Below are 288,358 nucleotides of genomic sequence, written 5' to 3'. Positions count from 1 at the left end.
CGATGTTCTTCTCCGCAGCTCGCATGTGGAACATCCGCGCGGCGGCGACGGGTTCCGGCGCCGCGGGCGCTTGCGGCGGCGCCGTGTGGGGCGGCGAGCACTCGGCGCCGCTCGTGGACGCCGCCTTCTCGCCCGACGGCACCGCGCTCGCCACCGCCTCGGCCGACGGCTACGTCATGTTCTTCCAGGCGAGTGACGTCACGCTCACAGCTCGCAGGCGGCGGCGGCGCCGTGTGGGGCGGCGAGCACTCGGCGAATACTCTCTAAAACTAAAACTCGGCAATAAATGAAGTGGAATACATTTTACTGAACTATTTTTATAGTTCAGTAATTAAAAAATAAAAATTTGCATTTGAAAGAAGTGCTCAAACAGTAAACACTTGGTTGACTCGCTGAGTTAACTAACGCCCGTATTCACAAATATTACTATGGGGTCTCACAGTACGCGTGGACGCACAGGGTGACACACGAACCAATCACAGGGCTCTATTCAACGCTGTGCATTCCATTTGCTGCTTCACTTAAGCAAGCATCGTTTGTGAATACGGGCGTAAGTCACTTGGTGAATGTCATGTTATGCGAGTTAGAAATGTAAATGCTGTATTGCTGTTTGCGCAGGTGTACATGCACAACGAGAGCAGCCCGCGCTGCCTGCACAAGTGGCAGCCGCACGCCGGCAAGCCGCTCAGCTGCCTCTTCTTCCTCGACAACCACAAGAATTACAATTCAGAGTGAGTCTACTTCAATATTGCATTGAGTCTTGTATCAGTCGACTAAAATACTTTCAGTATAGCTTTGAGTTGAGTCCCTGAGCACGTAGAATATTGTCCAATGACCCCAAGCTACCCATCTTTATTGCTCGCGCGTAATTATATTGCTGTCGCGCTCGCACACTCACTGCGGGTGCCAGTCGCACAGTCGCGACAGCAATATAATTACGCGCGAGCGATAAGGATAGGTAGCTTGGGATCATTGGGCAAAATTCTACGTGTTCCGCAACCAGACTTTAGATGCAGACTTTTCAATATTGCTCGGAGCTATGTAGCAGTCTGCTAAAATTCTTCTATAATGCTTTGAGTTGTTTAAAACTCCACTAGAATACTTAATTATTACTTTCGAGCTGTTTAGTAGTCTAATAGAGTGCTTCAATATTGCTATAAGTCGTATAGTAGTCAACTAAAATACTTCTGTACTGTTTTGAGTCGTATATCAGTCTACATCAACATTGCTTTAAGATTTTTAGCAATAACGGCTGCGGCATCTAAAGCCTGGTTCGTGAGCACGTAGAATTTTGTCCAATGCGCGAGCGATAAGGATGGGTAGCTTGGGGTCATTGGACAAAATTCTACGTGCTCACGGACCAGGCTTTAGCCGCCATAAACCGATAAATATCACGTTCACTAGGCCTGGAATGCGCGCCGCGATAAACGGTTATCATGTCATTTTATCGAATTTGCCCATACATTTTTACGTCGATAAAATATATCACGGCGCGCATCCTAGCCCGGCATATCTCCTGAGTGATATACAACTAACTCTCGCCTCTTTCTCCNAAAAAATTAAACTTGGAATTCTATTTTAAAAAAAATTAAAGTTTTAATCGGGACATCCTAACATGGTGTCCCGATTAAAACTGAGCGGGCGCCCTTTTATCACACTTTTTTCTTTTATTTTATTACTTTTATGTTTTTATGCTATGTGTTTAATAGTCTTTTATTATTTATAGTTTTATTATTTATAGTTTGTGCTTTTTCTACCTTAGCTTAAAAGCTGGAAAATTTAAGATCAGCTACGGGATATTAATTATTATTATTTTGATTTTTTGTATGGAAAAATTACATTGTTTTGCGTAGGCAAATACTTATCTAATTCAATCATTATCTGGATCTAATTCAATCATTATCTGGATCTGAAATTTATTTTATTTGACTAAAGACATATTCGATATTAATATCAAATAAAAAATGCGGTTGAAAACATGCAAGAAAAAACATTAAAACAGGTTTTAGGTCATATTTTGGAAAAAAAAATATAAACAAAAACATCAATTAATAAAAAAAGTAGGTCACTTAGGGTAAAATAGGTGAACTTGTATTCTTAAAATGACCTTACCTATACACCCACTAAGTTTGTCTAACCTTCCGCCAAACACCCTGTATACTGTGGTTTTGACTTGGCTATCTCTTTCGTTAAAATCCCCGTGGCGGGGAATCCCCGGGACCCCATCCTGCTTGTGTCGCAACGCAACTCGCACGCATCGCATCGGGTTGCGTTCATAAACTCACTCATAGTCATAAACATTTTGTATTACAAACTCGGCGCCTCTACGGTTCAAAATAACTATACTTTATTTGAGGTTCAAAAGAACTGCCGCCGTTTTACGTTGAGCTCGTAAGTAATGTAAACTAAAACCGTAAGCGCTTAGGTTTTATTAATCTAAGTCTAAGCGTAAAAATGAAACCATAAACTTGAATCATAATAAACATATAAATATTGAGAGACTTGTTTAATAAGCATAATATTTGTTTGTTGTTGTAATATTTGTTGGCTTATGTTGCGCATACTGTACCTACTTACTTATCGATACTCCATTTAAAAAAAAATAGGTGGCAGTAGCGGCGCGGCGCCCCTATTGTCTTGGCGCCTGTGTGCGCCGCACACATCGCACACAGGGGCGGCGCGGCCCTGATTCCAAGCGGGTGAAGCCGCGGGCAATACTACATATTTCATACTAGCTTTTTGCCCGCGACTTCTTCTGCGATGAAGTGGAAAATGGTTCTAACAGAATTAAAATATTCTAAGAAAATTAATTTTGTTAAATGATTATTATTTTTGATATAAAATCTACTGAGTTTCGAACTCAGCGCATTACTTAGCACCTCTCTATATTTCTATGGAACCAAGTTATCTCCAAAATAACATTCCACACCTTTTTAACCTAGTCAGGTAATAATTTTAATAAAATACGAAGCACGTCATCTATCAATAGGATATATTATGTATATTTTAGAAGTTAATAAATTATGCATAAAATATAAACACTTTAGAAGTTTAGTTAAATCGTAGAATTTCTGAAAAACAAGTACTAAAATCGTACTGAAAAAAAAAGTATTAACATGTTATCTAATTTATTTATTAAACGTCGAATTTTATCAAAGATTTTGGACTAAAGTTTTTGAAAATATTTTATAACCTACATAGAAAAAATATATTTTTAAGCTTATTATATGAGCATAAATAATAGATACAGGACTTTGAAAATGAGTCTGCGGCAATTTTTTCGTAAAATGGTTGTGGGAGATGGGGCACTGTGAATTAAGCAAAAGAGTTTTAGTAAATCCGTTTCATTAATGGTCAACAACAAGGATTGACCTATCTTTCGCAGTTATTAAATAATCTCTGGGTGTTGCTTAAGATAGTAATTCAGGCTTCCAAAATCTTAGAAATTCGCACGAAAATGTAAAATGGCTCTTAATGGAAAACATTGGTTTTAGGCTTTACTTGCTATAATATTATCAAGACATGAATGCCATGACTGTGGCAGTAGTAAATGTATGGAAGCTAGAAACATTGAATTTTCGGATAGATCCAGTTTATTTTATAACTTATTATTGGTACCGTTGGATAGAACTCGTGGAGCACATTCAGAATCAGTAACCAGTTTTTGGATATCTTGAATAGTTTTTAATATTATGTGGTTTTACTAAATGTATGGAGGCTGGAAACATTGAATTTTCAGATAGATCCAATTTATTTTGTAACCTATTATTGGTACCGTTGGATAGAGCTCGTGAAGCACTTTCAGGATCAGTAACCAGTTTTTGGATATCTTGTATAGTTAAGAAATAATCGAGTGAGATCACTTATCGTTTCCACCCTGTATAGTAGGTAATCTGCTTGCCATAATTTTCCGTATGAAGATTAGTTGGGTCTACATTGGATGATTCAACAAGCTGCAGAGGTGTTGGACGTAGTATCGCACGTAATCGCAGATTACGCATTGAAGCGCGTACTTGGCGCGGTCGAGATGCATTGGAATCCAATGGTATCTGGATCGAACAAGTACGACCTATGATCGACGCTCCATGATTTTGCCCGCGAGTCGCGGGTCACCGATCCAAAATGGATTGACCGGCGTGGATTCTATTAATAAGCGCGCTATTGCTTTTTACGGAAAGGTGCGGTCCACGCTTGACATCCTGCTTGTCCTGCTCTTGAATGAGCGAGCTTATGAAACTCGACATGCACTTATTAAAACCTTTTTTTTACGCAGCTCGCATGTGGAACATCCGCGCGGCGGCGACGGGTTCCGGCGCCGCGGGCGCTTGCGGCGGCGCCGTGTGGGGCGGCGAGCACTCGGCGCCGCTCGTGGACGCCGCCTTCTCGCCCGACGGCACCGCGCTCGCCACCGCCTCGGCCGACGGCTACGTCATGTTCTTCCAGGCGAGTGACGTCACGCTCACAGCTCGCAGGCGGCGGCGGCGCCGTGTGGGGCGGCGAGCACTCGGCGCCGCTCGTGGACGCCGCCTTCTCGCCCGACGGCACCGCGCTCGCCACCGCCTCGGCCGACGGCTACGTCATGTTCTTCCAGGCGAGTGACGTCACGCTCACAGCTCGCAGGCGGGGCAGCGAGCACTCGGCGCAGTCGATACGATTGAACATCATCGCAACGACTCGGAAAAAATCGTTTACTGTCCATTGGTTTGGCAATGGCAGCATGATCGAAGATTGGTTATTACCATTTCACTGATATTAAAACGATGTGATTGTTGTAAAAAGAGGTCCCATTTTTAACCAATTCATTCACAATAAATGAAGTGGAATACATTTTACTGAACTATTTTTATAGTTCAGTAATTAAAAACAAAACATTTGCAATTGAAAGTGCTCAAACAGTAAACACTTGGTTGACTCGCCGAGTTAACTTCGTCACTTCGTGAATATTATGCGAGTTAGAAATGTAAATGCTGTGTTGCTGTTGTGCGCAGGTGTACATGCACAACGAGAGCAGCCCGCGCTGCCTGCACAAGTGGCAGCCGCACGCCGGCAAGCCGCTCAGCTGCCTCTTCTTCCTCGACAACCACAAGAATTACAATTCAGAGTGAGTCTACTTCAATATTGCATTGACTCTTGTATCAGGCGACTAAAATACTTCAGTATAGCTTTGAGTTGTGCAAGTAGTCTACTATAGTCCCTGAGCACGTAGAATGTTATCCAATGACCCCAAGCTACCCATCTTTATTGCTCGCGCGTAATTATATTGCTGTTGCGCTCGCACACCCACTGCGGGTGCCCGTCGCACAGTCGCGACAGCAATATAATTACGCGCGAGCGATAAGGATAGGTAGCTTGGGTCATTGGGCAAAATTCTACGTGTTCCGCAACCAGACTTTAGATGAAGACTTTTCAATATTGCTCGGAGCTATGTAGCAGTCTGCTAAAATTCTTCTATAATACTTTGAGTTGTTTAAAACTACTAGAATACTTAATTATTACTTTCGAGCTGTGTAGTAGTCTAATAGAGTGCTTCAATATTGCTATAAGTCGTATAGTAGTCAACTAAAATACTTCTGTACTGTTTTGAGTCGTATAGCAGTCTACTTCAACATTGCTTTAAGATTTTTAGCAATAACGGCTGCGGCATCTAAAGCCTGGTTCGTGAGCACGTAGAATTTTGTCCAATGCGCGAGCGATAAGGATGGGTAGCTTGGGGTCATTGGACAAAATTCTACGTGCTCACGGACCAGGCTTTAGCCGCCATAAACCGATAAATATCACGTTCATTAGGCCTAGGGTGCGCACCGCGATAAGCGGTTATCATGTCATTTTATCGAATTTGCCCATACATTTTTACGTCGATAAAGTATATCACGGCGCGCGTCCTAGCCCGGCATATCTCCTGTTTGATGTACAACTAACTTTCCCCTCTTTCTCTAGTGTCCAGTTCTGGAAGTTCGCAGTGACGGGTGCCGAGAACAACACAAGCATCAAGATCTGGTCGTGCAAGTCCTGGAATTGTTTGCAGAGCATCTCGTTCACGACCGGCCCCTCGGCTGAACCAGCTAGCCTGGGTCTCAAGGCTATGCTGGATTCCAGCGCTAGCTACCTCATACTATCTGACTTTAAGGTAAGGTTCATTTACAACGTTATTGCAGTCAAGTAAGTGAAATAAGAAGGCCGCTCTTTACCCTGTCTTACGCCCGTAGTTCACAAACATTACTATGAGGTCTCACAGTGCGCCTAGACGTACAGGGTGACACACGAACTAATCACAGAGCTCTCTTCAACACTGTGCGTTCGATTTGCTGCTTCACTGAAGCAAGCATCGTTTGTGAATACGGGCGTTAGTTGCAAGACAACTCCTGCCCGGACCACTGACCAATTTCCTTGTCACGACCGTTGACCGATTTCTATGACCGATAATGTCGTTTCGTTCATGCATGACGCGGACTGCGCAAATTTGACCTAACGGCAGAACACAACCAGTGTGACAAATCCTTGAACATAAGAGAAATTGCGTATCTATGTATACTTGGATAAGAAGTACGAGTAAGGGTGGATTCGATACAAGAGTAAATATTAATCTCAGAATAAATCGTCAGTTTTGACATATTTCCCATACTGAAACTGTCAATGTGTCAGTTATACCAGGATAAAAGTTTGGTCGAATCGGGCCTAATTTGTTTATACATAGCTTTTTCTCATAATAAAGTGTTGATTTATTTCCGCCAGGCTCGAAGCCTTTACGTATTGAACATGGCGCGTGACGCAGAAGACAGCACCGCGTACTGCAGAAGTATCTCCGAGTTTCTGCTGCCCTACCCCGTGCTCAGCTTTTGCATCGTCGACGCCGGTAAGTTATTATTATTTACCTTATAAAGATAGCATACACAAAAGCTAGATGAGGTGGTTGCGTTACTTTTCCGTAAAATACATTTTGTAGGCGCCGCGCGGGAGGTTGCCACACGACAACGCTCAAAAGACGCTAGTGTAAAAAATGTGAAAATTGACATGTTATAATCGCCATCAGTTGCAGTGAATTTATTACATTTAATTATTGCCTCAAAATTTTCCTGACACCAAGTCAGGCCATATCTTATACCAGCTATACAAAGTTCGACCTATAAATCACCATATGGATGGTTCTTCGGAAATGGTGTCAGAAATTTCTAGACTATGGTGTTAAACCTTCTTCCTTTTTGACTGCAGAAGAAGAACAAGCCAAGTGCGAGTCAAGCTGCGACGACCCGTTCCACCGCAACGGCTCCGGCGACGACGCTCCTGCTGAGCCCGATGACTTCGACCTACAAGGCGTAAGTGTTTCTTATCTTCATTGATTTTTAAATAATTTGTAGATCCCAGCAATATATTACGGAACTTTTGAGTAGTGAATATCAAAAGTCCGGTCGCCCAGCAGATGTAATTTCGTACAATGACCCCTAGCTACCGCACAATGAGTGTGCGAGCGCGACAGCAATATAATTACGCGCTAGCGATAAGGAGTGGTTAGCTTGGGGCCATTGTACGAAATTCTATCTACTCGGCAATCGGACTATGTTTAATTTTTTTCTTCTCCATTACCTTATTTTAACGATAAGGACAATGTATACCTTGGTCTTTTCGAGTCTCTAGCAATGTGAAAATAAATGTCAAAATATAAATTCCCGTGAGAGACTTTTGAATGGACTTCTCATAGTTTTCATTCTAACTAATGAAATAGACTAGATGACAAAATTTAAATTGATTTGTTCGTCAGACAGATAATTAGAAAATATTAGACTCATATTTTTTATTTTCTTTCATAATTAAATAATAACAGTGCTACCGACCCGTTACCGTTACCGTTACGTCACGCTTGAGTAGATTTTTTACTCAAAAGTGACGTCACGCGACATTTCAACTCAATTTATTACTGTAATTATTCGATTATGAAAAAAAAATAAAAAATATGTGTCCAAATTTTTTTATTGTCTGACTCTGACGGACTAAATAGAATTTCCCAGTCATCGTCCCTATTGTTACTTCCCCAGCACGAGAGCCCCGGTGCGGAGTGCGGCGAGTCTGGGCGGCGCGTGCGCGTGCGGCTGTACATCGTGCAGCCCAAAGGACTCCAGGAGGGCGAGCTGGTGTATGCGCAGCCCAGCCCGCGCACGCATGGTAAACCCCTTTTAATGCTTAAGAGCGTTTACGCGAAGCGCGGCGTTTCAAGGGGCATCATTGGAAATGATTCGCGCGCGGCGTTTTTTAATAGTTTTCAAATGTTTATAGAAAAACAATAACAATGAATTATACAGTGTGTCCGGGCATGTAGTGATCAAACTTTAAGGGCGTAATCTATGGACAATTTTATCGGTGAAAATACTTTAAATTTGGGGCTTAACCCATTTCTCGCATATTTACAAGGATTTAAATTTTTAATTTTAAATTTTCACCTCTTCCTTCAAAAACAAGTGATAGCGTGGGTAACTTAACATTAATAAGCAAATATTTTATATCATGCGATAGCCAATAAAATTATCTACTAGTAGAAGTAGAAAACAGACACAAGTTTCATACATTTTAAGGGAGTAAGAATGGATTTAATTAGAAAAAAACATGACTTTTTTCACTTCATTTTCAGTTATTTTCCAACACAAGAAAAACCAGGTCGTTAAGGTATGTTTTATTTGCATTGTATTATTAGTATTTGAGCCATTCTACAAAAAGAATGTAAATTTATTAGTCTACGTCTATTAGTTTTGTCGTAATTGTTGAACAGAGATACCCATTCCCAGCGGTTTCCATAGTAATCGGAATAGGTTGTGTGATTCTTTCAGGCAGTGCATTTTCGCATGTCGCGTGCGCTATGGAAACCGTTGGGAAGGGGTATCTTTGTTCAACAATTACGTCGAAACTAATAGACGTAGACTAATAAATTTACATTCATTTTGTAGAATAGCTCAAATACTAATAATACAATTCAAATAAAACATACCTTTACGACCTAGTTTTTCTTGTGTTGGGAAATAACTGAAAAAGATGTGAAAAAAATCATGTTTATTTCTAATTAAATCCATTCTTACACCCTTAAAATGTATGAAACTTGTATCTGTTTTCTACTTTTACTAATAGATAATTTTATTGGCTATCGCAAGATATAAAATTTTTGCTTATTAATGTTAAACTACCCACGCTATCACTTGTTTTTAAAGGAAGAGGTGAAAACTTAAAAATAAAAACTTAAATCCTTGTAAATATGCGAGAAATGGGTCAAGCCCCAAATTTAAAGTATTTTCACCGATAAAATTGTCCATAGATTATGCCCTTAAAGTTTGATCACTACATGCCCGGACACACTGTATATCGTTTCAAAGTAAATATTTTAAAGAAGATGTTATTTTATTATATTAAGCTATTTTTATGTTGAATTAAAGAAGAATAATGGTGTAAAAATCACTTTGATTTTTGGGTATTTCACATTCTTTGAATTTGTGATTTCTTATTGTAAAATGCTTAAATATAAGAATTTTCTCAACTAACTATTTGCCTAAGGACCTATGCTATAGGATATACATGTTTGTTATATCGTTTTCACAGTATTTTTATAAAAATTTCAGCTTGTAAACTGACGCTAAAGTGGAAATTTGAAAACCTGTATGGACTTATCTTGATAGAATTCTTAAATACTATACTAATCGAAATATTTTCTCAACTAACTATTTAGACGACGAAATTGCCTAATTATTTATGCCTATAACATATTTGTAATGTAACTGGTTAATGATTGTAACGGGTTGAAAAAGTACTGTTTTTGCGCCAAACGGCGTAAACGCTCTTAACAAGGCAGTTATTTGACCACAATCGCATCTGATGTTAAGTAGGATGCAGTCTAGGATGGTACATATCTGCCCTGTAAGTGCCTATTCACTCTCGCCTTGAAAAGGCCCGGATTATAGTCTTCGGGAAAGACAGCATCAGCCAGCGAATTCCAGTCCCTAGCTGTTCGCATTATAAAAGAGTCATCGAAACGCTTAGTGCGAGCTGGTGGAATGTCAACAATATAGGAATGGTACGCTAACCTGCGTCTGGTTCCCCGATGATGGAAGGGGGCTGGCAGAAGCTGGAGACCCTTTCTAAAGTCCGGTCGCCGAGCGTAATTATATTGCGGCCGCCCGTCGCACAGTCGCGACAGCAATATAATTACGCGCGAGCGATAAGGATGCGTAGCTTGGGGCCATTGGACGAAATTCTATTTGCTCGTCGACCAGACTTTAGGGCAAAGAGGCGAGGCCGTTTGCCAAACTCTTCGCTCGAGGCTCACTGAGGGTTCCTTACATGAACTACTTAGGCCCAGTTTTTTGATTCATAGTTAAAATAACTAATTGTTAAATTTTGCTACTAATGGTTAAATATTAACAAAATGTAAACAAATAGTTAAAAAATGTACTAAAAGTTGATTAAAAAAACCGGGCTTTAGTCGCACTTTCTCCTGACTGGAAGCGATAACATAAATGTATACTATATCTCCAACTTAATACCTGATGCCCGGCACAACTTTCAAGCCGTGTGGGGGAAGTATTAGCACGAAGACATCGTTTTTTTAGTTTGGGTACTTGATAGAGGTTGCAAACCGGGCCAATGCCCGGCATTCATACTAGACATTGCCACCCGGTATGTTTCTCAACCCAGCCGGGGCCGGTTGCAAGAGTTGCCAACCCGAACCCGGTGGGTGCCTAAAAAGTCACAGGGCCCGGTTTACAATCTCTAGTTACTTGAACTGGTCGATGTTTTTGTCCATGTTGTTGTATTAAATGGCATTCTTGTCAGGTCTCTCGGATCTCGCGCTGGAGCCGCCGGCGGCGTGCGAGGCGCCCGGCATCGCGTCCAGCATCCTGCAGCAGCAGAGCCAGCAGCTCAAGAGCCTGCTCATGAGCAAACAGGTAAAGCCTGGTCCGTGAGCACGTAGAATTTTGTCCAATGACCCCAAGCTACCCATCCTTATCGCTCGCGCGTAATTATATTGCTGTCGCGACTGTGCGACGGGCGCCCGCAGTGAGTGTGCGAGCGCGACACCAACATAATTACGCGCGAGCGATAAGGATGGGTAGCTTGGGGTCATTGGACAAAATTCTACGTGCTTACGGACCAGGCTTTATATTCGTTTCAGCAAAATGACGTCCACTGCTGGACAAAGGCCTCCCCCAAGGTTTTCATCAATGCACGGTCCTGCGCTGCCCGAATCCAGGCTCTTCCCGCGACCTTTACCAGATCGTCGGTCCCCCTAGTAGGAGGCCTGCCCATGCTACGTCTTCCAGCCCGTGGTCGCCACACACGCACGACCTCATATTAAGCAAACTTACTTAGGTGCTATATTTCTACAAAAACGCATAATGTCATTTTACGGCCATATCGCACCTATTAGAGCTACAAACGTAAACGGCACAATGTAGCTTAATATTCTGTCGTTTCTCAGTATAATACTGTCAGGCTGACATCAAAAGATACGAGTATATCGACGATGTGTTTATTGCAGACGCAGCCGGGCAGCCTCATCGGGCAACGACCGGAATCGCCCGTCATCACGCCGCAGCTGAACCTCATGACTCCTGACGCTTTCAGGTAAGTGACGTAATAAAAGTTCAATGTACTATCACCAACAGTGTTAACTGCCCGTTGCAAGTCATGTCATCTCGTTCTATCGCAAAGAATCGCCATTTGATTAGAGCGAGATCAAAAACGGAAATGGATAGTTAACAGTGTGAGCGTGTGTACTTTAACACACATGACATTTAATGAATCGGGTTATTAAAAGCCAAAGTTCCTTCTATCACAAGGTCATTGTTTACCATAGAAAACGTCATTAAAAAGGGTTCGATCCATTTGTTACGAGTATTTGCATTTAGTTTATTTATTTATTTTCTTAGAAAACCAACAGCGTTTTTCTAAGATCAAATTATAGCTGAAACTTATCCAAAATTATGGCAAATAACAAGATTAAATTCTAGATTGACATGCTGTCTTTAAAACACGCTTTCTCTTCCTAGCTCACCCGGCAAGCGCGAAGAAGACGACCCACCCCTGTCGGCGACGCCTGACGTCACCGGCGTTTCGCGCACCTCCACAGGTCAGTGCTAGTCTAAAGCCCGGTCCGTGAGCACGTAGAATTTTGTCCAATGACCCCTAGCTACCCATCCTTATCGCTCGCGCGTCATTATATTGCTGTCGCGACCGTGCGACTGGCACCCGCAGTGAGTGTGCGAGCGCGATAGCAACATAATTACGCGCGAGCGATAAGGATGGGTAGTTTGGGGTCATTGGACAAAATTCTACGTGCTCACGGACCAGACTATAGTAGTGTACACATCTTACTCAAGGTTTATTCATTTACGTGGTTTTATGAGTTTTCCATATGTGGTTTTTTACATGTAGATTATAATGGTAGTATCAAAAGCGTTTGATCGTGTTCTTCATACAAAATTTTCACACACTCCTGTCAGAGTCTTAAGAGCGATAATAAAAAATATGATTGCCTTTTCATATTAAACAAGAATAATTAAATATCAATGTTATCTACTGTTGGAGTGTCTCCTTTCGCATAGGAGCTCCCCAGGGTTCAATACTATAGCCATTGTTATTTTACCTATGTTAGTAGTATGACGGTTATAGTTCTACAATCGTTGCGATCACATACATAGCAGGTAGGACTAAACTAGTCTTTTATTTGTAACGGGACTATTCCCACCTCTCGTTCCCACCGCTGCAACTCCTGTGTAGCCAGGATCTACAGCTTGACCGCCAATAAAAACCGAACCACTAAAGGTCATGTTTGTCCCATGCTAAAGTTAAACTTTCATTAGACCCGCAACGAAATTAATCAGAGGTGGAATTGTGTAAAGCAATCGTAATCATTTGACAGTTCATAACGTACGATTATTCTGTCAAACGCTTTGTCTAACTGACTTTATCGTACGTTATGAACTGTCAAATAATTACGATGGCTTTACACAATTCCACCTCAGAATAACATGGGAGGAGTTCGAAGTTAAGGTTCGGCTTTCTACTTAACTTGACTATGTTAGTAGTTCGACTAAGGTAGTCTTTTATTTGTAGGAGGCTTAGTAGTAAGCGACAGCGTCAGCGGAGGCACGAGCGCCAGCGGGGGCAGCGGCGCGCTCGGCGGCGCCAAGCTCGCCTCCGCCGGCTCCAGCCCCAGCCGCGAGGTCCAGGAGATCATGGCGCACGGCGACTACTACCCCCCCATGCAGGTACACCTTACTGCGCCGGGATAAGGCTCACATTCCAACTGCACCGGCTCCAGCCCCAGTAGTAGTAGAGCTTATTCTGTTGTAATAAAGTTTAAATTCAAACGACTGCATAAGTTGGATCTCAATAGAAAGGGAAGGTTGTGGCGTTGAGGAGACACAAATTAATAGTAAGGATTTAACAGTCGGTTAGACAGACCACAAGATGATGTTTGACGACTGTCATCTGAGAATGAAGTAGTGATTAGTGCAAGTTAAATCTAAAGATGGCGTCTTCTGCAGCCAGTGCCAAGCGCACTCACCTCTAATGTGAATACAGTGAAATTATTTAAAAATATATTAATTTTGACAGGAAAACGACGACGTAGAAGAAGATACAGAACCGGAAGCTCCAATCACAGTCATAACTCCTACAACTGAGCCGGCCAACGCTCCCGCCAACGCGTCGAGCACGGTCAACGTCGCTGCCTTGACCAACGCGGCTAATTTAGCCAACGTTGCAAATCTGACTAACGCAGCTAACATGGCTAACGTTGCAAATTTGACTAACGCCGCCAACATTGCTAATGTGGCTAGTTTGACCAACGCCGCCAATTTGGCCAATGTTGCCAGTTTGACCAACGCGGCCAACTTGGCCAATGTGGCCAATCTCCCGGCGGCGCTGGCGGGCGCGGCGCGCAGCGAGCTGTTTGTACCGCCGGAAAAGCCGCCGCCACCCGGCAAGCTCGTGCATTCAAGTGAGTCTTTATTTATTTATCGTCCATTTTCTAGTCTAGCTTCTGCCTGCGACTTTGCCGGCTTACCGTTAGATAATTACTTGGAACTAGTGGTGACTGAGTTTGTCACTTGTCATATTATGTTTGTCTCGAAGCGCTAAGTAGGGCCCAAAAGATAAGGAGACATGTAAAGTGCCCCTTAAGAACTACCTTTTTTATTTACTGTATTTTGACGTTCATAAGTGCCACCAGTGGTCAAAATTAAATAAAACACTTTTGATTTTGATTAATAATAGGTTTAATTCTATTTTTTCTAAATATAACAGCAGGCCTAAGTTATCTTCTAGTGATATTCCCTGTCCAGTAATGAATTTTCAGATAATTTTGACTGTCTGTTTCTGGCTTACGACACCAAATTTCTGTCCAGTATATGCAGCTTCCTTTCAAACCTCAATACTTCCTTTCACAGACAGCGACACGTCCTGGCCCCAAATCTCGCTCGCGCAGATATCGGAAGCCAATCAGCGCAAGGCGTCGAGCGACAAGTCGAGCAGCCAGTCGCTCAACGCGTCGCTGCTGACCGCCAACGACCGCGAACGCGACCGCGACCGCGACACGCCGGCTGAGCGCGCTAGACTTGATGCCCTGGACCTGAAGCTGGATAAACTCACAGGTTGGTACTTGGTACATGTCTGAGTGAGCGCGCTAGACTTGATGCCCTGGACCTGAAGCTGGATAAACTCACAGGTTGGTACTTGGTACATGTCTGAGTGAGCGCGCTAGACTTGATGCCTTGGACCTGAAGCTAAACAAACTCACAGGTTAGTACATGTCCTAGCCTTGAGAAGTCGAGCAGCCAGTCGCTCAACGCGTCGCTACTGACCGCGACCGCGACACGCCGGCTGAGCGAGCTAGACTTGATGCCCTGGACCTGAAGCTGGATAAACTCACAGGTTAGTGCATGTCCAAGTTTAGACAAGTCGAGCAGCCAGTCGCTGCTGACTGCCAACGATCGCGACCGCGACCGCGATACGCCGGCTGAGCGCGCTAGACTTGATGCCTTGGACCTGAAGCTGGATAAACTCACAGGTTGGTACTTGGTACATGTCTGAGTGAGCGCGCTAGACTTGATGCCCTAGACCTGAAGCTGGATAAACTCACAGGTTGGTACATGTCCAAGTCTCGACAAGTCGAGCAGCCAGTCGCTCAACGCTTCGCTGCTGACCGCCAATGACCGCAAACGCGACCGCGACCGCGATACTCCGGCTGAGCGCGCTAGACTTGACTCCTTGGACCTGAAGCTAGACAAACTCACAGGTTAGTACATGTCCTAGCCTTGACTAGTCGAGCAGCTAGTCGCTGCTGACCGCCAACGACCGCGACCGCGACCGCGACACGCCGGCTGAGCGCGCTAGACTTGATGCCCTGGACCTGAAGCTGGATAAACTCACAGGTTGGTACTTGGTACATGTCTGAGTGAGCGCGCTAGACTTGACGCCTTGGACCTGAAGCTAGACAAACTCACAGGTTAGTACATGTCCTAGCCTTGACAAGTCGAGCAGCCAGTCGCTTAACGCATCGCTGCTGACCGCCAACGACCGCGACCGCGACCGCGACACGCCGGCTGAGCGAGCCAGACTTGATGCCCTGGACCTAAAGCTGAATAAACTCACAGGTTTGTAATCGGTACATGTCTGATGCCCGTTTTCACCATCAATCCCTAATTTTTTAGTGACCCCTATGGTAACACATAACAGGATTTTTGTTTTCATAGAGGTCACTTAAAAATTAGGGATTGATGGTGAAAAACGGACATGAGTCTCACTCGCGCTGTCTCAAAAGCGAATCAGCGCAAGGCGTCGAGCGACTTCTTGTAATCACACGCATCACTACATATTACACAGTACCTTGTGCTTACCATAAGTTGACGTTAGGTGTGCTCGCTAGCGAATACGTCAAAAACATCTATGAATATTTTATTTCTTGAAAGTAGCCGCTAGGGGCTCTGCACAATATGTCATACATTTAACGTCATTTTTTTACGCAGTCGCTAGCGAGCACACCTAACGTAAACTCATGGTAAGCACACAAATCTCACAACGGTTACAGGGGACGAGCAGAATTTTCACTGTAGGAATCTATAATATAAAAATGAATCGCAAAATGTGTTGGTAAGCGCATAACTCAACAACGCCTGGACCAATTTTACTAATTCTTTTTTTAAAATGTTTGTTGAAGTCCAAGGATGGTTTTTACAGCGAGAAAAGTTTGAATAATTTCCGGGTAAACCCTAAAAAACTCGAAACTTCACCCCTAAGGGTAAAACGGGGTCCACGCGTACGAAGTCGCGGACGGCCGCTAGTATTATAATACAACGATCGACAGTCGGTTTTAATTGTGGACAAAAGCTTAAAGAAGAGAAGAATTTATGAATGTTTTCTTCAACAGAGCTGGTGTCGGCACAGAGCCGCGAGCTGCGTGCACTACGAGGCGCTGTGGCCAGCCCGCGCGAGGCCGTGGACGCCGCGTTGCACGCGCACGCTGCTCGCACCACCGCCGCCATCCACGAGGCACTCTCCGAGGGGTAAGGATTCCTTTTTTTAGGGATGATGAGGGGATGGAGTAACAGCAAACTGGATTTAAACCTAGGGAAGGCAAGAAGCAGCAAACTGGATCAAATCCTTCCACTTTACATTTTGCTATTCTTGTTCTTCTTTTCGTGTCGACAACAAACCTACACAGTGTCAGTGTGTAAATGTTGAAGAGTCGACGCACTTACGTTTCTCGTTCTCTTTCTCTCTCTACCTTTTTCTGATTTTCGTATCAGTTAATGTAGTCGTATATTATAAGGACTTAGCTGTCAATTCGCCCGTATTCTGCCACTAGCTACCTTTGGGTCTATACCGTAAAACGCGCGTGTGTCCGCCTATTATTGCACAAAAATCTACGGACGACCCCCGCCTCGCGTCACATGAACGCCTGCGCTATTCATACTATTTTACGTCGTCATCATCCATCATCATCATCTCAGCCATGGGACGTCCACTGCTGAACATAAGCCTCCTCCAATGCTTTACATTAGAGATGAAACAGGTAGTTGTTTGCCCGGATAGTTGGCCCATTGTCTCGTTGCATGTACGANTAGACTTGACGCCTTGGACCTGAAGCTGGATAAACTCACAGGTTGGTACTTGGTACATGTCTGAGTCTCGACAAGTCGAGCAGCCAGTCGCTTAACGCATCGCTGCTGACCGCCAACGACCGCGAACGCGACCGCGACCGCGATACGCCGGCTGAGCGCGCTAGACTTGATGCCCTGGACCTGAAGCTGGACAAACTCGCAGGTTAGTACATGTCCTAGCCTTGACAAGTCGAGCAGCCAGTCGCTTAACGCATCGCTGCTGACCGCCAACGACCGCGAACGCGACCGCGACCGCGATACGCCGGCTGAGCGCGCTAGACTTGACGCCTTAGACCTGAAGCTAGACAAACTCACAGGTTAGTACATGTCCATGTCTCGACAAGTCGAGCAGCCAGTCGCTGCTGACCGCCAACGACCGCGACCGCGACCGCGACACGCCGGCTGAGCGCGCTAGACTTGATGCCCTGGACCTGAAGCTGGATAAACTCACAGGTTAGTACATGTCCTAGCCTTGACAAGTCGAGCAGCCAGTCGCTCAACGCTCAACTCACAGGTTGGTACTTGGTACCAGTCTGACGCCCGTATTCACAAACATTACTATGAAGTCTCACAGTGCGCGTGGACGAACAGGGTGACACACGAACCAATCACAGAGCTCTAGTCAACGCTGTGCGTTCGATTTGCTGCTTCACTTAAGCAAGCATCGTTTGTGAATACTGGCGTGAGTCTCGCTCGCGCTGTTTCAAAAGCGAATCAGCGCAAGGCGACGAGCGACTTCTTGTAATGACACCCATCACTACATAGTACTTATCTCACAACGGTTACGGGGGACGAGCAGAATTCTCACTGTATGTGTATTATATTACAACTATCGACAGTCGGTTTTAATTGTGGGCAAAATAAAAAAATATGTTCACAAATTAGCACCCAAACTTGATCTTGAAATTGCGTAAAAGCACTGGGCATGACAAATCTATGATGTCTACATGCGGATTAGGTTTGTGACCAGCAGGACTTGTAACGCTGTTTCGTTCATTATTTTCAGCCAAAAGACGTCCACTGCTGGACAAAGGCCTCCCCCAAGGATTTCCAGATTTTCGTAGCTGATTATGAGTAATGCTGTTTTTGTGGTTTCGAATATACTTGTCGGTGACACTCATAATACTGGCATCTCGCTTCTTGATCTCTCTCTCTCGCTTATTGATATCTGTCAATGTCATGTCAAAAATAACTAATCATGCAGCATTTGGACCTCGCATCTACGTATTGCCATCTGGCGGATTTTTCATACGCGAAAATCCTCATTGTGAGCAAAATAACAAAAATATGTTTACAAATTAGCACCCAAACTTGACCTTGAAATTGCGTAAAAGCACTGGGCATGACAAATCTATGATGTCTACATGCGGATTAGGTTTGTGACCAGCAGGACTTGTAACGCCGTTTCATTCATTATTTTCAACCAAAAGACGTCCACTGCTAGACAAAGGCCTCCCCCAAGGATTTCCAGATTTTCGTAGCTGATTATGAGTAACGCTGTTTACTTACGTGGTTTCGAATATACTTGTCGGTGGCATCCATAATACTAGCATCTTGGTTTCTGAGAGAGGAATGAAACATTAATCCTTAATTCGTTCCACAGAGCTGGTGTCGGCACAAAGCCGCGAGCTGCGTGCACTACGAGGCGCTGTAGCCAGCCCGCGCGAGGCCGTGGACGCCGCGTTACACGCGCACGCTGCTCGCACCACCGCCGCTATACACGAGGCGCTCTCAGAAGGGTAAGGATACCTTGACTGTAGTTGTAGGAAGGCGAGAAGGGCTGGAAAACCAGCAAGGTGGAATAAATTTCACTCCTTTTTTTAGAGAGGCGAGGGTCTGCAGTAACAGCAAACTGGATCTAATTTTCCTTTCCACTTTCAGTCCGTTCGCTTGTATCAAATTTTGCTCTTATATTCAGTGTAATATCTTGAATTTCTCTCTCACTCTCTCTCTCTCTCTCTCTCTCTGTCTCTCTTTCTACCTACCCTTTTTTTTAATTTTCGTATCAGTTAATTTAAGTAACCATATCTGTGAATTTGAAAGTCAAATTCGCCCAAATTCTACCACCATTGGTCCTACGCTAAAACGTGTGCGGGCGTTTATACTATTTTTGGATACAGATATGCGTGTGTGATGTGCGTATAAAACTGAAACTGAAAGTTTCAAACTGGTCGCGTCATGTGTGGTCTCTCAACAGACGCTATAGCAGAAACTTAGATGCAACTCAAAAGTAACTTGCAGTTGCAGTTTCGTTGCAGTTGCGTTTCACCGTCTGTTCTGAGCCTTAGTGGGATCGGCGGCGTTATTTTCAAGCGTGATTTAATGTAACACCTTGTATATTTGGGGCCTCCTACTGGGTAGACCGACGATCTGGTAAAGGTCGCGGGAAGAGCCTGGATGCGGGCAGCGCAGGATCGTGCATTGTGGAAAACCTTGGGGGAGGCCTTTGTCCAACAGTGGACGTCATTTGGCTGAAACGAAGGTAAAAACAGGCATTAGTCACCTTCGTCAGCCGTCTTTAACGCTGTTTGTTCGCAGCTGGGAGCGCATAGCGCGCGTGGGCGAGGCAGCGTCGGGTCGCGCGGCACAGGCGGCGGGGCTGGGCGCAGCACGTGCGTTGGAGCCGCTGGCGGCCGCGCTGCAGCACGAGCTGGCCGCCAAGCTGTCCGCCACCGACCACTTGCTGCGCGACAACATCGACAAGCTGGCCAACAGCAAGGTACCACACTACCAGAGTAAATACAACTGAGTAGGTCATCGGACTTCTTGGCGGGAATCTGAAGCGTCATGTTAGCGGTTTTGTTTTATTTTTTATTTTATTTTATTTATTTATTTATCTTTATTAAAGAAACATACAGCCTTATTTGACACATGCAGCTTAAAATTAAGTGGGTTATACATTGGCCTTTAAAGTTTCTAAAGCTAGGTTGTACAGTCAAAGTTGAAAAGGAGACAGATGTGTAGCATAATTTATGCATGCAAAAGAAAATATTAACATTAAAACATTATAAAAAATTAACATGGATACACTAAAGATCAAGTAGATTGAAGGAGACGGCGAAACTTCACAATGCGTTCATGAAAGATGACAAAATGCTGTATTATATTTGTTAGTGGCTCTAATGATGAAACTATTTTTACGATAATTTGATATACAAATGGGTATACTAAAAGTGTTCCTGTGTCTGACTCGAGGTTTAATACATTTAAAGGCTAATTTACTTAATAAATAAGGACTATCAACCACATTATTATTACCCTCGTATTGGCACTGAACTCGCGCGAAGTGTACTCTTCTAAACACTATCCGTTCGCAGTTGGGAGCGCATAGCGCGCGTGGGCGAGGCAGCTAGTGGTCGCACGGCGCAGGCGGCTGGTCTAGGTGCAGCGCGCGCGCTTGAGCCGCTGGCGGCCGCCTATATTAGTGTACAGAAATCCACAGATGCCCAGCGCCGCGCGTGTGGAAACGTCACACGCACGCGTGCCATACTGCGTTATTTATACTGTTTTTCGATAGAGACATGCGTGTGGACGCCAGCGGAGGCCATAATATGAAATATAAAACTCACGGAATTACTCTCTTCAAATCTAAATATTTATTCAGTACTTAAGCCCTTTCCAGGGCACTTGTCTTCTTCCTCGGTCCCTCACTGATGAGGATCGCGACTACATAAAATATAGTGTTCCTTCACAGACTGCGGTCATAAGCTGTGTGGACCGCACGATGCAAACCCCCGCCCACCGTCTTCCTCACCGCGTCCGACCATAGGCTGGTTTTAGTGTCACGCGGACCGTCCGGTGCGGACCCGCTCCGCACGGCCAATCTGTATGAACTTCTAGGGAGCGTTTTAGAGTAATGCGGTCCGGAGGAACCGCTCGCTCCCTAGCAGTTCATACAGATCGGCTGTGCGGAGCGATGCGCACTGACAGTCCGCGTGACACTAAAACCAGCCATAGGGTTCACTTTAATTAAGGATTGATGGTAAAAACAGGCATTATAGTCTTTTTCACGTAAGATGATCCGTATGACACTTCAAGGTTATCCATATTACGCATACTACATAATTATGCAGAATATTTTTGAAAAAATATTTGTATTTTATTAGCAATATAATAAAAAAAAATTAACTACTTGTCTTGAAATATATAGTAAAATCTGAGTCTATTCATTAAATTTTAATTAAATACGATGTAAAAATATTTTTTATTAAATGTATGCAATGTGTGAAACGGAATAGATTTAGTGCTGGGGTATTTCTTGTATAGTAAAATCGATTATTGCCGCGGTTCATTAATCGATTGCAGTGAATACTTAGTTATTAAAAACATCACAAAAATCAACTATATTTATCGATTAGTGACTTTAATAAACGCATTGAAAATAATTTAATAGTTTTTAATTTAAAGAAACAGTACCAGTACTTTTTAGGAATCGTTTTTTTGAACACGAACCATGAAATTTGAATATTATCAATAAAAAAATGTTACAATAATATTTGTAATTTAAAAAAAACATGTTTTTTGTTAAATAACACCTATACAAAATATTTCTCTAAAAGTAGGTTTTACTAACTCTTCGAAGAAAATCGATAGATAAATCGCTATGGTTTAGTTAAGTGACATCTCTAAATCTTTCAAACTCGAAACGTCATACGGATCATCTTAGGTGAAAAAGACTATAGTCACCTTCGTCAGCCGTCTTTAACGCTGTTTGTTCGCAGCTGGGAGCGCATAGCGCGCGTGGGCGAGGCAGCTAGTGGGCGCGCGGCGCAGGCGGCAGGGCTGGGCGCAGCACGTGCGTTGGAGCCGCTGGCCGCCGCGCTGCAGCACGAGCTGGCCGCCAAGCTGTCCGCCACCGACCACCTGCTGCGCGACAACATCGACAAGCTGGCCAACAGCAAGGTACCACACTACCAGAGTAAATACAACTGAGTAGGTCATCGGACTTCTTGGCGGGAATCCGAAGCGTCATGTTAGCGGTTTTGNTACTTATTATTATTCTGTGCTACAAGTAACTCACTATTTTGTCAACTCAACCTACTTTTTTCAATTACAATGCGACCAAAAATCGTAATTTACAGGTAATTTAAAAATAATTAAATATTTAATACCAGAATGAAGTGTCTTTTTAGAAAAGTTGTGATTTCCAATTTTTGGGGAATGGTGTCAAATGAGGGCTATCGTTTTTATACTTAAGAGTTGGCACCCCTGGCGATTGACAGGACCTTACTCTACAGTGGCGCCATCTTGATGAGTGCAAATGCGATAGTCCTCCTACCACTTTCGCGCTCACCAGTTGGTGCCACTGTCTTCGCTACTAGCAAGTGACAGGACCTTACTGTACAGTGGCGCTAACTGGTGAGCGCTAAAACGATAGCCCTCATTGTCTATTGTTACTTCCCCAGCACGAGAGCCCCAGTGCGGAGTGCGGCGAGTCTGGGCGGCGCGTGCGCGTGCGGCTGTACATCGTGCAGCCCAAAGGACTCCAGGAAGGCGAACTGGTGTATGCGCAGCCCAGCCCGCGCACACATGGTAAATCCCTTTCGAAAGTCCGCTCGCCGAGCGTAATTATATTGCTGTCGCGCTCGCACACTCACTGCGGCCGCCCGTCGCACAGTCGCGATAAGGATGGGATAGCTTGGAGTCATTGGACCGTCGACCGGACTTTAGAGCAAAGAGGTCAAACTCTTCGCTCGAGGCTCAGTGAGTGAGGGTTCCTTACACGAACTACTTAGGCCCAGTTTTTTGATTCATAGTTAAAATAACTAATTGTTAAATTTTGCTACTAATGGTTAAATATTAACAAAATGTAAACAAATAGTTAAAAAATGTACTAAAAGTCGATTAAAAAAACCGGGCCTTAGTCGCACTTTCTCCTGACTGGAAGCGATAACATAAATGTATACTATATCTCCAACTTAATACCTGATGCCCGGCACAACTTTCAAGCCGTGTGGGGGAAGTATTAGCACGAAGACATCGTTTTTTTAGTTTGGGTACTTGATAGAGGTTGCAAACCGGGCCAATGCCCGGAATTCCTACTAGACATTGCAACCCGGTATGTTTCTCAACCCAGCCGGGGCCGGTTGCAATAGTCGCCAACCCGAATCCGGTGGGTGCCTAAAAAGTCACTAGGCCCGGTTTACAATCTCTAGTTACTTGAACTGATCGATGTTTTTGTCCATGTTGTTGTATTAAATGGCATTCTTGTCAGGTCTCTCGGACCTCGCACTGGAGCCGCCGGCGGCGTGCGAGGCGCCCGGCATCGCGTCCAGCATCCTGCAGCAGCAGAGCCAGCAGCTCAAGAGCCTGCTCATGAGCAAACAGGTACGAGCACTTGTTGCCCGGTCTCTCGGAGCTCGCTGGAGCCGCCGGCGGCGTGCGAGGCGCCCGGCATCGCGTCCAGCATCCTGCAGCAGCAGAGCCAGCAGCTCAAGAGCCTGCTCATGAGCAAACAGGTACGAGCACTTGTTGCCCGGTCTCTCGGAGCTCGCTGGAGCCGCCGGCGGCGTGCGAGGCGCCCGGCATCGCGTCCAGCATCCTGCAGCAGCAGAGCCAGCAGCTCAAGAGCCTGCTCATGAGCAAACAGGTACGAGCACTTGTTGCCCGGTCTCTCGGAGCGGTTGCTGACATAGCCCGACGAATTAACAAGCTGAAGTAGCAGTGGGCAGGGCGCATAGTACGCAGAACTGACGGCCGATGGGGCAGCAAGGTTCTGGAACGGAGCCCGCGTACCTGAAAACGCAGCGTGGGACGTCCACCCACAAGGTGGACCGACGACCTTATAAAAGTAGCAGGAAGGCGCTGGATGCAGGCCGCTACCAACCGTGCGATGTGGAAGTCATTGGGGGAGGCCTATGTTCAGCAGTGGACGTCCTGTAGCTGAAATGATGATGAAATTGATAAATCTTTCGTTGGCCACTTTCTCATAGAACGAGTTCTCAGTTAACCCCTGGTAATATACAGTCGACAGTAGATCAATTTACACTTCTAATAGATCCACACAAGGTGCCACAGTGCTGTCTGAGCTTACGAGTGTGTATCTATTGCAGACGCAGCCGGGCAGCCTCATCGGGCAACGACCGGAATCGCCCGTTATCACGCCGCAGCTAAACCTCATGACCCCTGACGCTTTCAGGTAAGTGACGGAATACCCAAATAAAAGTTCAATGTATCATTAACACACATGTCATTTGATGAATCGGGTTATTAAAAGCCAAAGTTCCTTCTGTCACAAGGTCATTGTTTACCATAGAAAACTTTATTAAAAAGGGTTTGATCCATTTGTTACGAGTATTTGCATTTTCTTAGAAAACCAACAGCGTTTTTCTAAGATTAAAATAGCTTAAACTTATCCAAAATTATGGCAAATGACAAGATTAAATTCTAGATTGTTATGCTGTCTTCAAAATACGCTTTCTCTTCCTAGCTCACCCGGCAAGCGCGAAGAAGACGACCCACCCCTGTCGGCGACACCTGACGTCACCGGCGTTTCGCGCACCTCCACAGGTCAGTGCTAGTCTAGATAGTCGTAATAGTAGTGTACACACCTTAGGTACCCAAGGTTTATCAATTTACGTAGTTTTATACGTGTTTTCGATATGTGGTTGTACTATCGGCAACTGTGTTAACTACCCATTGCCGGTCATGTCTCTATTCGTTTCGTTCTATCGCAAAAAATCACCATTTGATGAGAGCGAGAGCAAAAACTGAAATAGATAGTTAACACTGTGGCTGATAGTAGGGGAGAGTTCGGTATATTGTACCGCCGGGTAAATTGTACCACCCTCATATTTCGTAAAGTATTTATTGAATGTCTGTAATTGCAACACTCGGCGATACACAACTAAAATCAATTAATATCGACCATGTGGTTTTTGCCGTGACAACGAACACGTGTGTTTTATTTTGAAAAGTATTTTTTCATTGTTTTCAAGTAACTTTTGACAATAAATCTTTAGTTTGTAATTTTGTTAAATTTAATCACAGGTTGTTTCTAATATATTATTTAGAAGCGTAAATTAGTGTGGATTACAATTATTTGAAACATTTTTCGGTATTTATAAGCTATATTTTTTAACGGTTTTTTAAAATCACTATCACCTAGTCGGCTAAATTGTACCACATCAAGTTGTATGGAACTTTACCAAAGGATTTTGAATTTTTTTTTAGTAAATCATATTTTGAAGTTTTAATAGCGTAGTTATGTTTGACTAACAATAAATGAAAGCAAAAGACTGGCAAAGTAGATTAGGTACAAGTGTGCGTTACGATAATTGGAATTACAAAACTTGTACTAAAAATCGTGATAACGTATAAAACAATATCGATTGTCTATGTTATTAACTACTCTTCCTTTTCGTTTCCTAATTTGTTAAGAGTGTATCGTATAATATTTTGCCATAGTTTTTTTATAGGCTTGAAATTTATTGAAATCCAATTTAGTAACCCTGTGGTACAAATTATCGAACCAGTTGGCTAAATTGGACCGAAGCTCTGAACTCGTACTTTGTTGATTTGTGCTAAATATACAACAATCATGTTAATTAATACTTATGAAATAGTAAGTTGAATAATGTATCTTTTATTACATACCATGGACATTAGCAAAAACAAAAGAAAACTATGTGTAAAATGGGATTGAAAAAAACTGGTCCAAATTAGCGGACTCTCCCTTACATGTAGATATAATGGTAGTATCAAAAGCGTTTGATCGTGTTTGTCATACAAAACTTTCACCGACATCCTGTAAACAGCTTGATTCTTAAGAGCGATAATAAAAAATATGATTGCCTTTTCATATTATTGGATATGTGGCTGTATATGTAGATCTAATGGTTGTTTCAAAAGCGTTTGATCTTGTTCGTCATATAAAACTTTCACAGACATGTATACTGCCAATACAGATTGGTTCTTAAGAGCGATAATAAAAAAAAATGATTGCATTTTCATATTAAAAAGTATAATTAAATATTAATGTTACCAACTATTGAGGTATCTCCTTGCACATAGGAGCTCCCCAGGGTTCAATTCTAGGACCATTATTGTTCAATTGCATTAGTTATAGTGATCTCATTGGAGTCCTTATCGTGCCTAATGTGTTTCGGTTACATTAAAGTTCTACAATCTTTGCAATCACCAGTTGTATTTTGATTAGTTAACATTTAAATATAGCATGTAAACTAGTCTTTTATTTGTAACGGGACTATTCTCACCTCTCGTTCCCACCGCTGCAACTCCTGTGCAGCCAGGATCTACAGTTTGATCGCCAATAAAAACCCAACCAGTGAAGGTCAACTTTGTCCCATGGGAAAGTTAAACTGTCATTGGTTCCGCAGCGAAATTAATCAGAGGTGGAATTGTGTAAAGCAATCGTAATCATTTGACAGTTCATAACGTACGATTATTCTGTCAAACGCTTTGTCTAACTGACTTTATCGTACGTTATGAACTGTCAAATGATTATGATGGCTTTACACAATTCCACCTCAGAATAACATGGGAGGAGTTCGAAGTAAAGGTTCGACTTTCTACTTAACTCGACTATGTTAGTAGTTTGACTAAGGTAGTCTTTTGTTTGTAGGAGGCTTAGTGGTAAGCGACAGCGCCAGCGGAGGCACGAGCGCCAGCGGGGGCAGCGGCGCGCTCGGCGGCGCCAAGCTCGCCTCCGCCGGCTCCAGCCCCAGCCGCGAGGTCCAGGAGATCATGGCGCACGGCGACTACTACCCCCCCATGCAGGTACACCTTACTGCGCCGGGATAAGGCTCACATTCCGACTGCACCGGTCCAGCCCCAGCCGCGAGGTCCAGGAGATCATGGCGCACGGCGACTACTACCCCCCCATGCAGGTACACCTTACTGCGCCGGGATAAGGCTCACATTCCGACTGCACCAGCTCCAGCTCCAGCCGCGAGGTCCAGGAGATCATGGCGCACGGCGACTACTACCCGGCCATGCAGGTAGAGCTTATGCCGTTGTAATAAGGTTTAAACTCATCAAGACTGCATGAGTTGGATCTCAACAGAAAGGGAAGATATTGTGGCGTCGAGGAGACAAATTAAGCCTATTTATTATTATTGGTTTTTGGGCCTTTACTTGCGCCAACTCGACCAGGTTTGATCTATTGTGGCAGCCCTTGTGTTTAGAGTTCACTGCTTAGTCCCGTTGAGTCTATAAATTTCCAGATTCTTTGGAGCGTGATATCTCATCCGGGTGCATGATGTGTCGCCCGAGATGGATACTTCTTTTGCTCATAAGCGGGCCGCATGAGCAAAGTCAAGAACATGCATGGCCGTTTCTTCTTCTGTATGGCAGAATCTGCACAGAGTTTCCTCGGTCATGTTCATGTTTGATTTATGTTTGTTTAGTTTGCAGTGGCCGGTTAGTATTCTAGTCACTGCACAAGCTTTGTATCTTTTGAACTTTAGCAGTACCTTAGTTACTTTGTTGCTATATCCCTGAATGAGTGCTTTTGAGTGTTTTTGTCCCGATGTAGAATTCCACCCCTCAATAGCCTCTTGTTTGCAGAGGGCGGTTAGTAGCGTGGTGGCTCGTTGTTTGGTGATGCCACAGAACGGTTCTACGCCGATTTGAGGGTTATCGGCTCCATCTGTGGCGAGTTCATCTACTACTTCGTTTCCTTCTATATTCGAATGTCCTGGAACCAATGTAAGCATTACTTTGGTGGTATTTCCCAGTGCATTCAGTGTCTCGGTGCATGTATGCACCAATTTTGACGTGTATTCGAAGGATTTTAAGGCCAGCAGTGCTGCTTGGCTGTCCGAGTTGATGTAGATGTGTTGATCCTGGAGCTTCCTTTCCAAGTTTGTCTCTGCACATTTGATTATAGCAAAGACCTCGGCTTGGAAGATTGAGGCTTCAGTCCCCATGTTTAGGCTAACTTTGAGCTTAGGCCTCTCTCCGTAGATCCCGCAACCTACATTATTTTCCTTTTTGGATCCGTCCGTGTACCAGACGTGACTACCTTCCTTAAATGACATTTGGCCTTCTAGCCATTTGTCTCTAGGAGGTATGTTTACGGAATATAGTTTGGTGAAGTTACATTCCGTATGCATGCCGTCACTAGGCATGCACAGAAGTTTGTTTTCAAGTACTGATTCCTTGAGTCTTATCAGATTTTGAGAAACCCATCTGACTTTCGTGCGGGTGCAGATTCTATATGTGCTCTGCTTGGCTTCTTTTTGCACATGCATATGCAGTGGTATAAGATCCAGCAGAGCATGCAGCAGCCCCTGGTGTCGTTGATAGTGCTCCGGTTGCTGTGATGCAGGCTAGCCGTTGTAGGCTGCTCATTATTATTATTATTGTATGTATTTTAGTGTTTTTTCTCTCCTAAGAGGTTAACTTTAGGAGCACGGGCCGAGGCCAAATGCATCCTAGTCACGTTATAAAATGTTTAAAAACTTTCTCACTATCCTGCACGTATTTAAAATAGTTGCTTTCTGTAGTAATTTGTATATAGACGGGGTTATGTCAAGGGTGTTAAGACTCGTATGTAGCTGCCTAGGGATGACGCCTGTAGTGGATATCACTATAGGGACTACTAGAACTGTTGTTACTCGCCACTGCGTCCTGATTTCTATTGCTAGGTCTCGATATTTTGCCAGTTTTTCAGATTGTGTGGTTTGTAAATTATGTGTATTGCATACTGCGATATCAATTAAATATACTGTTTTATTACTTTTGTCATGAAGAGTTATGTCGGGTCTATTGTAGTGGATGGTTTTATCGGTAACTATGGTTCTATCCCAGTATATTCTGTAGTCTTGATTTTCCAGAACTGTAGTAGGTTGGTATTTATAATAAGGAAGTTTTTGTGTGAGGAAATGAAATTTAAATGCTAAATGTTGATGAACTATTGCTGCTACCTGGTCATGTCGGTGTTTGTAGTCAGTTTGTACGATGGCTTTACAGGCGCCTGTAATGTGCTGTATGTGCTCGGGACTGCTATGGCATCTTCTACATGTATCAGTAATATTTGGTTTCTTAAGAATGTATTTTTGATAGTTTTTAGTGTCAATCACTTGATCCTGAATGGCGATCATGAAAGCTTCTGTTTCAGGGAACAACTGTCCACTCTGCAACCATGCGTTCGACGCTGCCTTGTCGACATGAAGTTGGTGCAGATCGTGGTAATGTCGGCCGTGAATAACCTTTTGCTTCCACATGGACGCTTTTTCAGGATCAGGTGTGATGTGTTCATTCTTTTGTGTGTTATTGTCATGCAAGTTAAGGGGAGTTAAATTTTTGTCACAGTAGACTACCGCTTTATGAAGTGTTGAAAGTTCTGCTCTATCATGGAAAAAGTGTCTGAGATTTTTTATCTGTTTATTGTGCAAGTTGTTTATGTCAATGAAGCCTTGGCCGCCTTCTTTTCGTGGTAGTGTGATGCGTTGGACACATGCTTTTGGATGGTGTTTGCGATGAGCTGTCATTGTAGTATGTACTATACGCTGTAGTTGTTTTAGGTCTGTTTGGCTCCATGTGATAATTCCAAATGAGTAGGTAAGTAAAGATATTGCGAATGAATTAATAGATTTTGTCAGATTTTTAGAATTAAGTTGAGATCTAAGTAATATGTTGAGTCGATGCTTGAATTTCGTTATAATGTCTTTTTTTGTTTGTTTGTGGTTGATTTGTCGTAGTTGATGAAATCCAAGATATTTATAAGAACTTTTAGCATCTAGCGCTTCAATATTATTGCCATTTTCTAACATGTAGTCCTTTTGTTCAATTCTTCCTTTTTTGATAGTCACGGTTTTACACTTGTCTATCCCGAATTCCATGCCTATATCGTTTGAGAAGGTTTGCGTAATGTCTGCTAACTGATGAAGAGATTGTGTATTTTTACTGTAGAGCTTTATGTCGTCCATGTACATAAGGTGTGTGAGAGTTGTGTTCACAAGTGTGCCTGTATTGTAGTCCCGTTGTAGTGGCATGTTAAATCCTAAGCTTGTTTTGTTCAACATATTTGATAGGGGGTTTAAGGCAAGACAAAACCAAAGTGGACTAAGAGCGTCACCTTGGAATATACCTCGCTTAATGGGAATGCTCGAAGTGATGTAGTTTGTAGTGTTGCTTGTTAATTTGAGGTTTGTAGACCACATGCTCATGCAGTTTTCTAAAAATGTGATAATAATGGGATGGATTTTATACATTTTCAAAACATACAGAAGCCAGCTGTGTGGGACCGAATCGTATGCCTTCCGGTAATCAATGTACATTGTGCTAATGTCAATTCTATTTCTTAAAGCAAATTTCATAGCTACTGAATCAATGATAAGCTGCTCTTTACAGCCCTGGCTATTGCGCCTACACCCTTTTTGTTCTTCAGCTAGAATCTGATGGTCAATGGCATGGTCGTAGATAACTTCGGTTAAACATGATGTGAGAATCTTGTATATGGTCTGTAAGCACGTAATCGGTCTGTACTTGCTTGGATCGTGATGTTCTGCGCTTTTGGGGATCATATACGTCAAACCTTGTGTAATGTATGAAGGCATTAAATTCGGACTGCGAATAAAATCATTGATATGCTTATGTAAAGAGGGATGGGTGTTTGTGAACTTCTTGTACCAATAGTTCTGGATGTTATCGGTGCCAGGGGCTTTCCAGTTATGCGTCTTGTTGATTACTTTAAGAAGAGTGTCTATTGAAATGCAATCAAACTCCATCTGTGGTAAATTTCTAGTTTCATCTGACTCTATCTTAATCCATTCCGCTTCAGAGTTGTGTTGAACCGCGTTTGCCCAAATCCCAGACCAAAATTGTTTTAGTTCTTCTTGTGCTGGTGCTGAATTACTATCAGTGGTGGTATTTGTATTTTGTGTTGCTAAGGATATTTGCCTGTAGAATTGCTTCTCGTTGTTTATAAATAATGTATTCTGTTTTTTCCGTAGCGTACAGTTATTATATCTCTTGAGTCGACTAACAGCTGCGTTCAATTTCTGTTTTAATGTATCTAAAATTTGTTGGTCATTGGTATTGGGTTCTTCATGTCGTGAATGAGTGGAAAATGTTTGTCTAATACGGGCTACACGAGCGCTGAGTCTACAGCTTCTATTTCCGCCTATATATTCAGTGATTTGGCCTATGTACTTTCTCAGATCGGCAATTTTATTATTTAGACGTTTTTGCCAAAAAGGCAATCTATTCTTTTTTGGGTAGTTATTACCGTCGCTTTGATAAATTTTGGCTCCGTTATATTACCGTCGCTTTGATAAATTTTGGCTCCGTTATATTACCGTCGCTTTGATAAATTTTGGCTCCGTTATATTACCGTCGCTTTGATAAATTTATTATTATGATCTTATATAAAAATATTTGATCTCTGTATTCACGGCGGCATGCCAATGACTGAAGCTTTTCCGAGCTGAAATTTTTAAACCTATACTATATTTATATTTCCTCAAATTCGTGTTTGGGCGACTATTAATGTGTAATAATAGATTATTAACCATTAAGTGTTCGTGAACGTGCATGAGTGTGGGCGAGTGAAGCAAAACAGTGCATCGTGATTCTTCTGGTTCTGTCAAGTTGTCCATAGGAGGTCTCAGTAAAGCACCACAACTTTACTGAGACTCAAAAGGTGGGAAGGGGTATCATCTATCATCCTTCATTATATCATTACTTGATCTCATTTTGTAACTCGTAATCATATAAATACTTGAAAATGGCACAAATCAAGTCGACCTCGACGTGTATTGCCAACATCATCAAAAAGAAGAAGAAGAAGAGTAGGTCATCTTCATAGAAACGCCCGAGCGCGGTTTGTATGTGAGCGCGCCAATACGTATGCGGCGCGCACACACACACTGACAAAATTTAGCGTGGATTAGCGGTGAGGTAGCCGGGAGACAGGGGAATCTTCGTTGCCTGTTGAGGCTCACTACTACATATACTCGGTCCAAAGACTCTTGGCAGGCGGTGTAATAATAAAACAGTTCATAACACGTTTTCTTTCGCACTCACACTGCTTATGGGTGACGTTACACAGAGGCAGGCATTGCGTTGTTTATAATATGGAATCTTACTAATATTATAAACGCGAAAGTTTGGATGTCTGGATGTTTGTTACTCTTTCAAGCAAAAACTACTGAACGGATTTTGATGAAACTTTACAGTATTATTGTTTATAACCCAGAATAACATATAGGCTATAATTTATGACGATCTGTGACTGTGACAAACTAAATTTCACGCGGGTGAACCCGTAGGCAAACGCTAGTACTTAATAAAATATTGGCGAGTATGTATCTCTGTTAAAAAAACAAAACAAAAATTAATAAGACTAGTGTTAATAAGATACTAGAAAGAGTGATTTACACAAGTTCAATACAAGAAACAAAAATAAACTTGCCGTTACAAATTTCAGACTGCACAAGATTGGTAATTCATTTATGGGGAAATGTATTAAACTTTTCAATAAATTACCACAAACTGTTGTAGAATTGCCCATTCATAAATTTAAAGCACATATCAAAAGCACCTTAATGAAAAAGGGCTACTATAAAGTTGATGATTATATAAAGGATAAAAATGTTTGGAATGTTTAACTACCTAGCTCGCATTAATACTTATGACTATAATTTGTATATTTTAAAGACTGTAAAACCTTGAAAAGGAGGCTGACAATAGTGACTGAGTTTCTTGCGCTGCTTCTTCTCAGCACTGGCCCATTTATTGTCCCGAAGCAGTGGTAGGGTTAATATTGGGACGTGTAAAAGCGCTTTTTTAAAGCCTATTTGCAAAAATAAATTAATTTTATGAATTTTTATTTTAATTTTTAATTATGGCCACGAGTCTGGGCCGAGTATAAACGTTGCTCGTAAAAAATTGCATCTAGGTACAACACTACACCAGCAGATGATACGCGTGTCAATTGGAGTTGCGCCATCTATGTGTGAACATTGTAACTAATCTTTATTTAGGCGTGACTCTATACTATAGTACAGTACATCTTTTAATTTTTACTGCCCCACATATTTTATGACATTCCAAGCTACGCAGCAATGCAATGGCAGCACTGCCGCTCGGCAGGGTACGCAGCGATGCAGTGACAGCACTGCTGCGTACAAGGGAGATAGAAATCTTACCTCAAGAAAATGTCTGCGAACGTGTGTTGCCAGACACTCGACTTCTTGTGAATGTGAAGGGTTCATTATTTTTTCAGATCAGTATACTAAACGTACTGTTCTTTTCAGACCATGATGGAGCGGCTAAGCACGTCAATAGCGAAATCCCTCTCGGACATGGTGCGCGAGTCATTCCGCGAGACGCTCTTCGAATGCGTGGTGCCCGCCATGGAGAAGGCGCACGCGCAGCTTTTCAGGCAGATCAACGGCGCCTTCCAGAATGGCACTAAGGAGTGTAAGTCACAGCAATAATAATAAGTACTACGTACAGAAGTTTTACTTCGCGGAGGTATTTAAAAAAATGTGTGCTCAATGTCATTAACAATATGGTATAATTTAGCCTGTCTCAAGAGTCAAGCACCATTTTGTTGACAATGGTCAGTGATCGGCACTGCGCCTGCGGCTGACTTCGGTAAAATGATGTGACGTTTGGGATATTCGATATACATCGATGTAACGAAAACATCGATGTTTACAATGCGATACATCGAATGGATCCGATGTTTTGAAAAGCTATTGAAATACTCGATGTATCGATGTTTTTAAGTTTTCAGTGTTAAAACATCGAATCGATGATAACCAATTAAAATTTCATAAAACTCAAGTCTGACCACTAAAATTTTACTTATACGGACAACCCAACTTGTATTTTAAAAATGTTGGCAACACTGCGTACGAGTGCAGTGAGTAGTGTCTCTAGTGACAATAAAAAAAAACTGTTATGTCAATGTCGCGTTACGCGTGTTGGTTGGCGAGTTTGTTTGTGTCAATCAACAAAGAAATAGGCTGAAAGGCAAACGTTTAAATAAACTGTTGTTTTTGCAAAGTCTTCCAAAAGAACACTGGAAATACTTAGGATATAACAAACTTATAAAAATAAATGCGGATGAGCACCATTTTGTTGACAAACGTCAGTGATCGGCACTGCGCCGAAGCTATAGGGCTGACTTCGGTAAAATGATGTGACGTGAGGTGCCAAACTGCGGAAAATGGCAAAGGAAATACATCATTTAGCATGAATTATCATGAATACTTATTTACTTCTCAGTGTCTTGAGGCAACTTAAAAAAGTACATTCTGTGTTTTTATTATTATTTAGGCAGTTAAATACTGCACAGTATTTAGCACCATTTTCTTTATTTTCTTCCATCATACACAAGAATACGCGTGCGTGAGTCAATGTTCGCTCGTATGTGAGGCCTTGTCGAATAGTGTCCTGTAGGTGGGCCATCGTGCGTGTTTTGTTTTCGATGTAAACTCGCGGAGATGAACAGGCCTGGTGTAAGTCACTGCAATATACACCTTGTGGCGTACAGATAGAGACGCGAGTTCTTTTGGTCTCAATTTAGATTATCATCAGCCCCAGAACATAGGTCTCTCCCGATGATTTGATTGACCAGTTAGTAATGGCCTGCATGTATCTAGTCCCTGCTATCTTTATGAGGTGATAAGTTGATCCGTCCACCCTGTGGATGGACGTCCCGCGCTGCGCTTACCGGTACGTCACTCCAGAACCTTGCCGTTTCGTAGGCCGTCGGTTCTGTGTACTATGTGCTCTGTGCATTGCCATTTCAGCTTGCTAATCCGTCGGGCTATATCAGCAACTTGAGTTCATTTACGAATCTCTTCATTTCATTTGATCTCGTAAAGAAACACCGAACACAAGTGCACAACCCTTTCTGTAGCATGCTGTGCAACTTTGAGCTTTTGAGAGGCGCAACTGTTATTGTCTCAATTTTGAATATTATGTGCTATCGTAGCAGTGGGGGCCCGATGACCTCTATCAAGTGGGAGCTATTGCAGTCGTTGAAGAATGAACTACGGTTATGGATGAAGGATGGATGGAGCCGGTTACTGGGCTTATTATTATGTTTGTACGCTTTGGAGCTCACGGGTCAAAAGTGGCCCAGTCCTTTATAAGGCTTGCGTGGGGATACAGATCCAACACGTAGAGGCCGTTTTAAGCGCAAGATAATAGACAAAACTGAAAGTGGTGCACATGCTGGATCTAGTCTCTGACTATATCATGGGATGTAGCCAGAGACCATCCCCAGCCTGTGCACAGGAGCTATTGCAGTTATTGGAGAATGGACTAGGGTTATGGATGAAGGATGGATGGACTGGTTACTGGGCTATGGATGGAGACTATTAATTATTATTGTTGTCCAACAGTCGCGGCCAACACAGAGGCGGCCGCGCGCGCGGCGGCGGAGCGTGGCGGTGCCGCCGCTACCGCGTCCCTCCGCGCTGCCCTTGACCGCCACGCCGCAGCCCTGGCCGCCGCCGCCGCCAACCATCCTTCCCCGCACCACTATGCGCCCGCCTTGCAAGAAGCGGCACACAGGTAGGATTCAACTTGTAAAGCCTGGTCCGTGAGCACGTAGAATCCCATCCAATGACCCCAAGCTGCCCATCCTTGTCGCTCGCACGTAATTATGTTGCTATCGCGCTCGCACACTCACTGCGGGCGCGAGTCCACAGTCGCGACAGCAATATAATTACGCGCGAGCGATAAGGATAGGTAGCTTGGGGTCATTGGACGGGACTCTACGTGCTCACGGACCAGGCTTTAGAACGAAACTGAACACGTTGGAACCAGAGTGACGAGTGACGTTAGCACACTTGCATCGCTCCGGCCGCCGCCGCCGCTAACCATCCCTCCCCGCACCACTATGCGCCCGCCTTGCAAGAAACGGCGCACAGGTAGGATTCAAACAACGTGCACAACGATACTGAACGCGTTGGAACCAGAGTGACGAGTGACGTTAGCACACTTGCATCGCTCCGGCCGCCGCCGCCGCCAACCATCCCTCCCCGCACCACTATGCGCCCGCCTTGCAAGAAGCGGCACACAGGTAGGATTCAACTTGTAAAGCCTGGTCCGTGATCCTTGTCGCTCGCACGTAATTATGTTGCTGTCGCGCTCGCACACTCACTGCGGGCGCGAGTCGCACAGTCGCGACAGCAATATAATTACGCGCGAGCGATAAGGATGGGTAGCTTGGGGTCATTGGACGGGATTCTACGTGCTCACGGACCAGGCTTTAGAACGAAACTGAACACGTTGGAACCAGAGTGACGAGTGACGTTAGAACACTTGCATCGCTCCGGCCGCCGTTTCTCTCCGCGCTGCGCTCGACCGCCACGCCGCAGCCCTGGCCGCCGCCGCCGCCAACCACCCCTCGCCGCACCACTATGCGCCCGCGCTTCAAGAAGCGGCACATAGCTAAGATACAAAAACAACGATGGATCTAAACAGTACTGAACGCGTTGGAACCAATGATAAGTGACGTTAGAACTAGAAGCGAAGTATAAAAATCGGATTAGGTATTTGGATTAGGTGTTTTAAAGGATTTGGATTAGATGGATTAGGTACCGTTTCTAACTGATCCGCCCCATCTCTAGTTAGAACTCTTTATTGGTAACAATGTCACTTGGATCGCTCCGGCCACCGCGTCTCTCCGCGCTGCCCTCGACCGCCACGCCGCAGCCCTGGCCGCCGCCGCCGCCAACCATCCCTCGCCGCACCACTATGCGCCCGCCTTGCAAGAAGCGGCACACAGGTACGACACAAACAACTTGTACAACGAAATTTATTTATTTCTATACATCTACACTATTTTTACAGGGAAAATCTAATGCTATAGTATAGCATAACTTAATCTAGGTGTATAATAATAACTTGCATTTAACAAAGAACCTGTGTTTACATTTTAAAGCTTATAATAACCAAAGCCTAGCCTGGTCTACCTTAGACAAGCCTAGCGCAAACTGAGCCAAAATTCGTATAGTATACCAAATTACGAGCATCAAATGAGCGCGCTTTCGGCTCGTGCTCGACTGTGCTCCTCCTACTGTCGGTTTTTTGACGATTGTTGTAGGTCCACACTTGACAACGCAAGTAGAGCGGCTCGACTCACGCTCAGCTCCTTCCTGACTCGCTAGCATTTACCTACATTAACATTGTCTCTTCTTGCAGTGTTCTGGAGAAGGAGATGGTGTGGTGGCGCGAGCAGGCGCGCTCGCTGGCGCTGCAGGTGTCGCGCGCGCACTCGCCCGCCACGCCCGCCGCCTCGCACGCCTCCTCCATGGACCGCCAGGTGAGACACCAACATTGTCTCCTGCAGCGTGCTGAGCAGGAGTGGTGTGGTGGCGCGAGCAGGCTCCATGGACCGCCAGGTGACACGCCAACAACAATAGCCACGCCTATACCAGTGATGATGATGATCCATCCGATCGATTTCGGCCATGGCGACCACTTCGACTCCTAGCTGTCTTGGCGGCAAACCCCCTCGCACATTAAGGGCATCTGAACATGCCGCCAACATAGTTACAGTGAATTGAGGCAGATGGGCGGGCCTTCAAGTCATTGCACTTCGCGTCGAGTTCAGCCGTACGCTGCTCCTCGAACTCGTGGACTCACCTCTTCACAATCTGCCGCCATTCTGGACGCTGTGCAGCCAAACCTTCCCACTGAGAGGGCTCAATGTTGCATCTTTTCATATGCCGTTTCTGCACATCTTTGTTCCTGATGATTCCTACGAGGAGTTGACCGCCATGTTTCCGCCTACCCTCTTCAAGTTCAGAGTAGAAGATGCGCTTCGCCACTCTCTCCTCCGCCATACGTGATACGTGACCACACCATCGAAGCTGCCGACGCTTGCGCACTCGATCAGACCATCTGACCTATACCAGTAACCACGTTTACATAAACAGCCATACGGTTACCAATAGCCATATCTACGCCGGATGATCCACCGCACTCCGATTGCGTGGGCCACGCGAGTGCCGTCAAGCTGTCACGAGAGCCGGCGGCCGACTACTTGTAATATCGACATTGCCAGTGACAGTTCCGCGCGGTAACATATATGCCTGCCGGCGCTCTCGACGACGCGGGACGCTTGGAATCTCATGTTTAGCGCGCTTCGCTTTGCCTCGTCAAGTTTACGTTAGCCTTAAGTGTCTAGCTCGGTGAATCCAGGATTCAGTGTGAATCCAGCTATTCTTTTGGGTTCAACAATAGTTACTATTTATTATTAATTGACCCAGTGAAATTCGAAGCATTACCGCGTAGTCTATGAAAACACAGCATAAACTGTGAAACATCTTTCTCTTTTATTTACAGAGGCCGCATCGTAATTCTACGAGAAACTGTGTTCAAGAGTCTTTACCTTTTCTTTTACAAGTACAAGAAATTTTTAATACTTTGTTAATATAGAAATCATAAGTAGAGTTAATTAGGTTATATTATTAAGCAAAAAATATACTTATACTATTTAAATAGTATATTAGAACAAGACTCACAAATGCGTAACGTATTTTTTCATTCTAGATTGTGATATAAATCACAGTAGAAATGTCGCTTGATTATAGATAGTTAGGATTCATGGTCATTAGCTGTTTCCACAAAGGGCACATGGGTTCGCACCTNAGATGGTGTGCTGGTGACACACCAACAACAATAGCCACGCCTATACCAGTGATGATGATCCATCCAATCGATTTCGACCATAGCGACCACTTCGACTCCTAGCTGTCTTGGCGGCAAACCCCCTCGCACATTAAGGGCATCTGAACATGCCGCCAACATAGTTACAGTGAATGGCGGCAGATGGGCGGGCCTTCAAGTCATTGCACTTCGCGTCGAGTTCAGTCGTACGCTGCTCCTCAAACTCGTGGACTTGCCTCTTCACAATCTGCCGCCATTCTGCCAAACCTTCCCACTGAGAGGGCTCAATGTTGCATCTTTTCATATGCCGTTTCTGCACATCTTTGTTCCTGATGATTCCTACGAGGAGTTGACCGCCATGTTTCCGCTTACCCTTTTCAAGTTCAGAGTAGAAGATGCGCTTCGCCACTCTCCTCCGCCATACGTGATACGTGACCACACCATCGAAGCTGCCGACGCTTGCGCACTCGATCAGACCATCTGACCTATACCAGTAACCACGTTTACATAAACAGCCATACGGTTCCCAATAGCCATATCTACGCCGGATGATCCAATTCACCGGGCTCTGATCGCGTGGGCCGGGCCACGCAAGTGCCGTCAAGCTGTCACGAGCGCCGGCGGCCGACTACTTGTAATATCGACATTACCGCGCAGCGTTTGACAGTTCCGCGCGGTAACATATGCCTGCCGGCGCTCTCGACGACGCTTGGAATCTTATGCTTAGCGACCAGAACCACGTTTCGCCTTGCCTCGTCAAGTTTACTTTAGCCTTAAATGTCTAGCTCTGTGAATGTCCAGTATGAATCCAGCTATTCCTATTGGTTCAACAATAGGTACTATTTATTACTAGCTGACTCAGCAAAGTTCAAAGAACAGTCAATGAGTCTATAAAAACACAGTATAAACTGTTAAACATCCCTTTCTTTATTTACAGAGACCGCATCGTAATTCTACGAGAAACTGTGTTCAAGAGTCTTTACCTTTTCTTTTACAAGTATAAGAAATTTTTAATACTTTGTCAATATTATAAATCATAAGTAGAGTTAATTAGGTTATATTATTAGGCAAAAATTATACTTATACCATTTAAATAGTATATTAGAACAAGACTCACAAATGCGTAACGTATTTTTTCATTCTAGATTGTGTTACAAATCACCATTAGAAATGTCGCTTGATTATACATAGTTAGGATTCATGGTCATTAGCTGTGTCCACAAAGGGCGCATGGGTTCGCGAGACACGCTTGATATCCTGCCCATCCTGTACGGCTAGCACAAAAAGCTTTCGAGTTCAAATCGTTTGCGTGCTCGAATCGCCATCAAAAGATTTAGTACGAAAACTACAACAGCACCCTTGTGAACGTGTCGTAAAGTGAACTTAGTATGAGAAATGGTTGAACGAAATTTATTTTGAGAATCAAAATTGTCACGTTATCGTTTAATTCGAAGGTTGAGTATCGAATTTTGTCGAATACGCAAACGATTCGAAGACGAAAGTTGTTCATGCTAGAGTTACTGCTCTTGAGTGAGCAGGATGACAAACTTGGCTTGCGAGCCCATACGCCCGGTGTGGCCGCGGCTATTTGCAGTTGGTAATCTTAAAATAAAAAGCAGTTTGTAGTCACCTCAGTTTTTTGTCAGTAATCTAATCTTTTGTTTCCCTCCAGATGCAAGTGGCCCAGATACAGTCACTAATGAGCAGCGGCGACATGAACGGCGCGTTCCAATTAGCTCTCTCAGCTTCGGACTTGGCGCTGGTGATGTCTGCGTGCCGCGCCGCCGAGCCCGCGCGCGTGTTCGGGCCGCCCTGCCAGCTCAAACAGCACGTGCTGCTGTCGCTCGTGCAGCAGCTTGCAGCTGATATGTCGCGGGATACTGCTCTCAAGCACAGGTGGGATATCATCAGCCGGACTAGATGCGCGCCGTGATAAAATCTTATCGAAGATATTAGATGACAAATGTATGGGCTTATCGTGGAATATCGATAAAATATCTCTACAAAAGTTTATCCTAGGCCTACAGGTCATAAGGACTGCAGAAGCACACGACTCTAATTTGCCTAAAGTAAATAGAGAATGAGACCTGTAGGCCTAAGATGCGCGCCGCGATAAGCGGTTATCACGCCATTTTATCGATTTTGCCTATACATTTTGATGTCGATAAAAGTTATCACTGCGCGCATCTTAGGCCTACTGAGGTGGAATTGTGTAAAGCAATCGTTATCATTTGACAGTTCATAACGTACAATTATTCTGTCAAACGCTTTGTTTAACTGACTTTATCGTACGTTATGAACTGTCAAATGATTACGATTGCTTTACACAATTCCACCTCTGATTGAGATTGTTTGTTGCCCGTTTTCAGTGTCATCATTATCAGCCTATAGCGGTCCACTATTGACATTGAACTCTTCCAATACAAACAACTAAACCCTGTTGTTGGCTTCTTGATCCAGCTTTTGCCAGTGACCTATCGCAAATCGTCACTCCACCTGAATTCACTCAGCCTTGCATAATCGCTGGATACCGATCAATACGGGGGACTTAGTCCAGCAGAGAATGTCCATAGGTGAAACGAACATTCTAGTATCAAAATGTTATTTTAAACNCCATCGAGACCAAGCGAGTCTCCTCGCTGGACGGACACGTGCGAGACGCGCTCACTGCCTTCTTACAGAGTGACGTAAGACTTCGCTTATTATTGTCAACTATCCTGGTTCAAAGTGAGCCATCCGAGTCGCTGGAGCCGAACCCTCGCGCCAAGAGCCTGCTGGACGCCATCGAGGCCAAGCGAGCCTCCTCGTTGGACGGGCACGTGCGAGACGCGCTCACTGCTCTCCTACAGAGTGACGTAAGACTATTATAACTAGTCAGTCCACGATCATGAGAATAACTCATTATTTTAACGAAATAAAAACAGTTGCGTAGAGCTAATGGTTCAGATGCGCGATATCCGCGCGGCATCTGATTAGTTCTTAATGGGGAGGCACTAAAGGGTTGATGCAGTAAATGTAAGATAACTGCCTTGTCGCGGAAGTCTAAGGCTACGGCCAGATACCTACTCGTGACACCCCCACTCGAGCGATGACGGAACGCCGCGGAGATTTTAGTGGGTAAGTATACCCCGTCCTTTTCAGGACGGAGCAGCGCCCTTTTCAGACCCCCGGCAGTGGTGTCTGATTATTACAGCATTTATTCCGCGACAAAAAAAAAGATAACTGCCCACTAACCATGCGATTATCGCCGTCTGAAGTTTTGAACCAGGCCTTAGGCTGGTTTTAGAATCACGCTGACGCACGCTGACCGTCAGCGCTAATAGCCGAAATTGGAGCGTCGGCGTCGAGCGATCAGCGTCACTCAGAAACGTTCCCTTCAATTACATACATTTTGATTTGTCAGCGCAGGCGAGCGGTCAGCGTGCGTCAGCGTAATTCTAAAACCAGCCTTAAACCTTGGTCGGTGTGTACAGGAGCTGCGCTCGCGCGTGGCGTCGGCGACGGCGGCGAGCGTGCGGTCGGTGGTGCGGGACGGCGCGCGCGGCGTGTCGGCCGCGTGCCTGCCCGCGCTCGCGCGCCAGCACCGCCGCCTCGCCAGACAAGTCTCCAGGACGCTGGAAGACGCTTTCGCCGAACGTAAGTGCTTGTTCACGTTGACTCGCGGGCGCGGTGACGAAATATCAAACAATTGTAGTGATTCCAAGTGTTCACGTACGAAACGCAGGTGCGGTCTAACTAGCGGGCAAGCTAGCGACTGGTGCGCGCGGAGCGCGCGCGGTAATTTCAACGCGTGAATATGTTTGTGTGTGTTCATGTCAAACTAGCGGCGGCGCGCGCGTTTCACTCGCGACGTCAGGTAAGTTCAACCAGTTTGAAATTGTCGCTAGAAACGAATAGGTACGTCACACTCGCGCGAACGCCTGGTGGTTAATGTGAACACGAGCTCGCAACGTTTCCCGCGCCCGCACCCGCCCCCGCGCCCGCGCGTACCTACGTGAACAAGACTTATAATACTCCGCAGGGGAACTAAAGTGACTGACATAGCCCGCTTACTTGACTTAAGGCGATTAGAGTCCTCAATGACCTTGGGCGTTTGACCTTCACGCCGCGAGCAACACCCGCGCACCCCGCACCAAAAACTCCGATTTGACACCGATCAAAAATACACGGGCATAGGTAGATACAGAATAGAAGCTCTTTCTTCATACATTACTGCCTATTATTTTAAACTTAAATTGATGAACCTTGATGTCGGTGTCATTTAACTCAGGCATAACATAACATTTAAATACCTATTTAAAAAAAATAACAAAATCCATGAACATTTTGTGCGGGATAAAATTTTATTTTATTTTTTGTAATTTTTCTAATGCTTTTGTCGGTTCAGTCGTTCTCGAAATTTGAACAAACCCGACTTTATTACAAGCTTTTATTTAGCTTGCAATTTATGATGTACCTATGTAGGTAATTACATAAATGTTTGTTCGGGTGGAATCTTGCAAGCTGAATTAGTTAGACCAACTTCCTGACGACAACTAGGCTAGATGACAAAATTTCAATTATTTGTCCGTCAGACAGATAATTAGAAAATATTAGACTCATATTTTTTATTTTCTTTCATAATTAAATAATAACAGTGCTACATCGAGTTGAAATGGCGCGATACGCCACGCTTGAGTAGAATTTTTACTCAAATTATTGTCAACTAGCCTGGTTCAAAGTGATTCATCCGAGTCGCTGGAGCCGAACCGTCGCGCTAAGAGCCTGCTGGACGCCATCAAGACCGAGCGAGCCTCCTCGCTGGATGGACACGTGCGAGACGCACTCACTGCCTTCTTGCAGAGTGACGTAAGACTTCGCTTGTTTATTGTCAACTAGCCTGGTTCAAAGTGATTCACCCGAGTCGCTGGAGCCGACCCTCGTGCCAAGAGCCTGCTGGACGCCATCGAGACCAAGCGAGCCTCCTCGCTGGACGGCCAAGTGCGAGACGCGCTCACTGCCTTCTTGCAGAGTGACGTAAGACTTCGCTTGTTTATCGTCAACTAGGCCTGGTTCAAAGTGACTCATCCGAGTCGCTGGAGCCGAACCCTCGCGCCAAGAGCCTGCTGGACGCCATCGAGACCAAGCGAGTCTCCTCGCTGGACGGACACGTGCGAGACGCGCTCACTGCCTTCTTACAGAGTGACGTAAGACTTCGCTTATTATTGTCAACTATCCTGGTTCAAAGTGAGCCATCCGAGTCGCTGGAGCCGAACCCTCGCGCCAAGAGCCTGCTGGACGCCATCGAGGCCAAGCGAGCCTCCTCGTTGGACGGGCACGTGCGAGACGCGCTCACTGCTCTCCTACAGAGTGACGTAAGACTATTATAACTAGTCAGTCCACGATCATGAGAATAACTCATTATTTTAACGAAATAAAAACAGTTGCGTAGAGCTAATGGTTCAGATGCGCGATATCCGCGCGGCATCTGATTAGTTCTTAATGGGGAGGCACTAAAGGGTTGATGCAGTAAATGTAAGATAACTGCCTTGTCGCGGAAGTCTAAGGCTACGGCCAGATACCTACTCGTGACACCCCCACTCGAGCGATGACGGAACGCCGCGGAGATTTTAGTGGGTAAGTATACCCCGTCCTTTTCAGGACGGAGCAGCGCCCTTTTCAGACCCCCGGCAGTGGTGTCTGATTATTACAGCATTTATTCCGCGACAAAAAAAAAGATAACTGCCCACTAACCATGCGATTATCGCCGTCTGAAGTTTTGAACCAGGCCTTAGGCTGGTTTTAGAATCACGCTGACGCACGCTGACCGTCAGCGCTAATAGCCGAAATTGGAGCGTCGGCGTCGAGCGATCAGCGTCACTCAGAAACGTTCCCTTCAATTACATACATTTTGATTTGTCAGCGCAGGCGAGCGGTCAGCGTGCGTCAGCGTAATTCTAAAACCAGCCTTAAACCTTGGTCGGTGTGTACAGGAGCTGCGCTCGCGCGTGGCGTCGGCGACGGCGGCGAGCGTGCGGTCGGTGGTGCGGGACGGCGCGCGCGGCGTGTCGGCCGCGTGCCTGCCCGCGCTCGCGCGCCAGCACCGCCGCCTCGCCAGACAAGTCTCCAGGACGCTGGAAGACGCTTTCGCCGAACGTAAGTGCTTGTTCACGTTGACTCGCGGGCGCGGTGACGAAATATCAAACAATTGTAGTGATTCCAAGTGTTCACGTACGAAACGCAGGTGCGGTCTAACTAGCGGGCAAGCTAGCGACTGGTGCGCGCGGAGCGCGCGCGGTAATTTCAACGCGTGAATATGTTTGTGTGTGTTCATGTCAAACTAGCGGCGGCGCGCGCGTTTCACTCGCGACGTCAGGTAAGTTCAACCAGTTTGAAATTGTCGCTAGAAACGAATAGGTACGTCACACTCGCGCGAACGCCTGGTGGTTAATGTGAACACGAGCTCGCAACGTTTCCCGCGCCCGCACCCGCCCCCGCGCCCGCGCGTACCTACGTGAACAAGACTTATAATACTCCGCAGGGGAACTAAAGTGACTGACATAGCCCGCTTACTTGACTTAAGGCGATTAGAGTCCTCAATGACCTTGGGCGTTTGACCTTCACGCCGCGAGCAACACCCGCGCACCCCGCACCAAAAACTCCGATTTGACACCGATCAAAAATACACGGGCATAGGTAGATACAGAATAGAAGCTCTTTCTTCATACATTACTGCCTATTATTTTAAACTTAAATTGATGAACCTTGATGTCGGTGTCATTTAACTCAGGCATAACATAACATTTAAATACCTATTTAAAAAAAATAACAAAATCCATGAACATTTTGTGCGGGATAAAATTTTATTTTATTTTTTGTAATTTTTCTAATGCTTTTGTCGGTTCAGTCGTTCTCGAAATTTGAACAAACCCGANATTTTTTCATTCAAAATTAGAAAATAGAAAATAATAATTTACTTCTATTTATCGATAATAGGAAACCGTATTAGAACACGAGCCCTGCACTATGTTACGACCGGCACATGCGGCCGTACTGTGTATTTTCACGCGTCAGTGGATATCGGAAGAAATAAAATACATTGCGCAGTAGTTACGCATGACATAAAGTGGTTGCTAACTAAATCGTCAATGTACAACGTGTTTGAATTTTTATCACCACTAATTTCGATATCGCAGTAAATGTCACGGCACTGAATTCGTTCGTAAAAATGTTTAGTTTTTTTTATTTATAAGCAAAATACCAATGGATTTGCAATACTTACATGTGGTAAATGACTTCATTGTTCCTGTAGTTCTTCGTTTCACTTATGTTATTGCACGTTACGACGCATTATCCAACAATATCGGAGAACATTTCCTCAGTACGACTGAATCGCGACTAACCTGGCGTCGCGGGCGATGTTCGTTTCTGGGCATATCGCGGAGACACGCGCCACGCCCCCGTTTCACATCTATTCCCTTCTATGATCTGCGGTTCGCACGCTTGATATCCTGCCCATCCTGCTCTTGAGTGAGCAGAATGACAATCTTGACTCGCGAGCCCATGCGCCCGGTGTGGCTGCAGCTATTTGTAGTTGGTAATCTATACTAGTATTATAAATGCGAATGTAACTCTGTCTGTCTCACTTTCACGCTTAAACCACTGAACCGATTTTGATGAAATTTCGTATAGAGATAGTTTGAGTCCCGGGAAAGGACATAGGATAGTTTTTATCCCGGTTTTTGATACAGGGACACGCGCGATAAAGTTTTTCTGTGACAAAAAATTCCACGCGGGCGAAGCCGCGGGCGGGAAGATAGTCGTAATATAAACAGCAGTTTGTGGTGACCTCAGTTTTTTGTTAGTAATCTAATCTTATGTTTTCCCTCCAGATGCAAGTGGCCCAGATACAGTCACTAATGAGCAGCGGTGACATGAACGGCGCGTTCCAATTAGCTCTCTCAGCTTCGGACCTGACGCTGGTGATGTCTGCGTGCCGCGCCGCCGAACCCGCGCGCGTGTTCGGGCCGCCCTGCCAGCTCAAACAGCACGTGCTGCTGTCGCTCGTGCAGCAGCTGGCTGCTGATATGTCGCGGGATACTGCTCTCAAACACAGGTGAGACATTATCATCAACCGGATTTATGCCGTGACAAAATCTTATCGAACATTATTATGGCGCAATTTCACTAGTCGGGTGCGGGAGATTTTTGGAACGCATGCCACAGGGCCCGCATTTGGGGAACCGTTTTCATTCGTTGATGTCCGCATGCTGAGTGCGAGAGATTTCTGGAACGCGTGCCACAGGGCCCGCAATCTGGGTGCGAAGTTTACCAAAAAATAGAAACAGGCATGCCGCGTCAGAAAATCTGAATGATGAATTTCATTGGTCGATAGCACAGTCGGTATAATGCATGCGGGGAATCCCCGCAGGCGTTATACCGAACGCGTATCGACATGCAACTTTCATTGGTCGTTATCCCGCATGCTGTATACCGAACGAGTTATCGACTAATGAAAATGCGCCATTAAGGTCACGCAAACTTATCAACTCGGAAAGGGATCAACACCGTATCACCTTTCGCGCGCTGTCAACCGCGAGGTGAGATATACGGTGCGGATAAGTGTGCGTTGCAGTATGGAATTTCATTTCATACAAAGAATACTGACCGCCTCGAGTTGATACAATTACGATCCCTTTCCGAGATGATAAATGTGCTACATCCTAAAGTCCATAAATGTATGGGCTTATTGCATAAAGTCGGTAAAATGCCTGGATAAAAGTATAACGGGGCGCGTATCCTAGGTAATAAGTCTCCATTGCAGAAGCACGAAAGACCCTCTCTAATTGTATAACTGCCTAAATTGTAAGACCTAATGTGAATGCTAATGTGGTTATGCAATAAACGATTGAGTATTGAGTAATTTACCCAAGGTAAATGGAGAATGTACATAACTACTTTGTATGGGAGAGGAGACCTTTGGATATCCTTCAGTTTAAAATGAACATTCTGATATCAAGTTATTGTAAACTAATCTTTCTTTCCCTACAGATACTTAGAAGAGGCGATAATGAACCTGGACACGTCAAACCCAGTCACACGCGAGCACTTACCGGTTGTAGTGCGCGAGCTTCAGAAGCAGGTAGGTGACCTGTTTGGAAACTTTTTCTTTTGTTTTTTAAATTCAGTATGTTTCTATTGTTGCCAAATAAAATTATCTTCTTAGTGTGCTGCTACACTGGCGGAATACAAGCGTGTTCAAAGTGGAGCGGCTCTATTTTTTTTCTTAGCGTTTAGAGTCGTTTCTAAGAATAAATTATAAATAACTTGAAAAAATCGATCTGCCTAAGACGGGACGGACCCACGACCTTTCGCTTGCTGGGCGAATGCTCTATCAGATGGAACAGCATTCGCCCGCCTTAGGTAGTTCGACTTTTTTTAAGTTACAGTAGAATCCCGATTTTCCGGAACAATTAAAACCAGGGGTATTACGAATAATCTAAAATCCGGATAATCGATTTCTTCAAGTAAAATCAAAAAACAATTAACTTTTTACTAAAGAAAGGGTTTTACATACATCATTTAGACCACTAGGTGAATCCATTTCTTTTAATAATTAACTAAGACATCCTCTGAATGTGTTACGGTGGCGGATCCGAGCCGTATCACAGATGGCGCTGTGCCGTATTGATGGGTCCAGACCCTAAATCGGTAATTAGAGCCGTGAAGAATGAGTCCGGATTATCGAGATTCTACTGTAGTTATAATTTTCTTTGTTTCAGGTGTGCGCATTCCTATCGGCGCAGCCTTCGCACGCGCTGGCGCGGCAGTTCAAGATGCTGCTGATGGCCGCCGACTCGCTGGTCAAGGCCGCCTGACCGCCCGCCTGCCGCTGCCGCTGCCGCGCGCACCACTACTGACTAGTGACGACGTAGTGATGTGACAGTGACGGACTTGTGGACTGACGTGTTGATGTGACGATGTTACTAGTGACGCAGCTGAGATTTTTATGGCGGGTGGAGTTTAGCCAGCAACGAGGAAAAACTAGAGTTAAAAAAATGTATTAGGCGGTTATCATGATTTCATATAAAAAATCCCGCGCGCGGACGCGTTGTCAGTGTGTACCGCGCGTGTTTTCTATACAAACTGTACTTGCATACAATGATCAAATGTGTCGTCCCGCGTACCGCGGCGGAGCGCGGCGCAGTGTGATAATCGCCTTAATTTTGATCAAGTCACCGTTGCTGGCTAATACATAAAACGCCGTGTTGCTTGTCTACGATACGTCCGCTGGCGGATTTCGTCAAATGTAATGATTCAGGAACCAGTGAAGAGAAATTGAAGATTCTATCGATATTCAGTTTTGTGTTACGAAAATATCTATGAACAAAATCGTAGACAGGCTGTGTGTGTATAAATGCGATGTTGGTAATGCATAAATGTTAAACTTGTGTGCTATAGACACTGTCACGTGCGGATTTTTTACAAAATGAGTAGAATTAGCGCTTGAGTGGAACAAGTGCTGCGCTATTGTGATAGACATTGTTCACACTACTAGGATTAGAAAATGTTTCAATATAAAACTATGTATTTCATTTTGTTATTATCACATTGACTCCTCCTGTCTAAAAGTATATCAAAACTCATGTCACATTTCAAAAGAAATTTTTTTCAATTTGTATGATTTTTGTGATTAAACTTACCTATTTCAGATGATATGATTTTGAGAAATGCCAATCCGACAATAGCAGCTAATAAATGGTGCCATGAGAAAAGTGACTTTAAATGTTGTTTAGTACACATGTTCCTACTTAAATACACAATATACTGCCATACTTTTGATAGAAGTTTATTCATGATTCCTAACTAAACATAAACAGCTAAGAACCGTTTCAATTTCATACTATGTGAAGTAGCATTTTGTCAGTTACAAATTAGCAGTTTGTATAACCTTGAAGTTATAAAAATAAACACTCCTAGTTCAAGGATCTAATATATTGTTTCGTATTGGCGTTATTCTAAAGCAGTGGTTCTTAACCGGTGGTCCGAGGACCACTAGTGATCCCTGGAGGCATTCCAAGTGATCCGCGAAGACATCGTAGTAAACAAGTGACGTGACGTGATGAGTCGAGTCAACACAACGCAAACGGCGCACAGTGGGCGAGAAATCGACCTTCCCTTTCATAGGATTTTGAATGACAATAAGTGGTCCCTGACAAGACAGAAATTTGGTAAAATGGTCACTCGTGACTTAAAGGTTAAGAACCACTGTTCTAAAGGGAGGTATCTCTGCTGTATTCTTATCACATATTTTCTTCACGTTACTACTATTTGTCTCACTCTCATGCCCTTTCAGTACTTTGCCTATTTCATATACCTCGTGCATAAAGCTTCAAGTGCACATTTCCGATGGTAGTAGATACTTACAACTTGATGACATGACTGAATTCAATGACTGATAAATTGATATAAGTCAACACCTATCTTTGACTATTTTAAGATCCTAAGCTCCCTATTGCTTCTGCGTTGGGCCATTTATACCTTTAAAAGGGTGTTCAATATAATAATATGCATTAAGTATATTGTTACAAGTTACTGTGATGAGTCAAGTGTAACTGTGTGTACAAATGCGAAGCTGCCTGATAGATTAGAGTTAAGTGCTTATTGTAGGACTATGACTGCTGAATGTGCTCAGTATGGATAAATGTATAACAAAAACATGAGAATGTGAATATGTATTATGTGAATGTTTCAATGTTTCTTCTTGATTAAATATATTTCGCTGACAGATTATTTATAGGCATTCATGCTTCGGATAACATCAAAGTATTAAAAATAAAGCATGGTATGTAACGCTTGTATGCGCAGTTAACTCAAAAGTGTGCATGAACTACTCAGTGGTGATATTGTATTTATTTCGTTTGCTTATAAGTGCAAGAAATTGTTTGTTTAGTAGCGAGTACCACCGTGAAGTGCGTAACGCACAGAGAAGCAGCTTCATCTGTGGGCATGGAGCGATATTATGAAAATGAATCAAAGGGAAGTACCAATACTGTCTAGAACATAATGTTTGAACAAACTTGAATTTTTAAATTAACGAACAAACTATGATCTTTATGTTGGCTAGCATGTATTGGTGCTTTAATCGCCTTTTAAAGAGTATCTTCTCTTTAAATTACCAATAACTTTTCGCATACTGTTTCTCTGTGAGTTCAGAGGTGCTACTGTATTGTACTCAGACAACTATGTGTTATACGTAAGTCTTTCAAGTTCTGAAAACGTACCTATGAGGTTAACAATATTGTTTAAAAGTTATGTATAATTTAATATTGTTTTTGTAAAGAACATCATCATCACAAAATAAACAGTAGAGGTCTCACATCATACTGACCAAATCCCAGATAACAGTTCTCACTTATGTTCAGGTCGTAAACGATTTGGTAACATTTCTCTGTAAATCTGCCAATGCACAGCTCAACCAACAAGACCAATGCTTTTTTCAAGTAATTTTTCATATTTTTCTTAATTAAGATCTGACAATTAAAAGTTTATTGTTTTAGGTGTCGTTAAATTGTTGCTTCTATTTATTTTATATTATTGAAACTTAAATCTTAATTTAATTTGAGATTTCTTACTATAAACTCATTGCCTCATTTGTTTTTCTCGTACCTATGCGTGACGTTGTGTTGCGACTGGCCGCAGGGCCCCAAGATATTCAGTTACTATAGAAGTATTTAATTACTGTAGAAAGCTAGGACATTAATTGATTTGACAGATTTTAGTTTATTATAACGATGATTGTCACAGATCGAGAGTAAGTATTTATAAGAAAATGTATAAATAAATGAGACTATTGATTTGTAATCGTGTTTTATTTAATAAAATATCTTTATCATTGTTATTTTTTAACATTTCAATTTCATTATTCATATAAAAACGAAGGATAGGTATTATACAAACAGCGATAGAAAGTTGTTGATAAAACTTTTAATCGGGGGTAGCTTCATTATGATCAGAATTATAAACACAACAGAACTATAATAAGTAGGCTTACAATACCCACCTCTCAAAGTTGTGTAATTAGGTACCTATTCTTTAAAGTTTACAAGGAATCCTTCGTAATGTCCGGAAAAATATTTCCATCTACCAACCGCATTACGGCGTGATGTGTCGCAGTCTCTTCTTATTATACGAGCGATTGTGTAGAAGATCCTACGGTATCCTCTACTCACTGTGTCGTCTAAACCCTACATTACGAAATAATGGAGGGTAGGAATCAAAAAAATATCATGTCAAAGCTAAACTTCTTTCATTACTGTTCACACTACGTAAAAATATGGACGGACTCCCTCAACAAATGAAAGAAGATGGTGCAATTAAGTGTTTCCGAAGATCTAAATCGATGAGTTCTCTGAGCGATGATATTAATATGACTTTCTACCAAATAGATAACGAGCCTATAAAACAATTATGTGGCTACGCATACGCATGCAGAAGCTACACGGTAAGCGGGTCGTCCGTGGAAGCGTATCGTCAGGGTCCGTCCTCAATTTTGGACTCTGACTCCGAACCCTCGGTGCATGGACGCAAGGTCGCCCAGGATGGGGCCTCAAGCTGTGATGGCGAGGCAATGTTGAATTTGGAACGGAAGATTGATCGTTTGAGTCGTGAGTATTTTTTTCTTTGTCTGAGGTACCTACCTATAAAATGATATGCGATTTTGACACGGACGATTTATTTTAGGTTTGTACAAACAAAGTGCAGATTAGTTCATTGCTGCTAGGTATTTATTTAATCAAAATTTGCTTGGTTTGTCCTGTCGTAATCGATTCGTCATGATAAAAGAAACAAGTGACGCTAAAAGAGTGTGAAAAATTAAACAAGAAAAGAGATTTTGTTCAAGTTTTACAACAAGTGACCAATGCAATGTAACATATTCATTTGTTACAAATAAATTAAGGTAGATAGGTAATTGACCTTCCTTGCTGGAATTTGTACAGATTTGTTCGAAGAACAGTGCAAGATGCTGGGGGCCATAAAAGATGAGGTGCAGGAGTCCAAGGCCCCGTCCGAGGGCTCGGGCTACGGGTTCGCACACATGCTGGCCGAAGTCGTTAACAAGAGCAAGAGGTATTAAGCTTCTGTTTAATTTTTTTAATTTGATAAATTAATCTAAGTTACCTGCCTAACTACTAAATTTTCAAAGTTTTATTGTGAATTCACTATTACTTTAGCAGAATAAAAGAGCTCGTTCAAAGCGATTCATCCGAGTCGCTAGAGCCGAACCCTCGCGCCAAGAGTCTGCTGGACGCTATCGAGACCAAGCGAGCCTCCTCGCTGGACGGCCACGTGCGCGACGCGCTCACTGCCTTCTTACAGAGTGACGTAAGACTTCGCTTATTATTGTCAACTAGCCTGGTTCAAAGTNGGCACTATACAGGACTTGAAGTACGATGGATCCATTTGTAATTAATTTAACTTTACAATTTCCGTACTAAAACAGCTGTGTTTTGCAAGGCGTGACGTCATTCAAGACGCCATGACGGTCGTGAGCGTTTTTGAGGGCTATATGTCAAATATTATTGAAAATGCAAAATAATCCTTGGAGATGAGATTTTTTTCCAAAATAAGAGCGCATTTGTATAAAATAGGCATCAAGGTATATTATTAACTAATTATTGAAATTTGGGCGAAAAGCCTATTTCATACTATGTGAGGTTGCATTTTTATAAGTTACAAATTAGCAGTTTGTATAACTTTGAAGTTACAAAAATAAACACTCCTAGTTGTACTAATAAGGATCTAATATATTGTCTCGTATTGGCGTTATTCTAAAGGGAGGTATCTCTGCAGTATCTTATACATATTTTCTTCACGTTACTACTATTTGTCTCACTCTCGTGCCCTTTCAGTACTTTACCTATTTCATATACCTCGTGCGTAAAGCTTCAAGTGCACATTTCCGATAGGTAGCACTTACAACTTTATGACATGACTGAATTCAATGACTGATAAATTGATATAAGTCAACACCTATCTTTGACTATTTTAAGATCCTAAGCTCCCTATTGCTCCAGTGTTGGGCTATTATACCTTTAAAAGGGTGTTCAATATATGCATTAAGTATATTGTTACAAGTTACTGTGATGAGTCAAGTGTAACTGTGTGTACAAATGCGAAGCTGCCTGATAGATTAGAGTTAAGTGCTTTATTGTAGGACTATGACTGCTGAATGTGCTTAGTGTGGGAAAATGTATAACAAAAACATGAGAAATCCCACTGGTTTGTAGTATTTGAATGTTTCAATGTTTCTTCTTGATTAAATCTATTTCGCTGAACAGATTATTTATCGGCATACATGCTTCGGATAACATCAAAGTATTAAAAATAAAGTATGGTAGGTAACGCTTGTTTGCACAGTTAACTAAAAAGTGTGTATGGACTACTCAGTGGTGATATTGTATTTATTTCGTATGCTTTAAGCGCAAGAAGTTGTTTCGTCGTTTAGTAGCGAGTACCACCCCGAAGTGCGTAACGCACAGAGAAGCAGCTTCACCTGTGGTCATGGAGCTATAACGAGTATAAATTAATCAAAGGGAAGTACCAATACTATCTAGAACATAATGTTTGAACAAACTTGAAGTTTTAAATTAACGAACAAACTATGATCTTTATGTTGGCTAGCATGTATTGGTGCTTAATCGTCCTAGATAGTTTTCTCTTTAAATTACCAATAACTTTTCGCATGCTGTTTCTCTGTGAGTTCAGAGGTGCTACTGCATTGTACTCAGTCAACTATGTATTATACGTAAGTCTTTCATATTCTGAAAACGTACCTAAGAGGTTAACAATATTGTTTAAAAGTTATGTATAATTTAATCATTTTGAAAAGAACATCATCACAAAATAAACAGTAGAGGTCTCACCTCATAATGACCAACTGACCAAATCCCAGATAACATTCTCACTTAAATTCAGGTCGTAAACGATTTGGTAACATTTCTCTGTAAATCTGCCTACGCACAGCTCAACAAACAAGACCAATGCTTTTTTCAAGTAATTTTTAACATTTTTTCTTAATTAAGATCTGACAATTAAAAGTTTATTGTTTTAGGTGTCGTTAAATTGTTGCTTCTATTTATATTATTGAAACTTAAATCTAGAAATTTAATTTGAGATTTCTTACTATTAACTCATTGCCTCATTTGTTTTTTCTCGTATGCGTGACGTTGCGTTGCGACTGGCCGTAGGGCCCCAAGATATTCAGTTACTATAGAAGTATTTAATTACTGTAGAAAGCTAGGACATTAATTGATTTGACAGATTTTAGTTTATTATAACGATGATTGTCACAGATCGAGAGTATTTATAAGAAAATGTATAAATAAATGAGACTATTGATTTGTAATCGTGTTTTATTTAAAAAAAATCTTTATCATTGTTATTTTTTAACATTTCAAATTCATTATTAATATAAAAACAAAAGGTAGGTAATAAACAAACAGTTATAGTAAGTTGTTGATAAAAACTTAATTGGGGGTACTTAACTTCATTATACTTAATCGGAATTATAAACACAACAGAACTTTATTAAGTAGGCTCACAATACCCAGCTCACAAAGTTGTGCAGGTAAGTATTCCTTAGTTTGCAAGGAATCCTTCGTAATGTCGGAGCGGTTAACGGCTCTCTGCTTCTGCAACCGCATTACGGCGTGATATGTCATGCGTCGCAGTCTCTTCTTACGAGCGATTGTGTAGAAGAGCCTACGGTATCCCCTACTCACTGTGTCGTCTAAAACCTACATTACGAAATAATGGAGGGTAAGATAAAAAAAAATACCATGTCAAAGCTAAACTTCTTTCATTACTGTTCACACTACGTAAAAATATGGACGGACTCCCTCAACAACTGAAAGAAGATGGTGCAATTAAGTGTTTCCGAAGATCTAAATCGATGAGTTCCCTGAGTGATGATATTAATATGACTTTCTACCAAATAGATAACGAGCCTATAAAACAATTATGTGGCTACGCATACGCATGCAGAAGCTACACGGTAAGCGGGTCGTCCGTGGAAGCGTATCGTCAGGGTCCGTCCTCAATTTTGGACTCTGACTCCGAACCTTCGGTGCATGGACGCAAGGTCGCCCAGGATGGGGCCTCCAGCTGTGATGGCGAGGCTATGTTGAATTTGGAACGGAAGATTGATCGTTTGAGTCGTGAGTATTTTTTTCTTTCTCTGAGGTAACTATAAAATGATATACGATTTTGACACGGACGATTTATTTTAGGTTTGTACAAACAAAGTGCAGATTAGTTCATTGCTGCTAGGTATTTATTTAATAAAAATTTGCTTGGTTTATCCTGTCGTAATCGATTCGTCATGATAAAAAAAGAGTGAAAAATTAAACAAGAAAAGAGTTGTTCAAGTTTTACAACAAGTGACCAATGTAACATATTCATTTGTTACAAATAAATAAGGTAGATAGGTACCTAATCGACCTTCCTTGCTCGAATTTGTACAGATTTGTTCGAAGAACAGTGCAAGATGCTGGGGGCCATAAAAGATGAGGTGCAGGAGTCCAAGGCCCCGTCCGAGGGCTCGGGCTATGGGTTCGCACACATGCTGGCCGAAGTCGTCAACAAGAGCAAGAGGTATTACTTAAGCTTCTGTTTCATTTTTTAATTTGATAAGTTACCTGCCTACTAACTTTTCAATGTTTTATTGTGGATTCACTATTTCTTTAGCAGAATAAAAGAGCTCGTTCAAAGCGATTCATCCGAGTCGCTAGAGCCGAACCCTCGCGCCAAGAGTCTGCTGGACGCCATCGAGACCAAGCGAGCCTCCTCGCTGGACGGGCACGTGCGAGACGCACTCACTGCCTTCTTACAGAGTGACGTAAGACTTACCTTATTATTGCCAATCCACGTTCATGACCTCAGATCATTCTATGATCTGAGCTCGCGACACACCCACTCGAGCGATGACGGAACGCCGCGGAGATTTTAGTGGGTATACTCCGTCCTTTTCAGGACGGAGCAGCGCCCTTTTCAGGCCCCCGGCAGTCGTGACGGTGCACAAAGCATTTATTCCGCAACAAAAAAAAGACAACTGCCCACTAACCATGTGATTATCGCCGTCTGAAGTTTTGAACCAGGCCTTAGGCTGGTTTTAGAATCACGCTGACGCACGCTGACCGTCAGCGCTAATAGCCGAAATTGGAGCGTCGGCGTCGAGCGATCAGCGTCACTCAGAAACGTTCCCTTCAATTACATACATTTTGATTTGTCAGCGCAGGCGAGCGGTCAGCGTGCGTCAGCNCTCACTGCTCTCCTACAGAGTGACGTAAGACTATTATAACTAGTCAGTCCACGATCATGAGAATAACTCATTATTTTAACGAAATAAAAACAGTTGCGTAGAGCTAATGGTTCAGATGCGCGATATCCGCGCGGCATCTGATTAGTTCTTAATGGGGAGGCACTAAAGGGTTGATGCAGTAAATGTAAGATAACTGCCTTGTCGCGGAAGTCTAAGGCTACGGCCAGATACCTACTCGTGACACCCCCACTCGAGCGATGACGGAACGCCGCGGAGATTTTAGTGGGTAAGTATACCCCGTCCTTTTCAGGACGGAGCAGCGCCCTTTTCAGACCCCCGGCAGTGGTGTCTGATTATTACAGCATTTATTCCGCGACAAAAAAAAAGATAACTGCCCACTAACCATGCGATTATCGCCGTCTGAAGTTTTGAACCAGGCCTTAGGCTGGTTTTAGAATCACGCTGACGCACGCTGACCGTCAGCGCTAATAGCCGAAATTGGAGCGTCGGCGTCGAGCGATCAGCGTCACTCAGAAACGTTCCCTTCAATTACATACATTTTGATTTGTCAGCGCAGGCGAGCGGTCAGCGTGCGTCAGCGTAATTCTAAAACCAGCCTTAAACCTTGGTCGGTGTGTACAGGAGCTGCGCTCGCGCGTGGCGTCGGCGACGGCGGCGAGCGTGCGGTCGGTGGTGCGGGACGGCGCGCGCGGCGTGTCGGCCGCGTGCCTGCCCGCGCTCGCGCGCCAGCACCGCCGCCTCGCCAGACAAGTCTCCAGGACGCTGGAAGACGCTTTCGCCGAACGTAAGTGCTTGTTCACGTTGACTCGCGGGCGCGGTGACGAAATATCAAACAATTGTAGTGATTCCAAGTGTTCACGTACGAAACGCAGGTGCGGTCTAACTAGCGGGCAAGCTAGCGACTGGTGCGCGCGGAGCGCGCGCGGTAATTTCAACGCGTGAATATGTTTGTGTGTGTTCATGTCAAACTAGCGGCGGCGCGCGCGTTTCACTCGCGACGTCAGGTAAGTTCAACCAGTTTGAAATTGTCGCTAGAAACGAATAGGTACGTCACACTCGCGCGAACGCCTGGTGGTTAATGTGAACACGAGCTCGCAACGTTTCCCGCGCCCGCACCCGCCCCCGCGCCCGCGCGTACCTACGTGAACAAGACTTATAATACTCCGCAGGGGAACTAAAGTGACTGACATAGCCCGCTTACTTGACTTAAGGCGATTAGAGTCCTCAATGACCTTGGGCGTTTGACCTTCACGCCGCGAGCAACACCCGCGCACCCCGCACCAAAAACTCCGATTTGACACCGATCAAAAATACACGGGCATAGGTAGATACAGAATAGAAGCTCTTTCTTCATACATTACTGCCTATTATTTTAAACTTAAATTGATGAACCTTGATGTCGGTGTCATTTAACTCAGGCATAACATAACATTTAAATACCTATTTAAAAAAAATAACAAAATCCATGAACATTTTGTGCGGGATAAAATTTTATTTTATTTTTTGTAATTTTTCTAATGCTTTTGTCGGTTCAGTCGTTCTCGAAATTTGAACAAACCCGACTTTATTACAAGCTTTTATTTAGCTTGCAATTTATGATGTACCTATGTAGGTAATTACATAAATGTTTGTTCGGGTGGAATCTTGCAAGCTGAATTAGTTAGACCAACTTCCTGACGACAACTAGGCTAGATGACAAAATTTCAATTATTTGTCCGTCAGACAGATAATTAGAAAATATTAGACTCATATTTTTTATTTTCTTTCATAATTAAATAATAACAGTGCTACATCGAGTTGAAATGGCGCGATACGCCACGCTTGAGTAGAATTTTTACTCAAACCTGGGTCAAAAAGCAAGAGTTTTAATTAGTCCGTCAGTTAACTTATCAAAAAATACTCTACACGTATTTTTCACTTTTTCAAACTAATGAAAATTTAAAGAGATAAAGCGCCCCAAAGTTCATAAGAAGAGGCCCGTGACGTCAACGCTTGCTTAAAAATGCCGCACGTTGTGACGTCGTGCGCAACTTCAACGCACCATAACTATGTAATTATTTGTTAGATTGACAAATAAAAATATATGTGTCCAATATTTTTTGATATTAAACATTACGGACTAAAAAAATTTTTTTAGGCAACTAGCCTATTCTAAAACCAGCCTTAAACAGTGGTCGGTGTGTACAGGAGCTGCGCTCGCGCGTGGCTTCGGCGACGGCGGCGAGCGTGCGCTCGGTGGTGCGCGACGGCGCGCGCGGCGTGTCGGCCGCCTGCCTGCCCGCGCTCGCGCGCCAGCACCGCCGCCTCGCCAGACAAGTCTCCAGGACGCTGGAAGACGCTTTCGCTGAACGTATGAGACACTACACTTACTTAATACTTAGTCTTTCTAGCATAATTTCGGAAAAATTACGCGCCATTATTGTTGTTATTTCCACATCGCCTCTCCTCCAAAACGCATTGGAAGACTCTTTCCCTGAACGTAGACTTATAATACTCCGCAGGGGAACCAAATTAATATGTACTTAAGTCTAGATATTAGCACGTCACTACCTTGTTTAATATACCACGCAATCTTGTATACCCATTCTTATGATACACCATACAAGAATGCATGGTAAATTCAGTGAACTGCTCCTGAAGCTCGAAGCGCTGGTAGGGTATAATAAAAAGATTATGAGACATGTAGAGGCTCCTTAAGAGCAAATGACGATTTATAAGAACTATTTATTAGTCTAAACAAATAAAGAAATTTTGACTTTGACTTTGACACAACAGTCCTCCATCGCGTTCGGTCCTGAGCTTCGCGTTTGATCTCGCTCCAAGTCTTGCCGATCTTCTTCGCCTCGTCTGCGACAGTGCGGAAGACGTAGTGTGGGCAGACCTCCCACTAGGTGGACCGACGATCTGGTGAAGGTCGCGGGAGGTACCTGGATGCGGGCGGCGCAGGACGGGTCGTTTTGAAATCTTTGGGGGAGGCCTTTGTCCAGCAGTGGACGTCATTTGGCTGAAACGAAATTCGTTCTTTTCGTAGGTAATTCGTTTTCATAATATTAATGTTTTCGATAATTCTGGCTGTGTAGCCAGAAAATATATGGATCATGGCATCTCCTCTTTGCGCTTTGAACATTCTTAAACGTAGGTATTCCAGTAACTAATGGAAACCTAAAGATTACTCTACTGCATTACGAAATTGCAGTGGAAGAGAACTCGGCCCAGCTGTCGCGGCACATGCACAAGACCACGCGCGATCTGCGGCGCGCGCTTGACGCCCACAGCCTGCACGCACCTGACACCCACTTCGCTGACGCTTTGCGGAACACCGTTGAGGAGTAAGTCTACTGCATTAGCTGGGTTGGAACTATCAAGAAATAGAGAAGAGATATTTCAAAATTCGGTAGGATAGGCCTAGATCAAGACAATAACTCGCGGAATCGTTTCAATGGCCTCAGAGGACACCGTCGGATTTTAGTGGGTGGGTGGGGAGAGTCCCACATAACCCACTAACTGACTGTCCCCATCAGCCAGTAGGCAAAGCATTTCCCGACGCAAAAAAGGCCCCTCTTAAGTACTGGGTCCTGCGTTCGAGGCCCTGTTCTAAAAAGTACTGATAGTTGTATCGCTGAAAAGTTGTCATAATCTTAAAAATTTCCTTTCCTTAGTTAGAGGAAAAAGTATTTGATTCTTATTAGGGTAGGCTAAAGACGGCCCGGGGGAAATAGGCGGTTCATATTTTTCTACGCTCCCTACTCGTATTGCAGGAGTCCAAATTACTCTATAAGTATCTAAGTATTTACTCTATGTCCAGTGCAAGGTTTTCTTGATTGTACTTATGACATCATTTCTCACTCGCTAAATTAACATCTGTTTCCTCAGACTACTAGACAAAGAGCTGAAGCAATGGCGTCAGAAGGTCCTCGACATAATCGTGACGGAGCTGCAGGCGGAGTATTTCGAGGACTGCTCCGCGGGCTCTTCTGAACCTCCGGACTGCCCACTTAGCCCGAGTAGCCCGCCGCAGCCGGCCGACCCCGAACGATCCATCATTGACCAACTGGTAAGACACTAATTCCTTTCGCCGCTAAAGTCCAGTCGCCGAGCACGTAGAATTTCGTCCAATGACCCCAAGCTACCCTCCTTATCGCACGCGCGTAATTATATTGCTGTCGCGAATGTGCGACGGGCGGCCGCAGTGAGTGTGCGAGTGCGACAGCAATATAATTATCCTTGTGGTAGCTTGGGGTTATTGGACGAAATTCTACGTGCTCGGTGACCGGACTTTAGATAAAGAGCTGAAGCAATGGCGTCAAAAAGTCCTCGACATAATCGTGACGGAGCTGCAGGCGGAGTATTTCGAGGACTGCTCGGGCTCTTCTGACCCTCCGGACTGCCCACTTAGCCCGAGTAGCCCGCCGCAGCCGGCCGACCCCGAACGATCCATCATTGACCAGTTGGTAAGACGATATTTCCTTTAAAAATGCTATAAAGAGCTGAAGAACTAACGTCATTTTAGGATGTAGGACCACCAAGAGGTGGTGGAGTGGTGGTTTTTTTTTATGTGACAGGAGGCAAACGAGCAGACGGATCACCTGATGGTAAGTGATTACCGTCGCCCATAGACAACCGCAAACCCAGGGGCGTTCGACAGGTGCGTTGCCGGTGGTGGCGCAACTCATTGAGGTGCGCAGCTAAAAAACGCCATCGCAGCCAGTTTTTATTTGGCAGTTTTAAGATTACAAAAAGCCCCCCATCCGTAACGGTCCCAGTACCGAATCAGTGGGAGCAGTGGTGGATTTACCAGCAGGCTAAGTAGGCTGAAGCCTACGGCGGTAAATTGTAAGAGGTGGCAGATTTAGTTCATAATATTTTTTTACACACACAAAGTACGAATTTATCAATGTTCGCCAGGCCAGTCAAATACAAATAAGATCCAACCCCTCAGCTACGGGCGGCAAATCTGTAAATCCACCACTGAGTAAGCTGCTACTTTCTGGTGTATTGTTTTTTCTAAGTGTCGTAAGATTTTCACCAGTCATCAACTCCCTCCAAAGATGCAGTCGGCGGAGATCAACAAGCAGATCCTCGACGGCGACGTGAACGGGTCGTTCGAGCGCGCGCTGTCGGCCGCCGACCTGTCGCTGGTGATGGCGGCGTGCCGCGCCGCCGACCCCGCGCACGTTTTCGCGCCCTGCCGCCTCCAGCAGCCCGTGCTGCTCTCGCTGGCGCAGCAACTCGCCACCGACATGCTGCACGAGACACAGCTCAAGTGCAGGTAACAAACTACTTCTATAGTCTGGTCCGCGAGCACGTAGAATTTTGTCCAATGACCCCAAGCTACCCATCCTTATCGCTCGCGCGTAATTATATTGCTGTCGCGACTGTGCGACGGGCGCCCGAAGTGAGTGTGCGAGCGCGACAGCTACATAATTACGCGCGAGCGATAAGGATGCGTAGCTTGGGGTCATTGGACAAAATTCTACGTGCTCGCGGACCAGACTATAGATTTAAGATTCCCAGACTGAAAAGGCATTATTCTAAAGTAACATGTATTCCCAAAAAATATTTCTCTTCTTTTAGATACTTGGAAGAAACTATCATCAACTTAAACGCGTCGGATCCAGCGACGAGAACCCATCTTCCTTTGGTGATCGGCGAAGTTCGCAAACACCTGATTAAGTTCCTCCTGTCTTATCCCAACCACGTAGCAGGTAGAAGAGTGACCTTGATCGTTATGGCTGCTGATAATTTACTAAAACAATGTAATTAATGTTAAAAAATCAATTAGAATTCATGCAAAATAAAAGTGTTGATTATCCACACCTTTTTTATTTCTTTGCCTCCGGTAAATGAACCAGTTTAAAAAACAAAAATCAGTGCGTTTTCATTGACAGTAAGTACGTCATAGCTGACGTTTTTGATGATTGGTTTAAACTCAATCCCTCTAACCTTAACGGCGAATCAGAGATGAAGACGTCAGAGTTTTTTTTAAATTATGTCAAATGTCAGAGACGAAAACATATTGATCGCTTTGGCTCATCTGTCACTCAGCTTATTTATTTCTGATGATACTATTTTTGAAAATAAACTTGAGAATATAATGGAATTTGCATAATAAAGCCATTGAACTGAGCTCGAATTAAAATCGTGCAGAGGAAGTGCAATAAGATGGCATCCGAATATTTTTTCTCCTTTTTGATTTTGTTGAGCCACAATGTTCTGCTGCACTGTGCGTCGGCAGCGGTGCACAGCCACAGCCTGGACAATAATATAGAACGAGAATCGGACGGCAGCTACCGCTCAAGAGACTTCGATCACTACAACGACGCCGGCCACAACTCGGAGTTCGACCATGAAGCCATTTTAGGTGCCCGGTTTTGTTTACAATCTTTTTGCTTTCGCGTGACGTCGCTGCCGTGCCGGCGGCGGCGGCGGCGGTTTTGCAACGTCTCGAGCTCGAGGTTCAGTCGTCGATAAGGAATGCGATAGGCCGCGCGCCGTGCGATGACCGTGAAGTACGCGTTTGCGTTGTGCGTGCCCGTGATACTGGTGGTGACTTATTATTTCTCGATAGGGAGCGTGAAGGAGGCGGAGGAGTATGACAAGCTCACCCCGGAGGAGTCGCGGCGGCGCCTGGCGCTGCTGCTGCCGAAGATGGACTTGAACGGAGACCAGAACATCGACCGCTTGGAGCTCAAGAAGTGGATACTGAACTCTTTCATGTAAGTAATCATTATTATTTGTGATAAAGAGAATTTATTGCTACGCAAAGTACAGGCAAATTGGTTAGATTTGCATTCTACTTGTTTTATGGTACAGATAAAATTTATGGCCCTAATGTCAATAATATCTTGATTATTTCTTACTCGGCAACAACATGCAACAGTTCGAGTGAAGTAAAGACCATTGCACTCTGTTTATAAATAAACCAAGTAACTGTTAACTACTTAATTGCATTTCTTCTGAACAGCATTATTTATAAACAAGCTATTTAAAATTATAGTAATCTGTCTCGAGAAGAGGCAGAGGAGCGGATGTCGGAGGTGGACGACAACCGGGACGGGGTGGTGTCATGGCCGGAGTACCTGCAGGACGCCTTCGGGGTGGACACGGAGGAGGAGGTGGGCCCGGAGGACACGGGGGACTCTGGCATGGTAGGGGTGCGGTTTCCTCTTTTATTTAGTTTGATTTTTTATTTCTAGACGCTTTTCTTTTTTTTTCTAGTATAATATTGTAAGTAAACTATTACATTATTTATTTTATTTATCCTTTTATGCATTATTGAGTGTCATATTAAATTATACTATGTTAGATTTACCTTCCTTTCAAAAAACTCACTTTATATTTGCAAGTACTTTTAAAAAGCACTTTTACATGTCGCAGTATTAACCATGCCACTGCTGAGAAGAAGCAGAGCAATTTACATACTTCACAAGAAACTCAGTCACTATTATCTATTTCATGCCATATTTATTAATACATTAGCTCTACCTAAACACTTCAGGTGTATTTTGATAATCATAACTTCACTAAAGTCCTACACAGATAGGAAACGAATTTTGTTTCAGTACTTACCACCTACTCTGTAAGTACTTTTTTTTAAACTGTGTATGTATTGTTATCTTTTTGAAGGTACATTCATTGCAAATTATTTTACTTTGTTTCTTTTTTTCATTGAACTTGAAGTTGAACTCAGTGAAATATTTGCTCATGAATTTCCTTGTAAATATTTTAGGAGTCTCCCTCTTTTTGCATTGCATATTGTATCTTTACTTTTACAAGTTTACAACTATTTTATTAAAAAAAAATATCGCGTTATCACGAATGTTTCGGTAAGAATGAGATTTTGCAATGCATTTGTAAACAATGTTATACAATTAGCTGAGTTTGTTTACAATGTAATACAATGTGAACATATTTGTTTTTATTGCAGCTGCTACGCGAAGAGAAAGAAATGTTCAAAGCGGCCGACATTAATGGAGATGGAGTGCTGGATATTGTTGAATTTGAGGTAAGAATTTTCTAATTCTATTCAGGGAATTTTATAAAATTTACAAAAAAAACATACATGTTTATGTTCTGTAATAGGTACTCTTCTCTGTTATGACTAATTCGATCACACTCAATTTACTTAATTGACATCCATTAGAATAAAAATAACTGTCACGTTTTAGACAGTTTACTACACAATAAAATTATTATGCTCTCACAATGCAATCTATAGTTTAACAGATATATTATAAGAAATGTTTTTCATAATTTATGTTGTGAGAGAAATAAAAAATAAATTATTATTTACACTAGAAAGAACTGAATACAAAGTCTCAAAATGCTTTACAAAATGGTTTATCTAGTAGAACCTGTTACTGCTATGCTACATAGTTTAGTACCTACTAGGACTAAGCTAGTAACATTTACTTTCTCTAAATATGCGGAACGCAAAGACGTAAAGCAATCATAATCGAGTCCAGTTATTCAATCTGCAACAGCTGACCTATTTTCTTTGACACCCTGCGTTAATCTTTATAGCTGTTGGGACACTATTATACCCACCGGTTTAATGTGACTCCAGTACTAAAGTTCAGACGTTTCTTAACAGCATTTGTGCTACATAAATGTATGCAAATCCTTCAGATACCAGCCTTTATTTCGACATGGAAATATAATGCATAAAACATTTATCGGATATTCAATGACCTACAGCCGACATCGTAACTGTTGCACTACAAAAGTGGCTCCTATTTCGCGAGGAATAAAGACGATTTCAAGGTCGACATGTTACCTCGGATGTGCTCTTGACTTGTGTATTCAAACGAATAAATTGTTTTATAATCCTTTGACAAAGACAAACAACAATGTTGGAGAGTTCATTGGAATTTCTCAACACAAAACCTCGTTCAAATTGATTATAAAACTGAATACATTAGTCGTAGCTATATCGCTCTGTTTCTAAAACTACTCAATTTATGTTTTATGCTTGGACGTCGCGTTGCTTATTGCGTCGCGGAAAAGTCCTCCGATAGCTTTAACCAGAGTAAATACAAATGAGTAGGTCATCTTCATAGAAACGCACCGAGCGCGGTTTGTATATGAGCGCGTCAACACGTATGCGGCGCGCACGCACACACTGACAAAATTCGGCGCAACCACGACTGGCTCCCCGCTCATTTGTATTTACTCTGGTTTAACTGTCTGTTCATGAATAATTGCATTGGGTACTAAGTATATCTATAAACCTTCCTCTTGAATCCCTCTATCTATTAAAAAAACCGCATCAAAATCCGTTGCATAGTTTTAAAGATCTAAGCGTACATAGGGACAGACAGCCGAAAGCGATGTAGTGATTATATTTTTTTCCGCAGGTGTTCACGAACCCGGAGGAGCACGCGGCCATGCACCCTTACCTGGTGAACCAGACCATGCGGGAAAAGGACAAAAACAACGACGGACGCGTCGACTTCAACGAGTACATCGGGGAGAGGGGTGAGCGGCTGTTTTGTTGCTAAATTGTATTCTATCACAATGATATAAGCCCCCTCATTAATAAACGTAACACCATAGTTGAGCCCTGTTTAAGTGACATTTCCATACTAAACGTCTCTTTAAAACAGGGTTCAACTATAGTGTCCGTGTAACTTAGGGGGAATATATTTAGATTAACATGCTGTCGTCTGCAACTTAGTTTAGTCTCAACAAAGTTTCTTGTATATTAGCAACTTTCACGCACCAAGGTCAAATTGTGCCATGACGCAATAATGTAATTCCCTGCCCAACCATGAATAAGTAAAGAAGCGAAACTTCACACAGATGAGTGATTTTTATGCGACCCAATAATATGGCACGGTCTCATCTTTGACTTCATCATCATCAACAGCCCTTTACAGTCCACTGCTGGACTATGAGCCTCCTCCACTATAGTGGAGGGTTTTGCCATAATCTCCACGCTTGGCAGGCGGGTTGGAGATCGCAGTTTAAAAGATTGATGTTTTTCAGAGAGCGCTGCTGCCCATTCTCTGTTTGATGTGTAGTCCCTAAGTCGCCTCTTACGACACCCGCGGGAAGAGTAGGGGTTGGTGACAAATGTATTCTACTCTGCCGTCACCAAACGGCTTTGACTTAGTGGTATATTAATCAGTCTCCTCAAGTCCTCAGATATACCGGTTATATCCCGATTTATTGAATCGTCCATTTTTCAATAAACTAAGCTACAAAGCGTGTTTAAAACATTAGAAAGCATTTAAAATTTAAAACAGGTTTTAATAATCACGTTTTGATGCTATCGCGCAGACGTTATTATTGTCTTTTTGTTATTAATTAAGTGTCATAAAGATGGAGATAATAAGGAAAATTTTCCCGTTATGATATATAAACCTGATCAGCAGACTTGTCAACTCGAGGAACAATGGGTTTATCTCGTAATTGGATGGATAATCTGATAAAAAACTAAACCTGGGCATACAGGTTTGTTTTTTACTAGATTTATGAAAGTTAGGTTTTTAATGTATTTTCCTCATATTAACAATTACTACTAAAAAATATAACTTGTTAACTTTGATGGAGTTATTGTACGAACGACAGCACTTCAAGCTAAAGACTATGGCTTCATATGCAGTTACAATAAGAGCGAATTTTCAACAAAAAAGTGATGGCGACTGTGCTTAATTTATTTTAAAGATTCATTGAATTCACAATAATTTATGTTAATAGTCATTGCAAATATTAAACAAATAAATTGTGGAATGCATAACGGTTTTACAAAGAATTGATGATCTGACATTAATTTATCACTTGCCCGTTTATTAAATTATACATACAGTAAGTATTATTTAGTCGCAGTGGACGTATATATCTTTTCAAACGAATCTTTGTTTATAATATACTAATGCGTGTCAAACGACCTTCATCTTTATTAACTCCCTGGAATCGTCGCAGGCGCAGCCGTAACGAGCGCTAATGGATGCTCGCCAGCTTTCTCGGATAATGTCATAAACACCGACCTATTAATTGAGGCGCCTTGATATTCGTTGACACATTAAACTCATGAAACTGTGACTAATAACCTTTGGTTTAAATATAACAAACTGTCTGCGACAGGCACACATCTGTGTCGTAGACAGTTTTATATCACACAGTGATTTTGATTTTCATTCGGGATCAGGATCATTTTGTTACGTTCACAGTACTCGTATAATATGATATTACGATGCGATAAAATTACAAACATCTCTAATTTATTATTCATGTATGTACTTGAATTTCTCTTTATTTAGACCATTAATTAGCGCAAGTTTTTTATTTTAAACTTAACGTTGAAAAGCGTTTACTATTAAGGTCGCTTTTGCAACGTAGACGGACCGCACACTGAGCGAATTAAACACCGAACCAAAAGGTAACAGCGGGCTGCTATCGCGCGGCAATTATTGCAATGTGAAGCTGCTTCTATTCCAAACTAGTATTTCATTTATTTGTCAGTTTTGTGGTGGTGGTAAAGAATAGCTATCTATCTCTTAATTAAAATCTCTGAAAACCAGGGTCGTGGCCTTCGTCACCGTGGGCCACGAGACGGCATATACTGAGTGTGATCCCGTTGCACTGGGCATCCTGATTGTGAGTAGGTGGCACTGCTAAGGGGGCGTAGTGAGTTTACGTCAAACGCATTCGATGTCGACTGCGTAAAAAAGTGACATTAAATGTATGACGGATTGTATTGTACAGCGCCCCTAGCGGAAACTTTCAAGAACTAAAATCTTCATATACACTCGCGAGCAAAACTATGGAATCACTTACATGAAGTTGTTTCCACGCGAACTTGTGTACTAACGAATTTGTTAGTAACAAAAAAAGTGGTACCATTTTAAAGATTAAACTTTTATCTTTAAATTGATACCAAATTCATTTAAATCACACCAGTATTTAAAAAGATATCCCGGCTGATGTGAAGAAGTAACGAAAAAGACATGTATGAACTGTTTGATACGTCGCGAATTGCGGCCTATTTAGCCCCTATAAAAGCACGCGTTTTTAGATTTTTGCTTTCACACGTTGATTCATACACATCTCCGCTTCTTTTGACACTTTACCTGGGATTCTACACCTTCAGAAGCAGCACAAATCGTTGCACTATTGCAAGAAAGGCTCAGCCAGCGGGCTGTCGCACGTCAGCGCCACATAAGCCAGTCCTGGGTTTCGAAAGTTTCAAGACGCTTTCGGGAGACTAGTGGCTTTATCCCGAGACCAAGTTCTGAACAGCGCCGGTGCACATCGCAGAGGGAAGACCGTTTTTTCATGTCAACCTCTCTATGAAATCGTCATTTGACTGGAATCGATGTCCATCAAGAGCTCAGAAATGTTCGTAAGATAGCTGTTAGCGAGTGGACAGTTCGTCTAAGATATAAGCAATAGAATTTGACTCCAAAAAGGCCTGCCACAGGCTCGAAACTGACGGCAGGTCACCGATAAGCACCCTTTCAATTTGCTCGTACACATCTCGATGGGAAGGCGAGTAATGGAGGCGAGTTCTGTTCTCCGATGAATGCAAACTGTGTTTGCAGGGCAGCAGTCGAAGAGGTCGGGTTTATAGGCGGCCTGAGGAGCGATTTGTGCAGTGCTGGTTCGCTGAAACAGTGGCTTATGGGGGTGGCTTGCTCGACTTAACATCGAGATGTGTACGAGCAAATTGAAAGCGTGCTTATCGGTGACCTGCCGTCAGTTTCGAGCCTGTGGCAGGCCTTTTTGGAGTTAAATTCTATTGCTTATGTCTTAGACAAACTGTCTACTCGCTAACAGCTATCCTACGAACATTTCTGAGCTCTTACTGGACGTCGATTCCAGTCAAATGACGATTTCATAGAGAGGTTGACATGAAAAAACGGTCTTCCCTCTGCGATGTGCGCCGGCGCTGTTCAGAACTTGGTCTCGGGATAAAGCCACCAGTCTCCCGAAAGCGTCTTAAAACTTTCGAAACCCAGGACTGGCTTATGTGGCGCTGACGTGCGACAGCCCGCTGGCTGAGCCCTTCTTGCAATAGTGCAACGATTTGTGCTGCTTCTGAAGGTGTAGAATCCCAGGTAAAGTGTCAAAAGAAGCGAGAAGAAGATGTGTATGAATCAACGTGTGAAAGCAAAAATCCGAAAACGCTTGCTTTTATAGGGGGTAAATAGGCCGCAACTCGCGACGTATCAAACAGTTCATACATGTCTTTTTCGTTACTTCTTCACATCAGTCGGGATATCTTTTTAAAAACTGGTGTGATTTAAATGAATTTGGTATCAATTTAAAGATAAAAGTTTAATCTTTAAAATGGTGCCACTTTTTTTGTTCCTAACAAATTCGTTAGTACACAAGTTCGCGTGGAAACAACTTCATGTAAGTGATTCCATACTTTTGCTCGCGAGTGTATTTTTAACGCGCTCTGTTCACTCTTCTTTTTCTTCCTTATTATTATTATGTGCCACTGTTATGTCTATGTTACGGTTAATGTGATAAATTGAAAATTATTAATAATAACCGGTTATTATGAATAATTCCCGACAGTCGCGGTGAAAGTGATAAATTAATCACATTTAACAGTGATTATTTAATAATTCAACCTTAGTACTAACAAATTTCATAAAAGAGAACAACATCTTGTGTACGTGTTCGTGTACAGCCAAACTTTTGAACGTTTTGATATCATATATTAATATAATTTGGCATAATGAGTTTGGAATGTTTCTTGCATAATATTACTTTTCCATGATGCCTATAACATAATGTTTTGATTTAAAGTGAAAAATAGGTTAAGGTGCGGCGGGGGTGGCCCTTGGGCCACCCCTAAGCCGCCTATTTAGTTTTATACACACATAAATGACCTCATATTAATCACATTTACCAAATCATGCGGTAATTATTCATAATAACCGGCGATTATTCATAATTTTCACATTTATCACTTTGACCGTAACATCTATATGTAATTTCCTGTATTTGTTTGATGTCTATTGTAGTAAATGTATCTTTCTTTCTAAATGATGTAAATTTTCCGCGGCAGGCTCGTCCGAGGACAAGGCGTGGCTGGTGTCGGAGCGCGACAAGTTCGACCACGAGCTGGATACCGACGGCGACGGCGTGCTCAGCCTGCGGGAAGTCGAGAAGTGGGTCATTCCCGACAACGAGTGAGTGTTAACTGTTAGGGCTTGTAAAGCCTGGTCCGTGAGCACGTAGAATCCCGTCCAATGACCCCAAGCTGCCCATTCTTGTCGCTCGCACGTAATTATGTTGCTGTCGCGCTCGCACACTCACTGCGGGCGCGCGTCGCACAGTCGCGACAGCAATATAATTACGCGCGAGCGATAAGGATGGGTAGCTTGGGGTCATTGGACGAAATTCTACGTGCTCGGCGACCGGACTTCAGTCGCTGACCAGCAATTTTTGGACGTCAGAGCTCAGAAAGCTGTTTCCTTGCTTTCTATTTTTCGCGTAAATACCAACAGCCCCATATCATACCATAATACAGTCCACCCGTTTAGTCGCGAGTGTGTTATGCGCTGTCAATAATCTATTTCTAATTGCGTTTGCACTACGTGACGTTATACAGGAGTGTTCGTAATTCCGGTATATGCAAAAGTTGGAAGTTGCAGTCAAAACCCGTTGAAACGTTTATTTAATACCCGCGGGTTCTATTTAGCTTTATTGTAATCAATGGAAATCGCAACAAAAGATACTTCATTATAAATACATCATGCCACATCTCAAAGACAGCTGTTTTCCTATACTAACGTATTCACCATAAACCTTCCAGGGAAATAGCAGAAGAAGAAGTGGACCATCTGTTCGCGTCGGCCGACGACGACCACGACGACTTGCTGTCGTTCGCCGAGATCCTCGCGCACCACGACGTGTTCGTCGGCAGCGAGGCCACCGACTACGGCGGCGACTTGCTCGGCGAACACTTCGACGACGAGCTCTAGGCAGGTTACACACCACAGGCGCGGTTCCAGCCCTCAAATATGTGGCATGGCCACCAAAAATTAGCAAAGTGAGAGTTTGATTGGAGTACGAACTCACTCACGCTCGATTTTTTAAAGGCTCATCAGTCAGCCGTTTTTATCATCAGCCTATCGATCTTATCAATAGATCATAAATAAAACAACAAATTAGGGTTGTGGGCATGCCCACAGTGCCCACAACGGTGGATCCGCGCCTGAGACCAGGGCCCCGATTACGCTAAAAATTTTCATCTTCAACGTGCCCGGACGACGGACGAACATCAGCTGTTTTGACAAATCCGTATCGCGGTGTCGTTTTGACAGCTATAGTCTGGTCCGGGAGCCCGTAGAATTTTGTCCAATGACCCCAAGCTACCCATCCTTATCGCTCGCGCGTGATTATATTGCTGTCGCGACTGTGCGACGCGCGCCCGCAGTGAGTGTGCGAGCGCGACAGCAACATAATTACGCGCGAGCGATAAGGATGGGTAGCTTGGGTCATTGGACAAAATTCTACGTGCTCCCAGACCAGACTGTAGTTGAAACGAAGCATAGAAGCTAATACCATCCATATCNTTGAGCTTCTGTATAAGGCCTATAGTGAGAGGCCACGTTTCCGAGCCATAAGTTATCACTGGTAACACACATTGGTTATACACTCTAGTCTTCAGGCATTGAGGTGCGCATCGCACAGAAAGCGATGTAGTTATTATAATTTGTTTCGCAGGTGTTCACCAACCCGGAGGAACATGCGGCCATGCACCTGTACCTCGTGAACCAGACCATGCGGGAAAAGGACAAAAACAACGACGGACGCGTGGACTTCAACGAGTACATCGGGGAGAGGGGTGAGCGACTGTTTTGTTCTATCACAATGACATAAGCCCCCTCATATAAGAGTAGGCGCACACCGTTGATTTTTAGTTGGCCGATAGTTGTGCTCGATTTTAATTTGTATGAAGAATCGGTCAAATCGAATCATCGGCGTAGTGTGCGCACTCCCATACATGCCCATACTGATCAACAGCCCGACTAAACTATCGGCCGACGAAAAATCAACGGTGTGCGCCTACTCTAAATGTAACGCCATAGTTGAGCCCTGTTTTAAAGTGACATTTCCATACTAAACGTCACTTTAAAACGGGGTTCAACTATGGTGTAACTTTCATTAAAAAGGGGGAAGATGTTAAGATTAATATGCTGTCGTCTGCAACTTAGTTTTCAGACTAAACAAAGTCTCTTGTATATTAGCAACTCAGGCGCAGATAACTGCGCACTAAGATCAATATTGTGCCATGACGCAATTAAATGTTATTCCTTTTATAAATTCGTTTGTTTACTAATGAAATAGGCGCGCCCAGACCAACCATAAGTAGAATAGAAAGTATTTATTTGTCTCAAAACAGGTTTCATTTACAGTTTTTCACAGATACAAAAAATCATAAGAGACAAAAAGGTCTATGACTCAGTGATTGCAGGAGACCCACAAACCCTGTTATTCTGCCATAGCCAAGATATACATAAGTAAATAAATAAATATTAATTTATACTTAAAATTACAATTTCCTAAAATTACAAATTGTAAAAGTAAAGAAAGCTAAACTTCACATGGATGTGATTTTTTATGCGACCCAATAAAATGAGTGATTTTTTATGTGGTCCCATCCTTGGCGTTTAATTACCTTGGTGTATTAATCAGTCTCTTCAGATATTCCGGTTATATCACGGTTCAATTGAATCGTCCATATTTCAATAAATTATTTCATTTAACCCACAAATCGTGTTTAAGACATTAGAAAGCATCTAAAACAGGTTTTGATAATCACTTGATTCTATCGCGTAGACGTTATTAATGCTTTTTTGTTAAGTGTCATAAAGATGAAGATAATAAGGAAAATTTTCCCGTTATGATATAAACCTGATCAGCAGAGTTGTCAACTCGAGGAACAATGGATTTATCTTTTAATTGGATGGATAATCTGGTAAAAAACTAAACCTGGGCATACAGGTTTGTTTTTTACTAGATTTATGAAAGTTAGGTTTTTAATGTATTTTCCTCATATTAACAATAACTACAAAAAAATACAACTTGTTAACTTTGACGAAGTTATTGTACGGACGACAGCTTTTCAAGCTAAACACTGTGTCATAAGCACTTGCAATAAGAACGAATTTGCAACAAAAGAGTGATGGCGACTGTACTTCATTTATTTTATAGATTCATTGAATTCACAATAATTTATGTTAATAGTTATTGCAAATATTAAACAAATTAATTGTGGAATGCATAACGGTTTTACAAAGAATTGATGATCTGACATTAATTTATCACTATTATTTAGTCGCAGTGGACGTATTTATTTATTTTTGGGAAACATACAGTTACAATATAATTTAACTTAGGTGTATATATCTTTTCAAACGAATCTTTGTTTATCATATATTAATGCGTGTCATACGACCTTCGTCTTTATTAACTCCCTGGAACCGTCGCAGGCGCAGCCGTAACGAGCGCTAATGGACGCTCGTCAGCTTTCTCGGATAATGTCATAAACACCAACCTATTAATTGAAGCGCCTTGATATTCGTTGACATATTAAACTCATGAAACTGTGACTAATAACAATTAGGAGGACCTTTGGTTTAAATATAACAAACAATCTGCGACAGGCACGTCTGTGTCGTAGACAGTTTTATATCACACAGTGTTATACTTGACTTTCATTCGATCGATATTACGATGCGATAAAATTACAAACATCTCTAATTTATTATTCATGTACTTGAATTTCTCTTTATTTAGACCATTAATTAGCGCAACTTTTTTATTTTAAACTTAACGTTGAAAAACGTTTCCTATTAAGGTCTCTTTTGCTTCGTAGACAGACCGCACAATGAGCGAACTAAACACCAAACCAAACGGTGACAGCTAGCTGCTCTCGCGCGGCAATTTTTACAATGAAATTTTCACATGTCAATATGTTTTAATCTGTAAGGCTTACAGAGTAAGCTGTATGTTTTCCAAATAAAGAAAATAAATAAATAAATGTGAAGGCATCCGCTGCTGCTGTTCCAAATTAGTATTTATTTTATTTGTCAGTTTTGTGGTGGTGGTAAAGAATAGCTGTCTATCTTTATGAATGGCCGTTTGGTGTAGTGGTTCAGAACGGACTACTATGCCGAGAGGTCCTGGGTTCGATTCCCGGCCCGGCAGTATTTTAATTTCTGTATTTCTGTATCTATGTAAGACCACTTATGTACCTGGAATTACGCAAATAAAGAAATTGATTTGATTTGATTTGTGACGGGACTGGGTGTTTTCTATGTAAAATATGTATGTATTTACAAAAAAAAGTATTCAAGTATGTTTATATCCGTTGTCTAGTACCCATAGTACAAGCTTTGCTTAGTTTGGGACTAGAGGCGCAGTGTAAAAATATCCCAAGGATATCTCTAAATAATGTCAATTTTCGGCGGCAGGCTCCTCCGAGGACAAGGCGTGGCTGGTGTCGGAGCGCGACAAGTTCGACCACGAGCTGGATACCGACGGCGACGGCGTGCTCAGCCTGCGGGAAGTCGAGAAGTGGGTCATTCCCGACAACGAGTGAGTGTTAACTGTTAGGGCTTGTAAAGCCTTTTCCGTGAGCACGTAGAATCCCGTCCAGTGACCCCAAGCTGCCCATCCTTGTCGCTCGCACGTAATTAAGTTGCTGTCGCGCTCGCACACTCACTGCGGGCGCGCGTCGCACAGTCGCGACAGCAATATAATTACGCGCGAGCGATAAGGATGGGTAGCTTGGGGTCATTGGACGGGATTCTACGTGCTCACGGACCAGGCTTTACACAAAACTGCGAAACAGCGCGATGTGAATTCGCAACGCAAAAAACTGGACCCAGAGGCCAAATTGCTATTGAAGTTCGTAGATATTTAGTTCGCAGTTTTGTGTACAAGCCCTTACTTCTCTTACCGCTTCGAGTTTTAAGGTTAATTGATTGTAGGGCTTTTAGACGCGAGTCTGATATGCGCTACGCATTTTAAACCACGCGATCTACAGTATGTCTTATGTTGGACTTGATGCTAACCCATTTATCAATTTAAACTTCTCAAAGTCAAGTTCTATTTCCTCAGCTGGTACGTGTTTGTGTGCGTTATAATACAATATGGAAATCTAAAAAAAAACATTAAAAGATTAGGTCATTAATTAACTGAATATGTTACTTTTAAAGACTCCTTTATCTCTTTACCTATACTAACACATTCACTATAAACCTTCCAGGGAAATAGCTGAAGAGGAAGTGGACCATCTGTTCGCGTCGGCCGACGACGACCACGACGACTTGCTGTCGTTCGCCGAGATCCTCGCGCACCACGACGTGTTCGTCGGCAGCGAGGCCACCGACTACGGCGGCGACCTGCTCGGCGAACACTTCGACGACGAGCTCTAGGCAGGTTACGGACCACAGGCGCGGATCCAGCCCTCAAATATGTGGAATAGCCACCAAAAATTAGCAATGTGAGAGTTGGATTGGAGTACGAACTCACTCACGCTCGATTTTTTAAAGGCTCATCAGTCAGCCGTTTTTATCATCAGCCTATCGATCTTATCAATAGATCATAAATAAAACAAGCAAATTAGGGTTGTGGGCATGCCCACAGTGCCCACAACGGTGGATCCGCGCCTGAATAAGACCAGGGCCCCGATTACGCTAAAAATGTTCATCTTCAACGTTTGTTACGTTCACGCACATCAGCTGTTTTGACAAATCCGTATCGCGGTGTCGTTTTGACAGCTATAGTCTGGTCCGTGAGCACGTAGAATTTTGTCCAATAACCCAAGCTACCCATACTTATCGCTCGCGCGTAATTATATTGCTGTCGCGACTGTGCGACGCGCGCCCGCAGTTAGTGTGCGAGCGTGACAGCAACATAATTACGCGTGAGCGATAAGGATGGGTAGCTTGGGGTCATTGGACAAAATTCTACGTGCTCCCAGACCAGACTATATTTGAAACGAAGCATAGAAGCTGATAACATCCATATATGTGCTAATAACTCATGTGACAATGAAAATACTAGGAAGGTACGTCCATTACCGTGATACCGAATTTGCACCTCAGCTGGAATGAAAAACGGAGCGCAACTGGAGAAGAAGCGCGTATGTATTGGAGACGTTAAAAATTAGCGTAATCGGGGCACAGACAATACAGTGGCCTAATTCACGTATTTTGATAGTCAAGATCTCGCTGACGTTCAGAAGTCGTTCCATTGAAAAACAGTTCTAAATCCGTATTCATAAGGGTCATTTTGATAGAACGATTACTCGATAGGATCGCAATTCAGCGATTGGTTGTCGTTGAAGTTTTGTTACGTGAATAAGGCTACTGGTTAACTGACCAACGTGACCATAGACAATATAAGCCCACCAACCAACCTGGGTCCCGATTGCGGTAATTTTCTTTAATTGCAACGCGATTGCGCGACGATCGAAAATAAGCTTTTTGACAAAGCCGTATCGCGTTATCGTTTTGACAGCTAGTTCAAACGAAGCTAAAACGTAAATGGCCCAAATTGAACTTGAAATGACCCATTGCCTATTGCCACACATAAGACATCAGAATTTTGAACATAACTTCTTCTTTTTCTCAAATACTAAAACCCAGGGCGATTATACTTTAAAGGGTCAAAAATCTGTATGCTTTTAATTTACCCTCAGTAATAAATTTAAGTTGAGTAGCCAACTTAAGAATCTACTAACGTATAAAGACCGTCATTTACGGCCAAACCAAATGTCTCGCCTCTAATGTACTGATTTATTTAAGTTAGACACCTGACCTGTCATAGAATTGTAGCCTAAAACCAAACATCTAATATTAGAATTCAATGTTTTAACCAGGGTTCGAGGATATATATCAAGGGATATATATCTTGATATATATCGGATATATATCCGATATATATCAAGCCGGTTTTAATGATATATATCAACTTTTAAAATTTGTTACTGTATTTGTACTTTTTGACATAAGATTTTTATTTTTTTAGTTCATTTTGCCGTATTTTAAAGAAATTTTATGTTTTTGCTTTATTTCTCTGATTTTAAGTTTTAAAAACATTAAAAACATGTTTATGTAACACTTATGCAAATTTTAATAGTATTCATGAATAATACAATAAAATAATAGTATGGCTTTCATACAAAATTGATATATATCAAAGTTGATATATATCCGATATATATCATAAATATCCGATATTTTGATATTTATAATAAATATCGGATATTTTCGAACCCTGGTTTTAACATTGTTTTCGATAGAACATTTAAGAAGTTAATCAAGTTAATCAAATTAATGATTATTGATTAATGATTAACAAATTAATCATGATTATGATTACTTTTTTAATCATGATTATTTTAATCAGGATTAATTTAATCATGATTAAAATTAATCAAATTAATTAATTGATTAGTGCCAACACTGGTAGACACTTTTGTCTTTACTGATCTAAAAGTGTGTTCATAAATAAAGTATTCAATCCTATTTCTCCGTCAAGCTTATAGGCCTACTGAATACAATAGAAAAACTTTACACAGTAAGTAAGTACTGCCCCGAGATATCATTTTTTCGACTATATTTTGTTGCTCTCGCACAAGTCAAAATCATGGTGGGAGTGCAAGGGATGACATTATCACACAAATGTGTAAAGAGACTTAATTATTGTCAGCCTTAAATCTTACATTTAACGTGTAAATAATTATAGGATTAACTTAAATATAATTTATTAGGAACGTTTTTAGAAGTTTGAAATTAATAATCATGTATTAATACCGACGCATTTATTTTTATAGGCAATAATCTCAAATTATTTTAATGTTATACTATTGGTTTATATATTTTAACAAATTATTTTAAGTAGGTGTGCAAACAATGTGTTTATTAGCAAATTGTATCTACAGCGAGGTACTTATTTATTAGTAATAATTATATACCACATATTGTAACATAAAAATGTTATTAACTCATTCTTCTTCGCTTGTAAACAATAATGGCCTAAAATACTTAGCGATCATGCTTCTATCCGCATGACCGTTTAAATCAGTGGTTCTTAATCGGTGGTCCCTGGAGATATTCCAAGTGATCCACAAAGTGCACTAGCACACCTTGGTTAAAACCACTTTTAACTGATTTTTGCAGGCAAACTGGTTTTGACCGATTATGAGGTGGTCCCTGACAAGACAGAAATTTGGTAAAATGGTCCCTCATGACTTAAAGGTTAAGAACCACTGTGCACTGGTTTAAATAGTCAATACGTAATACATATTTACATTTCGCAGCTGCGTGACACGCCGATACGTTTTATTAATTAGGTAATTTCTTGTCAGTGACAATCTGAAAGTGATTGGTTTTTAGTATTTCTATGACCGTAAAGTATTTTGTTGAGCGGGGTTTCTTAGGGAGCTTACACATTGCGGCTTTTTGCAACGATACAAACGCGCGTTTGACAGTTGGCGGAAGATTGTGTCGTTGCGTTTGTATGTATGTATTAATTGCGACTGCATTGCGATTGTATCGCTGCTTTTGTAACAAGAGTGTGTAAAGGACTAAATGTAGATGTTTTGCGACTGTATCGAGACCGTTTGTTTCGCCGCAAAAAGCAATAGCAATGTGTAAGGGCCCTTAGTAGTAATAATAGAGTTAGAAGTGCCATAACCAAGTATGTACTTATCCCGTAGACAATTGCCCATGTTATGTTCTTTATGTAATAAACTATTTATTATTACTTTTTTTTTGTTTTATATTGCAAGTATGTTAGAACTTAGAACTAAGATGTGTAGCAAATGAAACACTTGACATTCATTTACAATATTTTTTTATTCAATATAATAATCTTAATAAATCCAAAATATTTACACAATACAAAACATACAATATTACCTGCAGCGTCCCGCGGCGCCGCCCCCGACTCGAGCCCGGGCAATGGAAAATGGACCTTACGTAATTATTGCTCAAGTATACAATTCAAGTGACGATTTACGTTAACAGTAGATTTTCTAAGCGTACTATATTAAGAACTACGTAAATACTATTTTTCTCTGAGTAGACGCAACGCTGGGCGGTCGTGACTCGGGGTTGGGTTGTAAGCGGCAAAGTTCGACTTCGCCGGTAGCCGGGGGCGGCCGCTCGTTACATATTGCACCTTCTTGGTATGCAGCCGTTAAATAATACGATATAAAATAATTTCAATATTTACTTTCCAATAACGTTATACATATACTATCTATGTAAAAATTGTAATAGGCTCGCACACCAGAATACGGTATGAAATCGTTATCGTTTTCGGTAATGGACTTTACATTATTACATTTCCAAACTATCATTTCATAGTCTTTAAACCTACAAGTATCAACGGTTGTAAAACGACGCGAGTTATTTACCGGGACGTCTGAACGCGCGCGATTCGGAGCGCTCGAGCGGAGGTGGTCACTTCCTAACTTCCGGATAAATAAACATTTCTCTAAAGTATTACATACGTACTACAAAATCAGGGGACGCAAGCCATCACAAATGGAGTGCGAGTCATTCTCACTCCGGCCGCGCCGCGAAATACTATTCACAAAATTTTTAAAAGCCATTCGTGAAGAACTTCGATAAAATCTAATCATTTCATTGAAAGTAAGAAACAACACTGAGAGTGACTCGCAACAGGCGAGCCGGTGGCTGAAGCGATCATGTACACTGACTGTCGAGCGTAAGGTCCGACACGCCGAACCGCAACTACTACAGCTTTACTTTATGTCCTATGTTCCATAGTTTGTAATGTACAGATTCCACAAGCCCAAATAATTAGTAAATTCCCTCGTACATGGAATGCGACGAATCATAAAAAACAGTGACGCGAGTCACAAGATCAACTGTGATACATTTCACTTAAAATATATAATTATACAGACAATATACATAATAGTAAGAACAATTTGTCCATCCAATAATTTTATTAGTGTTTAAAATAACTATAACGATCTAACTGAGATGTGTAAATCTAAATTTAAATAACTATATGCATATATTTTATTTTGAACTAAATAAGAAATGGGAGTCTGTTATACACGTTTCAATAAGTTGTAAATTAACAGCACGCGCGACGAGCGCGAGGCTCGAGGTGGCTCGGGGTTTGTAGGCGATATTGAAGCGCATAAAACGGACGAACGATGAGATATAGGTGAGTAATATTAGCCTAGGACCTTGTGGACAAAATGATTTGAAATCATGATGAGTGAAGCGAAGAATATGAGAGATGGGACGCGCCACGCTCGGCGCCGCCCGCCCGCACAATCTCATTGTGACGCCTGCTGCCGACGCCGGGCCAGAATGTTCATTTCATAAAGGACGCCATCATTGTGACCAGAATTAAAGAGGAGCACGTCCAAACAACATTGACAAGTTCATTATTTTAATTTGGACTACGTTTAGCGCCGGTCGGGCCGCGGTCGGCGAGCGAGCGGCCAAAGCGTGGCCGCGCGACGATGAATGTAAATGCACCTTCACCACAATTTTAACGTGAAGCTTCGGCTCCGTGCGGCGACGCCGCGCTCCGCTGGGCGTCCGAGAGTACTTAATTTTATAGCTTTTGTAATTTCAACGTTTATTTATCTACAAAACTGTCGAGTGTCAAACTCAAGGCGGCGATTTCGGGAGATTCGACGCAGAATTCGTCTCCTTCTTCCTCATTTCAAGCAGAAAGGAGGGATGGGATACGTGTCGTGCGCCCCAGAATCGACCCTCGCGCATATTAGATCCCGACGGAGCCAGCGGAGCGCGGCGGCGCGCGGAAAGTCAACGAAATCGTTAAGTATCCCTTACACTACGGGCGCGTGCGACTTATAACATGATACAAACGAAATTAAATATATCTTTATTACATCTCGTTACATTACAAATAAGTGTTTAAATCTAGGTATCGTTTTATAATTAGCTTTGTTTATAACGCGAGCGGGCCGCGCCGCGCCCCCGCCTGCGCCCGAGCCGAGTAGCGGTTTTGTCTGCAATTCATAATAATTGTACACCTTTATTATATTAAGCATTTAAATGGCCACAAAAGTTCAAAATTAAAGTATTCGTAGCTTAAATTATTTTCGTATTAAAATGAATCTAGGTGTCATAATCCCAATCAAACTGTTGGTATTAAAATCCAGCCAGAGACGGTAGGGTTGTGTTTTTGTGAGCTAAACAAAATTGCTAAGTAGTGTGTGTGTGACGAAGACGGATCTGGTGGTACAAAACCCGTCTCAAGTTATGCTTCAGCCAAACCTAGCGTAACCTACATAGGTGATGTAGACCAATGACAGGACGAGCGTCCAATGACTGGACGCGCGACAATTGACAGGACGTGTGACCCAATGACAGGACGTGCGACCAATGACAGGACGCGCGACCAATGACAGGACGCGCGACCAATAGCAGGACGCGCGACCAATGACAGGACGCGCGATCAATGACAGGACGCGCGACCAATGTCAGGACGCGCGACTAATGACAGGACATGGTGCACGCCGGCTGCACGCGTAGGTTTGGTTGAAGCTTTATTTATTTCGTGGAAAACAAACAGCATATCGTTGCTGTCAGTTCAAATGGACGTATGTCATCCCAAATTTAAAAAATATACAGTTTTTTTGTGTCTCCTGAAAACCTACTGGTATAACATACGTCCTTTTGAACTGACAGCGACGATATATGTACCTAATAGTTAATAGATGAGGCAGTTAATATATAAAATATACCTTTTGAAGCCATAGCAAGATATCAGAAGTAAATGTAGGTGTGACGAGCAGTGAGTCCTCAGTACAGACCTGGTGGTGGTATCACTTGCAGCAGGAGGAGGCGCGCGGGGTGTCCCCGTCGGCCAGGCGCCGCGCGCCCGCCGCGCCGCCGCCGCCGCCGCTCTCGCTCTTTGGTAACTTGTTCGCTGAATACACAAATACACGACACCCGTCAGTTATAGCACAGAATAATAATAAGTACTACGTACAGAAGTTTTACTTCGCGAAGATATTTAAAAAAATGTATGCTCAATGTCATTAACAATATGGTGTAATTTAGCCTGTCTCAAGAGTCAAGCAACCATTTTGTTGACAAACATCAGTGATCGGCACTGCGCCGAAACTATAGGGCTGACTTCGGTAAAATGATGTGACGTGAGGTGCCAAACTGCGGAAAATGGCAGAGGAAATACATGATTTAGCATGAATTATCATGATAATATTAACTACTTATTTACTTCGCAGTGTCTTGAGGCAACTTAAAAAAGTACATTCTGTGTTTTTATTATTATTTAGGCAGTTAAATACTGCACAGTATTTAGTACACCATTTTCTTTATTTTCTTCCGTCATACACAAGAATACGCGTGCGTGAGTCAATGTTCGCTCGTATGTGAGGCCTTGTCGAATAGTATCCTGTAGGTGGGCCATCGTACGTGTTTTGTTTTCGATGTAAACTCGCGGAGATGAACAGGCCTGGTTATAGCTTCAATAGCATACGTATAGCGGCCGCTGTAAAGCTTCAACCGCACTAACGCGAGCAGATCGCCATCGCCGGCGCGATCATAGGCCAATGACAATGTCAATGACCCATGACAGTATAGTTCCAAAATACTGAACTGTCCTATCCATGACATTGACAGTGGGGCGCCACCGTCAATACCGGATCGCTGGTTCCGATTTTTGCCATGTTGGAAACCATATCGTTGAACGATGGTAGCGCCCCCTGTCATTGAGTTTGGTGGGACAGTTCAACGTGGGTCATCAATACACGCGACATAACTGTCATTGGCCTATGCTCGCGCCGGCGATGGCGTCCTGCACGCGTTGGTGTGGTTGAAGCCTAAGACTTTTGTTCTACTTGGGCCCTCTCCCCATGGATGTCGTAAAAGCCGGTTAAGGGAGAAATATGCGAACTTCAGGCTTCCCCAACTCATGGCAACGTGAAAAGAACAAATCCAGGTAGCTTTAGAGAAGGATCGCCCTCCTACAGTGGAGAATCAACGAACAACGTCCATCATCATCATCAACAGCCCTTTACAGTCCACTCTGCTGGACTATGAGCCTCCTCCAATATAGTGGAGGGTTTTGCCATAATCCCCACGCTTGGCAGGCGGGTTGGAGATCGCAGTTTAAAAGATTGATGTTTGTCAGAGAGCGCTGCTGCAACAACGTCCATGTTGTCTTATATGTTTTGATGTTATGTACGTTTTTCAATAAATAAACATTAACAACTACGTGACATGCAACAGCAAGATTTGTGCGTGCGACGTTTATGTCGGAAGGCGCGGAAGCCCCCGCACGCAACAACTGTCATGCTAATGTGCCCGCATACGGTACGTACCAATGAGAATCTTAAATTAATTTAATGTTATAGTGCCAGAGAAAATCCGTTTAGGCGCGTCTGGTCCAATTTGCAATTGGGCCAATCGTGAAAAATTCACAAATTCGCGATTAGTCCAATTCGCAATTGGGTCAATTCGCTATTGGACCAATTCGCTTTTTTTCTGCAATAATAGTAAAAGTTTAATAACCTCCTTATTTCTTTGATTTTGGATATTCTTTTATTTTGGACCAATTACGAATTGGACCAAACGCGAATTGGACTAATCGCGAATTTGTGAATTTTTCACGATTGGACCAATTGCGAATTGGACCAATCGCGCCTAAACGGAGAAAATCTACGCCTGAATAATATCTCGGTGTAAACACGGTGTCAACATTATTCGTTTCTCTCCAGACATTACTTCCCCCTTAGTAATTGCTAGTGCCCCATTAGTTCATTCACATTGTTATTAAAAAATAAAAATTAAAAATTCATAAAATTCATTTATTTTTGCAAATAGGCTTTAAAAAAGCGCTTTTACACGTCCCAATATTAACCCTACCACTACCATTATCATGTTCATCATCTTATCAATTTATAAATCCTTCAGCACACAGATGTGTATTCAAGAGTGAATCATGACCCGTAATGGCGTGTGACTAAGAGGCAAATTACCTGACATACTCCACCATAATTCAATGAGATCTCAGTTCGTGTGAACGTTCATTGTGAATGCAATGTTGCCTTCACTGTGGTGTAGGTATGTAGTAAACTTCGCGAATCGTGATTTACTATTTAACACGTAAGGTGTTTTGCCACTTTTATTTTCTTGAAGGTCATTTTCACCGTTACCCTATGGTAAATATTACAGGTGTTTATTGCTATGTAATGGTCTTGGCATAAATTTTGAGAGAATCGTCCTTGATTGTTTGGAATCAAAACTTACAACGGGAAACTAGAAATGTGATGAGCAAAAGCGATTGAACTGCCGAATTTTCCCATCTTATCTAGTTACAATCTCTTTCGGTCTAAGTGGTATTTAGTAGAGCAAAGGGTGGGTTTAAAACATTCAGTAAAGATTGCTGCGGGAAGCTAAAATATCTCCATCATCGGATCGCAACGTCAGAAGCATAGCGTACTAGCTAAAGCTTCGCGGGAATGATCACATATTAACTTGTGTAGGGAACCGGTAGGCGGACCAACCTCTTTTGATATTTTTGTCTATGTTTTTATACGTTTTTTACTCTTTTTGATGCCTTTTGTTTTTAGTTTTGAAGGATATGTTTTTTGATAGCCGTCTGGCCGTTTAACGCAGAAATACATTTTTATTTTAAACGGAATTTTGCACACTTGGTGCAATAACGCCACAAGTGCAATAAATGTTTTTTTCGTATTTCTGACGTTATTGCACCAAAATAACGTCACAAGTGTAATAAATGTTTTTTCGTATTTCTGACGTTATTGCACCAAGTGTGCGATATATTTTCTTATTTGTGCACGCCCGAGCGGCTGTCCGCTACAACTTGGAAGTAGAGCAGCAACTCACCGATCGCTAGGAATATGTCGTTGACGTTCATGGCGGTCTTGGCACTGGTCTCCATGAACAGCAGGCCGTTCTCGTCGGCGTAGGCCTGCGCCTCCTCGAACTCCACCATCCGCTTGGCGGCCAGGTCGCTCTTGTTGCCCGCCAGCGCGATCACTATCGACGGCGACGCCTGTCTCTGCAGCTCCTTCACCCAGTTCTTGGCGCGACCGAATGTGTCCTGGGGATTGAGGAATTATAAAATTCATTTATTTTCTGCATATTGGCTTTTAGTCTAGGCCAGTCTTTCCCAAAGTGGGCTATAACGCCCCCTTCGTGGGCGCTACAGGATTAAAGGGGGGCGGTAAGAGACCCAGAAAAAAAAATCGGGACGTTGTGTAGAGGCTTGGGAGGCGTCATTTACTAGGAGGACTCTTAGACACCGACTGAGCACTCGACACTCGACTACAAATGAGGGCGCTAAAAAGAATTTATTCTCAAAGTGGCCAGTAGACAAAATAAGTTTGGGAACCGCTGGTCTAGGCGCAGACCACCAACTTTTAGTTGGCCGATAGTTGGGTCTGGCTGTTAATCAGTATAAGTGCGCACATTAAAATCGCACATCGATTTGGTATCGGCGGATTCTTCATACAAATTAAAATCGGGTCGGTTAATCCAACTATCGGCCAACTAAAAATCAGTGGTCTGCACCTAGGCTTAAAAAGAGCTTTCCAGTTTTACTTTAACCCTACCACTGCTTCGGGACAATAAATAGGCAAATGCTGAAAAGAAGCAGCGTAAGAAACTCAGTCACTGTAAAAGTGTTAGGAGCATTGTTGTGTTTCGGAACTTGGAGGTAAGATAGCCAGTTCCTTAGTGATGATTCCGGGTGAAGCTCGCTTCCTACTTCGGCCTGATATCGCTCCGGACGTTGAGAATTAAGAAGCAGCTCAAGAAATCCAGTCACTTATGTAGATGCGAACCGCTAAACTAGCTTGCTAAAAAAATGAGGACATTCGCAAAAGACGACAAAATGAGCGAGGATCGAATGAACTTGGAATAGGTAAGTTTCTACAAGTATCATGAAAAAATCGAATGTATGGCTGCAGTCCTATTTGCTACAGACACATCCACAAACATGCGATACGATTCATCGGTAGTGAGCCTGTAGTGGACGCCAAATTAAAATGATTTGTTCGATTTAGGTGGCATATTTTGAAGACCAAAATTATGCAATAGCTTCTTATCAAATTGATAAACGAATAATATCTAAAAGATAATAATTTAAGTTTAGTATCAAATTCAATTAAAGAACTGTGTTTAACGTGCTATGTGTAAGTAAATCTAATAAAGTTNAAGTGGGCGATAACGCCCCCTTCGTGGGCGCTACAGGATTAAAGGGGGGCGGTAAGAGACCCAGAAAAAAAATCGGGACATTGTGTAGAGGCTTGGGAGGCGTCATTTACTAGGAAGACTCTTAGACACCGACTGAGCACTCGACACTCGACTACAAATGGGGGCGCTAAAAAGAATTTATTCTCAAAGTGGGCAGTAGACAAAATAAAGTTAGGAGCATTGTTGTGTTTCGTAACTTGGAGGTAAGTGTCTACGCCATAATGTCGCTGCTGATCTATGGACCAATCACAGCGCGTAACGCGGGCGCTCCCGCGCCGAGCTGTCAAATTCACACTCCAACGACAGACCTCTTTTGCCTCCCGAACTATTAACTTGATTGCATTGTATTTATATTCAAACTTGGTAAATCTATAAACCTATTATTCTAAAATCAAATCCTTTTATTGTTCGACTAAATTCCCTGAACAGTAAGATAGCCAGTTCTTTAGTGATAGATTCCGGGTGAAGCTCGCTTCCTACTTCGGCCTGATATCGCTCCGGACGTTAAGAAGAAGCAGCTCAAGAAACCCAGTCACTTATGTAGATTCAAACCTCTAAACTAGCTTGCTAAAGAAATGATTCGCAAAAGATGACAAAAAGAGCGAGGATCGAATGAAGTTGGAGAAAGGTAAGTTTCTACAGGTATCATGAAAAAATCGAATGCATGGCTGCAGTCCTATTTGCTAAGGACATATCCACAAAGTAAACATGCGATACGATTAATCGGTGGTGAGCCTGTAGTGTAGTGGACGCCAACTTAAAATGATTTGTTCGATTTAGGTGGCATATTTTGAAGACCAAAATTATGCAATAGCTTCTTATCAAATTGATAAACGAATAATATCTAAAAGATAATAATTTAAGTTTAGTATCAAATTCAATTAAAGAACTGTGTTTAACGTGCTATGTGTAAGTAAATCTAATAAAGTAAATATATTTACGAGGTATTCGGTACGCGTCAATAAATTATAGTGTCTTATCACCGTCTGATGGACGTATGTCCAGTGATACTAGTCCGACCCGTATTTTTAACGTTCTATTTTTAGTGCAGTTAGTGAATGAACCGCGCTAGTTCATTGACTAGTGCATGCCGATAGCTGCTATCTCTGTCGCCGCCTCCAGCTGCCCGGTGCCCTTGACTGGGAAGACTTACGCGTGCCCGTAATACGTTTGTCGATACTGGCCACACCGAAATGTCTATAAACATTACACGCGAACCGTGATTTAGTGACGCTAGAGTCTACAGTCGTATGGCATCGAATTTAAACAGATTCCGAAAAAAAATTGCTATTTTTCTATAACGCTAATTTTATGAACGCTGACCATGACATTTTTATCCATACAAGTCTTAACTAAGTGCTCTAGCATCCTGTTTTACTATACTGGATTTACCTGGGGCGGAATTTATCTAAGTATACGCCACTATTGATTTATGATAGACTAGCTTTTGCCCGCGGCTTCACCCGCGTGAAATTTAGTTTGTCACAGATCGTCATAAATTATAGCCTATATGTTATTCTGGGTTATAAACAATAATACTGTAAAGTTTCATCAAAATCCGTTCAGTAGTTTTTGCGTGAAAGAGTAACAAACATCCATACGTCCCGACATCCAGACATCCAAACTTTCGCATTTATAATATTAGTAGGAAGTAGGATACGGGTAAGGCAGATCTTGTAATAGCTAGGTGGTACATGTACCGGCTTAGTAATAGAAATATTAGAGTAATATCCGGCGTCTCGCAGCTTCGGCCCATCTACATATTACATCGGCCACACGCCTAAAGGAAATGATCGAAGACTACATCTATTGGTAGTTAGATAGGGCACTATAGGACGAAGATAAAATGAAAGAGTACAGTGCTAGTCTGGTGCGATAGCAAAAAGTACTAAACATTATGTTAAACTCGTTAGCTCGCAACCATGAGAGTAGCATTAAACTTAAATTCAAATTCAATAATTTATTTGCTAGAATACATATTATCACTTATCACATGCGCGTTTTACAAGTGTTTTATATAAATCTTATGATAAATTTAATTTTTCATGCAGTTGTTACCGGAAATGTGTATAATCCGGCATTTTATACAATACCTAGGCAATGCTTATAGTGCCTAAATTTCGTTAGCAATGCAATTAATCGGGCGAAAATCACTTGAGATTGCGTAATGTTTGATACAAAGCAATTCCGCAAGAGTCTATTAATTGTGCTATTAGTCATTGCTCAATCCAAACATTGCAGGCGACCTTGACCCTGGCCGGGAGAAGTAGCAAAACGAGCATACTTCATAAACGATAAATCGTTCTATACGTCCGGTTTGCATTACAATACTTTTACTTATTAGATTCTCTTCAAAGATCCTACCATAAATTATTAATGCGAAAGTTTGAGGATGTTTGTTACTTTTCACGCAAACATTACTGAACGGATATTGATGAACATTACAGTAGGTATTATTGGTTACACATCAGAATAATATAGAGGCGATGGATCAATTATAACGATACTAGCTTTCCGCCCGCGGCTTCGCCCGCGTGGAATTTTGTCTGTCACAGAAAAACTTTATCGCGCGCGTCCCTGTTTCAAAAACCGGGATAAAAACTATCCTATGTTCTTTCCCGGGACTCAAACTATCTCTATGCCAAATTTCATCAAAATCGGTTGCGAGGTTTAAGCGGGAAAGCGTAACAGACAGACAGACAGACAGACAGACAGACAGAGTTACTTTCGCATTTATAATATTAGTTGGGATGTGACATACTAAATTTACGCGGGCAGAAGTTAAGTTAGTAAATTATAGTTTTCTGTTGTCTGTTCGAAGGTTGTGCTAACTAATAATTAACTAATGATTTTACGCTTATTCAAACGCGCTGTTGTACATTAGTGTTCATTAAAATGACAAATACAGATCAAACGCCATTTATCGTTATCAGATAAGAAGCAGACAGTATCTAAGCTGAGGAGCGTGTGTGATAAGAACACAATTTCTTTCTTATATTAATAAGACAATAATTATTGTTTTAAGAACATGGATGTGGAATTCGCACATTGTTTCAAGATAATGAAAGAAAATTAACAGTTTTCCACTCAAAGTTAAGGTTTCACAAGAAATACTCGAGCACGTTTGTCCCATGGTAAAGTGACGATATGAAGCGTTGTTCTCGGTCAAGTCAATTTGGAATATACGTTACGTTTTTTAAACTTGCACCTCGGCTAATATGTAATAATTAAATTACATATTAGCTTGTTCGTGTCGCTGGATGATATCACAAGCGTAGATGGAGGAACCAAGAGTATTATATACGCTAATATGTATTATAAAGAGGAAAGATTGGATTTGTATTGAATAATCTCCGAAACTACAAGAGTCGAGCTAGACCCATTTGAAAAATTCCTTCACCATTATAATCCTACATTACTTATGATGAACATAGACAATACGAAGTTCGCCGAATCAGCTAGTAACTAAGAGTAAAACTTTCTTACATTGCGTTTAAAGATAAAGATATTTTTATTTACCAGATCATGTGTGACAATATTGCAATCATCATGATCATCATCATCATTTCAGCCTTAGGAAGTTAGGACGTCCACTGCTGAACATAGGCCTCCCCCAATGCTTTCCACGTATCCAATATTGCAATACAGAAATATATTTTTGTTGTTAGTAGGTTTTGTTATATTATTATTAGAGATGAAACGGATAGTAGTTTGGCCGGATACCGGATACCGGATATCCGGCCAGCTGCTAGGCCGGATAGCCGGATATCCGGCGGCCGGATAGTTGGCCCATTGTCTCGTTGCATGACGTGACGAGTTTAGCGCCGCACAGGTGCTTCAAACGCGATCAGTGGGTCTATTAGTAGACTAGACTAGTCACACTTTTCGAAAATCGAATCAGTCTGAATAGAATGTCAGATTTTGCCACTTGTCTAGGGGGCAGATAAATTCGGGCGATTTCGGTTGCCATATAATACGATTTTGCTTAGTTTAGGAGATACAGTTACTTTTGTGATATTTTAAAATTCTATGACCTAGTAGGGTTTAAAAAAATTTNGTTTGTCAGAGATCGTCATAAATTATAGCCTATATGTTATTTTGGGTTATAAACAATAATACTGTAAAGTTTCTTCAAAATCCGTTCAATAGTTTTTGCGTGAAAGAGTAACAAACATCCATACATCCCGACATCCAGACATCCAAACTTTCGCATTTATAATATTAGTAGGAAGTAGGATACAGGTAAGGTAGATCTTGAAATAGCTAGGTGGTAGGTACATGTACCGGCTTAGTAATAGAAATATTAGTGTAATATCCGGCGTCTCGCAGCTTCGGCCCATCGACATATTACATCGGCCACACGTTAGAAAGGAAAGGTAGCCCTTATGGGGCACTTTACATGTCTCCTTATCTTTTGGGCCCTACCAGCGCTTCGAGACAAACATATGGCTAGTGCTGAGAAGAAACGCCGGAACAAACTCAGTTTGTTACTTTTTCACGCAAAGATTACTGAACGGATATTGATGAACATTACAGTAGGTATTTATTGGTTACACATCAGAATAAAATAAGGACGATCGATAAATTATAACGATATGTGACATACTAAATTTACGCGGGCAGAAGTTAGTAAATTATATTAAATTATGTCTGTTCCAAGGTTATGCTAACTAATAATTAACTTATGGTTTTACGCTTATTCAAACGCCCTTTTGTACAGCGTTTAAGTGTTCATTAAAATGACAAATACAGATCAAACCCCATTTATCGTTATCAGATAAGAAGCAGACAGTATCTAAGCTGAGGAGCGTGTGTGTGATAAGAACACAATTTCTTTCTTATATTAATAAGACAATAATTATTGTTTTAGGAACATGGATGTGGAATTCGCACATTGTTTCAAGATAATAATAATTAAACAGTTTTCCACGCAAAGTTAAGGTTTCACAAGAAATACTCGAGCACGTTTGTCCCATGGTAAAGTGACGATATGAAGCGTTCGGTTCTCGGTCGAGTCAATTTGGAATATACGTTACGTTTTTTAGACTTGCACCTCAGGTTTAATTACTACATATTAGCTTGTTCGTGTCGCCGGATGATATCACAAGCGTAGATGGAGGAACCAAGAGTATTATCTATGCTAATATTATAAAGAGAAAAGATTGGATTTGTATTGAATAATCTCCGAAACTACTAGAGTCGAGCTAGACCCATTTGAAAAAATTCCTTCACCATTATAATCCTACATTATTTATGAGGAACATAGGCAATACGAAGTTCGCCGAATCAGCTAGTAACTAAGAGTAAAACTTTCTTACATTGCGTTTAAAGATAAAGATATTTTTATTTACCAGATCATGTGTGACAATATTGCAATCATCATGATCATCATCATCATTTCAGCCTTAGGAAGTTAGGACGTCCACTCCAATGCTTTCCACGTATCCAATATTGCAATACAGAAATATATTTTTAGTAGGTTTTGTTATATTATTATCAACATGTCTTACCGATATTCGGCGTGGGAGATTTCGGGCTCAATAAGCCACCAAAACGCTATAGGTGCGTTTGTTAGTTACTGACACAGATAGCTAACATTGACCTCGCTTATTTCAGAAGCAGCTATGCAAATAATCGCGTTCACTAGTATTCAGTACATTTTTCAGCTAATCTCATGCCATTGGCCAACAATGGCTCTAAACGGCAACAAATACGCCCGACCTTTGTTATTAGTAGCCTATTTACAGAGACGAACTCAAGTATTGCGTCCTAAGTTATTTTTCCATGCAAAAACAAGATTATTTTTATCAGTTGTTTTATAAATAGTAATCACATTCTGGAAAACAATTAGTAGGTTATAGATTTAAATATTTTCCATAACAATTTGCAATTTCCTGTTACCTTCAGGGCCGTTATTGATCATTTTCCAATTAGAGAAGCTATAAGGGATTTTTATTGTCCTACCCACAGATTTAATAGTTCATACAGCTTAATAAGCCATACATTTTCAATATAACCACTGGATAACTCCGAGTCCGCCCCTGTCCAAGCACTGCCCAAACAGTGCAGGCATCCTTGGCCGTAGCGCCGCGACACGCTCAAGGGAACCGCCTATTCTTGCACAATCTCCTTTTTTATTTGCATGTACACTTCTTCTTAGATAGTTAGTGACATGTTTAGTGTTAGATTGTATTTATTTTTATTGGCTTTCAATACCAGATAATCAATTTACCAAATAAATTTTAATACCGGCAACAAGTTGGGCCGCTTGCTCAATCGTAAAATTGTTTTAAATAGAAAGAACTTGTTTGAAGAAAAATAATGCATATCCAGGAAATATAATAGACCACAGGCACAGGGACGAGTACGGCTGTCAACGACATCATAGTACTTTTTAATTGCTATTTTTTGCGAACGTGCTCACGTGGTGAAACGCGAAGGCTGCCAATGACAATGAGATGCGACATCGACAAACTTTTCCTTATCCACTTTGTTATTGAGTTCCACTGATTAATAATGTACATAGCTACGCATAAGTAAGGCAGGCTACTGTTGCCTGTGCAAGAAGTTACGGTTTTATTGTTCTTATTTATTTGTATCATTATGGCTGGATTACAGCATCTTACTTTAACATTGACAATAATCAAAAATCTGTCAAACTCCGTACAAAAAACAACCGTTATCGTTAAAGTTACGGTCAAAAGGTGAAGGTGGTGCAACTTAGCCTATGTGTCAGGACGGTAGTTCCCCGAAATTCTCAGTCTATCAGACAATTCTAAGAATGATTAACGGCTCATTTCTAGTAGTGTGGTGTTGTGTAAGTGAATCATTACCTGATTAGTGATGTCGTAGACGACGATAGCTGCCTGCGCGCCTCTGTAGTACATTGGCGCTAAGCTGTGATACCTGCAACGGAGAGACACGTCTTAAGACTCACTTAAGGATTAAATCACTAAAGCTATGCAAAATTTTCTTTGGAAATCTCATCATCATCATCATCTCAGCCACAGGACGTCCACTGCTGAACATAGGCCTCCCCCAATGCTTTCCATGTTGCCCGGTTGGTAGCGGCCTGCATCCAGCGCCTTCCTGCTACCTTTATGATGTCGTCGGTCCATCTTGTAGGGTGGACGTCCCACGCTGCGTTTTCCGGTATCTTTGGAAATCTATTATTTTATTTAAATTCGCAATAGTCGGACTCAAGTTTTAGAAAACACTAGAAACAACAATAAAATAATGAATAAAAGGAAGACAAGAAACATGCGACGTTCTGAACACGGGATTAAGATTCATTGTTGGTTTCCTATCCTACATTGTAGACATGAGATTTAAAATTATAACATTATTCATGGTCAAGTGACAGTTGTTGCATTCGAGTCGTTTATTCACTAAGCATTAGAAAAACAATGAATTCATTCCATGAGGCAGTGGAACCATATCTCCAGACTCCAATTGCAATAATGTTGGACAACCTGCCTTTCAGACAATAATTAATGTCCTAATTTGCACTTCCACAAAATCCTACTTCCTACTAATATTCTAAATGCGAAAGTTTGGATGCCTGGATGTTAACATGTTTGTTTCTCTTTCACGCAAAACTATTGAACGGATTTTGATGAAACTTTTCAGTATCATTGTTTATAACCCAGAATAACATATAGGCTATAATTTATAACGATCTGTGACAAATTAATTTCACGCAGGTGAAGCCGCGGGCAAAAGCTAGTGTGCTAATATGTGCTTCCACAAAATAGGTTACATGTTTTGCCAAAACGGAATTTTAATGACACACAAATACCCGAAATCTGACGATAAGAATTGGAATTGAAACTCACATGAGTTGTGTACCAATAAAATGTAATAATGATAACACTGATAGTGGCCACGCACTGTTAATTCAATATTATAATTGTTTTAGACAGGTCATGCTTTTTTATCTAAATATCTAATAGTATAGAGACAATTTATAAATTCAAATTACCTGTATATTGAATGACTTTCAAGTATCATTCAATTTGTATTTGTCATACATGTATTTATAAGGCTATTTGTTTATTGGGCTTACAAAATAGAATGGCAATCAGCACGAAGAAAAATAATAAATAGACATTATCCTCAAACAAATTTCCTTTATCATATGACCCAGTCATTGGAATGAGCCGACATATTTTTTGTTTTTGATGACCTAACTAAACATTTTGTACAGTCAACTTTTCTCCTCCAGACACCACCTCTGATACCAGACATATCTAAGCTTAATTATACATAGATTATGTATCATTTAGGAGATTGTCACACTGCGCCGCGCTCCGCGTGATTTCATATAAAAAATCCCGCGCGCAGACCGTTGTCAGTGTATTGTGCCGCGCGTGTTTTCTATACAAACTGAGGTACTTGCATACAATGATTAAATCCCGCGTACCGCGGCGGAGAGCGGCGCAGTGTGATAATCGCCTTATGGTTATGCAATAAAAATGTTTAGTAGTCAGTTTCAAATAGTTCGTGGACACCCTTAGATTAATGGTGACACCCTAATAGCTGAAAAGTTCGCAACATGTCTTTGTTATGATTCAACCACACCAACACGTGCAGATTGCCATCGCGCCGCGCAATCATGACAGGTCGCGTGAACTGTCATGGATCGCACGACCTGTCATTGGCCTATGATCGCGCCAGCGATGGCGATCTGCACGCGTTGGTGTGGTTGAAGCTTTACAATAGGAATAAGGTTGTTGCACATTTTTGGCTACTATGAAGGTCACTAACTATTTGACGCTGATACATTAAATCGTGTTCCATACCTCTCTTGTCCCGCCGTGTCCCATATCTCGAACTTGACGGTGGTGTCATCGAGGCACACGGTCTGCGTGAGGAAGGCGGCGCCGATCGTGCTCTCCTGGTACTCGTGGAACTGGCCCTTGACGAAGCGCAGCACCAGCGACGACTTGCCCACGGCCGACTCGCCCAGTAGCACCAGCTTGAACTGGCACACCTTGGTCTGCGGCGCGCCGTTCGGACGCTGCGCCCCGCTTCTGTTTGTCGCCATCGCCTGTACACAATACTTTGTTAAGACAATATTTATCATCAACTAGCGGCCGCCCGCGACTTCGTACGCGTGGATCCCGTTTTACCCCCTTTTCCCGAATTTTCTTTGCTATAAACCTCACAGAGCCCGAGACCTTTCCAACGAATGCAAAACCGTGGAAATCGGTTCGTGCGTTCTGGAGTTATAGCGTCAGGGAGGAAAACCCGACTTATTTTTATATCATCAATAAACTTTTTTATCCGTTACGCGGCCTCCGCAAGCGCTGGACGCAGGGCGCTACCAATCGATCAACATGGAAAGCATTGGGGGAGGCCTATGTTCAGCAGTGGACGTCCTATGGCTGAAATGATGATGATGAACTTTTTTTTAAGGCACGCGCTTTTAGCTTTAAGAGCTTTTCCAGCTTCATCAGGCCGAGTGGCAAGTACAGAAGGTACTCTAGCCGTTTGGCGATCGTCGGTGCGCGTGCCGACGAGGCCGAGTGTGGGCTTCATTCTAATCGTAAGTTCAGATGGTCAATGGTTTAGCCTAGGCCCAGACCATCAACTTTTAGTTGGCCGATAGTTGGGCCCGATTTTAATATGTATGAAGAATCGGCCGAAAAAAAGTCGGTGGTATGCGCCTAGGCTTACTTGAATATGTATGTAATTTAGAATCTAAACCTAAGGGCTAGTCACGTGTGAATGGGCGTCTTCTGGGCAGGCCCCATTTAGCGTTAATCGCATTTGAACATAAAAGGCTCTAGGGCCTACAGCCTTGAACTTGTTTACTTTGGAGAATCTAGTCTAGACAAGGTCTAGTCAAAGCAAACTAGTGAAGTCATTAGGGCGAAATTTGTCAAAAGCACAGGGTTGTACAATTAGTATTGATGACTGCTTGTTGGACTGATGACCTCGAAAAGGTAAACAAAGAAGTTGGTCATCCCCAGAAGTGGATTGATAAGATTAATTTACATACACAAAGACCTAGTAGATAAGTGGTTTTTTATTTTTATCAAAATAGTACAAGAATGCTATTATATTATAATCTGTTAATTAAACCTAAAGTATTTATATACCTAACTTAATTATGAGATTTAAGGTAAAGTCTATAATGTCTGGACAGGGGAAATAAGTAATATAATTTATTCTGCTGGAATGTTTTCTTGGTTGTATCTCTTAGGTACATCAAGACAAATTAGAAAGTAAGTAAACAAAATAATTTCTAGATCCAAAAACCTAATGAAAACATGGTGAAGCACAATGACCATACAATAACAACACAGAAGTATTTGTTTTTTATGAAGTTGTCACCATCAATCACCAGTGTGAGCATAACAAATACGGCAATAACCTAACACTGCAATTCTTTTGTAAATATGTTTATCTCTCTACAGCTCTGAGACATTCAACTTCAGGATTTAATGGGCTGATAACAGTAAGTAGTACAAAGTTCTGATAAAAATGAGACTACATTTTATTGTTAGGTACAACATATGGATCATTTTTACAAACATCCCATGACTATATTTGCGAAAAAATCATAAATAACAAGACAAGTAACATTCAACTGCATGTAAAAAGACATTTTTCAATGCCATGATTTCAAAATCTTTTTCTATTCAAGCAAAATCATCTATCTGCACAAATACAAATGTGAATCAATAAAATATTGTCATTATGACCACAATTCCACTCAAAATTTCGTTATGAATATGAATTCAGTGTATTTTAAATTGCAAGCACATTTCTGTGGTTTTATTTAGTTATTGCGAAATAAATTCATTGTTGTAGATAAATAATGTAAATATAATAAGTTGGTTACATACATTTTCACTATCTATTTCGTTATCATTACAAAAAGAACCTTCCCTCAACTAGAAACAATGAAAAATTCACAAAATCTGATAAGTAGTTTACAGTAAATGATAAAAATAAATCAAGGAACGTACAATCAGATTCTCCAACCGCCAGTGACACAAAAACACAGTTTGACACCATTTACATAGAATAATAAGGAAGTGATGTTACACTTCATGAACTTCTCACAAACTGGAAGTGGTGAGCTCTTTCCAGAGCTCGAGCTCGCGACTGAGCGCGAACGGTAAACAACGACGTTATCTTCGCCTCGACAGCGCTCATCACAAAGAAACAAAAGGTGTAACAACCGCACTATCTGATATTATTTCGCGCAGTTCGCAAAACCTACATATTACATTTATCGGCCAAACATCAAAATGTGCCTGTTGTGATGATGACTAACCACGTCTGCCCCTATCAGACGGTTTCCTTCACATCTGACCACTTAAAATTGACCATTTACGCCCTCATCCAAATCAGCTGGAGGTCATAAAATCACTCAAAATAACCACTCTCAGTACCAATTACATTTCGAATTTTAAGAATTTATTCAGACCAGCTTCAACACTATTAATTAAGCTTCAGTGTCTACAATATTCAATAAAATGACGCATTTACTAGATTATAGTCGACATGAAAGACGTACCCTCCCTGTTATTATATCGCCGTTATGCACTTTTCCTTGGGCGATAAATCCTTATAACGTCGCCGTGATGCCGAAAATTTCATTAATCACACACTGCTATGAATAAACATAAAATCTGAACGATAAATCTTCAAAATCTAGCACAAAAATGCAAAATTACCACGAACAAACATGGAAGCGAGAGAGCGAGCGAGACGTTTCACAAAAATTGTCTATGGAAGAGCATACGTCACATAAGAAAAAAAGTTAGTAAGTTTATGGCAAACAAAAAAAATGTACACTTACTTAAGGTTGGCGCGTATCTTGTGCATGCTAGTAATAACTTGTTTGAATAATTTTATTTATCTCAAAACCAATGATCTCAAAACACTTGAATAATTTTAAGCTTCACGTTGTACTTCGGAGGAATAGGTCGCTCAAGGCAAGGAGAGTTGAGGTTGAGGCTTGCTTGAGGCCATCAACAACCAAACAAAGATTTTAACAATGATAAAAGCGTGGTAGCCATAACATAAGTGGTGCTAGTGGTGGGTGGGCCCCGATTGCGCTAAAAGCTAAAAGTTATCAACTGCAACGCTCTGGATGACGAACGAAAATCGGTTATGGCAGTAATGTAGTACGCGTCAACCTTAAAAAAGTGTCTTGCTTTGTCTAAGTTCTCTGTGGCCATTAATGTCAACAATTTTGTTGCTTCGTTCTTGCTTCGTCTGTGGTCCAAACTGTCAAAAGTTTTCAAAACTATTTTTCTGTGATTTTTTCACTTTCTTTCTTCGGTGGATTGGCGGTATTGCTAAAAGTTTTATCCCAATTAATCTACTATTTTTCAACGGCCTTATTGTAAAAGTGCTTCGATAGATTTGTTCTTGCAAATGATAAAATGGCAGTACCAAGCACCGATTGGCAGTTAGGATGCATGCAACTGAAGCAACGGGGAGCCCATCTCTTACAGACCGGCCAGTGGGCCGACTGTGTGTTCATGGTGGGCGCTCCACCTCGTCAGGTCACTGTCACCGCTCACAAACTGATCCTGGCCAGCGCTTCGCCGGTCTTCGAAGCGATGTTCTTCGGTGGCATGGCGGAGCGTGACGGGCCCATACCCATATTAGATGTTCATCCGGACGCCTTCAAATCCTTGCTACAGTAAGTATCACTTACGTATCACCTATTTGTTTTATAAAAGTAATGGTGTGTGAGATTTTATTATGATGCAATAGTTTCATACTTTTTTTAAGATGATATACCTAGAAACGACTTACCATTTCCGTGTGGATTCATGTATTATATTCTTACCCACAACCTTAAACATTTACAGATATATTTACACGGACAAAGCAGAGCTGGGCTCGTTCGAGATGGCATGCTCAATATATTATGGAGCCAAGAAGTACATGCTGCCGTATCTAGAGAAGGAATGCACATGGTTTATTTCCCTCAACCTGCGTCCGAAGAATGTGTGTCGAGCTTACGAGCTGGGGCAGCTGTTTGATGAGACCTTGTTGATGGAGAAGTGTCTCAAGGTATTCAAACAAAATTTTTTCAAGTCTCATTTGATTCAAAGTTTTCCTAGTCAGAATGTATCACAAAGGTGACAGTTTATTCTCAGCACAAGCCCATATGTTATTCCGAAGTGGTGGTAGGGCAAGCTATAATTGAGACGTGTATAATAAGTACCCCGGAAAGAGCCTAAGTACTGAATAAAATCTTTGACTGAAATCTTTCAATGATTTCTTTTCAGGTAATGGAAAATCAAACCAAAGAAGTTGTAAACGCTGCGAGCTTCCTGGACGCGGACTTGTCAACAATAAACAAGATACTGTCCCTCGAAAGCCTGAACATCGAGAGTGAGCTGGATCTCTTCCGGGCCTTAGAGAAGTACGCTAAAGTCCACATGAAGGGGAACTTCTACAAAAGACCCTCGTTGAGCTTTAGTGACTCCATCAGAAGTAGTCCCCCTAAAAAGATTAAAATGGATAACAGTGATGCTGAGAAGGTATATAATTTATTTTAGAACTTAAGAATATCTGCATGAAAAATGCAATGCTTTGTCTCTTTCTGCTTGATGTTAATTTTGCTGAGATGAAAAGAAACAAAAAAGTGCAGTCTATTTTCATGTATAGTTTTGTTCAGTGACAGCATCACAGAACATTGCTTTAAGTCTTGGGGCTGATTGCAAATGAAAACAGCAAAAAAAAGTTATGATCAGATCAGAAATATTGTAGAGTAGGTACCTAAAAACTTTGAAAACACAACAACAAAACAATTACTAAAGTTTCTGCTTTTTTGTTATCTTACAGACACAGAATATAACAAATTTTGTAGAACAAATAGACAAACCAATGGGACTTCCTGTAAAGTCTGAAACCGTAAAAGACGTGCCCAACAGTGAGACAGGGGAGGTGTCCATCAAAATGTCTGAGTCTTACTGTGAAAAGCAGACCAGTTTGGACACTTATAATGATGAAAGTATGAACAGTTCACAAGAGAGTTTAGGTGAGTTTATACAAAAAACAAAAGTCATCATTATTTTTACATTCTGATAAAAACTGTATAAGGGCTACCTTTTATTTTTTTATTATTATTATATTTTCACGTTCATAAGTGCCACTTGTGGTCTAAACTGAATATATAGTTATTTTTGATTTTTTTTTTTAATTATATTTTTTTGTTTATTTCTCTCAACTCAAGATAAAATGTCCACTGCTGGACAAAGGGACTTCCACAATGACCGGTCCTGCGCTGCTGGTATCTAGGTATTTCCTCCGACCTTCACCTGATTGTTGTCTACCCACCTAGTGAGGCTTGCCCACACTATTTGTTTTCTTATGGGAGGCCTTTCTCCAGTAGTGGAGGTCATTTGGCTGAAACAAACGAAACTACTTTCAATCTAATGCACAAAAACACATTTGCATACATTTTGTATCCAACAATCACTAGTAGTGTAACAAATGACAATATGAGGGTAGTTGAAAATATTCAAATATTGTTATGTTACAACTTTAAGGCCCTGTAACTTTTTTATTTGTAGAGATATTTTCATGATTCTTTTACAGACATTATTGGTTTTACTTATACATATTTTCAAGTTTTATTAATAGAAAAAAAAAACTCAAAATAAAATAGTAAGACACGGGTCTTAACGCGCACCGCTTGACGTTTCGGCTGCGATGCGTCGCGTTAGGGCTATATTTCACCGGGACACCATGGCGGCGCAACCAGTCGCCGGCTACCAACAAAATGTATGCAGCTCTATAGAGAGTTACTCACCTGGTGTCCGTTTGGTTGCGCAAAGCTGCATACATTTTGTTGGTAGCCGGCGACTGGTTGCGCCGCCATGGTGTCCCGGTGAAATATAGCCCTAAGACCCGTCTTACTATTTTAGATGAAATGGAACGCGTAAGTTTAAAATCTTACATTTCAAAAAAAACTTCTTCATTCTTCCTCAGAGCTGTCGTCGCTCCGGAGCGCGATCGGCAAAGTTCGCTTTCTGACGATGTCGCCGGCGGCATTCGCGGCAGGGCCCGCGCGCTCGCCGCTGCTCAGCGAGCCTCAGTGTTTCGCGCTGCTTATGCACATCGTATCTACCGACTCAGACGTGCCCATGCCTGAGGGATTCTCGACTAGCAGGGTGGCGAGGAACCAGGTGAGGTGAATGATTTGTTACATTTATTGCAGGCAATTTTATATTCTAGTTTTTGGCCCTGTTTCTACCAAGGCAGAACAGAGCGGAGCGGGGAGAAGTGTCTTTAATGATTCTCCGAAATTCTATAGAAAAATTTGACGACCCGACTCAGGGTTCCTCAGCCATTGGTCGGTACGGGTGTCGAGCGAAAGCTCATAACCCGAGCTTCTTCTCGGTCAGTTATTGCTGCTGTCCGGTGGTGGTGGTATCGCTTGCGCGACGCACTTAGGCGGGTTTTAGAATCGCGCTGACCGCTCGCTGATCGTCGGCGCTGACAAATCAATATGTATGTAATTGAAGGGAACGTTCCTGAGTGACGCTGATCGCTCGGGCCCTGACGCTTCATACATTTCGGCTGTCAGCGCTGACGGTCAGCGTGCGTCAGCGTGACTCTAAAACCAGCCTTACACACTTCTCCGCTCGGCCCGCGCTCGCCGCTGCTCAGCGAGCCACAGTGTTTCGCGTTGCTCATGCATATCGTCTCTACGGACTCTGACGTGCCCATGCCTGAGGGATTCTCGACTAGCAGGGTGGCGAGGAACCAGGTGAGGTGAATGATTTGTTACATTTATTGCAGGCAATTTTATATTCTAAAGCCCGGTCTGTGAGCACGTAGAATTTTGCAAGCTACCCATCCTTATCGCTCGCGCTCGCACACTCGACTATAGCATTAGGCCCGGTTTCCACCAAGGCCGTGCAATCCCACTACCACCCATGGCTATACCAACCTCGCAGTTATTATGACCGAATTGTGAGAGATTCACGCGGATGCCTCTGCTAGGCAGTTGGCACTACACCGCGTGCAATGCTTGACTCTTTACGAGGGCGGCACTGAAAATTTCGGGAATCAAGGAAGTGAAACAACATTACTATTTAAAAATGTATTTATTGCTTTTTAAAGTATTCTCCACGAAATTTGACANACCCTGATTCTGATAAAAACTGTATATTTTTTTGTTTATTTCTCTCAACTCAAGATAAAATGTCCACTACTGGACAAAGGGACTTCCACAATAATCGGTCCTGCGCTGCTTGTATCTAGGTATTTCCCCCAGCCTTCACCAATCGTTGGTCTACCCACCTAGTGAGAGGCCTGCCCAGTGTCCACACTACTTCTTTTCTTATGGGAGGCCTTTGTCCAGTAGTGGAGGTCAATGACTTCCACATCGCACGGTTGTTAGCGGCCTGCATCCAGCGCCTTCCTGCTACCTTTATTAGAGCGTTTTCCGGTACGCGGATTCCATTCCAGAACATTGCTGCCCTTGCGATGTTTTTTAATTTTATAGAAAAATTTGACGACCCGACTTCCTACTAGTAGTGTAACAAATGACAATATGAGGGTAGTTGAAAATATTCAAATATTGTTATGTTACAACTTTAAGGCCCTGTAACTTTTTTATTTGTAGATTCTTTCACAAACATGATTGGTTTTACTTATATTTTCAAGTTTTATTAATATAAAAAAACTTAAAATTGTAAGACACGGGTCTTAACGCGACGTTCATTATTGAGTTACATTATGTACTCACGGCTCGACGTTTCGGTTGCGATGCGTCGCGTTAAGAGTGTCTTACTATTTTTTTTTTTTTATAATAAATCTTTGGACAATGTCACACAGCGCCAGCTAGCCCCAAAGTAAGCTTAATGCTTGTGTTATGGGTGCTAGCTTAACGGATATACTACTTATATACTTTTTTTTAAATACATAAATATTATACATAGTCACACCCAGACCCGTCACAGAAATTAAAATTCATCATTTCAATTTCTGCCCGGCCGGGAATCGAACCCGGGACCTCTCGGCATAGTAGTTCGTTCTGAACCACTACACCAAACGGCCGACAGAATTATTTTAGTTGAATGGAACGCGGAAGTTTAAAATCTTACATTTCAAAAAAACTTCTTCATTCTTCCTCAGAGCTGTCGTCGCTCCGGAGCGCGATCGGCAAAGTTCGCTTCCTGACGATGTCGCCGGCGGCATTCGCGGCCGGGCCCGCGCGCTCTCCGCTGCTTAGCGAGCCGCAGTGCTTTGCGCTGCTTATGCACATCGTATCTACGGACTCAGACGTGCCCATGCCTGAGGGATTCTCGACTAGCAGGGTGGCGAGGAACCAGGTGAGGTGAATGATTTGTTACATTTATTGCAGGCAATTTTATATTCTAAAGCCCGGTCTGTGAGCACGTAGAATTTGTCCAATGACCCCAAGCTACCCATCCTTATCGCTCGCGCGTAATTATATTGCTGTCGCGACTGTGCGACGGGCGGCTGCCGGGAGTTTGCGAGCGCGAAAGATGTAGAAAATAAAATGGGATTGTAAAGAAAGAGATGTTTACTTTTATTGACAGCCTTAATCACATGTCAAACCAACAAAAATATAAAATCATTCGTCCATCGACAAACTCAAAAAGAGGTTTTGTATAATTACGCGCGAGAGATAAGGATGGGTAGCTTGGGGTCATTGGACAAAATTCAACGTGCTTACGGACCAGACTATAGCATTAGGCCCGGTTTCCACCAAGGCCGTGCAATCGCACCACCACCCATATGGCTATACCAACCTTGCAGTTATTATGACCGAATTGTGAGAGATGCACGCGGATGCGTCTGCTTGGCAGTTGGCACTACACCGCGTGCAATGCTCGACTCTACTACAAGTTTTTATCTACCAAGGCGGAGTAGAGCGGAGAAGTGTTTTGAATAACCAATCAGATTTCATTATTGCCTGTCCTCTCCGCTCCACGCCGCTGCTATAGCTATATTCTATAGAAAAATTTGACGGCCCGACACTTCGACGCTCTGCTCCGCCTTGATGGAAACTGGGCCTTACTGGCCTTAGGGAGGTAGACTCTCTGCTCCACGGACGGATTCCAATGTGCCCATTCGGCACATACATAAGGTCTAGAGATGGGTTATACTAGGTAAATTTGATACTAGGTGCACCTATTCCTAGTATTTATTAATACTCGATCCAAATACCTGTTCCACCTAGTACGTAGTAACTTAGCATACTTGACGCGACTAGTGCGGACTAATCCACGTAAAATGACTTTAAAATACAAATTTCTTTGAAAAGATATAACCGTAGTATGAATAATGCAATTTGAAATTGAATAATAATTCCTCCCTTCATACTTCAACAGGCTTAGGACTGTCAACTTAAAAGTTGGCGTATTTAAAAGATATCAATTTGTTTGGTCAGACAGAGACGGAGTGAATCTCTACGTTCGCACATAAGCTTAGCGAGAAATACTAGGTGCGCGTAATACACGACTACGGATTACGCAATAATAACCTCTATTACTTTGACGGTAGGGTCGGAAATCGTGTAATTTATAAAATACTAGGTGGATCAAGTGTTTAAAAAATTGGAATAGGTGCCGCCTAGTACTGTAAAATACCTAGTGTGTGGATCTGTTCTAGTAAATACGTCTCATCTCTAATAAGGTCGCTTACTCCGCAGCAAAACCTGATGCCCGAGGAGTCGTCGTCGAAGTCGGAGGCGGTGTTCCGGTTCACGGTGCTCAACTTCAAGACGCGGCGGCGCTCGGTGGAGTCGCGGCCCTTCCACTTCCACGAGCTGCCGTGGAGCATCAAGATGGTGCCGCGGTTTGAAAACACCACCAGCTTCTCGGAAAGCAAGTTCTTTGGACTGTATCTCAGGTCAGTTGCTTTTTGATGTCCATAATTTGGTAATATTTCAACGGTTTCTTCTTTACACCATATTTAATTTTAATGGACACGAGTAATGGACAACATAAATGACTGTCACGCAACCATATTTTGACAGAGTCGTCAGTCGTTCATCTCAAATATTCTGAAATTATGTTGGTATTTTCCAAAATACATTATTAGGAATTTACCTAAACTATGAGATACTATGGTTTTCTATTCCAACAAATTCTTCAAGTTTCAAGACATGTGGTCAATGTTCTTCCTGTGATGCATGTAAAACAATGCCTCGGGTCATGATGTGCTATGAAAAGATTATTATTATTTGATATACGATCATCTCATGATATTGACTTATATCCAGCCACCAAAAATTACGGAGGTATAAAATTCAGGAGAAACGTATGGCGCATATTTTCAATTTGATTTTCCTCAAATATATCACGGAATTTAAAGCTGATTTTTTTATACAATTTTATTAAATGTCAGAAAAAAACAAAAATCACAAAAATCATTTTTCCTAAATAACTGAATGCGTTTACGAAGCACTTAATACGCTTATTACGTGTAGTTTTTTAAGAGCTCTATGAAGTATTATAATAATTCTGAATTAAATGTTATTAGTTAACGAGTGAGAATATTTTTGCATAATTTTGAAGTAAAAAAATAGGTAACTTTGAATTTTTATACCGCGAAAACTACGTGGAATTTTCAAACGGGAGTTTTACTATCATGTTTGTATAACTGAGCTCTATACGTTTCATCAAATCAATGAGAATGTCCGATTATACAATCCCATAACACACTGTGCGTTGGATAGAGCTCGTGAAGCACTTTCAGGATCAATAACCAACCAGTTTTTAAATAATCGAGTGAGATCACTTATCGTTTCCACCCTGTACCTGTACTAGCTGTGCCCGCGATTTCGTACGCGTGAAAACCCGTTTTCGCAACATTTTTCATTGTTGCTCTGCTCCTATTGATCATAGCGTGATGTTGTATAGCCTATAGCCTTCCTCGATAAATGGGCTATCTAACACTGAAAGAATTTTTCAAATCGGACCAGTATTTCCGGAGATTAGCGCGTTCGAGTAAACAAACAAACTCTTCAGCTTTATAATATTAGTATAGATTTACCTATTGTTGTGCCGCAGATGCGAGGGCATCAAGGACAGCCAGTGGGCGGTGTCGGTGCGCGCCGAGCTACGGCTGGTGGCGCAGGCGCCGCGCGCGCGGAACATCGCCATGCAGATACACAAGACCTTCACCAAGTAAGCCCGACCTTAACACAAGTGGATAAGGCTCAAATCATGGTGGCAATATGCTTATGTACTCATAAGAGTTAAGGTAGCATTCGGATCAAGACGACCACGACGCGAGATCGCGACTCGAGACCGCGACCGGCGACCGCGACCCACTGCTTTATATGAATTAATAGGAAGTGCTGACGGATGCAAGCAACCGAGTCGCGCGACGTGTGGGCGTGGCCTGCCGGCTACTTGCGTCGCGCGACTCGGTCGCTCACAAGGCAGTGCCGTGGCGCGACAGATGCAAAATGGCCGTGTTTTCTTCGCACGAAGACGAAATTTTAATAGAATTAGTAAGTTTCGTATGGGTCGCACGACTCGTGTCGCGAAGATTCGTAAGTAGCTGTCGCCCTGCGACCTGCGACCGGTTGCCTGTCGCGGTCTCGGGTCGTGGTCTTTCGTCGCGGTCGTCTTGATCCGAATGCTATCTTTAGGCTTAATGAGGGTTTTCGCGAATGAAAAATCCGCCAGATGGCAATACGTAGACGCGAGGTCCAAATGCTGCATGATTGGTTATTTTTGACATGACATTGACAGATATGTCAAAATCTACCAATCACGCAGCAGTCAGACCCCACATCCACGTCCCGCCATCTAGCGGATTTTTCATTCGTGAAAACCCTCATTAAGTGGGACTTTCAGATATGTCCGTTTAATTACTGTTCTGAGATTCTTCTTCTTCGTCGCTATACTCTTGCCAGAGTGGTCGTGGTCGTGTTCTAAGATACGGTGTAAAAAAATAATACTTACTGGATGTTAGATTTATAGACCACGCATCACGTGACTACATCCCTCATGAATCTATTTATTAACTTGATTATTATGGAGTCTTAATTCATCCTCTAAGTATTTGACGGTGAATGGAGTTCACGTAACTTATCTCTGGGCAAAAGATAAAGGGATGAGCGGTGTCGCCTTACGTCGACGCAACGCAACGTCCTGAATGCGTTCTGGCACTGACATGTCGTAACGCAATGCAGGCCGCTATCAACCGGGCATTGTGGAAATAATTGAGGAGGCCTATGTTCAGCAGTGGACGTCCTGCGGCTGAAATAGAATAGAATAGAAAGTATTTATTGGTCTCAAAACAGGTTTCATTTACAGTTTTTCACAGATACAAAAATCATAAGAGACAAAAAGGTCTATGACTCAGTGATTGCAGGAGACCCACAAACCCTGTTATTCTGCCATAGCCAAGATATACATAAGTAAATAAATATTAATTTATACTTAAAATTACAATTTCCTAAAATTACAAATTGCTATGTGAACTTATAATTAGCCAGTGCCAGCGATTGCTCTTGAAGCAGCCAGTTGCGACATCTTTTGCGGTAGCAAATGATGATGATGTCGCAACACAAAGGCGCTTGCTGCGCTTTTTTTTAATTCTTTCAATGCCTTCTACCCCCACAGCAAAGAGAACGAGTGGGGCTTCAACCGCTTCGTGAACTGGACGGACGTGATGGATTCGGAGCGCGGGTTCCTGCGAGGCAACGCCATCGAGATCGAGGCGCACCTCGTGGCCGACGCCGCGCCCGCTTCAGGCCACGCCCCCTCGCTGCCAGGCCCCGCCCCCTCGCCGCCAGGCCCCGCCCCCACGCTAAACCCCGCCCCACCTGTGACTACACCCTAGGTAAGTTGCTATGCCGTGAGGCCGTCTCTCGTCTCCACACGATCCCAACCTATCTCCTTGATCACACGTACCGAGCTTGCCCATGCTGCCAGGCCCCGCCCCACCTGTGACTACACCCTAGGTAAGTTGCTATGCCGTGAGGCCGTCTCTCGTCTCCACACGATCCCAACCTATCTCCTTGATCACACGTACCGAGCTTGCCCATGCTGCCAGGCCCCGCCCCACCTGTGACTACACCCTAGGTAAGTTGCTGTGCCGTGAGGCCGTCTCTCGTCGTCTCCACACGATCCCGGTCTATTCCACTTTGATCACCTGGCTTTGATGACCCAGGTGATCAAAGTCCACTTCCAGCGACAATTTAGTGTCCTTTGATCACCCACGGATATGTGCCCTGGGTGATCAAAGTGGACTCCAGTTAAATTATTATTTTAGTGTCCTTTGATCAGCTACATACAAATCACACCTCCTCTGAATAGACACGGTAAGTACTAACATTTTCTTAATATAGACAATTTTTTTAACAGTTTTTACGGTTTACATTTTTATTTATATTTTAAAGCGTTACTTACCTAAACATTGTTTGTCCGTACATTAAGTATAAGAGGAGGTGTGATTTGTAAGTAGGTGATCAAAGGACACTAAAATAATAATTTAACTGGAGTCCACTTTGATCACCCAGGGCACATATCCGTGGGTGATCAAAGGACGCTAAATTGTCGCTGAAAGTGGACTTGATCACCTGGGTCATCAAAGCCAGGTGATCAAAGTGGAATAGACCACGATCCCAACCTATTTCCTTGATCACACGTACCGAGCTTGATCAAACGGGCGAGACAGTACTCAGTGTGTATGAAACGTTACGGCGAGTGCGCTTGGTCGAGTTTTTGGAGCGACAGATATCTACTCAACGACTGACCTGACTTTCTCGGCTACGTATCATTTTACTGTCTCACCCGTTTACTCGGTAGCCTTGATCACACCAAAATGTTTACTCGGTCGAGACAGTTGGGTGAGCGAGTCACATACTCGAGCGCTCGGCCGAGCACTCGGCGTAATGTTCATACACACCGAGTACTCGGCCGAGAGCACTGCCTCGCCCGTTTGCTCGGTACGTGTGATCAAGGCTTATGTTCCAAACGTTGGACGAGTGAAGTCGCGCTCCACTCGTCCAACGTTTGGATCTAGAAAACTTGTTCCGACTATTGCTAGGACTATTTTCTACGTACGTATCATACGTTGGAAGAAAGGAGTTGGGATCAACGTGTGGCGCCGTGTGATGTCATACTTATAGAACAGAGTTTTAAAAACTTAATCCCACCGGGAGGGGTGGGATTTACAGTATTATTAGCTGACAAATTACAAGTTTTTAAAACCCTGTTCTCTGATTTAAAACATGGTGCAGCCCTAGAAAATACAAAATAAATAATGTATGGCAGCATCTAGATTATTCATAATAAAGGCTGCGATACGATTGTCTATACTGTGATTCCAATAAGGTTGATTCAGATTCGTAGTTCACACAAGTCGATCTCTAATGATGAGCGTAACTTTGTGCCTAATGAAAATTTCCAGTTTTAGTTATAATGTTGATTTTTATACGAATTTTATAATTATTGTTTAAATTTGTGATACTTTTATAAATAGATATTAGTAGGTATTGAGATGAGACTGATAAATAATTTACTTTATGTTGTCGATGTTTGATTGTATGTTAGAGCCATAATTGATATTATTTTTCGGTTGGAATTGATCTCTTTACTAAAATATTGCCTTTAAAACCTAATAAAACATTGTGATAGTTTTAATGTGAATTTGCCGTTATTTGTTTGTTGTATCTTATTATGGGGTTTAATAAATACGTTGTGTTCCCCCGAATTCGTTTACTAGATGATAAGACAAAGAATGTGAGAGTACAAAATATTTTTATTATAATACATAATGCGAAAGAGGTCTCTATGAATGATTATAAATAAAGAACTTAGTTCTGATAATGGCCCAATTATATATTAGTAACTATTTAATATTATTATTGAAAAAGTTAAACTTTTGGTACGATTACGTTTATTTAGAAAGCATGTATAATTTTAATTGATATTCTTTTGAGGATGTTAAAAAATGTGGCACATTGGTTTGTTATAATACAGTTCAAATAATTTTGAATCATTTCAAATCCTAAATAAATATGTAGAAATTGAACACAGCGTCAAATAGTTCGTGACACTCAAAGTAGCCAAAAAGTTGAGAACACAACCTTATTCCAATGAGGGCTATCGTTTTTATACTTAACAGTTGGCACCCCTGGCGATTGACAGGACCTTACTCTACAGGTGATCGCTAAAACGATGAGGGCCAATGAGGGCCATTGTAACAAAGACGTGTTGCGAATTTTTTGGCTACTGTCACGAACTATTTGATGCTGACTTTACTTGACCAAATAATTTTTATGCCCAGTCCTAAGGTAATAGATGTAGATTTAAGTTTGATTGTTACGTAGCTTGATAAGCAACAGGGTAATAAATGATCTCAATTGATTTTGGCATGTTTAACTTTTTGTAATTCAAGTGTGTAGTCATTTAGCACCTTTTTCCATCCGTCCCCTTGACAAGTGACTAAAGCCTGGTCCGTAAGCACGTAGAATCCCGTCCAATGACCCCAAGCTGCCCATCCTTGTCGCTCGCACGTAATTATGTTGCTGTCGCGCTCGCACACTCACTGCCTTACCTACCTTAGCCACCTGGCTTGTCATTCTCAAAAAGTAATAAAATAAAACAATAAACTTGTAACATACATTTAATAAATAATAGTATGTAATAATTACAAAACAAATTCATTCTGTAGGAACAGTTAACAGCACATAACTAGGCTAGGTCATAATTTGGTTAAGAGATCACAATAAATACAGGGGCTTCAAAAGAAATGAAGAATGGCATAATAAAAACAAAACAGTTCTCTGATGAAAATCTATAATATTAATTTAATTTTAATCAATATTTTTTATTGTACAAAACTAAATGAGACACATTCATTCAACTCTTTTGAAATCACTGTAAACTGACCTGAAAAATGCTGTTAACTGTTAAGTTTATCCAGTTATCCTCATTGGACATTTTATTGTAAAAATCTTTATGGGCTTATAATAATACCTAATTAATACAAGTCACACTAATTGGCTATTAAGTTTGCTATAAATATACTAAAATACAATCATCTGTTTTACACACGATTGTCAGGCAGTAAATTGAATGAAACACTCAATGTAGATGTCGCTGTGTTACAGTAACATTCAGCCGACAAAATTATTCGCATTGATCTATCACCGGTCCTCGATTATAAGGACTTTTTTACATTGTTAGGTACGTGATGCTTACGAATTTTCATAATTTTTACAGCTATAGTCTGGTCTGTGAGCACGTAGAATTTTGTCCAATGACCCCAAGCTACCCATCCTTATCGCTCGCGCAACATAATTTGCTGTCGCGCTCGCACACTCGCTGCGGGCGCCCGTCGCACAGTCGCGACAGCAATATATTACGCGCGAGCGATAAGGATGGGTAGCTAAAATTCACAAAATTTGGACAAAATTCTACGTGCTCACAGACCGGGCTTTACCTATTTATGGGAAAATTGTTTTCTACATTTAAACTTTAAAATAATGCCCCCTGATAAGATTAGGCGGGCGCGGCCTAGCGTGAATATATTTTTTTGAAGGCACACAAAATGGTGAAGTGATTATTTCTGAGCAGAGGCGGGGCAAGACCTAAATTTGATGTGGGCAAGACAGATTTCGCGAGGCCTTGTTCTGTGGCGACCTGAAGACGGATTTTATGAAATAATAAAAAAAAGGGTCAAAGGTATACATTGACAGTTTCTGATTTCTTGATTCAGTGATTATTTTTAAAGGAATATTGCGCCAAAGAATAATGTTCGTCACTTAAAACCGTGTTGTTGCTTAATTTTGTGTCTGATTATGGCTGAATTTGTTTGGAAAAAAATATATTTTTATTTTTAACTACATTGTTTAGTTATCAAGAATTTATATTTAATAGTCAATGTTTGCATTTATTGTCGTATTGTGATATTGTCATCTCCACCTTGTATACATTTTTTCAAAATTTTTGATGCGCGAGGCCCCTTGCGCGAGGCCGTACGCGGTGGCCCACGTCGCCCACGCCTTACGCCGCCTCTGTTTCTGAGTGAAGTCTCAGTTCGCTTAGAAACTTAAAGTCTAACTAGAATGCTAGAATTTGCTTCGCAGAGCACGCTGAAGGTGTCAATTCAATGTAATACGCCTATCCCAGGCACCGTCACTACGGCAAGTCTCGAAATAAAACTTCATGACTAAAACGTTTGCAGTAACCGTGTTTAAGTGCTAGAAATGCTATTACACGATATAATAAGCGTACAATTGTCATTAGTCAATGTCAAAAGCTTAAAACGCGGTTTAATGTTGTAAAATGCGTCCGGAGCTAAGTTCCACACTGTGTCAACTGTGCCACACGATTATGCATATAACTTCGCATTTCCTAACTGTCAAAATCGGCCACGAAAACCATATAATGCCACATGATTATCAGCATTATAAGTTTGCGTTTCCTAACTGTCCACGTCAGCCACGAAAGTCTTTTTTTTTCATCTTTATGGCTCTCGCGGATTGCGTTTAGCCACGATAAAACGCCATATCTGCCACACGATTATCAGCTTTATAACTTTGAGGTTCCTAAGGCCCAGAATAGACGGTGAAACGCAACTGCAAAGAAACTGCAACTGCTAGTTACTTTTGAGTTGCATCTAAGTTTCTGCCATAGCGTCCGTTGAGAGACCACACATGACGTGACCAGTTTGAAACTTTCAGTTTCATTTATAAGAATCATCAGAGAGTTGCAGTTTCGTTGCAGTTGCGTTTCACCGTCTGTTCTGGGCCTTACTGTCCACGTAAGCCATATCTGCACACGATTATCAGCATTAAAAGTTTGCGTTTCCTAACTGTCCACGTAAGCCATATCTGCACACGATTATCAACTTTATAACATTACGTTTCCTAAGGCCCAGAACAGACGGTGAAACGAAACTGCAACTGCTAGTTACTTTTGAGTTGCATCTAAGTTTCTGCCATAGCGTCCGTTGAGAGACCACACATGACGCGACCAGTTTGAAACTTTCAGTTTCATTCATCAGAATCATCAGAAAGTTGCAGTTTCGTTGCAGTTGCGTTTCACCGTCTGTTCTGGGCCTTACTGTCCACGTAAGCCATATCTGCACACGATTATCAGCATTATAACGTTACGTTTCCTAACTGTCCACGTAAGCCATATCTGCCACACGATTATCAGCTTTATAACATGTTTCCTAACTGTCCACGTCAGCCACATGTGCCATAGTCCCGTGCGCGTGCAGCCGGAAGCGTCGCGGGCGCTAAAGTCTGTTCGCCGAGAGTTGATAAAAAAAATAAATATCAGAGGTTCTAAACTCATTATAAATTGCGGCCCGCTAATTATTTTTGTCGATATCATGAAAAAGTTGGTAGATTATCATTATTATCTCTTTTAAATTTACGGGAATTATTCCGGTTACGGCAAACGTGGGGATACGGATCAAACACGTGGCGTCCATGTGTTGAATAAAAAGTATTTCATTATTATCAAGTGGCTTATACCTTATAGTGTATCCCAATGTTGGGCAAAGCCCTACCCACTGTCATACCATTCATTTCGGTCTTATGTAAAATAAATCTATTCCTTTTCACACATTGCGTTTCACACATTGCGATAATTAAGCGACAGTCGCTATTGCAAGAAATTTCATAATATTTATCAACTCTCGGCGAACAGACTTTAGTACGTGAATATGACCGAGCGGATGAGCCCGTCGCGAACGCTGTCGCTGCTCTGCCCGATGCCGAAGTTGAAGAACACCGACTCCGCCGCCACCTGGACGAATTGGACCTTGTTACCTGGGCGTTGAGTCTTAAATCAAGTGGTGGGACTTGAAACACGTTACAATGAACGTTGTGCTTTTATTTCGTGCGTTAAACTGGTGTTTTTTTTTTTAAGATGTTTAGTCTAAAGCCCGGTCTGTGAGCACGTAGAATTTTGTCCAATGACCCCAAGCTACCCATCCTTATCGCTCGCGCGTAATTATATTGCTGTCGCGACTGTGCGACGGGCGCCCGCAGTGAGTGTGCGAGCGCGACAGCAACATAATTACGCGCGAGCGATAAGGATGGGTAGCTTGGGGTCATTGGACAAAATTCTACGTGCTCGCAGACCAGACTATAGTGAAGATTATTTATTGTGTAAGTCAGTTTCATCATACCTGTTGTGCGCACACGCCCATTGGATACCAGCCGGCCTTGTTGAACACTATACCCACTTTGTACACCTGCGGAAAACATAATGTCGTCAATGTAATACAACTGTCTATTCCGATTTTAAGCCACTAGATAGAATCTATGCTTTATATTAACGAACTTATTATGTACGAATGTAAAATATCGGCAGTACACATTATAATAATGACATTTCATGTTCTGAAAAATGAATGTTCGAATTTGAGTCTGAAACTGGTTTTACGGCTATTTGATGGAACTTTAAGCTGTCACCACTAAAGTCCGGTCGCCGAGCAGATAGAATTTCGTCCAATGACCCCAAGCAACTCATCCATATCACTCGCACGGAGTCGTACTTAATTATATTGCTGTCGCGACTGCGACGGGCGGCTGCAGTGCGTGTGCGAGTGCGACAGCAATATACACGCGAGCGATAACGATGGGTAGCTTGGGGTCATTGGACGAAATTATCTACTCGGGGACCGGACTTTACCCACTTAGGCGATTATCACACTGCACCGCGCTCCGTCGCGGTACGCGGGACGACAGATTTAATCATTGTATGCAAGTACCTCAGTTTTTATAGAAAACACGCGCGGCACAACATACTGAAAACGCGTCTGCGCGCGGGATTTTTTATATGTAATCACGCGGACCGCGGCGGTGCGCGGTGCAGTGTGATAATCGTCTACCATCCGTAATACCAGAAGAGTATTTTATTATAACTCAACGAAGAAAGGAAGAAACAGTAAGTTCGGTGTTCAAACAGGCCCGTATAGCCGACCTTGTTCCGCTGGATGTAGACGGGCCGGTTGAACATGATGTCGAGCAGGTGGCGGTGCGGCACGCGCGCCGTGTAGTGCGTGTAGGTGAGCCGCGCGCCGTCCGCGTCGAGAAGATGCGCGTAGAGCAGCTCGCTATAACTGGCCGCTGCGCTAACCGCGACGCCGCTTTCTTCGCACGGCGCTTGCGTCGGCACCTGCACAAGTTTTACACCGCTTTCACTTAAAGCAGAGTAAATACAAATGAGTAGGTCATCTTCATAGAAACGCACCGAGCGCGGTTTGTATGTGAGCGCGCCAATATACGTATGCGGCGCGCACGCACACACTGACAAAATTCGGCGCTCACATACAAACCGCGCCCGTGCGTTTCTAAGAAGATGACCTACTCATTTGTATTTACTCTGCTTAAAGGTAGCCTTTCGAACTAAGCGTCACAGACGCAGCGTCCTTAGCTTTGGTCTTGTGCCATCAACGCCGCGTCACTAACTCGCTTCGAAAGGCTACCTTTCAGACCAAAGCTAAAGACGCTGCGTCTGTGATGCTTAGTTCGAAAGGCTACCTTTAGGGCGTCAGTGACGCGACAGTAGCGCGGCAGCAGCGGATGCAACGCCGCTATCGCACTGTAATATAGTATGAAATTATCAGCACCACGACTGTCAACGGTCGCGCTGCTAGTCGCCTAAAGGACGTAGCGCACTTATCTTATCCGGGTTGATACCCGGAAAGGGATCGTGACCGTCAGGCGGTCAGTATTCTTTGTATGAAACTCCATACTGCAACGCACATTTATCCGTACCGTAATGTAAACACCTCGCCTTGCGATTGACAGCGCGAAAGGCTGTTGTTGATCTCTTTCCGAGTTGATATATTATTATCTGCTATGAGCTTTAGACTGCCGCCCGGAGTAAGGTTTACCCAAGGTATCCATGCTTGAGATTGTGACATCCTATGTGGTTGCCATAGATCCTATTTTGCTATAAAAATTAAGGCTGGGCAGTTAGCCCCGATACTGCTAACTGCTAAGGTGATGCGACGTGGATCTTCACAAATTTTAAGTAGGCGGTTGGCGTGAATCTACACAATACCGGAGCAAATGGCGTACCTATTGGCGATATCTTCTATCGGAGAATAACACATCTAGCTAGGGCTTTGCCATACTGGCGGATTACAAGCGTTTTCAAAGCGGAGCAACAACGCAGCGAACACCCCGCGTGTCCGCGGCGAAAACGACGCAACTGCGTGGCGAACACTACGCGGCTTGTTGCAAGCGTTTTCTAAGCGGAGCGGTGACACGCTTGCAATCGGCCAGTGCAGTGTTGCAGCTCACTTAGGGTCGCTGAGCCATCGATGTAACTACATGTAGTCTGGTCAGCGAGCACGTAGAATTTTGTCCAATGACCCCAAGCTACCCATCCTTATCGCTCGCGCGTAATTATATTCGCGACTGTGCGACGGGCGCCCGCAGTGAGCGTGCGAGCGCGACAGCAATATAATCACGCGCGAGCGATAAGGATGGGTAGCTTGGGGTCATTGGACAAAATTGTACGTGCTCACGGACCGGGCTTTATACCTGCACGCCCAGCAGACAGATGTTCTTGTCCACCATGAAGGTGACGGAGCAGTCGAGCACGGAGGCGTTGTAGCACTCGGTGTGCTGGATAATGGCGCGCGTGCAGTACAGCTTGCTGAACTCCGCGCTGTGCCGCTCCACGTGCTCCAGCCGCTCCGCCATCACCGGCGGCACGCGCACGCCTGGAATGGATATTAGAACTAATAATCAAGAGGTTACGGTTCATATTGCTTCGATTATTTAACCGCCTCTGTGGTCTAGTGGTAAGACCACCTGCTTCAGACGCAGAGGTCACCGCCTCTGTGGTCTAGTGGTAAGACCAACTGCTTCAGACGCAGAGGTCCCGGGTTCGATTCCCAGTGGGGGCAGATTTTTCTGTTCAGTTTCGTTGGTGGTAGGGCTTGTTCTAAGTCCGCCTGGCTAGCTACCACCATCTCACCTAAGTCTGTCGCCATAACAACAATGTTAACAGCATTGTTGTGTTCCGGCAGTTAGAGGTAAGATAGCCAGTTCCTCCGTGGTTGAGGATTCCGGGTGAAGCTCGCTTCCACCCTCGGCCTGATCGTCACTTACCATCAGGTGAGATACAGGCCAAGAGCTTCCTCGTTGTGGATAAAAAAAAAGATTAAAAATCAAAATGTTGCTTCTGGTAAATTAGCACGGGTCATCCTCCTGCAGTGACTAAATGACCTGCGGGACTAAAGGTAGGTCGCCGAGCAGATAGAATTTCGTACAATGACCTCAAGCTACCAATCCTTATCGCTCACGCTTATATTGCTGTCGCGCTCGCACGCTCACTGCGGTCGCCCGTCGCAGTCGCACAGTTACGATAGCAACATAATTACGCGCGAGCGATAAGGATGGGTAGCTTGGGGTCATTGTACGAAATTCTATCTGCTCGGCGATCAGACTTTAGTACATAATGGTTTTTCGTACTTCGTTCTTCAGGTGGATTTTCATAGGGATGTTATGGATATGTAGTTTCGGTTATGGATACGGTTACGGATATAGGAATAATATTATAAGGGTTACGGATATCTGTGCTTTATAATTCCAATTGCAATAGTTGTTGAACACAGTTCATTCATGCGGTTTGGCCAATTTCCTGGATAGTGTACGTACATCCACCATTGGGCCTAGGTTCGGGGGCCCGTAGTATTTTGCCAGCCCTGCCACCCTATAGTTATGGTTTTAAACCTTTGTTTGTCACCTGTCATCCGCTTTGCAATGGCGGGAAGTCGAACCTTAATTTCGAACTCCTATGTTCTTCTGATTTATTTCGTTGCGGGTCCAATGACAGTTTAACTTTCCCCCGGGACGAACGACCTTCATTGGTTGGGTTTTTGTGGCGGTCAAGCTGTAGATCCTGGCTACATTGGAGTTGCAGTGGTGGGAACGAGAGGTAGTCCCGTATAGTTACGCCCCTGGGTAAGGTACTGACCGGCTTGCGGCGCGCAGGGCAGCGCGTGGTCTGGGCGGCGCGCGGCGTGCAGGCAGGCGTGCGGCGGCGCCGGCCGCGACAGCTCCATGCCGAAAACCTGCTCCACCGTCACCGGGCTCGGCGTGTCCACCGTGAACGTCGGCATCTGCACGCCACAACAATACGGTATTTATTTGACACTAGCTTTCCGCCCGCGGCTTCGCCCGCGTGGAATTTTGTCTGTCACAGAAAAACTTTATCGCGCGCGTCCGTGTTTCAAAAACCGGGATAAAAACTATCCTATGTTCTTTCCCGGGACTCAAACTATCTCTATGCCAAATTTCATCAAAATCGGTTGCGAGGTTTAAGCGGGAAAGCGTAACAGACAGACAGACAGACAGAGTTACTTTCGCATTTATAATATTAGTTGGGATTAGCTGACCCGGCGAACTTTGTTCCGCCTTAATGGCAATAAATAAGCAGACTTTTTTTATTTCGAACGGGATAAAAAGTATCCTATGTCCTTCTCCTGGCTCTAAACTACCTCCCTGACAATTTTCAGCTAAATCGGTTCAGCCGTTCTTGAGTTATAAGTGGAGTAACTAACACGACTTTCTTTTATATATATAGATTAGGCTTTGAAGAACCTGGATGCGGACAGCGCAAGATTAAAGCCTGGTCCGTGAGCACGTAGAATCCCGTCCGCGCGAGCGATAAGGATGGGTAGCTTGGGGTCATTGGACGGGATTCTACGTGCTCACGGACCAGGCTCTAGTTGTGAATAACCTTGGGGTCCTTTGTCTCATCATCATCATAATTTCAGCCATAGGACGTCCACTGCTGAACATAGGCCTCCCCCAATGCTTTCCATGTTGATCGATTGGTAGAGGCCTGCGTCCAGCGCTTCCCTGCTACCTTTACGATGTCGTCGGTCCACCTTGTAGGTGGACGTCCCACGCTGCCCCTTTGTCTAGCACAGTGGTTCCCAAACTTATTTAGTCTACTGCCCACTTTGAGAATAAATTATTTTTAACGCCCCCCATTTTTGTAATCAAGAGTCGAGCTCAGTCGATGTCTAAGAGTCCTCCTTTCTGGGTATCTTACCGCCCCCCTTTAAGCCTGCAGCGCCCACAAGGGAGCGTTATCGCCCACTTTGGGAAAGACTGGTCTAGCAAATGATAAATAAGCAAAACGTTATGTGACTGAATGAATGGTGCTTCTACACTCAAATAGAGCTTTTACTAAAGGTTCGAGTAATATTCGAATGTATGTGTTGTGTAAACACTGGTGGATGGTCCGCCACCGATTAGCTGTTTCATCGCCACGTGACAGGTAGAGAATCCAATGGGAACGTTAGCTGTGCTGCACATGACATGAGTGCCTACTCCAGAAGCCACCGACTCTGATACATGAACTTACACTAGTAGCAGGTCCGTCACTGATCAATAATATTGCTTTTTCGACACGCGGCAGATAGAGATCCAGTGGGCATGAGGACGTCAGCAGGGCTGGACAGGATGTTCATGAGCACGGCAAAGGCCTCACGTGACAAGTAGAGAATCCAGTAGGCATGGAGACATCAGCAGCGCTGGAAAGAACCATTCATAAGGACTGCAAAGGTCGCCGACTCGAATATACTTACACTAGTATACAGTCCACCACCAATCAGCTATACATATCTCCAAAGGCACCCACCTTGATATATGAGCTACAAGCACTTACACTGGTGGATGGTCCGCCACCGATCAGCTGTTTCTTCAGCACGCGACATGTAGACAATCCAGTGGGCATAGGGACATCTGCAGCGCTGGACAAGATGTTATGAACATGGCGCAAGCCTCGGACTCCGTGATCAATTCATTCATAAGTACCCAAAAGACCATCGAATTCATAAGGACTGCAAAGGTCGCCGGCTTCAATATACTTACGCTAGTAGAAGGTCCGCCACCGATCAGCTGTTTCCTCGGCACGCGACAAGTGGAGAAGCCAGTAGACATGGGGACATCCGCAGCGCTGGACAGTATATTCATGAGGACTGCAAAGGTTGCTGTTGATTTCGATACACGCTATTTACACTAGTAGACGGCCCTCCACCGTTCAGCTGTATATGGACGTCAGCTCAGCAGTGCTGGGCAATATGTCATGAGGAGTCCAGAGGCCACTAAGTCTGTTAACCAACTTACGCTAGAAGAAGGTCCGCCACCGATCAGCTGTTTCTTCTGCACGCGACAAGTGGAAAAGCCAGTAGGCATGGGGACATCCGCAGCGCTGGAATTTATTTGACACTAGCTTTCCGCCCGCGGCTTCGCCCGCGTGGAATTTTGTCTGTCACAGAAAAACTTAATCGCCCGCGTCCCTGTTTCAAAAACCGGGATAAAAACTATCCTATGTTCTTTCCCGGGACTCAAACTATCTCTATGCCAAATTTCATCAAAATCGGTTGCGAGGTTTAAGCGGGAAAGCGTAACAGACAGACAGACAGACAGACAGAGTTACTTTCGCATTTATAATATTAATAGTTGGGATTAGCTGACCCGGCGAACTTTGTTCCGCCTTAATGGCAATAAATAAGCAGACTTTTTTATTTCGAACGGGATAAAAAGTATCCTATGTCCTTCTCCTGGCTCTAAACTACCTCCCTGACAATTTTCAGCTAAATCGGTTCAGCCGTTCTTGAGTTATAAGTGGAGTAACTAACACGACTTTCTTTTATATATATAGATTAGGCTTTGAAGAACCTGGATGCGGACAGCGCAAGATTAAAGCCTGTTCCGTGAGCACGTAGAATCCCGTCCAATGACCCCAAGCTGCCCATCCTTGTCGCTCGCACGTAATTATGTTGCTGTCGCGCTCGCACACTCACTGCGGGCGCGCGTCGCACAGTCGCTGTTTCATCGCCACGTGACAGGTAGAGAATCCAATGGGAACATTATCTGTGCTGCACAACATGACATGAGTGCCTACTCCAGAAGCCACCGACTCTGATACATGAATTTACACTAGTAGTAGGTCCGCCACTGATCAATATTGCTTTCTCGGCATGCGGCAGATAGAGATCCAGTAGACATGGAGACATCAGCAGCGCTGGAGAGTATATTCATGAGGATTGCAAAGGTCGCCGACTCCAATATACTTACACCAGTAGAAGGTCCGCCATTGATCAGCTGCTTCCTCGGCACGCGACAAGTAGAGAAGCCAGTAGGCATGGGGACATCCGCACCGCTGGAGAGTATATTCATGAGCACGGCAAACGCATCCAACTCCAATGCATGAGCTACAATGACTTACACTGGTGGATGGTCCGCCACCGATCAGCTGCTTCCTCGGCACGCGACAGGTAGAGAAGCCGGCATGGGGAATCAGCAGCGCTGGAGAGTATCTGCATGAGGACTGCAAAGGCCTCAAACACCGCGATCAATTCATTCATAAGTACCCAAAATATCATCTACTCTTGATTCATGAGGTACTTACGCTAGTAGACGGTCCGCCACCGATTAGCTGCTTCCTCGGCACGCGACAAGTGGAGAAGCCAGTAGGCATAGGGACATCTGCAGCGCTGGACAGGATGTTATGAACACGGCGCAAGCCTCGGACTCCGTGATCAATTCATTCATAAGTACCCAAAAGACCATCGAATTCATAAGGACTGCAAAGGCCGCCGACTCCAATCACTTACGCTAGTAGAAGGTCCGCCACCGATCAGCTGCTTCCTCGGCACGCGACAAGTAGAGAAGCCAGTAGGCATGGGGACATCAGCAGCGCTGGAGAGTATATTCATGAGGACTGCGAAGGCCTCGGATTCCGTGAGCAGGGCGGAGCTAATTCATATTCATGAGTATTCCAAAGACCATCGACTTATACATGAGTCACTAACACTAGTAGACAGTCCACCACCAATCAGCTATACATATCTTCAAAGGCACCGACCTTGATACACGAGCTACATGTACTTACACTGGTGGATGGTCCGCCACCGATCAGCTGTTTCCTCGGCACGCGACAAGTAGAGAATCCAGTGGGCATAGGGACATATGCAGCGCTGGACAGGATGTTATGAACACGGCGCAAGCCTCGGACTCCGTGATCAATTCATTCATAAGTACCCAAAAGACCATCGAATTCATAAGGACTGCAAACGCCTCTGACTACAATATCCTACTTACGCTAGTGGAAGGTCCGCCACCGATCAGCTGCTTCCTCGGCACGCGGCAAGTAGAGAAGCCAGTAGGCATGGGGACATCAGCAGCGCTGGAGAGTATATTCATCAGGACTGCGAAGGCCTCGGACTCGGTGAGCAGGGCGGAGCGCGCGGGCCCGGCCGCGAATTGCGTGGCCGTCAGCGTCAGGAAGCGGATCTTCTCGATCGCGCTGCGGATGGTCAGCTTGTCTTTGTTTTCTGTGGACACAAATGGTTAAATCGCATGTGGGTTTTGATAGGACCTAATCAACAATGTGGATGATCTTGACTCATGAATAACAAGAGTCACTAAAAGGTGAAAATCTACGGTTTTCGACTTGTAAACATCTATTCCTAACATGCTGTACAACAAATAAATCACCACACATTTGATCAAATCAATACACACATACTATTCAATAGAAGCACTCTTTTTGGGAAAGGGCATAACAAACTTTTTGCGCATTTTTCCGTAGTGCTCAAGGTCGGCGCTGTAGGATATTGTTCGTAACATTTAGAAATCCCAAATTAATGTGTGATTTTGATAAACTTTCCAATAAAATAAATTGCACACTGAAAACTGAAACATATGATTTTGAACTTAGAAAGTGTTTATAAAATGTATGACTACCCATATTTTAAGACACAATACCTCCTTTATTCTTCTTATCTTCATTGGAAGGCCCTGGGTTGGTCTGCTCTGGCTCGGCTGCCTTGCACAGCTCCATTGCACTCTCTGGACTGTTCTCTGCACTGCTCTCGACACTGCTTTCTACGTTTAATTCCTGGAATTTTTTTAGATTGTTCTCATGTTATGGAAGCATTTTAACAGATCCTATAAAGTTCAAATCACTTTTTGTAAAATATATTTACAGTTGTCTGTCTCAATTACTAAGATACTTTTCAAACTGTGGATTAATCATTAGGAATATTGTTACAGAAATTACAGAAGTAAGTAGGTATTCTTACTTATTAGAATTAAACTAACTTTCTAACTAACCTTTTCATTAGATGTAGAAGGCTCAGGACTTTTACTCCTTTTCTGTGATGGTGGCCCGTTATCAGAAGGTGGGCTGACACTTCGCTCTGAGCACCGCTTGCCCTGAGCCTTAGCGTAGCGCACCGCTGCCTCAAACAGATCCAGTTCACTATCCACGTTCAAGTGGTCTAGTGAGAACACGGTGATTAATGTGTTTAGCTCAACCTCTTCAAAGCTGCTGTCGTTTAATACTTCTTTTGTGTTTGTGCTGATGATCTAAAACATATTTTTGTAGACAATACTATACATTGGGTTTTTATAATACAAGACACAATATGACAATAGAAATCAATTGTTATGTGGTCTTTTGTGACAGCTTGAGATTTGATGGGTTACATGAAAGTCAAATTGTGGTACCTGTATGCATTTATCCATCAGCACATTCTCCTCAAAGAGCCGAGCAAACTCATAGGCGCGGCAAGCATTCCTTGGGTAAAGGTCTGACCACAGATACCGAGTGCACTCCTTCACCAGATGTGGCAGCATGTACTTCTTGGCTCCGTAGCATAGTTCACATGCCTTGTCAAATGAACTGATGTTGATATTGTCTGTGTAAATGTACCTGGAAGTAGGAAGGTCCGCCACCGATCAGCTGTTTCCTCGGCACGCGGCAAGTAGAGAAGCCAGTAGACATGGGGACATCCGCAGCGCTGGACAGTATATTCATGAGGACTGCAAAGGTTGCTGTTGATTTCGATACACGCTATTTACACTAGTAGACGGCCCTCCACCGTTCAGCTGTATATGGACGTCAGCTCAGCAGTGCTGGGCAATATGTCATGAGGAGTCCAGAGGCCACTAAGTCTGTTAACCAACTTACGCTAGAAGAAGGTCCGCCACCGATCAGCTGTTTCTTCTGCACGCGACAAGTGGAAAAGCCAGTAGGCATGGGGACATCAGCAGCGCTGGAGAGGATATTCATGAGGACTACAAAGGTCGCTGATGACTCCGATACACGCTATTTACACTAGTCGACGACCGATCAGCTGTATCCTCGGTACACGACAGGTGGAGACTCCAGTGGGCATGAGGACGACAGCTCAGCAGTGCTGGGCAATATGTCATGAGGAGTCCAGAGGCCACTAAGTCTGTTAACCAACTTACACTAGTAGACGGTCCGCCACCGATCAGCTGTTTCCTCGGAACGCGACAAGTAGAGAAGCCAGTAGGCATGGGGACATCAGCAGCGCTGGACAGGATATTCATAAGGACTGCGAAAGCCTCGGACTCGGTGAGCAGGGCGGAGCGCGCGGGCCCGGCCGCGAATTGCGTGGCCGTCAGCGTCAGGAAACGGATCTTCTCGATCGCGCTGCGGATGGTCAGCTTGTCTTTGTTTTCTGTGGACACAAATGGTTAGATTGCATAATGTAAAGCCGGGTCCAGACATGATCATTTGACCGATCCTATCACCGTATCCGATCACCGTATAATGTATCTGCGTATTGTATCATGATACGTATATCATTACCCATCCACATATGCGATCATGATACGCGTCGACGATACGGATACGGTGATCGAATCGGGAAAATGATACATGTCTGGAACTGCCTTAAGGGTTTTTACAGGACCTAATCAACAATGTGGATGATCTTGACTCATGAATGACAAGAGTCACTAAAGAGTGATAATATCTATCTATGGTTTTCGACTTGTAAACCCCTATTCCTAACATGATGTACAAAAAGTAAATCACCAACATTTGATCAAATCAAATCAATACTCTTCGGTAAAGATCACCAACATTTGATCAAATCAAATCAATACTCTTCGGTAAAGGGCATAACAAACCCTTTGCGCAGTTTTTGTAGCACTCAAGGTCGGCGGCTCGGCGCTCTTAAATTAATTAATGTGTTATTTTAATAAACTCTAATACAATAAATTGCACACTGAAAACTGAAACATATGATTTTGAACTTAGAAAGTGTTTATAAAATGTATGACTACCCATATTTTAAGACACAATACCTCCTTTATTCTTCTTATCTTCATTGGAAGGCCCTGGGTTGGTCTGCTCTGGCTCGGCTGCCTTGCACAGCTCCATTGCACTTTCTGGACTGTTCTCTGCACTGCTCTCGACACTGCTTTCTACGTTTAATTCCTGGAATTTTTTTAGATTGTTCTCATGTTATGGAAGCATTTTAACAGATCCTATAAAGTTCAAATCACTTTTTGTAAAATATATATACAGTTGTCTGTCTCAATTACTAAGATACTTTTCAAACTGTGGATTAATCATTAGGAATATTGTTACAGAAATTACAGAAGTAAGTAGGTATTCTTACTTATTAGAATTAAACTAACTTTCTAACTAACCTTTTCATTAGATGTAGAAGGCTCAGGACTTTTACTCCTTTTCTGTGATGGTGGCCCGTTATCAGTAGGTGGGCTGACGCTTCGCTCTGAGCACCGCTTGCCCTGAGCCTTAGCGTAGCGCACCGCTGCCTCAAACAGATCCAGTTCACTATCCACGTTTAAGTGGTCCAAGGAGAACACGGTGATTAACGTGTTTAGCTCAACCTCTTCAAAGCTGCTGTCGTTTAATACTTCTTTTGTGTTTGTGCTGATGATCTAAAACATATTTTTGTAGACAATACTATACATTGGGTTTTTATAATACAAGACACAATATGACAATAGAAATCAATTGTTATGTGGTCTTTTGTGACAGCTTGAGATTTGATGGGTTACATGAAAGTCAAATTGTGGTACCTGTATGCATTTATCCATCAGCACATTCTCCTCAAAGAGCCGAGCAAACTCATAGGCGCGGCAAGCATTCCTTGGGTAAAGGTCTGACCACAGATACCGAGTGCACTCCTTCACCAGATGTGGCAGCATGTACTTCTTGGCTCCGTAGCATAGTTCACATGCCTTGTCAAATGAACTGATGTTTATATTGTCTGTGTAAATGTACCTGGAAGTAGGACACAATTTCGCTTTATTTTCCAAAGTTTTATAAATAAGAAAGTAAGATAAAATTGAGAAAAAGAAAATGCAATAAATATAAGAGAGAGAGTCACAAAGAGACAAACAACAGATAGCTTATGGACATAAAATGTGAAGGTCGGTTATTATGAGGTGCTAAATCTTTTTTACTCACTCTAATAGTGCTTTGAAGGCTTCAGGCTGAACATCTAAGATAGGAATGGGATCATTTCTCTCAGCCATGCCCCCGTAGAACATGGCTTCAAACACCGGCGAAGCCATCGCAAGTACCAGCTTGTGGCCGGGCACCTGCACCTGGTTGGGTTCAGTCCCCACCAGGAAAGTACAGTCTGACCACTGCCCAGACTGAAGCAAATGAGCGCCTCGCTGCTTCATCTCCGTACAGCCCAGCTGCCAGTCACTTGGCACCCCTGCCATTGTTACAATCGGTTAATGGTTAATCACACTACGTATTTCTGAAATAGGATGGCTGCAATGCAATGCAATTAATTAATTTTCACGAAAAACACAAACAAAACAATGCAAAACAACCACAGGATGACGTTACGTCATCTACATGAACTGACATTAGAGCCAAGTTTACGAAGGCCGTTTCACAGAAAACTTCGTAATTAAAAAATAATATAAAATGTTTCTTTTTATTTATGCACTAATTTTATCTCTTTAAATTAAACGTTTTTTTAACTGTTATAAAAGAAAAGTTTAAGGATTTAATATGTTCTTGTTTGATTTTTTACCTTGGTCAACTGAAAAGCGATCTTAATTAAAATATGAACGACCTTTACGAACGATCAATTAATGTCATATAAAGCGTTTCGTTAGTTTTTTTTAGATATTTTTTAAATACACCCAAGTTTAAGAAAAACTACATTTTAGTTACATTAGTAACATTTTTATTGTAAATTAGAGATTTGAATATTTTTGAAAACGTTGAAATTGCAATTTTTATTTACAGACAAGTTTATGAAATTATAAACGCTATTTATAAGAATAACAACCAAACGCTCTTTGACGCTAACGTCAAAAACTGATTTGTCAATGAGATTGTGGACGATGTGTTGTAATTTAATTTTTTGTTCGTGCTAAAATGAGCTAAAATAAAATGAACAACGACGAAATTAAGTCAGTAGTGCAGGAGAAATTCCTATCTAGTGAACGCGTCACAGCCTTTCTCTGTGACGCCAAAGTGCTTCATCCAGAATGGGTAAAGACGGACCGACTTCTCGCCATCGTCGAATACGGAGATGAAAAAGCAGTGTTCTGTTTACACACTTCTTGTTACCCTCCGAAGTCCTTCACGGATTTATCAATAGAGATAGTATTACCAATCGACAATAGCTTTAAATGTGAAATCGACAACAAGCCATCGGACCCAGAAGCTATACTGTACCTGAATCTGCAATCGAGCAGCAATAAGTTTAGATTTGAAATTCAAATGACCACTCGAGTGGATAGCTTCGTGGACGACCTGTTCCGGGGCATCGAAGCTGTCAGTAAAGTGCCAACACAGCCGGAGTTCCTCTGGCTCAAGAAGTACAATGGGAAGAGTGAAGATGACATAATAAAACAAACGATGGTGTTGCCGCGCACGGGCGTCGCCCACACGCAGGGTTCCGCGCCAGTCGCGATAAGAGAGAGCCTCATTAAGCGGAAAATGAGTGATAAAGAATTAGATTACACATTCACTAAGAAGTTTTCAATATTTTGTGGCACCTGGAATGTGAATGATAAACCACCTGTTATCTCGTTGAAGGGATGGTTGAGTGTGGACAAGGAGCCTCCTGACATATATGCTGTTGGGTTCCAAGAGCTGGATCTGTCTAAGGAGACATTCTTATTTGACCAAACATTGAGAGAAGATGAATGGTATAATGCAGTGATCAGTAATGTAGATCCGAGAGCAAAATATGTAAAAGTGGAAAGGGTAAGACTAGTTGGCATGATGTTGATTGTGTTGATTAAGCAGAAACATCTATCACATGTACGTAATGTTATCTGTGACACTGTTGGTACTGGTATCATGGGTAAAATGGGGAACAAAGGAGGAGTAGCCATAAGATTTGACCTGCATAGCACTTCTATGTGTTTTGTTAACTCTCACCTTGCTGCCCATGTGGAGGAGTATGAACGCAGAAACCAGGACTTCAGAGATATCTGTAATCGTACCAGATTCATTCAGCCAAACCAGCAACCTAAGACTATCAAGGACCATGATCAGATTTATTGGCTGGGAGACCTTAATTATAGGATCACAGAGTTGGATCCAACCAGTGTTAAGAAAATGATAAATGAAAACAACTTTGCACCAATATTGGAGTGGGACCAATTGAGACAGCAGCATAGAAATAATCATGTTTTTGCTGGATACACAGAGGGGCATATCACATTTAAACCAACATACAAATATGATCCGGGCACAGACAACTGGGATTCCAGTGAAAAGAACAGAGCTCCAGCTTGGTGTGACAGAATATTTTGGAGAGGAGAGAATGTGACACAGTTGGCATACAGAAGTCACCCAGCACTGAATATCAGTGACCATAAACCTGTTTCAGCTATTTTCACATCAGCCATAAAGATAATAGATGAGGAAAAGTACAGGAAAGTGTATGAGGATGTTATTAAACAACTTGATAAGCTAGAAAATGAACTCATACCACAAGTCAAGGTTGACGTCACAGAAATCGACTTTGGGACAGTTAGATATTTAGAACTGCAAGTACGGTCCATCACAATAAAAAATACAGGAAAGTTGCCAGTTGAGTTTGAATTCATTAAGAAACTGGACGAAACTAGTTTTTGTAAAGATTGGCTAATAGTGGAGCCTTACAAGAAATGTATTTGTGCAGATGAGTCATGCGAAATACAACTCAAAGTACTTATAAACAAAACTTCTGCATGCAAAATGAATGCAGGAACTGACAAATTATATGACATTTTAGTTTTGCACCTGTATGGTGGAAAGGATATTTTTATAACAGTGAATGGTACATACCAAAGAAGTTGTTTTGGGTGCTCTATAGAGGTGCTAGTTAACTTGGGAATGCCCATCAGGGAGGTGCCTGTCGGCAAGCTGATTGAGCTGGAGAACAAGAGAGACCAGTGTGTTTCAAATCTATCAACCTATTCCATACCAAAAGAGATTTGGTTCTTGGTAGACCACATTTATTTGCATGGCTTGAAGGAGCCAAACTTGTTTGAGCAGCCTGGACTGCACTCAGAAGTGCTACAGATTAGAGACTGGTTGGACAGTGGCTCTGTGGACCCCATTCCTGGAAGTATTCACTCAGTAGCAGAGGCTCTTCTTCTGCTGCTGGAAAGTACTGCTGACCCCATCATACCTTACAACCTGCAGTCAGTGTGCCTCAGGGCATCAGCCAACTATTTACAGTGTAAACAAATTGTTATGGAGCTGCCAGAGTTCAGGAAGAATGTTTTCTTATACCTTTGTGAATTTTTGCAAGAAGCTCTGCAGCATTGTGCTGAAAATGGGCTTGACGCCAAAACGCTATCGACACTCTTTGGATCGATTTTCCTCAGAGACAACCCAAGCCAAACTCAGGAGCCCCAGTCTCGTATAAACAAGCAAGTGATAGACAAGAAAAAAGCCCAATTTGTTTACCACTTTCTGGTCAATGACCACAGTGACTTAATATTTTCTAGATAAAATATTTCTTCATTTTTAATTTGTTAATAATACTCACATTTTCCATTATTTAGTATTATAATTTATGTTAGTTTAACATTAACCATATAATTTATTTAAGTTATTTCCAAAAAAATGTTGTCATGGGTAGAAACTTAACTTTATGGTATTCATTTAATCAATAACCTACATCGAAATAATAAGTAATAGTAAATCTCACAAGTGATATTAATATAAAATAGAGATAACAAACAATATGTTAGTATTTGTTAATAATATAAACTTTAAAGTCCAAATAATGTTAAACAATTCTTGCTAAAAGGCTTTGTTTGTCCTTCCTGTATAATGTATTTGAAAAAAAAAGTATTGTATATTTCTACACATATTAATGTTTAATCAAGTATACTAGCCAAATTTTGTATGTAGAATCATAATTACTAAAACCTGTGTGCTAATAGAAACTTTTGAATTTGAATTATTTAAAAATCAGATGTAATATCAATTTTTCTATAGAACGTTTTTGCACTAGAAGATATTTCTAATGAATTTGATATGATTTTTAAATTAGTGGTAATATATAAAATAATCAGATTTAAGTAGCACAGTTAAATAAGAAAATATAATAATATTTACTTGTTGCAATAATTCTACTTTTTAGCATTGTTGTTCAAGGTCAAATGAAATTGAAATATGCCACTAATGATTGTGCTGTATGAATTTGATGATGTTCTAACAGAGTCGCGTGTACGCAATAGAGTGAGTTAGAGAACCAGTAGGCTCGTTTGTTGCACTGACTTAGATGGTGGCGACCAATGTGTAGTGCACTAAAATATAATGTACTACATTATTGACTAGCTAAGGCCCGAGTCGACCAAACTTTTATCCGAGAATAACTCCTGGTATAACTGGCACGTACGTAATTATGGGAAATATGTCAAAATGTCGAATAACTGACGATTTATTCTGAGATTAATATTTAGGTACTCTTGTTTGGTCGAATCCACCCTAAGTCTAGTAGGCCTGGTTCAGATCCAGCGATAAACACCTGCGGTTTCTGGGCGGTTCTCTTACATTAATTTATATTACACTGTTACCGCCTCGGTGCACTGCCAGTGAGAACCACCCAAAAACCGCGCGGCTATCGCGCGCGTGTCTATCTCTAAACCAGGCATTATAATAATTGTAGCCTATTGGGTCAAATAAGCCTACTGTTTTTCCCTCCTCGTTGTGATGTTAATTACAAGTTGAATCATTTTGAGACTAATTATACCTACTCTGCTGTAACCCAAATACCTACTTGTGCATTTACGTAACTCCATGAAGAATATTATGCAATTTGAATTTCTTCATCCATTATTCATATGAATGTTTGTGGCTTGTTGTTCATGAATGAGATGATTTTAATATTTAATAGTAGTGATTTATTGCAGTGTGTTCACTCGAGTTAAATATTTATTACTTAGTTAAACACAACCTACGCATTTGTACCTTACCCTTCATTCCTCTATTATTCAGATGTAGGCTAAGAACACACGCGCCGTGAGTTCTTAGCCGTATGGAGAATCGAAATTGAAATGATTTATTTAAAATTATTCTAGCTGTTGCCCGCAACTATTATGTTCATTCGATTACTTACGTAGGACTGCCTTGGCTCTCTTTAAACGAACGTAATTCATCGGGAACATTACGCGTTAATGAACAGGATGGACTATTACTAGTTAATTTAGTTATCTAATGTACCTAGTTATTGATAAGTTGTTTAACTTACGTAAACTAAGCATTAAATAAATTAGTCGCTATGAGAGATACGAAGATTTAAAACTTAGAGGTAGGGCAATCCATACAGCGACATCGTTTTGCTGATTCCGAATTATGCGCGCGCAAATCTTTCTGTGGCGAAATAATTTAGCATTTTTCTATTGTTTGGGGGAAACAGCTAGTAATATAAAAATAAAAAGGTAATAGGCAGGAATTGATCATTACTTATATGTATGTATTAAATTATCTGTGCTTATGTGGTGTTACAAGGCGTAGTGATTCTCCATGACTCGGTGGCGTCAAGGGAAATTTAACGAAATTGTTTCCTTCCTTGACTAATTGAAATTGTTATTTTCATGAACTACTTTCGTAAGGCTCACGGTATTGTGACACAGAAATTATTGAACTATGTAAATGAGGTTGCCTAAGAGAAAGGAAGCCAAACTTTCTCCTAAGTTACTCTGAAAGTATTTACTGAAATGGTATAGCATAACAGATTGATTTTGGCATTTAAAGTAATTAACTACTGTCCAAAAGCAATTTACTGGTGTCTGTAGATATTTGAGGGTAACTGAGTGCCGGTTGTTGTTGTATGTAAGCCCCCGCCTAATAAAATGTCGGTTATTATTAACGTGGCCTTCGATAAAAATGATTTTACGGCCTTTTCGCTCAGCACTCTTCATTGTATCTAATTCAAATTCAAAACGTTTATTGCATGTCACATTACAATTTATAGCCTGACCAGGAACATAAAAACCCTGGCATAGAGGCGCTTCAATTGCATTTGATAGTGCAACACTGAGTACAGTCGTACATGTGTTAAATTAATAGGCTAAATTTATGTATCAGGATTCAGGATTACGGGCTTATTTGATATTTTCATAAATGAACGAAAAATATTATTAAAGGTAACCTGGTTTAAATAAATTAAATGAAACCATCAATCGAGCTAGTAGGATTTATTTTATTATTCATCAATAATCAAATTCAGAACTTGAATATTCAACTGCAATGTCTGCTCATGAACGCTTCAAACTCGGTACTTCTTTCCCAATTCCATAAAATTCAAAACTTAGAAAGTAACAAAAAACTTTAATATGGGTAGTTGAAACAGACTACAGCTAATTTTCATAGTGGACTGTACTATACGATAAACATGTCAGTCAGTTTGACAACCTTTGTCTGAAACATTATTCAATGAAAATATTGTCCGAACCCTTAGTATTTCTCTTCGACAAATACATTAACACACCGTGAACCACTTTTCTTTCACGACTATAAAAATATTTTAGCAATTTAATTCACAAAATCAATTGCACACATTTAAAATAAAGTTTGTTTACACTTTGACAACAATAGACTGACATGCAAGGTGACATGTCAATGAAGTTTTCAGTTACTGTTGCCATTAAAAGAAATTAGTACCATTAGTTTTCCGCAACATGGCGAGGGTTTTTATGTTCCGGGTCAGGCTATATATGTTGTTGCAAAATAGAGGTAGGTATACATGTGACGCCCTGCAAGGGCACAGCAAAACATCAAAACACAATTGCCATATGAAAAACACACTTTTCCAATATTTTTATTTGCCATGAGATTCTGGTACACCTATACTTTTATATTTTAACGCATTTTTAAGTCTTAGCACCGACAGCGCCCCCTATATTCTCTCTCGACTTGCATCACATTTAATAAACAACATTTGCATTATGTACCTAAAAGTTCTGATACTTACAACTTTGTAATAATTCACATGCGACTGTTAAATTAGACCTTTTTTGTTTATTGTAATTTTACATACCTACTTTTAACTGTATTATAACTCGCTGTATTCTTGGTTATTATTTAAAGTGATAATGTTATTATTTATTGATGTATTACGTTACGGAATGTAAAAAATATATTCTTTAGTACCTACTATGTATTTCAATCTCTTAAAAAGTGTTATTGTGTGGTTTGTACCTGTAAATATTCAATGAATCATCATCAGATTCATCAACTTGAATAAAAAGCATGGGAGGTTAATACCTCATTTGAAATTGTTGCTGGCCACTTGCGCATTTTTTTAAAATTTCAAAAATTCAATCATCGTAACAAATGACATACGTCGTTGTCAATTGTCGCAAAAGCGTATCGATTTTTAGAACAAGGGCGGTTCATTTTAAAAAACGACGCCCTAGATTCATCATCTTTCTCTTGAATTCAATGTTGGTTTGCGTAATTTCTACCCTTTGGTTTAGTTATGTCATTTATCAAATTGCATTGACGACTGCTATTATTGGCAGCCCATGTCAAAAGCGAGTGCGCGGGAATTAAACTTCAGCTACTCTGAGTAAATTCGCCACGCTGCGTAGATCCGTGATCAAAGTTATGAAGATCAAACTGCGTAAGTATATCTATCTTCTCCTTACTAACACCATCCATTTCCGTAAAGAACGCCCCTAATTTCAGTTACCATTAGGTACCTACCTAGATGCACGTTGGAAAAGTAGAAGTCCACAACTTACCACAGCTGCGTATTTGCGCAGCAATAGGGCTATTGTTTAGGATCTTATAGCTACTTATTCTCTTATCAAATAGCTTTTCACTTGGATACCTCCGCAATTCGTAGCCTACCTCATTGAAGTAAGCCTACCTACATTTTAACTATAAAAATCTATGTTATTTTATCTTCGACTAACTTATCCGGTCGTTAGCATAGAACTCGCCATATCAACCAAGTGCTAAGACCCCCGTCTCAGATAGAGTCTACCTAATCCTTACTTTGCAAAATCTATAAATTGATACGCTTTATTTAAATGTACCTTATCGTTTCTACTGTCATAACAGCGCGCGATCGATTCCCGTCGACATCATCGACGGACGAGAACGAAAGCGGCAACGACTGGGAGTCCGACCCCATGCGCCATCCGCAGCAGCATCCCCTCCCGCACCCCCATACCCTCCCCGGTCACCCAGGTCATCCAGGCCATCCGGGCCACCCGGGTCATCCAGGCCATCCGGGCCACCCGGGTCATCCAGGCCATCCGGGCCACCCGGGTCATCCAGGCCATCCGGGCCACCCGGGTCACCCAGGCCATCCCGGCCACCCGGGTCATCCAGCCATGATGCATCCGCGCCACCCGCCGCCCCCGCAGGCTATTCTAGCGGGCTCGGTGCGCAAACGCCGCGGGAACCTGCCCAAACACTCTGTGAAGATCCTCAAGCGCTGGCTCTACGATCATCGGTACAACGCGTACCCTAGCGATGCTGAGAAACTCGCTCTCAGCCAAGAAGCCAATCTGACTGTTTTGCAGGTAAGTTGAAAAACACTCATCCATCGTATCCTCCCAGCTTTCAGCTTAGTAGATTATACAGCGCAATTAAAAGAACTAAAGTACTTATCGATAATATTGTGTTAACGAACTTTCTTTCAGTCACTTTTTGGTCATTGAGCTAGTGAGAGGCTTATTCCACTATTCCCCGTTAACGCCAATTGACCTTCTTAGTTCATTATTCCCCATTACGTTCAAAATAAAATCCTAATATAACGGGGATTAATGAACTTTATAGTTCATTATTCCCCATTTAAAAGCTCTAATTGGCGTTGACGGGGATTGTCAACGGGGAATAGTCGAAAGAGCCGAGTGAGAGAGAGATCATTCATTCCAAATTATTAGTTTTTCACGAAAGGCTCTGTCTAATTGATATTTTCCCATCTAAAAAGCTTCCTATCTCATTTCAGGTGTGCAACTGGTTCATAAACGCGCGCCGCCGCATTCTGCCCGAGATGATCCGGCGGGAGGGGCACGACCCCCTGCACTACACGATCTCGCGGCGCGGCCGCAAGCAGCCGGGGGCCATCGGCGTGGGGCCCATGGTGGGGCTGCCGGGGGCCTCGACCTCGGGTATGGCCCTGGGGCCGGGGGCCAGCGTGACTGTCACGTCCTGGGATGGAGTTGTAGTCGAGGTTGGTTGCATTTATTTTTAAAATTTATTTATTTATTATTTATTTATTTATTACTTATTACATTATTTAGCCATTACATCTTTGATTTAAATAGTGTCTTAAATCCTCTTAAGTTTTGTCTAGACACTATTGCAAATAAGTTGCAATTATGAAACAAATAAGGGTATGTAGTGATGAGAAAAATTTAAGTTTGTCAAAACCATGCGAGTAGCAAAACCTTATTGACAGTGGCGTCATCTAGTGAGTGTAAATACGATATTCCTCCAACTGCTTCTGTGCTCACCAGTTGGCGCCACTGTCTTATCCAATAGTACAAGTAAGTCACAGGGCCGTATTCTAGGGGCCTACTGAGGATCACAAATACGGTGAGGGCTCTCATTGATGCCATTGATGGGTAGTGTCTTCTACACTATTTTAGTTTTGAAATCCTATATTGTCTATGGAAGGACAAAAACATCACCCAAGCTTTAGTTTGTTCGTTCGAAACGCGTTGGTTTCCGCTCGAAATCAGCTTCTCGACATGACGTTTGTGTCATGTCGCAATTTTAGCTGAGCGGGCGCCTGTTCATCATAGTTTATTTTTAAGAAATGATGTATGTTGTACTACATAATTATATCTTTTGTTTGTTGTTTTTTTTTATGCTGAATAAAGTTTTTCTTGGCTTAGTTTATAATTGTGTGTTTGTAGTCGCCATAATAATACAAGTGGACATCCACTTGTCTAAAGCCTGGTCCGTGAGCACATAGAATTTTGTCCAATAACCCCAAGCTACCCATCCTTATCGCTCGCGCGTTATTATATTGCTGTCGCGACTGGGCGACGCGCGCCCGCAGTGAGTGTGCGAGCGCGACAGCAACATAGCCGTTAGTTGGGGCTGATTTGATGGTACAGATGACAGCACATCAGAATATACATTTTCGTTGCAAAGTCGCCCTTATGGCAACTACGTAAGATACCACAGTGTTTACGTTGACTGTTCCTAAGTTTCGATCATTCCTTCCAGAACGAGCCGGGAGTCCGCAACGAGTACGGCGACGGTTTGCTCGTGTACCGCAGCGGCGACGAGCTGGCCGAACCTGAGGAGGGCTACTCCAGCGCCATCAGCGAAGAGGAGGTCAAGTACGACCCCTCCGTGTGGCAGTCCGTCATCCGCTACGCGCCTGATGACAGGGACTTCCATCCCGCTTCTAGAGGGTCTGTGCTTTGTAGCTTGTAAACTGTAGTTGCTAATCTTGTATAGCCTGACCAGGAACATAAAAACCCTGGCATAGAGGCGCATCAATTGCATTTGATAGTGCAACACTGAGTACAGTCGTACCTGTGTTAAATTAATAGGCTAACTTTATGTATCAGGATTCAGGATTACGGGCTAATTTAATATTTTCATAAATTAACGAAAACATATTATTATAGGTAACCTGGTTTAAATAAATTAAATGAAACCATCAATCGAGCTAGTAGGATTTATTTTATTATTCATCAATAATCAAATTCAGAACTTGAATATTCAACTGCAATGTCTGCTCATGAACGCTTCAAACTCGGTACTTCTTTCCCAATTCCATAAAATTCAACACTTAGAAAGTGACAAAAAACTTTAAAATAGGTAGTTGAAACAAACCACATGCCGGAAATTGGCGTCTTTTTTTTTTCGCGCGGCCATCGACCAAACCTTGTTTTTTGATTACAAAATAGTGTAATAAACCAAACTTAGTATGACATGTATACCTCTAAACTCAGTCTGAACTGAGTTACGAGCATCAGAAGTTTGATGATTTTCATACTAGATTTGCTGTTTGGGCGCAAGTTTTGTAAGAAATTGCAACAAAATAATGTCATTTTATGTGTAAACAAACAATACCATCCATTAAAGGCTCCAGACATCAGTATCCAGCAGAATCAGCGCAATAAAAAATAGCGCAATATTTTGTTGCAATTTCTTACAAAACTTGCGCGCAAAAAGCAAATCTAGTATGAAAATAATTAAACTTCTAATGCTCGTAACTCAGTTTAGACTGAGTTTAGAGGTATACATGCCATAGTAAGTTTGGTTTAAAACACTATTTTGAAATCAAAAAACAAAGTTTGGTCGAGGGCCGCGCGAAAAAAAAAAGACGCCACCTTCCATACAAAATCTGGCATTGCCATTTTAGGGCCTCCGCTAAAACTTAACCAATTTTCGATATTGAAGTGTAAGCGACCGTGTGAGTTTTAGCGGAAACCCTAATGCTTCCACCACACCCAACGTGGGCAGATCACCATCGCCGGCGATTTTATTTTATTCATTTGTTATTATGTATTCATTGGCCTATGATCGCGCCGGCGATGGCGATCTGCACACATTGGTGTGGTTAAAGCTTTAGAGCCCAGGCATTTTGTGCCAGCCCAGTAACACAAATGCAGCAATAACTAGAAAAACAAATTTGATACGATCGCTGATCTCTTGTATTTGATCTATGCTCCCCAAAGTAATACAACTTTAGTTGCAATTTTATAAGCCCTTCATTGTCTAACTTCAACACCTTACGCCATAGCTTTTTAGTTTCGATCGCCATCAGTGACTGTTGGAAATTCGCAATTATTATTTATGAAATTATTCATTCAGAGGACATGGGTTATAGTATGGTCTGCGATCACGTAGAATTTGTCCAATGACCCCAAGCTATCCGTCCTTATCGCTCGTGCGTAATTATGTCGCTGTCGCGCTCGCACACTCACTGCGAGCGCCCGTCGCACAATCGCGACAGCAATATCATTACGCGCGAGCGACAAGGATGGGTAGCTTGGGGTCATAGGACAAAATTCTACGTGCTCACAGACCGGGCTTTAGATGTTGACGTTACACACTAGGGCCCCGTTTATCCATAGTTGCCATTCAAACATAAACCGTCATCAGGGTTCGAAATTATCAAGATAATTACGCTTCATGATAATTATCGGATAATTATCAACAGTTATACTGTTGTATATTGTTTTATAAGAAATGTTACTTTATGTTTTTGGTTGCTGATTGTTGTCAAGTTATCCATCACTAGTCGCATAATGCGTGGAAAATAGATAAATATTTTGACGCTAAGTAACTATTAGTGATCATTTTGGAGCTAAATAGATAGGTTTTATAACTATCTATGTCCTATGTTGATTAACGTCCACCACTAGACGAAAATGCGGAAAATACATGTTCGAATACTTCGAATACAGTTCATTTTCACGAGCGCATTTTTTTTATTAACAACCGATAATTATCCATCTGTTATTATCACCCTCGTTTCGAACCCTGACCGTCNGTGACAAAAAACTTTAAAATAGGTAGTTGAAACAAACCTCCTCCTTGAAGAGCTTCCTCGTTGTGGATATAAAAAAAAAAAAAAAAAACCACAGCTAATTTTCATAGTGGACTGTACCATACGATAAACATGTCAGTCAATTTGACAACCTTTGTTGAAAACATTATTCAATGAAAATATTGTCCGAACCCTTGGTATTTCTCTTCGACAAATACTTTAACACATTGTGAACCACTTTTCTTTCACAAATATAAAAAGATTTTAGCAATTTAATTCACAAAATCAATTGCGCACATTTAAAATAAAGTTTGTTTACACTTTGACAGCAATAGACTGACATGCAAGGTGACATGTCAATGAAGTTTTTAGTTATTGTTGCCATTAAAAGAAATTAGTAGGTACCATTAGATTTCCGCAACATGGCGAGGGTTTTTATGTTCCTGGTCAGGCTATAGTGATTGTGTCGAAAGACCGCCAGCATATTCAACTTTTAGGGCCTCCGCTAAAACAAAACCAATTTTCGATATTGAACCGCGTGTGGGGTGACCGCACGAGTTTTAGCGGAAACCCTAATGCTTCAACCACACCAACGTGTGCAGATCGCCATCGCCGGCGATTTTATTTTATTCATTAATTTGTTGTGTATTCATTGGCCTATGATCGCGCCGGCGATGGCGATCTGCACGGATTGGTGTGGTTGAAGCTTTAGAGCCCAGGCATTATGTGCCAGCCCAGTGACACAAACGCAGCATTATCTAGTAAAACAAATTTGATACGATCGCTGATCTCTTGTATTTGATCTATGCTTCCCAAAGTAATACAGCTTTAGTTGCAATTTTATAAGCCCTTCATTGTCTAACTTCAACACCTTACACCATAGCTTTTTAGTTTCAATCGCCATCAGTGACTTGGAACTTCGCAATTATTATTTTTGAAATTATTCATTCAGAAGACAGGGTTAGATGTTGACGTTACACACTAGGGCCCCGTTTATCCAAAGTTGCCATTCAAACATAAACCGTCATCAGGGTTCGAAATTATCAAGATAATTACGCTTCATGATAATTATCGGATAATTATCAACAGTTATAATACTGTTGTATATTGTTTTATAAGAAATGTTACTTTATGTTTTTGGTTGCTGATTGTTGTCAAGTCATCCATCACTAGTCGCATAATGCGTGGAAAATAGATAAATATTTTGACGCTAATTAACTAGTGATCATTTTGGAGCTAAATATATAGGTTTTATAACTATCTATGTCCTATGTTGATTAACGTCCACAATTAGACGAAAATGCGGAAAATACATGTTCGAAAACTTCGAATACAGGTTATTTTCACGAGCGCATTTTTTTGTTATTATCAACCGATAATTATTATCCATCTGTTATTATCACCCTCGTTTCGAACCCTGACCGTCGTTNAACTGCAATGTCTGCTCATGAACGCTTCAAACTCGGTACTTCTTTCCCAATTCCATAAAATTCAACACTTAGAAAGTGACAAAAAACTTTAAAATAGGTAGTTGAAACAAACCTCCTCCTTGAAGAGCTTCCTCGTTGTGGATATAAAAAAAAAAAAAAAAAACCACAGCTAATTTTCATAGTGGACTGTACCATACGATAAACATGTCAGTCAATTTGACAACCTTTGTTGAAAACATTATTCAATGAAAATATTGTCCGAACCCTTGGTATTTCTCTTCGACAAATACTTTAACACATTGTGAACCACTTTTCTTTCACAAATATAAAAAGATTTTAGCAATTTAATTCACAAAATCAANAGCTCTCATTGATCGCTACTACAAAGTTATGTCGTTACTTTTGATGGCAGCTGTCATTCTAATCAAGCTATATTGGATAGACTATAGTGAGTGTAAATACGATATTCCTCCAACTGCTTCTGCGCTCACCAGTTGGCGCCACTGTCTTATCTACTAATAAGTCACAGAGCCGTATTCAAGGGACCAACTGATCATAAATACAGTAAGTAGCCTTGATTGATGGGTTGTGTCTTTAAAAACTGTTTTAGCTTTGTTCTAAAAGCTACAAACAACGTCTTCCTAAGCATTACTTTATACAGGGTGTCCCAAAAAGTAGTGTCAAATCGAAGCCCAGAGTTAAAGCATCACTATAGGGCTGCCGGAATCACCGCGATTTTTGTCAGTTTTCGAGTTTTGATTTTTTTTTAATATAGGATTTTTTGGTTTACACGTGTTATGGATGTAAATACTTCTGAATCAGCTGGCCTTGTATTCATCTAATAATAATAAAAAAATCAGGCATGTACTTCATCTATTCGCGCCACAGTGACCAAAAAGTGCCTAAGCTCAGAAATTTAAAAAAATCATAACTCGAAAACTATCAAAAATCGCGGTACATACATGGGGGTGATTCGGATAGCCCTAGTGATGCTCTACCTCTGGGCTTCGGCTTGACACTACTTTTTGGGACACCCTGTAATATTTAATTTTCTGTGTTTATACTCGCTATCATAATACATAAACCCCGGGTCCGTGAACGGGCTCTTTTTTCGAAAAGACAAAAAGTACCACTAGTCCAAGGGAGGTGATTAGTTTAGTTTCTGTAATTCCTTCCAGAACGAGCCGGGAGTCCGCAACGAGTACGGCGACGGTTTGCTCGTGTACCGCAGCGGCGACGAGCTGGCCGAGCCCGAGGAGGGATACTCCAGCGCCATCAGCGAAGAGGAGGTCAAGTACGACCCCTCCGTGTGGCAGTCCGTCATCCGCTACGCGCCTGACGACAGGGACTTCCATCCCGCTTCTAGAGGGTCTGTGCTTTGTAGCTTGTAGTAGTAGCAAGTCTTGTAGTGTTCATATTAATAGTCGGGAGATCGGCATGTTCAAAANAACACATTGTGAACCACTTTTCTTTCACAAATATAAAAAGATTTTAGCAATTTAATTCACAAAATCAATTGCGCACATTTAAAATAAAGTTTGTTTACACTTTGACAGCAATAGACTGACATGCAAGGTGACATGTCAATGAAGTTTTTAGTTATTGTTGCCATTAAAAGAAATTAGTAGGTACCATTAGATTTCCGCAACATGGCGAGGGTTTTTATGTTCCTGGTCAGGCTATAGTGATTGTGTCGAAAGACCGCCAGCATATTCAACTTTTAGGGCCTCCGCTAAAACAAAACCAATTTTCGATATTGAACCGCGTGTGGGGTGACCGCACGAGTTTTAGCGGAAACCCTAATGCTTCAACCACACCAACGTGTGCAGATCGCCATCGCCGGCGATTTTATTTTATTCATTAATTTGTTGTGTATTCATTGGCCTATGATCGCGCCGGCGATGGCGATCTGCACGGATTGGTGTGGTTGAAGCTTTAGAGCCCAGGCATTATGTGCCAGCCCAGTGACACAAACGCAGCATTATCTAGTAAAACAAATTTGATACGATCGCTGATCTCTTGTATTTGATCTATGCTTCCCAAAGTAATACAGCTTTAGTTGCAATTTTATAAGCCCTTCATTGTCTAACTTCAACACCTTACACCATAGCTTTTTAGTTTCAATCGCCATCAGTGACTTGGAACTTCGCAATTATTATTTTTGAAATTATTCATTCAGAAGACAGGGTTAGATGTTGACGTTACACACTAGGGCCCCGTTTATCCAAAGTTGCCATTCAAACATAAACCGTCATCAGGGTTCGAAATTATCAAGATAATTACGCTTCATGATAATTATCGGATAATTATCAACAGTTATAATACTGTTGTATATTGTTTTATAAGAAATGTTACTTTATGTTTTTGGTTGCTGATTGTTGTCAAGTCATCCATCACTAGTCGCATAATGCGTGGAAAATAGATAAATATTTTGACGCTAATTAACTAGTGATCATTTTGGAGCTAAATATATAGGTTTTATAACTATCTATGTCCTATGTTGATTAACGTCCACAATTAGACGAAAATGCGGAAAATACATGTTCGAAAACTTCGAATACAGGTTATTTTCACGAGCGCATTTTTTTGTTATTATCAACCGATAATTATTATCCATCTGTTATTATCACCCTCGTTTCGAACCCTGACCGTCGTTGTTGCTTTTGAAGCCGCTCGCGGCAACAACGGGGCCCCGGGGACGTGAAACTAATCCGAGGCACACATTCCCTTAGAACAGCGGCGGTGGTTACAGTTTCGACGACGGAGGCGCCGACTGAGTGGGCCCCGCCGCCGCGTCCGCGCCGCATGCAGGTGAGCCCCCCGCCCGCGCCCGCGCCCCCCGTGGCCCTCGAGCTCGAGGTGGCTGCCACCGACGTCTGGTGCCACACCTACACGCACCGCTCCGAGTGACCGCGCGGCACCAACTGGCCCTACCATGACGCCGTACCAACTGGCCCTACCATGACGCCGTACCAACTGGCCCTACCATGACGCCGTACCAACTGGCCGTACCATGACGCCGTACCAACTGGCCCTACCATGACGCCGTACCAACTGGCCCTACCATCACGCCGTACCAACTGGCCCTACCATCACGCCGTCACTTGACTTCCATGATGCTACCAAGACAACAAAAGGACCAGAAAACTCGACTGTCCACACAAGCTGGATGGAATAGTGGCGTTCGAATATTGAAAACAAAGAAGACAGGGGCGGACTAAGGACTGCAGTGTGGGGCCTCGAGCTCGAGGTGGCTGCAACTGATGTCTGGTGCCACACCTACACGCACCACTCCGAGTGACGGCTATGGTACCAACTGGCCCTACCATCACGCCGTCACTAGACATACATGATGCTACCAAGACAAAAGGAACGCCCAGAAAACTCGACTGTCCACACAAGCTGGATGGAATAGTGGCGTTCGGATATTGAAAAAAAAAGAAGACAGGGTTGGACTAAGGACTGCAGTGTGGGGCGATTTTAAGTCTGGTGTCACTGAATTTTAGAAATTTATCATAAGCTCGTGAACGAACGGTTGCCTTGATATTGATAAAGTCCTAGTAAAAGTAAGCGAATAACTAGAATTTAGTTTTAAATGCGTTTCATGCCTGTGTCATGCGTTTGTTTAGTTTAGTCAAAATCGACCAAAGTTTATAATGGGTTCCTTGTTTATAGGCGACGTCGGTGTTAAAACACTTTCAGTTTTCTTAACAATCGTTTTCATTTATTCGTTAGCTCTGTAAGAGAGAATGAATTGTTATAATAGGTATTTAGTTCCTTATTGTTATGTACAAATAAATAGTTAATAAAAACTGGTTATTTCAATTGTAGTTTTATAGTTAGTAGACTTGAATTGTAGGTGTTTTAATACCGGCATCACCTGATAGGTTCCTTAGGTTAACTGTAGGTCTAAACACAAAAAATCTGTTGCTATGTTCACTTCAGTGAACCAATTTGTAACTAAAGTTTAGTATTTATTATTAAATAAATTGTAATGCATATAATTTATCGCGCAGGTGATGCCGGGGCACTCTGATAGGGAGCAGGAGCAATTCAAATGCTTGTACCTGCTCGTGGAGACGGCCGTTGCTGTGCGCCAGAGGGAGAAGGAGCAAGAGGAAGCAATCCTCCCAATATAGGAGGTTTTCTTACACTTATGCCCGTCTTCACCATCAATCCCCAATTTTTAAGTGACCCCTATGAAAACAAAATGCCTGTTATGTGTTACCATAGGGGTCACTTAAAGAATAGGGATTGATGGTGAAAACAGGCATAAGTTTGTAGTATGGTTCCGCTTCTTACGCATCGTGTCAGATTATAAAGAAAATGTGGACCATGATAAATGATGCAAGTGCCTGAATCCGTGCCTGCTCATCATATTTTTTTCAGTTTTAATTAACAATTACCTACCTCTAATGTTTTGTGTATGCCTATGCACTAGGCATCTAGGAAAGTAAGGCAAGCTAGAAGTAAGCTGAATATTTTTTCTATTGTACAGTCGAATATAAGAATTATCGCGTTTTTGTTAATAAATAAATCGAATGAATTTAAAGTGTTTATTTTAATAATTCTTTCACTTGACGTTTTTCCTCTATCAATATCGGTTCAGCCATAGAGCACGTAATAATGGTTTTAGCAGCGTCGTATTAAGGCCGTAAGGCGGGTATAGGGAGATATTATATTAGGTACGGTTATGTCCATAAGGTCCATTGAGGAGCCCAACTTGTTCTATTTTAAATTTTTAGTACTGTTGTGCCCAAGTGGCTAGTGCACAGGCAGGACCTTAGTCTACAGTGGCGCCATCATAGGAAGAGCGAATGCCATTGCATTGGTCTACTACCACCTGTTGCGCTGTTGTGTCGGCAAGTATTGAATGACTGCAACCGCGCCATCTGTCTGTTTCCCTAATCTTTTTTTTTCTACGATTGGCGTGGTGGAGGAGACTTTATTTTGAGATGACCCTGAAGTCAAATTATGTATCGTTATTTGGAGTTTTGATGCAAAAAAGTAATTTTAAACAACGGATAAACCATATCGATAAAAGTCCTTTGATTGCGTTTGTACGTGTATCCGAACAAAAAATAGATCTTCGGTCGATGGCGTTCGAAGCGCAGGAGCGCGAGATTTGATTTCGACCAATCACGTGGACGCGTCTTTACCGCTGTCAAATCGTGAGAAACTTCATTCAAATAACAAGAGGAAGAAAAAAACATTTCAAAAGCTCGCCGATTTACTTCACATCCTGTCTTCTTTGGTTTTATAAACGTTTGAAAATAACTGGTCATCAACGGTGGTCTGGGACTAATAGTTAAAAAGTCGCTGCCGTTTTTAAAGTCACTTGAAATTCAACAGAGTCGCGCCTGATAAAGGACGTCTGCCGGAGATAAAGTTTGGTTTTGTTCAAAGTTCTTTGTTGTGGTGGAATACCGACTACCGATCAACCATGGAAGTTGAAACTAAATGTAAGTCGATTTTATTTTCCTTTTTCACTTGCCTTTTCGAATTCCTATTGGAATATAAATTGCATTAATTTAACCGTGTTTATTCTGATAGATTTAGTTATTTTAGCTTCATCCAACTCACAATTTTTTTTTGTTGTTCTTAATTTGAAAGTACTTGTTAAGAGGATTATAGATTTTTTACACCTCAATTTTATTTTTATTTTTGGTGCAAAGTTGGAGGAGCATTTATTTATCTAGTATGTATTTCAAATAAGTATTATTTAGCAGCTAAGAGAAATTGGATGCTGGATACACAGTACCCACTGTACCCGCGCATTTAAATATTTTTATTAATTTTATAGATTAAAGTCAATAGGGTAGGTATTGTAAAAATTATTTATTTTTATCTTTTTGATTAAGAATACCTAATACTAGATAAATATAAATAAGCATTGAAAAGCATCAACCCTTTTTTTAATTTACAACGGGTACATAAGTACCTACACCTACAAAAAATAAAATAAAATTGTACAACCAACAGTAATTTCCAATAAACCACTGTCTTCTCTTACCACAACATTCTTATAATACTGATTTCCTATTAGTTTTTCAAAGAGATGTATTTCAAGCAATTCTATTTTTATTTGTGTTTATTTTAAAAGTATTGAAGTTAAGGAATTTTAATTATTCTTGCTTGCTATTTTTCTATTTCCTGCAAGATTAAGACATACCATTATCACCCAAATATTAATAAAAATACATTAAAATATTTGCTACTTACACCATTTTTTTATGTGAATATTTTTTGTTACTGTGACATTTTAGTTTTAATAAGAATATCTTTGGACTGACTGAACAGAGAAAATTAAGTTAAAAACGATTTTATTAGGTTCATAATTTATTTAATCAATTTACATACAACTTATTTAAAATTTATTTTAAATATAAAACAAATAGATTTTATTCTTCCACAGGGATGCTTTTTAGGGTTCCGTAGCCAAATGGCCAAAAACGGAACCCTTATTAAATTATGAAGTAGGTAATATAGGTCCCTACAAATTGTAGGAAAGACAGCTAGAATAAATTGCTGTCTTTCCCGAACACTATAATCCGGGCCTTTTTATGGAGAGTGATTAGGCACTTACAGGGCAGAATGTGTACCTACCATACTAGACTGTATCTCACTTAACACCAGGTGCGATTGCGGTCAAATACCTGCCTTATTATGCATAGAATGATTAATTATTTTTAACTATACAGTTTGTTTTTTCATTAACAAAATAAATATAGTTTGGAATTGCAATGAAAACCTTTTTAGATCCTTACCTGAAATTACTAAACCACCTGATTTCTTTACTTTTACTAAGTTTGCATTTACTCTCATACCCTACATTTCATGTAAATAAAAACCGCATTGTCTAAAACCGTAATATTAAGAGATCATAAATAAAATGTCAACTGAAACCAGTTCCTACAGTCTTGCATTACACACCCACGCGCGTCGTTTTTTGTCCGCGTAAGACCGTTAAACGAGTACCAATTTACCAGTTGTGTCCAATAAGAAAAATGAGTTTTTGCGAAGTAGATAGTGTCATCTTCGAAGTTCGAACGACCGTTGGGAAGCAAGGACGCCTGCAGCCGTTGAGCTGACTCATCACGTCACCGGCGTAAGCTCGCGCACATCTTCCGCGCCTGCCGTTGTTCTATATTTGAACTAGTGGTACCTATCACCTTTTATGGTTGCTTTAAGGATCTTTGTATGGATAGGCAAGATATTCGCATCCTGTTCCTTCTACAAAGTTGTTTGCTTTGTAGGAATGTCAGTCAGAGTAGCTGCCGGTAACTTTGTTTGCGCGAAGTTATTTATAAATTCTAGTGTAAGTTACTAAACTAGGTTAGTTATTCTGAGTGAAGTTAATTAGTTTGGCATAGAAGGGTATCTAGTCTACCTAATCCATCATCAATCGATCTAAACAATACAATTTTTACGTTCGAAAACTTACCTTACTTTTACCCTCTTCGACTGAACCCGACTGCTCAAAATGATACTTACCTCCTTTAAAATCCATAAAAACGTCTATAGATTCTATAAGAAATTAGATTAGCTTTTGTAGAAAACCAACTTCAGTTAGGTATTGTTTATAACTAATTGACCGTAAAATGGCTCNAATGGCACAAAAGCTCAAGTTTTGATGATCTCATTTCTGTCTCCGTTCGTTAAATAAATGCAAATAAACGACCGGTTCATTGAGGACGAACCAATGGCTCGAACTAATAAAGCCTCTTCAAATTTAACGCCCAATTTAAAGTGTTATTAAATTGACACTAAGAGGTCTCACCTCGGGGAGCTTCTGATTAAAAGTGAGAGTGGGCAGAGCACCCCTCTCGCCTAAAACCAATACAATTCAGCGGGGCGATGTAATTTTTCCAACCAGCCCGCCTAATGGCCCGTTACGGCGCAACTTTATACATTTATTTGTTAAAGTACGACGCTCTCGATCGACTCCACCATTATTCGAGGGTGTTCCACCGTTCAACGCATTATCAACACAATGAAAGGAATCCTCGCTTACTATGCTCGCGGGTAAATATTGACCTTTGTCCATATTGCGGCGTAAACAAAGGCGGTTTACCAGAAAATTAGGACGATACCTACAGCGTACACTCACTGAGCGCATTTTCTTGATTAAAAGACGTTTCTGTACGTGTCAAACTTCGCTGCGTTCCCATGCTTGATTAAAAGGGGGAACCAGGTCATCAGGTTAGAGGGTTTAATAAAATCTCGTCTTATTTGTCGGTAGGCAGATGCAATGCAATTTGTCTTCGCAATCTCGAACATTTTGTACAGATTGTAGAAGCTTTCACTTGCATTGAATCATTCTATGTCTAATTGAATAGGTTCAGTTCGGATGTGAAATTGCGGACAATCAAACCATACGCAGCTGTCCTCCTACATGGCTTTCTATCAGCAAAACTTACAATACAAGTACAGCACGGTACGTAACGCAATGAAAGCTCGTCTGGCCGGCTGTCGCCGCAAAAGGCAAGACGACGTGGGCGCAGGCGCCTACGCACAGGACTTACTCATTATCCTGAATGTAAAGTATGCAGCTCGATGATTTATCACATATTACCGTAATAGAAAGCCTGTCCCGAAATAAACATCGATGTAGGTCCAAAATCTTACAACCTAGAGTTTCTAAAAATTTTGATTCAGCAGATCTCTAATAAATCATTAACTGCTCAAACAATTCATGCTCTTATCATCTCATGCATGTAGCCAAATTTTTCAAATTTTGTTTTATTTATTAGATTGTCTGCTTCTGCTGTTTATCTTCAGAAATCACTGATAAATAATATTCTACGTTATTTCAAGTTGTATGAAATCGAGCTTTCTCATGAAGTTTCCAACACAAACAACATCCATAATCATCCATTTAATAGGATAGGACGTCAAATTGAGCAATAAAATACATTATTATTGCCCCGTGCCTTAATTGCCCAGCGAACAACAGTCATCGCGTGTGCGCGTCATTTATTAGTAAACGCGTAATCTGCCGAGACAATGCACCCACACAGTAGAGAAATCAAACAGTACGGAAGCTTCATACAAACGCTCGAAATCAGACTCACGCACACAGACGCACGCTTTACACGAGCTCTAAGCGAACCTCGCAGTCCATCCGTCGCGGGTGTCGCGCGCGCTGTGTTTTTAATAATAATTTTATTGCATGCGCTGTCCGCTGTATTTTTAAAAACATGCCACGAGTGTATTGCCACAAGTATTGCGTAGTATACGACTGCTTGAACTCGGCATCTTCAAAACCAGAACTTTCATTTTTTAAAACTTCGTAATAATTCTGAATTGTAAAAATGATTAAATATTACTTTTTAATTAAAGTGCTTTCATCTTTTATTAGGAATAGTTATTTTTAAATTACGTAATTACGCTTTTTAACAATGTAATGTGTTCTAAAGTAATTTGCTCCGCGCGCTTTTTTACTAAGTGATGATGATGAACTGTATTAAAAATGAGGCAATAGGTATGTGAAAGTAAGTATCCGGTATTTTATTTATAAGAATAGATCTTCTACCGGCCTCTAATAGTAAACGTTTTAATAAACAAGTAAGTAAGAACCTTATTAATTTTATAAGGATTAAGAGTGCCAACCCTAACACTCAGTTGAAGTGTAGGTATTTAACTCGCCGAAAGGGCTAAGTTTCCGTACTGGTTTAGCTCATATATATACTGTGGCACCCAGGTCATCAAACTTAAATGTATTAAGGCCACAGTAAAGTTGCATGTACAGTAGGCCTAGTATGACCAACAGTAATGTAAACTCATACTTCTTTAACGTTGCATACATTGTGCAACACTCTAGGATTATTTATCTGGTGCATTGCATTATATTTTCCAATTCCCGGTAGTTTTGCTGATCAAAATTATGAAGAATCAAGGATCCCAAGTAGGAGATACCCACCCAGTCTGGATGAATTACATGGGCATTGGGCAAGGCAACCACATTTTTATTGTTTGTGGAGTGGTTTGCAGTTGCATTCGCTGCATTATATTGATTCATTCGTTAAAATGTGAGGCATCTGCGTCCACTCCTATTTACGTGTTTGGAACGGTGCATGTTCTATCTGGTTGTTGTTTCGCTTAGGTGCAAATTGCATGCAACTGACGACACAGTCATGTTTTCTGTGTAAATCTCTGTGCGCAATATCACACATGGATGGAAGTATTTCTGGACTCAAAAAGTAAAGAAAGGCTGCCTACGTTCTTACCTTTTTTTGAACTACGCAGTTATTTAATACAGTATTAACCGGGTGATAGATATTTCAGTTTTCATAATTACTTTCGCTAGAGCCAGTGGAGCTTGATTTCATTCTAATTAATTCGTTTAGGATTAGTTTTTTAAAGGTTTAATTAATGTTTATTGCATTCGCTGATTTAATTATTGCATTCCTGCACACTCCAGTTTTTTCCTCAAACGGATCAAAATTGCATTCTACTTCTAGGTCAATAACTTGTTCGTTAGATATGTTATTGCCATTTTGAGCTAGTTTCCACAGATATACAGATTTTTTTTTTATTTTTTTTTTTTATTTATTTATTTATTTATTTATTATTCATTATTGAGCAATTACATATTTGATCCAAATAGCGTCCTAAATCCTTTTTAGGTTTGTCTAGACACTATTGTTCTCTATATATACAATCGTATAGATGAATTTATACAATCGGAACTACTTTCATTTTCTTAGCCTAACCACAGTCTAACTCAGAAAACTCATTCTTGTCTTATTCATTCTGTCACTGTTTGACAAAAAACCTGAACAACTGGCACTAATTTGTGTTTTGCATCGGTTGCTTCATTCGTATCTACACGAAACGTTAATTGGCCAATTGATAAACGAATAATTAAACTCCTTTCCGCTTGATTAACAACAAAAACGCCATATGCATTTCCAGAACAGCAGCAATTTCTCTTAATATAATTTAAAAACTGTATTGCCATTTGCCGTGTTGATTGTGGGAACTTGTTTTCTTATTTATTATTTACTTATGTATTCAGTATAATATTTCCGACAATACGCTAAATATTTTAAGTTTAACTTAATTTAACGCCTTTGATCATGTAGGATTAATATCGTTCATACTTTACTTGAATAGGTAATCTATACTAATATTATAAATGCGAAAGTAACTCTGTCTGTCTCTCTTTCACGCCTATTAATACCACTGAACCGATTTTGATGAAATTTGGCATAGAGATAGTTTGAGTCCCGGAAAAGGACATAGGATAGTTTTTATCCCGGTATTTGAAACAGGGACGCGCGAGATAAAGTTTTTCTGTGACAGACAAAATTCCACGCGGGCGAAGCTGCGGGCAAAAAGCTAGTAATATTATTTTCGAATGTTAGGTACCTTATTTATTCCAAAGTGGTGATGAGGAATGAAGGAGGCTTTGTGGAAGACGTGTTCATAATCCTAGTAGTCTTGTCTGTCTTAGGTAATACCTTTTGACATGAGTAATTTATAATAAGCCTGTGGAACTAACTCGCATAAGTAATTAGCAAGCTCTCACTTAAAGGTCCCATAACAATGCGTCTGTGTTTCATCCCTTCTGACCCACCGCACTACCACTACCAAACCACACTACCAGTAGTGTCGTGGGGTGGGGAATATTTTTTCCCTTCTACACTACCAAGCCAGTAGTGTCGTGGGTAATTTTTGAGGGCCTTACATCTTCATTCCCATCGACACTACTACCATAACTGAATGTAAAATTTGTAAAATTTTGGATTGTTTTGTAATAAATTATGTTTATATGCAACCCTAACCTCATGAACCTCTGTGCAATTTTGCAGTTTGACGAAATTTACTGAAAATAAAATGTTACCTAAAAGGGCTTATGTATTGTTACGGTAAATGTACAAGTAAAGCGTTTTCAAATGATACCAAACACGGCATATTTATCTTAATTTTATTTTTTTACTCTGTATGGTTTGCCCGCTAGAGGGCGCCACATTAGATTTTGTGAAACCCCATATAGCCTATAACCAGCGGACAATTAAGACGCTTCTAATGATATGTCATTTGTCGAATTCTGATAAGTAGTTTAGAAGTTACGAGGGAACAGATGAACATACATACATACATAGCCTGTCAAAATCATAACCCTCCTTTTGCTTTGCCGTAGTCGGGTAAAATAATTTAATTTTGTTTTTCTTTCACGCAAAGTTATATAGGTATAAGATTTAATAAGCCCTTTTAGGTAATATTTTATTTTCAGTAAATTTTGTCAAACTGCCAATTTGCACAAAGGTTAGGGTTGCATATAAACATAATTTATAACAAAACAATCCAAAATTTTACAAATTTTACATTCAGTTATGGTAGTAGTGTCGATGGGAATGAAGATGTATGTTACCCACGACACTACTGGCTTGGTAGTGCAGAAGGGAAAAAATATTCCCCACGACACTACTGGTAGTGTGGTTTGGTAGTGCAGTGGGTCAGAAGGGGTGTTTCATCACTAGACAGATAACTTGCCTTCTACCGTGAACCATGATCCATTAATTCCTTTACGGTCTGTATAAATCCGGAACGGTGGAGTTTTACTAGTTTTTTTATTGCGCCTCTGCGAAGCCCTGTCTGGCATTATGGGTTATTTAAACTACCTTTACGCCGAAATAGTTTCAATAAGATTTTCTAATCAAGACAAGAGTAATATTCCATTGTGCATTGTGAAGGAAGCAGCACTTTTAGTCACGCAGTCTGTAATCATCGGCCACTGACGCCTTTTTTGCTATCTGGATGAAGCAATCAATTTGACCGACGAATTTCAGTCTTCTGTATATTTTTCAATATTTCTTGTATTTTTTGTGTACCTAGTGTAGGCACGATAATGAAGTACTTCTTTTTACATTACTATTCATTGTCTAGTGGAAGAAAGTCTTCTTTTGATATGCCATTATGGAATACATTTGAACACATTACTCTTCTTGCTAATAGTGTGCGTTGTCGGTTTGCTGTCGTTTATTATCCTATCATAATGAAACCCAACAGGACAACTTTTCAGGATTTACTAAAGTGCTTGTTTGCGCATTCATTAATCATGCGCAGTCCTACGTTGTTAATCCACGGATAGGGGAAACTAAACCGAATGTCGTTGAAAATAATGGCGTTAAAAATTTTATAATTCGATATTGTATGACTGTAGCTTACCATAGTAGCGTTGTATTACTTATTCTACATACAATTTGTTGAAAAAAAATAGACAAAAATGGCCCAGAAACGCTAAACATTCCGTACGAGGGCTGCACTAAAAGTATCGGGAATGGAATATTTCCACTGTTCCAGTCATATTAAAATCTATTTAATTGCAAACTCTAGGGTTTTAAAAATCGTATACCATTTATTTATTTAAAAAAAGATTCTCGGTCGTATCACAAGGTCTTGTCAAACTTGTTTAGTCGTTGAGAAAATGGAATTGACTGGAGAAAATTCAAGAGCGATGATTTATTATGACTTTTGAAATGGTTTAACACAAAAACAGTGTGTTGACCGGATGATTTCTGCATTTGGTAATGAAGCCCCATCCAAAACCACAATTTATCGCTGGTTTCCTGAATTTCAACGTGGACGTGTCAAGCTCAGTGATGATCCCCGTCAAGGTCGTCCCTAGGAGGTTTTGCGTGTTGGGGAGGTGCAGGAGACTTCGTACTAGAAGTTTCAGGGGAGGCTAGGGGTGGGGGGCAGGTGGTGGGAGTGTGGGGTTGCAAGTAAGTGCTGGAACGGTAGGGGAAGTGGACTGATATCCTCCTACGGGAGGTCGGAAGACTGCACCGGAAGTTTCAGCGAGGGAAGGGGGCGGGGGGCAGTCTAGGTTACCTTATATTTATCTAAGTATGACCTGTCATAGAATTGTAGCCTAAAACCAAACATCTAATATTAGAATTCAATGTTTTAACATTGTTTTCGATAGAAAATTTTAGAAGTTAATCAAGTTAATCAAATTAATGATTATTGATTAATGATTAACAAATTAATCATGATTATGATTACTTTTTTAATCATGATTATTTTAATCAGGATTAATTTAATCATGATTAAAATTAATCAAATTAGTTAATTGATTAAAAAATTAATTGATTAGTGCCAACACTGGACTGTAGCTTACCATAGTAGCGTTGTATTACTTAATCTACATACCTATAATTTGTTGAAAAAAAAAAATAGACAAAAATGGCCCAGAAACGCTAAACATTCCGTATTCCGACTAAGCATTCCTGAAACGTTCGTGATCTAGATACAGATAAGGCTGATTCGAGCTAGAACAACGGCAGCATCTCATCTGGCGACTCCGGCGTATCGATTGTGCTGTTTTGGATGGTGCCCAAAAGGCTAGCCCGGGGTGAATACTCGGCTCGCGTGTGCCGTATGATCGGCTGCACACCGACTGCAACGGTACTAATCTAATTCACGTGCTGAATCATCAGGTTCAGTGACATGGGGTATTCAAATGAACGGAATCTGCGGTGGATTTGAAATAGATCACGATTTTATGAGCTTACTGCACTGCTTTTGCCCGTGGCAGACTGCGTTGATTTTGGTCGCGTCCCGAGACAAAGAAAGGCAAGAAGTCTATTTAGAAACACCCTTTATTTCATATTTAATAGTAATAGATAAGTCAGCCTACATATTTCAAACTATGAGTTTTCTATATTTTACACACACCCTTCAAGATTTTTCTAGCGAAAATGCCCTTTTCCAAAGTCAGACCACTTCTCTTTTATCAAACTTATTAATTTATTTCTTTAGCAATATAAGCAAGAAAACAGTGAGTAACTTTCTCATTTATTATAGACAGCCGGTATTTTGTAGCCAATTGTTTTACCTGTTTAGTTCTCATTTGGCGCATTTTCTGAGGTTCGTGCACCAACGAAAGTAGGCTACCTATGACGTCAATGTTCTGTCAGGCGTGAAGTGCTCTGAAAAAATAACGATCATCTGTTGAAAAAATAACAACATATTCCAAATCTCTTTTACCTACGTTGATTATAAAGATTTGGGTTTTTTCCACTTATACTGAACTTTATTCTAGGCCGAAAGAACAAAGGCGATAAGTGAATAATATTCAAGCAAACAACCCGTATTTATTCACACTGATTCGATTTGCTCCCAATTTCCAGACAAACAAGTTACGATACTATTTATGTCATTTGAGTCACGCGGAATGTCGATAATAAATATTCCTTTCTTTTCCTTCATGTTTGTGCAATATTGATATTATGATACCTTCTTCTTATTTGCTTTTTTTCCTATTAATTCGCATTTTCTAGCAAGACAAGGCAAGAATACAAAATCCAAACAATTTTTTTCAACTTATTCGACGTAAAATTTTATTATAGGATTTATAGGTAGATACTTAACTTAGCTATGTTCAGTGTCTCTATCTTGATACATTTTTAATAGATTTCGAACGAAGCTATAACGAAATCGAATATTAGTTAGTATTGCAAAAATATTGCAAATAAGTTGATGAAACGATGAAAGTCGAAGAATATTTTTAGCCACCAGTCTCGCATAAAAAAGGATTTACGTATAATGAAATAAAAAATGTATTTTTTGTGAATAAAATAACTCGTTAGGGAATCTCCTTGGACTGCAAGGTTACTCGCGAACTCGGCAGATGTTCCCTACAGCGCAATATCTGCGGCGGATATTCGACCGAAGCTCTCGTACTGAAGCAATAATTTCGCCTTCCCGCTGTTCGTTTTCCTTTTGATTTTGTTTTAAATTCACGAGACAAATGGAAGCGAATTCTGACACGCTGCAGATGTCTCGGTTTGGGAAAAGTTGCATGCTTGATACTGTGACTCTTTCGGATCCTGCTGCTATTTTCAATCTTGAAACGCAATGATACGAGGGCGGCACTGAAAATTTCGGGAATCAAGGAAGTGAAACAACATTACTATTNCCCCGCCTCTGATTATAGACAGCCGGTATTCTGTAGCCAATTGTTTTACCTGCTATGTTCTCATTTGGCGCATTTTCTGAGGTTCGTGCACCAACGAAAGTAGGCTACCTATGACGTCAATGTTCTGTCAGGCGTGAAGTGCTCTGAAAAAATAACGATCATCTGTTGAAAAAATAACAACATATTCCAAATCTCTTTTACCTACGTTGATTATAAAGATTTGGGTTTTTTCCACTTATACTGAACTTTATTCTAGGCCGAAAGAACAAAGGCGATAAGTGAATAATATTCAAGCAAACAACCCGTATTTATTCACACTGATTCGATTTGTTCCCAATTTCCAGACAAACAAGTTACGATACTATTTATACTTATGTCATTTGAGTCACGCGGAATGTCGATAATAAATATTCCTTTCTTTTCCTTCATGTTTGTACAATATTGATATTATGATACCTACGTCTTATTTGCATTTTTTCGTATTGGTTCGCATTTTCAACCAAGACAAGGCAAGAATACAAAATCCAAACAATTTTCTTCAACTTATTCGACGTAAAATTTTATTATAGGTAGATACTTTGCTATGTTCAGTGTCTCTATCTTGATACATTTTTTATAGATTTCGAACGAAGCTATAACGAAATCGAATATTAGTTAGTATTGCAAAAATATTGCAAATAAGTTATGATGAAAGTCGAAGAATATTTTTAGCCACCAGTAATTCGCATAAAAAGGGATATAAAATAAAATGAAAAATGTATTTTTTTGTGAATAAAATAACTCGTTGTTAGGGAATCATCTCCTTGGACTGCAAGGTTACTCGCGAACTCGGCAGATGTTCCCTACAGCGTAATATCGTAATATCTGCGGCGGATATTCGACCGAAGCTCTCGTACTGAAGCAATAATTTCGCCTTCCCGCTGTTCGTTTTCCTTTTGATTTTGTTTTAAATTCACGAGACAAATGGAAGCGAATTCTGACACGCTGCAGATGTGTCGGTTTGTGAAAAGTTGTATGCTTGATACGGTGACTCTTTCGGATCCTGCTGCTATTCAATCTTAAAACGCGATGATATAAAGGAAGGAGGTCGTTTATAAACATGAAATTAAATGTTTGTATTCATTATGCCCAAGATTTAGCACTTATGAGCGTAAAATAAGAAATCCCTAATCGGCTCTCCATGGTAGCCCATAAGAGGTGCTTCTAATGCCTCCTAAGCTTATCTTTTAGGCCCCCTTTTAGCTGGCCCTAGTGCCCTTAGTAACTGAATAAGTATCACTTTAATAATTATCACAAACTATCGTATCTGCTATAAAAGCCAGAATAATGAAAAGCCACAAGTGTAATTTCCAAGGCGCCATTTGCGTTTGCGGTTAATTAAAGAAAATATAACGTTCTAGGAGAAATTTCATTTTCACGTTTTCTAGTAAAGTCATAGCTAACGCGATGTCTGTGTCGATGCGACGATGTGGCTTTTAAAATCCATAAGTCTGGGTGATTTGCACCTCTTTACATCAAGCTGTCTCCAACATTTTAATATTAACCAAGAATTCGACACTGTTTTCGTGCATCTGCAAAATGGTCTCGAATGTAAGTTTTATCGCGTCGTCTGCATGTTCCCTGAAATGTTAATGGAAATGCTGATTTGGCGATACTCCGACGCGCTATAAATCACCCGTACAGCTGGCGCTCGAGCTGTTCACGGGAATTTCAGGGAAAACTCTGGTGTGGCTGTCTGGGTTGCTTTTTGTTTGGAGACAATATGCAGGTAACTACTACTGACTTTGCAAAGAATCCTGTGAAGTAGTAACCCTGCAGGGTAGCATTTGGTTAAGTGCGTCCAAAATAATGTAAAATATTAGACATCTACTTACATGGTGATCTGACTGTTTTTGAGCTAATCTGCTATTTTTCTGTAGTAGTGTGTAACTGTATTAATAGTAACTGTAGTCAGCCGCTAGTCGGTTTGGCAGACAGGCAATATTTCGCTTGATAGAAGGTTTTTTGGGTCCAAATAATTAATCAGTCTTGATTATTGTTTGAACAAACAGAAAAAGATAATTGAACTGCCATCCTCCGCCCATTCAATTACACTATTATTTGTCACCATTCATCATCCAACGGTCTGTGATTAACACAATTTTCATTACAATTGTGAACGGTACATCCATTCATTTACCCGTGTCGTTTGACCGCGAATCTAGTAAGGCTTCTGGTGTCAAGTTTCGCTGGCTCGGCCAAGGTGCTTGCGGTATTAGGCCTCTAGCGTTTATATTCTAGTACCTAGTAATTAGAGGGATTTGTCTGCGCCTAAATTAGACGTTGGTGAAGCCTAAGACTGTTTTCGGCTTGTTAATCATGTCTCGTAATCCTACTTCCGTACTTACAGTTAGAAACTAATGCTAAGAGCTCCCTGATGACAATCACAAAAATATGTAAAACTATTCATAGTAGGAATTCAGTAATAAAACTTGTAATATTGGAGCAGAATTCCGTGCACTTCCTTCATAATATTAGTAGACATAACAAAACATTACATTTATTCGATGAATTGAATAGAATGCCCATATTGTTTGTAAGTAATGTTTGTTTTCTTCTAAGTAACAATATTGCCGAACCAGATGACTCAGACGGTATGGGTATTGGGACTTGAACAGAATTACTTGCAATATAACTTTGTAGACGTGTTTCAGCTCCCTAAGAGATATTTTCATGCGCCGAGTTGAATCTAAGTAAAGTTGAGTCATGTGTGACGCTGCCTCGGGCTTTCCTGGCAAGGTCTTTCAGAATTTGGAACCAACATTTTGGAGAGCCGCCCAGTCTCATTGCAACGCACATATCCAGCTAAAATAGCTATCCGGATTCCTTATTTGATTTCTCGGAAGACACATAAAAACAATTCTTTCTACTACAATAAGGTTCGTTGTATCTTTTCATGGCCAACCAGTAAATTAAGACCATCTTAGCTGTATTGTACTTCCGCGTACATATGATTTCTGAATATTATAACATCTTTAAAGTCGATCACAACGGATATTTGAACATAGCAACTTTGTAGGATCTATTGCCATGCCATACCTAAACCATGGAAAATGTTTCCAACGCAATATTTCAATCAAAGAACAAAGCGGTCACACCAAATAGAAGCCACTGTTATAAATTACAAAGTTTTTAACGATACATAATCAAACAATACCTATTATGTTTTAAGAATTCATTGTTGTAAAAATATTGATTTGCACGAACCCTCCAAAGTAACCTTAACGCGTTTTCATGCAACTCCCACCTTGAAAAGTACGAACAAGTAGGAAGTTAACAACCCCGGTGTTCGCGTTTCTTTTTATTTTGCTCTTTGTGATGTTCACATGGATATACGCATGTGGTAAAAAAGACATCGGTGCCTACGTTGGCGTCTGGCCTTGATCGATCGGGGTGTGCGTGTGGCATTCGTTTTATAGACCTCGACGGTAGCGGTTGTAGCACGGTGTACTCTTTTATGTCCCAGTGCCAGGCCAGAAATGTAGCTAATATGATTTGTATTTGTGTTCTGTTACGCATACATGCCCCTCTTTAATTTCGTTGCTTAAGATACGGTTTGAATTTTAATTCAGAAAAGATAATAATGTATGACTTATCATGTTGTCTGGAAGCTCCATCGAAACTTCACATTGCTTTAAAGGCACATATTGGTATTTCTTTTCTTGGCAGTAAATACTTGTTTTCGTCAGCCGAAATTGCGGTCAACTTCTTAAAAAGGCAAGACATACAAATCTTTTTCGGGGGAGTCCCGAATCCATCATAATAAATCAAACCCGTACTGCGAGGGTTGTATAAAGATGTTACAGCAAACCGAGGTCATTATAATACCCTCCTCGCGACCCCACTCGATATCAAATGCGATATCAATTGATGGGCCCGCCTACGAGTGCTGGTTCAACCGACACTTGATTTTATGGGTTTTGCGCATAATATGTATGGTCCTTCGAACCCGATTTTGGTTATTGCACAAAAATTGCTTTTTTCTGGATTATAATTTATAATACACTGCAATTTTACAATGCTGCATACACTGAGAGAACAGAGTACTAAGACAAGCTTCTAAACTCTTCTTCTGCCTCGCCTTGTCCCGTTACGCTAAACTCGGGTATAGAAACTTGTCCATTAATGTTTGTCCAAGAATACTTGTAGATTCCCTCGTCCTGCAGCAATCTGTTAAACGTACCTACATAATTATTACCAATATCCGCTGCAGATCCCAGTTCGAGCATAACGTTTAATAATCGCGCAGAAGTTTCTCTTGGCAAACTTCGCCAAGTTACTGAATCCGGACGGGTCGGGGGATCCATCCAGAGATTCCAGAGGTGCTTAGTACGTAATAGCCATATGGCGTCGCGTACAACGACGCAACTCCGACATTCTATATAATTTGGAACTTGGACAAGTTTCTTACTATTTTTATTGGAGGTTTTGGAATGGTGGTGGAAAGTTTCGTTAATGTGATGGGAATTCACGCGTCATATTTTTGATCGCCCTCATAAATTACTCTTGCCATGTTTAATCTAGTCTATACTATAATTCAACATTTTGTGTGTGAAACCGAAAAATAACAAATAAAGAGACACAAAAGATTGGAATTAGATGATGGATTAGCAGTATCATTAGGAATTATGCGAAACACATCCCCCAGAATTGATATTTTTTCGTAGTCATTGCTTTTCTCCAAGCAGATCCACCTTGTGAATAATTTATGTCCCTAGTCAATATTAATGCCTTGACTTTTGAACTCTGATTACTCATCGCCGAACGTGACGCTCATAATTAAAATAAAATCAAAACGTCTCCTGGTCATTAATTAACTGGGAGTGCCCTTTCGCTCCATTATCGTCAACTGGAGACTGAAGTCCCGGGTCCCGTTTTTGGTTCGATAAAAAACTACTTACTTTTTCTGTTCAAACAAGTTTTAACTGACTGGTTTTGGAAAAAAGTTTTTGTAATGTTGCCGTTGCAGCAAAATAAATCTCAGACTTCGTGTATTGTTGGTTGTGTTCCATTTAATTTCTTAGCGTTTTTCCTGTCCAAAATGAATGCTTCTGGAACTAAATATAAACTTGAAAAACATTATAAGTAAATTGACCTATACCTTAACCGTAACCTTTCAAGTACCTTATGCAGAGCAAAGTATACGGCGTGATGAGAAAAACGGTACGCCCGTACGCATTGCAAATATTTATGACATTAGGGGAGAAGGCGGGTTGGGGTCGACTTGTTAAGATATTATCGATCTCTTATCTGTTTTACTGATCAAATGAAATACCTTGATGACCTGATCATTTTGATAATGTTCATAATATTATCACGACCCTTCATTGATGAATCTGATAAAGTCGATTTGTGTTGAATCACCCTTATTGTATTTTTCAGTTGTGGTTAAATCGATATGGATCTGGATGTCTGCAGTATTACGTAGACGTATTGACGCGGTTTGTTTCTTATAAAAATAATCAATTGCAATTGCATAACCTGTTCTAGAGAATGTTGATTCTAGATCAGTAGTAAATATTCGCTTTGATTTCCCATTCCACAAAAAGGGATACGTAATCGCCTGTGGATAGATCGCGTAAGGCATATCAAGCTCGTGTTGCCAGTTGTGATGTTTAAACAAAGCCTGAAACAAGGCAAAATCGATACGGCTGCCATCGCAGCGGACGCGCGCCGCTGCCACCAAATTATATTCTCGGCAAATCCGACCCCACGCACGTGACCCAACTTGTTGCCTCTCGAACCAGACAGGACGCACCATGAGTACTGGCTTGGATGGGACAGTCCTGTTTTTGTGTCCCATTACACCAAATCTTTCTGAGCAAATCGTGACCAAAGGTCTTGTGTTTTTGTGTCCCATTACACCAAATCTTTCTGGGCACATCGTGGCCGAAAGCCTTGGTTATATTTTAAAAGGGAAAGTAGCTTCTTGTATTTGGTGGCTGCTAATTTCCATCGATAACGAAATCTGTAGGATGTACAAAGAGATAGAGTATTTCTTGGAAATAAGAAACACCACTATAAGACAATAAGATGTTGATTAATTTCGGATAGAATATCTTGTTATTTTCCACGATTTCTTGCCATCATACTCTCCCTGAATAAGTTCTTGTTTCATCAGTATCTGATTACCTATTTTCAAAACTTTCGCTGTCTTGTACAGCCCAGAAAATAATCTACCACCTTTTCTGGCAATTTTGTTTCTGGTACAATTATTTGGAGTAAGGCTTAATACGCAGCATCAACATGGGCGCAGCAATAGCATAACTAATTGCGGTGACGACTAGGCGACTGCGAGCGTGCGAATTGAGCCATGTTCTACTGCAGTCGCTGCGAACTGCGCGATCTCAATGCGGCTGGAGCAGGGAACTCAGCCCTCAACTCACTTTGTACATGAACGTCTTAAGCAAACTGCAGAACATGGAAACTGAATTAACATTCTCGTACATTCGCAAGGCACGTGCCAAGTTACTTACGTTCGACATAAATTTTAAAGAACTCTGCCTCTTTATCTTGCTATTTATTGATACTGCGCTCACTCGCTTTCCCCAATTTCTGTTTTAGAAATTATGGGGCACATGTCATGCGTGTGTAACAAGAATTAATTAAATTCTATTTCCCTATTTATGTCATCGCCTCGCTTGTGAATGTGCCCCTGGCTACGAACCAAATATAATAAGCGGCTAAGTAAGAATTATTAATCTTGTGCCCCACGTTGGGCGCCATTCTGACGGCTAAATTAAACTTTGTATTTCAAAATCATTTTAGAAGGTACAAGTTATTTTGTAATTCAATTTTGTTGTTTGCGTTAAAAATACCAGATTCTGTGATGGTTGTAAAATATTGCTTATATTTTTGAAGATATTAAACTTATTATGTTGTTATAATTCGAGAGTTAGTTCATTTATGTAAATAGAAAGAGCCCCGGGAAACTTTTATTAGCTTTATTAGTGACTAACCGTCGGAAGTGTATGAGAAACTTTTATTGGGGAAACTAATTTATCACCGCACAGATATGATCTATGGAGTGAAAACGACTGAGGGGACGTTTCAAAGCTGGCTTCGGTTCTTTATGGAGTTAACTGACAAATAGCTATTTGAATGACTTTCCGTGAAACCTGTACCGTCTATTACAAGGAACATGGTTCGATAGTTACTGTAGTAGTAATTGAGTGTAGGGTAAATACGTTTAAATAACACTGTAGCGCGCCATGCCGGCAGTCAGGCTGCCGCCGCCCGGTGGTATTTCCACGCTGTCAGTGCGTATGCACCGGCTGATTGTGGCTTACTCCTGGAATTCCCAGTTATTACCGCAGGGGGACGAGTTCTCGGGGTTGTTGGCCGGCATCGATCCGCCGCCGCACCACGGCCACCGGTGTTACCGGTGCACGGGGTTACGACACCATGACCACTGCAGTCTTTAGATTTACAACTTATCATGCAGATTGTTTTACCCTTTTACCTGTTATTCCATTTTGGTACATATCCAATCACGAATCTTCGATACTTCTCGAAGCAAAAATCGTAACTAAGAGAAAACCGAACGCGCTTAATGTTATTACTCACCCACCGGCTACAGTTGTCATTTTTCTCCCATTTATTCCTTTTTCCCCTCCACTTTGAATTACCGAGAGGTGTTAGCGGGTCCATCGTCGAGATTTTAGAATAGGAAATCAATCGGAAGCAATTCAAGTGGCGAAACAAATTCAGCGTGGCGTTGCCGGTTGTTAATTGGCTGCGGGTGGCGGCGCCGAGACGGCGGCGGAACCTCCGCATGGCCTCCCCGCGACCCTCCCTTGCCCCCCCTCTCCGACAGCTCGGCGTTTTTATGAGCGAGAAGCCCGCCGAGACCCGTACAAGTCTGGGCGGCTCTTAAATTAGTTTGTCTTCCCCGAGACCCCGACCCTAGGCCCCTAGTTGCTAGGTGAGACTTCAACCTCTCAGATACACCTGCAACCACCCGATTAACACTACATTATCTTCTCCCTATATTTCTCCAAATATAGCCAGCGGCATCAAGGTCTATCGGCAACCTTCACGTAGAATACTCCTGTCACGTGTAATCTCGGATATGGTAAAGGGATATTTTAGGCATAACACAACACAATCTCTTTAGGGGAATTTCACATAACGTAATAGACGTCGTGGGTGACATTATTTTTCCATTTGGTGGGCTTATTTTCTTGTGCGGGTTATCAAGTTAGGGACGGTAGCGCGCACGGGGTGGCTGCGGGGTGGGTCCGCAGGGCGGGGGCGCGGGGCGCGGGGTGCGGCTATCGACCGACTACCCTCCCCCCGGCGTGGCTCAGTTTCCGGGCGAGAGTCGCGCAGACCGCCGGCGCCGCGACGCGACTCCGTCTTTTCGTTAGATAGTCAATTTGAATCTGTCATCATGCTGATAGGACTCGTCCGGGACTCGGTGATGCAGTGCTTCTGCCACTCATGCCGCGCGCCCGTGTTACCAGCAGGTTGGAGCAGCCCTTGGAGCCTTCTTCGAGCTCGTCAAGTCTAACCTACGACGCCGACGCCTCTCAAACCACGGAGACAAACGCCCATTGCCGTGTTTCTCACCATATTTTTTAACTTTTTTGCTCAGAACAATACCGAGGTCTTCTGCTTCATCTATTTTAGTGACCCGTAAGCTAAGAATCATCAGTCTATCATGTTTTGCAAGGTTAGGTCATGACGAATTTTCAGGGATCATTGATGATTTGTTTGTTGTAACTGCTGTGCTCGGTCGAATACACTGAAAATGCAGACGTTATCAAATGTAGAGTTCTGGATAATTTTAGTTGCATAAGGTGAAAATTTGTTTCTGGAAAAGCCGGCCGGTGTGACGCACATTTTGCCGGTCGGCGTGGTGTAATCCTGTCAACTGTTACTATTCAGTTCACGGCTTGTAAGTTTGATAACTTCATGATCGAATTAAGTAGTTAAAGTTTGTTATTATAATATGGGAATTGAAAATTCAAAATTGTGTAGGTATCCTTGTTTGTGAAAGTAAACTGGGAGCATGCTCAGCTTTCTTTGGACGTGCCTAGACTAGAATCTTCCTTATCACAACTCTGTTAATCGTGGTGGATAAAACGTGATTTTAGTATTATAAAGTTAAGTTTCAATAATGGAGACCTTTAATGATCCAGTCATCTGTCTCATCTCTCAACCTTTGGTTGAATCTACTTCCAGATTTAATTCTTCTATTTCAAACACAGGTGTGTCGGCGCTACCTTGCTGAAAGTATTGATTACACATAATGCTGCATGAGGTCCACCATTTTGTGAGATCGTAACACCACACTCGTCCATTTTGAGCACTAAAACATACGTGCTTACGACTGATCAGAATTCTTTCCAGCTAGACGTCTGAAGTACTTTTTCCGAAGTTATGTAATTTATTCAAGAGACATGCCACGAACTGTTTTTGTATTCTTAAATTGAATCTCATTTAATGTTAAAATATTTTGCATAATGTACTGTCTTATTGGACCGGGACACGCGAATGCGACATAATCACCCTGGAGCTGTTTTACATAAATAGTTTCGGTATTTCTGTTTTGTTGGTGAAAATCGTCTTTTATATCTTCTGTCTTTGGAACATTCCACTGTACTTCTTCGTTTATTATAGCAGTTTAAGTCTCGTATGAGTAATTTACGTTGATACGTACCAATTTTCAGTATTATCCAATAAATTATGAATGTCGATTTACGAGAACTTTCTATTTTTAAAGTCTAGACTTATTGACGCGCCTGTCTACAAATGTCATTACGGAGTGACGCGGTGTCTACAAAAATATTACTTACCTTATAATATACACCTTTAATTATGTTTCTGTTATTACTAATTTTCTTTTTATAAATTTTAATTCAATTAATATCCTCCATCTCTTTAATCGCTTAACCTTCATTGTTATTCTATAGAAACTGAACCTGTTTCGGTATTAGCATCAATTACTCATTTCTCATTGTAAAGGTGGGTTAGGTGGTTAATAAACAACGCAATGACTTGCCTCAATTGTATTTAGATTGAATTTGTCAACACACCATTTGTGAGGGGACTTAGATTACATAATTGTTTGGGGGCGATTATGACACTCGGATATAATTGGCCCAACGAGTGCGGCACCCTTTTGATTCGGGGAGCGACAGGAGGTTGCGGATTATGAAGAGGATCATCCGTCCCTTTGTATTCTCTGTCGGCGAGCCATTATGAGTGTTTTGCATGGTCATTACCGACCGCAAGGGTGTGGAATGTGGATAGCTTCCGGAAAAGTAAAACAGGTTTAATACAACCTTTTTATTGGATGGAGGGGCTATTTTAAACCATTGCACAAAGAATTGCTGTCGACAGGCTGCATTTGCCTAGAGGGGGCAGCGCCGCGACATTGTCGGTGATGCATTGCGGGTCCGTGCAAACTTCGCGTGTTTCGCATTATTTCACGTAACTAAAGTCGTAACTCTTAACGATGGAACTTGGTTAGCCTCAAGAATTTCTACCATAATATTCGCAGTTGAGATATCTTAACTTTTATCGCGTTCTTAACGCACCGGTTCATAATGAAATGGCTTTTGAATACGATTTCTGAAGCTAAAATTAAAAACATTACTGTTGCAGAACCCCATCTCACTAATGAGCGGAGCTCGCTAGAGGATATTTAATGCGCGTCTGGTTTCAGTAGAATTCTGCACTCAACGTTGCTCTCATTGCTGCGTCACGACGACTCACGTATCTAGGTATCACTTATCCCTGTTTAAAACACTCCAACGTTTGAGTTGGTATTCCCAGTGGTAGTAAATTTTCTGTCTGCTCTCCCCTCGCGAGTTTAAAAACCTGATAAAATATTTAAAGCCAGGCTTTAAATATTTTATCAGGTTTTCATGTTGTATCGTGCGGCGCCAGTGGGGGCCGGCGATCGCCGTTTCAACTAAAACATTCATATTCGATTTACAGCTTTGTTTTCTTTGTATGAATTTCACATTGTTGCTTGAATTGTGAAAACTCATTGTGTTTCATAGATTTTCCTCTCGCATATTACTTCTCTTTTTATTTAAATATCCTGTTCAAACAGAAGTTTAAGAGCTATACCGATCGCCTGTAAAAGTGCAACTTTAATAGTCGCCGTTAAATCTCCCTAGGATACAACTTTTGCCTTCATTCTTTATGGATTCTCTAGCGGTGTCGTCTCCGCATCGTCTGCCGTGTAAACTAGGGCTTAGCCTTGCCGTGAGGGATTATCCGTATTTGCGGAAAATTTCCTCGACACTCCGCCATTCCCCTCACGTATCGGCCTCTCATCTCGCGCTGTCGTGCCGTCCCCTTATTACCTCCCAACTATTACCCCAACGCTGTACTGTTCAATGTCGAACTCGAAATACTAAGCAAGGATCAGTTTGCGACATGCTTCTTTAGTTAATTGCGTTCCCATTTCAAATAACATCATTAGTTTAAATCTCTTACGTTACCTGTTCGTTGACTATTCATCATAGCTACATCACATTAAATGGTATGTATCTAGTTGCTCATTTATTCCTGCGTGTCTATAGTCACATATTACGTGTCATTTTTAGAATCGTGATTGTTATCTTCTTTACCTTTGAGTATAATAATTACTTTAATCGCCATATGACGTGAATGTAACAACAAAATGCGACAATTTCGTATCGAGTCGATACTTGGCGAGTCCAAATCGATACCAAGCAGTCACGCGAGCATCGATTGTTGATTCATTAGCTTGCGTCTGAATGCTCTTCAAATAAACATTACTCGGCCAAATTGCTCGCTTGTAATCGTTTTTCGATTGTCCTCGAACCCCACGATCAAGGCAATATTGACTTAAGGGTGGAAGATTGTTTGTGTTTAGGACGCGCCTATAGAGTTTCGATCATATTTTGCATGGTGACCGGGGTACTATGTTAAGGAATAAATAAATATAAATATCCTTGGACATTTTACACTGCGCCTCTAGTCCCAAACTAAGCAAAGCTTGTACTATGGGTACTAGACGACGGATATAAACATACTTAAATACTTTTTTTTTTTTTTTGTAAATACATACATATTATACATAGAAAATACCCAGTCCAATACAAACAAATATGTTCATGCACACAAATATTTGTACTGTGCGGGAATCGAACCCGCAGCCTCCGGAATAGTAGTCCGTTTCGAACCACTACACCAAACGGCCGACAATATAAATGATACAATGTTCAATCGTCGAACACTCTAACCTGTTATAATCTAAAGTTCTATTAAAAAGAATAAAAGTTTTTGAACTAGAAAAGGGATTGTATTTATATTCGCCTCCTAGAAACCATTTTTCTATTAGAAGACATCTCCACTTTACATTACCTTCAAGTTCGTCATGTAATATAAACCTTTAAGGACGATTTTTTTGCAAAAAAATCTGCTTAATTTCCTCATCAAAAAAATTTACATTGTCAAAATTGCATTATCTTCAAGTTGGTCATGTAATAAACCTTTATAGACGATTTTTTTTTCAAGCAAAATCTGTTTCACTATCTCATTTAAAAATAACGTCAAAATTTCAAAAGAAATCGTTTTACCTAATAATAAAGAAGCGGAAGACACGGTCCCCAAGTTCTAATTAAGCTATAAAGTGAGGGTTGTTCAAGAAAATGGTATTGTCTCCGGGTGAGTGACGTGGCGTGGAGGAGCTCCTCTGACGGCCACTTTTTGTTTAGCACACAGGAGATCGGCGCCTGCCAAGAAACCAGTCGGCAAACCTAGGACTAAGCAGCCCAAGAAAGTCAAATTCATAAGTGAGTGTGCGGTGAATCTGACGATTTACTTTAATGTGTTGCTGCTGTTAATTTACGAACACGTTTTCAGTAATTAGATCGCAAGTTGGTCCGTGAGTTCCGTGACTAGCTAATCGACACAGTTTTATACTTCTGCAGGGGTCATCGTTTTTTTCATTGTATTATGTACCCCTGTACTACTATACGAAAATAAATAAATTATTATTAAAAAAAAAAAAATCTTTGTTGTTGTGCCTTTTAAAGCTTGGTATTATGTTATTATTCTGTGTTACTTTTTCTTTAACGATAAATCGGTGTGCTCTCTGCCTTAAAGGTTTGAACAAGCTCTAATGATTTCCATCTTGGGTGAGGATGTAAAGAAACTACGGTTATTGCTCACTGTTTATTTGCTGTAAGCACAACATCATGCGTTCATGACCATAATTATTTATTTTAGCCTACTCTAGATCGATACGTTCAAAAAAACTTAGGAACGAGTTTCAACTGCTTTTAGCGCAGATATACGCAAAGTTATGTCGAATGCTTAATTTGTATTTATGGAATATTTACATTCATAATGGATGGTTCATACTCCACTTATTATTATCTATTCTCTGATATTGTAGAGATTCACATGTTTTCTCCGATTAACCTTTAACAAAATTGCAACGGCTTTTTTGTAAAATATACAGCAAATTCTCAACGAATATCTTTTCAAAATTCAGGCGTAGATAAAATAAAATGAAACATACCACGTATCTTTTAGGGTAAATGTGCTGAAATGTATGTAAAAAAATGCAAAAATATTCAACATCTGCCGTAACTACATTCTTAGGCATTTAACGGAAGGTGCAGTAATTTAAAAAGGTTTTGTATGCTATTTTTATTATTATTGAAGATTACTTATAAACTAAATAATATTCTGTTTAATAATAATATTATCTTTAACAAACAACATAACCCTCGTGAGACTTGATAATTTTACAGACAGATCTAAATCAAGCTTTTGATACAGTCGGATTCACCCTTCTCATCAACAAATGACATTATGCACTGAAATACATCGCTCCACCACAGAGCTGTTCGACTTAATAATTCAGTGCACGTTGACTCACTCGCGCAGTACCTGAAACGCGGTAGCGAAAGCAATATTCGCATGAGTCATCCCCCAGGGAGGTCGCTTAGGTCCTCCCTTCTATAATTAAACAAAGGATTCTGTCGTCGCAAGTTTAATACCCGACCTTGAAAATAGCGGGAATTTGGACGATGCAAGACCCTTGCGTTTTAAAATTCCACCACCTAAATTGAGACTAAAGTTAATTATACAACGCTTAAGTGTACTTGGGCCCGGGGCTAAATTGTATACACGCTTGTGAATTTAGTTCGTGTACAGCGTTTGCAATAAACACGTTTAATTAAATGGCTCCCTAAGCATAAATTGTAATTAATCCTAATAGACCTTGGGGTGGTAATGGCGTTATGGAAAGCATTTGTTTCTGATTTGGTTCAGAGAATGACGGTTTTAGCGAACTAATTAAATGCGAGAATTTATGTCAATTTCCTCGTAATACAGAATGCTAATCATTGTGGTTCCCAATCAATCACAAACAATCTCTGAATTCTCTGGAGTAAATAAGAGTTTATAGTCTATTAAACTTAGCTCATCTCTGAATCTTGATGAATCATCAAACTTTTGCGATAAAATTATCCACAAACTGGTGTTATTTTTAGTCGCTAGCGTATTCTTAATCATCATTAACAACAGTAGCTCTGAAGGGTGCGTTTACGTTCATAAATTCAAAACTTTCCTTAGTTCTCAGTACTTGATAACTCCTTGAGTTATCTAACATCATAATAACATGAAATATGGTTTAAAATTTCATAAACTTTGTCCTTTTTTATTACAAATCAGTTTATAAATGTAAAAACTGAATAAAGTTTTAGGATAGCTTTGATCCACAGCTCAACATTGCACAGCCACGATCTCATTGCTTTGCACCACCGACTTTTAGTTGGACGAAAGTTGGGCCCGATTCTAATTTGTATGAAGATTCGGCCGATATCAAATCGGTGTAATGTGCGCACTTTCATACATGGCCATACTGATTAACAGCCCGACCAAACTGTCAGCCGACAAAAAATCTGTGGTCTTCGGCTAGGCTTACATCTGAATTTCGAACTCCTCCTATGTTCTTCTGATTAATTTCGTTGCGAGTTCAATGACATTCCCCCGGGAGAAACTTGACCTTCATTGGTAAGGTTTTTATGGAGGTCAAGCTGTAGATCCTGGCTACACAGGAGTTGCAGTGGTGGGAACGAGAGGTGGGAATAGTCCCGTTAGGCTTACATCTCTCTCATGACGTGATTGTTTGTCCGCAGCCACTGAAATCCGCTGCCAAGAGATGTCGAAGGGAGGTCTGGCTTACGAGGTGATCCTCGCGGAGCCGGTGGGAGTGCCGGCGCCGCGCCGCGCCGACTCGCCCGAGAAGACGCCCTCAGTCGAGGAGATCCAGGAGAAACTTAAGGCTGCAGAGGAGAGGAGACGTGTAAGTATAATTTTTCCAGAAGCTTCACTCTAGGACAGTAGTTCCCAAACTATTTAGTCTACTGCCCACTTTGAGAATAAATTATTTTTAGCGCCCCCCATTTTTGTAGTCAAGAGTCGAGCTCAGTCGATTTCTAAGAGTCCTCCTAGTAGATGACGCCTCCCAAGCCTCTACACAACGTCTCGATTTTTTTCTGGGTCTCTTACCGCCCCCCTTTTAAGCCTGCAGCGCCCACAAGGGGGCGTTATCGCCCACTTTGGGAAAGACTGCTCTAGGATAACTCTAGCTATAGTATAAACTTAGCGGGTATTTTTCCAGAAGATTCACTCTAGGATAACTCTCGCTATAGTATAAACTTAGCGGGTATTTTTCCAGAAACTTCACTCTAGGATAACTAGCTAGAGTCAAGAAGTGGAAAACACATTCAATCTTAAAACTCCAATGATTGAACTGGAAATTGTAGAGAGGAAAACTAAGTGAAGTAGTTGATTTAAAGCGCATAGTTATGTCTCACCGATTGTGCTTCTTCCACCATCATATTATCATACTTTCTAATATCATGATTCCCAGGATTACCTTCTACTTCTTTTACTGAACTTAAAAAGATGCTTATTTTAATCTTATTTAATTTACCAAGATTTTTGGCTTATTCCGTCGAAGTCGTAACACAATGCTGTCGTTTCTGACTTCAAGATCATGAACACAACAATCCGAGCCTTTTCAAGGCGAGATTGAATAGGCACTTACAGAGCAGACAAATATTTTTTTTCTGGTGTATAGGCATTTTTTATATCCAACCTCTCGCCCTTCCAGAGCTTGGAGGCGAGCAAGATGGCCGCGATCGCGCAGAAGATGCAGAAGATCGAGGAGGCGTCGCGCATCCGCATGGAGCAGACCAACAGCTTCATCGTCAACACCAAGGAGGCGCTGGACGCCAAGATGGAGACGCATGAAGAGAAGCGCGAGGCTTACATCAACGAGCTGCGCGCGCGCCTCAAGGACCACCTCGAGGGCGTCGAGAAGACCAGGTCAGTGGGAGCTGCAATGGTGTGTCACTAGCACGGCCGCACGGGCCACCTTATGACAGGCGCCGGACGCAAGATGGAGACGCATGAAGAGAAGCGCGAGGCTTACATCAACGAGCTGCGCGCGCGCCTCAAGGACCACCTCGAGGGCGTCGAGAAGACCAGGTCAGTGGGAGCTGCAATGGTGTGTCACTAGCACGGCCGCACGGGCCACCTTATGACAGGCGCCGGACGCAAGATGGAGACGCATGAAGAGAAGCGCGAGGCTTACATCAACGAGCTGCGCGCGCGCCTCAAGGACCACCTCGAGGGCGTCGAGAAGACCAGGTCAGTGGGAGCTGCCATGGTGTGTCACTAGCACAGCCGCACGGGACACCTTATGACAGGCGCCGGACGCAAGATGGACCCGCATGAAGAGAAGCGCGAGGTCTATATCAACGAGCTGCGGGCGCACCTCGAGGGCGTCGAGAAGACCAGGTCAGTGGGAGCTGCAATGGTGTGTCACTAGCACGGCCGCACGGGCCACCTTATGACAGGCGCCGGACGCAAGATGGAGACGCATGAAGGGAAGCGCGAGGCTTACATCAACGAGCTGCGCGCGCGCCTCAAGGACCACCTCGAGGGCGTCGAGAAGACCAGGTCAGTGGAAGCTGTGACATGAATGTAGTTCTGACGGGCACACATGTCACTTTATTTATTTTTTTTAAATTTTCTTTAAAAATTCCTCATTTTTTTGAAAAATGGGAGGGACCTGGGAAATTTATTTGCTATGGAGAATATCTTCAAAGTCAAGGTGTCACTAAAATGATATTACTTCTAAGTTTCTGGCGACACGCGTGGTTTACCATGGCAGGCAATGATTACAGGCCAGCTATGAGTTTCTGCATTTTTAAATCAATTAGATCTTGATTCTAACATTATTGCTTTGAGATTCGTTCTTTAGAGCTTAACAACGGGAGTATTTCCCACCTCTCGTTCCAACCGCTTTCCTCCTATGTATCCAGGATCTACAACTTGACCGCCAATAAGAATAAAAACCCAACCAGTGAAGGTCCCGGGGGAAAGTTAAACTGTTATTGGACCCGCAACGAATTTTATCAGAACAATATAGTTCGAAGTTCTAGTGGCTCCGTGCACGATTACAGCGCCAACTAGCGTCCACAACTTTGTGGGTTCTGTCACATTGACATTTAGGTCGTATATTTGTGAAAAAATATCGAAATGAAAAAATAACAAATATTTTCAACTAATAAATTGTTGTGATACCACGATTTGGGTGGAAAAAAGGTTTTGAAATCATTTTGGTCATTCAAATCAAATGAGGTAAGTCCAAAAAGTGTGTTTAATTTTGATTGTGTCAGGGTTTGTTTACTTCATTTATAGTTGTAGTTTTACAGTAAAACAAAAAGAAAAAGCTACTTTAAGAAGCGCGAGGCTTACATCAACGAGCTGCGCGCGCGCCTCAAGGACCACCTCGAGGGCGTCGAGAAGACCAGGTCAGTGGGAGCTGCAATGGTGTGTCACTAGCACGGCCGCACGGGCCACCTTATGACAGGCGCCGGACGCAAGATGGAGACGCATGAAGAGAAGCGCGAGGCTTACATCAACGAGCTGCGCGCACGCCTCAAGGACCACCTCGAGGGCGTCGAGAAGACCAGGTCAGTGGGAGCTGCAATGATGTGACACTAGCACGGTCGCACGGGCCACCTTATGACAGGCACCGGACGCAAGATGGAGACGCATGAAGAGAAGCGCGAAGTATACAGTGTGTCCGGGCTTGTAGTGATCAAACTTTAAGGGCGTAATCTATGGACAATTTTATCGATGAAAATACTTCAAATTTGGGGCTTGACCCATTTCTCGCAAAATTACGAGGATTTAAGTTTTTAATTTTTAGTTTTCACCTCTTCCTTCAAAAACAAGTGAAAGCGTGGGTAGCTTAACACTAATAAGCAAAAATTTTATATCATGCGATAGCCAATAAAATTATCTATTAGCAGAAGTAGAAAACAGATACAAGTTTCATACATTTTAAGGGAGTAAGAATGGATTTAATTAGAAAAAAACATGACTTTTTTCACTTCTTTTTCAGTTATTTTCCAACACAAGAAAAACCAGGTCGTTAAGGTATGTTTTATTTGCTTTGTATTATTAGTATTTGAGCTATTCTACAAAACGAATGTGGAGCTGCAATGGTGTGTCACTAGCACGGCCGCACGGGCCACCTTATGACAGGCGCCCGACGCAAGTGGAGACGCATGAAGAGAAGCGCGAGGCTTACATCAACGAGCTGCGCGCGCGCCTCAAGGACCACCTCGAGGGCGTCGAGAAGACCAGGTCAGTGGGAGCTGCAATGGTGTGTCACTAGCACGGCCGCACGGGCCACCTTATGACAGGCGCCGGACGCAAGATGGAGACGCATGAAGAGAAGCGCGAGGCTTACATCAACGAGCTGCGCGCGCGCCTCAAAGACCACCTCGAGGGCGTCGAGAAGACCAGGTCAGTCGGATCTGTGACTTGACTTAAGGTCCTATGTCCCCTAGATAAGGCAGAGGGCGTCCACAGCAGTCCTCCATCGCGTTCGGTTTTGAGCTTCACGTTTGATCTCGCTCCAAGTCTGTCTTGCCGATTTTCTTCGCCTCGTCTGCTACAGTGCGCCGCTAATTTTGTTTGGGGCGATCATATATGCGTTTTTGACGCTGTGACACGTATATTATTTTGACAGGCACACGTATATTATTTTGACAGGCACACGGGTCATAGCTCGAGGGCGTTGGGAAGACCAGGTCAGTGTAGAATATAACGGACATAGAAACATCTGTAGGATTTGACAGTCGTAGGACACTCCCTCATTTTTGGCAAAATGAGAGGGACCTAGGAAATATTTGCTATGGAGAATATCTTCAAAGTCAAGGTTTACCATGGTAGCCAATGACTACAGCCCAACTACGAGTATCTGCATTTTTAAATCAATTAGATCTTGTTTGATAATATTCCAACATTATTGCTTTGAGAATTGAGATTGTTCTTTAGAGCTTAACAACGTGAGCATTCCAACCTCTCGTTCCAACCGCTTCCCTGCTGTGTATCCAGGATCTACAACTTGACCGCCAATAAAAACTCAACCAGTGAAGGTCAAGTTTGTCCCGGGGTAAAGTTAAACTGTCATTGGACCCGCAACGAATTTTATCAGAACAACATAGTTCGAAGTTTTAGAGCTTCATAGCATCAACGTGTGTCCGCAGATTGACGCTGGAGCAGCAGACGGCGGAGGTGTACAAGGCGATCGAGGACAAGATGGCGACGGCTGCCGACAAGCGCGACGAGAACATCAAGAAGATGCTCGAGCGTTTGCGGGAACATGTAAGAACTTTATTTATTTGCTAAAGCCTGGTCCGTGAGCACGTAGAATTTTGTCCAATGACCCCAAGCTACCCATCCTTATCGCTCGCGCGTAATTATGTTGCTATCGCGCTCGCACACTTACTGCGGGCGCCCGTCGCACAGTCGCGACAGCAATATAATTACGCGCGAGCGATAAGGATGGGTAGCTTGGAGTCATTGGACAAAATTCTACGTGCTCACGGACAAGGCTTTAGTCACATGGTAAATACTTTAACTTTCATTTAAGTTAAATGTTGACATTAGGGATCGATGTTGTTTTGCGTACTAAATTCGTTGATTTTAAAGTTAAAAGTGCAAGATTTTAAATGAACGTGTTTTTTCGTTTCGCGACCATAAATTCATATCCTTTTCGACTAATGATGACGTGCATTCTCCAGCGTGTTTTAGAAATTAGGTACCCTATGATTAATCTATGTTTAGCTAGTTAGTTTTCGGTATGTTCTGGGTACGATTTTAGGATGAAACATAACATAAAAAAATGGGTAAACGTTGACGATTTCGAAGAATGACTAACCGAATAATTATTGTGATTATCTGCTTCGGGCGTCATTTAATGGCTTAAATTGAGCATAGGCCTATGATTGTGGTTGGTAATAAGTCACTAACCCGAATAGGTTACTAACCCCGAAAACCTACAAAAGAATCAGTCACAATCATTTTATGGAAAAAAGGAATGACAAATTCAGTTTTGAAATCTGTAATTCGACGCGTTCAAGTATGTTTAGTAAAGGCGGCGGTACCGCGATAGAGACCAGAGCCCCGATTACGGTAATTTTTAACGTCTCCAATCCAGACGCGCTTCATCGATTCTGCGATACGATTGGTCAAAACAGCTGACGTACGCTGTTTTGATCATTACGCTGACCAATCGTATCGCAGAATCGATGAAGCGCGTCTGGATTGGAAACGTTAAACATTACCGTAATCGGGGCTCTGACAAGCGACCGAGACGTCAGACGAGTCTTTAGACAATGTTACTTCGCGAGCGAGACAAAAAGTAAGTCAAGTAACGGTCGCAGTCTTCCGTTTCGGTCTCTTGTCTCTGTCGCGACGTGAACCGGTACCTTTAAGCCGCTTGTACATGCTAAGAAAAATCGCCGGGTCTACGCAAGAATTCGCGTCATTTCTACACGCGAACCGTGTACATTGCTCCGGCGCTGACCAAGAAATAATTCTTGTCTGCGCTAGATACGACACGCGGGAGACGCACTACACTGTGTAGCAAATTTTCGTAGCTAGGTCCGTTGAAATTCTTGTCCTATCTGCGGCAGACACGGTGTAATTTCTTAGGCCCAGAACAGACGGTGAAACGAAACTGCAACTGCTAGTTACTTTTGAGTTGCATCTAAGTTTCTGCCATAGCGTCCGTTGAGAGACCACACATGATGCGACCAGTTTTTAACTTTCAGTTTCAGTTTCATTCATAACATCAGAATCATCAGAAAGTTGCAGTTTCGTTGCAGTTGCGTTTCACCGTCTGTTCTGGGCCTTAGTGTACAAGAAGCCTAACACGTGTTGTGTGGTGCAGGAGGAGCAGGTGCGCAAGGTGCGCGCGGGCAACCAGGAGCGGTTCACGGCACTGGAGAGCGCCATCCAGGAGAAGTTGCAGCAGGCCGCCGGCCGCCGCCTGCTGCTCGAGGCCGAGCAGAAGGAGAAGCTGCGCAACTACGTGAGTACCAGTCACATGTCAAGGTGGACAGACGACCGCGGCAGGCCTGCAGGCAGCCGCAGCAGGCCCGGCCGCCGCCTGCTGCTCGAGGCCGAGCAGAAGGAGAAGCTGCGCAACTACGTGAGTACCAGTCACATGTCAAGGTGGACAGACGACCGCGGCAGGCCTGCAGGCAGCCGCAGCAGGCCCGGCCGCCGCCTGCTGCTCGAGGCCGAGCAGAAGGAGAAGCTCCGCAACTACGTGAGTACCAGTCACATGTTAAGGTGGACAGATGACCTCGCCACGAATGCTGTCAGGCCGCTATTGACCGGTCAATATGGAAATGGTTGAGCCCGCATTCAGCACTGGACGTCCTGTAGCCTGTGGCTTAATACCCGCGCCGGTCTGCCACTGAACACTTAGGAACCTTATTGGGTACTAATGCTTCTGAATTACGTGAACTGTGTAAGTGCTTTCACAGTTAACCGGCAAGAGCACTCGCCTTAGCAGTGACGAGGTTTTGAAATCTGCTTGAGACTTACAAGGAGCTGGCACCACCACGCGCTACTATAAGATCATCAAAATCGATGATCTACTTACTGCACATTCTCTTCTGCAATGTAAATATAGCTTTTTTTTAACTCGACTAACAGGTGCTCGGGAGATCTAGCTGTAGATGTATCTTCAATCATGATTTCTGCATTAATCTCCATATCTGCAGGTGTAGTTGTATCATAATTATTACATTTTAATGTTCTTCCATAAATTAGTTTTACTAAATGTTGTGTGTTTCATTTAGTTGATTTACTCATTGTAATTTAATTTCACATCTCCATCTTTATTTGATCACGCATTAACCATTACCATCCATTATTTTTCACGTACATTAGAACTCTAAGCTCATGGAGGTGCGGTCTGCGGCGACGGCCAAGGTGGAAGAAATCACGAAGGAAATTGAGACCAAGCTGACAGCTGCTGAGATTAACCGCGAGAAGGAAATGCAAAGGAAACTCGACTTTGTCAAGAAGGAGGTTGGTGGATAGGCTTTTCAGTATCGGTTGGAGGCTGTTGAATGCTATTTTTCGGTGGTGGTGGTAGTTTATTTTTGGAAGACAGAGTTTGTAACAAATACCTGGATTTCTGAATTGGTTTTCGCTTTTGGATATGCCGTTAAGGGTTTAAATCCCGACCAGTAGTCTTCAATAGGACATTTATATGAGTTAAAACTTAACATAGCTCAAGAAGCTATTATTTCTGGTCTTCTAAGTGTTTCATCTGTCAAAGCTAACCAAAATCCAGTTCTAAGACTACCCCCCTAGGATAAGTGATAAAACGTGACAGTTGTAGTTTCGAAATCCCTTCAAGGAGCTACGTTTTGCGACTCGTCTAGACGGCTGACTAATAATTTATTGGCTGCGGGACTCAGTTGATCCCTCACTTCCCGTTTTTGCAACATTATTCTTTACTGCTCCGTCCCTATCGGCTGCAGGGTGATGTTAATTAACCTAAAGCCTTCCTCGATAAATGGGCTATCCAACTCAAAAATATTTTTGAAATCGGACCAGTGGTAGTACGAGAGGGGACAGCTAAGTAACATAATCTCCATGGCACACGTTCAGAAACTTTTCTTCCACGAAGCTTATTTTAGTATCAAGTGACGTAGGGTTTATTACGGTAGAGCGGTCTCTCGTTCCTAAGATAATCTAACGCCAACTTGATTAGACATAAGATCTACTGTTTACTAACGAAACCCTGGGCGTTCTTACACTTACATACTTCTTGAAATCTTAAATGGAACAGCATAGTATAGTATAGTATTTTTTGTCTTGCCACGATCGACTGGACTAATATTCGCGATCGACTGGACTAATATAGGCGATCGACCGGTTGGCCACCCCTGATCTAACGAATCTCTCGTGTTTCAGGAGCGACGCGCGGAGCTGGTGCGACAGAACAAGAGCGCGCGCGCAGACACCGACACGCACGCACACGCCGCCGCCTAGACACAACACACACCACCACGCACCGGGAGCGCGGTCGCTGGACCGAAGCTACCTTTAGGGCCAATACAGCCACGCTCTAGGAACTAAATTAAGCCGAGCCAAGTCAAACCTTTGGCGTGCTATTGAGCCGCGCAAAACTGCACCCCCAACTGCTACGGTTTTCAAATGATGTTTCAAAATGACCAAAGTAGTCTTGTCTTAGATCTGAGACTAAGCAGCTGACAGAGGTTGCACAGATATGAGACAAAGCATAGGAGAGGTTAAAACACCCTTTGGCACGTGACAATGAAATCCGTTGTTAATGAAAAATATTTTTATTACACGACGTTAAATGAAAGGGCTATTCCGAAACGCTGTTTACGTAGTTTCGAGTCTGTCACCGTCGCTCATGCTTTGCGCCAGAGGGATGGCGACGTTTGATACTTCTGATAACGTTCTTCGGATTGACCCCCAGATGACAGAATTGCATCGATGGTTTTAACTTGACTCGGCTTTTTTGAAGGTTGCTTGTATTGGCCCCAAAACCGACATCTACGCTTTTGAGTCCTAAACATTCGCCCAACTACTCACCCCGACGCCGACCAAAGTAATGGGAGATAACACTTAATTTTCGTAAAAGGTTTCGGAATGTCGAATGCACAAATGCCTATGAATAGAAAAAGTAATTTTAAACGTACATAATGAAGACTGTATCTTTGAGGTCGGACTGCAAGCATCCCGAATGATTCCGGAATATTGCGGAAATTTACGACAAACGCTTGAATGAGGATACAATCTGTCACTCATAAAATTTGAAGATTATAGATGCTAGTAGTCCGCGCCTTATACCGCTCCAATGTATGTCGTATCTTCCGTAAAATCTCTGTTCGAGTTGCCCTAGCTAGATTGATGTATAAACTCTTCCGTTATCTTCCAAATGTCTGTGTAGTTGTGCTGATTGGTAATTTTATATATTTTAAACAAATCGAACAAGCACCATTTTCATAAGATTAAAAACGAAATTACCAGTGAGCACAACATGTATCAAAGTACAAAATATTTCGCACACTCGATGTAACGAAGTAGAAATATGCGTTGTAGTTGAAAATCGAGTAGTTTAAATACGAAAACTCGGGTTGGTAGATGTTTTTATCGGGGATTCGTTGATTTATCGAGCGCTTTAGACAAGGATATCACTTTTATAGACGGGACGATGGCCTTTTGGGCATTTTATATGGATTCTAAGGTTTAGGTGGTTTTCGATACAGAAACGGGTCCCGGTAAAGATGTCTACTGGAGGTATTTTTTGTGGCGTTGTTTGGCGGCCTGCGGATCTCTGGTGAGTGTGTGAGGCGATTACTTGCGGGCGTCGCGCGGACACGGAACAATATTGTAGGCGGCCCTGCTGAACACCGGACTTGCCAGCGTGTGGGAAACACTTCACTGTGAATTTTATGACTAGCAGGATTTGATTCAAATTCGCTCGATGCTTATTTGTCAGAGGACACTGAACATGTATAGCGTAAACTACATCATGTTCTGAGGTGTCAGTGAATTTCAAAATCAAAAAATGCTAACCAAGTTTTCAGACCCTAATTTTTAAATTAGGAAGCGATCTAAAATTTTGCCGTTTGGTATCAATAATTACAGTGTTTCAATAATCATAAATATAGGTGTCATGCTAATTCGAATCTTAACTCGCAAGTCGTAGATTCTATTATGTGATAAGTTTTCATCGCCTTCGGCCTGTGGCCTCAGCGGGGCCACTGCATACATTGATCGCACGCGCCGCACCCACGCAATACGTGTTCTGCGTTGGCGCGATACGTGACACCGAACGATTCTCGTGATCATGCTTACGACATAATTCGATCCTAATGTTATTTTTTCACCGGTAAGGCAAAAATGCTGACACTTTTAAGATATGGCCTATTTTAATAAAATTCTAAGAATGTTTTAGTCGTGGCGTGTAAATCGACCCTCAATATGACGAAATCGCTGCTACATACAGCAGTGGTTCCGATGTATCGAGCGGAAAATATCAAGTACGTTAGTTGGGTTCTGTACAGAAAATCTAAAAAAAATTGCCTGTAATGTATCGGAAAAATAGCCCGATTGTTTATTTTAATTAGTGCAAAGTGTCGCGAGTACGGAACCCTCGGCAAATAACATCGAAATCGGAAGTGAGATGGAACGAGGAGGAGGCCGACGAGTGTCCTCGTCGTTAGGTATAGACTTATATCATATTTTTAATGTTTATCATACGCAACAGTATTTTAGGGAGGTATAATCTAAATTTAAGTTTGTCTCGAGTTCGTATCACTCATTAATCGCCGTTACGCTATTGACTGTCCATTGTAATGTTAATATATTTTATAATTACGTTATCGGTTGTTTGGGAAGACTGTCGTGTCGCGGGTTGTTTGTGGCTAGGTTTTTTGCGCCAGGTTGGTCGTCGCTTGTGCTCGGTGATGCCGGTCTAATTGTTATCAGTTATCACCACCCGCGGACTGGCAAGATGTTTGTTTTAGACACAATAGTTTCGAAGTACATCATACGATAAACTTGACTGTAAGCGATAACAAAGGAAAGTAAAGGCTTCTGATACAAAACATCTTACCGGTCCGTGACACGCCACATCATCTAGTCTACACGTTTAAATTAAGTAATCACTTCCTTTTATGATCTCAAATTGAATGTGTTAAAAATATAGTAAACATCGGAAGTGCCTCTGTAACGTAAACCGGCTCTCGGATAATACCGTTAAATCGTAACGTATAAACTGCCTTCATAGCGTTTTATATTTTTTTAAAGGTAGAATGTTGGTGTTGGATACGACGCTTGTGAGATGGTGGCGCTGGATGTGTGGCGCACAGGTAGTGAGGGTACCCCTGCATTTATATATTTTCGCCGTTCATTTAGCGTCGATCCGTTTCAACGTCAGAGAAATGATAATAATTGTATATAATATAAGAGATGGTGTCTGCTTGACGCGGGGCGAGTGGCTTGCCTGCTTACTCTATGTTACTACGCTGATGTGAGTAAGGGAACTAGGTGTAAGTTACTAGCTTGTTTCTCGGTGAAGATGTGAAAACCTCTGACCAATTTGCCTTGGGTATTGTGTAGCCTTTTAGAATATCACGATCGAGACGAATCATGTATAGCGATGCAAAATATAGCTTTCAGAATTAATATAATATTTTGTTTTCGTAATTTTTGCGTAATGTTAGTCACTCTATCTCTTATAATGGTGTTTTAACGTTAATTTTTATATTTTATGTGATTGATTAATTAATGTGCTTCAGTTTGTGAGGTAATATGGAAATTGCTGTTCGAAGTGCCGGCAACTTTTGTAGTTTCATTGTCGTAATGAATAAAGTCATAAATACTAATAAACTATTGTTTTATTATTGATTTCACTCTTTATTATTCAGTTTATTAATCCCATATACCATCCTGCTTGATCATCAAGCATAGAAGAATATACTGGTCACGTATGAAACTCCTTCCCTGAAAATGTTCAGAACCAAAGACGAACTTAATGCCGTATGGCATTCTCTACCAGCTAACTATTGGGCCAAACAGCTTAATAGAATTATTATTCAAGAGCTCTCATGCGGCTAATCCAATATCTCAAGCAGACCACAGGTGGAGACACTATACAGGGTGTTAGGTAAATGGGTATATGAGTCGACACAGCCCATGTTAACACAAATCGTATTTTATAAAATTTATTTTGTATGAAAATTAAAATGATGATATCAAATTTCTGACTTCACCATACCATTTATTATGACCATTGACCATGTTAACATGGGCGCTAGTGTCGGCTCATATACCCATTTACCTAACACCCTGTATAGAAGTGGGTGACTGTTGTTGTTATAAAATAAATGCAATAAATAGTAATGTAATGACTAGTTGTGGTACATTTAGTTCTCTAAGTTGTGGTCCCTTACTTAAAACAATACAGATGAATGCGGATTTTACTTCAGTCGTTACCGGACATATTGGTGGGCGTGCGCAGATGAATCATCCGGCGAAAGATCCTGCATTCCCGTATAGGTACCGTACTAGTTCGATGCTTGGTTGGACTGCATGCACTACACCGTTAAATATTACATATTACTCTAGTCAGTCCTTTAAATAAATTTGTTATGGTCATGGCGACTCTTATATGACCAGAGCAGAGAGCTTATTTAAAAAAAAAAAATAAAAAAAAAATATTCTGTGGTATTTTCTGTGGTATTTTCACGTGCTCTGTGGACTCTGTGGTATTTTCTTTGGGGCAACGCAAACATGTCAAAGTGATGTCAATTTCGTGCGCACAGTTCGTGTGTGTGAGTTATTTTGCGTGTGCGATTTTATCAAAGTTTTCATGGTGTTAAATGAAATAATATAATTATTCTAAATAGGCATTAATAGTTTAAAACTCTAGAAAGTTTAGTGTTTTATATATTCAGTTTGGTTTGGTTCGAAGTAACCTATAGGCCGTCGAAATGGAATCCAGCAGAGATGCCAAGCGTAAAAAGGATAAACAAGACGATGATGACTATCACAAGGACAGAAAACATAAAAGGAGGTCTAAATCCAGATCCCCCGCTCGGCATCGCGATAAAGAATCCAGACGTAAGCGAAAAAATTCTAAATCTCGGTCGCCCGAAGTGCCCATGAAACAGGAAAAGACTGCCAATGATTCAAAGGATTCGGAATCTAAACCAGCCATCCCCGAGAGGAAGGCGAAGGAGACCGACATGCTCAACACAAGGACCGGAGGCGCTTACATCCCGCCAGCGCGGCTGCGAATGATGCAGGCACAGATCACTGACAAGTCATCTATTGCGTATCAGCGCCTTGCCTGGGAGGCTCTAAAGAAGTCCATACATGGGCACATCAACAAAATCAACGTCGGAAACATCGGCATCATAATAAAGGAACTATTGAAAGAAAATATTGTTCGCGGGAGAGGTTTGCTGTGTCGTTCTGTAATCCAGGCACAGGCCGCATCCCCTACGTTTACGAACGTATATGCTGCTCTAGTAGCCGCAGTAAACTCGCGATTCCCAAATATTGGGGAGTTGTTATTGAAGAGGTTGGTTATACAGTTCAAAAGAGGTTTCAAGCGGAATGACAAACCAATATGCATTTCTTCAGCTTCATTTATTGCTCATTTAGTTAACCAGAGGGTGGCTCACGAAATCCTAGCTTTAGAATTGTTGACTCTGTTAGTGGAATCTCCGACCGATGATTCTGTGGAAGTGGCGATAGCCTTTCTGAAGGAATGCGGTCAGAAATTGACGGAGGTATCATCTAAAGGTGTGAATGCGATATTTGAGATGTTGAGGAATATTCTGCACGAGGGTCAGCTGGACAAGAGAGTGCAGTACATGATCGAGGTGATGTTCCAAGTGTGGAAGGACGGCTTCAAGGACCACCCGGCGCTGATCGAGGAGTTGGAGCTGGTGCCGGAGGAGGAGCAGTTCACCCATCTGCTGATGTTGGACGATGCCACAGATTCGCAAGATATTTTGAGTAAGTTGATATTGATAATAATTAATTGTTTGTTAGTATTTTAGACATCAATTTGTAATTTCTGATTCAGATTAGCATGTTGTTTTTATCATTGGAATGGTTCAATGTTAACACTGCAGTACACGCGCCCCTTTTTTTACACGAATACACGCGCGGCCTACTCTGGTAAGCCAATTTAAAATCACTGTAAATCAGTTTGTAAGCAATTTATGAATATAATTATTATGTAAATGATAAAAGTGTTTATTATAGTTATTTTGTTAACAAAGTTTCTTTATATAACTATTTGGGATCAAACATTATAAACAGATTTAAAAGTTGTAAATTTTTTGGACCAAAATTGCACTCTGAGACCAATGTTAACAAAAAAAAAATTGACTGAAAAAATATGATTAGTTTTTTATCTGTCATAGTATTTATGACTTTCTACTGCCTGGTACACGGTGTAAATCCGTTTGTTGCAAGTCTTTCATAATTTTTTTGTCGAGTGATTTCGGGCTTTTGAGTAGACCCGCAGTTTTGACGGCCAATTTTAGAAAAGTGCGCAGACTCTAGCGACCCAAGTTTTACTGGCTTACTGACAAATTTAGTAAACGAGGCTTTCCTGGAATGACAGCTCTCTGGCGCAAGTTTTCAAAAAGTTATAGCGTAAAATGTTACCCTGGTCTACTATAGTAGTCCGCGCGTGTACTCTAGTGTTAATAAATAACTAGATATTCATATTGTTATTCTGATACTGACATAATAATTTTATTTACTTTGATTAAGTGTTACGCACAATACAAAAAAAATATTTCTCTACTTTTACTTCCACTAATGCATAGTATTAAACAATTTCAGATGTCTTCAAATTTGATGAGAAGTATGAAGAAAATGAGCAAAAATACAAAACACTGAGCAAGGAGATTCTTGGCTCGGACGCTGAGTCGGGAGAGGAGGATGGCTCCGGGGAGAGCGGCAGCGAGGACTCCGAAGAGGACGAGGCCGAGGACGAACAGAAGCCAGTCACCATCATAGACAATACGGAGACCAATCTCGTCGCCCTGCGGAGAACAATATACCTTACCATCAACTCCAGTTTGGACTTCGAGGAATGTGCTCACAAACTCATGAAAATGCAGCTAAAACCTGGCCAAGAGGTAGAACTGTGTCACATGTTCTTAGATTGCTGTGCCGAGCAACGTACCTATGAAAAGTTTTATGGCCTGCTAGCGCAGAGGTTTTGCAATATCAACCGAATATACATTGGCCCGTTTGAGGAAATCTTTAAAGATTCATATGGCACAGCTCACAGACTGGACACGAACAGACTGAGGAACGTTAGCAAGTTTTTTGCCCATCTTCTCTTTACTGATTCAATAAGTTGGGAAGTCCTCGAGTGTGTCAAGTTGAATGAAGAAGATACGACGAGTTCCAGCCGTATTTACATCAAAATTTTGTTCCAAGAATTGGCAGAGTACATGGGCTTGAAGAAACTGAACGACCGCCTCAAAGACCCGTGAGTTCTGCTTCTCGTTTCGTGTTTAATCTTATTTAAAGTTTGTAATGTTAATGGCTTTTGTTTTTCTTTTTAGGACACTCCAAGAAGCATTTTTGGGTATATTCCCAAGAGACAACCCAAAGAACACAAGATTCTCTATCAACTTCTTCACATCTATTGGTTTGGGAGGACTGACGGATGAATTGCGTGAACACTTGAAACAAATGCCAAAGGTATGTACATAATGTTATAAAGGACTAAAATCTACATGCATTTAAATGCTACCACAGTTTTACATTGTGCTGCATTGTTGTTAAAGTTACCTTGAAAATGAAATATGTAGAGTAGATGATGTGCATCCTAATATTTACCACAAAAAAATACCTTCCATCTATTATCATTCTAAACACATTTACACATACTTCAACTCATCTAGACGCGCGCCGTTGTGTGCGTAAGCTTGTACAGACAGTGACTTCGTGACTGTGTTTACTTAGTCGACCACGGCGGCTGTGGAATTACGGTTTTATTTCAAAACTCACGGGACCGGTTATTTGCGCGGTTACGCAGCCGCCGATCATCGCCCGCAATCGCCGCAGCCGCCGATCATCGCCCGCAATCGCCGCGGGCGCTGGTGCAAATCGCGCCGTGGAGTTCTTAGCCTTTCAAGCACACGCACGATATCTAACATGATACTAGTGATTCCTTCATAATTCAACCTCAATGTAATTTCGTATTTCCCTCTAGAACGTTCCAGCCGCTGTGACGGAGATCAATGTGGACAGCGAGTCGTCCAGCTCCAGCAGCTCCAGCTCCGACTCGTCCAGTGACTCCAGCTCAAGTGGTACGTGGAGCATTTACTGTTGAGCCCATTGACGTATGGTTAATTACCCGGTNTTAACACTGCAGTACACGCGCCCCTTTTTTTACACGAATACACGCGCGGCCTACTCTGGTAAGCCAATTTAAAATCACTGTAAATCAGTTTGTAAGCAATTTATGAATATAATTATTATGTAAATGATAAAAGTGTTTATTATAGTTATTTTGTTAACAAAGTTTCTTTATATAACTATTTGGGATCAAACATTATAAACAGATTTAAAAGTTGTAAATTTTTTGGACCAAAATTGCACTCTGAGACCAATGTTAACAAAAAAAAAATTGACTGAAAAAATATGATTAGTTTTTTATCTGTCATAGTATTTATGACTTTCTACTGCCTGGTACACGGTGTAAATCCGTTTGTTGCAAGTCTTTCATAATTTTTTTGTCGAGTGATTTCGGGCTTTTGAGTAGACCCGCAGTTTTGACGGCCAATTTTAGAAAAGTGCGCAGACTCTAGCGACCCAAGTTTTACTGGCTTACTGACAAATTTAGTAAACGAGGCTTTCCTGGAATGACAGCTCTCTGGCGCAAGTTTTCAAAAAGTTATAGCGTAAAATGTTACCCTGGTCTACTATAGTAGTCCGCGCGTGTACTCTAGTGTTAATAAATAACTAGATATTCATATTGTTATTCTGATACTGACATAATAATTTTATTTACTTTGATTAAGTGTTACGCACAATACAAAAAAAATATTTCTCTACTTTTACTTCCACTAATGCATAGTATTAAACAATTTCAGATGTCTTCAAATTTGATGAGAAGTATGAAGAAAATGAGCAGAAATACAAAACACTGAGCAAGGAGATTCTTGGCTCGGACGCTGAGTCGGGTGAGGAGGATGGCTCCGGAGAGAGCGGCAGCGAGGACTCTGACGAGGACGAGGCCGAGGACGAACAGAAGCCCGTCACCATCATAGACAATACGGAGACCAATCTCGTCGCACTGCGGAGAACAATATACCTCACTATCAACTCCAGTTTGGACTTCGAGGAATGTGCTCACAAACTCATGAAAATGCAGCTGAAACCTGGCCAAGAGGTTGAACTGTGTCACATGTTTTTAGATTGCTGTGCCGAGCAACGTACTTATGAAAAGTTTTATGGGCTTCTAGCGCAGAGGTTTTGCAATATCAACCGAATATACATTGGCCCGTTTGAGGAAATCTTTAAAGATTCGTATGGCACAGCTCACAGACTGGACACAAACAGACTGAGGAATGTTAGCAAGTTTTTTGCCCATCTTCTCTTCACTGATTCAATAAGTTGGGAAGTCCTTGAGTGTGTCAAGTTGAATGAAGAAGATACGACGAGTTCCAGCCGTATTTACATCAAAATTTTGTTCCAAGAATTGGCAGAGTACATGGGCTTGAAGAAACTGAATGACCGCCTCAAAGACCCGTGAGTTCTGCTTCTCGTTTCGTGCTTAATCTTATTTAAAGTTTGTAATGTTAATGGCTTTTGTTTTTCTATTTCAGAACACTCCAAGAAGCATTTTTGGGTATATTCCCAAGAGACAACCCAAAGAACACAAGATTCTCTATCAACTTCTTCACATCTATTGGTTTGGGAGGACTGACGGATGAATTGCGTGAACACTTGAAACAAATGCCAAAGGTATGTAAATAAAATCAAATAAATAAATAAAAATACCTTACGTCTACATATTTAATTCCAAACATTCTAAAATATACTTCAAGTCATCTAGACGCGCGGCGCTCTGTGCGTAAGCTTGTACAGATACATTGCGGCCGTGGTAGTCACATAAACAAAGCTGCATACTTATAAGCACATACATAACTCCGCGTGGTACCAAAATCATACGATGTCTAACACGATACTAAAGTCTGTTCGCCGAGAGTTGATAAAAAAAATTAAATATCAGAGGTTCTAAACTCATTATAAATTGCGGCCCGCTAATTATTTTTGTCGATATAATGAAAAAGTTGGTAGATTATCATTATTATCTCTTTTAAATTTACGGGAATTATTCCGGTTAGGGATACGGATCAAACACGTGGCGTCCATGTGTTGGATAAAAAGTATTTCATTATTATCAAGTGGCTTATAGTGTATCCCAATGTTGGGCAAAGCCCTACCCACTGTCATACCATTCATTTCGGTCTTATGTAAAACAAATCTATTCCGTTTCACATTGCGGCCCGCCGGCCGGGGCGCTTGACGACAGCTGCGTGGCTCGTACCATGGTACTCAGTGCGCGTTATGACAAACGACGCCCGCCATACAGAATGCGATAATTAAGCGACAGTCGCTATTGCAAGACATTTCATAATATTTATCAACTCTCGGCGAACAGACTTTAGTGATTCCTCATTCATTATTAAATCTCAATGTAATTTCGTATTTCCCTCCAGAACGTCCCAGCCGCCGTGACGGAGATCAACGTGGACAGCGAGTCGTCTAGCTCCAGCAGCTCCAGCTCCGACTCGTCCAGTGACTCCAGTTCAAGTGGTACGTGGACCATTTACTGTTGAGCCCATTGACGTATCTAGACCAGCGGTTCCCGAATGGTGGTCCGCGGAACCCTGGGGTTCCGTGGAAAGGCCGCAAGGGTTCCGTAAAAAATATTATCCCACGTTTCGTGACCGACGTTGTTCGCTCGCACCTACTTGTTTACGCACAAGGGAGGGGCAGGGCGTGCGGGCGGAGTAGTACGGGGGTTCCGCTAGGAAAAGTATAATCAATTAGGGTTCCTTGGCAAAAAAAATTGGGAAACCCTGATCTAGGGCAATTACCTACCCTGGAATTTTTTCCAGGGTAGGCTTGTACCTTAAGTACATATGTGCACTTTTATGTGTGTCTTATCTTTGTACAAATAAATTTTACAAGCAAGTTTACTTTCAATTATATTAGCTAAAAAGCTGGCAAATTAATAACCAAAGTATTTACACATTTACAGAATCAGAAGATGAGGGAAACAAGCAAAGGAAAAAGAAAAAAGACAAGAACAAAGGAAAATCATCCAAAACAGATGAAGATTCGGAGCCTAAGAAAAACGATACCGAACGGTGGGGCCACGACGGGTTTTATGACACCTACGGCAAAGACGCGCGCCGCACTGAAAGCAGGCCCGAGAGAAATGAACGAGACAGCGACAACTTCCTCAAACCGCGGGACGTGCCGAGGCGGAGGGAAGACGACAGAAGCAGGAATGATCGTAGAAACGATGACAGGAGAAAGCCAGACGAAAGAAATGGTCACGATAGCTATGATAATAGGAGGAATCGCGACGACAATAGACGCGATTCGAATCGCAGGCAAAATGATGAGCGCGATGAAGAAGCTAGAAGTAGAAATCGTGAAGATGGTGACAGAAAGCGTGACAGGGACTCAGACCGGAGACAAAGTGATGAAGAATACGCTAGGAGAAGCCGTGATGATGCCAGTGACAGACGACGTGACAAAGATACTGAACGTAGACAAAATTCTGATGAAGAAGTGAGCCGAGGAAATCGGGATGACAGAACACGTGATAGAGACTCTGACCGTAGACAGAGAGATGAGCGTAGTGAGGAAAGTAGTAGAAAAAATCGAGAGGATGAAAATGACAGGCGACGCGACAAAAATTATGATCGTGACGAAGAAGTTAAAAGAAATCGCGAGAACGCAAGCGACAGGAGACGCGATAAAGACTCTGACCGCAGGCAAATTGTCGAGCGCGAAGATGTGAATAGTAAAAGGAATCGAGAAGATGGAAGCGATAGGCGACGTGACAAGGACACAGACCGCCGTAAAAATCATGATCGTGATGAAGACAGTAGTAGAAAGTATAGAGAAGATAGTGGAGAAATGCGTCATGATAGGGACCGTGATGATGCGAGTGACAGGAAGCGTGACAGAGATAATGATCGTAGGGAAGTTGATGAAAGCGACAGAAGCCGAGAAAGTAGGAAGGATAAAAGACGTGACAGAGATCTAGAACGCGAAGAATACGATGATAAAAACGTAGGACGAAGATACTATGAAAGTCGACATGATGACGAAAGTCTCGAATATAAAAAAGATAGGAGAAATAAGAAAGATTCTGGTTACGAAGAGCAGTCCAGAGATAAAAATGAAAAAATAAAGTCAGAAGATGACAGGTCGAGTGACGATTCTGGAGAAAAGAGACATAAAAAGCGAAAGCAAGCTGACAGTGACGAGGAGAAAACTAAGAAAAAGAAAGATAGCCGAAAGAAAGAATCAAAAAGTAAAAAGAAACACAAGAAGAAAGTAGAATCTAGTTCAAGTGAGGATGATTCTTCAAGCAGCGACGATTCATCAAGTGAAGAAGAATCTGTTAGTAGGAAAAAAGGCAAGAGCAAGGTTCGCCCGGAGGATAGCGATAAAGAGTTGGCAGATGGATGGGATATAAGAAGAAGAGCTAGCATACAAAGGGAGCTTGGCAGTCGTTACTGGGCCAAGTAACTGAACTTTGTACAAAATACTTGTGGTTTATAAGCCCTGCGGTAAAAATTACGTTAATAAAAATAAAATAAAAATAACGTTAAAGTACTATCCACTACTGTGGTGACTGAGTTTCTTCCGCCACTTCCTCTCAGTACCAGCCCATATTATGTTATTCCGAAGTTGTGGTAGGCTTTGGGACGTGCGTAGGCGCCATGGAATGGGCCTAAGTACATCATCACAGTGTCAACAAAATTAACGACACGTTTTTTATCGCAGAGCTATAAATACATATTTTTCACTAATACCTAGAGCGGTATGTGAACAAATCACTACACAACTTTGTTTTAGCCTAGGCGCAGACCACCGATTTTAGTTGGCGGATAGTTAGGTCGGGCTGTTGATCAGTATGAACATGTATGGAAGTGCGAACACTACACCGATTATCGGGCGATTCTTCATACAAATTGGAAATTGATTCAACTATTGGCCAACTAAAAGACTGTGGTCTGCGCCTAGGCTTACTTGAATATGCTTTGTAAACTGTGTGTAAATATTGATTCATTTCTAGTTAAGGATTTATTGAATAAATGTAATGAATGATTCAAAACCACTTGCTTCAATGTTTCTAATTTTATACAACCCCCTGATAGTAGTTATCTAATGAATAATTTTAGTATTTTTTTTATAATTTAATAAAATAAACCCATAGAGGAATAAAATTGTCGTTAATTCCTCTATGAATAAACCAGAAACGAAAATGATAAATTCATCCAAATAGTTTTAATTAATAAACTCCTGTCTCTTGCCTCTTGTTTGTTCTGTTATAATGTCAATTTGATTACATTTGTCATTGAGGATTGCAAAATTATACCAAAATATTTCCCATTATTTGTGTTTTAAATATTATTAGTATTGTATAAAACGTACATTATAAGTACCAAAATGGAGCCAACACTAGATTCTAAAACCAGCACGGAATCCAGTAAAATGGATCCCGTTCAAATAAAGGCGGCTTCCGCGCCCATCGTCCCTCTGAAGAGTGACGAGACGAAGCTAAAGGTGCAGCTGTCAGCGCCATCTTACCTAAACTCCTTGCGGGAGAACGACGCGCCTCCGTTTAGAAGGCCCGGGCGGGAGGCGCGGCCTCGCCTGCTGATCGGGACTATTATGAACCAGGAAAAAGCCATCGAGATGATTGCGGCTGCTGATTCTGATAAGGAGAATGGGTTGAGGCGGTTTCTGGGTGAGTTTTAGCTCTTGTCCATTTAACAGTTCTGTGGGTTTGGTCAAAAACTGATGATACAAAAGCCTATAATCTGATCTCAAATTATCCAAGTGCCTGCTGCCTGTACACCATACCATGTAGTTGTAAGTAGTTCATCGAGAAGAAGACTATACCTAACCCAGGGTTGTGGACTGTGGTGACCTCAGGTGTTACAACACACGCGATAGAAATATAAGCAGTTACTTACTTAGTTATTTTTTTGACCTATAAACGACAAACAAAAGGCCCAGTTTCACCAGGGTGGAGCAGACCGGAGAAGTTTTTAATAACCAGGCTTCACTTGGTGTAAACCGGGTCGTAACAAATTCATATTCTAGGTTTGTTTTAACACAGGATTTCGTCTTCTCAGCCTACTTCTTAGTCGAAAAGAAGGTGACGCAGAACTTCAACATGTCCGAGAAGTCGTTCCTTATCGGGTTCCTTTCTGAAACGATCGAGTACGCTGCGCGCCGCGACTTCAGCGCCTTCAAGCTGGCCGTACTCATTACGCTGTATCTCCACACGCACCTTTACTTCAAGTGGTACTACTGGCAGGCGCCGGCCTCCGTCTGGTTTTACTTCAAGGAGATCATGATACGGCATACGATTGAGGTGATTATCTAGGGTCTGTTTCAAATGATAAATAAGGTACAACAATCCGGTGGAGTTAACTGCGCATCTGGCAGCCGTGACGTCACGTCTGGTTCGGACGAGGCGAACGCGGGGAAGTGTGAGCACGTGTGTGTGAGGGCGAGTCGCGCTCCAGCGAGGTGCGCAGTTAACTTGATCGGGTTGTGAGTAGATTGAAAATCATTTTGCCCTGGGTTAATACAAAATAATGTTATGATGACAAATTCTTAAAACTGATAATAGGCAGTGCAAAGGGGTTATTACTTCTACTGAGTCAGGTCCATATGGCTTGGGAAAGATTATATTTTCCTATGAATTAACTTTAGTAGTAGGCTGTCTGGAAGAGATCGCTTTATAGCGATAAGACCGCCTAAATAGTGCTGTATCTTTTGTATATATTTCTTTTCTTGTCTTGCGTGGTGTACAATAGTGTTATTCTAGTATTTTTATTTTCTTTATTATCTATCTACCTATCTATACACGTGTTATATTCCAGGACTCGCCAGACGGGCAGGAAGTGTTTGAGCCAGACGAGTGCTACGACATCATCAGCCACTTCCACACCGTGTACATCGCCAACCTGCCGCTGGTCCACATCCTGACCTTCGGCGCCCACCGGCTCAAGTTCTTGTGGCCGTTCAAGCCAAAGTGACGCTTATATCTGCCTTGTTTATACCTATCTAAAATATATTTTGTTGAGTACCGTCATGAACCATTTCTTTTACTATCTATCTACCTACCTGTATGTATACTTTACAGTTACATGACTGCAGCCTTGTTGCTTTTAAATATCGATGCATCATGGAGCCGTAATAGCAGACTCATGTGTGACTTTGAAATATAGGTAAATTATTGCTAAGTAAGATGTACATATTTTTAAATGCCAAGTGCTTAGCAAGTGTAAAGTTGGGACTAGATATCAGTTTGTGAGGACCTTACCTTTCGTCCACTAAGATCCCCTAACCTGTTTTTACTTTTAGAAATAAAGAAAGGATAATAGATTTTAGGTAAGAAATAACAAAACTATGTAGGTATTTATCAAAAACATTTAATATCATACAACATTCTTAATCTGTTCTTTGAAATGCTTAGGTACCTTCTTTTTCTTTCTTTTCCTCACTTTGCCTTCACTGACTCCATCCTGTTTCTTGGCTTCGTTTCTTAGACCAGGTTTCTTTTTCTTCTTTTTGCAAGACAAGGGGTTGGGGTTGTGGGGTTTTTTCTTTCTTATGGACACTTTAACTTCTTCCACTTTTTCTTCAACGCCAAGGGCCTTTTTCATGGTTTTCAGTGTTTCATTTTGAGTCTCGCTTATGAATACACTCGGTGCCTCTAAAGTTTGTCCTGCTTTATCGTAGCTAGCCCTGGATGGTTTATCTAATGTCGGTGACTTGTTGTGTAGGTACAGCAGTGGGACACCAGCCCTTGTTCTAAATTTCTCCTGTAAATCCCTATCTTGGGACGCCAATATGTAATGCTTGTCATTTTTCTTTCCGATCATGCTCATAATGCAGTTGGAGCCAGTGATAGGCTCTTTGTGGCCGCACTCGTGGAGTCCGAACTGTTTCAGGATGGTGAGAGCGCCGTGGGTCTTCTTGGCAATCTTTTCCGTCTCTATTATTATGCATCTCGTAGTAAGCAACTTCACTTGTCCGTTTAAATACTTAGGCAGTTGGTCTCTTATATTTATTTGTTCCTGGAAATAGAACAAAATTTTTAGTGAATTATAAATGGATATGTTTGATACCATTATTAGAGATTCAAGTAGAGAGAATTAGGGACCACAAAAACCAGGGTATTCAATTCTTAGAACTGAATGGGGATTTTTTGAAAAAAGGTCAGTCTCCCATTGATTGGGAAGGTCAATGGGGACAGGAATAACTTAAAAAATAATAAAGACACTAGATAAGGGGTAAATGTAAATTAAAAAAAAACTAACAGCATGCATTGTCTCTAGACACTTAACCTAAGTTGCACCACCTTACTTTATCAGCAGATTGTTTTTGTATTGAGACACTTGAAGTTTGTTACAGTTAATGTAATATGGTGTAACCCAGTCTTACAGGCAACCTTCAAATTCCACTGTCCACGGGTTTCTCTAAATACTCGACATTGGCAAAACCAGTGTGCTTCAAATTCGCACCATTGAAGCCATCAGACAGAATAATAATAAGACCCTTATTAAACTATAATATGCAGGAGAATACCTAGTTTTGATTCTGAGCGGGCTCGGGGAAGTTCTCCTGCCAGCGCATGCTCTGCTCCTTGAGCGTGAGGTGTGAGTCGGCGCTGTCGGCCTCGGGGTCGGGCAGCTCCTCCAGCGGCACCTGGATGTCTTCGTGCGGCAGCTGCTCTAGCCGCCACTCCTCGTCTACAATGTCCGCCAAGCGCCCCATGCGAATGTATTTACTGTCCATCCTGTAGAGGAAGGACTGCGTTTACTATTTGATATCTTTTAGATGCCCGATTGGCTGGTTTTATTGTTAGAGAACTTTTTGACCGTCAGCCCGCGGGGGCTGATTATTACGACGTGATATAAATTGACGATTGTAGCCAGGCTTCTCTGACCCAACTGTTTTCAATACTAGGTATTCTCCTGCATGTTTTGATGTAGGCAATTTTTTATAATAGACGCTAACTCACTTTGAATGCAGCGAAACAGAATGTGCCATCAATAAGAACTTGATAAGGCTGGTGGAAACCAAAGTTGTTGTAGTAAAATTTGAGATACTTTTGAACCTTCTTGTATCTTGTAATCTTCATTTTATTATTGACTACGAACCTGTTTAATTGAAGCTTAGATTATTTACTAAATTAAACTAAAATTCGCACTATTATAAAATAATGCAACGTGCAAAACGCACAGTATTTTTTGTGACAGTGACACTGACAGTGACAGAACTGACAGAAAACAACTGAGTGACAGCTGCGTATTTTAATTTACGGCTTCGGACCCCGTCCATACGCCACAGCAGCTGAGATGTTAGAGGATTTTTATTACTAAAATAGTTCACACGTCAGATTTCTGAACGTCCAAGAACTGTCAATGTGACTTTTGTCATGTTGGAAGTCTGAAAATTTCATCGAAGTTTGTTTCACGATTCCTGTTGTTTTATTCACTTTACGAGTGAATACATTTATTTCGTTTATGTAGACGGACTCGTGTGTCATAATTCAGCGCCCAGATAATGTTATGATAATAGTTTGAGTGTGTAGAATAAGTGAAATTGATGTTGTAAGTCGAAATGGCTCGTAATAGATGTGACGGGTTGTTAGCTCGAGTCGATTTTCCTCTGTATACTCTTCAAACGCTAACAAATCGGCATGTGATTGTGGCAGGAGGCGGAGGAGCCTCAAACACAGGCGTCGCCAATGGATTCGTGAGTATTTACTGATATGTTTTGTCAGAAATCGTATTGGAAAGAAACTAACCAGTTTACGTGTCAATGGGTAAAATTGAAGCAAGACCAATTAATTTTGAGCATATCGAGGCCTTATTAAAGTCTGTGTAATTGTTGCTTGCAGGAGATATTTGAATTGTCACATAATGGTACAAGATTTGTGGCCGAGGAGGTGATGAGGCATGAAACAGGCCCTAATGTTGTGATGACCTGCGCGGTGCGGAGCATACAGAACAGGACGTACCTGACAGCAGGCCAGGAGAGCCACTGCCAGCTGTACAAGGTCAACATCCGCATGGTGGACGCGGCTGAGATGCGCAGAGGCAGCTTCCGCGCTGAGAATGGTCTTGTCCGGAGAAGGCGGCGGACGGTGTCAGAAAATGACAACATTTCCAAAAAAGATAGCAATAGCAACACAACAGAAAAGAGAATATCGTTTGAAATTAGGCCAAGTGATAGTGTGCAAACAGATTTTGGGTAAGTTTCTTAATTGACCTTGACTTATGGAATGACCTTTTTGCAGTGAATATGTTTAAAATTTTAAATAACTTAATGTATTGAAAAACATCCTAACACATATAAAAATAATCTCAATATTCAATAAGTTCATCCATAATGTTTCAAGAGGTGGTATGGTTTATTCTTTACACTAATAATATGGCACATTCTAGGTCTTTGTTTAAATTAAGCATAAGACCCACTTATTTGGCTATCTTTAGTCACAACACTATATTCCATGTTTGTTGTTGTAGCAGTTATGTGGGTAATTAATACATAATATGTATAGTAATGATGATACTTTTTTATTGTTTATTATCACTCTTATTGTGATTAGTTTTGTTTTGAAAACAATTCAACAATGTTTATATTAGCATACCTAGATCATTACACTAATACCTTTGAATATGACAGAATGATAATTATAAAACATTTGAATTTGACTAGAACCTTAGTTACCAGTACATTAAAAAAATGCTTATTCAGCAACATACCTATTTGTGAAGAAAACCCCAACTTTCAATCTCCCATTCAGCTAACATAAGAAAATTAGCAACTGCTATAGAAAACCCCAACTTTCAATCTCCCATTCAGCTAACATAAGAAAATTAGCAACTGCTACAATTTCAGCAATTTAATTTTCCAGAAAATATGTTGATAAAAAGTGTGTTAAAAAGATCATTGTTTTCATACATGACTAAGTGGCATTCACAAACATGCAACAGTGCAGTTTTTGCTGCCATATTCATGAATTTATTAACAAGCCATACAAAAGAGAAAATATCATTTATGGGCTCTCTATAATTTAGATTTAGCTACTGTCATGTGATGCATGCTATAAAATTATAAACAAGCCAAACAAATCATACATTCTTTGGCTTTTTCTACTTGAAACAATAAGTTCTATGTTAATTGTTTTTGTTTTGAGTGGCACCATCTGGCAGCATGCAATATGTAAACACTTTGTTCCATAATAAATTAATTAATATAAGTTATCAAAGATTGACTAAAACTGGGAATTGGTATACAGTGGGAAAAGATATTTATTTATTGAGGGATTACAAGAGTATCGCGTTATTGGGACATATTTCCGTAAAGTTCAGATTGCAATTCAATTAGCTACACGTCACTTCGCCTATCGCACTGCGCTATGGCTCCCGTTCTAATGCGACACACGCCATACTAAATTACTACAAGAATATTTTGGCGTGGCATACTACGCCGCGCCGAGCAATGCAGTGTAACGCAGCGCTGCACAAATGTGGCCCATCCTTTACAATGCACTACACTATGACAGTGTCGCTGCATGTTTATTTTGTATGCAGACATGTCACATTAGGTACGTTTCATATCGCCCAGCCCCTATGAGGCCCGGTTTCCACTTGAATGAAATCTGATTAGTTATTCAAAATATTTCTCCGCTCTGCTCCGCCTTGGTAGAAACCAGGACTGAAGGAGCTGTTAGGTCCAGTTTACACCAAAGATCGAAAGTGAAGAGAAGAGAGATATAAGTTTGAATAAGTAATCAGTAATTTCCACATCACCTCTCCACTCAGATTCGGTTCGGTTTGATTGTTTATCCAAACACATGCCTCTCCGCTTTGGTGGAAACCAGGCCCTACTCTGTCTCTAAGTATATCTTACNTGCAACAGTATGGAGTTTTTGCTGCCATATTCATGAATTTATTAACAAGCCATACAAAAGAGAAAATATCAATATTTATGGGCTCTCTATAATCTAGATTTAGCTACTAACATGTGATGCATGCTATAAAATTATAAACAAGCCAAAAAAATCATACATTCTTTGGGTTTTTCTACTTGCAACATTAAGTTCTATGTAAATTGTTTTTTGTTTATTTGGGTGGCTCCATCTGGCAGTATGCAATATGTAAACACTTTTCATTTCATTAACAAATTAATTAATATAAGTTATCAGAGTTTAACTAAAACCGGGGCTTGGTATACAGTGGTCAAAAATATAGGGTTTAAATAAATGGGTATCGCGTTATTGGGACATATTTCCGTAAAGTTGCAATTCAATTAGCTACACGTCACTTCGCCTATCGCACTGCGCTGTGGCTCCTGTTCTAATGCGATACACGCCATACTAAATTACTACAAGAATATTTTGACGCCTTATGCCACGCCGCGCCGTGCAGTGCGATTTAAAGGCCCAAGTTTTTACCAAGTTTCTACCAAGGTGGAGCCGAGCAGAGAATTGTTTTGAATAACAAATCAGATTTCATTATTTCCACATCTCTTCTGCGCTCCGCGCCGCCGCCGTTATCAAATTCTATAGAAAAATTCGTCCGCCCGACACATCTCAAGGTGGAGAAATCCTTGGTGGAAACCGGGCCTTAGAGTAGGCGCACACCGTTGATTTTTCGTCGGCCGATAGTTTAGTCGGGCATGGGCATTTATGGGAGTGCGCACACTACGCCGATTTGATTTGGCCGATTCTTCATACATTTTAAAATCGGGCACAACTATCGGCCAACTAAAAATCAACGGTGTGCGCATACTCTTACGCAGCACTGCACAAATATGGCCCAGCCTTTTTAATGCACTACACCATAGCAATATCGCTTCACGTTTAATTTTATATGCAGACATGTCTCATTACGTTTCACATCGCCCAGTCCCTATGAAGGAGTTGTTTTCAAACACATCTCATCTTTCATCTTCTTATTCCACTCGCTTTGGTGGAAACCAAGCCCTACAATGTAGTGTAAAGCTTGGGCCAAACCACCACGACATCTGATCGCCATCGCAATCGCGCACGCAGGCTTTCACGCGTTGGTTTGGCCGAACCTTAAGGCTTGATTTCCTCTTACGCTGACGTCGGTCGCGTACATCGGTCGAGCGTATGAATAAACACAATGTTATATGAAGCACCGCACTGCAACGCCGTCGTCAGCGGCAGATGATTACATAGAACTAGTGTGTAATCGTGCGCGCCGCTGACGTCGGTCACCGATGTCAGCCTAAAAGGAAATCAAGCCTAAGTATATCTGATGTACGGGTTGCAGAGACGATCCGCTGCAGCGGGTGGTGCGCATCAGCCACGACGGCAAGCTGATGGCCACGGGCGGCATCGACGGCAAGGTCCGCGTCTGGGCCTTCCCCAAGATGGAGCTGCTCTATGTGCTGGAGGGACACACTAAAGAGGTATCTTATCTTATCTTATTTAGGGCCGCGCATGGGCGTAGTGCACGTCGACTCATTGGGATCTTTTGTGCTTCCCTATACCTTTATCCCCCCTCATCCGCAAAGATCCTATCCATATAGTGAATCAAGTGCTTGGGTGAGAAGGACCTATATTCTTCTGGTGTCGGATAAGCCGACCCCAGGAGACCTATTCTAGTTCTAGCTAGCGCGTCGAATTCGCACAGTAGGTGTTTCATGGACTCCGCATGTTCTCCACATGCTCGACAGCTGTCATCCGTAGTTAGGCCCATTTAAGAGGTAACTTAGACCATAACAGTTTGTAACCAGTGCCAGATTAAGGCTGCGTTTCCACCCAGGATGTGCGACGAAGAGGACGAGCTCGCCTCGGTAGATGAAGCGATTGTATTGGTTCTTTACAAGCACATCCCTCGCTACGCATCCTCGCACATCTCTGGTGGAAACAGCCTAAGGCCAGTAACTTAGTATGTCTTTGAATTGTTTGAAAATTGAAATGCTAACAACTTTGGCGGGTTTTAGATTCGCGGAAAATAGTTTTAATTTCTTTGTTGCTCTTTTTGGAGACCCTAACACGTGATGCCCTAAGCAATCGCTTAATTTGCTTATGAGTTAATCCGGCACTGGTTGTTACGAGGCACGAGCCTGCTATTCCACAAGTAACATTATTATTTAGCGTCGTGTATCCCCTAGGCTAGGTTTATTTGAATGTGCGTACGTCATCTTATCGTGGCATTTCTGTGGTGTGTACGCGCGTTACATGGTTTTCTTTTAATAAATTTCGTTGCGATTCCCTGATCACTTCTGCCTTCACTTGGTATAGAAGAATCCTGAAGCTTATAGGTCGTTCGTTCGTTCGATTGTTTCGTTTCAGCCGAAAGACGTCCACTGCTGGACAAAGGCCTCCCCCAAGGATAGCTTATAACTCAGTGGCATTAAATTTCGCAGACAACTGCAAAATTAAATGGCTTTAACAACCAATATTATTCTGTAAAAATACTATAATAAATACAGTCAGACGCAGTATCAAGGCTATCAACCTGTTACTGAAATATTATAGAAAACAAGTGTATTTCGCCCGCGTGATATCATATCACGCGTCTATCGCTTCGTGAATGCTAGTGACATTCCAAAGTATACACAGCATAAAACAGTTTGGCAGCCATAACAAATCACGCAAACTGTTTAAAATAATAATGCAGGTAGTTTTAATTTTCATCAAAATCGGACCTTGAGACGACTCGATTTATTAGTTTTCGCTACATCATCGCACTCGCACATTAATTCCATTCCTTTTATAAAACACGTTTCTTGTAATGTAGGTAGGTATTCAACTTTTTTTATTGCCTATTTGTTGTTATATGGTGTCTCGTAGTTGCACGAAGTAAATTCAAATGTCTTTCTATTCCCTATATGGTTCATAAAATGCAATCTTGTGACGGATAAACAGACAGAGGTGCTTTAGTTATAGGGTCCCGTAGAAACACGGAACACTTTTAAAAAACTTGTGTCAAGGGAGGCATTTGCTGGCTGAAAAAAAATGACGATCGCTAAGCGGTAAGGGCTGTCACTGCTAAAACTATTTATTTATCTAATAATAATATAAAGATTTAGTTTTTATACATTTGATTGTTTATTGCTGAAGTAATATTTACATTTCAATTTCCTATTTTCCTATAACTACTGCCTGTTCCTACCTATACTGATCCTAGCCCTAAATTCCGAAATTCCGTTTTTTACTGATCCGTTTCCCTACCTTGACATTGGCAAATGCGCAAGCCGCGCGAGCCATTATAAAAAAAAGTGAAAAGGGCTGTCACTGCTAAAAAAGTGAATAAAACACGTCACTATTGAAGTTAGCAACCGTGTCCTCGCCGAAAACTCCCGTAGCCATCTTTATTTTGCTTACAAACGCTTCCAAGTGCTTTTTTCTGACAAATGCACCCAATGTTTTTTGCAAATAAATAAGTAAACCTTTAATTTGTCTATGATTCATATTTATTCATATATTTGTCAGCTGGACGATTTAGACTTCAGCCCGTGCGACACCGCGCTGGTGTCCATCGCCAAGGACGGGCTGGCCAACGTGTGGGCCACGGGGGCCCCGGCGGCGGGGGCCCCGGGGGCCCCGAGGGCCCCGCTGCTGCAGCTCACGTGCACGCCGCCCAACGGGACCAAGTACCTCTTCCGGAGGTGTAGGTGAGTTTAGCGAATATTTTGTTGTTTTTTTTACAGAATAGCGATTCTGCAGGTCCAGGAATCCTAGGATGCGCGCTGCGATAAGCTTTTAGCGCGACATTTTTTCGATTTTACGCCATAGGCCCATACGTTTGTCATTTGTCAAAACATCGATAAGATTTTATCACGGCGCGCATCCTAGAAGGATTGGGAGACGCATCGTGGAAGAAGAAATCTGGTAGGTTGATGATAAAAGTGACGGGACTATGCAAGATAGACGTGAAAGCTGTGACTTCCTGTGAATTATATGTATCCCAACAATTTCTTGAGTGAAGACCAGGGGGTCAAAGTTCCATGCTTAGAAAAGTCCTATATCCAGCACGCAACTGAACTTAAACATGCAACGCAACGCGCTTAATTTGCTGTATGGTTGTTGAAATAATATTGTTTTTAGAATAGAATAGAATAGAATATTGTTTATTTGGCACAATACACAATACAAAATATAGGCAGAATACAAAATAAAACAAACATACAATATAGAACTAAAAATAAACCTTATCCCAATTAAAATAAAGAGTGCCCTGTGCCAAAAAGGTCCCTGGCTCAGCATTAGTCGTGACATTAAAGGTGCCACGACACTGATTTTCAGCAAGGACCTTTGGGGCACTGGGGTCGCCGTAAAAATTAAAAACAAACACACAGATTACCTATCACAGAAATACAGACAATAAAAATCATGAAACAATTAATTATAAAAAAAAAAGTTTCTCGATTGCGGTGATTGTGGTTAACATTGAAGAGGGTAGGGATATTTTTTCCTATTAACAAAACTCAGACGCGTTCCGTCTTCCCCAGGTTCGGATTAATAGAAGACAAGCCGAACGAATACCGAATGTTCACGATCGCGAACCCGCTCACGCGCTCGGGCAAGCAGAAGGGCCTGCTGCAGCTGTGGACGCGCTCGGGCTCGCTGCGCCGCGCGGCGTGCGCGCCCGAGTCGCTCTCGGCGCTCGCCGTGCGCGACGACGGCCGGTTCGTCGGCGTCGGCACCATGTTCAGCGGCTCCGTCGACATCTACGTCGCCTTCAGTCTGCAGGTGAGTCGTTGAGACGTGTTTTTGTATGTTTTTGGTTACAGGTACGAACTTGATTCACTAGTCAACTGACGTATTTTTTGTACGTTTTTCAATTAGAGTGCTTTAACATTTAGGCGACTTTAGCAACGCGACAAATGCGCCACAGACGCGCTGCGGATAATTTCATACTATGTGACAGCGGATGCATGCCTTCACATCATAAAAACGCCGCTGTCGCGCTTCTCACGCCCTAATGTGAAAGCAGCCTTACTGAATTATACGAAATACCGCTCACTGATTGATCTCGAAATCTCAGAAACTATAACATCTACAAACTTAAAATTTGGCAGGTAAGTTACTTAAAAGGTGTATACGTCCACTAATAACGGATTTTACGAAACTCCACCCCTAGGGGGTAAAAAGGACTAATATTTTTAAAAAGGATACAAATTATTTAAAAAGGATACAAATTACAGTGTTTTGAACTCTGTTGAGAACAATATAATTGCAAATTACGGGCTAGGAAAGAGCGGCTTCCGTGTTCTACCCAAAGACATCCACTTTTGAACAAAAGGGTCCCCGTTTGGCACGCAAAGAAGCTAGCTAGGACAAAGCCCTCCCCTAAGAGTGTCGCGGGTACCGCACGGTCAGCATCGCGAGCCCGCGCCGCGCTCGGGCAGCAGAAGGGCCTGCTGCAGCTGTGGACGCGCTCGGGCTCGCTGCGCCGCGCGGCGTGCGCGCCCGAGTCGCTCTCGGCGCTCGCCGTGCGCGACGACGGCCGGTTCGTCGGCGTCGGCACCATGTTCAGCGGCTCCGTCGACATCTACGTCGCCTTCAGTCTGCAGGTGAGGCGTTGAGACGTGTTTTTGTACGTTTTTGTTTACAGGTACGAACTTGATTCTCTTGTCAATTGACGAATTTGGCGACAGCTCTGACTGCTACAAGAAGCTCCTGTGTCGCCATCTAGCGCACCACACGCATATTTTTTCTTCTTTCTATAGCGAATATTTCTATACAACGACGCGACGGGTGATGACAACGCGCGCTTACGTCACTCGCTACTCGCTCGTGAATCCTTTGTAGATTAAACTCGCCGCGCGTGTTTTGTTTTCGTATAATCTGGCAGGTAGGTTTCTTATAGGGTGTAGGTTTCTTATAGGCGTCCACTAAGAACGGATTTTACGAAACTCCAACCCTAAGGGGGCAAAAAGGCGGGTGGCCGCTGGTACTTAAATACAAAAGACACAAAGTTACAAAGTAGATGGGAACAGTATTTTTGACCCAGTTGGGCACAAACGCAAATTAGGTGCTAAGCGCGCTCTACACTCGCGCGCGATTCTTGCTGTGAATTCACGCCGCGATTCGCGCCGTGCACTTCGCGTTTATACAGGGTGGAAACGATAAGTGATCTCACTCGATTATTTCTAAACTATACAAGATATCAATAAACTAGTTACTGATCCTGAAAGTGTTTTATGAGCTCTATCAAACGGTATTAATAATAGGTTACAGAATAAACTGGATCTAACCGAAAATTCAATGTTTCCAGCTTCCATACATTTGGTAAAGTCACATTATTTTAAAAACTACACATGATATCGTAAAACTGATTAATGATTCTAAAAGTGCTTTACAAGCTCTATCCAATGGTATCAATAATAGGTTACATAATAAACTGGATCTATCCAAAAATTCTATGTTTCTTTCTTCCATACATTTAGTACTACCACAGTCATGACACTCATCTCTTGACAATATTATAGCAAGTAAAGCCTAAAACCAATGTTTTGCGTGAATAATTTTAAATAAGAATACAATTTACGAGTTTATTTTAAGAGTTTATTATTAAATAAAAAAAAATTACACTTCTAATATTGTGTGGCTGGCATACATTTAGTATGGAAGCTGGAAACATTGAATTTTCAGAAAGATCCAGTTTATTCTGTACCCTATTATTGGTACCGTTTGAAAGAGCTCATGAAGCACTTTCAGGATCAGTTACCAGTTTTTCAATATCTTGTATAGTTTAGAAATAATCGAGTGAGATCACTTAACGTTTCCACCCTGTATGTGTCTCTCCACACTCGCGAAACCTCGCAGTCTCGTTCGCGGCCTCAATGGATGACGACGTGATTGTTGCTGCGGTGACGCTCTGTGCTATATCGTATTACAATTACCTATGTATTAAAAATAAGACTCAAATAAAAAATGTTTAATGGGTTTATACAGGGTGTTTGGCGCATCGTGTGCCAAAATGATTTGGCGGATAGAATGGGTCATTTCCTATATTTTCAGCCCCCATAACACGTTCCATGCCAGGCGGCTACTTTTATATACATTTTTTAGTAATTTCACCAAAATACCCAAATCGCATCATTTAATTTCGATTAAAAAAAAAACTACTAGGCGTAGCCTCAAAGTAAATGTTTTGTTTTTACGTGCATTGATGTAGGGTTGCATCNTAAGCTTTGCTTTTTTATATTTTATATGTATAACATTTTTATATTTCATATTTGTTGAAATTATGGTATTTTGTATATTATGAAAGGTGATATTTATGGCATTGGTTTAGATGCCAATAAATGTTATGCCTAGAAATCGTTATTAAAAAAACAAGAATACAAAAAAAATATATACTAAAATATTATTATAATAAAAGTGGTTATGGCAAAAAAAATATGCCTTATGATTTAATCTGTATGAACGTTATGCGTTATGATGAGTATGCCAAAAAACTTTATGCACTCTTAAATTATGACAATATTTTTTATGCAACCGAATATGGACCCGTTATTTTGTGATTTAATTTTAAAAAACTACTAAAGTAATTTTGAAACTGTACTAATCATTATGACCTTTTACTTTAATTTCAGGCAGGCGAAGTCGTGGCCAATAGCTGGTTAATACAATATAATATTAATTTCAAAACAGACTGAAAATTTCAATTTTTGACAGTTAATAACTAGTTTTTGACTGTAAATGACAGTCAGTCAAATTCAATCACTTTATTCATTTTCTTCAACACTAGGCCACCGACGTCCGTTCGGCACATTCGCGACACCCCCGACTTTTGCATCTCGAGCGCATCCCGAGATTTGAAGTTCGAAGGAAAGCTCGCGTTTCGTCTATTTATATGAAGTTACAATACTGTATGATATTATTACCGTGACATAGGCCTCCCCCAATGCTTTCCATGTTGATCGATTGGTAGCGGCCTGCGTCCAGCGCTTCCCTGCTACCTTTATGATGTCGTCGGTCCCCCTTGGTGACGACAGTGGAGAGATAAGGCTTGGGTATTTAAACGACAATAGTTCAACGGTTTCTGTGAGTGAATCGCATTTTGACAGCTTATTAAAGCCGTTTTCTCTTTCTCCCGCTTTGCAACGGAGTGAAGTCGATCTTATATTTCGAACTCAGAATATTTTTTGATTGATATAGTAAACTATGCACGGGACTATTCAAACTTCACTGGTTGAGTTCCATATGAGGTCAAACTGTGATTCTGGTTATATAGGACTTGGGACAATTCTTTTTTGTAACGCCATTTTCTGTGCTAAAAACTACTCATTACCGCTTTTATTGCAAACGTAAAACGTACACAAAAAAAGCAATAAATAAAATTCTATTCTAAAATTGTTGTAGGTATTTTATAAAGTACTAGCTGACCCCGCGAACTTTGTTCCGCCTTAATGGCAATAAATAAGCAGACTTTTTTTTAATTTCGAACGGGATAAAAAATTATCCTATGTCCTTCTCCTGGCTCTAAACTACCTCCCGGACAATTTTCAGCTAAATCGGTTCAGCCGTTCTTGAGTTATAAGCGAAGTAACTAACACGACTTTCTTTTATATATATAGATTAAAGTCAAGTATCAAGGTCTTATTGCCCAATGAAGTAATAAATAAATAAATGGTTGTCATACGTTTGGACAGATTATTTAATTCCCGTTAAACCTTTTAACTAATCCATTGATTCCCAAAGTGGGGGCGCGCCCCCCAGGGAGGCGTAAAGACCTATAAATGGGGGCACGGGCCATTTGTGTACTTAAGTATAAAAAACCTGCGACCGCTGAGAGAATGCATTCCAGACCGCTCGATACGACCAATAAATAATCTTGACTGGAGGAGGGGGCGGAATTTTTTGTATGGTCGAAAGGGGGCGCGTCTCAAATTAGTTTGGGAACCAATGAGCTAAGCTAAATATTTATCTTTAATGTTTCACCCACAGAACCACCTGCCGAATATAAAGGTACACGCTTACTTCGCTCCCGTCACGCCGCCCGTCGCCGGCGCCGCGCGCCCGCGGTACTGCCGCTGCTGCAATATTATATGAGCCGCGGGTGAGTGTACATATACAGCTGTTGTACAGCTAATATAGCTACTAGCTTCTACCAAGACATTGGTTCTGCCGCTGCTGCAATATTATATGAGCCGCGGGTGAGTGTACATATACAGCTGTTGTACAGCTAATATAGCTACTAGCTTCTACCAAGACATTGGTTCTGCCGCTGCTGCAATATTATATGAGCCGCGGGTGAGTGTACATATACAGCTGTTGTACAGCTAATATAGCTACTAGCTTCTACCAAGACATTGGTTCTGCCGCTGCTGCAATATTATATGAGCCGCGGGTGAGTGTACATATACAGCTGTTGTACAGCTAATATAGCTACTAGCTTCTACCAAGACATTGGTTCTGCCGCTGCTGCAATATTATATGAGCCGCGGGTGAGTGTACATATACAGCTGTTGTACAGCTAATATAGCTACTAGCTTCTACCAAGACATTGGTTCTGCCGCTGCTGCAATATTATATGAGCCGCGGGTGAGTGTACATATACAGCTGTTGTACAGCTAATATAGCTACTAGCTTCTACCAAGACATTGGTTCTGCCGCTGCTGCAATATTATATGAGCCGCGGGTGAGTGTACATATACAGCTGTTGTACAGCTAATATAGCTACTAGCTTCTACCAAGACATTGGTTCTGCCGCTGCTGCAATATTATATGAGCCGCGGGTGAGTGTACATATACAGCTGTTGTACAGCTAATATAGCTACTAGCTTCTACCAAGACATTGGTTCTGCCGCTGCTGCAATATTATATGAGCCGCGGGTGAGTGTGCGACATTTATACTGATATACAGCTGTTATGCAGATGTTATGTTGATATGCAGCGAGATCGAATCAGAAATGAAGAGATCCGTAAACGAACTAAAGTCGCTGACATAGCCCGACGGATCAACAAGCTGAAGTGACAATGGGCAGGGCACATAGTACGTAGAACTGACGGCCGATGGGGCAGCAAGGTTCTGGAATGGAGGCCGCGTACCGGAAAACGCAGCGTGGGACGTCCACCCACAAGGTGGACCGACGACATCGTAAAGGTAGCAGGGAAGCGCTGGACGCAGGCCGCTACCAATCGATCAACATGGAAAGCATTGAGGGAGGCCTATGTTCAGCGGTGGACGTCCTATGGCTGAAATGATGATGATGACAGCTGTTGTACAGCCAATATAAGACCTCTGTACACTTCACTAGCCACTAAACAGCTACTAGACAATTTAGCAGCTATGGAGATCCGATGCAGGTACTATAAGGATACTAGATACTTAGCAGCTGGTTTAGTCACTTATACAGCTAATATAAAGCCACTAGCTACTGCACGTGGCTGCTGCCGCGCGCCCGCGGTACTGCCGCTGCTGCAATATTATATGAGCCGCAGGTGAGTGTGCAACAGTTACGACAGTGTAAAACTATTGTACAGCTTTTATACAGCTGTTATATAGCCTTTGTACAGCTATTAGTCATTTTACAGCTGCGTCTGAGCAGCTGTAAACTGTATAGTTACTAAAAAGCTACTATACAAAAATAGCTGGTATAAAGCCTTTGTGCGGTTACTAGCCAACGTCAGTTATCAAATAACTGTGGATTCAACTGTAAATAAATACTACAATGCTACGGTGTTCAGCTGTTATGAAGTAACTGTATGGCTACGAAAAAGCCACTGCAGTTACTATAAAGGCATTCATTTGTGCAACAAAAGCTGTTTAATGGGTTAAAACGTAACAGTTTTTTAAGTTTTATTTTATTAGTGTTAATAATAATTTTCACTATTTAAGCTTTCATATAAGAAACTATAGCTAAACCATTCATTTTTCATCAGGTCCATCGCAAATCACAGTGTGTTGATCGGCGAGCGCCGTCGGATTGCATCACCGGCCATTTGTGGCCGCAAGATATTGATAAACCCTGTCGTGTTGCAGTGATATAAAAGTGAAATGAAGTGACAAAGTGTTGAGAGCTTAGTGACTGTGCGCTTTATAAGAGCTATTTAAGTTGCTGCTATAGAACTGTGGATTATTTTGCGTAAAGACGATTTTTTCCCAGTTAAAAAAAGGAATATGCAAATGAAACGAAATGTTTTTCCGTTAGTGTCGAGTAGTATTTCAACGAAATAAAATTCAAAATTGAAATAACTTATAAAATTATAAGTTTTGAACGAAATTGTGGTTAATGATTTTAGAATAGTTTTTAAACGTATTACAAACTACAATTAAAATTGGATTTCGTTCAAAATCAGGTTTAACGTATAGTATGGAATGGGATCATAGTATGTTGGCAACGTACCTATTGGAAAAATATAACGTCCATCCATACATGAAAAAGTCAAGTTCTTTAAAATTGTGCAACACTTTTAAAGCGTAAAAAAAGCATTTTTAAAATAGTCATTATTTTAAGTTAACGCGTTTAGGGTTTATCGATGTGGTGGGAACATTGGGAACATACGAATTTTCGAACGACAGGGCTTCTGTGTTGCCCTCTTTAGGGTAGCCATATTGGTTACGTTTATGTCAATATTTGACAGTGATTTGGCCAAAAATTTGGTGATTGGTCTAATAAATCAATGTTTTAAAACCACATGCAACTAATTTACGTAGCTATGACGTAAGTGTCTTAAAATTAAGAAGGGATAGGCAATTTTGCTATTACAAACTAATGTTTGCAGTTGGCCAGTATGGGAGGACGTGTCTTCCAACTACAAAGTTATGTTTGTTTTTGAATTTGGCTAAACCAATGTTCATTTGGTTTCAAAAACTGATATTTTAGGTAAATAATGGAAGAAAAAGAGTACGAATCCCTCAGTATGCAAGTCCGAATAACTTTTGACCGGGTAAAGTTGTCTGTGGTTTAAACAAATGACCAATGGCCATATTGGCTGAGTCTTTGTCTATGCCTATAATAGATGTAGTTGACAACCATATGGTCACCTTTCAAGTAAATGTGGTAGACATTTGAGTGGGCGACTTTTTCTTCTTCCAACGTTTATGGTTGAATCTATAGAAATATTGTGGGAGGCTACTGTGATATTGGGCTACCATCACATAAAAATTATGGAGGTATGTACAGGGATGTTGTATTGTAGAACTTAAGGGGGTAGTTGTAAATATAAAATTATGAGGGTACTTTGACAAAATGTATTTCGTTGATGCTTGGAGAAAGAGAAGTAAAATTAACTAAAATATAAAAAGGCTACTTGTCAAACAAAAAATGCATTTAATGTACTTTAGTAAGAAAGTGAAACGAAGAAAACTGGAAAAACGAAAAGAAAACAAAGACTTTGGTAGGATAATATTTTTTGTGTTAAAATTCTAAGCAAATCTCTTGATCGATTTTATTTCTTTGAAGCTAAAACCAAAAAAAAAGGTTTCTATGAAGAGAAAAATGTGGGAGTTAAACAGAAGATAAAAATCTTGGCAAAAACTAAACTTATACTATAGCGCCATCTATGAAAAGAATCTGGATTTAGTTGCCCACTCAAATGTTTGACATCTGTCATAGATTTAAGAGCCTGTACATACGTCAGCCTTACTAATCAATAAATATAAATAAATAAATAATAAAAATAGAAAAAAATGTTGATCGTAAAGAACGAAGTACTTGGGAGTCTTACAAAGAGGTTTTTTGTATGTTTTTTTGGACAGCACAGCAAAGTGTAAAGTTTTGATGAAAAATGACATCTATTACAATTAAATAAGATGCTACAATGTTAAGTTTATGTGCTATCGTATGTACAGTCAGCGTCGAATAGTTCGTGACACCCAAAGTGGCCATAAAGCTGACAACACAACCTTATTCCAATGAGGGCTATCGTTTTTATACTTAACAGTTGGCACCCCTGGCGATTGACAGGACCTTACTCTACAGGAGCGCCATCTTGATGAGTGCAAATGCGATAGTCTTCCTACCACTTTCGCGCTCACAGTCGGCGCCACTGTGTCTTCGCTACTAGCAAGTGACAGGACCTTACTCTACAGTGGCGCAAACTGGTGAGCGCTAAAACGATAGCCCTCATTGGAACAAAGACGTGTTGCGATCTTTTTGGCCACTTTAGGTGTCACGGACTATTTGACGCTGACTGGTAAGAATATACATGGGCTTTCAAAAGTCTTAAAAATGTTGATAGTGAATTTTTTAAAAGCCGGTGTGTACTCTTTAAAGGTTTAGTCTGTTGACTTATCATTTTGTATTTAATACGTATGGTGATAAAGGTGGTTATTGTTTGAAAGCCGCTTAGTTATGTCTAGGGGACGTAAAATGCAAAAGATTGTGATTATGATCAAAGAACGTTTCCAAAATAATTGATCAGTGTGTTATCTGTTTCTTCTGTTGTCATTATTTTTAAAAGTACACAGATTTTTTAAGAACTGTGTACTTTTTTAAAGTTTTAACACCTCATTTATTATGTTGCTTAGAGCAAGCAAATGGTTGATAAAGGGGATACACTCAAAAAAGGATAAAGTACACAAATATGTAACAAAAATACACAACATAAAAAATTGACATGAGATACTTTGTTGTCAACCAGTAATTGTCATTTAACCAAAATGATGAAAATAAAAAAAAGCGTTAAGTGAAACAGTTTTACTTTTTTCTGTGTTTTATGTATTGTGAATTGAAAAAAATTGCTAAGAAATGTAATTTAAAAAAATGTGTTTTATTATTGCAAGCAAATTATAATTCAAGTTTTCATTTTTAAAATTGACTTGTACCTATATTGTAAGAAACATTTTTTTGTGAATAAATAATTGTAAAAATTGACGTTTGCGTTCGATTGTAAAAGTTTATATTTGGAGTGGGAAAGGTTATGAGGCTTTAAAGGTGCGATGTGAATCCATATTAATCTAAAAAAATATGCTAGTTTTTATCTAGACAAATTGAAGTTCTCTCAATAAACTCCGTAATTGCTAAAGTGAATGTACTAATGTATTCATAAACGATTGTGTTTTGGGTAATTTCAGTTAAAGTCCCATCAAAATCGGCATTCGGTAAAAATCTGTTACATTATACATTTTGACACATTTTTTTACGCAGAAAAAAAGCAAATATTTGACTGCAATCACACTCGATGTTAAATAAGATGATGTTATATGAATGGAAAAAATCACGATTCTCATCGCACCTGATATTAGAAGGATAAGTTCGATTGAAACTTGTATATAAATATGTTATTTATGTACCTTTATTGTACGAGGAACTAAAATACGAGGCAAAAAAGTTATTTTCATATGAATGTGTGTAGAAATAGAACAGGAACCCAAGTATGTGTACCTAGATGGCTAGCAAATTTTTATTAATACTGGTGTTGTGTCATTTTGACGTTGACGTATTTTTTTACACATCTCAACTGTCAATAATGTATAATGTATCCATAGCTGGGCGTTAACTCGTTAATCCGTTAATCGTTAATTAACGAAGTTAACATTTCTATTAACGGATTAACTTTTAAGTTAACTTTAAAAAATGTTAACGGACTCGTTAACTTCCGTTAAATTATCCTAAGTCCGTTAATCGTTAATCCAGTACCTACTATTTACCAAAAAGATACAGCAGGCACGCTGAAAAACACTAGAAAAACGCGTTCTGACAAGTACGTTCAGGCTTCCAGAACCCAATCTGTAAGTTGAATCCCATATGTTTTAATACACAAAAATGCGGTTACATTGACCATTATTCCTGTACATTCTCAAGAACTTTCCATGTAAAGAAACCTAAAAAAACAGGATAGAGTAATCGATCGTGCACTGAACCAAGGTCGGGGTAATCATATTCTTATCTCGATAACTCCGAAATTCTGCGACGAGTTGCATTACCGGTCACCTCGGCACGCAGGCCACCACTAAAGGTTCACGGGGGAGGATAGAGCTCGTTTCTAAATTGCTTTGCAAGGGACGTAGGCGCACATTAGCGACGTGTCGGGGTAATCACGGTTAACGCTCGGACACAACTTCAAATAATTATTTTACAAAACCTTTTAGTGATATTTTTATACCGTATATATTTTATCAATGTCTATTTAATCAGTAATCGATTACATAAGCTTTGAAAGCGGTAATAATAACGGATTAATTTATACGAGCAAATTTGTTCTGAAATCCGGAGCGCGGACACGTCGTGGTAATCAATTTTTGACGTTCGTTCGTTCGTTTCAGCCAAATGACGTCCAACGGTCCTGCGCTGCCCGCATCCAGGCTCTTCCCGCGACCTTTACCAGATCGTCGGTCCACCTAGTAGAATTTTTGACGACTTACGATTTTTTTTTATTACTTAATTAACTATTATTAACTATCTCTGTGGTTTAACAACAAGAACCAAAGTTATACTATTAGATAATAATATTTGTTACTAAAATATTATGATATTCGGGTACTTTTTGGCCACGGACACGTGATTTCTTGGCCGGTGGAACGACCCATTACTATAAAAACTACCTACCAACGAAAATTGTTTTGAACGAGATCTAGTAAGTAGTTTTTTTTAATACCTCGTAAATCGTAAACCGCTTATTACCGCGTAATCCCAACTAATATTATCTGTCTGTCTGTCTGTCTGTCTGTCTGTCTGTCTGTCTGTCTGTCTGTCTGTTACGCTTTCCCGCTTAAACCTCGCAACCGATTTTGATGAAATTTGGCATAGAGACAGTTTGAGTCCCGGGAAAGAACATAGGATAGTTAGGGACGCGCGCGATAAAGTTTTTGTATGACAGACAAAATTCCACGCGGGCGAAGCCGCGGGCGGAAAGCTAGTCTTTCATACAAATAACTTAAATTAAAAAAAATAATAATTTCATAAATCAATGGTACGGAACCCTTTGTGCGTGAGTCCGACACGCACTTGGCCGGTTTTTTCGTTTTATTATCGTGTGTTAACGGATTAACGATTAACGTTAACTTGCGTTAAATCTTGCTAAATGTAACGTTTTAACGTTTAACGAAGTTAATTTTTTTATTAACGGTTTAACGATTAACGAAGTTAACTATTTGATTAACGGTGCCCAGCTATGAATGTATCATTAATGATACATGCAGTAATTAATGACATAACACCGTTAATTTTGGGGCTAATACAGATTGTAATTGAAAGCTTTTAGATCCGATTAAAAATTGAGGCTGTTTCAAATACTCAAAAAGTTTAATAAATTTGACAGTTTAGTTTGGAGGTGGCGCCACCTATTTGTGATACACCTCGATTTTTAATCTCTATTTCACTGTTTGACGTTAACTGTCACTTGTCGTCCATAGATTGTATTCTCAACTATAGTCTATCCAATATAGCTTGATTAGAATGACGGCTGTCAAACGAATGTGACTAGTGATGGGTATGTTTCGTACAGTTCACATAGATGTATCGATAAGTTTTCGAAAAAATTATATAAAAAAATGCACCCAATTTTTCTTCATATCTTTATTCATAAAAATGACAATTATGATTTAAATTTAAAGACAGTAAAATTTAAAATTCATCTCAAGGGTGTACAACCTAAGTCGTAGTCATTATCATTAGTGTTCTTCAGTGGTTTTTTCCTCTCGCTAGAGGGCGGTGGGCATCTCTTCTAGAGCAACGGTGCTATGAATACCCAAAAAATTACCGGTGATTGATTTCCGATGTTTGATTATTTAAGAATGAAATGTTTTTTGGTTTTTAATAGTGAACATTTAGAAGAACGTATAACTTGACTTAAATATGTTAAAAAATTAGTTAGAAAAAAAATTGTGTCGCGGGTACCGCACGGTCAGCATCGCGAGCCCGCGCCGCGCTCGGGCAGCAGAAGGGCCTGCTGCAGCTGTGGACGCGCTCGGGCTCGCTGCGCCGCGCGGCGTGCGCGCCCGAGTCGCTCTCGGCGCTCGCCGTGCGCGACGACGGCCGGTTCGTCGGCGTCGGCACCATGTTCAGCGGCTCCGTCGACATCTACGTCGCCTTCAGTCTGCAGGTGAGGCGTTGAGACGTGTTTTTGTACGTTTTTGGTTACAGATACGAACTTGATTCATTAGTCAACTGACGTATTTTTTGTACGTTTTTCAATTAGAGCGCTTTCACATTTAGGCGTCATTAGCAGCGCGACAAACGCGCGACAGACGCGCTGCGGATAATTTCATACTATGTGACAGCGGATGCCTGCCTTCACATTATAAAAACGCGCCGCTGCCGCGCTGCTGTCGTGCTTCTCAAGCCCTAATGTGAAAGCAGCCTTACTGAATTATACGAAATACCTCTCACTGATTAATCACGAAACCTCGGATACAAAAACACCTAGAAACTTCAAATTTGGTAAGTATTTAGGTTCCTTAAAGGGTGTAGACATCCGCTAAGGACGGATTTTACGAAACTCCACCCCTAAGATGGTAAAAATTACTCCACGCGTACAAGGTCACAAACGGGACGATCGCTAGTACTTTAATACAAAAGATACAAAGTAGATGGGACCAGTGTCTTGGACCTTGTTGTGCACAAACGCACATTAGGGGCCAAGTTCGAACCAAGGGGNTTCGCGGCCTTTCGCGCCGCGAGTGTAGAGCGCGCTCTAGGAGAAGGGGCTTCCTAGTTCACCAAATATAGTCCACTGTTGGACAAAGGGGACCCGTTTGCACAAAGAAGCTAGCTAGGACAAAAAGGCCTCCCCTAAGTGTCGCGGGCACCGCACGGTCAGCATCGCGAGCCCGCGCCGCGCTCGGGCAGCAGAAGGGCCTGCTGCAGCTGTGGACGCGCTCGGGCTCGCTGCGCCGCGCGGCGTGCGCGCTCGAGTCGCTCTCGGCGCTCGCCGTGCGCGACGACGGCCGGTTCGTCGGCGTCGGCACCATGTTCAGCGGCTCCGTCGACATCTACGTCGCCTTCAGTCTGCAGGTGAGGCGTTGAGACGTATTTTTGTATGTTTTTGGTTACAGGTACGAACTTGATTCACTAGTCAACTGAAGTATTTTTTGTACGTTTTTCAATTAGAGCGCTTTCACGTTTAAGCGACTTAGCAGCGCGACAAACGCGCGACAGACGCGCTGCGGATAATTTCATACTATGTGACAGCTAGGGCATGCAAACCGGTTAACCGGATAACCGAAAAACCGGATAACCGACACAATTTGGAACTCGGTTTTTGTCAGTTATAAATCCGGGTTTTTCGGTTATTTCGGTTTTTCTTCTACGATTTTAGATCTATATACAGTGTGAGTCACGTTAAAGTGTACATATGAAAATAGATGAAACTAGACCTATTTTTATCGACAAAAAAGAGGTCAAAAATTTTTTGAGATTTTTTTTCAATTTTTTATAGAATTTTTTTATTCCAATTACTTGTTGTAAAGAAAACGTAATAACTTTTAAACTAAGCGGTATATCTTGATAAAATAAAAACAGTAATAATGAAAAATAACAAGCAATACTAAAATAATACATAAAATACACAAAAAATGCCAACAAATAATAAAAAATGATACTTTTTGAAAAAAATCTGCTTAAAAATTCGTGTTTTTTTGGTTATTTGATAAATTTCTCCAAAAAATGCCCGTATAACCGGTGGTTTTTATTACTTTCTATTATTTTCTATCGTATTATCTTTGTAAAACCAAAAATCGCATGTCTCTATCCCTATCACAAATTCTATAAAAAATTAAAAAAAAATCTCAAAAATTTTTTGACCTCTTTTTTGTCGATAAAAATAGGTCTAGTTTCATTTATTTTCATATGTACACTTTAACGTGACTCACACTGTATATAAAAGAAAGTCGTGTTAGTTACTCCACTTATAACTCAAGAACGGCTGAACCGATTTAGCTGAAAATTGTCAGGGAGGTAGTTTAGAGCCAGGAGAAGGACATAGGATACTTTTTATCCCGTTCGAAATAAAAAAAAAGCCTGCTTATTTATTGCCATTAAGGCGGAACAAAGTTCGCCGGGTCAGCTAGTAATTTAATAACTCATACAAGAACATGCTTCTTTAGTCATATCAATAAAAACAATTATTGTAATGCAATGTGAATGAGTAGAGTATAGTCTATGGCTATGGTATTGAACTAGCTAAAGCTATAAGCGCGCGGGCGCAAAATGGAACGCGCTTTGTATTTGACCATTGCCGCCATTATTTTTGCTTTGCTAGTCTCTGTCAGTGTCAACTTACATATTATTTAATTAAGCATAACCACAGAATAATAATAAGTACTACGTACAGAAGTTTTACTTCGCGAAGGTATTTAAAAAAATGTATGCTCAATGTCATTAACAATATGGTGTAATTTAGCCTGTCTCAAGGAGTCAAGCACCATTTTGTTGACAAACGTCAGTGATCGGCACTGCGCCGAAGCTATAGGGCTGACTTCGGTAAAATGATGTGACGTGATGTGCCAAACTGCGGAAAATGGCGGAAGAAATACATGAATTATCATGAATAATATTAGTCTTGAGGCAACTTAAAAAAGTACATTGTGTTTTTATTATTAATTAGGCAGTTAAATACTGCACAGCATTTAGTACACCATTTTCTTTATTGTCTTCCAGCATACACAAGAATACGCGTGCGTGAGGCAATGTTCGCTCGTATGTGAGGCCTTGTCGAATAGTATCCTGTAGGTGGGCCATCGTGCGTGTTTTGTTTTCGATGTAAACTCGCGGAGATGAACAGGCCTGGCATAACTATGACCAAATGTTCTTCTTCTTTTTTGATGATGTTGGCAATACACGTCGAGGTAGACTTGATTTGTGCCATTTTCCAGTATATAAGTGATACGAGTTACAAAATGAGATCTAGTAATGATATAATGAAGGATGATAGATGATAATTTGCAGCATTTTTATTTACTTACAAACAGTCGACCCGAAAAACCCGAAAAAACCGGTTTAGTTCGGTTTTTAAAAATAAAAACCGAAACAACCGGTTTTTCCAAACCGCTCGGTTTTTGCATGCCCTAGTGACAGCGGATGCATGCCTTCACATCATAAAAACAGCACTGTCGCGCTTCTCACGCCCTAATGTGAAAGCAGCCTTACTGAATTACACGAAATACCACTCATTGATTGATCACGAAACCTCAGAAAATATAACACCTACACACTTGAAATTTGGCAGGTAGGTTCCTTATAGGGTGTAGACGTCCACTAAGAACGGATTTTACGAAACTCCACCCCTAAGGGGATGAAAAGGACTCCACGCGTAGGCGGCCGCAAGTACTTTAATAGAAAAGATACAAATTATAGTGTTTTGGACTCTGTTGGGAACAAATGCAAATTACGGGCTAGGAGAGAGCGGCTTCCGTGTTTTAACCAAAATCATCCACTATTGGACAAAGGGGTCCCCGTTTGGCACGCAAAGAAGCTAGCTAGGACAAAGGCCTCCCCTAAGAGTGTCGCGGGTACCGCACGGTCACCATCTTGAGCCCGCCGAAGCAGAAGGGCCTGCTGCAGCTGTGGACGCGCTCGGGCTCGCTGCGCCGCGCGGCGTGCGCGCCCGAGTCGCTCTCGGCGCTCGCCGTGCGCGACGACGGCCGGTTCGTCGGCGTCGGCACCATGTTCAGCGGCTCCGTCGACATCTACGTCGCCTTCAGTCTGCAGGTGAGGCGTTGAGACGTGTTTTTGTAAGTTTTTGTTTACAGGCACGAGCTTGATTCATCAGTCAATTGCGATAGGGCTGAATGCTACAAGAAGCTCCTGTGTCGCCATCTAGCGCACCACACGCGTACTCTTTCTTCTTTCTATAGCGATTTTTTCTTTACATAGGGTGAAGGCTACGCGCGCGTACGTCAGTAGTATGGAATTGGGCANCGCCGCGCTCGGGCAGCAGAAGGGCCTGCTGCAGCTGTGGACGCGCTCGGGCTCGCTGCGCCGCGCGGCGTGCGCGCCCGAGTCGCTCTCGGCGCTCGCCGTGCGCGACGACGGCCGGTTCGTCGGCGTCGGCACCATGTTCAGCGGCTCCGTCGACATCTACGTCGCCTTCAGTCTGCAGGTGAGGCGTTGAGACGTGTTTTTGTACGTTTTTGGTTACAGGCACGAACTTGATTCACTAGTCTTTTTTAAGTATTGTAAGTGTATTGTCGATGATACTGAATAAACATTTTTTCTTTCTTTCTTTCTTTCTTTCTAGTCTAGGGCTGACTGCTACAAGAAGCTACTGTGTCGCCATCTAGCGCACCACACGCACACTTTTTCTTCTTTCTATATCGAATATTTCTTTACAATGGGTGATGACTACGCGCGCGTATGTCACTCACTACTCGCTCGTGTATACTTTTTAGATTAAACCCGCCGCGCATGTTTTGTTTTCGTATAATCTGGCAGGTAGGTTCCTTATAGGGTGTAGACGTCCACTAAGAACGAATTTTACGAAACTCCAACCCTAAGGGGGCAAAAAGACGGGTGGCCGCTAGTACTTAAATACAAAAGACACAAAGTTACAAAGTAGATGCGACCAGTGTTTTGAACCTTGTTAGACACAAACGCAAATTAGGTGCTAGAGGAGGGGGTTTCCAAGTTTACTAAAGACAGTCCACTATTGGACAAAGGGGACCCGTTTGCACAAAGAAGCTAGCTAGGACAAAAGCCCCCTAAGAGTGTCGCGGGTACCGCACGGTCAGCATCGCGAGCCCGCCGCCGCGCTCGGGCAGCAGAAGGGCCTGCTGCAGCTGTGGACGCGCTCGGGCTCGCTGCGCCGCGCGGCGTGCGCGCCCGAGTCGCTCTCGGCGCTCGCCGTGCGCGACGACGGCCGGTTCGTCGGCGTCGGCACCATGTAGCACCATAACACAAGCATTAAGTTGCTTACTTTGAGGTTAGCTGGCACTTTGTGAAATTGTCCAAAGATTTATTATAATTTCTTATTATATTATTGTAATTTATATGTTAAAATATCAATTTAATTAAAACATCAGAAACGAGTGCATAAGGCACAAACAATAGTTACTTTTGTCGCAGTGTCAGCAGCGTTATTTCCGGCGCTCGTTTCGATGCGTGTGACGCAACAAGTCGACGACAGTGGCGGGGGCCGTGTTATTTCAATATAAATTTATCCATTACACATTAAATAATTAGATAACTATATTATTTACTCGAGTATGCGAAGCCAGCTTCGAATAATGGCATGGTAACAGATCAGCATGCTGAAGTGTTATCAGTAAGTTGTATTTCATGTGGGTAATGTATTAACAACGATTGTAAATTTTTTTGTGGTTCTCGTTTCCGAAAGCAGGTGCGCTGCGCGGTGCGAGGTCGAGCGCGCTATGCGTTGCGTTGCTAATGAGTAGTATGGAATTGGGCAATTCTAGATCATCTGGAGCGAGCAGCGTTAGCGACGAGCGACAGTGATCTAGAATGCCCAATTCCATACTACTTACGTCACTCACTACTCGCTCGTGAATCCTTTGTAGATTAAACCCGCCGCGTGTGTTTTGTTTTCGTATAATCTGGCAGGTAGGTTCCTTATAGGGTGTAGACGTCCACTAAGAACGAAATTTACGAAACACCAACCCTAAGGGGGCAAAAAGGCGGCCGCTAGTACTTATACTTAAATACAAAAGACACAAAGTTACAAAGTAGATGCGACCAGTATTTTTGACCCAGTTGGGCACAAACGCAAATTAGGGTCTAGGAGAGAGGGGCTTCTAAGTTCCAACCAAAGACGTCCACTGTTGGACAAAGGGGACCCGTTTGGCACGCAAATTAGGAGCTAGGAGAAAGGAGGCTTGCACCCAAAAGAGTGACTTTTGTTCACCGCTGGACAAAGGCCTTCTCTAAGAGTGTCGCGGGTACCGCACGGTCAGCATCGCGAGCCCGCGCCGCGCTCGGGCAAGCAGAAGGGCCTGCTGCAGCTGTGGACGCGCTCGGGCTCGCTGCGCCGCGCGGCGTTCGCGCCCGAGTCGCTCTCGGCGCTCGCCGTGCGCGACGACGGCCGGTTCGTCGGCGTCGGCACCATGTTCAGCGGCTCCGTCGACATCTACGTCGCCTTCAGTCTGCAGGTGAGTTGTTGAGACGTGTTTTTGTACGTTTTTGTTTACAGGCACGAACTTGATTCACTAGTTTAGGGCTGACTGCTACAAGGAGATACTGTGTCGCTATCTAGCGCACCACACGCATACTTTTTCTTCTTTCTATAGCGAAAATTTCTTTACATAGGGTGAAGGCTACGCGCGCGTACGTCGCTCGTGAATCCTTTGTAGATTAAACCCGCCGCGCGTGTTTTGTTTTCGTATAATCTGGCAGGTAGGTTCCTTATAGGGTGTAGGGATTCGTTAAGAACGGATTTCGGACGAAACTCCATCCCTTAAGGGGGTAAAAAGGACTCCGCGCGTACAAAGTCACAGACGGCCGCTAGTACTTAAATAAAAAAGAAACAAAGTTACAATGTACATGGGACCAATGTTATGGACCGTGTTAGGCACAAACGCACATTAGGGGCCAAGTTCCAACCAAAGACGTCCACTGTTGGACAAAGGGGTCCCCGTTTGGCACGCAAAGAAGCTAGCTAGGACAAAAGCCCCCTAAGAGTGTCGCGGGTACCGCACGGTCACCACTGCAAGCCCGTTGACNCCCTGTCCTATCTGATCTGCTGTCCATTAGTAAGTCCCCTGGCCAGCCGCATGGTCCCCTGGCCAGCCGCAGCGAGGCCGCGCTGCTGTCCATCAGCGTCGACAACTGCCTCTGCGTCCACAGCCTGCCGCCGCGCAGTAAGTTCCCTGTCNAAGAAGCTCCTGTGTCGCTATCTAGCGCACCACACGCATACTTTTTCTTCTTTCTATAGCGAATATTTCTTTACAATGGGTGAAGATTACGCGCGCGTACGTCACTCACTACTCGCTCGTGAATCCTTTGTAGATTAAACCGGCCGCGCGTGTTTTGTTTTCGTATAATCTGGCAGGTAGGTTCCTTATAGGGTGTAGAGATTTGTTAAGAACGGATTTCGGACGAAACTCCAGTCTACAGGTAACATTAGTATAGATCGTTTCATCCACGAAGACGCGCCCCACCATTCTTCCGCTAATGTTTGAATGTTATCGGTACACGTTAACTATAGGTACATGAGTGCTCACGCACACACAATAATGACGCTCGGATTGCTCGGATCAAAACCTGCTAGGAGAGAGGCTTTCAATCAAAAGAATGGCTTTTGTCCACTCCTGCACAAAGGTGTTCCCTAAGGATTTCCACATTTTCCACATTGACCCGTCCTGCGCTGCACGTATCGACGTATCCAGGTGTTACCCGCGATCTTCAATAAATCGTTGATTCACCTAAAGTACGGCCAACGAGAAGCGTCATGGGTGAACCCGTCTGACTTTGACATATTTTGGCGGGAGAACGAGACCTTACGACAAATACACAAGATGGGAAGAGACAGAATATATTGTCAATTCGACAGTCGTATCGACCTTTTGTATCGCTGCTAGTTGGCCCTACCTACTTTATGAGCTGTTAAAAACGTCATTCTCATTTATTTTGTATGGTAAAGGCTTGCGGAAATTCCTATACCAAGTCGTGATCAAATTATGTACCTAATTAATTAATTAAGCAAGAGACTGTACAATAGAGTTATACATTCGAAATGTATAAAAAGCGTATTAGCTCGGGGTCAAGGCAAGGCCGCGGGAATCGCCTCTATAAGGAAAGTCGATGCGAAGTTGCAAAGTCGTCTAACTTGTAAACACTGACCTTTGGAACGAGGCACCGATATGATTAATTTGTTTATAACTTTTTACTTGTGAAATGCGTTCTATTACGAGACTGTATGAAATCATATTTTTTAAGTAGACGTTTTTACTGCTTACATACAAATTTATTAATTTGTGTCTTATCTCCTATGACAGAACAATTTTTTTGAACTAAGTAATAATGCAATAATGCAGTAATTAATTAGTTTGTTGTTCGTTACACATCGTGATGTGTGTGAAAACACGTGTGTTTTCATCGAGTTTTGCTACTTATTTTCTCTTTCGAAAAACAAGCTATCGCTATATGAACAGGTTCCTTTCTAGTAACTTAATTATAAAGCATGAGTCACAGATGACGTTGATATTCATTACGTTTGGCGTAGGCGTACGTACGTCTGCTTGCAACTATTTAGAGTAGGCGCACACCGTTGATTTTTAGTTGGCCGATAGTTTAGTCGGGCAGTTGATCAGTATGGGCATGTATGGGAGTGCGCACACTACGCCGATTCGATTTGGCCGATTCTTCATACAAAATAAAATCGGGCCCAACTATCGGCCAACTAAAAATCAACGGTGTGCGCCTACTCTTAGCTAACAATGTAACTCTGTCAACGACGAAGCGGTAGCGTACATGCATACCTACTTACAATTTTTTACAGATACTTTATAATTTTTAAGATTTATTTTGCCCCTGCATACAAGGCACCCACTGAAAACCTGCGCCTTGGCAGTAACATGTCAAGACGATAAGTGGGTGACCTCTTTGACACACCACACACTTTGGTACACCAAGCGTATAAAGACGCGCAATCGTTTAGTACACTACGTCGCCGTGGAAAGTGACGACAACTGTGACTATGTCGGCCGTTTGGTTTAGTTAGTGGTTCGGAAACGGACTACTATGCCGAGAGGTCCCGGGTTTGATTCCCGGCCGGGCAGAAGTTGAAATGATGAATTTTAATTTCTGTGATGGGTCTGGGTGTTACTATGTATAATACTAGCGGCCGCCCGCGACTTCGTACGCGTGGATCCCGTTTTACCCCCTTCATCTATCTTACGCGGTTTAGATTTTTTCATACAAATGTTTTTTCCCGCTAACTCCCGTTCCCGTGGGAATTTCGGGAATTCCTTTCTTAGTGCACCTCTACGGTACCTAAGCTACGTCCATTCCAAATTTCAAGTGCCTACGTTTAGCCGTTTAGGCTGTGCGTTGATCTGTCACTAAGTCAGTTTCTCCTTTTATATATTAGCTTAGATGTATGTATTTACAAAAAAAAAGTATTTAAGTATGTTTATAATAACCGTTGTCTAGTACCCATAGTACAAGCTTTGCTTAGTTTGGGACTAGAAGCGTAGTGTAAAATGTCCATGGCTATTTATTTATTTATATCTGTGTCTGTTGTCCACAGCGAGTGCTGCACGTGAAGAATGCGCACATGATGTTCGTCACAGGACTGGAGTTCCTGCCGGTGCGCGGATACGGGCCGCCGGTCGCCAGCCGCAGCGAGGCCGCGCTGCTGTCTATTAGTGTGGACAACTGTCTTTGTGTCCACAGCCTGCCGCCGCGCAGTAAGTCCCCTGTCCTATCTGATCTGCTGTCCATTAGTAAGTCCCCTGGCCAGCCGCATGGTCCCCTGGCCAGCCGCAGCGAGGCCGCGCTGCTGTCCATCAGCGTCGACAACTGCCTCTGCGTCCACAGCCTGCCGCCGCGCAGTAAGTTCCCTGTCACAGACACGCAACCCCCTTGGCTAGCCTTAAGCGGATCTGCTGTCCATTAGTAAGTCGCCTGGCCAGCCGCATGGTCCCCTGGCCAGCCGCAGCGAGGCCGCGCTGCTGTCCATTAGCGTCGACAACTGTCTTTGTGTCCACAGTCTGCCGCCGCGTAGTAAGTCCCCTGTCACAGATACGTGACCCCCTTGACCAGCCTAAGGTGGATCTGCTGTCCATTAGCAAGTCCCCTGGCCAGCCGTATGGTCCCCTGGTCAGCCGCAGCGAAGCAGCCCTGCTGTCCATCACTGTGGACAACTGTCTTTGTGTCCACAGTCTGCCGCCGCTCAGTAAGTCCCCGTCACAGCGCCACTTGTCACAGTACATGCAGCCACTACAAGACCCTCGTGGTTAGCCTCACTTTATTTCTCGGGGGCAGTTGTTCGTTTCAGCCGAATGACGTCTAAAGCCCGGTCTGTGACCACGTAGAATTTTGCTGCGAACTCACTGCGGGCGCCTGTCGCACAGTCGCGACAGCAATATAATTACGCGCGAGCGATAAGGATGGGTAGCTTGGGGTCATTGGACAAAATTCTACGTGCTCGCAGACCAGACTATACTGCTGAACAAAGGCCTCCCCCAAGGACTTCCAGAACGACTGGTCCTGCGCTGCCCGCATCCAGGTACTTCCTGCGACCTTTACCAGATCGTCGGTCCACTTAGTAGGAGGCCTGCCCACAGTACGCCTTCCGGGCCGAACATTTCTTCCCCAACGGCCATCAGCTCTGCAAGTTATTCGCCCCGCCAACTGCTGCACTCCTTCTGATTAAATCGCCTCGGGGGCAGAATGTCATTGAACTTTAAAGGCCCTCGCCCAGTATCTGTTTTTATATGTCTCATGTTAATCTTCAAAAATTCGTGCTCATGCACGTAAGCAGACATGACAGTCCGTTCTTAATTTTTTTATTAGATTTTAAACTTTCGCGTTCCATTTCAATTAAAGTAGTAAGACACGGGTTTTAAAGCAACGTTTATAAAGCCGCGAGTACATAATGTAACTCATTTATAAACGTCGCGTTAAGACCCGTGTCTTACTATCTTAATTTTTTTGTCATGAACCTGTATTAACTTTGGATTTTTCCCTTCCACAGAAACCATACCGGCGTGGGTGGCGATCATCCTGATAATATTCGTGCTATTTTGTACATTCACGCTATGCTCGTACCTAGGCATTTAGCCTGTAAATATTATTGAATTAATTATATTGTTATTGTCTGCGAAGATTGTTTCCTGAGAAATGCAAGGACGGGTCGCCTTGAGAGCAGCAATTGTGTAAACATTACGCGGTTGACGTCGAATTTAGCTAGCTTTGTCATTGTCACGTGAAATTATAATATACTTACGAGCAAATGGAATCACCCCTTATGTTTTGGTCGAGCGATTTAAGAACTGAATGACTATGATATAAGATTTTAAATAAGATTATAAGATTTAAGTCTGCTTGTGACCACGGCTGCAGCATCGCAGCCGAAACTCAAGCCGTGAGTACATAATGTAACTCATTAATAAACGTCGCGTTAAGACCCGTGTCTTACTATTTTAATTGAATGACTATGTATGTATTTATGGTATCAATTTAAAATGGCACCATTTTTATTTATCTTTTAGTTGTCATTTAGTTCTTATGATCGCTCGAAACAAATAGGGTGATTCTGATTCCATACTTTTGCTCGCCAGTGCAGATTTATGGCGTACCGACAGTAAAAAAATCAATATCTCATAATCTGACATGTGAGTTTAACGACACAAATAAACAACATGAAATCTATGTTACCTTTATGCCAGTTAGGAATATTTAGAGGACTTTAATGGTCTTGATTTTAAGATGTTAACCAACGGTTCAAAAAGCATCCATCCATAGATAGATGAGTCGTAATCCGAAACGACGCTTAAAACTTCTTTCAAACTCAAGTACAGATTCAAATCTGTTGGTTAAATAATGTATCTTAAAATCTTGCCCATTTCTAGATTAAAATCCCAAACCCGTGCTTAGGTGCTGATGTTGAAAGCCTGCGAGTTAGTTAACTATAGTCTGGTCTGTGAGCATGTAGAATTTTGTCCAATGACCCTAAGCTACCCATCCTTATCGCTCGCGCGTAATTTTATTGGTGTCGCGACTGTGCGACGGGCACCCGCAGTGAGTGTGCGAGCGCGACAGCAACATAATTACGCGCGAGCGACAAGGATGGGTAGCTTGGGGTCATTGGACAAAATTCTACGTGCTCACAGACCGGGCTTTATCTTTGTTGATTCTCACCTTGGGTTGCAACATCTTAAATTAACTATAACAAACGTTAAATGTCTGTTAAACTCCATACAAAAACACCGGTTATAGTTACGGTTGCGATTAAGGTGGTGCAACTTTTAGGCTTCATATTTAAAGGTTAGTACTTCAAAACTCGTGATTGTAAGATGATGTAACTTTGCCACAACAAAAGTACTGATTTGCCAACTTTGTAGGACAAAAGATGCCTTTGCTAAAAACTAGCGATAGATTTATAATCAAAGAAAATGTGTTATAGTTGTAAAATTATGAAAATATATGTATAAAGGTATTTATTTTGCTCAATACATGAAGTCTTTAACTTATTCGGAATGTTATAAAATGATGACAATTAAGAATATTGCTTGATTTATTATTTTATAATTGTACAGCAATATTTAAAATTTAGCAATAAGTTGTTTCTGGAATGTATATTATGCTCGAAGTGGTATTTATTTATTATAATTCTGAATAGCATTTATATTCACGTCGATAAAATTCTTCACTTTGAAATTAATAAATTATTATCTATCTCTATACTTTTTGTTAGGAGTGAAAGGGATAGCATAAATGGCCGTATAGAATAAAGCCCAATATATTTTATCAAAGCAAATACAAAGAGTTGCATACAATATAATGTTTAACCTTATGTTGTGTAGGAAAGAAATGCTGCCAAACGTGTCGCTAGGCATATTTTGAAGGGCTATTCCACATTGATCATCTAGATTTGATCACCCAGATGATCAAAGTGGACTCCAGGCGACACTTTGGTGTCCTTTGATCACACATGGATAAGATCAAAGTGGACTTCTTATCCATGAATGATCAAAGGACACCAAAGTCTTACTTGGAGTCACTACCTAGGTGATCAATCAAGTGAAATAGACCATTTTAAACTCTTATGCCCGTTTTCACTATCAATCCCTAATTTTTAAGTGACCCCTATGACAGCAAATTTCTTGTAATTTGTTACCATAGGGGTCACTTAAAAATTAGGGATTGATGGTGAAAACGGGCATTACTATTTCAAGAAGCTCAACATTATGGCATCTTATGCGGCTGTTATAAGAGATATTTTGCTACAAAACTGAATATTACTCATTTCTCCCCTACTCATATGAGGCTTATGAATAAATCCGTCCATAGTGCATCTGTTGAAACTATTTGTTACTAAATAGGAAATACTTAAACTTGGGTAAGACTCCCCGGAGACAACAGACTTTTTACCGGCCGATAGTTCTTCGAGTGTATGAGGAATCGGTCGATACCAAATTGGTGTAATGTGCGCACTTTCACACACAAACCGATCGAGTTAACTGCGTACCTCGATGGAAAACGACTCCCTCCCACTTACCCGTACACCTCCCCGCGTTCGCCCGTCCCGTTCCAGAGCGTGGATGTGACGTCACGGCTGCAAAGCTGGTTTTTACAAATCATCATTTTGCTCAAGGAGCCTCTACATGTCTCATAATCTTTTTACCCTACCAGCGCTTCTAGACCAACATTTGGCAAGTGCTGAGAAGAAGCGCCGCAACAAACTCAGTCTCCACTGTCTGCCGGTTAATATAAATAAATAAATAGAAATAGCAGTAGTAAGGTACATTAACAGCCCGACTAAACTATAAGTGTATTCTGAGGAGTCCAAACTTGAGTTTTAAGTAAAAATAGCACAGTTTCTTGTTTGACCAGGGTGTTGCAAGCATTTATATTATTAATATGTATGTTAAAGATTATGTATGTTTGTTGTAGCTTATATTTAAATAGTGTAGATGAAGGTTGACTACTTACCCCATATTTATCTTTAGCTGAGTGTACACAATGATTGCCTTTATAGCTTGAGGAATAAGAGCGTCTTTTTAGGGCTCTCAAGATTGATTCATCTTGCATTTTGAAAATCTGTTTATGTGCAATGAAATAGTGTTATAGAAATCATTTACATGAATGAACATTCTTTGTTTTATGTGCCTAAGTCGTAGATACTGTAGTTGTCACTAACGGTATAAGCGCCAATAAGTCTAGACTGCCAAAACTAAACGAATAACTAATTAACTAATAATAACTTCGGAATCGCCACTAGGCGTTTAGCAGTTGTGCCTTATTTCATGTTGTAGCAGAACGCGGGTTTCTTCATAATATTATTGTAGAAAATAAAATAGAGCGCGGTTGCGATTGTGTATGAATAAAACTGTTAAAAAGCAGCTTATTTAACAATACCGCGCTCCACGCTGCAGTAGACTTTCAATTCGCGCGCGATATCTTTTCAAAAATATACGAATTGAAATTATATTGCTTCCAAAATACTCCCCTCGATTGTGGCTATTTAGAAATGCGAAATACACGAGTCTCTCAGCAAACGATTCCGATGTATCTGAGGGTTGAGTGTGAGTTTACATCAAAAAATGACATTAAATGTATGACGGATTGTACAGCGCCCCTAGCGGGAAACGTTCAAAAACTAAAATTTTGTGTGACGCGCGCACTAGTGAGCTCGTTAATTTGATGTAAACTCACACTCAGCCCACTGCTCTGTCTCTTTCAGTCATGTCAGTATCATAGCATGAGGGAGAGAGATGGATAGATTCAAATGTTGCTATAATATGTTAGAAATAGATGTTGTATTTATTCTCATTATTTATTTATCTGTACTGTTACAGACGACAACACATCGAGCTAAATGCTTTAGCATTTTATGTATTCGTAATGTGTGCTTTCTCAACAAAAACATATTCTGGCTGATGTGTTCTCGACTGATCAACAGTACTGCCGTTGCCATGTGAACTTTATCTTTAAATCAAAGCAATAGAATACACTTTTGAGTGTGTTGTTTGGCCTTTCTGAATAGATTATTATTAATAATAATAAAAAATGCCAATCTCAAGGTGACCCGCCCTGCAGTAGCAACCTGGGGTTATGTAGGGTAATTATAAATAATATAAATAGGTAAATATTACGGTGGACACTATGCTCATATACTGTATTTATATTAGGATCAATTAAAATGAATGGTAAAGTTGGTATGACTGTTTCTTTTACTGAACTCATTGCCATAGATTTTTTATGTATATTTGTGTATATTTTTGGCTTGCTCTTAGGTTACAGTCAAGTGTGTTATGTTTGTTTTTAAGCACCGTCTTCTTTTTCCTGAACACTTGTTTTTACCTGCGACTTCGTTTATATTCTGCGGAATTTGGGATAACGAAGTCGTGGGTACCAACAAGTAAAACAATCTTTAAGGAATGTAGAAAATAAAAAAAATATTATTTTTCATAACATTTAATTAATTACTTACATTAAAACAAATAACATACATAATCTTCATTATAACCTCTCGGCAAGTTGCATTGAATGATTTAGATCGACTAGAGATCTATACAATAGTACATACAAATGTCCTCATACACCATACACAATACATCCTCATTGTACAGCCGGCAGCATAAAGAGCCCACTAAATAGTGTCGGGAATATTACACACGATTTTGTAAGTTATTTTCAAAAGGTCATAAATACACTTACAAGTATACACTACATTTAATAAAATTACACTCGTTGTATGTATATTAGTAGCCTTTTTGCAATAAACATAGGCTTTTTGACATGCTATGTTCAGTCATAGTAAAGATAAAGTTGGCGAAATAGTAAAGACACGACACACCATGTAAATGATGTCTTCAGCCGATGGCTCCTCTCGCGTCTAAATATAAAACACAAGTAACTATCACTTGGAGAGTCAATTTAGTTTTACCTTGCACAATTCCATGAAAATAAATAATAAAAGGAATGATTACTGGCACGTTGTTATACATTATGATATTTTATGTGTGTACTGTACATTGTCTATGATATTTCCTTAAAACGGGCAGTGGTAGATTGGACCTTGTTGCATTGTCTTAAGGACCAAAACATTCATATTTATAACTTGACCTGATTAAAGAATATCAATACATTTTTGTTTATTTCTTCGAATTGATTTAGCTATGTTCACATTGTCTTCACAATGAAATATTTTATACAAATGAGAGGTCGCAAACAATTTGGTAATTTCTAATGGACGGTAAATGATTCAACTTAACTATTCCAAAGTCATTGTGCGGTTCCACAGATAAAATAAAGTTAAATTTCAACAAAAATTTACATTGTCGCACTATAACCTCATTTATTTACATCATACAAATATAATGCTATTCTATGGTCTCTTTTAAATATTTTTATCAAAATTCTAAACAAAATTATCAAAATATATTATTCTGAAGACTACAGCGTAAACATATCAAAATGTATATTCGTATAAATACAAATTCAATAAAATCTATTCTTTGTATAACTAAAAGTTGTTTAAAAACTATTATAATAAAAATCATGTTGTTTTACAAAAATAAATTTTTAATACACACCAGTCGCCAGGCAGTAATTTTTTTCAAGATAATCATGTTCTATATTATGCGAGGAAGACTAACTTACTATATTGTGATGTATGTTTTTGTAACATATCTAAATTCGTTTATTTGAAACATGGTTCAACTACATCGAAGATGCGCTAATACGTCTAGCGGTACAGTTGGATACATAATGTAACTAAAAATAATTATTAAATAATAGTAAAATGCACTAGCAAATGGATTCGAATAAATAAATAATAAATATCGAAAAGTAATCTACGCTTTTAGGGCCGTATTATGGAACGACTCAAAATGTAGGATTGAAGCCTGTGGTTGGTAGAAATTAAATTACAGGCTTGAATTTAGGCTAGTTTGAATCGAGTATTGAGTGTCGTTCCATAATACGTGCCTGACTGTACCTTTAGACATCGCCGAATTGTATTTATCTTTACTAAGATCATTCGTCATTGGTCAGTAGACCGTTACATGCTAATAATTCACCAGTAGGCATGTATTTGGCTTGTTCCTATTAATGAAGAAGTTATTACAAATGTTTCGTTCAATGTGGTCCCTGATTTAAATACTGTATATTTAATAGATAATTGTGGTCGGGGATAGTACTTTCAAGGCACGCATTTGCCGGTCGGATGTCGGCCAAAAATCATATGTCCGTGATACCTTGTACGATATGATTTGACATAACATCTATTCTAGGATTATACGTAGTAAATGGCACATTTAAATATGTAGCATTCGATTTTTTCCTATAAAAAATGAACTTCATTATAATAACGTTTAACATACTTTTTTAGAAATCTTTGCTCTAACATCACATCAGTACAGTTTTTCTTAAACATATAAAATTAGCTACTATGCGAACAGTAATAATATTTTATATATCACAATCATATTATACAACGAACAAATTGACTTTTGCAACTCACGTTATAAATCAGTCGTTTATACAATTCAAATGATAATTATCATTAATATTTCGTAAAAACGTGATAGTAGACTTAATTGAAGTTATTAATGCGGCTGACTGTACGTTCGTTAGCAAATCAACTTGCGCATTGGGTTTTGAACGTTATGCTATAGCATCAAGGTTCAAAATCAATTGAAAAGTGTAAATTTTTGGAAAGTTGATGTGCTTACGACTGTATCGCTCTGAAGTGTCTATGGCCACGAAATGAAGACTATAAATATGAGACTCATCTTTATGCTTGTGAGTTGCAATAGAAGTTTGTCTAATAGTACCAGTGGCTTCGGCAGGTTCGAACAATAATAAATTAGACCCTGGCGAAAAACTTAGGAAAGAACAGAGAAGTATAGAAATATTAGGAAAAAATATAAAATTGCACGCACGTGACAAGTTATCAGTTAGCACCGTTTGATATTTTTTTATAATATTTGTGCAAGAAATTATAAAAAGGATAGGAGAGAAATAAGAATAAATACAAGTTATGGATACCATCTGTCCACCCATCGCAGCCACTGCCTCTTACCACTAACACTAAACAACATAAATACAAAGCTATCTATTTACAAGATACAATTCGAAATATAGAATATTACGATTATACACGTCTCCATATTTTTTGTAAATAAAAAAAGAGTTCGTAAGATAATATTTTTCGAAAATACATTCCTCTATTTCTTTGCACAGGGTTGAAATACTTTTCAAAAGAATGTCGTAAACATTGATATTAACGGTCGCAGTAGCAACCCCGTGCGAGATGCGTAAATTTAGCCCTGTAATACTGACTCACATCATGAAATAATTGACGTCTCTACGTTACTTAATACAAACACTTTATATGTATGAGAATCATAAAACAAATTCATAGACATACAACTGAATAATCACTCATCTAACAGAGATTATACGTTCTACAGTTCCATAAGTCTATAACAGGCAGTAACATCCATTAAAAATTCACATAAAATCTGCTTTGAGCCCACAACACCGCACTGAAATGCTTCTACTAGGCATAGTCTTTAGCACTAAGCGACCCGGGCAGGCGGCGCTCACACTGTAACCGACAAACAAATATGTTAATACATAAACTATTATCTAGTTTACTCCCACAACCTGTTATAACCCATACCTAACACTAAATAAATATTAAAGTAGTAGTGCAATCATTAAACTTCATTACTTTACATCGGAGATATCGATGATCGAATTAATTTGAACCTATATATTTATAGGTTGCCTAACATTGTACTCGTAATCTTATTACATTTACCTATAGTAATTAGTAAAAGTTAAAAACCCCTATGTTATCTTATTTAAACCATGTATTTTGGTATAATAGTTAACAAGAACCCTTGTGAGCGTTGCGAATGTCTCGCGATTCTATCGGCCTAATCTAATTGTAGCAGTTTTACAAGAATAATTAACAAATGAAAATTAGGAGCACAGGCGTAGTGAAATTCAGTCACGACTGACTTACTTAAGTGCTTTTATTTGTCAATTCAGGAGTTTAGATAAGATTCAAATAATACTACACGCTATTCTTAGAATAAATAATTAAATTATACATAATAGTATTTTTGTAGTCATAGTATCAATGTCTTAAAAAAGACCCAATAAAAAATAAATAACAGTTTAGGTAAGTAGCACAGTAACTACGCCGTTACTCTTAAATATTAACTAATGACTAAACCCACACCGTTAATAAATTAATTAATAAAACTATTTTTAATAAATTACTTAATTACTTATTATCATTTGCTTTGGCTCACTATGCCAAATAGGTGGTTGAGGTCATATAGCTAACGTATTCGAATAAGAATGGATGTTTTCCATGGCCTGGCAGCGATAGGTAAAAATATGAATTTTCACAAGCGGATTTTCACCGCCACTTATATCTCGCGACGACGGGGCTGGCACGTCAAATGACATGTCTTCGCCCGGTCTTACGGAAAAACACTCACTGGTCTTGAATTCGTGACAGCATATTGGTCCTCAATCTTATTTGGCTAAAGCGGATCAGACTCCAATTTCATTTAATCACAATTTTTACCCAGTTATGATCTAGTCTTATTAAGATAGACAATGTTTTTGTATGCCATTCCATGTAGTACTTCCACTGTCTACTTGGTTATTTTCAGCCAAGCACAGTTCAGTTTGACACAAATAGTTCGTGACCCCAAAAATGGCCAAAAAGTTGACAGACGTGTTGCGAATTATTTGGCTACTTAAGCGTCACGAACTAAACGCTGACTGTACATGTCGTGTTACATACTTGTGAATGCACCAAGCGACAAGCTCTCACTGGAGAAAGCTGTCACGAAGTCCAGCCCCATTCTTTCCTACCTCAGGCCCGATTCGACCAAACTTTCATCCGAGAATAACTCCTGGTATAACTGGCACATTGACAGTTTCAGTAATATGTGAAAACTGACGATTTATTCTGAGATTAATATTTACTCTTGTTTGGTCGAATTCACCCTTAATAATACATATCGTACTCACCGGTATCAAACGTGCTGGGGTTGATATACTGTAGGAGATCCTGATCGCTCATATCGGTGAGCCCCTGTACAGGCGCGGTCATCTCCTGGGAGACAGCCTGCGAGACAGCCTGCGAGACGGCCTGCGAGACCGCCTGCGTCACGGCCTGTGAGACTGCCTGAGACATGGCCACGAGCGGAGTCTCGCCCGGCTGCTCCGCGGGGGGCTGCGCGTCTGTTGTCTGTGGTATTACCATTACGTTATAGATGACCCACGCGGAACTGTCCCACCAAACTCAATGACAGGGGGACGCTACCATCGTTCAACTATATGGTTTCCAACATGGCAAAAATCGGAACCAGCGATCCGGTATTGACGGTGGCGCCCCACTGTCAATGTCATGCATAGGACAGTTCAGTATTTTGGAACTATATTAAGGTTGAATTAAATCTAATTGGTAAGTATCAGTAGCAGATGAAGGGCGAATTAAGATCCGAATGAATCGCTCTGACTCGAAATAATTGACTTCTGTTTTAAATTAATCCAAATAATGAAGGAATTCTTGAGATTTTTAGATTTGCAGTTTAGGAGAAACATAATTTAGGTCTCCTGGCTTTTTATGCAGACAGCTGAACAATGTCTTTCTACTTATGTCGAAGTCTTATTAATCAAGAAAATCCTTAACATCCCATTAGGACCTTACCTACCTACTCAGCGTATGGTATGTCCCACTACGATTTTCAGTAGACACATTTCAGAATCAATGTAGTAAATAGTAAAGAATCGCAGACGGACGACAAGGGTGATAGAATAACATAAATAAACAAATGCTCAATGAAACAGTAATTTACCTGCATGACGCCGCCAGCCGCGTTCTCAGTCCCCGTCGTGAGAATATTCGCCGTGTTGATGGCGGACGTGACGAGTGCATTCATGGTGGTGTCTGACGTCAGGATTTCAGCCGCTGCGTTCAGGATCATGGACTTGACGGCCGCGGGCGGCGTCTTCACCGATGTCAGCTGCACCTGTTCTGGCAGCATCATCAACTCCTCCTGCGACGTCGTCGCGGGAAGACCCATGCGCTGATTGTTGTCGCACAGCATGCTCGGCGACACCTTGAGGAGCATTTGAGAGGTTAGCAACAATGAATTGGTTCTTCTGCCTATTAAATTTAAGGGCATGGCACCAGTAAACTGGAGAGACTTACCAAAATTCTTGAGGTTGATATACCCGTCATGCAACGTAATGTTCATCGATTCACGCGAAACTTATTACCAAAAACTATCGTTAGTATCATAGTTATCGCGAACGAAAGCCGAATGAAACGACTGGTTAACATTAAAATTAAAAGAGCCGTGTTAATATTGCTGTAGGTACAATACAAGCATCTTGTACGATGAACAAAAGCGGACTTAGCAGATTATATTCTTTTCTGTTATTACCCACATAGTTATTATCTTAAACTTTATAGAATTTAGTTTTTTTTATGAAACCTTTTACCAGTAAACGAAGCAGGCAGGCCGAGTGTGACAACATGCAAAAGCACGAATGCCCGCAAGGTTGAAGAGTAAAGTTTACAATACAATACCGTTTAAGTTCGACCTGATGTAATGGACTGAATGCTGAAATGGTATGGCGAAAGATGAACGACTGTAGCGAAGGTTAATGATGAATGGTTATGTTAAATGATGGAATGGATTGAAGCAGCTACGTGAGACAAAGAGTTGAGTAATGTATGGGCGGTGAGCAGGACTACTTACGAATACTATAAAGTCACATTCCTTACTTCCTAAAAATGTACAGTATACAGAATATTACGAGTAAGTGGGTAAGATGATTGTAGAGGCAGAGGAAAGCATTCAGCCGATTTCAATTCCTAAAATTGATAGGTTCTATTTCGCTGTAGACAAGCATCACTATTCGCCACATCATCATCATATGATGGACCCTAGATTGTCCTTCAACTTAGCGCCGTTACTAGCGCATGATGAGAGTACATGTAGATTGTTTTTCAGCAGCCATTGGTCAAAAGTTTAAATTACCTTGTACACGTGCATCAATTTGGTACCCCTTGTCTTAGCATCTTGCGTTAAGTGGTGGTAAAGAGATTTTGGATTATTTAGTCCCGTTTTCCAAACTGCTTCGGCCTACCGCTCGTTGGTTTACCTACAGAAGTTGTAGTGGTGGGAAATTAATCCCGGTTTCCAGTGCTTTCGGCTTGATGACTGAAGTAACAGAGGTGGGAAAGAGTCATAGGATTTCATTTTCCTGGCTGCCTCGTCGGCCTACCGTTCGATGATAAAGAAGTTGCAGTGAAGGGACAGAGAGGTGGGATCCCTCCCGTGTTCAGCAGCATCGGCCTATCGCTAGTAGTAAGAAGTACAGAAGTTACAGTTCTGGGAAATAATAACTGTTTTTCTGCTAGCTGCTGGTCTGTCGCTTGATAAGTACTTAGGTAGTAGAGAAATTGCAGTGGAGGAACAGAGGGATTAGTCCGTTTTCCTAGCCGAGGCGGCCTACCGTTTGATGATACAGAAGTTGCAGTTCTTTTTTTCTGCTAGCGCCCAGTTCTTAGCTGCCGGCCTGTAGTGTGTCCTACCTACGGGTCGAGGATGACGTCGGGCGGGCCGGACGAGACAGGTCGTCCCCACGGGGGTTTCCTTGTCTTGCCCCAGCTGCCGACCTGTGAGTATATCCTACCTGCGGGTCGAGGATGACGTCGGCCGGCTGTGCGCGGTGGCGGGTGAGCCGCCGCCCTACAGGTCGTCCCGGGTAGGGTTGCCAGGTGTTCGGCTTTAGCCGGACATGTTTGGCTTTTTACGGTCTTGTCCGGCTTGTCCGGCTTTTTTTACGCTTTTTATTTGGCTGCCGCGTCAGGCGAAAGTCGAGCCACAGAATAATGAAGCGCACGCGTCAAGACGTTGGGCAACCGATGATGATTGTACTCACTCGTGAGCAATGAGAGCTATGACACTAATTAACCTAGTCCCGGGGCTTCCGAGCTCGTCCTGCCCTAGCTGTCGGCCTGTGAGTGTATCCTACCTGCGGGTCGAGGATGACGTCGGGCGGGATGGCGGCGGCGAGCGGCGGCGCGGCGGGGCTGCGGCTGGCGGGCGAGCTGCCCGACAGGTCGTCCACGCGCGAGTTCACCAGCTCGTCCAGTTTGGCAGCGTCCGCGGGCAACATCGCCGCCGTCGCCTTTTTCAATTTTAGCAAAATTATAATCATGTGGACACATGAAGATAATCCTAGCTATTCTGCTGTTCTTATTAGATGTGCAATTTTTTGGTTTACGATAATAAACTATGTCGATATTCCGAAATTTTACGTATCTAAATTCGTTTTTGGTTGTTACGGAAAACTGAAAGCTAAAAAATCACTAAAAATTATTACATTTTAAAGATCCCGTGTTAATCTAAATTATTCATGATTAAAAAGTAATAATTTCATTTTGTCAATTACTTAATTAGCCGAAATCACTTAGGTATAATAATATCTTGAAGCAAAGCAGGTGGCAGCTCCTACTTAGAATAAAATTGGTACAAGTTACAATAACGACGTACCTTCATGGCGTCTTCTACCAATGCTTCCATGTGCGCGCTTTGCCGCGCCAGCCGCCTCTCGATCTGATTCGACTCCATCTCCATCTTGGTCATGGCGCCGAAAGGGTTGAAGGTCTCGTCCGGGCGCGCCGTGTTGTAAACCATCATGCGCTGCTCGGACGGCATCACGGTTGCCTGCATCGACGTGTCCGTGATCATCAACTCTGGGTTCAACACCTTCATATCGGGCTGGATGTCGATCTGCGTCTTCGCCGAGATCAGCTGCCGCATCGGGTCCATCGCCTGCATCATCGGCGGGTAGATCTGGCCCGCGTTGTCGTCCGAGTTGAATATCGCGGCGGTCACCGTCTCCACCATCTTGTCCGTCTGCACCTGGTTCTGGATGGCCTGCAGCTGCTGCGTGAACGACGCCAGCGGCGACGGCGGCTCGCTCTGCCCGGGCGTAGTCGGCGACATCTTTATGGCGTCGTAGCCGTAGCTCACCTGATCGGGCAGTCGGTTCGTTAGTCAAAGGCGTACACTTTGCGCTGTATGGCCGTTACACCAACTTTGCAAATTATTATGTTTGTTGAACAAAAAAGCAAAAAAGAAGGTGTTGCGACTTGTTGGATAAAATTTGCGTCTACTAATCAAGGCAACCATGGCAGATGTCAACAAGATTCCAAATTGTAAATGCGGCTCTCTCAACCGGGCCGGTTCTCAACGCTCTCGTCGTGTTACCTGAGTCTGGGGGTCCCTGGCGATGGTCTCGGACTTCAGCCGGAGGTCCACGACCTTGAGGTCGTCGGCGAGCATCTGGCCCGCGGCCGGCTCGGGCCCGTCCGGCCCGCACGACGACTCGCCGTGCTCCAGCGAGTGCTGGCTCGACTCGTCCGCCACCTGCACACGGTAAGAACTAGGCCTTGACGCGGAGAACTAATATGGCCTTATTAAGAAATATTTAGGAACCTAGCTGTCAATGCTGATCGGGAGTTCTAGTAGAGACTGGTTACGAATTGAACTACACGCGCTTAGGGAACTGAGTATAGACGAGGAACCAAAGGGTTCCAGAAACTTTAACTCAGATATTAAAGAGATCATGAGAAGATGACTTGCTGACACAGAAAGAAGAGAGAAAAGAAATCATAATTAAAAATAAATAGATGTATCAATTTACCTCGCTCTTGAGCCCCACGGGCTCATGATCGGGCATCAGCAACGAAGGTCGGCGGACGGGTAACGACGGAGGGGGCATCATTCCTCCCCAACCCACTAGGGGGCGTTCGCGTTCCCTCTCCTCACCTGGACATAAGACTGTATAATTAGCCATCGCCACGGAAGAACATACGCCTAGCTACGTGCCAGCCCGGAATCACTGCCCTCGGAAACGCGCTGATTTTGATTCGTGCCACTTTAACGTAAATGCGTCCGTTTCAATGAAGTTATAAAAACAGGGTCTCCATAGAAAAACTATTTCGATAAATGGAGCTTTATCCGTCACGTTCTCTCATGGTCGCATCGCAGATTGAGCGAGTGAGGCGGATAGATGCAATCGAATTGGTTCGTCGAGTAAACTTGCTGATACTTTATACGCTATCACCGAAGTACGAGTAATTGTCTTTACTATCGCATTTGATACGGTAAATATGGTACGAACTTAAACCAATTTAAATAACCTGTATAATCTACTTAAGCTAAAAATATCTATTTTACAGTTACTTAAAAATACTGTTCATTATATTACTTGCCGGTGGATAAAAATTACACAAATCTAGTTTGATAAAATTCAATTTTAAAAATGAAAATTAGTAAACGAGTTCTCACCCAACCACAGAGGGTAGGTGGGGTAATATTTGAAGGCTGAAAAAGTAATTTATACTAGTTTTAACTTCTCAAGGGCAGCTTGATGGTCAGGTCAGGGCAAGGCACGGGTTAATCTAGCTAATGGTGTAGGATGGGGTCTGTATAGTCTGTACCTAAATAAACCTGTAGCCCCCGTCATGGAGGTTGCCGACAAAAAGTAATGGCGTGCCATAGCATTTTGAACCTTAAGATCGGCCAACACGATCGTTAACAAATCGTCAGTTAAAAATGAATTGACTAACCGTTAATTTCTATCGGCCAGCTGAAACCGGGGGTGAGTGTAACTGAGCAGTAAGTTTTGTGAAAGTTTTTAATGAATCGTAGGTCAGTATACACCATATATGTTACGTAATATTTAACATTAATACAACCGGCAGTTTCAATAGCATCATTTTAACGTGAGTTCTTTTGAGTAGTGTGCGTCAGAATAAGTGTTTTATTTTGTTTTGTGTTTCAGTGTGTAATATAGAATATTTACCTACAGTAACCGTCAAATCGATACTGAAAGAAAGAACAGCTTTATTACAAGGCACGATATAAGCGTAAGTAGGTTCCTGAAGTTTATTTAAACTAGTAAATGTGGTCACCGTGACCAAATAGACGGATATTTGACGGTTAATTTACCTATCAGTTCGGGTATTTAAATAAAGGGGGGTAAATTTGGAAAACGCGTTATAATTCAAAGCGTTGTTAAGAACTCGCAGCATTAACTAGGCCAAATTGAACACCCATGTGACATTATAGAACAAATGACGTATTAATGCAAGAACTAAATAATTATTTATCTAAATTCCCACCTATTCATTTATATTAGAAATTAGAAATTAATAGTTCAGTCAGTAGTTTGGAAAATAAAATACCGCGCGATGTAATATGCGCACAGCGCCATCTATCGAGTTGAATATGCACCATTAATAAAATTCCTGAACTTCAAAATGCAAATAGGGATTATGCATGAACATTCTGGTCATTACGATAAAGTAAAAAAAAAAAACAAAAGCAAAAATCATTCAAAGTCATCAGGAAATGGACTAGGTATTTTTGAAATTGAATTAAATTCTTTGTTCCCTTCAAATGGGAACATGAACGGTTTTGAAAAGCGACATTTGGAGCAATAATCAATAATAATAAAACGTATGTCTTTGCCTGCATTGATGCAGAATTTAAAAAAACAAAAGTCATGCATCGCCCCTACTGTGGGTAGTAGTAGAATGTGTGTGTGTGCGTGTTGATGTCAGTACCGTGCTGGCGCGACGCGGCGGCTCTGCGCGGCTGGCCCGCGACCTAGACAGACCTAGCTTGAACAGAAGGGAAAAAAAGAAAGAGTACGCCATTTTCGCATCAGTCATTTCTTCCAAAATGTTTCTCATATTCTGTTAATAATTATCATCTCTGCACCTCATCATGCACAAACTAAAGCGCATGCTGTTAGAACGACGAAAGCAAGGTCTGGCTACTAGCTTAGTGGGCTGTACAGCTGTAGGTATACGTACAGAGGCGTGATTGATTACGTTAGAACACCGTACGAACTACAGGACACTGTTACGATGAGATATTAAATGTTTTAAAAATAAGGTTCGTTATTTTAAATTACATCGTCTGGTTGATTTAAGTAAAAAAGATTGTATTAATTACAAATGAAGGCAATTAGGAGAGATGTAATTAAATGACTCCCCCTATTTTTAATGATTAAACTCATTTGTAAGCTGGTTAGAGAGTGAGAATGAACATTGAAGTATTTGAAATGTATGTAGACAAACAAAAGCTAAAGACCATAAAGCAAGCAACTAATTCAATGGAAAAATAGGTAATGAAAAGAACTACTGAATTTAACTTGAAAATATTTTAGCCAGTTAGTGCATCGTGAAGAAATGCTTCAATATCAACTAACTAATGTATTCAGTGACAATATTAGTTGTGACAACATTAATGTAATAATAAAAAGCTATTAATATTGAAAAGCAGATTTTAAAATACCATGTAACGTGAAAACGCACAAAGGATAGCTGTTAAATTATTAACACAGTTTTATTAAAAACAACATTTTGGCAAACGTTTTAAAATGATAAAACTGCTTTGCTTTATAGTTTATCAGCTATTATGTCCATCAGTAATCATCACATAATTTATTAAAACATCATTTCAAATATCAGATATTATAACAGTTAATGCAATTTCAAGTCCCATTCACAAAATAATATTTTTCATTGCCATATGATTTTCCCGCAGTGTAAACTATGTTACTTGGATCCGAACAATGATTTGTACAAACATACGAGGTATGCAATGGTATGTATAAATTGACTTTCCTTTATCTTTTGTAAGACTAAAATATGGATTATGAACCATTGGCATAACTAGGAGACAAGGGCGCCCAACATAAATGCTACTAAATAAATATATTAAACATGTCCTTTTGCAAACATATGTAAATATACTATGTATTATGTATCAATAGGGTACATGACACATTCCACTGTACATTTTACGATAATGTTTAAAATAGACATAAATAATTTATCTGAGTTTTTATAATGTAGAGCTTTTATGAATCAATTTTGTTTGCTTTATTTTATTTTATTCATTTAGAGCTATAAATGAACAGATATGAACAATTATTTAACCAGTTGATTATCATAAATAGAAAATGTTGAGGAGTGTTTCTGGATATTTTTATACCAACAAAACGGTATTACTTTACGATAGTTTAGAACTTTTGTTCGTCAGATAAAAACTTGAAATATGATTGTAGTTTTGGTACAAGAATGAGAGACAAGATGATGGATGAGGGCGATACTACGAACGACAGACCATACACAAGGCCAAATATGTTGGATGTTTGATAAGAAATTTAATATCGAGGTACCCCTAACGCAGAGGCAGTCAAATAGAGCATTAGCTCTTGCTCACGTTTCTTAATCAAACTATTTTATCAAATTAAAATGGCAATGCCAGATTTTGTATGGAAGGTGGCGTCTTTTTTTTTTCGCGCGGCCATCGACCAAACTTTGTTTTTTGATTACAAAATACTGTAATAAACCAAACTTACTATGGCATGTATACCTCTAAACTCAGTCTAAACTGAGTTACGAGCATTAGAAGTTTGATGATTTTCATACTACATTTGCTTTATGCGCGCAAGTTTTGTAAGAAATTGCAAAAAAAAAAGTTTGGTCGATGGCCGCGCGAAAAAAAAAGACGCCAATTTCCGGCATTGTCTTTTGAGAACAGCATGGTACTAGTGTGTGTCATGTACCCTACTTGCAAGTGGACAACACTAGCTGCTATGTACAGACGCCCGAGGCGTGCCAGTTACGCGGGTAGGCACACAAGCGAAGCTAGGGCGCGCGCTTGCGCTGCGGGTACCTTGTGCGTGACGTGTGCAGTGGATCGGGCCGGCGGTGCGAGGGGTGTAGTAGAAGGCGTGTGACTCGGACGCCTTGCCGCCTGACCGCACGAATAGCTGCACCATTACCGCCTCAGCGATGTCCTGGCGAGCGTATGGCGGCACGCAGCATACTAGATGCGTCTGTAGAAGGAACTTCATTAGCAACTGCGCGATATACCTTTAGAGCCCTACCCCTTTAAGTCACGAGGGACCCTTTTACCAAACTTCTGTCTTGTCAGGGACCACATTTTTTTTCAAAATCCTATTAAAGGGGAGGTTGATTTCTCGCCCACTGTTCGCCGTTTGCGTTATGTTGACTCGACTCATCACGTCACATCACTTGTTTATTACGATGTCTTCGTGGACCACTTGGAATGCCTCCAGGGACCGCGGACCACCGGTTAAGAACCACTGATTTAGAGCATGGGGTAGAACGAAAGGAACGTTTGACCAAAGCCATGTCTTGACGAACATATGGCGGGGTATGTGGAAGGAATTTCATTGTAGCATCTGGGCGATATAACGTTTAAATATGGGGTAGAGAGGAGTGGTTGCTTAAGGTCTAATTTTATGATGGTCAAAAGGGCACCAAAAGAATCTCGTTCTACTCTCATAAAAGGCTATGGCTGGCTCATATTTGTCGCCAAACCTATGAAAGATGGAGTGTTTGATGGGACTATTCCTAAGTCTCGTTCGTTCGAAAAGTATGAGTTCTCTAGTGGAAACCACCTCACGATAAACATAGGACTCTGTTCGATGCACCGACGACTTCAAATAGGCAATTAGCGGTACTAAAGTGTTTGAGGAAGGCTTTCGTCCAGCAGTCAATAGCTTTTTGGTAATGAGAATCTGACTGAGAACGATCGGATATGTAGTTAAAAATAATACTGTTTAAAACTCACCTGTTGCAAGAACTCTTTGTCAGGTACCACCTCTTCCTCCCACACGCTGCGGCCTTCCTGCTTCTGGCTGAAGACCACGCGCGTCTCTTTGAGAAAGTTCTTCCCTAACAGGTAGAGTTCCAAGCCTCCGTTCGCTGGACAAGAGACCAGGGACTTGCGGCACACTTCTGGTACCCCTGGCGGTTGAGCTAAAAGGAAAGAGTTAAAGTTAGTCCCACTAATAAAATGACAAATGTTCAATTGGAAAAGGTTTATAATTCTGTGGTGTTCGGGCTGGAAATGTAAATAGGTTGTTAGAAGAATTAAGTTGAATGAATATTGACTGAATGAATTTGAGAGAGAATCCTAATGATGCATCCTCCTTAAGTTGTAATTGTCTTTTGATGTTATATATAGATCGTTTCATCCACGAAGACGCGCCCCACCATTCTTCCGCGAATGTTTGAGTGTTATCGGTACACGTTAAATTATCAATGAGTGCACACGCACACTACAATAATAACGCTCGGATTGCTCGGATCAAACTTTCCGCCCTCCGCGCTTCCTTCAACCAAAAATTGGTGGGACTCATCTTCGTGGATGAAACGAATAAACGATCTATAAAAAGAAGGATATTTCATAAAGTCCGTTGCTGGTTCCAATACACAGTTTCACTTATGCTAGGTCACATCACTACTACAGTGATGAAGACATTGCAACTCCTGGTACTCACTGCAGATGATTTGCGTGGAGCAGACCTGCAGCGTCTCCCGCTGGCCGGCCGCCGACACGATTTCGGTGCGGAACACCATGCGGCAACGAGTGGACTTCTTCTTCCCTCGAGACACGTGCGCTCCCCCTCCTAGCGACTCGCCGAACCGATGCTCCACGTCCACATTCCGTTCCTGAATGAGAGAAGGGTCGTGAAAAAATTATGTTATCGGGCCCAGAGGAAGCGTACCAGACTAAGTAACTTGTGATTTGAAGACCTTTGATTTGTGTAAGTACTAAAGTGTGGTAAATAATTGAACCAGAACTCTACCACCAGACAATTTAGGTACCTATTTAACTACATACATGGTCTAGCACGTAAGTACGTCGGAATTCTGTTATACGTAAATAGACAGAAACTCTTCACGCATATTTCACGAAGGAAACAGTGGCGGTTACAGAGATAAACTGGAGCCAGTGAATAAGAGAAAAGAACACCGCGTTCTTAATATTCTTGCGTAGGTACCATATTATGTCATGATCTACGTGTTACTATAAAACAGCTGTTCACGTGAATAATTTGCTTTGAAACAAAACAAAGCAAAATTGTTGTGCAATTACCTACATTTTTATTGCCTGCACTGATAACGATGCGCTATTTATAACCGTTCGTTCACCTCAGATAGTGCAACCGACCAGCAAATTGACAGTTGAAGGAAGATTAACGACTCGGTGACGTGACCAGTGGCCAGGCCGAAGAATATTATTATTGTAACTCAAGAGAATGACAAGGTATCGATCGCGAAAATAGCATTGCGTATTCAAATTAAGTTATGAAATGAGACTGAACCGAGAGAAGTTAGATGGAAAGCATAGAGACTCAGTTAAGTGTGAAAAAGATGAGAGTTAACAAACTATATTTTGCAATCATTTGCTAGTCACTTGATAATCTTTGAGACGGATCTAAGATGGCACGGTCGCAGACAATGTAGCTGCTAGACTTTGGAGATAGCACAAGTAAGGTTTGCTGCTAGACACTTCATAATCTTTGGGATTGGGATGGATCTAAGATGGCACAGTCTTAGACAATGTAGCTGCTAGACTTTGGGTGATAGCACAAGTAAGGCTTGCTGCTAGACACTTCTTAATCTTTGGGATTGGGATGGATTTAAGTTGGCACAGTCGCAGACAATATAGCTGCTAGACTTTGGTGATAACACAAGTAAGTCTCGCTGCTAGACACTTCTTATTCTTTGGAGCGGATCTAAGATAGCACAGTTGCAGACAATGTAGCTGCTAGACTTTGGTGATAACACAAGTAAGGCTCGCTGCTAGACACTTCTAATCTTTGGGATGGATCTAAGATGGCACAGTCGCAGACAATGTAGCTGCTAGACTTTGGGTAATAACACAAGTGAGGCTTGCTGCTAGACACTTCTTAATCTTTGGGATGGATCTAAGATGGCACAGTCGCAGACAATGTAGCTGCTAGACTTTGGTGATAACACAAGTAAGGCTTGCTGCTAGACACTTCATAATCTTTGGGATTTGGATGGATCTAAGATGGCACAGTCTTAGACAATGTAGCTGCTAGACTTTGGGTGATAGCACAAGTAAGGCTTGCTGCTAGATACTTCTTAATCTTTGGGACGGATGTGAATCTAAAATGGCACAGATTCAGACAATGTAGCTGCTAGACTTTGGGTGATAGCACAAGTAAGGCTTGCTGCTAGACACTTATTAATCTTTGGGATTGAGATGGATCTAAGATAGCACAGTCGCAGACAATGTAGCTGCTAGACTTTGGTGATAACACAAGTAAGGCTTGCTGCTAGACACTTCATAATCTTTGGGATTGGGATGGATCTAAGATAGCACAGTCGCAGACAATGTAGCTGCTAGACTTTGGGTGATAGCACAAGTAAGGCTTGCTGCTAGACACTTCATAATCTTTGGGATTGAGATGGATCTAAGATAGCACAGTCGCAGACAATGTAGCTGCTAGACTTTGGGTGATAGCACAAGTAAGGCTTGCTGCTAGACACTTCATAATCTTTGGGATTGGGATGGATCTAAGATGGCACAGTCTCAGAAAATCAAAATCAAAATCAAAAATATTTATTCAGTTTAGACCACAAGTGGCACTTATGAACGTCAATAGAAAATAATAAAAAAAGAAAAGGTAGCCCTTATGGGGCACTTTACATGTCTCCTTATCTTTTGGGCCCTACCAGCGCTTCGAGACAAACATATGGCAAGTGCTGAGAAGAAACGCCGGAACAAACTCAGTCACCACTTATTGACAATGTAGCTGCTAGACTTTGGGTGATAACACAAGTAAGGCTCGCTGCTAGACACTTCTTAATCTTTGGGATTCGGATGGATCTAAGATGGCACAGTCTTAGACAATGTAGCTGCTAGACTTTGGGTGATAGCACAAGTAAGGCTTGCTGCTAGACACTTCTTAATCTTTGGGATTGGGATGGATCTAAGTTGACACAGTCTTAGACAATGTAGCTGTTAGACTTTGGTGACAACACAAGTGAGGCTTGCTGCTAGACACTTCATAATCTTTGAGATTGGGGTGGATCTAAGATGGCACAGTCTTAGACAATGTAGCTGCTAGACTTTGGGTGATAACACAAGTAAGGCTCGCTGCTAGACACTTCTTAATCTTTGAGGATTGTGATGGATCTAAAACAGCTCAGTCCAGACAATGTACAATGTAGATTTGGGTGATAAGTCAGGTGCAAAAATTGATAGAGGTGCGCGAACAGACAACACTGATTGCTACTAATCTGAAATATTTCATGTTTGAACAACAAGTAAGTAGGTAGGTATGCTTACATATTCTCGATATCATACACACATGAGACGGGTTATGCAATGGATATTAATTAGTTGTGGATGTAACTAGTCTGAGCGAGATCGAAGGCCAGGCAATAAAAACTTAATTTTTAATTTTCACCCTTTATCAAAGTAAAAGAGTTTATCCGACTTCTAATTACAGAGATAGCAAGAATGTCTGTGCTCGCTCATTTAGTATAATTAAGTCATTACAAGACAAGACACATAAAACGTAATGCCTACTGTTGTACAGTAATTCTACATTATTATGTGTTGTGGCAGTGCTACTGTATCAGCGTCACTGTTTATCCAACGCGCGACGGCACGATAAAAACGATTGTGTTGTTTTATGTCTCGACCGATAACATTTCAGACATACAAACAATGTGCAGTTCTTTTTCGGTATGCCTACAATCCTACATACTTATCAAAGTTATACTGGGTTCTTGAGAGTACACTGACTCACAACCGTAAACCGATTCAGACCTTTCTAAATCTTCAGCGATAACAATAAACCATTTCCTTCACCGAAAATGGAATGTATATGCTGTAGTAGTGTATTCAACGAGGCACGGAACAATGCACAAACGATCGCTTATTACTGGTTTATGCATGCAGGTATAGTGCACTACGAGACGTGTGGTGCATAAAGGCTGATCTAGGCTCCTGACAAACGGTATTGTATTGATGAAAATTCACTTTAGAGGCATACTGAACTGAGATAATAAATATAAGAAAAAACTCTACATTTTCTGTCCTACGGTGATCATCAGAGAAGACATTAAGGCCTTGGATTAAGACAGTGAGATGTCACCCATGAATCTATACTCAAGTTAAGCCCAAGATTATGCTAAAATAAACGTTTGAGTTTGAGCGTCAAATTCAAACTAGAATCTTTAGTATCTTGAACAGGTAGAATTCAGTTACACAGTGAATAGGTAGGAATATTAAGGTAGTTAACTATTAACTTCAATCGAATGCATCTACGCTTAACATCAGGTGTGATTGCCGTCAAAACCTGCGTTTTGCCTTATAAAAAGCAGCTACACACGAGTATAAAGTTACGTGGATGCAGGTGGAGGACCGATCGTTGTGGAAATCCTTAGGGGAGGCCTTAGTCCAGCAGTGGACGTCATTTGGCTGAACGAACGAATATATAAAGTTACCTTGAGTATGCCCACGCAGTCGCAGGTGACCTGCCAGTTCTTCGTGGGCTCCAGGTCGATCTCGATGACGACGGTGCCGTCCTCCTTACGCTCCTTGCAGGGCGTGGAGTTCTTGCCCGACACGCGGCAAGCCTGGTAGAACATGTGCGGTGCTACGCGGCCCGTGTCAGTTCCTATGAACACCTGGAAGGGAATTGCTGCTGTAATAAAGATCCTAAAAATAAGGAATTTTAGAGTACTTCCTAATAGAGTCGATTTTGGGAGCAAAAAGTTTCTAGTTAAAGACTGGTCCGAATCATCCAGTTTGTCAAAAGAAGTAGACGATTCTGTGCTTTGGATGCTTTTAGTTTTTTGAACGATCCATGTTTACTTGATAGTATTGAGAGAAGACCATTAAGATGCTACAAAGTTTTCTAAACATACCTGTAAAACTGCTGGTTTATCGTATCCTACTAATTTGACTATTGGGAAACCATTCCCGGAGTTGTCTTTGACAGCGCCTCGGCTGCCTTCAGTCTGATATCTGCAAGAGAAACCAACTGGTTCAGAAACAGATCACACTTTATAAGACCTCAACAATAGTCCAAGCTAACCGCCTCGAAAGAAGAGGTAGTAGTAATATGTCTTTGCAACCCTTGTTCAATGGACGATTGGCCTGAAAGTTCCAAGATTTAGCTCTCACCTCGCTCTGTGCTGCGTCTCCGGCTGGCACAGAATCTGTAGCTCCACCTGTCCATCCCTGGAGCGGCTGGTGAGCGGCGCGGCCAGCCCCGGCGGGCCCGAGTGCGACATGGCCGCCAGCCGCCGCCTGGCCAGAGCCTGCGCCAGCTTGCCCCCGTATTTCCCCCCCAGCTTGCCCGCCAATTTCCCCCCTAGTTTACCCCCCGCGCCGGACAGTTTCCCACCGCCGGCGTACTTGTTCGCCAACTTTCCCCCACCAAGCTTTCCGCAAGATCTATACGGATCTTGAAACCGTTTACCCGGTGTTTCTGTTACGTTTGGACTAGATATGCTGCAGCCTGCTCTTATTCTGGAATCAAACATATGACACGATTAGTTGCACGTTTCGATTGGTGTGGAGTAATTCTGTTGACGGACAAATATACACCCAATAATGAGAATGACATGCCCCGGACGGACAATTTGGACACAAATGAAAATAAATAAGTTATTTATAATGAGTTATATCGACATGGTAATTGTTGTTCTGAACGCGTTATTTCAGAAGTAATGTGCGTGCAGTAAGCATGCATATGTGGATGGAACGCCTTAAAATTAAATGAACATTCATTAATTATAACATTGACTTGATATACAGGCATTTAGGTTATAAGTAGAGTTAAAATTTCACTAAATTAGGTTTATGAGTTATCATGAAAAAAGACTTTAGAGTTACTGAACAAAATCTAATTTAATATGTGACCTACACTCGGCTCAATATAGTTAAACAGATCGTCTGAAAAAAAGGAGTCCGGTAGGTGCGAGAAAATTAACTTTGACGTAACTACTGATATATTTTCAAAGAGGAGAACTCGGACTAGCTTTAGCTTTTAACTCTTACAATTTTAAATGAGGACACTTTTATTAATGTTTCGCTATTTAATGAATGATAGGTATAGTTACATATTTAGTTCCTATCGCAGATGCGCAGGGGCAAATCGAAGTCGCGCTATATCGGACACCCCTATTGCCTACTAAGGGCTTATTACGCCTGTAAGTATAGTAAAAATACCTCTTGGAACTAGATGATAAAGAAATGATGTTTGAACCTAAAAAAAATCGGGTTATGCACGTAACTTGAATAGTAACTAATGAGGTTAGTCCTATATTGCAAAAGAGACATACACAGGAGCCGGGAGAATGGGAGCGGGCGCTAGCTGGTCCGGCGCGTCGAGCGGCGCGAGCGCGGGCGCTGTCGCGGGCGCGGTCGCGGGCGCGGTCGCGGTCGCGGTCGGAGGCGCATGCGCGGGCGGCGCGAACGCGTACGCGTCGTTCGCATCGTCGCACTCAACCTTAACCCCTGACTCGCTCTGGCCCCGGCGTCGTTTGGAATCCGGGTGGTCCCAATCCTCCAAAGTTTCTGTTGATCTGTGCACACGTAGGGTTTCATATAGTAGGAGGTCCTTGTAGCACCATCACAGAACGCCCTATGAAGAAGGTCCCGACAGAAAGAAGCGAATGAACTAATGAGTAGGAAGGCGAAGTCCACGTAACAGCACGTTTGGGAAAGATAGGAATGATAAGCTTTACCGTAAAGGTAACATGTGTTTCCGTAATTTACAACATGTTGCGTAATCCCTGAAAGATGTATAAAAAAGTTGATCCAAGTTTAGTAATGTCCAAAATGTAATTAAGTACTAATGAGGAATTAACAGAATTTGCGACAAATATTTGTGGTGCGTTGTGTTTAACTTGTATTTTGAGGATACCTTTTACGTCCTTTTATCTTATAACTAGAAGATGACGTTTTAAAAGATGGTCGATTTCGAAAATGATGAAATGAGCTTATCGTAAATTGTAAATCTAATTTAAAGGAAAACCGTCTGATAGACCGATAGTGGACCAGTCTGATACCATGTGCAAAAAAGCGACACAAGTATCACAATGGGTCGTCAAATGATATCGATCTTACTTATTTATCGCTTCATTCGATAGACGCGTGAATCAGATGCGCAAGCACGTGCCAAAAATACGAATTAGCACGTATAGTAGATACTCTGCGCGCGCGCATGGCATGTCGTAATCGAATTATGAATTTATGAAAAATTGTTCTGAGAGGTTTTCAATGATTACTTTCTGATATAAGAATTATGTAGAGTAGCTTGATTAAACGGTCCTGGTGTAATCGTTAAGTAAATTCGATGTCTTAAAAATTCAACAATTTGCGAACAAAAAAGTTAAATATTTACTAACAAACAATGAGTAGGTAGGTACCTAATCTATGTCTGAAATCTCGTAATATAAATGATGAAATAACGTTGATGTCAGAGATAATTTTTAGCGCTAGTTGATAGTAGCTTCCGGTGGTAAGATAAAAAAGAAATGTCTTCATAAATTTTATTTGAATTTAAATTGAATTTATTTTCAAAATTGGTGAATTCTGTTGTCGTCGACTGTGTTGTTATTGCAATCCCACTTAGAGGATGACGGCGGGTCTAACGACTCCTCGTGAGTCAGATCCATCAAGAAGTTTACCGGTCACAGACCGAGTGCCCTTCAAATTGTGTCTCGAAGTTAGGACTTACATAACAAGACCAGTAAGTCTAGCACGAAAAACTTTCGACTTCGAATCGTTTGCGTATTCGAATCGCCATCGAGATTTAATATGAAAAGTTAAAACAACGCCCTTGTGAACGTAACGTAAAGTGCACTTAAAATTTCCAATTTTACAGACCTTCTAGAGCAGATGCCGCAAAAACTATACAAGATACAAAAAAACTAGAGTATGAGAAATGGTAGCGCGAAATTAATTTTGACAATCGAGATCATCACGTTATCGTTGAATTTGAAGGAATCTGATTTTGTCGAATACGCAAACTATTCGAAAACGAAAGTTTTTCGTGCTAGAGGTTTGCGTTGAGGAAACATGTGACTGTAGTTAGTAATCAAAAACTCGTAGGAAGTCAGGCTTATTTACAAATTAAACTTTGTTTTTATAGGAAAGCGAAATGTATTCGCGATCAGTATTACCTGAGCATCCATTGGAGATACATGGCATGACTAATTGATCATGTGATGCATTAATGTATGGCATTTCAAAGTAACGTGCGCCTCGCGGGAGTTCCTTTTAATTATCTGATGTAAAGTATGTAAATGACTTAAATAATTTGGATTCGACTGTCAATTGCCATAATAAATAACACCGTCTAGAAAATTTACCTAAATCTCACGTGTAGGTACATAATGTTACTATCACGAGATCTGTTAGTTCGTAGATACTAATAATATGATGTAAGTAATGAAAATTAGTTTGTGAAAATCATAAAAAAATGTTTAAATTCCTGCTTCGAGGACGTACGATACCTACTGAATGAAAACTGTAACAAAAATCACGTAGAGCCATCAGTGACAAAATACTATACACAAAGTGATTAATTGTGTGAAGTTGTCCAAAGATTAAAAATAAAAGTTATCCTAAGTTATATTGTAAAATAATGTAATTGAATGTGAAAATGTGAATTTTCTCGTTGGAATAAATAAATTTTCTAGCCGTAATTTATCGCATGAATTCTTCATTGTACAAATTCAAAGAAAAAGCTGTTACGCCGCGGACTTGTTTGTCCATGCGTACACGCACCAAAACCGGCGATTAATATCGATTGCGCGTGATTACTTACATTTAGGGTTGCTTGAATACATTTATTTACATTTTTAATAAATAATAGTATGTATGTAAAATGAAGTGCTGATGTTATTTACACTGCCTATGCAATAACTAATTACAAAAATACAGAACAGAAGAATTTCTGAAAAAAAAAAACACTTTGTCACTGTCTGTTACTTATTTTTTAAAATGAAATATTGAATTTTAATCTTACGGCATTTACAAAATAACTGATTATTTTATGTCTTTTTGTATTAAAAATTATGGTAATTAATCAGCCCTAGAATGTTTGTCTAAATGACGCATCTTCACTTGAAGGTCGAGTTGTGAGGATCTACGCGGAACCACGATATCGCGCTAAATATACGACGAATTCGCGGTTTTGGACGCGCTGATAGTGATGTACCACTAACAATAATACCTCTTGAAGCCGAATTAAACTGGAAAAACAAAGTTTTTCCTCATACATAGCTGGAATAACGAAAAATTAAATTTTACAACATTTTAAAAGTGTTAACAAGAGAAGAAGCTTGGGTATAATATGATGATGAATGATTTATTATAATGCGTTTTGTTAAGCACATTCAAGATGTGTGTTAGCCTTCGTAACATCATGAAGCAAGCTGTATGACATACACTGAGCTGTTCCAGCGCAGAAGCGTAAAAGGCAGTACATCTCACCTGTTGACTGGGTCAGGCCCGAGGCCGCTGTCGTTACTGTTCTCGCAAGGCTCGGGCGGCCTCAGAGAGTGTGTCTGTGCATAGTGCGCGAGTTTCCCGAATTTGCCTAAGTGGGCGAATTTGCCCGGGTGGGCGAGCTTCCCCGGGTGGGCGAGTTTGCCCGGGTTGATCTTTCCCGGGTGCAGTTTGCCCGCGTGGAGCATTTTGCCTGAGTGCGGCGTCTTGCCCGGGTGCGCGCGTTTATGGGGGGCCCTTATCACTTTTCTGTGTACGCGCGCGCTCATTGTCGCTGTCGTGGAAGTGGTCATTTTCATGCCTGCCGACAAACAGAATTGTTCTTGTTAGAAACCTGTTTTTTGTTTTGTTATGGGAAACACGTTTCTGTTGCTGCTTTAGATAAAATATGTCGATAATGATGTTGCATCTTTTATTTAGTAATTCCAAGTAAGATAACTGAGATAACTGACCATCTCTTAATAATGTAATTTACTTTAAATGTGACTGCTTGTATACAAAATTAAATAGTTAATAACTGACTTAAAAAAATAAGGCTTATCAATTTATCTATTTTGAATCAAAATTAAGTTGTATCCTATCTTAGTGTGATGTGATCAATCAAATCGGGAATAACTCTGCTTAGGTCTGTAGTGTGAAGTGATGTAACTCCGCCAACGTTATGACGGCGGCCGACACTCTGGGGGCGTAGTGTGAGTTTACGTCGACTGCGTAAAAAAGTGACATCAAATGTATGACGGATTGTACAGCGCCCCTAGCGGAAACTTTCAAGAACTAAAATCTTCATATAATTTTTAACGCGCTCGCTAGTGACGGCGTTAGATGTAAACTCACACTAAGCCCTCTGAATCACGCAGCAGCGTTGTCCTTCGCCTCCAGATCGCAATCTCCGCTTTAAAGACGGTCGTATAAAGTACGCCTTCAATCCCAACCTACAAATACTTACCTTTTGACTACTAAAAATCATTTTACATTCAATAAAAAGGACTTGTGTCCAAATAGCATACAAATATCGTCTAAAAAGAGGTTCATTTTCGTTGATAGACTGTAAATAGGGTGAATATGAAATCGGTACAATGGTAGAGCCTTCTTTAGACAAAAACTATTTTCAAATTTGAGGCCATTTTAAAATGCTCTACGTATTATGCAAGCCATTGATGTGGTCAATGGCTTGCTTTATACTTGTTGATTTCATATTAATCCTGTACAGGTTTAAAATTCTTAGTAAACACATGGTACAAAAAATCTACGGTGGATAAGCTTAGGATCAAAGGAGTAACTTAACATCACTAAATAATAGATTGATTAACACTTCCTCATATCTTTTTTATCTTTAAGAAGATCGATAAAACTCCGTGTGCAAAATATTTGCGCGCAACAATTTAAGTTTTGATCAACAAATGGTCAATGATCCGCGGCCAATATTTGTGGCCAACTGTTTGTTCATCGAAACATTTGTGAATCAGTGGGTGGCACTTTTCATATTTCATACAAAGTGTTACGCAACTTATAATGCAAGTTACCATCGCGTGTAGCGCATTTGGCATACAATAACATTTATCATTCGACCAGTATTTGTATTCGGGCTGCGATTGGGTCAAAGTACTACTCGTGTATCGTCATGCTCAATAGTTATGTCCAATAGAGACACATGTATGCTATGTAGGTAGCTGCTTGTATTCACTTAACGATGCTTGCTTAAGTGTAGGACCAAATCGAACGCACAGCGTTAAACAGAGCTGTACGTACACGCGCACTGTGAGACCTCATAGTAATGTTTGTGAATACGGGCGAAAATCTGACTCTAGAAATAGAACTCTAAATGTACTCTCACATAAGTACACGCATACATGACACAAACGATAACCTTTTCTTTCACATATGGATTCTTCATCTACAACTAAGCAAGGATTTATCATTTATTTATGTCATCAAGAAGACATAAATGGTTCCCATTGATATGGGCTCCTACTACGGCATTTTTCAAGGCGTGTGTAAATATTTTTGGCCAATCAGGTCGATGGCACCGATGGCCTGCCAACTGTCCTTTGACATGGCGCCAAGCCTTTAGACTCAGCCACAAGGCCGTTGCGCTGCGCTGCGTCGCAATAAACGAAGCGCAACGTAGCACAGCGATTTTTATTAAATTGATCCTTATTGATACCAGATTTAAGCTCAGATTTTCTTGGCTGATGTTAAAGATTAGTTCCTTCTGAAGAACTTCTTTGTCTGTCAACAACTTCTGAACACGGTTCGTTCTATCTACTTAAATATTCTGTGATTCTATGCTTCTAAAATCTCTACATAAAAAGCTGTATTACGTCATATTGTATTGTTAGAAATGCAGGCATATATGAAAAGGTTTCATTAGTGCTTGTAAACAATGTTATACAGTTCAATTCAAGAAAGTCGTATCCGTTTGTTGTTTTCTAAATATGGGGACGTAGCGAAGCGACCACGACTTTGAACTGAAATGTTACATCGTCTACGGCACTTGTCCTATTTTAGTTACGGCAATAAAAGTCCTCGAAACATCTAATTCAAAATATCATCAAGATACAAGAGTAAAGTTGATAAATAGTCAGTAAAATCATACAGATGACCCTCTCACGTCAAACCATAACGCAATGCGCGCGTTAACTGCCTCGCTAAATGTAATAGTCGCCGTCTGCCAAAGTACATAAAATTAATTTATTCGACGCCGTAAATCCATTTCGATTGATGATAAATTCACTGGAACAGTCTACGCCGAATCACTCAATAGGTATGTTAAATAGTAAGATAGGTAGAACTCAAAGTTTCTTTTAATTAATAACGAAAGTAATTAATCATTAATTAATATAATAAAAAGATAAAAAGTTGCAAATGTATATGTCAATACGGTGCAAAGATCTCTGTTGCGTCACAGCAATCACGAGCGCTGAAATTACGTTGCGTACGCGCAGCCGCTAGCCGGCGCGAGTTCATCCTTGTGAATGTTATGTCAGTTGTTTTGTTACGTTTTTAATTTATTTTCATGTCTGTCGTCACTGTTTGTTTTGTCACCTTTACATTCCAGTCTGTCGCAAGTTTCATAATCTTTTAACTGCAAGTGTCCAGCTTTTCTTAGATAGTCAACTTTATACTCATTAAATTTTAGACCGACTCTACCCTCTTTTCGTCACTTGCCCTTATCTCTACTTATATTTTCACCATCACCATAAAATATCATAGAGCAAGAAAATAAACAATTAAAACTGTATCAGTTCTTTTAAATAGTGAAATGTAACCAAGTCATGAGTTATTTATAAATTGAGAGCTATCCGGTTCAGTTAAGAATAGTACAGAGGCCGCGATCACATGTTGAGGAAGGACACCTCCTTTTAAAATATTCTGTGAAAATATCTCCGAATGGCTGTCAACTGACAGTGTGCGTCAGCTCCCAGACACAATACAAATAATAGTGCTACTAGAGATTAACGTAGCACACGGCGGCGCACGCGCATGTCTGTGCCTGAGCAGCCTACCTACAGCAGGGACGGCAAACTAATGGCACGTGTGCCATTGGTGGCTCGCGCCATATTGTTTAGGGCACTAGACTGAAATCAAACTGTCAATTTTTGACGGTTAATGACTAGTTTTTGACCGGTTTTTACCAATTTGACCGTAAACCAGTCAAATTCAGTCACTTTAGTAATTTTCAACATTACACACTACCAATCTCAAAATTCACTAGTAAATAATGTGTTTTGAATGAAGGCTATCGTAGGTATTTGACCTCATCAGTTGGTGCCATTGTTAAGGTCCTGTCACTCGCTAGTAGCTAAGGCAATGGCGTCAACCGAAGAGTGCTGAAAACTTGAAAGGGTAGAAAACAGGTATTTGACGACCGGTCTATGACTACATCAATTTTTTTTAGGAAAGTGGCACGTTGATGCTTATAGGTTCGCCATCGCTGGCCTACAGCCTACCGCGATATAATCTCGTGCGGTGGCAGGAAACAATAAACTTCGTACTAAAACGTGGCCTTGGCTCACGAATCTCAATGTGTCATATGTTTTACTGCCTAGTTTCGGTTTGTCCCAACACCGATACTACTAAATTATGCAAAATTTTGGCTTCAATTAACAACTGATAAACTCAAAATAAACTTTTTCGGAGCCGAAAGACACTTTACTATCTCAAACTCATATAATATGTTATTGTAAGTCTGTAAGTCTCGAAGTTTCGATTATACCTTCCTCAATAAAATGTTAGTTAGCTTTAGTCATAATCATTGTTATTGAGGAATAGAAAAAAAGTAAGTAAGTGGGGGATCGACGATCTGGTGAAGGTCGCGGGAGGTGCCTGGATGCGGGCGGTGCAGGTCCGATCGTTGTCGAAACCATTGGGGGAGGCCTTTGCCCAGTAGTGGACGTCATTTGGCTGAAACGACGATGTAAGTAATGAAGTAAGTGAGGAAAAAAATGTACATTATAAAGATGGTTTTGGTGGCGACTGTACACTATAAAGGCCTTCGGAGCACGTGTAATCTCTCTTATCGGACAATCGGGTTGATGCAATGCTTACCAAACCAGAAACCACCGCAACGTGATTTCTTTGGTACTTTGCGGCCATATTGGGAAAAATTAACGGGACCTCTGCGTCGGAAGATGAGCGTGAAGATCAGTTTTATCTCGAAAGAGTCGACTACCTTAGGTACAAACGTCATACGTTTGTTTTTGTACCTTTTGCTTTCCTGTACGTAAACGTATTTAACTAATAAGATTCTCTTTAAAAAAGGCTCAAACGTACTTGTTGCCATTGGTTGCCTTGCTAGTGACTTCTACGCTGTGAGCCAGCGTTGTTTTATGAATGTAAATTAGATACGTTTAACATCCAACAATAATATTGTTGTGAATATCAAACAAAGGTTTTAATGTGAAACAGGAATGGTAATTAAAACATTTGAATTTATAATGATATACTTTTTACAATCTGGAAAAGATTTTTCACTTAGAAATCGTCAACTTAGACGTGAAACTGCATTGAAATTTACGTACCCGCGATGCAATTTGGTACAGCGCCATCTATCGCCGTTGTTGAACCGGTTGATCATAGACAAGACGCGGCACAGTTACAATTTCGCCGGGGCGCCACACGGCGATGTGTAAATATAGCCGACCTTGCGGCCGCGGCGGACCGCGCCGGTTCGCGACGCCTGATTAGTATCGCGATAAGGAGAGCAACTGCGGGCAATTACTAAACACGGCGAAATATACTGATAAAGGCGCTCTTTCACTGGGAATGCCTGAACATTATGATCTAGCACGGAGTCTAGCCGAACATTACAGTGCGCCACTTGTAATTTGATTTTGAACTCAATCTGTTAACCTAAACCTCATCTGATGAAAAGTGGTGATGACTAAAGTAACGCTTGCATTCCAATCTTAAACGCATTGAGGTTATAAAAGAGCAGGAAGTCAACGCTGATCCAATAATACAATTTTTGTAACACAACACGGCGAAATATACTGACTGATAAAGGCGCTTCACCGGGAACATTCGCCTTTAATTTACTCCAGTGAGTGACAAGAGCCGAGTATTAAAGTGCGTCACTTAAACACTTTGATTTAGAACTCAATCAGTGTATTACCTCAATCTCATCTGATGAAAGGGATGCTTGTATAGTAAATACCTATTCGACTCTTCGAAGGTTTTAGCAGAGCAGGAAGTCAGACGTAGATCCAATGATACAATTTGTAACACTGCACTAGTGCGTGATCAGATCGGAGCAGCCAATAAGGCAGTGTTCGATTGGTTCATGATCGTAATGAGATCCAGATGCTTTAGCAAAAATAACGTTTATTTTATCAGCATTCAATTTGCAATCGACGCGACTGCTTGAGTAAATAGATTTTTAACTATTCACGATTCATTCATGACTTCAAACAAAGTCATGAAAAGATAAGAAGAGATTTTTTTAACGATGAGAAAACAAGTCAAGGGATGGCCCTTGATCTGTATTTTTATTAATGACGCATATTATTACTCGGTTTAATAGCAACAGTAAAAAAATAGAGCACCAACTGGTAGCGTTCACATAACTCAGCAAAACAAGGAGCGGCTAGCTGACAAGAAAAACAGAATTGGACTTTCAATTAAAAAATGTAGCCCTCAAAGTTGCATGACGACGAATGCAGCCGTATCAAGTTGAAGTTAACATGCCACTTTCGGATGCTTGACAAAAAGTTGATAGACCTTCAGTCTCTATTTATACGCGCTAATATAGAGACTAACAACGAGTTATTGGTAAAAAGAAAACAAAAAATATTTAAATGGCTTGTTTTTTTAATTAATTGAACCTAGTTGAACATGTGTAGCATATTAAATAGTAATGTCGCTCAGCCTACAATTACCAGGTAAGTGCAAATGGTACGAAAGTAACCGACGCATTTACTAACTGCCATATAATTAGAGCATTTAACGGTCGAGCATTCGCTCGCTTGTTCAAAACACATTAACCGGATTCTTGGATGTTATGAAAATAATGACGCGTCAGATGATACTCAGACTCAATTGTTTAATAACAAATGTTTTAATAATAGCTAATTATTTAATCAGCTATTGTCATAATTTTATCAATTGTTGTTTATTAATATGGATGTTAATATACATAATAGCATATTTTTTGCCATTTAAACTTTTAACATGCAGCAAATCTTCTCATAAATTTCTAAAGTTGTAACGCTACCTTTTACTTGACTATGCTTGCGTTACATTGACTTTCACGCACCCAACATGGCTGCTTTCAATCCCACTTTCATGCCATTAAGTCAACAGCGTCGTGTCGCAGTACTTCATCGAAGAATATAGGCATTTACGTACATACTGCAGACTTATACAATATACAGTGTAGGTCCGAGTTCATTACCCTGCGGGACTCCAGACGACCCGAGTTATCAACGGTTATCGGGCGACATCGAACCAACGTCGGTGAAAGTCCGCCGCCCACCTGACTGTCAGTCAAATTATCCCAGGATAAAGTTCGATACAGGTATTTGAAACGGATGTTCAAAATAGGCAAAAACAATATCAAAGTCTTCAGCTTAGTAAAATGGCACGGGAAAAAATTTCGATCAAAGTAAAATATAAATATAATAATAAAAATATAATACGTCAAATTGCGATAATATGAAGATCATAATAATGCTGTGATTTGAGTTTGCTTTGTTAATAATATACATGAACTTATCGCTGTCCACACAATTGTATTGGAGTTGTGACTAATTTACACTACTTAATACTTTTCACCGAGAAACTTGAATTTCCAACATTATCGGCTTACTTCGCCTTTATGTAAGTATGTTTGTAAATAACGACACGCGCACCTCATGTCTGTGTACCTACATTTTTATATCAATCACCTAATTGATAGTGGCTGTAATTTATTGAGCGTGGGTAACTGACCGGGCGGTGCACAGATAAATAAACAATATGGGCGGATGTTTGTTGGAAACAAAATATTGGTCGGCTAAATAAAATTGTCATCGGTGTGTATAAATAGTAGCTCATGACGCTCGACCCAGATTATGAGGGCAAATAAAAAACCGATAACGACTATTATGTCGCAAGCGAGCCGTCATACTTAGAGCCACGACGAAATAGTACAAGGAAAATCCGGCTGTTTACTTCAAAGGCTGTCAAATGTAGGTTTTTACCCTTTTAAAGGTTTAGGGAATAAAGAAAATGATTTTTCATAAAGACTATTTACTTTTGTGAGTAGTATGAACCTCGGATTATAGATAAAAGGATAATATGTGAAAAGAAAACAACTTATGTGGGATGGCACGTGTCCAAAAAATTTCAAATTTAATTTATTTCGTAAGATTATTGTTAGATGGACGTAGGTATTTTTGTTGTAATATTTGGATATAAATAGAAAATAAGGCAGGGACTACCAGGCAAACAGTGTTTTATAAACAAACGTACTGCCTACCTGGAAATTAATCTATCACCCGACAGTGGAAGCCAATAAAACCTCAATTGTACCGTAACTCAAGAACCCCAAGCGGTCGTATGATCTGCGCTAACATTTAATTGATTCCTATTGTCTCCTACTAAGGGGGTAAAACTAAGTTTATATTTATGAACACTTTGTAGGGCCTCACTCTCCCCATGACCCACTTTAGGAAATAACGATTTACATACCAGATTCATTTATTTGTATGTATTTATTCATCGACACAACGATCCGCTCAGGTTTTCCCAAGGCAAGTTTAGTTTTGAACTAAGTAGCTCAAGAAAAAATTGAAACTAAGAAGAGTAAATGCTTTGTTTGTTGAGAAGGCGAGGCTCTTTTGTAAATGTCATGGTTATTAGGTACCTTTTTTTTATTCAGGGAAACTGAGTTTCCAAAGGTGTCACGAGAAAAGGTTAGCTAGTTAATGCATAAAATTAAAGTTTCAAATTCAATCAAGTCTTTGTGAAGCGTAGGTCTGCTCTGAATAAAACAATTACAAGAACCCGCAAAAAGGGGCTTCGAAGCTAAAAAATTCAAATACAGCTCATGAAATTTTCAAAGGTTATCAAAATTCTTTTTAAAGTAAAGTTTTAGTTCCACGATTCAATCAAACTAAAATCCAACACATGTATCGATTATTTTATCAGCCAGTATATCTACGGGGCCACATTTAATTGCAGCTGAGCCATAATAATGACTTTTAAACGACATGCATTGCACAGGTGCCTATTATATTGATAAGGGCCATTAAAAACTTATTAATTTACCAAGCGTCGAAACAAAATTCGGTTCAACAATTTAATATGTAGTAATTAGCGATTCTCGTGAATACAAAATTGCTTTTGAAGCTTAAATATTAATGAAGACAGATGTAGGGAACAAGGTAAAAGAATTCACGGTTTGTGATTCTAAGGATCATTATATTTGGGAAAATATTTAAGCTGAGGAACAGTTACTTATATTAAATGTATAAAGAGATATCATTTCGCTTATAATTAACAACATTGATAAATATTTATTTATAAATATCGAAGGAAATGAAAATGAACGATGAAGAAGATCAAAATTGAGAAATTAATATACCTAAATTTAATATTTTAAGATGATTAATCGTAACAAACGTCATTTATGTATGTTACATACAACTACATTATTGGTATCATTTCTTTCTAATTGAATGTATTCTATGTATAATTTGTAAGGGAAGAGGGAAGACCCGTTCGTTAAAGGTAGAGTTACCTTTAATTGATTTTCCACGGCATGGCGGCAGGGCTTGGTATTAATTAATTATTAACAACATTGTTCCCAACTAATTACTCTTTAACAATACGCTAGCTATAAATAGTTAAACAATGAACCAGTTTGTATTGATTGTTAAAAACTATTCTATGTAAATTGTGTGTAAATTATTTAGATCCGTAGTAGATTAATCGAGATTGTATCTTGCAATTTATTAATTTATTAAAGACGCAACACAGATTACAATTAAGATTTCACAAATTGTATACCACGTAAACTTTGACTTTCGTCCTTAACTTTGTCGAATATAGAAAAATAAATAAATAATGATAAAAGTATTTTTAAAGCTCTACAAGTAAAGGGCGTATGTGGCTAAGTTCAAAACTTATCAACAATGTCTATAAATCAGCATAAAAATACGTACCTAGTTGTTTTGATATAATTAATTAATTCATTCAATTGTTTTGGCGAGGGGACCTTTCAAAATTGATTTTAAGGGTATCGTGAAACATAATACTGAGTGAGACGGTTTCTTGTCAACAAAACTAAAGTTTCAGGGACAAATGGGGGACAACATTGTTTTGGAAAATGTCGCTCTACAACAACGTCCGCTCACACTTACGGAGCTAAAAAAAATGTACCTTCTCAAAAATGCGGTAAAATGTAGCGCAGCATATTGTGGAAATGTATGAGCAACGTTGCATTGACACATGGATATTTTATCACAAATTGAACTTTATAGCGGAGTTGAGGCATCTTACTTTAACTTTAAAAACGACAAAAGTGTCAAACTCCATACTAAAATACCGGTTATGGTCATAGTCGTTATGGTTAAAGTGGTGCAACTTAATCTAACAGTGTACCATACCGTACCATAGTGTGTAAAACATAACAATTGGTCATTATGGAAATCATTGAAGGAGGCCTATGTTCAGCAGTGAAATCCTATGGCTGAAATGATGTTAATGAAAATTGAAAATATAACGACCAAGAATTGTACTTTATAAGTATTAGTCACAAGGATAATAAACAAGACATGAATGAATTCTACAACCGCGTTTAAGCCAATAACGTAAACTAACAAACAGCCTTTTTATCGCAAGTTTAACTTATACCATGCGATCAATAACATAACTAATTAATTACGGTGAATAATGGCAACTTCTGAAGAAAATGCTATTTATAGGTACCTACAATTACAATTTCCGATTATAAAGCTTACTTTAGTTTTGGATAACCGTAACTGTGTTTCACTATAACCGGTGGCTTTTGCATGGATTTTGACAGACTTTTGACTTTTGTCAAAGTTAAAGTAAGATGGTGCAACCCGGGATAACGTCTCTTTTCAAATATGTTTTTAGCCTTGACCGAAACCTTTGAGCAATATGAAAACCTTAAGGTTTACTACAAATACTATTTATTTACAATACTTTTGCACGTGTGTTGGGCGTGTAGACAGTCACGTTTTACTTACAGCTTTAGCCAATTTCCTTAACTTTATTTTCATTTTAAACTCTTTTCTTGGTTAGGTACTTACTTCATTTCACTTAGATGCGTAACATTTTGCTCTATGATGACGACATGCTGTTTTTGTGGAATGCAAAAATTATTTTCCTGATACTGATAGCCATGGCTTATTAATAAACAAGGTGAAGTCACTTAATAAACTACTTCTTAGTATAGGTACCGTACCGTAGCCTTGGCGGGAGCGTGTCCTGTGATAATCGGACATTCATCTTTGATACATAAATGTATATCTAACATGTCATTAGCTATGTATCATTCGATTTCGTGATCGCGTATATCCCCAACCTTATTAACTTTATCAAGTTAAAACTTTTTTTTTATGCTAGACAAGGCAGGTATTAGACCGCAATCGCACCTGGTGTTAAGTGAGATGCAGTCTAGGATGGTACATATCTGCCCTGTAAGTGCCTATTCACTCTCGCCTTGAAAACACCCGGATTATAGTGTTCAGGAAATATGCAGGCAGCGAATTCCAGTCCCTAGCTGTTCGCATTATAAACGACTGTCACCTAGAGACTCTAACATTCATCAATGCTACTTTTAAATAAAAAATTAACCGTCAACTGCACGTAAGTTCACTCCTACCTCTCGAATCTAAGTCAAACTATCGATCGGTTCCAGAATTAGACAAAAGGTCGATACCATAACAACAGTCGAAGCCACAAACAAAGTTTGGATCTCAGGGACCTTTACAGGAAAACACAAAGTTTGTAATCAATTCTGTGAAATGTTTCTGTTAGTTAAGAGCTAAGAAACATGAAACCTTATTTTTGGTGAAAGAACTGTTTCGGAAACTAAGTTATGAAAAGGACGTTTCTTAGGCTGAGTTGCGCCACCTAACTTTAACTGTAACTATAACGATAATCGGTGTGTTTTGTATAGAGTTTGACAGATTTTTTCGTTTGATATTATAAAGTAAGTTGGTGCAACGCTGCAGCCCAGCTTTAAAAAAAGTAGGCATATGTTTGGGGCGGATTCTCGCGTTCTTTTTGGGAGTTCATCGGTCGAAGGCGCGATCAAAGCAGGTTTGTTATAGTCAAGCTTGGTGCGTGCAGGGTTCAATAAACGCATCGGGCAAATTGCACTCGTCCCACATTATGTGACTTGTGAGTGGTTGCGAGTCTGTGACGCAAGTCCCCCACCCTCCCGTGGGCGCGGCCAGCGATGCGAAATGGTTTAAATTGAGAACATCTTTATTAAACTCGACTGCAGTCAATTGTTTCTTGTCTATGCATTTTGCACGGTTGGATAGAGATGTGAACGTTATGTGGGGTTATTCCATACTATTCGACCCACGACAACTCAACCCATTTCTTCACTCATCCCAAATTAGTGTGATATCTTTGTGTTTACCATTGAGTTTACGACAGATATGCTCGCTAGCGACTGCGTAAAAAAATGACATTAAGGCTGGGTTGCACCATCTTACTTTAACTTTGACAAACGTCAAAAATCTGTCAAACTCCATTCAAAAAACACCGGTTATCGTCGCTAGCGAGCACACCTAACGTAAACTCATGGTAAGCACACAGATGATAACTCATTTTAGGATTTTTCATCAATTTGTTGGGTTTTCTACTCGCTCCAACGTAATTATTTCAACATTTACCTAACATGAACTTGAAATAATGAAGGCCAAAGAAAAGGCGAAACTCAAGAAAACTCGTTTAAATGTAATTTCTAACGCAAAAGAAGGCGAAAGGAAATTGTTAGTCTTGTCTTGTTTTGTTGGTCCTGGAACGGGAATATGACCAGAATTGATAATAGATATTCTTATAACGACATGATTGCAATTTCCCCTGGTTCGTGAAGATATTAGGCGATTTTGACGTGACGGACTTGAATTGTGGTGAATGTTGTGGGTAAAAACCATTACTGCCCATCCCATTGTCGCTCTATCATCATAACTAGGGACTGCTAAGTATAGTATGTTGCTCGTTACTATCAAGAACTCATTTTCAAATAAAGTTCTCTTACGAATTTCGTTATCCAATTTTCAAATGGGTGACAAGATACCCATTTCCCTTTGGTAGAGATTTAATCTACCAAAGCAGATTAGTTACTCTACCAAAGCAGATTAGTTAAGTAACAAACAGAACGACAGACTTAATTATAAATTAGCACAAATCAACACGATATACACGTTTAAAGCAGACTTCCGCTAAGTCCGATAGGGCTGTATCTGTAAAAAGTCTCGCATTTGAGGCCAGCACTCCTTTCACCAACTTACTGGCCAGTTGCATCGCGGTCATGCGCGGGCGCCGATCACACACATGCCAATGTGACAGTTATGTCGAACGCGATAGAGACGATAAATCCGTGAACGCTAGTCTGTTTACATTCGAGCAATGAGGTTGGTTTATCAAAGAGATCGTCGACATTTCAATTGCCAGTCGATTGTTTCATAATTATAAGAATACCGTTTAATGAGTACAATTACATTGTACTCGCTTGTATTGTCCTTGTGGATGTAAAGTATTTTGAGTTCATGAAAAATAATAGTAGGTACTTACTTATTTAGGTAGGTATTTAGGCGTATAGTACGCACGTAATTATTATTGATCGACTAAAAATATGATTCATAATGACTTCGTAAACTCGTAACGTTAAAATTTAATGGTAGTGGTGAGTGTTTATTTACATTACCATACTTATCTACTTTTAGTGGCCATTTTTTAGCATATGACGGGTGTTTACCAGATTGGTCACAATATGATTAATTAAATAAATTAAAAAAAAGTCAGAGCCTCGTAAAATCTGTTAATGAACTCGACTTAGCAAAATGAAGATCTAAATTTTCTGTTTTTAGAAGTTTCTAGAGAGCTATTTTTGTAGCGAAAACGAGGTGAAACAGAAATCTCAGCCAAAGCCGAGGACCAATATTTTTCCTTGAATATAATTTTTGAAAGATTAGTAAGGTATGTACCGTATCCGTAAAACTATTACACTTACAGGAATTTAAGTAATTCATACATAAAATATGATGATATTACAGTATATCTTTTCCTGAAATAACGATTTTACAGGATGAGAAAAGCTGACAGATTTTCCCTGTCCGATGCCAAGTCGAGCAAGCAATACGAGCACGAACGTACAGCAGCGTCAAATAGTTTGTGACACCCAAAGTGGCCAAAAAGTTGCAACAACCTTATTTCAACTGTAACAAAAAATGTTGCGAACTTTTTGGCTACTTTGGGTGTCACGAACTATTTGATGCTGACTGTACCACCCTTCTTTAGAATATCAGTAACGCAATGCCCGCAAAACTTATGGCAAAACTGAATGCAATAATCAAGAACCCTGTCGTGGCTAAACGCAATTCGCGAAAGCCATAAAGAAGAAAAAAAAGACAAGTTTCAAGACACTTTTTTGGTCTCTCAGGTTGTCTCCTCAACCCATATCAAGCGCCAGTCTTCACAATAAGTAATCTTGTTAAAAATGCGTTTATTGGTTCGTATGGACAACTTGTATCGGAATCGGTGGCGACTCAAAACCTGCTTACGGAAACGGGACATGAAATCCGTAAAAATATAAATAAAGCAACCATGTTTTATTGTGACATTTATAAATATATCACTCGATATAGGCAGAAAAAAAAATTAAATTGATGTGATTGTATTTTCAAAATAACAACTCCTTTACAAATATTTTTTGTGCGTAATCATATCAAAAGTAGTCCGCGTTAAGCAGGAACTTGTTTACTATAATATTTGGGCCGTGTTATCACATGTCGATCAAGAAAAATACTTTAGTTCAACCTGCCTTTCACGTGTCTTGATATTTAAGAACGTACTTTCACACCTGTGCGACCGGTTCAACGTTCATAATAAATGAACTGCTAGCTATGCCTGCGACTTCGTCTGAAAATAGTTTGAACAATATTTCCCGTTTGTGCAACATTTTTCTTTACTGCTCCGCCCCTATTGGCTGTAGAGTGATGTTATATAGCCTAAATCCTTCCTCGATGAATGGGCTATCCAACACAAAGATAATTTTTCAAATAGGACAAACAAACAAACTATTCTGCTTTATATCGAAGTCCCAGGAACAGCTAGTTAAAGTATAAATTCAGTTGCAACTACTTAGTTTGTAATAGGTTTAGGTTTCTGTTTATTTATTATAATTTTATTACGTAAAAGCCTCCGGCAGTCAATTTTCCAAGAGAACATCTTGATTACGCTTACACCAAAAGTTACAAAACTATCACGTGGAGATGAAAATTACCGCGAAAAGCGGTATAATTAAGTAGGTATTTAGCCTCATTGTTACGATAGAAACATTATTTCTTAGGTAATTTAATGTAAAGAATACAAGTAAGGTTTTTGGTTTTGAAAAGAGTTTATTCTGGTTCATTAACTGTTTATTTAGTTTAGATGAGAAGTGGCAGTGAAATGTCTAGAACTAGATACAAGATTCAATTACCGGTCAAGTCAATTTAGAAAACTGTCTTTTGTTGCTGGCGTCTATGCCTCCTATGTGCTCATTGAAGAGTTCAAGCAATAGGAAGGTATGTGGTGAGGCATATTATATTGTTATTGCCAATTATGTTAATTCTTTTACTTCTGGTGATTCTAACATCAAGGAATTAAAGGAGTAATTGTCATCAGATGACCCATAGTCGTTTGCCCATAACCGTATGTGTAGAGTAAACCGTTTGAGCTAAAGGGAGAAGACTTGTCCAACATTTGCTCAAACGTTTGAAGTGTCTGGGTGGAAGTAGCGTTCCGAGACACGTGCAGGCCTGTAAGCACCCACCTACTCGCCAATCGATACACTCGGAGACAATCGTCTTGCGTTTACGATTCTATTTCGGTAGGAATACGCTGAGACGGTCTTTTATAGAGCATTTGTTTTATTGCGTATTTGAGCGACATGTTTTGGTATTTATATGATTTTATTATACTAGCATACTACAATAGGCAAGAAATACAATTTAGCAATCTATTTTGGTATTACACAGCCGTCAATGGAATCTAAGAGAAAACATTAATTTATCTTTCTTAGAACTCAGCGTTTCCCTAGAACTGGCAAAAGCTCTATCATGTGTAGATCCTTTATTAATGATTATGTAAGAATTTATTTACTTTATGTATACCTGTCTAACAAAATATACTTATTTAAGGAAATTAATTACGCGAAGATACTTATCAATAAAGACGACAAATGTGACCGACTTGGAAACCCGTCATGAATTACTACAAAGGGATCCGTCTCAATGCGTCATCAAAGAGGGCATTAATTTAGATTTTTCTTCAAATTGAGTAGTAAATAAGCGCACTGATGTTTGTGTAAGACGCTCGCGGCTGACCTCGGTGGGCGAAGGGCCTTGGGCGGAGTGCCGGGGGCTCGACACCCCTCGCACCTGTTGCCTAGAGCGATAGGCACTTGTCGAACAAGCTAAGGGAAGCTACACATTTAAGCGATCAAGCATGGTCGATTCGGCAGTATTTGCCGAACAACTAAGCTCACCCAAAGTAATTACTGCACTTGGTTTCATTCGGCTTGTGCCGACTGGGTGTTCATTCAAGTCGAGACATTCGATTTGGCAGTACTTGTGGAAGGAAAAAGCCGACTCGTAGCCACTACTACATACGTTGGGCTCCACAGCCTGCTGAACTACTACATACGATCGACTCTACATTTCCCGTTCATGTTTCCCGAATATTCAACTACACAGTCATGCTTATTCGGTTTCACCGCCCGGCTTTGCCGATGGCCGGCCCGTTGATGCTGCTTGCCTGGTGAAAGCCGAGCGGCTTTTCTCGAACATTCATCTACATATTAGATTTTGCCGCCCCGTTGTGCCGATGAATGTGGGCCCGCTTAAATGTGTAGCTACCCTAACATTTAACAAAACGGTCTCAAGATGGTTGTTTGCGATCTTATTGTTACTAGCCGTATTCTAAAGCCACACTTGAAACTCCTAAGTCAAGCATATTTTGCCCGTTATTGAATTTCAGTATTTATACTACGTAATCATTTGATCAATGCTGAGTTTGAATAGTGATTTGAACATCGTTTATGAAGACAAACCAAGATAACATCTAACTATCGTATATTTATCTATAATATCAAGAAATGAAAATTACACAAACTCTGAGAGAGTTGTGTAATGTTAACTACATCCTCCATACGTACCAAAGGTTGTCTTTCTCTCTCTAAGAAAGTGTGTAATTTGGAGACAACGGTACTTTAGTCAAATTACTGGTCTTAAGTCGCATTATACTAAAAAATATACATACGAGTAAAAATATTATACTGAAAAATATACAACAAGTGCAACGACATAATAACAAAAACCCACAGAGGTTTCAATCTAACAGTTATTTTTTCCTTTTATACTATCTGCGAGAATAATTGATAATTTCAATATTTTGAACGATGCAAAATGTCGCCAATAAGTCTTATTTTGGGAGCAAAATTAGGAATGAGTAAGTAGTATTAATTTATTTACCCAAAGTACCGGACCTTCATAATTATTATCTCGTAAATAGAGCGACGTTTTATCTTCAGTAAAGAATACTATTAAAATATTAACGAAAAGATGATTTGTACCTATAGGTACCTCGACGTAAAAATGTAAGTACCTACTATAAAGAACCTCCTCCTTTTTTGAAGTCGGTTAAAAATAATATAGAGATAATAAAAGTAATATTATTGTTCTATTTCATATCTCGTAGAAATTCATAGGTTTTTATAAGATGAGGCAAAGGAGTTTTAAAGCTTAATGGAAAAACAACACCAGAAGTACCTGCTTTTCTAAGAAACTCTATACATATTTTTACATGAAAGTGGCATACTCGGTTCCACAAACGAGTTTTAAAATGTGATATAGTCGCGAGATATTTACACTAGTGTTTAATTGAGCTACAAATGAAAAGAAGCTCGCTTCCACCTTCGGCCTGATCATCATTTTCTTCAGGTGCGATGCAGGCGTAGAGCTTCCTAGTTGTGGATAAAATATCACCAACATTATACTGGACAAACATTAAAACGTTTATTTTATGGCGTTATTGAATGACATTCCCAATAAAATTACCATGGGTATGCATATGGACACCGGCTGATTTTCTCATCGAATCAAGTTTCGATCGTTGTAAAAGTGTGCGCGCACGCACGCGTTTCTACATTTCTATGCGTAACCGGCTGGTTATTAAGAATCAAATAAACAACTTCTAAAAATAACCCGTGTGAATTTCGAGACGAAGCTATGCAGGGCTGGCGCTATGTAGTTCTTAAAATGACGAAAATAAACTTTTTTTACTTTTGACGAAATTAATAATTTTATTAAGATTTTTTGAATCCACTATTTTTCCATAATATTTACTTGGCCTTCCTGATTGGGCTTTTATTGGCAGTCATCATGGCTACACAGGAGTTGATGCAATGGGATTGGGAACGAAAGATGAGAATAGTCTCGTGGAATCGCATAGGCATTCTAAAGCAAAGAAGTAGTGTTATAAATTAATTGTAAAGTTGTTAAGGCTGTAGGATTAATAACGATGTAGCCAAGCCAATGTATTTTAAACACAACATAAATATTAACTTTTTAACTGAAATAATACGAATAAAATACTGAAACTAACTCTAGCATCTGTCACTCTCTCTAACATCAAGTATAAATATCGGTAAAAGTTTAATGAAATAAGTAAAACCATTTCATCAAATGTACGATAGTATCCGGGCAGATTGATTAAAGCAGTGGTCGTGTTACATTCTGAATTATTACTTACTATAAGAAGTCGATAGTACCGCACACATCAAATACATTTACTAAAATGAAAATCACGGAGCTAGTTTGATGTAGGTAGAAACGAGAACATAGAGCTGACTGAATCGATATGATGAGTGGAATCAAACGTATAATAATAGACAAAACAAAAGAAAATCGCCTGGCTGGAAAAGTGAAAATAGAAGAAAAAGGCATTGAGAAATAAAATAAGACTTATTGAGAAGTGTAAGCAATTTCCCACGACACTTAATTATAGAGCGGCGCTCGCGCTATTTCTCATTCTCAGAATGTTATTTGAGAAAGATTTTATTGTTATTTTTATTTTATTTTTCTGTCTATATTTAACTAGACGGCGACTGCAGCCCTACAAGTTCTCGATTCGATGCAACCTTCTTGGTTGATCGATACTAGGGCTTGCAATATCGGATAGTTTTCAACTCCGGAACTGATTTCCGATATTGGGCACTCAACTCCGGTTCTAGTTCCGGAGTTGGTTAAAAAAAGAAAGCGCCTCCCGACAAACACGTACACGTATGTATGTGGCCTCCACTTTAGAACCTTGCCCCATCGGCCGTCTGTTCTACGTACTATGTGCCCTGCCCATTGCCACTTTAGCTTGGTAATCCGATCGCTATATTATTATGTCAGGCAACTTTAGTTCTTTTACGAATCTCCTCATTTCTGGTTCGATCTCGAAAAGAAACACCGAGCATAGCACTCTCCATACCATGGTGTGCAACTTTGAGCTTATTATAAGGCCTTATAGTAAGAGGCCACGTTTCCGAACCGTGTGTCATCACTACTGGTAACACACACTGATTGTAGACTTTCGTCTTTAGGCACTGAAGTGTTTTGGTCGAAAAGATGTTATGTAGTTTCCCGAACGCTGCCCAGCCGAGTTGAATTCGACGTATTATTACATCTCCCTGCCTCACAGCTCGCTGCAGAGGAATCGCAGAGGAATCGCCCTCGTGTTCAGCCAGGCTCAAAGACCTTCTCATAGTCTAAGAACGCCAAGCATATAGGCAAGTTAGACTCTTCGGTCTTCTGTATAACCTGCCGTAGCGTATAGATGCGGTATATGGTAGTGTAAACGTTTCGATAACTGGCTTCCTCGAGAGAATATAAGTCATCGAACCTACGCGCGAGACTATTCGTGATGGCTCTCAAAAACAGCTTGTAGACATGACTCAGAGTCAGAACCCAGATGGGTCTGTAATTCTCCTTTCTCCTTAATAAGGCTTTTACCCCTTTCTTAAAGAAAAACACCACCAAGCATTTGTTCCGTGCCTCTGGCATTATTCCCTGGAGTAAGACGGAGTTTCAGTACAGTCTATGAAGGACTTTCAGTATCGGCTTATCACCTGCCGCGTTCAGAAGCTCCGAGGTTATTCCGTCATCACCCGGTGCCTTGTTGTTCTTTAGCTGTTTGAGAGCCATCCTAATCACGTAAGGGCTGATGTCCGGCTAATCTTCGGTATAGTGTCGAGTTAGCTTAGCTGTTGGAACTGTCCTGTGGCTGAGCTATTAACAGGTTTTACTCTATCATCCGCTCTCTTCAGCTGGCTTCGCCCATTAGAGTTGTCTCTAGCGAACATTTTGGAGATTTGGTTTCGCCCTATTGCCTCTTTAATTTTATTACTAATAGAGTTGCGAATACATATCTCAAGGACTTCCTTATCTAAGAACCTATTTTGATACTCAAACGTTTTGAAAACTTAAAATAATTTATGAAAAATTTCAATATCGGAATACGATATTGGCTTCAGTTCCGGAATTGAAATATCGGAAAAAATGTTACTAAATTCCGGAATTCCGGTATTCAAGCCCTAATCGATACGCGGTAACAGGGGACGTTGACCGAGTGACGTTCACGCGCCTCTCACCGCGTCATAAGAATTCCCCACCTCAACTATATTAGCTTTTTTTCGGCCAAAGGGTCTCGCCTCGAGCCGTGTATAAAAAAAAAACAAAAAACAATCAATCATCGCAAAAAATTGCCAAATACTTTATGATACACCGTAGTGATATGATGCGTCGTCTCACTAATAACGTTTCTTATTAAAGACAGTTAAACTGTTTTCGATTACCGGCTCCGAATCGATTTGGATTAGGTTATGATTTTTATAAGAAAATAATCATAATTTTGAGTTTTTACCCGAGCATAAAGTTGTTCAGTGCGTAACGGAATCATCTTGAAAAGGAAGCCAATTAATTAGGTATTATATCGTGCATCAAAGGGAAAATACACAAATGATAAAAGCTCTTTTTATTGGAATGAAGCCTTTTAAAAAATAAAAGTAGGGTTGGGGAGAGCTTTTGCGACTGGGAAATCAGAGATCGATCCCGTGTAGTTCAATCCTGGTAAACACTGGTCAACTATTAATTACCTAATTAATTAATGCTGCACCGTAGAAAGTCAGTATCCGGTGACTACCGGTTTCTATGTGCTTCAGTAGCGGATTCCCGGCTTCGCCCGGGTGAACAAGTAACTGTCTTGTAAGTAGAAACTGCAAGTGCATACAAACATACAAGCATGTACGTCCTTAAATTAAACTATAATGTAGGTACTTTCAAATGGTTAAAAAAAATCAAATAGGTACGCCTCCATAAATAAGTAATACGTAAGTAAGTACTGCTTACTGCTCGTACTCACATTATAGTTTTCAAATCTTTATATATTGACGTACCTATACTAGTCTACCTACCTGGATAATGGTGTAAACTTTAAATGCCTTGCATATTGAAATACGTACTTTAAGAATAATTAATGATAAACAATTAAAAACTAGAACATACAACAAATTAACAAGTTTGAAACATAATTAATGTAGGACTTCCCATGTCGACGAATTCCTTAATTGATCCTTATTTATTTATGCTCGTTAGGTTAATTGCGAGATGGCGAATAGGAAAAGAAGAAGATAGGTACTGTACGACTGTAATATCATTAATTAAGTAAGTAACTATTTATTTGTCGTAGGTATTTGGTATACGATATTTGGTCAACATGTATCAGAGGAACAAAATTCTCATCATGAAGATCATATATTACTTTAATATAAGTAAGTAGTTAATAAGTCCATCTTAAAAGCAAAAGTAAAAAAGAGTTAAGAAGGTACGAGACATAATTAATGTAAAACATAGATTTTTCTCGATGATGGTAAGATGTTATTGATTACAATAATTAATTAATAATTTAATGGCAACATGGTCGTCACGATTAATTATATGAATCATCGTTTACGATCAAGCAGTAATTTGGATTTCATTTTTTATGACGTTTATTATTTATATTTAAGCTATTTGTTATCTATTCAAGAGTCGGTGATTTATGACTAGTTTTTAATTTATTGGAATCGGATTTTAATTTATGTATATTATGATAATTAATTGTCAGTTTTAGGTTATTACAAACGATGTCACAACAGTCTAGTATCATACCACGTGAGTTACATATGTGATCAATTGCTTCGTATTCAGTTGCATTTGACATGGTTCTGATATCCTGACATGGCAATAATGATAATGTACCTTATCTAATAATGACACTTAGAAACATGATAGTCACCACGAGACAAAAAATGTTTCCCACCGTAAGTCAAAGTCAAAGTCAAAATTTCTTTATTTGTATATACTATTAAATAGTTCTTACAAATCGTCAAACATTTGCTCTTAAGGAGCCTCTACATGTCTCATAATCTTTTTACCCTACCAGTTAAGTTTTTCAGATCACTAGTTTTACACGTGGTAAGTTCAAAAATAGCGAAACATCGCAAAACTCAACCATTTCGAACGTTTTGAGTCTGTTAATTACCAAAGAGTTTTTGCAATCTAAAAATATTCGGCAGCCTCGTAATGTCACGTAATAACCGCTGATATTAACCGTTAAACTTCGGTGTAGTACGCCATTTTGATGTTTAATCACCTTGCAATAAGGAGTTGCGAGATTTTCACCAAGGGCAATGTTTAACTGTGCGAACTGGACATGCGCGCCCGTTTGTTGACTTCACCGCAGCGTGGCGGTTAAAAATAGCTTGAATGGATGTTAGAACAAAAATAATGCTGAGTTCAAGTCTCGAGTCATTTTTCGAGTAAATTTTTGCGGTTTTATTTAATCTTTTTCGGTGTTCAGTCGACTTGCGTAAGCGCAGCCGGTTTCATAAGGAAAACATTTACAATTAAAGTGCGTACTTTCATTTTTAAGGGATCATAAACTGTTTGGTTTGTAAATAATATCATAAATATCAATTGCACGATACAATTAATTTATTGCTTTTAATTAACTCCCTCAGACACGAAACGCCAAGTGTATTTTACAAAGGAAATCATCGTGTAATCACCTCACCTGACACAGATTCTATTTCCGGTTTACTTTAATATTCTTAAATCAATATATCTTGGTAATACCTTTTACTCGTAGTTACCGTACCGCCATTAAGTGCTGCAGTGTTGCTTGATGAATTTTTAATTACCAATACCAATTAAGTCATGACTGCACGGATCTAGTAGCGGGCATACGTTTTATTTCGTAGTACCGTTTCTACAATTTGGCTTGAAGCTAGGGAAGGTTAAGTATGTACTTAGTCCTGGTAGATACTGAAGGAACCCGCAATAATTCTTTAGTCATCATCATCAACATCTCAGTCATAGGACGTCCACTGCTGAACATAGGCCTCCCCCAATGCTTTCCATGTTGTCCGGTTGGTAGCGGCCTGAGTCCAGCGCCTTCCTGCTACCTTTCTGATGTCGTCGGTCCTCCTTGTGGGTGGACGTCCCATTTTTTAGTAATAACAAATAAATTATGTAAATGTACGAGTATAAAATACACCACCATGTTTTTGAGGAGACGTTACTGAGTTTAACGTACTTAAATTAAATATATCTTTACGTGAATCATACGTAGGTAAGTACGTAGGTTGTGAAACAATAAAAGAAAATAGATTTTATCAATACAACACCGTTTGCCTTGTAGGCGTCACTCGAGACAATAGTTATTAGGATCAACGATATTCTTTTAACGCGCTCTATAATTATTTTGATAATTTTTTGACATAATATTCATGTTTATCAACCAGCTGTTTTAGTCTAGGTAAACGTGCCATTGATAAGACATACTGTCTGTACTCGTATATTAATTGCTTGTCATAGTAGAGAAGATAAAAGAACCCATTTGATTGACATGTCAAATTATTATCGCTCGAGTTATTGGGTCAAATGACCCAAATGATTAAATGATGATGTTCAAACACATCTCTCCTCTTTGGTGGAAAACGGGCTTGAAGCTTCACTAAGCTCCACGATGGCGATGGCGATCAGACCTAAACGCAGTTCATATACAGGGTGGAATTTTGTAATGCCACCTAGAGGGAAAGTACTCTTAATATTGTAGATAGAAAATTTCTCTCAAAGAAAACATTCCTTTATTTTTGAAGAGAACTAGAACTGCATTCAAAAAATTCCAAAAATTTGCTTGCCACACCCGGGAATCGAACCAACTAAAATCTGTTAAATATTACACCCTGTATTTTTATTGCATCGATCGTTAGGGTTAAGTATAAGGATGAAATCTCTCTAACAAACTTGATAAATCAAATGAAAGGAATACCATGAAATCTTAAATTATTTTAATTATGTACAGAAAATTGTATGGTATGGTATGGTTGTGAATTTTCGAAAAATTTTCGAAAAACTTTGAATGCAGTTCTCTTTCTTTTCAAAAATAAAGGAATGTTTTCTTTCAGTAAAATTTTGTATCTACGTATTAAGAGTACTTTCCCTCCAGGTGGCATTACAAAATTCCACCCTGTATACTGTGCGCAGTGGCAGTGATCGCCATCGCGATGCCAACCCATGCTACGCCGCCAATGCCGATAACAAATCGGTGTAATGTGCGCACTTTCATACATGTCCGTCCATACTGATCAACAGCCCGACCCAACTATCGGCCAACTAAAAGTCGGTGGTCTGCGCCTAGGCATATTTAGTGTGCCAAATAACAAAATAGATAATTTTCATATGTTCATGACAGCTAAAGCGTATTCCGCTACTTTTATGAAAACAATTTAAAAAACTTAGAATGTCCGCAGCCGTTGTCACTGAACCGTGATCTCCTTTTGCCCTTGTTTACTCATTCGTCATAGAATCAAAATGACAAATAAAACCCAGACATGATTTGTAAAAATGGTTTCTATTCTAATGGATTCAGGGTTTATTTTCACCTAGGTTTAATTAAACGATAGTCAATTAAAGTGGGATTCTTCTAGAAACTGCTTCAGGTTTGCTACCTTACTCATCAGCTGTTCTACTGAACCGAGGGTGTGACGCACGAACTCTGGTTCACCTTCAGCAGGCTTGAGGAAAACCCAGCACTCGCCACAACACGGATTTTAACCCCCTGTAATAAGGCTCACAATAACCGCAACAATCGCTCAATTAATTCATCTATTATAGACAGGATTGCATTACCATTATGCTATTAGTTTTTTATCTCTTGAATTTTCTAGTAAACATCGGTAGTGCTTGTACCGCGTAGTAAGTAGTTACATAAGTTAATGATGTGACCGTCAATGGTAGCCGTGATTAGATTTCATTACGAATTCTCATCTCTTTTCAATCAATTCAACGTCACAATATTCATTGGTTAAACAATTTTCTCATAAAAACAATCAAATTACGTTATTTTAGATTATGTCCGTTACGGTCGTTCGCTTAGGTCTCTCCAATCTCTGAATGAATTATGAACAACCATTTTACTAATTAATAAAGTTCACAATTCATTGTGGAAATTGACATTATGTGGTTTGTGGTACAAGTATGTTCATATTATTTTACTTTGAAACTTTGAAAGGGAAGGGTGACCCTTTAAAACTAAGTTTGAATTCAAACTTATTTTAATTTCAATGTAAAATGCTCTAAAACGTATTTACTTAGGAAAAATTTTTCTCATAAATAATAATGATATTTGATTAACCTCGAAGTCCTTTGCTATTGAAATACAGGCAAAAAATACAGCTAAATTAAATCAGAAATAATTTTGAATGGCGAAGGACAGAAACTAATCTAATTTTTCTAACCAGATACTTAGGTAGTTTGCGTTGATGCCCGCTCTTAATTTACACGAGCTTCCCGTAGCTAAACGAGTCACGACACCTACGATCAAATAATTTTATTTTGAACATTAGATTTTGTCTTTGACGACCGATTTAGAGTCATTTATTTTATTTTATTTATTTATTCATGAATAGAACGGTAGTACCAATTACACTATTCAAACAAGACGTAACAAAGTCAAAGTCAAAGTCAAAATTTCTTTATTTGTTTAGACTAATAAATAGTTCTTACAAATCGTCATTTTGCTCTTAAGGAGCCTCTACATGTCTCATAATCTTTTTACCCTACCAGCGCTTCGAGACCAACATTTGGCAAGTGCTGAGAAGAAGCGCCGCAACAAACTCAGTCACCACTGTCTGCCGGTTAATATAAATAAATAGAAATAGCAGTAGTAGGTACATTCGATTCAGGAGCAGTTCACTGAATTTACCATGCATTCTTGTATAGTGTATCTTATAAGAATGGGTATACAAAATTGCGTGGCATATTAAACAAGGTAGTGACGTGCTAATATCTAGACTTACAGATTACATACTCAAATACTAGTAGAAATGACTCGCATACATAAGTTGGAATAACTTGGATTGACCAGTCCCCGAAAGCAGCGCCTGTTCACAGACATGACGAGTGAACCAGCCATCGCTTCACTCGACCATATTAGAGGGAATGTAACAAAGCTCAGAATAACATTTAAGTAATTAAAAACAATTTAACTTAACTTAATTTAGGAAAGTACATAAATCAGATGCGATTATTTTCATAGTAACCCAAACATTCTGCTAGTAACGTACTCCACCCCTCTGCAAATACGTCACATTTTGGGTTTTGGTCCAGGAAACGATTGAGAGCACTTAATTTGAGTATAATTTATTATGATACTTATTTCAATTCTAAATCTAAATTCAATTTATTTTACATCTTGTTTCAACTAACATAGTTTTTAAGTGCAATTGTTACTAACAAACTGAGTCCTGGTTACTTGAATAAATAATCATTTATTATTATTATTATTATTACTTAATGTACGTGGTATAAGTGATTTCGATCTTGAAACCGTTCGACACGGAGGAACAGCAAACAATGCATGCCTTCGATTCGATCATACTTTAATTACGATAAATTTTGTAACTGGTCCAAATTCGTAAAGATCCTCTCAACAAAACTTAGTTACTCGTAGGTTGTTTGATTCGCTTACTGTAGATTTAGTAGGTACCTACTTATCTATGTTATTATTGAAAATTTTATTCACATGATTGTGTTTAAATAGGTGCGATTAATTGCACCGATAATTTTACGGAATGTGCAGGCGTACCTACTACTCGGAAATGTCAACACACTTATTTTATTACACACTAGCGGTATAACCAGCCAAATATGCCAATAATTATACCAAACACAAACGAGTTTGCGCAGTAAAAAGTGCGCTTAAGGGCTCGCAGTTAGTGCAGTTACTCAACCAACCGAGCGACATTTTGGATCGAGACCATCGTACTGCCGCATTCTCGAGACGCTGCGCCTGCGCAGACAGCGCTATCACTGCTCCTTTTGCCAAACCTTGATGTTGTTCTTTTGTTTCACTGTTTTCGATTTACTTACGAAGTAGACAAGGAGCAAATAGATATTCGATATTTAAGTCACTGGCTGGTTTTGATTACATTTGAAGAAATCCGTTTTCTGTTTCAGGCTTTTCAGTGACATCTAAATTCTAAACCGTAGTGATAACGAATTTCTTAATAAGGGAAAAGGTAATTTAGGGGCGAAAACCGGCTTTACTTTTACGTAAGTAGGTACCCAGTTCCAGTTTCATAGAATCAAATAGGTAGGTAATAAGTAAGTTTTAAAATTAAAGCTACCTATACAAATCATTAAATTCACGGTTTCCACGAAAAATACATAAAGATATTATTAATCTAACTAAAGGTCAGGTTGATAGACCTTTTTGAACACTAAATTAATTCTTGATTGCTTTTGGCCGTTAGTAACTTAATCAAAGGGATTAAAATATTATTTCCTCGAATATGAGCAAAGTCAAAGGAACAATTTGTTTCTATCAAAGAAACAAGGATTTTTATATTTAAATTCATAGGTTCAGTGACAAAGACAGACGTGTGTAACATTGTAAGTTTATTTAACTTTGAAATGATTGCATAGTAATAAATTATTATAAAATAATAAATTAGATCTGTCAATCTGGTTTTCTTTCACAACTGTGCCTCTAATCTAAATTGTATCAAGGCCTAGGGCCTAGGTGAACAGAACGCTATTAAAACTAATTAATTCTCGCTATGACAAACAAAATAAAATAGATTTTAAGATTTGAAAATTTTGCGTTACAATTAAAATAGAGAAACGTGTACAGAGAGCCACGTCTGCTTGTGACCACAGTTATAAAAACGCAGCCGAAATGTTAAGCTGAGTGTTGATGTCGGTACTCGTACTTCGCATAAAAATAAGAATACTAAGAATAAATGTATTTCCAGAAAAATGCACTTTAGTTACACATGTTTACAAAGTAGTTATACTAATAGGATTTCAGGTTAATGTCGCGTTGAGATCCGTGTTTCTATATTTTAATTAAAATAAAGCTGTCAGAAACACAGCTTTAGACGGCTTCCGCATGTTCACCGGGCAATAACTTAGCAGACGCCCTGAGCCTCAAAGTTTATTAAAAAGAAGCTTAAAGCTTCCCGAGTGGGGCGTTGCTGGGCAAAGCTGGAGATTTGGGGAAGTAGCCTAACACAGATTTAGGGAGAGAAGCGACAGGGCAAGACGCGGCTCCGTGACAGGGGACGTAAAGGATGGGACCGCAGGGGATAAATAAGATAGCAGGTGACAATGAATTTCTGAAGGATTAATTATATTGTACGTAGATCTTAAGTCCCGTAGGAGAGCCAGGACAGTTTTATAAGACCAACAACATACAGCACACGGCATAACTGAAGTCAATGGCTGAACTTCAGAGAATTTTTTGGCTCCGAGCCGTGGCGTGTGGTACATGTGCATAGCAGACAGAGGTCATGAGATGCTGGTTGAGGGTAGGATGATATTTTAAGCAAGTGCACTTGCATATTGGATTCTCTTCATCAAGTCTGCTAGGTAGAAAAAGACAAGAAAGAGACAGAGACAGTGTGATGTGATGACAGTCTAATATTTTTAAGCAACAATAGGCTAGTTGCCTAAAAAAATTTTTTTAGTCCGTAATGTTTAATATCAAAAAATATTGGACACGTATATTTTTATTTGTCAATCTAACAAATAATTACATAGTTATGGTGCGTTGAAGTTGCGCACGACGTCACAACGTGCGGCATTTTTAAGCAAGCGTTGACGTCACGGGCCTCTTCTTATGAACTTTGGGGCGCTTTATCTCTTTAAATTTTCATTAGTTTGAAAAAGTGAAAAATACGTGTAGAGTATTTTTTGATAAGTTAACTGACGGACTAATTAAAACTCTTGCTTTTTGACCCAGGCAACATCCCCATTGAACGTGGGTACTTGAGTTTATTTAGGATTAGCGGAGTCCATAAATACAACTTTAAGAAGTTCAGGGTGTTATAATAAAAGTTTGGCGATACTCGTACATACATCAGAGCGATCATGGACGCGCTACGCTAAATGGATAGCCCTTCCCGTTAGCGACTCTACATAATTATTTAACATATTTTGACGGTCGCTTTCTGGTCTTGTGGTTTGCATAATCGGACTTTAACATCACTACAGTTCAGGTTAAAATCAAATAACACTAGAGGTAAATAAGAGGCGTGTAAGAGTAGACTAGAGGTAAACGGGCTTAATACCTCTTGTTTAAGTCCGTTATAAGTTATAGTCTGTTTATAGTAAATAATCTGATAGAACCATTCAAATAAAAATCAGCTGGCAGTCAAAGAACATTCTGTTTACTGTTCTAGTATGAACTCGATTCTAGCTTATCTCTGCTTGATAAATATTCATGAATTGTAGTCGTACATACGTCAGAAAATCGAGAGCAGCATTTTGAGCATAAATCTGATAGTGCACGCAAACATACGCAATATTGTCTGAATAGGTACTGTTTATGCACCAATCTATGTATATGATGTTTGTATTTATTGAGTAAAACGCACATCAGATAGAAAACTACAAGATTAATTCGAAATAGGCAAGTAATATAACTTCACAAAAACATTTGCCTACTTTTCGACAAATGAATTCCACAATCATACACATACCTATTGCGTTAAAGTATTTTTTGTGAGATTTCGATGCCAGAATCATACAATAAGATATTGTAATTTATTGGGTCACAGTCACCACAAAATATAACAGAAGGTAAACTCCATACTAAGCGCGCCCGTGCCACGCACACATATACACCGCTCACGTACGCGTTAGCAAGACTGTCTTGGACGAATGCGAGGCGCGACTGCGTTTGCTTGAGTGACGCTGCTCATGCGTTTGTGAAATTATTTTGTTTGTGCGAAAATTAGTGAACAAGAAAAAAGGGGTAATATAATATTTGTTAAGTAGACGGTTGCTTACACTCAACATTAAAAACTAAATTTTCGTTTTTAAACTACCAGTTGATTCCGGGAGGTAAGTAAGGTATTTATTTGTATTTCAATAGTTCGTTTAATGTTGATAAATTGAAATCCAACTTAATTATTAGGAATATCGAATTGTTTTAAAGAGGTTTTAGTAATTATTTGATAATAGTGTCAACCACCCAACTACATACTACTTCCTTCTCGTGTATTTGTTTGCAAACTATTACTTACTATCATAACGAAATAAACACAACACATAACAAGGCAACCCTAGCGCGACGGCCGAGAGTGCGAGCGAGCGAGGTATGCAAAGCGAGGTACATACATGAGTTTACCTTCTGTTATATTTTGTGCAGTCACTCCCTTCTGGATCAGTTAGGTTTCTTACATACTACATCACGCGAATTTGTATGACTTACTTAAGGTCCTATGTTAGAGATGGGTTATACTAGGTAAATTTGATACTAGGTGCACCTATTCCAAGTATTTATTAATACGTGATCCAAATACCTGTTCCACTTAGTACGTAGTAATTTACCATACTTGACGCGACTAGTGCGGAGTGCGGACTAATCCACGTATTATGACTTTAAAATACAATTTTCTTTGAAAAGATACAACCGTTGTATTAATAATGCAATTTGAAATTGAATAACTTGTAGAATAGAATGTTTCTTCTATAAAAAATAGTAAAAAATAAACACTTCAAAAATCGGACGTGTGACGGCTCATGTCAAACTGAGAGTGTTCCATTTCAACATTTTTTCACATCGCTCACAAAACGCTTACAGATTAAAGAAATATCACAGATATCGCTAAATTTATCAACGTTGATGTCAAAAATAGCAAATCTCCATACATGTAAAGGAACACGCCCAAATTGACAAAGAAACACAGACAAAAAATCTTGGTGACAAAACTCCCCATGGGTCATCTACTACCAAAAATTTCTGGGAACTTTTGTCACCACCGGTATTTTAGCGGGTAACTTCTCAGAAACAGGAGTTAAATTCTATCTAATCAACACTCGAAAACTATTCCAATTTAATCTAATTATCAAATTACTATTTCAATACAAATTATGCAATTATCACGGACGCGTGACAACAAACCAAAACAAACCTGTCGGAAGAATAAAAACTGGTTTTTTACCGGCTAGTCAACAAGGAGTGAGCTGGATGAGAGAGAACAAAAATTAAAATATTCAAAACCTTACCTGTGTACAAATAGAGTTTAAATTACGTAATACATCAAACACCTATTCCTATCTCACACCTGCCTGCGCTCAAATTTGTTTGTCAGACAGAGACGGAGTGAATCTCTACGTTCGCACATAAGCTTAGCGAGAAATACGCGGTGCACGTAATACACGACTACGGATTATGCAATAATAACCTCTATTACTTTGATGGTAGGGTCGGAAATCGTGTAATTTAAAAAATACTAGGTGGATCAAGTATTTTAAAAATTGGAATAGGTGCCACTTAGTACTGTAAAATACCTAGTGTGTGGATCTGTTCTAGTAAATACGTCTCATCTCTATCCTATGTCCCCTAGATGGGGCAGAGGGCGTCCACAACACTCGTCCATCGCGTTCGGTCATTTTCAATTTGTATGGTACTTTCTGATTATTGTCAAGCGAATATGCCATAAAGGTGTTGCCAGGC

General features: G+C 41.0%; 16 protein-coding genes and 1 long non-coding RNA gene across 33 annotated transcripts in view; 13 read left to right on the top strand and 4 right to left on the bottom strand.

The window, feature by feature from the left end:
* Ge-1 (Enhancer of mRNA-decapping protein 4 homolog Ge-1) overlaps positions 1-51,584 on the top strand; it is a 57,038-nt gene extending 5,454 nt beyond the window's left edge. The window contains exons 6-25 of the mRNA XM_028300807.1: positions 19-188; positions 619-731; positions 5,938-6,127; positions 6,733-6,853; positions 7,210-7,313; positions 8,031-8,157; positions 10,807-10,919; positions 11,513-11,598; positions 12,024-12,103; positions 13,090-13,244; positions 13,594-13,978; positions 14,427-14,630; positions 16,406-16,541; positions 19,677-19,857; positions 33,362-33,527; positions 35,465-35,636; positions 37,272-37,392; positions 40,414-40,637; positions 47,772-47,862; positions 48,503-51,584. Of these exons, the coding sequence (XP_028156608.1) occupies positions 19-188; positions 619-731; positions 5,938-6,127; positions 6,733-6,853; positions 7,210-7,313; positions 8,031-8,157; positions 10,807-10,919; positions 11,513-11,598; positions 12,024-12,103; positions 13,090-13,244; positions 13,594-13,978; positions 14,427-14,630; positions 16,406-16,541; positions 19,677-19,857; positions 33,362-33,527; positions 35,465-35,636; positions 37,272-37,392; positions 40,414-40,637; positions 47,772-47,862; positions 48,503-48,598 (3,035 nt within the window). The 3' untranslated portion in view covers positions 48,599-51,584. The remainder of the gene's footprint in view (positions 1-18; positions 189-618; positions 732-5,937; positions 6,128-6,732; positions 6,854-7,209; positions 7,314-8,030; positions 8,158-10,806; positions 10,920-11,512; positions 11,599-12,023; positions 12,104-13,089; positions 13,245-13,593; positions 13,979-14,426; positions 14,631-16,405; positions 16,542-19,676; positions 19,858-33,361; positions 33,528-35,464; positions 35,637-37,271; positions 37,393-40,413; positions 40,638-47,771; positions 47,863-48,502) is intronic.
* A 463-nt stretch (positions 51,585-52,047) lies between these two features.
* LOC114350141 (enhancer of mRNA-decapping protein 4) lies at positions 52,048-62,875 on the top strand. 4 transcript variants are annotated; one of them, XM_028300801.1, is made up of 8 exons: positions 52,048-52,387; positions 52,721-52,850; positions 52,955-53,105; positions 59,251-59,413; positions 60,260-60,392; positions 60,937-61,117; positions 62,112-62,332; positions 62,638-62,875. In XM_028300801.1, exons 1-8 carry the CDS (start codon positions 52,057-52,059, stop codon positions 62,825-62,827), a joined length of 1,500 nt encoding a protein of 499 aa, XP_028156602.1. In that variant the 5' UTR covers positions 52,048-52,056; the 3' UTR covers positions 62,828-62,875. The 4 variants fall into 4 exon arrangements, with proteins under 4 accessions (XP_028156602.1, XP_028156601.1, XP_028156603.1 ...); XM_028300800.1 differs by lacking the exon at positions 59,251-59,413 and adding an exon at positions 57,685-57,847 and having other exon boundaries at positions 52,050-52,387; XM_028300802.1 differs by lacking the exons at positions 52,048-52,387; positions 52,721-52,850; positions 52,955-53,105; positions 59,251-59,413 and adding exons at positions 55,556-55,939; positions 56,246-56,375; positions 56,472-56,619; positions 57,685-57,847.
* A 192-nt stretch (positions 62,876-63,067) lies between these two features.
* On the top strand, positions 63,068-76,832 carry LOC114350142 (reticulocalbin-2). 4 transcript variants are annotated; one of them, XM_028300806.1, is made up of 7 exons: positions 63,068-63,424; positions 63,632-63,779; positions 64,061-64,211; positions 64,991-65,068; positions 72,751-72,871; positions 75,504-75,627; positions 76,301-76,832. In XM_028300806.1, exons 1-7 carry the CDS (start codon positions 63,226-63,228, stop codon positions 76,467-76,469), a joined length of 990 nt encoding a protein of 329 aa, XP_028156607.1. In that variant the 5' UTR covers positions 63,068-63,225; the 3' UTR covers positions 76,470-76,832. The 4 variants fall into 4 exon arrangements, with proteins under 4 accessions (XP_028156607.1, XP_028156605.1, XP_028156604.1 ...); XM_028300804.1 differs by having other exon boundaries at positions 64,061-64,217; XM_028300803.1 differs by lacking the exons at positions 72,751-72,871; positions 75,504-75,627; positions 76,301-76,832 and adding exons at positions 66,420-66,540; positions 71,087-71,210; positions 71,837-72,222 and having other exon boundaries at positions 63,070-63,424; positions 64,061-64,217.
* A 3,260-nt stretch (positions 76,833-80,092) lies between these two features.
* On the bottom strand, positions 80,093-99,054 carry Rab5 (RAS oncogene family member Rab5). Of its 2 annotated transcripts, none has more exons than XM_028300810.1 (6): positions 98,836-99,054; positions 96,107-96,354; positions 94,139-94,211; positions 85,935-86,151; positions 82,874-82,989; positions 80,093-82,066 (listed from the first exon to the last, which is right to left on the bottom strand). In XM_028300810.1, exons 2-5 carry the CDS (start codon positions 96,349-96,351, stop codon positions 82,886-82,888), a joined length of 639 nt encoding a protein of 212 aa, XP_028156611.1. In that variant the 5' UTR covers positions 96,352-96,354; positions 98,836-99,054; the 3' UTR covers positions 80,093-82,066; positions 82,874-82,885. The 2 variants fall into 2 exon arrangements, with proteins under 2 accessions (XP_028156611.1, XP_028156612.1); XM_028300811.1 differs by lacking the exon at positions 98,836-99,054 and adding an exon at positions 98,282-98,462.
* Positions 99,055-99,535: 481 nt separating this feature from the next.
* Positions 99,536-109,487, top strand: LOC114350130 (uncharacterized). Of its 2 annotated transcripts, XM_028300786.1 has the most exons (9): positions 99,688-99,972; positions 100,145-100,349; positions 100,568-100,822; positions 101,127-101,322; positions 102,276-102,472; positions 105,973-106,172; positions 107,336-107,452; positions 108,902-109,121; positions 109,243-109,487. In XM_028300786.1, the coding sequence occupies exons 1-8, from the start codon at positions 99,710-99,712 to the stop codon at positions 109,119-109,121; spliced, it is 1,653 nt and encodes a 550-aa protein (XP_028156587.1). In that variant the 5' UTR covers positions 99,688-99,709; the 3' UTR covers positions 109,243-109,487. The 2 variants fall into 2 exon arrangements, with proteins under 2 accessions (XP_028156586.1, XP_028156587.1); XM_028300785.1 differs by lacking the exon at positions 102,276-102,472 and adding an exon at positions 104,430-104,626 and having other exon boundaries at positions 99,536-99,972; positions 108,902-109,487.
* Positions 109,488-113,960: 4,473 nt separating this feature from the next.
* On the bottom strand, positions 113,961-127,934 carry LOC114350129 (uncharacterized). Of its 2 annotated transcripts, XR_003655679.1 has the most exons (12): positions 127,541-127,934; positions 127,150-127,354; positions 126,754-127,008; positions 126,406-126,538; positions 125,542-125,774; positions 119,243-119,387; positions 117,802-117,983; positions 116,231-116,425; positions 115,434-115,499; positions 114,956-115,048; positions 114,463-114,536; positions 113,961-114,154 (listed from the first exon to the last, which is right to left on the bottom strand). XR_003655679.1 is itself a non-coding variant. In XM_028300783.1 (11 exons), the coding sequence occupies exons 1-11, from the start codon at positions 127,801-127,803 to the stop codon at positions 114,534-114,536; spliced, it is 1,773 nt and encodes a 590-aa protein (XP_028156584.1). In that variant the 5' UTR covers positions 127,804-127,934; the 3' UTR covers positions 114,284-114,533. The 2 variants fall into 2 exon arrangements, 1 of the variants encoding a protein (XP_028156584.1); XM_028300783.1 differs by lacking the exon at positions 113,961-114,154 and having other exon boundaries at positions 114,284-114,536.
* Positions 127,935-128,413: 479 nt separating this feature from the next.
* Positions 128,414-133,188, top strand: Ocrl (Oculocerebrorenal syndrome of Lowe). Its single transcript, XM_028300787.1, has one exon. The coding sequence runs from the start codon at positions 128,489-128,491 to the stop codon at positions 131,051-131,053; it is 2,565 nt and encodes an 854-aa protein (XP_028156588.1). The 5' UTR covers positions 128,414-128,488; the 3' UTR covers positions 131,054-133,188.
* A 1,163-nt stretch (positions 133,189-134,351) lies between these two features.
* On the top strand, positions 134,352-146,000 carry LOC114350148 (uncharacterized). Its single transcript, XM_028300813.1, has 6 exons — positions 134,352-135,176; positions 135,620-136,086; positions 136,515-136,739; positions 137,744-137,934; positions 144,187-144,265; positions 145,471-146,000. The coding sequence occupies exons 1-6, from the start codon at positions 135,161-135,163 to the stop codon at positions 145,591-145,593; spliced, it is 1,101 nt and encodes a 366-aa protein (XP_028156614.1). The 5' UTR covers positions 134,352-135,160; the 3' UTR covers positions 145,594-146,000.
* A 615-nt stretch (positions 146,001-146,615) lies between these two features.
* Positions 146,616-184,184, top strand: stai (stathmin). Of its 4 annotated transcripts, XM_028300814.1 has the most exons (8): positions 165,743-165,892; positions 170,126-170,203; positions 172,562-172,728; positions 173,542-173,756; positions 176,999-177,116; positions 178,687-178,827; positions 179,697-179,837; positions 180,732-184,184. In XM_028300814.1, exons 1-8 carry the CDS (start codon positions 165,817-165,819, stop codon positions 180,807-180,809), a joined length of 1,014 nt encoding a protein of 337 aa, XP_028156615.1. In that variant the 5' UTR covers positions 165,743-165,816; the 3' UTR covers positions 180,810-184,184. The 4 variants fall into 4 exon arrangements, with proteins under 4 accessions (XP_028156618.1, XP_028156616.1, XP_028156615.1 ...); XM_028300815.1 differs by lacking the exons at positions 165,743-165,892; positions 170,126-170,203 and adding an exon at positions 146,617-146,916; XM_028300816.1 differs by lacking the exon at positions 179,697-179,837.
* Positions 184,185-185,095: 911 nt separating this feature from the next.
* Positions 185,096-193,364, top strand: ncm (pre-mRNA-splicing factor nucampholin). The gene is made up of 5 exons (XM_028300781.1): positions 185,096-186,320; positions 187,161-187,818; positions 187,895-188,033; positions 188,548-188,644; positions 191,608-193,364. The coding sequence occupies exons 1-5, from the start codon at positions 185,288-185,290 to the stop codon at positions 193,113-193,115; spliced, it is 3,435 nt and encodes a 1,144-aa protein (XP_028156582.1). The 5' UTR covers positions 185,096-185,287; the 3' UTR covers positions 193,116-193,364.
* Positions 193,365-194,024: 660 nt separating this feature from the next.
* On the top strand, positions 194,025-195,643 carry LOC114350147 (uncharacterized). The gene is made up of 3 exons (XM_028300812.1): positions 194,025-194,340; positions 194,732-194,973; positions 195,488-195,643. The coding sequence occupies exons 1-3, from the start codon at positions 194,040-194,042 to the stop codon at positions 195,641-195,643; spliced, it is 699 nt and encodes a 232-aa protein (XP_028156613.1). The 5' UTR covers positions 194,025-194,039.
* Positions 195,644-196,023: 380 nt separating this feature from the next.
* On the bottom strand, positions 196,024-197,872 carry LOC114350139 (anaphase-promoting complex subunit 13). 3 transcript variants are annotated; one of them, XM_028300797.1, is made up of 3 exons: positions 197,774-197,872; positions 197,199-197,409; positions 196,076-196,687 (listed from the first exon to the last, which is right to left on the bottom strand). In XM_028300797.1, exon 2 carries the CDS (start codon positions 197,406-197,408, stop codon positions 197,199-197,201), a length of 210 nt encoding a protein of 69 aa, XP_028156598.1. In that variant the 5' UTR covers position 197,409; positions 197,774-197,872; the 3' UTR covers positions 196,076-196,687. The 3 variants fall into 3 exon arrangements, with proteins under 3 accessions (XP_028156596.1, XP_028156598.1, XP_028156597.1); XM_028300796.1 differs by having other exon boundaries at positions 197,635-197,799; XM_028300795.1 differs by lacking the exon at positions 197,199-197,409 and having other exon boundaries at positions 196,024-196,687; positions 197,635-197,872.
* A 145-nt stretch (positions 197,873-198,017) lies between these two features.
* LOC114350133 (prolactin regulatory element-binding protein-like) lies at positions 198,018-206,420 on the top strand. Its single transcript, XM_028300789.1, has 7 exons — positions 198,018-198,371; positions 198,517-198,869; positions 201,923-202,061; positions 204,094-204,275; positions 205,113-205,353; positions 205,959-206,177; positions 206,334-206,420. The coding sequence occupies exons 1-7, from the start codon at positions 198,237-198,239 to the stop codon at positions 206,418-206,420; spliced, it is 1,356 nt and encodes a 451-aa protein (XP_028156590.1). The 5' UTR covers positions 198,018-198,236.
* Positions 206,421-209,564: 3,144 nt separating this feature from the next.
* LOC114350121 (uncharacterized) lies at positions 209,565-212,927 on the top strand. Its single transcript, XR_003655677.1, has 2 exons — positions 209,565-209,671; positions 211,498-212,927. It is a non-coding gene; the product is annotated as an uncharacterized LOC114350121 (long non-coding RNA).
* Positions 212,928-213,788: 861 nt separating this feature from the next.
* Positions 213,789-221,219, top strand: LOC114350132 (uncharacterized). Its single transcript, XM_028300788.1, has 4 exons — positions 213,789-213,816; positions 217,409-217,602; positions 218,265-218,513; positions 221,001-221,219. The coding sequence occupies exons 1-4, from the start codon at positions 213,789-213,791 to the stop codon at positions 221,217-221,219; spliced, it is 690 nt and encodes a 229-aa protein (XP_028156589.1).
* Positions 221,220-221,403: 184 nt separating this feature from the next.
* Positions 221,404-228,528, top strand: LOC114350125 (prolactin regulatory element-binding protein-like). The gene is made up of 5 exons (XM_028300780.1): positions 221,404-221,598; positions 222,227-222,357; positions 223,381-223,600; positions 226,699-226,858; positions 228,148-228,528. Exons 1-5 carry the CDS (start codon positions 221,404-221,406, stop codon positions 228,231-228,233), a joined length of 792 nt encoding a protein of 263 aa, XP_028156581.1. The 3' UTR covers positions 228,234-228,528.
* Positions 228,529-232,579: 4,051 nt separating this feature from the next.
* NFAT (nuclear factor of activated T cells 3) lies at positions 232,580-256,877 on the bottom strand. Of its 3 annotated transcripts, XM_028300773.1 has the most exons (15): positions 256,562-256,877; positions 253,402-253,644; positions 252,239-252,586; positions 251,980-252,079; positions 251,557-251,739; positions 247,566-247,737; positions 246,854-247,041; positions 245,930-246,092; positions 241,878-242,002; positions 241,442-241,600; positions 240,722-241,204; positions 240,201-240,356; positions 238,010-238,273; positions 237,180-237,399; positions 232,580-235,731 (listed from the first exon to the last, which is right to left on the bottom strand). In XM_028300773.1, exons 1-15 carry the CDS (start codon positions 256,873-256,875, stop codon positions 235,727-235,729), a joined length of 3,123 nt encoding a protein of 1,040 aa, XP_028156574.1. In that variant the 5' UTR covers positions 256,876-256,877; the 3' UTR covers positions 232,580-235,726. The 3 variants fall into 3 exon arrangements, with proteins under 3 accessions (XP_028156574.1, XP_028156576.1, XP_028156577.1); XM_028300775.1 differs by lacking the exon at positions 240,201-240,356; XM_028300776.1 differs by lacking the exon at positions 253,402-253,644.
* Positions 256,878-288,358: the final 31,481 nt, after the last annotated feature.

Source organism: Ostrinia furnacalis, unplaced genomic scaffold (assembly GCF_004193835.3).
Source record: "Ostrinia furnacalis isolate ACB-3 unplaced genomic scaffold, ASM419383v2 OfSCF0786, whole genome shotgun sequence".
Lineage (NCBI taxonomy): Eukaryota > Metazoa > Arthropoda > Insecta > Lepidoptera > Crambidae > Ostrinia > Ostrinia furnacalis.
Note: the sequence above shows the minus strand (reverse complement) of the source record. Positions and strands in the feature narration are given on the sequence as shown.

What these genes read in the sequence shown, in the direction of transcription:
- LOC114350141 (XM_028300801.1), top strand. Translation starts at nt 52,057, where the DNA reads ATGGACGGACTCCCTCAACAAATGAAAGAAGATGGTGCAATTAAGTGT. An exon ending in GAAGATTGATCGTTTGAGTC is followed by an intron (nt 52,388 to 52,720) that starts GTGAGTATTTTT and finishes GAATTTGTACAG; the next exon opens with ATTTGTTCGAAGAACAGTGC. An exon ending in CTGCCTTCTTACAGAGTGAC is followed by an intron (nt 53,106 to 59,250) that starts GTAAGACTTCGC and finishes CGGTGTGTACAG; the next exon opens with GAGCTGCGCTCGCGCGTGGC.
- LOC114350142 (XM_028300804.1), top strand. Translation starts at nt 63,226, where the DNA reads ATGGCATCCGAATATTTTTTCTCCTTTTTGATTTTGTTGAGCCACAAT. An exon ending in GGGACTCTGGCATGGTAGGG is followed by an intron (nt 64,218 to 64,990) that starts GTGCGGTTTCCT and finishes TTTTTATTGCAG; the next exon opens with CTGCTACGCGAAGAGAAAGA. An exon ending in CGAGTACATCGGGGAGAGGG is followed by an intron (nt 72,872 to 75,503) that starts GTGAGCGACTGT and finishes TTTCGGCGGCAG; the next exon opens with GCTCCTCCGAGGACAAGGCG.
- Rab5 (XM_028300810.1), bottom strand. Translation starts at nt 96,351, where the DNA reads ATGGCGACAAACAGAAGCGGGGCGCAGCGTCCGAACGGCGCGCCGCAG. An exon ending in TCTACGACATCACTAATCAG is followed by an intron (nt 86,152 to 94,138) that starts GTAATGATTCAC and finishes CTCAATCCCCAG; the next exon opens with GACACATTCGGTCGCGCCAA. An exon ending in CGACATATTCCTAGCGATCG is followed by an intron (nt 82,990 to 85,934) that starts GTGAGTTGCTGC and finishes TTGTGTATTCAG; the next exon opens with CGAACAAGTTACCAAAGAGC.
- LOC114350130 (XM_028300785.1), top strand. Translation starts at nt 99,710, where the DNA reads ATGGCAGTACCAAGCACCGATTGGCAGTTAGGATGCATGCAACTGAAG. An exon ending in TGATGGAGAAGTGTCTCAAG is followed by an intron (nt 100,350 to 100,567) that starts GTATTCAAACAA and finishes ATTTCTTTTCAG; the next exon opens with GTAATGGAAAATCAAACCAA. An exon ending in GCAGGGTGGCGAGGAACCAG is followed by an intron (nt 104,627 to 105,972) that starts GTGAGGTGAATG and finishes CTTACTCCGCAG; the next exon opens with CAAAACCTGATGCCCGAGGA.
- LOC114350129 (XM_028300783.1), bottom strand. Translation starts at nt 127,803, where the DNA reads ATGGCAGGGGTGCCAAGTGACTGGCAGCTGGGCTGTACGGAGATGAAG. An exon ending in AGATAAGAAGAATAAAGGAG is followed by an intron (nt 125,775 to 126,405) that starts GTATTGTGTCTT and finishes TTGTGTCCACAG; the next exon opens with AAAACAAAGACAAGCTGACC. An exon ending in GTGGCGGACCGTCTACTAGT is followed by an intron (nt 119,388 to 125,541) that starts GTAAGTTGGTTA and finishes TGTGGCGTGCAG; the next exon opens with ATGCCGACGTTCACGGTGGA.
- Ocrl (XM_028300787.1), top strand. Translation starts at nt 128,489, where the DNA reads ATGAACAACGACGAAATTAAGTCAGTAGTGCAGGAGAAATTCCTATCT.
- LOC114350148 (XM_028300813.1), top strand. An exon ending in TTCCATCCCGCTTCTAGAGG is followed by an intron (nt 137,935 to 144,186) that starts GTCTGTGCTTTG and finishes ACATTCCCTTAG; the next exon opens with AACAGCGGCGGTGGTTACAG. An exon ending in CGCGTCCGCGCCGCATGCAG is followed by an intron (nt 144,266 to 145,470) that starts GTGAGCCCCCCG and finishes TTTATCGCGCAG; the next exon opens with GTGATGCCGGGGCACTCTGA.
- stai (XM_028300814.1), top strand. Translation starts at nt 165,817, where the DNA reads ATGCTGATAGGACTCGTCCGGGACTCGGTGATGCAGTGCTTCTGCCAC. An exon ending in CGCGCCCGTGTTACCAGCAG is followed by an intron (nt 165,893 to 170,125) that starts GTTGGAGCAGCC and finishes CTTTTTGTTTAG; the next exon opens with CACACAGGAGATCGGCGCCT. An exon ending in CAAGAAAGTCAAATTCATAA is followed by an intron (nt 170,204 to 172,561) that starts GTGAGTGTGCGG and finishes GTTTGTCCGCAG; the next exon opens with CCACTGAAATCCGCTGCCAA.
- ncm (XM_028300781.1), top strand. Translation starts at nt 185,288, where the DNA reads ATGGAATCCAGCAGAGATGCCAAGCGTAAAAAGGATAAACAAGACGAT. An exon ending in AACGACCGCCTCAAAGACCC is followed by an intron (nt 187,819 to 187,894) that starts GTGAGTTCTGCT and finishes TTTTCTTTTTAG; the next exon opens with GACACTCCAAGAAGCATTTT. An exon ending in ACTTGAAACAAATGCCAAAG is followed by an intron (nt 188,034 to 188,547) that starts GTATGTACATAA and finishes ATTTCCCTCTAG; the next exon opens with AACGTTCCAGCCGCTGTGAC.
- LOC114350147 (XM_028300812.1), top strand. Translation starts at nt 194,040, where the DNA reads ATGGAGCCAACACTAGATTCTAAAACCAGCACGGAATCCAGTAAAATG. An exon ending in TGGGTTGAGGCGGTTTCTGG is followed by an intron (nt 194,341 to 194,731) that starts GTGAGTTTTAGC and finishes TCGTCTTCTCAG; the next exon opens with CCTACTTCTTAGTCGAAAAG. An exon ending in TGATACGGCATACGATTGAG is followed by an intron (nt 194,974 to 195,487) that starts GTGATTATCTAG and finishes GTTATATTCCAG; the next exon opens with GACTCGCCAGACGGGCAGGA.
- LOC114350139 (XM_028300795.1), bottom strand. Translation starts at nt 197,754, where the DNA reads ATGAAGATTACAAGATACAAGAAGGTTCAAAAGTATCTCAAATTTTAC. An exon ending in TCTGTTTCGCTGCATTCAAA is followed by an intron (nt 196,688 to 197,634) that starts GTGAGTTAGCGT and finishes TTCTATTTCCAG; the next exon opens with GAACAAATAAATATAAGAGA.
- LOC114350133 (XM_028300789.1), top strand. Translation starts at nt 198,237, where the DNA reads ATGGCTCGTAATAGATGTGACGGGTTGTTAGCTCGAGTCGATTTTCCT. An exon ending in CAGGCGTCGCCAATGGATTC is followed by an intron (nt 198,372 to 198,516) that starts GTGAGTATTTAC and finishes TGTTGCTTGCAG; the next exon opens with GAGATATTTGAATTGTCACA. An exon ending in ACGTCGCCTTCAGTCTGCAG is followed by an intron (nt 206,178 to 206,333) that starts GTGAGGCGTTGA and finishes TTCTTTCTATAG; the next exon opens with CGAATATTTCTATACAACGA.
- LOC114350132 (XM_028300788.1), top strand. Translation starts at nt 213,789, where the DNA reads ATGTTGATAGTGAATTTTTTAAAAGCCG. An exon ending in ACGTCGCCTTCAGTCTGCAG is followed by an intron (nt 217,603 to 218,264) that starts GTGAGGCGTTGA and finishes GTTTGCACAAAG; the next exon opens with AAGCTAGCTAGGACAAAAAG. An exon ending in ACGTCGCCTTCAGTCTGCAG is followed by an intron (nt 218,514 to 221,000) that starts GTGAGGCGTTGA and finishes CTCCCCTAAGAG; the next exon opens with TGTCGCGGGTACCGCACGGT.
- NFAT (XM_028300773.1), bottom strand. Translation starts at nt 256,875, where the DNA reads ATGAAAATGACCACTTCCACGACAGCGACAATGAGCGCGCGCGTACAC. An exon ending in CTGCACACGTCACGCACAAG is followed by an intron (nt 242,003 to 245,929) that starts GTACCCGCAGCG and finishes TCTTATGTCCAG; the next exon opens with GTGAGGAGAGGGAACGCGAA. An exon ending in TGGTAGAAGACGCCATGAAG is followed by an intron (nt 240,357 to 240,721) that starts GTACGTCGTTAT and finishes AAATTGAAAAAG; the next exon opens with GCGACGGCGGCGATGTTGCC.